Source organism: Embiotoca jacksoni, unplaced genomic scaffold (genome assembly GCF_022577435.1).
Source record: "Embiotoca jacksoni isolate LCO1_2020_lvr unplaced genomic scaffold, fEmbJac1.0.p SCAF_8, whole genome shotgun sequence".
Lineage (NCBI taxonomy): Eukaryota > Metazoa > Chordata > Actinopteri > Embiotocidae > Embiotoca > Embiotoca jacksoni.
In genome coordinates, this window is record NW_027185436.1 from 2,159,821 (window position 1) to 2,417,690 (window position 257,870).

At 42.5% G+C, this 257,870-nt stretch overlaps 7 protein-coding genes and 1 long non-coding RNA gene across 10 annotated transcripts; 4 read left to right on the forward strand and 4 right to left on the reverse strand.

The window, feature by feature from the left end:
• Positions 1-10,765: 10,765 nt before the first annotated feature.
• Positions 10,766-13,445, reverse strand: LOC138191935 (E3 ubiquitin-protein ligase TRIM39-like). The gene has a single exon (XM_069139034.1). The coding sequence runs from the start codon at positions 13,304-13,306 to the stop codon at positions 11,879-11,881; it is 1,428 nt and encodes a 475-aa protein (XP_068995135.1). The 5' UTR covers positions 13,307-13,445; the 3' UTR covers positions 10,766-11,878.
• A 2,303-nt stretch (positions 13,446-15,748) lies between these two features.
• Positions 15,749-18,455, reverse strand: LOC138191845 (retinol dehydrogenase 14-like). Its single transcript, XM_069138892.1, has 4 exons — positions 18,066-18,455; positions 17,488-17,730; positions 17,050-17,352; positions 15,749-16,255 (listed from the first exon to the last, which is right to left on the reverse strand). Exons 1-4 carry the CDS (start codon positions 18,184-18,186, stop codon positions 15,996-15,998), a joined length of 927 nt encoding a protein of 308 aa, XP_068994993.1. The 5' UTR covers positions 18,187-18,455; the 3' UTR covers positions 15,749-15,995.
• Positions 18,456-18,859: 404 nt separating this feature from the next.
• Positions 18,860-39,557, forward strand: susd2 (sushi domain containing 2). The gene is made up of 14 exons (XM_069138891.1): positions 18,860-18,929; positions 19,119-19,317; positions 20,353-20,501; positions 20,986-21,331; positions 22,090-22,291; positions 23,381-23,466; positions 23,555-23,823; positions 25,430-25,573; positions 26,162-26,314; positions 26,852-27,103; positions 28,510-28,788; positions 29,620-29,796; positions 35,575-35,671; positions 38,848-39,557. The coding sequence occupies exons 1-14, from the start codon at positions 18,860-18,862 to the stop codon at positions 38,897-38,899; spliced, it is 2,475 nt and encodes an 824-aa protein (XP_068994992.1). The 3' UTR covers positions 38,900-39,557.
• Positions 39,558-55,081: 15,524 nt separating this feature from the next.
• On the forward strand, positions 55,082-111,988 carry kremen1 (kringle containing transmembrane protein 1). Of its 2 annotated transcripts, none has more exons than XM_069178441.1 (9): positions 55,082-55,449; positions 77,507-77,669; positions 85,484-85,575; positions 102,462-102,586; positions 104,074-104,227; positions 104,866-105,198; positions 109,418-109,657; positions 110,222-110,306; positions 111,199-111,988. In XM_069178441.1, the coding sequence occupies exons 1-9, from the start codon at positions 55,371-55,373 to the stop codon at positions 111,356-111,358; spliced, it is 1,431 nt and encodes a 476-aa protein (XP_069034542.1). In that variant the 5' UTR covers positions 55,082-55,370; the 3' UTR covers positions 111,359-111,988. The 2 variants fall into 2 exon arrangements, with proteins under 2 accessions (XP_069034542.1, XP_069034544.1); XM_069178443.1 differs by having other exon boundaries at positions 109,418-109,615.
• A 6,246-nt stretch (positions 111,989-118,234) lies between these two features.
• Positions 118,235-127,076, forward strand: coq5 (coenzyme Q5, methyltransferase). Its single transcript, XM_069178444.1, has 7 exons — positions 118,235-118,445; positions 119,610-119,759; positions 119,868-120,092; positions 122,105-122,211; positions 123,438-123,526; positions 124,748-124,859; positions 125,223-127,076. The coding sequence occupies exons 1-7, from the start codon at positions 118,244-118,246 to the stop codon at positions 125,322-125,324; spliced, it is 987 nt and encodes a 328-aa protein (XP_069034545.1). The 5' UTR covers positions 118,235-118,243; the 3' UTR covers positions 125,325-127,076.
• On the reverse strand, positions 125,765-194,608 carry znrf3 (zinc and ring finger 3). 2 transcript variants are annotated; one of them, XM_069178439.1, is made up of 9 exons: positions 194,555-194,608; positions 193,747-193,991; positions 157,981-158,103; positions 137,011-137,085; positions 134,016-134,147; positions 132,783-132,893; positions 131,199-131,366; positions 129,566-129,668; positions 125,765-129,407 (listed from the first exon to the last, which is right to left on the reverse strand). In XM_069178439.1, exons 2-9 carry the CDS (start codon positions 193,975-193,977, stop codon positions 127,663-127,665), a joined length of 2,688 nt encoding a protein of 895 aa, XP_069034540.1. In that variant the 5' UTR covers positions 193,978-193,991; positions 194,555-194,608; the 3' UTR covers positions 125,765-127,662. The 2 variants fall into 2 exon arrangements, with proteins under 2 accessions (XP_069034540.1, XP_069034541.1); XM_069178440.1 differs by lacking the exon at positions 194,555-194,608 and having other exon boundaries at positions 132,783-132,890; positions 193,747-194,144.
• Positions 194,609-199,538: 4,930 nt separating this feature from the next.
• Positions 199,539-205,448, reverse strand: LOC138215719 (uncharacterized). The gene is made up of 5 exons (XR_011179759.1): positions 205,320-205,448; positions 205,117-205,234; positions 204,592-204,718; positions 203,913-203,977; positions 199,539-199,660 (listed from the first exon to the last, which is right to left on the reverse strand). It is a non-coding gene; the product is annotated as an uncharacterized lncRNA (long non-coding RNA).
• Positions 205,449-216,783: 11,335 nt separating this feature from the next.
• Positions 216,784-219,612, forward strand: xbp1 (X-box binding protein 1). Its single transcript, XM_069138627.1, is given in 6 exon segments — positions 216,784-217,149; positions 217,599-217,695; positions 218,027-218,143; positions 218,245-218,301; positions 218,304-218,411; positions 218,532-219,612. Coding segments are annotated over 6 exon segments (1,191 nt in total). The 5' UTR covers positions 216,784-216,913; the 3' UTR covers positions 219,108-219,612.
• The last annotated feature ends 38,258 nt before the right edge of the window (positions 219,613-257,870 follow it).

Here is a 257,870-nt window from a genome sequence, read left to right on the forward strand (position 1 = left end):
CATCACCGCCAAGAAATGTTCTTTAAGTCTTTGTGTCTCTGTTTCATTATTTGTTCATGAAATGCAGGAAGTGTTCAGGCTGCAGTGAAAATGATCTGTTTAATAAATCTGTTCAGAGACATTCATCCATTGAAACATTTAAATCCTCCTGACTGAATCTTTTGTGTTTGTTTGGTTTTAATATAATTCTTGACGGTAAGAGACAGTCGTTCAGGTTGGAGGACTTGTTGAATGGTAATGTAGAAACTATGTTGTTTACTAGTGAGTCAAACATTGTTGATTATATGTTACAAGGCAGCAAGTATTTTAATGTGAAGCAACAACTAATGTGATTCAACACAACGAACAGAGATTCAAAATAAACAGTAAATGATTTCATGTGATTGAAATCAAAGATTTACTGGAGATTTTACAGATTTAAAAACATGTTCAGATGTTTGAGTCATTAGTCATCACGTGACATCTGTCAAAAACAAATCGTAAAAAAATACATTTTCCAGATGACATGATGATTTGAAGATTATAAAGTTGAACAAAAATGAAACCCAAGAATGAAGAAAACTACAGAACCTGCTACACAACAACTTCATCAGATGTGACTGACTTTATTCTCTATGAAGTCCTACTAACATGTTGAATAAATAGAAAAGACTGATCCAGCTTCACATCTCTGTTTTCTCACATCCTTTATTTAACAATTAATCCTGAATACAGTTGGATTTGAAAGATTCCTTCAGAAAGAGGAGAAAATCTACCATGAACACTAAATACATCCAGATCACAGGATCACATTTAAAGTTGATGTTCAGGATGAAAACCTGTTCAGGATAAGAAAGGCTGCTGGACATCGGCCCCTTGAACAAAGTCCACTTCCTGGAGGCGGCGCTTAATGATCCTCATCCATGGAGAACATGCAGGAGCTCTCCAGGCTGCACAGAGACCAGGATCCTCTGGACCGAGTCCAGTCCTGATCCGGTTTGTTGTGAGACACTAGCTCCTCACTTAAAGACCGACTCATTAAAATATGTTCTGCTTTAAAAAACACATATCATCGAAAACCACGACAACAACGAGTTTTTCTTCAATATCAGTAAAATAAATGAGAAGAAGAGAAGAAAGAACAGAAAAGATGACAAGAATTCAACATGTATTATTTTCAGTAATCGTTTGTATGTTTTACAGCTGAGGTTTGATGATGGTGAAAAGCAGAAAGTCAGCAAAAAGGACTCATGTCAGACAGATAATATTAAAAGTAAATCATTTTTAAACAGGTTTCTGATGAAGTGTCCCATCAAGAGACATGATTAATATTCAATAAGGAAACAGTGTTGTACTTATATAAATACATATAAATACTGTAAATACTTTTATCAACCTCTGCAGTGAACATTAATATTAAAAAGGTCAGAAAGTGGAAATAAAATATTCAGTGTTGAAATAACCAGCCTGAACAGATCTCTGTCTCCATCTTGTGGTGATCACAGGAATTAAAATCCCTCCATTCAATCACATCCTGAGTGTAAACTGTACAGTCAGTGGAGTTGAAGACATTCTGCAGATGGAAGAATTATGTCCCTATAAAATGGATCAAGTTGGAAACAAAATGAATTTAACACGGAAATAGTTTTTCTTTGTTGTCTTCTTTTGCCGTTTCCACACATTTCTTAAGATTTCTCACTTACATTACTGACCTTGTTCTGTATAAACTATAAAATATCACATAATTCAGCAGCGCTGTAAGAAGACCAAGTCTAAACTAAATTATTGTAAAACACATGTTTGAAAAGAATAAAGTTCAAAGATCCAAAACTGCTCTTCCTCTGTATATCTGATTTTGTAGATAGTACTGAGTGAGGTCGTAGGTCACAAGATAAAGGTACAGAGATGTTGTAACTGAGACTATTCTATTCTAGTCTATTCAGGCTCTTTAGTTTATCCAGTCTATTCACTAGTCTATTCAGACTCTTTAGTTTATCTAGTCTATTCACTAGTCTATTCAGACTCTTTAGTTTATCTAGTCTATTCAGACTCTTTAGTTTATCTAGTCTATTCAGACTCTTTAGTTTACCTAATCTATTCAGATTCTTTAGTTTATCTAGTCTATTCAGGCTCTTTAGTTTATCCAGTCTATTCAGACTCTTTAGTTTACCTAGTCTATTCAGACTCTTTAGTTTATCTAGTCTATTCAGACTCTTTAGTTTACCGAGTCTATTCAGACTCTTTAGTTTATCTAGTCTATTCAGGCTCTTTAGTTTATCCAGTCTATTCAGACTCTTTAGTTTATCTAGTCTATTCACTAGTCTATTTAGACTCTTTAGTTTATCTAGTCTATTCAGGCTCTTTAGTTTATCTAGTCTATTCACTAGTCTATTCAGACTCTTTAGTTTATCTAGTCTATTCAGACTCTTTAGTTTACCTAGTCTATTCAGACTCTTTAGTTTATCTAGTCTATTCAGGCTCTTTAGTTTATCCAGTCTATTCAGACTCTTTAGTTTACCTAGTCTATTCAGGCTCTTTAGTTTATCCAGTCTATTCACTAGTCTATTCAGATTCTTTAGTTTATCTAGTCTATTCAGGCTCTTTAGTTTATCCAGTCTATTCAGACTCTTTAGTTTACCTAGTCTATTCAGACTCTTTAGTTTATCTAGTCTATTCAGACTCTTTAGTTTATCTAGTCTATTCAGACTCTTTAGTTTACCGAGTCTATTCAGACTCTTTAGTTTATCTAGTCTATTCAGGCTCTTTAGTTTATCCAGTCTATTCAGACTCTTTAGTTTATCTAGTCTATTCACTAGTCTATTTAGACTCTTTAGTTTATCTAGTCTATTCAGGCTCTTTAGTTTATCTAGTCTATTCACTAGTCTATTCAGACTCTTTAGTTTATCTAGTCTATTCAGACTCTTTAGTTTACCTAGTCTATTCAGACTCTTTAGTTTATCTAGTCTATTCAGGCTCTTTAGTTTATCCAGTCTATTCAGACTCTTTAGTTTACCTAGTCTATTCAGACTCTTTAGTTTATCTAGTCTATTCAGACTCTTTAGTTTATCTAGTCTACTCAGACTCTTTAGTTTATCTAGTCTATTCAGACTCTTTAGTTTACCTAGTCTATTCAGACTCTTTTTATTTTATCTAGTCTATTCAGGCTCTTTAGTTTATCCAGTCTATTCAGACTTTTTAGTTTATCTAGTCTATTCAGACTCTTTAGTTTATCTAGTCTACTCAGACTCTTTAGTTTACCTAGTCTATTCGGACTCTTTAGTTTATCTAGTCTATTCAGGCTCTTTAGTTTATCCAGTCTATTCAGACTCTTTAGTTTATCTAGTCTATTCACGAGTCTATTCAGACTCTTTAGTTTATCTAGTCTATTCAGACTCTTTAGTTTACCTAGTCTATTCAGACTCTTTAGTTTACCTAGTCGATTCAGACTCTTTAGTTTATCTAGTCTATTCAGGCTCTTTAGTTTATCCAGTCTATTCAGACTCTTTAGTTTACCTAGTCTACTCAGACTCTTTAGTTTATCTAGTCTATTCAGACTATTTAGTTTACCTAGTCTATTCAGACTCTTTAGTTTATCTAGTCTACTCAGACTCTTTAGTTTATCTAGTCTATTCAGACTCTTTAGTTTATCTAGTCTATTCAGACTCTTTAGTTTATCTAGTCTACTCAGACTTTTTAGTTTATCTAGTCTATTCAGGCTCTTTAGTTTATCCAGTCTATTCAGACTCTTTAGTTTATCTAGTCTATTCACTAGTCTATTTAGACTCTTTAGTTTATCTAGTCTATTCAGGCTCTTTAGTTTATCTAGTCTATTCACTAGTCTATTCAGACTCTTTAGTTTATCTAGTCTATTCAGACTCTTTAGTTTACCTAGTCTATTCAGACTCTTTAGTTTATCTAGTCTATTCAGGCTCTTTAGTTTATCCAGTCTATTCAGACTCTTTAGTTTACCTAGTCTATTCAGACTCTTTAGTTTATCTAGTCTATTCAGACTCTTTAGTTTATCTAGTCTACTCAGACTCTTTAGTTTATCTAGTCTATTCAGACTCTTTAGTTTACCTAGTCTATTCAGACTCTTTTTATTTTATCTAGTCTATTCAGGCTCTTTAGTTTATCCAGTCTATTCAGACTTTTTAGTTTATCTAGTCTATTCAGACTCTTTAGTTTATCTAGTCTACTCAGACTCTTTAGTTTACCTAGTCTATTCGGACTCTTTAGTTTATCTAGTCTATTCAGGCTCTTTAGTTTATCCAGTCTATTCAGACTCTTTAGTTTATCTAGTCTATTCACGAGTCTATTCAGACTCTTTAGTTTATCTAGTCTATTCAGACTCTTTAGTTTACCTAGTCTATTCAGACTCTTTAGTTTACCTAGTCGATTCAGACTCTTTAGTTTATCTAGTCTATTCAGGCTCTTTAGTTTATCCAGTCTATTCAGACTCTTTAGTTTACCTAGTCTACTCAGACTCTTTAGTTTATCTAGTCTATTCAGACTATTTAGTTTACCTAGTCTATTCAGACTCTTTAGTTTATCTAGTCTACTCAGACTCTTTAGTTTATCTAGTCTATTCAGACTCTTTAGTTTATCTAGTCTACTCAGACTCTTTAGTTTATCTAGTCTATTCAGGCTCTTTAGTAGGTCCCTGACCTGACTCTTTAGTACAAAAAAAAGAAAATGTCTTACCCAGGTGTCCGATGTTTGATGGTGAATCAGCCTTGTTCTAGGATTCCGTCACCCTTCCTCTCTCCAGTTAGTCCTCGTCTCACCAATGTCCAAACTGTTTCGATAAAGAAACAGGGCGGAGGTCTTTCCTCAGGAGTCCCAGACTCCACCGTGTGCGGTTTCAGGCTGTGTCCGGAGGGAGGAGGAGATGTTGGGATCCGGCTCGAAGGACCAAATATGTTGGAAAAATTACTCAGAGGCTGGATTCAAAATCAAACACATCGGACATTTATTCTTACTAGAAGGAACAAATACATGTACACTCAAAGAAGGATGTCCAGCATTGATCAACTTTAGCTTTTATACAGTCTGACTAACAGTTGACAATCATCCTTCTGTATATCTGATTTTGTAGATAGTACTGAGTGAGGTCGTAGGTCACAAGATAAAGGTACAGAGACGTTGTAACTGAGACTATAGAACCATGTTGTGCAAAAGATAGACCAATATTTGACAAGTATGATGAGTTCATTATTTTTCCATCAGTTTCCAAATGTTTTTTGATGGGTGACAGGTGTGAACCAGCTACTACGGAGCCATGCTGTTTTCATTTTACACGGCATCACACCCTTTTGGGGGGGTTGTACTTGCCTTATATACAGTACAGTAATCCTGGAAGTAGACATAGCTGTAATTGTTATCATTTATTCAAAAAATTAGATTTATTTTTGAATCTTCATTAATATTTTTATGTTCAGGACATTCTTGTCATAAAAACATACGTTTCTGCTACTTTTGCTGCCACGTTTTTCACTTTGTGTATAACTGCACTACAGTATGTGGGTTAAAGGAGCCGCTGGACATTTTTGAAATACACTAATTTGCTTTGTAGCTTAGAGTTACATGAAGATTATTACGACTCTCATACGTTTGAAGCTGTGGCCAGGAAACTGTTCACCTATCTATGATACTATTGTGAGTCGAGCTCGGCATCAAAGACAAAAAGGAGGAAACTGCTAGTCGTCCAAATCCACCTACCTGCAGCTCTACAGCTCACTAATTAACCAGTAAGATCTCTTTGGCTTATCTCTGTAAACATAATCAGCTGCTGGCAGTAGCTTCAAATGGATTGTGCAGAATTTAACATTTGGCAACAAAGCAAATCAGCTTTTTGATTTGGCTAACATTATTGAACTGCTCTTTGACCTCGGGCAGCTTGGTGTAAGTCACACTTTCATTTGTTGTATTTGTTGTTTTTTTCCTTCTCAGGGTTGAATGCTGTCGTTTTGTCTGTCAAGAGAGTCTCTCTGAGGAGGCAGAGGAAGAGGAGGAAGGGAAGAAAGAACACATCCAGTGTCGGTTTAGGAGCCGGGGCTCCTCGCCCTCCAACAACAAACCTTTCCTCACTGGACGCCCGGTCTCAACCCCCAGCATGCATCTCTTCTTTTACTACTCCTGCCCCCTGTCTGTCACTTACCCAATAACCCCTTCTGACAACCATCCAATGACAGCCACTCAACATCCATCAGCTTGACAACCTTAATCCCCCCCTCCTTCCCCACAGCTTCCTGTTCTTCCCTCCACCACACTGGCTGTTTGATGGGGGTGGGAGTGTGTGCAGCACTGGGTGTGGTTCCTTCTTCCTGTGGTCTCTTCCTCATCACCACAGTTTTTGTGACACCAACCCTCTTGTCCTCCTGTGAATCCACACTCGTGTGACATAAACACTGCACTGGAAATACAGTATGTAAAGTTTGAAGTAAAATCTATTAATATCATTACTATATTATTATTATTATGATTATTACACATTTGCAATTGTATATGTAATTTGTATAATTCAGAATTCTTGATGCCAGTGGTTTCTGGAGTTGAAGGAAATCTTTTTTTGGCTTTGTTTTTTCTCTATCTTTTTAAGGAAGCATGTTTTTCCCCCAATATTAACAGTGGCTGTTTTTTATTGTGGCTATTAAGTGGAAAATTATATTGGCAGTTTTTGTAATTTGCTTCTTGTACGTTCGCTATAATACTGCGCCCAAAATCATAGTTGACATGTTTCTGTTTGTTTGTTTTGGTCTTTTCTTTTTTTCCCGTTTGTTGTTGTTTTTCTTGCCTTTTTTTGGAGGGGGTGTGTCTGAGGTGTCATATGTGAATCAGACCGTGAGTCCTTATGCGTGTGTGTAAGTGTGGTTATTTAAGCCAGACACATAGCTAGTCCAGTCATAATAACTCGGTACATTAAGCAGTTGTTTGTCCCTTGTTGCCGTGTGAACGGCAGGTGGGAGGATGAGTTCAAACTCAGTGTCTTCCTGCATCAAAGCAAAACAAGCAGCAGGCCATGACGTGACTGTTCCATCATGATAGAGCTGGGATGGTGTGTAATGTCCTGTACGCTGGTGCTCTGACTGCTGAGCTGTAAAACAGGAAGTACATTGATATTTTCTACTGGCAACAATATTCCCAAATAATGGGTTTCTCATTGTAACGGAAACGATAAGTTAACTAATGCTGGGCTGATGAACTGACTTTCTTTTTTTTTTGCAAGAAATGTCAGGACACAACCTCTTCTCTAATGATGACTAAATAACTCGGTGTGTTATAAAGAAGTGTTTGCACGTGCCGTGTTGAAAACCTCTGTTGATGTCACAGCATCTGTCAGAGACACCAACAACGATGCTGTCAAAGGAACCATTTCATCTCTATTTGAATATTTTGCGTTGGGTGAAGCACAGTCGTGCTCACTGGTAGAAACACAGAAACACACTCAAATAAGAGTTGTCTAACACACAGCACAACAGAAGAAGATATCAGTCTGACCTCCGAGGTCGTAGCATCACTTCTCTTAAATGAGGCAGATTTTTGGCCAAAGAAACCCCAACAGGGCACAAACAGTTGGAAAGCTTGTTTTGCTTCACAATAAATCTGATGTGAGGAAAAAAAACTATTCAGCTGATCATGAATTTAAAAAAGTTGTGACATTTTCTTTTCCACGACAGACAAATTCAACATTTCCCAAATGTATTTGTTGTAACGGTGATTCCTAAAACAGTAGAAATAACTCAAGTCTCTGTATATTAACATACCAACTTGTGTCATCATGAGAACCTTTTTTATATATAATGAAAGACTTGGTATGCGTCATAATGAGTGACACGTGCCAAACATGAGCATAACTTCAAAGGATCTTCCTTTCTAGTTTGGTTTCAGTGGCGGTGACACGCTGCTAATTAAACCTCACTGTCCTCTGCCTTCTTCAATCTCAGTGAGCATCAGTTCAGCCTCGGCCGCACCGGGAGCTTGTTTTATTATCCCGACTAGTGGTGCGCTGTTTGTTGCTACTGGTGTTGCTCGGCGGCAGCAGCTGAATACCCGCTTTTCTAAAAAGTGGAGATATTTTTACATCGCTAAAATCTCCTTGCTGTCTGGAACACAACAGCAGGGCCGTTTTCTTTTCTTTCTTTTTTTCCCAATCAAAATGTCCAAAGGAGTCAGTGCTGTGGAGAAAGGATCCCGGTGGATGTGTGACCTTCTTCACTTCCAAAGCCAGAGAGCACAACGCTGGTGCTGCTGCTGCTTTCTCTATATTGAAGCACATGCACACATACAGCGCACACTCGGGCCATATCAGTAATGAAGAGGGAGGGATTTGTTGTGATGGTGTGTTGTTTCAGGGCAGTCTTTTCATCTTTGTAATATGTGTGTGTGTGTGTGTGTGTGTGTGTGTGTGTGTGTGTGTGTGTGTGTGTGTGTGTGTACATCCTCCGTAGCTTTCAGTGTGTCTTCTTTACAAGCCTGGCATGAAATGTGTGTGTTGTGTGAGAGATGAAGGAGAAGGCGTTATTTCGGAGGACGTATCAGTCCCCTGTCTTCGGCCCAGGACTTTGTTTTTCCTGATGATTTCATGTTTTTTCATGTGTCGTGTTTTTCATGTGTTTTGCTCTGTATTATTCTCTTTGAGTTGCGTTACAGTAAAGTGTTATCAGACATGAAGTGCTTGTGCCAGGAGTAGCAGGAGTGACCGGATGAACTCTTGCAGCATTGAAAACTGGTTTTGTCGGGGTTTGACTCCGTTGTACTTTGCTCGTCCACCATTGGCTGCCTTCACATTTGTCTCGCCCCCATTGGTCAGACCAAAATATTAAGAGACCGGGCAGTCGGTTTGGTGAACAGTCCTCAGGTTTCTATTTATTTTGAATATTTATTTATTTATTTTAGTGGATATTTTTTATTGTGCTTTTCTTTTCTTTTTTGTTTTCCCAATGTTACAACTCGTGCACTTGTGCAAGTCCTGTCTGTAGTTGTTCAAAGGGACAATGCTCCATGTAAAACATGACTGTTTTTAAAGGATAGTTCACCCAATTTGCATTTTGCATGTGTTTTTCCGTAACGACCAACATAGTGTGAATTGTTTTCTTCAGTTTGATGCTGTCTTTGACACAGTTTAATTGTGTCCTTTTTTTCTTCCCTGAGGTCATTACCATTTTTAAGTGGGACATCTTGTACCTTTTATATAATACAGGATTGTATTTTGTGTGGACTATCCCTCCAAAACCTTCAGCGCCCTTTTTAGGCTGGTGAAGATTTTGTTGAAGGAAGGTTTTTTTTCAAGGTGAACCATTGAGACATTGTTTTGTACTCGTGTCTCATACAGTAATGATGTTCATGTCAAGTTCAAACTGTTTTAAGGTGAAAAGGTCAAAGGTTTCCTGAAGGCGTTCATGCCTGATTGTGCTAACCAAACATGACCCCAATGCTCCCGCCAACAAAAGAAGAAATAGCTGCATGTACAGTACAAAGGTTTGTTCTTCTGTTCTTCTTAGTGTGTTTTTAGCCTTGAAAATCTGTATGATAAGATTCACATATTTAAAATGAGGGAGTTCACAGTATTACACAACTGCAACTAACTAGCAGCATTTTCTTCACATAACATTAAACAGGACACTTGTTTTTTGGTGTTTTCCTTTTTATTTGGCTTCTCATTTTCTACTGAATGCTGGTATACTCCACCTTTCTCTATTTTCTCAGCTTTTTAGGTGCATATAACTATTTTTGTGTCGACAAGATATAATGAAGAGGATTATAATGAAAAGGATTATTATATGACTGACTGTGGCACTGAGGATGACCATGAGGAAGTTGACAGTGATGATGATGATGATGATTTTGCATGCTTTTTTTATGGGGCTCTGTGTTGTCAGTGCAGAATAGCTGCCTTTTGTACACAGCTGAGAGAATATGAGGAGCACTCGTTGACCATCAGCACCAAGAGTGACGGCTGCTCCACTGAGCCTGCATGTCACTTTGAGGAACAGCACTGGAGTCCAACAGGCTGATTAGAGGCAGTTCAGAGAGTGAATGATCTCCAGCAGGGGGCGCTGTCACACAAAGTAAAACACAGATGGACGGCAGACTGATGCTTCTCATGGAGCTGCACAATAAGTTGACTTTAGTGTCGGATCAAACAGACGATCCAGTCAGAGACAACAGCAGTTTATCACTGTAGAACAAGAACCAGCTTCCAGTCACATTATTGATCAGGGCGGCACAATTATCACTAAAATGGCACCAATGTGTCTGATAAATCATGACTGGAGGATTTATAGAAGCTGAAATCATGAATGAAAGTAAACAACTGTGCAGCCCTACATATAAACTACTTGATCTGTCCTCCTCTCATCTCTTGAGGTCAGTGAGAGCTCTGCTGCCTTCCTGTCAGCTGTTTAGTCAGATGAAGCGTCACTGAGATCAACTGGAGCCGCTGTGTTCACTCTGAACTTCTGCCATCTTCTTTCTCCAGTGACTGAGTTGCACTGACAACACTGAGTTGGCTTCTCTTCGTAGGGTGTCTCTCCCTCTTTTCCCCTCCCTCTGTCTCCAACCTTATTCAATCATTTCTCTGCAGTTGTCTCTTTCTGTCACTTTGGGTTTCGTCTGTATAATAATACGAGTCCTCTAGTTCTCTGATTCTTGGGATTATTGCTCTCTTCTCTTACATGCTACACGTGTTTCTCTAACTTCAAGACAATGTGTTAAGGTGTTATCAATAAAATGACAGTTTCAATAGAAACTTCAAGGTCTCTGTGTTTAAAGATGTAAAACTGCAGCGTGGTTTTGATCTTTTTTATTGACAGAAATAAACCAGAACATAGATGAACTCACATTTCTGACAGTTTGATCATATTTACTCATCAGGTAAAGAACTGAAGTTCTGAATGCAGCTTCAAGGAAATCCACAGTTAACAAGAGGAAATCCTGAATGTGATGATGTTTCACATCTGACATATGAAGTGAAAGTTTCCATAAACACACCAGAACAAACAGCAGCTGAATGTTCAGGAACTATGAAATAAAGTATTCACTGCAGCCACTAAAATACACTCAATACAAAGACTGAAGGAAAAGTTCATCATTCATCAAGAACATTTGCTCCAATGTGAACCTTCGCTTTCTTTATCTGACATGTTTATTATTTTATGGTCATTTATGGACTAAAATGATCAACAGGTTTATTAGAAATAGTCTTTAGTTGCAGCTTTAATCAAAACAATCTGCAGTTTTCTTATAAATTCTCAGGTTGTTCTGAAGCTTGAACAGGAATATAATTTGTGTTGAACATTATCAAACAGTTTCCACAAACTTTTCAAACAGTCCAAGAAACAAACATAAAGAAGGAGATTTAGTTTGTCTGAATAAAAATGAATGAATGTATAAAATATATCAGACAGTCAACAGTAATCTGCACTGATGCACATTTTAAACACATAACAGGTGAGTTATTACATGAACGTCCACTGTTTGGTCCGTTCTGCACATTAAACATGAGCTTTTATTAAAACAAGTAAAGTAATGAACTGATTTATTCTAATTTGGAAAAAATAAAGGATCAAAAGTAAATGTTAAATGTCAAAAACAAAACCAGGTAAGATGAAACTTTTCTGTGCTCATATTGTTTAACATTAAAACCTGGTTAGAAACCATTTTGTTCAAACTTGATCTTCATTCTTGGAGAATTAAAGAACCACATTTATGTTTTAACATCTTATTCAGTGATATTTCATGTTTTGTAGAACATAAAACAACAAAGGAATGTAATTAAAGTCATATTTCTTCTTTAACAAGGATTTCTACATTTTCTCACGTAAAAAAGAACAAACTAGAAAAGTTTAAGATTCAAAGATAACTTCCCCCCAAACAAATCATCACCACACAAACAACTAAATCACTTCCCTGAATCACTCTGACAGACTTTGATATCAGAAGTTTTGGCATCACCAGCTTTTCCAATATAGAATAATGGGAAGAGTTTCCCAGTGAAAGTGTCTCTGTAAGTGTAGATGTGAGTCATGTCTTCAGGGTTGTAGAAGGACACCTCCCCCATGTCATAGTCCAGCTGGACTCTGAACCTCTGGAGACTCTTCTTCACTCTGACAGTCTCACCAACACCATCAGTGTATTCTCCACTGCGATGCACTAAACACCAGACTCCATATTCTGGTGAAGGAGTTATTTCTCCCTTCCTGTCAACTGACTCTTTAACTAACCCTATAACCCAGTCAGGATGGTCTCCCACCTCCACCTCCCAGCTGTGTTTCCCTGAGCTGAAACCCTCAGAGCCCAGAACAATGGCATAATAAGTGTTTCTCTCTGGATTGTCAGGAAGCTGCTGGTTTGTGTCTCCATGTCTCACACTGGTCAGATCATCAGACAGATGGAGCCATTGGTTTGCAGTGTTTGGGTCCAGAATGACAGGACTGAAGTGGACCTTCTCCTTCATCTTCTCCCAGACTCTGAAGGACAGGTTGCCCAGGTGTTTGGCCACATCTATCAGCGCTCCTGAGACCAGCTGTGGATCTGACAGTGAGCTCTGGGCTCTGGCTCTGGTCTGAGTGGCTTTATAACTGCTGAGGAACGGCACGTTGTGTTTCTGCAGGTCTTCTTCAACAGCACAGATACTGTCTGACAGAGAGGAGATCTGCTCCTGAATCCTCTTCATCTCTCTGCTGATAGTCTTCCCCTTCTGCTCCTCTTCCTCCCTCAGAGCTGCCAGTCTGGACTCCTCTTCCTCTTTCAGGAACTGGTGGATCTTGTTGAACTCTGCTCTGATCTGCCTCTCTGTGGACAACAGCTGCTTCTTGGAGTGTTCACTCATTTCATTGTATGTTTCCTCCACTTGTTTGTATTTGTCCTTCTTGTCCTGCAGAGACTTTAAGTCAGATTTCAGCTGCTCCTTCAGATCACTGACTGCTTGTTCTACAGGAACCACTTTGTGAGTCTGATGGAGAGAAAACTCACAGACAGGACACACAGCTCTCTGCTCGTCCTCACAGAACCAAGAAGGGACTTCTGGATGTTTATCACACAGCACCTCCTCCTTCTCTTTCTCCTTTTCTTTTACCATCTCAGGTGAACTGGTCCTCTGTCTCTCAGCAAAGGAGTCAGCCAGTTCCTTCAGTGATAAATTCACTCCAGGATCGTTTGAAGATGTTCTTTTACAAATTGGACAGTTTTTGTTTCCAGCTTGTTCCCAGAATTTCTTTAGGCAGCTTGAACAGAAGTTGTGGCTGCAGCTCAGAGACACAGGATCTCTGAAAGTCTCTGAACACACATGGCAGCTCAGGAAACTTTCTAAAAGAGCTCTCTCAGCCATTTCTTCTGATTTATTTATTTAAGATGTATTTTAATTCCAACACTCACCAAAATACAGTCCCTTTGATTTATGATCCACCTTATTCGTGTTCTTCGGTACCGACTCCAGTTTTTAATGTAACACCGTCACTGATCGACAAAGTGAATCTTTCAGTTTCATTTCTTCGTGTTACGGGAGGAGCTGATTAGAATTAAACTGACATTTCACTGTGTCTCCACTAGATGATGCTGTTTCTGTGTTACACTTGTTAAAGAAATACTCCACCATAAACTTCATGGAGTTTTTCCTTCCCCTCCCAACATCAGTTTCAAGAGGGCTCCCACACTACGGGACACTTTCTTCTTTTTTGCCCTTTTTATTTCAACACCTTGTGTTGACTGTTTGAACAATAATCCACATTCGCAACAGTGTTTTTAGCAGTTGGTCAGATAAACAAACATTTATGACATATTTAGTGAAGACTTTGAAGGAATTTGTCCAATAAAACTGATCCTATAAGAACAAAACGTTGCAGCCACGACAGACAACAATACTTCAGATATCGATGTTTCTGCCGATAAGGTGCACATTTTTAAATGTGGATGTGTCACACATGTTAAACCTGACAGCTCAGAAGATTTATACATTCACTGCAGTTTCAAGGTGGACGCCAAAGATTAGTGTCACTAATTCAGTATCTGAAGGTGAAATGTCTTCACAACCTCCTCTTCTGTTCCTCAGTTGTGGCAATGCTTTCACTGAGGAGGACGAACATGAGGTAACGTTGACCTTTGACCACTGCAATGTAATCAGTTCATCTTCTCATCCAAGTAAATATTTGTGCCAAATCTGAAGAAGTTCCCTCAAAGTGTTAATGGAGTTCAAAATAATGGGACAGACGTGAGGTCAGAGTGACGTTCACCTTTGATGTTTGAACAACAAAATATTCTCTTGTTGTTCATCAGTTGAAGTCATCGTTTGTGCAAAAAGTGAAGAACTTCCCTCAATGTGTTCCTGAAATATCACATTTACAAGAATTAGAAGATGTGAGATTACAGTTTCTTTGACATTTGACCCCCAAACTCGAATCACTTTATCTTTGAGTCCAAGTGAACATGTGCCAATTTGGAAGAAATTCCCTGAAAGTACTCCTGAGATAACATGTTCGTAAGCATGAACAGAACTGAGGTCAGAGTGACCTTGACCTTTCACCTCTGACCACTTACTATATTACACAAAGGCAACTAACTAGCAGCATTTTCTTTGCATGACATTAAACAGGACACTTGTTATTTATGTTTTCCTTTTTATTTGGCTTCTCATCTTCTACTGAATGCTGGTATACTCCACCTTTCTCTATTTTCTCAGCTTTTTAACTGCATATAACTATTGTTGTCTCCAGATTATATAATGAAGAGGATTATAATGAGAAGGATTATTATATGACTGACTGTGGCAGTGAGGATGACCATGAGGAAGTCGATGATGATGATAATGATGATGATGATGATTTTGCATGTTTTTCTATGGGGCTGTATGTTGTGACGGCTGCTCCACTGAGCCTGCATGTCACTTTGAGGAACAGCACTGGAGTCCAACAGGCTGATTAGAGGCAGTTCAGAGAGTGAATGATCTCCAGCAGGGGGCGCTGTCACACAAAGTAAAACACAGATGGACGGCAGACTGATGCTTCTAATGGAGCTGCACAATAAGTTGACTTTAGTGTCGGATCAAACAGACGATCCAGTCAGAGACAACAGCAGTTTATCACTGTAGAACAAGAACCAGCTTCCAGTCACATTATTGATCAGGGCGGAACAATTATCACTAAAATGGCACCAATGTGTCTGATAAATCATGACTGGAGGATTTATAGAAGCTGAAATCACGAATGAAAGTAAAGAACTGTGCAGCCCTACATATAAACTACTTGATCTGTCCTCCTCTTTTTGTTTCCAGCTTGTTCCCAGAATTTCTTTAGGCAGCTTGAACAGAAGTTGTGGCTGCAGCTCAGAGACACAGGATCTCTGAAAGTCTCTGAACACACATGGCAGCTCAGGAAACTTTCAACCAGAGATTTTCTCCGCCATTTCCTGTGATATTTTAATTATCTTTTGCCGGTAAGACTCACTAAATACCTGTTGCTTAAGAATCCAGATTTTATTCCGTCAAAGTTTGTTTTTTAGTTTAAGATCCTCGGTCCTGTGATGGCGTATCGGCGCCGTCCAGCGTTGTAAAGAATACATGTTCATTTTCACTTTTATTTGAAGTGGAGAAGCCAGTTGGCATTTAATTGTTCTACCAGCAGAGGGTACAATTTGACTAATTAACCATTTTAAACAACATAAATTTTGTCTCGTGAGGCTGAAATCACCATGTCAGTGTACTTTGTGTTATACAACCCTGAGTTTTGATTAAATTACATTATATTTACCCTGTAAAGCAAAAACAAAAAGAAACACCCACAATAAAATACGTTTTTATTCATCGTTGAAAAATGATAATACACAAGTTGTGTTGATGAAAAAGCGTTTTCTGTTAAATACACAAGTTACAATATATTTAAATCTGCATTTTACACATCAAAAATGTTCAAGAATGACACAATATCACAAAAATAAACATAAATATATATACATTAAAAGATCGGGTGTGGAGGAGAGGGTTGTAAATGACCAGAAACAAGAACCGTTTTTCTGGGCTTCCACCGTTAAGCCAGTTTCACGAGTCTCTCACTGGCCTCCCACAGTTTCTTTGCCACACCAGCGTCTCTTGCAAACGGACGCAGCGTGGCAGATCGGCAGTCGACGAAGTAACCGCCGCTGTGTTTGGCAGCTTCATCCGACACGGCGCAGTAGACGACAGACTGAGCTCCAATCTCACACGGCACGAAAAACATCCACATGATCACCTGCACCAGCATCCGGAACAGGACCGAGTAGTGGCACGTCCAACCGCTTTGGACAAAACCTGGAGGAACACATGAAGCAGAGACACCAGACTGTCAAAATACATGTACTGTATGCTAGTGGTGATTCAAATCTCTGATATAAATATGGTTCATTTTATGTTGTTGTGTTATTTACTGTATTTTAAGACATTCAGCTGACTAGTTCAGTGAAATAAAAAGCCAGTAAATCCAATATTACAATATTATAACAGATTGGTTTCATGTATTTCATTGTATCTGTTGTTATATAGCCCAACCCTAATATTTGTTATTAGAAATAAAAGTAAACTTTATTGATACAGCTGTTAAAAAACTTCTTTTGAAACAAGAAGCAGGGCTGCTCACGGTTTTTTATCATCAATTATTTTCTGATTATTTTCTTCATACTTGAAAATGATAAATTATAGTTTACCAAACAGAAAGGTTTAATCTTTGAATGTCTTGCTTTGCTTGACCAGAAGCCCGAGACCCAAAATATTATATTTACAATAATATAAAACAGAGAAAAGCAGCAAATCTTCACACCGGAGAAGCTGGAACAGGAAAGTGACCCAAACTAAACTAATTATATCAGAGTCTAACAACAAAGTCATGTAACAATCATCTGAGAATGTAGCATCACCTTTTGTGACAGTAAATGCATTTTTTTATATTTGGACATCAACATTGCAATTCAATGTGAAAATTGAAATAAATCTAGTTCAATAAACACAAACACACACACACATACACTCATGTTATCATGAATTGCCCTTCAATAATATGGTATCTCAACTTAAGTTTTCACATTCATGTGGGAAACAGCAGCTTTTACCAGGGTGCACAGCATAAGAGGTCACTCCTTTCCCTTCGGTGATGCGGGCCAGTTCCTGACTGAAGTAGATGTTGGCCAGCTTGCTGCGGCAGTAGGTGAAGAAAGGCAGCAGGTTGTAGTTGAGGTCCTGGAAGTCCAGTTTCTGGTATTTGTAGCTGGAGCACGTGAGGGTCACCACCCGGCTGGGGGCGCATTCCCTCAGGCGAGGCAGGAGCAGATTGGTTAGAAGGAAGTGACCCAGGTGGTTGACGCCAAAACACATGCTGAAGCCGTCGTCCGTCCAGTCCAGGACGCCGGGCATGCCTGAGGCAGGACAGACGGAAAGAAAGATGGAAAAAGAGTCCAAACATATCTTCTGTGAAGTGTCAGCTGATTAGAAGAAACTAAGTTCCTCGTCTGCATCGAGAGACCTACTGTAAATGTGTTTGACACCCTCACCTGCATTATTGATCAGGACGTCAAGCCTCTTCTCTATCTGGAGGAAGTTCTTGGAGAATTCCCTCACGGAGCGCAGGTTGGCCAGATCCAGCACCATGTGGGCGACGTTAAGACTGTGACTCTTGAACTTGATCTCCCTCACAGCCTTCTCAGCCTTGTCCAGGTCTCTGCAAGCGATGATGACACGGGCGCCTCTCATTGCCAAGGCAACAGCTGTCTCCTTGCCGATGCCAGAATTCCCACCTGGTAAAAAAAAACAGTAGACAATAATAGTAGACGAGTGCATTTAATGCTTATGTAAGTCTCATGACTTAAGAAGGACCGAAATATTACTGTTTGAAATCAGCAGTCATGGATTTTCCACATGATGCTATTCATGAAATAATGCGGGTTTGATTTGATGTTTTTTGTCACATTATGTGTCATTTGCTGTAGATTTTGATGCCCTTTGCTCAAAACAAATCCCCCTTGTGGGCAAGAAAGGTTTCATTCATTCAGCATGTTAAATCTGACTGAATCCAAACTGGTGTGTAAAGTCCACCACGATGATAACGGGGGACTGAGTCGTGCGTGTTTACCTGTAATAACAACAGTTTTGCCATCCAGCCTTCTCAGCTCGGTGAAATACCTCCTCTTTTTCATCCATTTCAAAATGAAAAAGAAACCTAAGGATGCAATAATCGTGTAGAGAAAATACATTTCCCTCCCAAACGGATATCTTTAATGTCAGCAGCTGCTTGTGCTGCTGGCTACGCTAGCTCGTTAGCTTGCCACTAGATGACTAAGAAAAGCGTCATGTTGTTCCTTTATATTCCTCCTGGTTGTTGTCGGAGGAAACGTGGCGGAGCAGAGACGACGCAACACGAGTTAGACACAACCGAGGACGGTTATCAGGCAGATATATTAAGTTGATAAGACCATCCCGACCAATTCATTTCGACTCGTGCAGCAGGGAGATGGGAAGTCGAGTGATGTGCTCATGCGCCAAGTGCTCAGATACCGCTGAAGTCTCGCGAGAGGAGAATTATTTCTACCGAATTAAAACCGGAAACCGGAAAATAAGATAAGGTCATATAAATTGAAAATTAAATTTGAGATGTGACATTTCCACTGTTGCCTATAATATATGTTATTCGTTGGTGCAGCAGAAGGAAAAAGAAGAAGAAGAAGAAGAAGAAAAAAAAAACTAACTTAAAAAAAAAACTTCTTTTTTTCTTCTTGTGTTTGCTATTTTCAATGACCTTTGTTACGCTTCACAACTCTTGAGACAAGGACGGTGCTACACACACACACACACACACACACACACACACGCACGCACGCACGCACACACACGTGTTAAGTCAGTGTCACATTGTTCCGTGAGATAAACATGAGAGGAAATTTGTGCGAGCGCATTTTTCTTGGTGTAATTCTTCTTATTTTCTCATGTAAATCAGCTGGTAAGTTACTTCCAAAATATTCTGTAGACTGAATATAACATTGTTTAATAACTGGATGCGTCAAAGAAAATAATGCAGTGCGGCAAGTTGCAACATTTGCGCAATTCTTCAAAACTGTTTTACTTGATTACTAAATTTCACAGCAGTAGGTGTTATTTTTTTTTTAATTCTGTTATTGTTCTTTGCTAGGTCAGACATGCAGGGGAAAGTGTGGAGATGTGTTGGAGGAATGCTCCTGCCGTGCAACCTGCATGTCTTTGCTGAACTGTTGTGCAGACTACAACCAGTCCTGTTTCCAGGTGTCACCTCACTCCAGCTCCATGATGGGTGGGAGAGCTCTCAGGATCCTCAGTTTGGTCCTTCCAGCTGGTGGGCGCCTTCGCTGCAGGTTTGTGTCTCGAAACACGCAGTATGACCTTTGGATCCACACATCAAGGATCTATTTCCACTACATGTCCACAATGTGTAAAATACACACCCCGCCGCTCCGCTGGACAATTCAATATAATTCAGTGTGATCTCGTTCAACACGAGCTCATGATGGTTAGTTCTTCGTCAGAGAGGTGGTGATTTAGTGATACTGAGGTTGCAATTTAATGGTACGGTCCAGTTCAACACCACGACAAACTACAACCTCTGTAATAAACACCATTAATGCCTCACTGAACTTTATTATTTTTAAACAGGTCGAACCCGAGCAGTTGTTTTGGATTGCATTGGATTTTAAAAGTGTACCTAACAAAGCGGCCACTGAGTGGATACTATAAATGTGCTGTTTTTGTCACAACAAGGGACAATAGTTTGCTGTAGATTTTTGTGTGTGTTGTGTTACATGCACAATGATGAAATGTTGATGACTGATATTTGTAGTTAAATTCTAATAATGTTAATTATTATTAATAAGAAATAGTAAACCTCCTAAAAATCACACACAAAGTCCTAAATCCAAAATCATGCAAAAAGCAAATAGGATTCTGCTAACTTGGGACAATAACTTAACTCTATTAAGCACAAAATGTTTGAGGGGAATCTTTCATATTAATAAACTTGTACAACATAATGAGTAAGTATGCTGCTCTTGACAGCAGCAGGACATAATAATTTTATTAGATTTCAAATATATAAAAACATACTGCCTGCCTGTATAAAGAAATTACATATTACATTCTCCAATATTGCAGTATCAATATCCTTTCAATATAACTAATAGTTAAACCTTAAATTCACTGACTATGAACTCACATTTGAATGATTGACTCCCGTGTGCAGCTGCTTACGTCAGCCTGTGACAGTGTACTTGTTGCGTGGAAGCTTTTAAAATAGCTTTTCTACTGATGATAAGAGTCTACAGAAGAGAAACGCTATTACAGTAAGAACAAAGCTTCCGAACAATGAAATAAATTCACATCTGTGTCCGTTTCAGGTTCAAAGGTGAGATTGCAGGAGAGGGGTTTGTTGATGTTGACGGCCATGCGTACTGTATCTCTCCTCTGTTGTATGAGACGGGTTGGATACCGTTCGACGTCTCCACGGATGGAATTCATTTTGACAGCTCTGGAGAGTACTTGTCAGGTGAGTTGCTGAAATGTTAAGATGAGGTTTTTCACACCTCGGGAATTTGTCAGTAGCTGAACCTGTCATCTGATTAGTTTGATTTACAAACCGTTAAAAATTGCACCGATTGAGGATTCGAGGTCGGAAGTTATTTTAACCTTTTGTGAATACCGTGTTTCAGTTCCTTCTTTAAGGCTGGTATTTTTTAACAAGAACTCCAATCTCACGATGAAATCACTGTCAAAAGATTAAATAAAAATGGCACATTTAGCACTTATTAGGTCATTAATACTGCCAACATACAGTAAATAACAAAATACTGTATTTCTATTGAAGGGGCATGTTGGCGCAGTCGCCTGTCTGGTGCTGTTATTTCCTCTCGTCTCATCTTTTGGTTGCACATACTGACATATTTTTTTTTTACTTTGGATCAACAAAATTCCACTATGCCTAATATTTAACTGTGTGTCACCTTAACAGTTGTTGTCCCTCTCTGTGTTAGTCCATCCCAGTAAAGCGGACCCTGCTTTTGAAGTCACCCTGGTGAATGCGACGCACTGGCAGCACTACGGCACAGCGAACATGGCAGGACAGCTTGAGATGACGTGGAACAGATCCTTGGTCGGAGCAGAGAAGGTGAACGTCGAGCTGTGGGGTTACAGAGAGGTCAACAGGAGGACAAACGCAGCGTCCTCGTTGCGGGCCGAGCTGAGCTATCTGTACTCGCTCGGCAGGAAGCTGCCCAACACCGGCGCGTTCAGCTTCATCCCTGAGCCCAAAGAGGACTGCTCTGACTGGGAGTTGGGGAACATCCGCATCACTGCTAGTCCTAAACCAGATGGAGCAAGGTATCCGATAGCAAACATTAAGTATCTCAATATATCTGAACATTATTTCTGCCCATGTTTGGCTGATCGTGGTAAAACTGCAGATTCAGCGTAATGCTGCCGACTTTGTAAAATTGTTGAAATAAAGATAAAAACAATTACAGATAGAGAATTTACAAAGACTTTTAAAGCATATTTAGTCAATTTTTTTAATTTTTTTTTTTTTTTATCAGATATAAGAAAGTAAGTATTTGTTCATGTGATCTATTAGGCCCTTAAATTGGTCTGACTTTAAAACCACAAACCCTGCTGTGTGGAGGGGATAACCCACAGAAAAGTAATTTGATTATCATTGGCTCTATATAGAGTGTGAGTGTCACATTGATTCCAGAGTTCAGTATTGGCAGTATTGGTCAGACCACAGGCAGCTGCAGCCATTCATCGACTAAATGATTAGATTACCAAACGTTTGCTGGTTCCAGCTTCAGAGATGTGAGGATCTGCTGCTTCTCTCTCTTTTACATGTGTGCAAAGTGAATAGTTTTGACTCAGTTGGACAAAATCAATTATGTCAAGATGCTTTTTCTGTTTGGGAAGTTGTAATGGGCCTTTTTGTTTTGCTATTTTCTTGAATTTTCTAAACTAAATGATTAATGATTTATTAAAAAAAAAAGAAAGTAAAATAATTGTTAGTTTGAGCCACAGTTTAAACTTTATTTTTAGGTTTATAAATAACAAAGAGCAAATTCAAATTACAAGTGGTTATTGTTTACACACAGGGATGTACGAGGACTCTGGAGTGGAGGTCATGTCTTAGCATGGCACCTCGAGCAGGCTTTCAGAGACAACTCTTCAGCCTGGGCGAGGGACAAGTGTCTTCAGTGGGACGTCCTGGAGAAGAAGCTGCCGTACTTCCTGGATGAACTCATAGACTGTCCGTGCACTTTGGCTCAGGCCCGAGCAGATACAGGCAGGTTTCATGTGAGTCCACCCTGCACAATTAATCCCGTAATATTACGTCATTTATATTTGAGGTTTTAATATTATTAGTTTCTCAGTCAAGGTAGTTATAATAGTGACAGTAATAACACTATCTGCATTACAATGAATTTAGTGAATACGTAATGATAGCCAAATGTGCTTTCCCCAGATAACTTACAAGCAAAGCAAGACAAAGAAAAGAGTAATTTTAACAGATTTACTGCCTTTTGTTCACTCATCCAAAGTAGAACACTGTCTCACAAGAAACTGGTTCATGTGTACATGTTTAAAGTTGGATTTCATCTGCCAGTTTAAGCTTGTTGAGGCTCATTAATAACAATGTATTTAAGAAACTTCATTAATGTTCTGATGACTGTAGAAAAAGATCTGGGTGGGTGACTCAGCAAAATCAAAGTCCTTTGGTGATCAATTATATGAGGCCTTTGGGAGAGAAAATAAATAAAGGTAATATAAAGACAGTCAAATGGGATACATGCTTTGTTTCTTGACTCTTTATTCTTGACTAAATTTCAATGAGACCCTGAATGGTTTGACAAACATTTAGTTGGTTGCTATCTGCAACAGCCTGGTCAGCCGAGACCAGATTCACACAAACCAAAGGGGGCAAAGAGTGTGTTCATGTGGAACAATTTAGAAGCTTCAAAACACACAGAGCTTAGTTTGCAGGTTACAGATTAGGACTAAACAAATATATTAATTCAAATACAACTTTTAAAAAAGCCACGTTGCGCACAGTACGCATAAAGGAAGCCAAAGTTTCACAGTCATGTCACGGGGAATGTGTTTGTCGTCGCTGCATTTACAGATTTTAGAAAAGCGTCTGTCCTGCAGTGTTCAGTTCGGAAAACTTGAGCCAACGTGTTGGACACGGTACGAGGGACAAAAATGCTCTGTGGTTCCACAAAAAGTGGGACATTCACCTTATCTACAACCTCATCGCTACGCACTGGTCCTTTAAATCGCTGAGCGTGATCCGTGTTAAGGGCGGCTTCCTTGTTTGAGTTTTTAGTCAAGAGGATTGAGACTGTTCAACATGTATTCATTTTTTTCTTCATTTTGTTTTTTCAGATTGATTACAGTTGTGACTTTGAGAGGGGCCGTGTGTGCTCTTATCACCCAGGTAGTGTCCACTGCATCAGAGGAATTCAGGCCAGGTACGAGTAACAAGAGGACATTTTTGTTTTGACAATAAAAATACACATTTATTTTCTTTTTAATGTGATTTTCTTCTTTTATCTGCAGCCCTACTCATGGATCAGGGCAGCAGTGCTGCTATGACAGCGCAGGCACTCTGCTGCTAACGGGAGACTCAGTTGGATGCAGCACCCCAGAGAGGGCTCACTATTGGGGCTCGCCTCCATACGGGGAGCCCCTACGGGTGCCCTGGTATTCCCACTGGCTTTATGATGTCACCAGTTTCTACTACTGCTGCCTGTGGTCTGACCACTGCCATATCTACAACGACCGTCGACCTTCAAGCGGATGTCGCAACTACCAGCCGCCAAGATCAGGTGAGACCAAGTCAAATCGAGCTTTTTACAGACCGCATTCAACATTCAGCATAAAAATCACAATATCAGTCACAGTGACAATCGTGTCCTCATTCAAATCTGATATCAGAAATCTGCTTCATTAGTTGCTTCCGCTACCTTGAGCTTTGCTGTTCGATTATTATGAGCCTAGTCAGCATTAATGTCTGAAAATGAAATAATTGGAGAGATACCTGTCTGTATGAAAGATTTAAAGAAACTAGTCCAGTGACCGTTGAAAATAGCTTGTTTGTCACTACGGTTGCTGGCTTGTGTTATTATCTCTGCTGCTTTCTTAAGAACAGCTTGCTGCGTGCTAGGTGAATACACGCTTCACTACGTCACCAGACATTGATGTAATTTGATCCTTTAATAGAGGAGATGGAGAGGCATCACCTGTGATGTAACTCAGGCCTGTGCACTTTTAGCCAGCAACAATGCCAGCATTAGCTACTTAACAACAGGTCATGTAAGTTAAATGTCATTTCACCGAGAAAATATTGTTTTATATTTAAAATATCCAGTGGAGGAACTTAACAAAGTACATTTACTTATGTACATGGTTCTCACAGACAGCAATGATATAAATATTTGATGATCTTATGTGGTATTGTTGTAGATTAAATTACCCAAGCATGCATTTATTCAAATTAGCACAACCTTGAACATTTACATCTGTAAAATGCAACACACTCTACATACATGGTCGTTTTTTTTCATTTGGCTGATGTGAATTAGAAAGTGAAACACTTGGGCGTGTTTTAATAGCAGGACAAATCCAGTTTCTTGAGAAGAGCTCACTCTGTGGTCCCGGTAAGGTAGGCGGAGTCTCTGTCAAACCTTCAACTCATCAAAGCGGGCTGCCAGGTTTTGCTTTTTTTTAATTAATATCGAACGTGTTCAAAATCGCAAAAAAGGCCCAACCTTGGGTCGCCAGCAACACACCTACCGCGTTTCAAGTTGGTGGGACGAACGGTCGTGGAGATATGCCAAGGAGATTTCTGAAAGAGAAATATATAGTATGTATTTTGTGAATATATATATATATATATATATAAACTACTAAAATAGAACTAAAAATGCACTAAACATGTTTGATACGTTCACAAAATATATATATATAGATAATGATGCACGGCATTATGATTTTGGACAACATTAGTACATCAGGTATTTTATTTTATTCACATCAAACATCCCCATTTATTGGTGAACACAAAGTTTTGGTAAAACTGAGGCTGGAGAAGGAGCCTCGCAAACTGCAAGAAATAAAACGCCAGAGTGTTAATCTGTATCTGACTGCCTACGTGTTCCTCAACACACACAATGTCTTCAAATGGACTTCAGGGCAGCAGGTAAAACCAGATTAGTTACAGGAGAAGTAAATAAATTACAGACAGTAGCTGAGAGTTAAGATGTAGGAATATATTAAATCTCATAATAAACTACCTGCTCGCCAGAGACTGTGAAACAACATTAAGCTGCATACTGATATTATAAAAAAAAGTCTTTAGATGAGTGAGACGTCAGAAATAAATATGTTTGTTCCCAAATGTGTATCAGAGCTTTGTTTGTCGGTGCCTCACAGGTGTTGTTCTCGGGGATCCGCATTTCATAACGTTTGACGGCCTCAGATACACTTTCAATGGCAAAGGAGAGTATTACCTTGTGTCTTCGCCAGACAGAGAGCTGAGTGTTCAGGCCAGAACAGAACAGCTGAAACTTAAGAACGGTGAGTCTGTATGTCCTCTTTCATCCCCATCGTGCTTTTTCCCAAAGCTTTGTTTGGATGAAACCTGTTGCAGGACTTCTCCAGAGACCTTTTTTATCTTTCCGTTTCTATTTTGTATTTTTGTCACATTATTGATTATCTTCCTCTTGAGTCTGCTCACACGTATCAACTTTATTTCTTGCTGAATTTTGTCTTCTTTGGCCTGCACTCTTCAGACGCGTTCAAGACCGTGTCTTACTTTTCACACACTTCTGAGAGCAAGTGATGTCAAGTTTTTGTGTGTGTGTGTGAAACACGTTGGTGCGGTGTAATGACGTCTGTTTCCATAATCCCCTTTTGGTTTTTGCTCAGTGTCTCCCGGGGTCAGAGGCGGGGATAAAGAGCAGATGCTAGCGGCATTGGTTAGAATTTCCACCAAGTGATTACACAACAGCCGTGGGCTAAGTGACTGTAGATGGCCAGATGTCATTAATATTCCCCTCATTAGATCAGTGAGGCCAAACATCTGGATCATTTAAAATTGCACTGGCTTTGTGGTGATAAAACCATTGTTGATTTCACAATTTAACAGTGTGTAATTACAAAAAGGTACCTTGGCCAAAGCCACACGGCTGTCATCAGTGGCTATGAAGGAAAAGGCCTCTGATGTCATCGAGGTGCGTCTAGCAGAGGCCCAACTTCAGGTGCTGAGGAACCAAAAGATCCTGCCTTTCATTGAACAAAGATGGATGGACCTACATGGTGAGATGCTTTCGACACTCCTGACTCCACTTGGCATCTTTGAACTTTGATGGCAGCAGGCGAAGACTGTTTGGAAACTGTAAATATCTTCAGGATCATCAAATTATGTAATCGGAAATCTGTGAAATACAACCGTGTTAGCCTCAATTAAGTTTTGGGGGATTGTTGCACTGTGGAAAAGTGCCAATTGGAAAGAAAATCTTTGAGCAGTAAACTCATGGATCATTTGTGAATCTCGATATGGTGGTTTTCAGCCACCACATCTTGTGCTTAGATTTCTCCTCAGTGACTTTAAAAATACTTTAATTTGAATCCTTTTGGCTGCAAAGCTACGGGTCAGGTATTAATTATGTTCATAAAATGGGACTACCTCTATATCACCATGTAAGTCCTGCTGAGTGCAGCCTTAACTTCTCTTGTCATCTATAGAAGTATTGTGAGGTTTTGACTTGAATGTATTTCATTTGTCTGGTTTGTAAAGTTTTTACATCTTTAATAAAATGAAACATTGAAACAAAATCCCTCTTTTTCTTGCAGGAGTGTTTGTGTTCACCTCCGGTCCTCACAATGTGACGGTAATCTTTTCCTCTGGCGTTGGTGTGGAGGTTCGTATGCATGAAGAAACCATGGCAGTGACTGTCCTGCTTCCAGCAGAGTTTTCCAACCACACCCAAGGTCTGCTCGGCCTGATGAACTCTGACCCCTCGCATGACCTGATGACTCGGCATGGAGAGGTCATCTCCTCAGCTGACGCCACGCTGGAGGAAATCTTTACCTTTGGAGCCGGCTGTGAGTGTGAAAGACTGTTAGACGTGTGTTTGTGAAACAACAATCAGATTGAACATTGCTGAAACAAGCAGTTCTCACTCTAAAGCAGCATATACATTGAACTTAATATGAATTATGCTTATTTAATGAAATCATCTTTTTGAGGAAAACTCTATTGTATGTTTAAAAGACAAGAGCTGGTTAGGGCTTGTATGATTTGCTCCTAATCACCTGTCATTGTGCTGTTATAAATGATTTCCATATTTGGCTACAACAATGACAAAATGTCCCTCAGAGTGCACATTAAGAAACGACGCACGTGTTTAGCGTCAGCTCATCTTTAACAGATTATAAAGCCATATCAGGAACTGTGACCATACAGTGCCTGTTCAACACAGTTGGGGTCTGACCACATACATACATGATGGTAATGTTTCAGTTACAGCACATTTCCTCCAAACCTGGCATAACTGTCTTTTCATGCACTTTTGACTGAAAGCATGTGTTCAGTATAACTGCAACAAACAGTCAAAGTAAGCTCAGAGGAACTCATTTATATACAGTATTAGTGTTGGTAGGGAGACATTTTTCAATGCAAGTCAAAAGAAAACCATCATGTAGTGGAGGTCCTGCATGGATCTCTTGGAGTTTTGTTCATCCAGCAACAGCCTCATAACCACAGGAAACAGCTTCAAATGGTGCCAACGCTCATATGACAGAAAAACGGATTTATATTGAAATACAATACTTTATTATTCAAAAATATAATTTTGTGAGTAAAATGGGGATTCTGCATCAGGTTGGTTGACATTTAACAGCAAATCACACAAAATCACAATCTGGCAGTTAAGCAAGCAAATAAACAAAATAACAACAAAAAACTCTGCAGTGGCTCGGCAGCCATGAATCCTAAAAAATAAATCTTAGTTAACAGCAGGTAATTACTCACAAAAGAAACAAATTAATAGAAGAAAATATATTCAAAACCCGCCAGTTACACAGCAGATCTCTGGTCAGATTCAAACCAACTGTCCCTCTGCAATCATGTTTAAGACGCTTTATACATACATACATAGAGCATGCAACAGGTGTGCAGCATACATATGTGTGTGTGTGTGTGTGTGTGTGTGTGTGTGTGTGTGTGTAGTGGGCTCCTTACTCTGTTCTTTTTAACTCCACGTTTCCTATTCTTATACAGTACAGCTACAAACGTTGTGCTTACACTGTATTTGGCAGAACTTTGAGCGACGTATGTGTCGGTAATGTAAAAACTAATGCAGTTGTTGATGCTCTGTCATGAGGTCATCGTGTCATGACTTCTACTACTGACATTCATTTGTGTTGTTTTGAGATTCGAAACTAGTGTTTCTAACCTACCATCCAAAATGATGTCCATTTGTTCTGTGTGTGTTTATTTTTATCCACAGGGAACATTTCAAAGGAGTCCTCCCTTTTCACATACGACTCAAAGTACCTTTTGGATACATACTATTTCCCACCGAGCCACGACCCTGCTTTTGTTCCTGCCTTTTCTCTACCTGAGAGACCTGATGACCGTTTATTAGCAGACATATTGACGCTGTGCTTTGGAGAAGGAGCGCAGTTCTGTAAATACGATACCCTGACCACTCGGAGCCTTGCAGCAGGAAACGCCACACTGAGGGCCTTCCAAAGCCATCAGGCCCTAACGGAGGCCCTGGAGCCAGGTACAACAACAAACAAGAGTCCTCTCCAACTATTCATCTGCTCTCTTTTCTAATCATCAGCTCCTGCTGACATAGTGACACAGTGTTTATGTCTTTTTCGTTAATTTGCAAAAGCATAATTTGTGTGCATGTTTTGTCTTTGAATAAATAATGGAATACCTGAAAGTTTAACATTCAACACCAGTAAGAGTGTGTGTGGTTAGAAATGATCATACACCACAGTCTCATAGTGCACAAAACAAAAGTAATGCTGTTCCAAATGGCACACTTGTTTTCTAACACTCACTATTTTAGGTGCATCAGTGTGTTCACACTGTCAAGTACAGAAACATGCAGAGTACCAGGATGATGCACTCAAAACAGTCCAACAAAGACAGTAGAGGAAGGGGCGGGGCCACTGACGTAAAGAATGGTCAAATTTAGATGTCTGAGGAAGCTGCAGCTGTTCCTGAACTCAGCACAAAAGTGATTCTTTTTCACTGCCGGTGCTGGACAGAAGAATCAGTGTGTTAAAGAGAGGGAACGAAAGCGCGTTCATTTTTGGTTAAATAATTAAAGCTGCATATATGTTGGCAAGTGACGTGTTTACGGCAGTGTGCGATTTAAAACAACACCACCCTGTCAAAATTCCTGCACGACACAAACAAGAGTCCTCACATGTAAGAGCACTACTGGTTAGTGTATGAAGGGAAGTATGTCATTTATAACACAGAATCAGAAGCATTAGTTTTTTCTCCATGTTCTTACACCTGCTTATCTTTCAGAAACATTTGATTGTCACTAGTTAACAAAAAGCAGTGGTCTTAATATGTACGTGTTGTTGTCCCTTAGTGGTGTCTTGTGGCTGGCTTCCCACACCCAAGAATGGGAAGAAGAATGGGACACATTACCTGGAGGGAAACACTCTGAGCTTCAGCTGCAATGAAGGCTACAGACTGTACGGTTCAACAGAGCGCACCTGTGTGGATGATGGGACCTGGACAGGAGAGCAGCCCTACTGTGTTACAGGTTGGTTGTCAAGTGAAACCCAACACATAGCTGTCTGTGTTGAGAAAATGAACTCAACTGTAATGTGTGTGAGGAGAGCACCAATGTTGTGACATCCTCCATAACCTATAAACACAATTCTGTCTTATAGAAGATTGTATAGAACTCTTAAAACTCTTCTTTGTGGTACATTCACTGATCCGTTTACATCAGACGTTTGAGAGACAACATTGCAGTCATGAGCAATGATTTCAGAAATCAAACCCAGAGGACAAACAAGTTTGTTGCACGCACGGATGTAGTTAAAAGGATCATGTGAATTTGATCAAATTTATATGTCTTTAAACACGGAGACATTTCAAAACAGTCTCCTCCGGCGACGCAAATACCAAATGTCAATAAAACATTTGCAAAAAAAGAATTCTCTTTTCCTGGATTACGTATCTTAACGGCTTTGTACCGCTCTGGAAGTTGAGCCTTGTAGTGTACTGATCCAAAAGAAACAGTGGCTGCATGGAGGGTAGGAAGTCAAACTAAAATGCAACATGCCTCATTATATACTGTCACTGCCATAAGTTTAGTAGAGTTTAGACTGAGGTAAAAATGCAAAAAACATTTGTCATAATTTTGACAAAAGCTGTTGTCTGTTTTTTCATGCAAATTTTTAGTAGTATTGATAATACTTGGGAAAGAGTTTGTCATGATGACTTAGAAAAGTACTTTTTAAACTAACTTATCACTAGTAAACCCATCACATGTTTTATATTCAGTATATCTTCCACATGAGACGGACTTTGTGAATCCGTCTCTTCTCATGAAGTCTTTCTGAAAGCAAAGATTAAATAGACTCTTCTCTCGGCCGCTCATGCAAACCATCAGCAACAAAGCTATAAACTTCTGAACCTGGATTGTCTTGGCTTTTTGTTTGGGAATGAGAACCACCTGGATCCCACTAATGGCTTCATTCATCACCCCAACCATGAACTCAATGAGTGCAGTTGTAGTTATGAGCTGTTGCCATCAGGTGGCAGTATTTCCCACTGAATTCCTAGTGTTTCGTGTGGCGGAGCAGGTTAATGCCACCTTTTGTCCCACTGTTTAGTGTGAAGTATTCACAACAAAATTAATCGTTCATATTCCAGTGACAGTAAGACTGGATGAAATTAGTGGCATATCTCATTTTTCATTGATGTTAAGGCTTCTCTTCACTGATGCATCAGCTTCAGTGAAGTGAGGAGGTAGAGAAACAAAGCCACTTGACTTGCGATCCACCTCTACCTTCAACCCTTCATGGCTTCCCTCCAGTTCTCCATCCTCTCCTTGTAAGAGCTGTAAACAGAGACTTCCTCTCGATAGTGATCGGAGATGAATGGACTTCATGGATCAGATTTGGAGGCCCGTGTAAACTGCTGGGTCACAGCTGGAAATAATTGACACTAACTTATTCATTATGCAAACATATTAGTTTTATAACTCGGTTATCCAGTGCAGAAGAGTTCAGACATGTTTGTCATTCAGCCAGGTGAGGTTTTTGTTACTTTTTTCCTTCATTGATGATTTCGTCCTTCTCACAGTGATCTGATTTCTGGCTGTCTTAATAGGGTTGAAGCCGACCTGTCAATATAGTATGTACAACAACATACTGTCACACACTACTTAAATATAAAGCCATACCCACAGGGACTTGTCAGACTGAATGTTTAGAAAGTATCCATCTTAATAAGTGTTAAAATGATCGACTAAATATAGCACCACTGACATGCGTGTAGAGATAAAAACTAAATCAATTTTATATAATATTATGGCTGATTGAGATAGTGGTGAAGTTTGATTGGTTTACCCAAAACGGCCACAGTCAGGTGATTAGAAGAAGCAGGGAGAATGAAGTGAGGAAGAACCGAACATAAAGACGGTCTTCCTGATTGAACGTGTGCTTTTAGGTCCATTTGTGTATACACACACACAGACACACACAGACACACACACACACACACACACACAGACACACACAGACACACACACACACACACACACACACACACACACACACACACAGAACCAGGGCCCTTTTTAGCTACAGTATGTGACAATGATTACACTTGCTCTCACACTCTCATTACACAAATCAGAGATAACAACTGTCAACATGACCTGAGGTGCACAATGGCAGGTGTTGCATGAGCTGTTACCTCTGCCAGTCCAACGTGACCTCCAGCCAAGTAAACAATACTAAATACACCCCTGAAATGCCCTGATGGATCCCCCCCTCCCACACACACACACACACACACACACACACACACACACATACAGTATACACACACACACACACACACACACACACACATGCCCGCCCCCGCCTTCCCCTTATATAAATCACTGCAGCATGATGTGTTGGCTGAACAGCCACAGAATGGGAGTCATGGTTAAGATGCCGAACAACAAATGACACCACATCCAGTCTGACTTCTTCTTTGAGTCACATTTTAATGAGGCGCTGTTTAAACGGCGCCTGTCAGCCGTAGGAACAGGAAGTCGCCTCCATTGAAAATGGATCCCCTGTATGAATTTGCCCCATCCTGCAACACCTGTTTAAGGGACATGCTGCACTTGTTTGTGTGCTTTTCAATCATTGTGGACTTTAAATAGCAGTAGTGGTGCAGTGTATTGTGATGATCATTGTCAATTTGGTCCTCTGAAGAGACTAGAGTGTTTGGGGAGGGGGAGTTAAGGTAGAAAAATCCTTGGAGTGTTTTTGATCTAAGCGCCCACTGGGTCACAGGAGATGCAGAAGATCATAAAGATTTCTTCTTTAGCTGTGCCTTTCCACGGTCTTCTGAAGAAAAAAAAGATCCTTGGTCGAGTATCAGATGCATACAAATAACAGGTCCACTCCACCTTAATGGCTTCATAATATGAACAGAGCTGCTTGCGTAGAGGAGAAGAAAGTGATTAAAGGAAAGGTGACAGCTGCCAGAAAGGGATAGAGTGTTTTTTACGGGGAGAAGTGACGTGTGTTGCAAGACAAAGCCTCACTCAATTTTCTGCCTGTGGATCTGTCCTCAGATTCCCCTGAGGTAGAGCAGCTGAGCACCGAGAGAGACACAAGTTTCTGGCAAATGCAGTTTATGTAGAAGAAGGAGGTTTGAAATGCCAACAGCTTGAGACCTAAAGATCAATCCTGTTGCTCACTCTTCAGTGTTTTGTCTGCGGCCTTTTCTATCAGTGAACATACAGGAAGTTTCTGCCTAAGAAGGTCTTCTTATCAGGCTTCCTCACACGGTCCCTATATTTTGTTATTCTTTCTTTTATTTTGAATTGCATTTTCAGTCAGTTTGTGCTCATGCGCAGATCACTGACGTATCTGTTGAGGGCTGTTTCTTCTCTGTGGTGAGGTGTAAATCTGAATGAGAGGGCTGTTTCTCATCACATGTGCAGCCGGTCCCGACGCTTCATCTTCAGCAATCCAATCTATTGTTTTAGGTTACGACTACAAGTTTATCATGATAAAACAAGGATTTAATGAGTGAAAAATATTACTTTTAACATATTTATCTTTTCTGGTGTCGTTGAATAGAAAACAAAGGCATGAAGCAACATTCCTTTTTTTTTTACAAAAAAGGTTTTATTAGAAAGGTTTGAACAGTTCTTGAACGCTCCAGGGTCCTCTTGACGAACCTGCGTTCATTCGGCCTCTTCTGGTTCAGCCGTCACCTCCTGCTGCCCATTTGTGATTCTTTTCACCTCCTCGCCATAATTACAAGTGAAGTCCATTTTCATTTGTATCTTTAAGCTGTATCTCTGAGTATATCTGTTAAAAAAAAAAAATGCTACTTGAAGGTGTGCAACTTCTGAAACGTCTCTAATGGTCTCTGGACAGGTGACCATTATTAAAGCCATTTCCAACATTCTGGGTTAATTTCAGGAAACAGCACCGTTAAAACCAATGAGGATAGACAGTGGCTATAAATCATCTTGATGTCTTGCAGCTCATTTCTCTATGATATGCAGTGGTAAATTGAAGCAATTATCAGAGAGTATGTGGGAACAGCTTGTGAATGTTAAAAACTACTTAACCCTGAAGCACAGGAGACAAAATAGGAGTGTTAATAAAATGGATAAATGGTTGATGCAGTCATATTTTTCTGGTCTGAGTGGTTTTAAAAGCACAAATGCAAATTTGACCAAACCTGTAGGAAACCTTGAAGGTTATCATGTTTTGTGTATGAAAAAAAGACGAAATATAAGTTCATTGATGTTGAAACATCAAGTTATTATAGCGTGTCAGTGAAAGGGTACTCATCTAACTGTTGTGAGGGTATGAAAGAACAAACATGCTGGAAAGCACTAACACACAGCACTGATGTCTGACATTACATATGCAAAGCACCCGAATTGAATAGACTCGCCTCAAGATGGATGGAGCTGGAAAATTAAATGGAGTTGATGTAGGTGTGCTATAAAACAAATATAAACAGACACATGCCCCACAGTCACAGACCACCAAAAAGGTTAGCTGTTGGCATACCGCTGCTGCTGTGTAGACTTTACATTCTTGATCTCCTTCAAGAGAATAGACTGAGGCACAATGCGCATGCAGTGACTGAAGTTGTGTTTTAATTGGCGACTACCAGGCTTTGTTGTGTTTATGCAACAGGGTGCTTCTCAAGTTTATATGTGGAACATTTGATGACTGAAGGTTGACACATGTTTCCAGTTCCAAGAATACTTGCAGCCATCACATTAAGTGAGACAGCTACACACATCCGATGACAACAGCTCTGAACAGAGACATCCACTGTTACCACGGAGATAAAGATCAACAGAATTATTTTAAGATGATAACAGCTCTGTCAAATAAAAAAAACAAAAACCCTTTATGTTAAGAAACGCTTCAAGTGATAAGAGTGTAGCTCGGGGATGTTTCGGTGTAGTAAACAGATTTTTCATTTGCATTTTCTTTGGGAGATAAACACTGGAAAATGTATTTTAACCAGACTGAACAATGATGAACTTAGAAATTTTGAATTTTCAGAGTTTTAATTGGTAACATATTTTCATTTATTTACAGGTACAGATTACACAGATTGGTGATATTCACTACCATCTTCAAATGAATAGAAAACACCTTCTTTTTTTTTGTTTGCTTCAACCCGTTCAGTCGAACACCATGATGTCTGTCATGTGTTGATCGCTGGAAATGAAATGCTTCCAAAAAGCAGTGCCATTGCTCCCCGGAGCTCTACTATGTGATCAATGCTGGTCAGTTCAGTGGGATAATCAGAAGGAAAAAGATGCTCGTTAACACTGACTGAGTGTCAGTCATCCACATGCTTCCAGTGCAGCTCGTCACATTGATGCCGAAGGCTTCAAGCAGTTTGACACCAGTGGTTCTGCATCCAAGTCTTGGACATTTGTAGCGACATGGATTGGTTTTGGCTGGAAGTAGGGAAATTGTCTCCTCTCAGTGTGAAGTGTAAAAAACGTTGGTACTTGAGCTAACGAGCCTGCAGGCTGATTTAACGAGGACCTGCATGACTACTGGTGTTAAAGCTAACTTGTACTAAAATATAAGGTTTACCCTTCAAATAAACTGACTGATCCTGCATGTTCAACCTCAGCCGTACCCCGATTCAAGCTCGGACTGCTGCACATCCTTCCTCTTCAGTTTTCCATCACGGTGTTTCTCCTAACATCAGTGCATCCCCGGTTGCCTTTTGACTTTGCATTGATCCAGATTGTGTTCTGAAGGATCAATGGCTTATAACAGTGACTAATACTGTGATGTGATTTTCACAGACGACAACGTGGGGTTTGTTCTTGGCGCTGTTGGTTCCCTCTCAGCACTGGTCACAGCGGGAGTGATGATCAGACGACACAACAGGCAACAAGACAGGTGGGTTACACGGTTCACTTCACAGAAAAATCAATCCCTTAGTTCTCGTGCTACAAAATTCACACCTTTTGACCTTCTCCGTCTCTTTGTTCCAAAATGTAGAAAACAAGAAACATGAAATATGCAAATATGAAATTCGGCAGTTCACCAGTCATATAATTATTTTCTTTTAGCTCATGTACTGGCCTCTTTTAGTCTTTTGAGTTCCTGGTTGACTGAAAAGTGTGATGCCCAGCAAGCTGAAATATAGTTTCAGATGATAAATTATTTTTTCGTTACATGGCAAAACGGAAGGAAAAGTTACTTCACTGTCGTCAGCCTTTTACCTGCTGCTGACAAAGACCGTTGTCTTGTTTTATAAACGCATTTTTGACAGGAAATTGTTTTTCCTGTCGCAGCTTCACAATAAAAGCCTCCTCGTGTTTTACCAGCTGACCACTTTTAATTTGAAGCATCAGCAGTAACTAAATGAATTTCAAAGTGATAAAATGACATAGAGTGATTACATGTTGATGCCTTGTTCCCTGTAAAACATTCTCAGTTTAATGGAATATAAATCCTGCGCTGGAATAACTCCAGGAAAACTACTATATAGACACCATACAATAAAAAGCTTTCTTCAATGTTTGTATTAAAAAACAGGTTTAAGGTTTAATTGCATGTACATTTTATGGATTGTAACTTTAAAATAACACTGAACTCTCCGGTAGAATCAAACTAAAGACCACTGTAACCTCGTGATGTCGTCCCTCTCAGTACACTGTACCAATGAAAAGGTCTCCACAGGTCAAGGACGCTCTGAATAAAGACACAAATAATGGTTTGTTGTTGTTTGGTAGGCCTCCAGCCACTCGTATATCTTTCATTCTATCTTTGAATAGATTACATGTTTGAAATTGGAAGTACTTGTTGTCTTGCACATAGCTGGAGGTCTTCTTCCCCTCCCATCTCCTCCCAAGTCACCTTTTCGCTGTGCTCGCAGAGACTCACAAAAGCAATGAATCCCACCTGTTTATTTGATATCCAACGTGTCCCAGCCTCCTAACCATTACTCATAAATTTCCTTTCTGATGTGATCAAACGAGATAAACCCATACACCCTGTGGGGTCGTGCTCATGACTGCAGTCCAGAGAAACAAGAGGCTAATGGAAGCGCTAGCTCCTGGGCATATACAAGCAAATTAAAGGCCTGTTTTATGGCCTCATAGACTTCATTTGGGCTTTCCCCCACTATAACTCCAGCAGGGGAAGGAAAAAGATGGATATTAGGAGTCAAGAGCCACCTGCGGCTCCCAGCAGCTCTTGGATCAGGCGTCCCACGAAACTGCTGTGTTTTCAAGTTCTGAGGGAAAGGAGCGAGCACACCTGCCCTCTCTTGATCACAGGAGGCCAGGTGTAAAAAGAGGCAGAGAGTGTCAAAAGGTCTGCAGATGTGAGGGAGGTGATCTCACACTGACAACATGCTGATACACATGCGAAGGCTGGAGACCCAGAACACACACAGCCAGGACGGATCCTGCACATACAGTAGCTGAAAAATGTGTAGGGAGACTTCTTACATATTCCCTGAGCGAGTGGTCACACACACACACACACACACACACACACACACACACACACACACACACACACACACACACACACACACACACACACACACACACACACACACATGCGTACACACTCTCCCACCAGCAAGTGCGGACACATCGATTCTCCAACATCAGAGGCAGAGCAGGGTGGAAGTAGCATCGAGCAGGGGTCTTACTGTATTTCAGACGTCTGGGTTGTGTGTCTGGAGGAAACAAGCAGTGATACTACACAACAACTGTGTGCGTGTGTGTGCGACAGCTAGATAGCGGCCTGCTGTGCCTCTGTTCCATGCGTGGAAGACTTGCAGGGGTACTTTCCACATCTAGGGTTACTTTGCACGTACCAACACGTTGACTGGCAGCTCAACACAGGAGTAAGAAAGTCATTACACCATAATATGTGAGTCTGTGTGTGTGTGTGTGTGTGTGTGTGTGTGTGTGTGTGTGTGTGTGTGTGTGTGTGTGGTGTGTGTGTGTGTGTGTGTGCGTGTGTGTGTGTGCGTGTGTGCGTGTACCATCACGTCTCCTCCACTTCTTCTGTATGACAACGTCAGAAAGGTTGAGGGGGCCTTTGTCTGAACGGGGAGAAGCGTGTAAAATGAAGGTGTGAGATGGGAAACACGGTTAGAAACCGTCTCAAAACCAAACGGCAGAAAATCCCCGTAGTCAATCAAACCTGACTTAAAAACGATTGAGAATAACATATTGTTTAAGGATGAGTGCTGCTTATCAACCTCTCATTATATTACTCATTGATGGTGTTCTCGCCGTAGGATGAAATTCTACCTTTTTAACGTATTAAAGCTTAATATTTTTGAACGTTCACAAGTTATTTTTTTCTATTGTTACAATCCATGTTTGGACTCGATTAACATTATCAGAGAAACTGTGGTTTTACTATAGAAGCCTGGTACTCTTTAGGCTGATTGTGTAGTGAGAAAAGGATGGTTATTTGTAACGCTGTTAAATGGACATATGTGCTCCGGATGGGATTAAACTCACTGACATCCCACCTCCCCTCAGTGTAATGGATCTCCTGTAAATAGGGCTTAAAGGAAAGGTTCACTCTCATCTTTCCGCATGTTTCTGAAACCTGCTGTGATCCTTCTGTTCGTAATGGCTTTGAAGCGATTCCTTCCTAACGTGCCCCCCCCCATCAAATACAGGACACAATCCACTTGATCTTCACTCTACGAGAATCCCCAAAAGCCACTGATGCATTTTTAGTTCCGATACGATGTTGGGACTTTGTACAGTTTTCCCTGTTTTTATATTAGCTGTTAATAAAATTATTAATAAGAGCAATAAAACACTTGTTATTAGGAACCGAGTTGAAAATAATCCCTGCCCTGAAGGTTACCAGACATGTTTCCTGCGGTTAGTTTTGATTAAACAAGTGTTCTCTATTATTCAACTTTCATAAAGCAGCAGGAGACACAGTCTGGATGGCTTTTTCTCCCAAAATATCTTCGGAAAGAAGATGATCCAATAGCAAAAAGGGTGTTTATTCTTACTAACTTTTGAAATTTCACTTCTTAGTTTTTAAAGTTTTTTCAGTGACTCTTGTTTCGTTTGTGTTTTCAGAGAGAGAAAAGAGAAACCAGACCAGATGGGGATCCAAGAACAGACTTGCTAAACCATCAATCCTTTTGGATTATGGATCAGCTACATGGTCTGTGGCCATAAATATGTTTAGAGCTGAAAGTTTGGAAATCACATTCACTCAGTCTTCTCTTGACCTGCTGACCTTATCAGGAAAACCTCAGGCGTTATTCTTCCAGCTTGTTGTTTGGCCTCATGTTTTTCCTCTTGTTTAGTTTGGAAAACCTCCAGCTTGTGGTAAATGGCGCATGGGGTGACGAGTGAGGGCGCTGAAGTAAAGGAAAAATGCCATGATTGTTTTTGTATCCCCGTTTTGCATGACTGAATGTCCGATGTTTGCGAGAGAGAGAATTGTATAAATACTACATGGAGATATCATCATTACAATCAACACTCCCTTCTGCCGTTCACTTTAAAATGGGACCAGATGTGTTCATGTTCATGTCAAGTGTGAAGTGAACCTGATCATTCTTTTGGTTGAAAAACTCTGAACTCTTATGCAGCTGATGTTTGGGCTCGCAGCTTTCACTCAAACGAAGGGTTTTGCTGAGTGACTGAAGCAGAGAAATTCACCAATGTTACAGAGAGGTCAACTTTTTGCACTAGATTAACACCTGATTTCTGAATCCTTGCACTGTTACTTATCTGTATTTCAAGCCAGCCATTGAGTGGAAATATAAATGTTTTAAAAATCGGTGAGAAAATAAATAAATCGTATTGTGCCATGTTTATCTGGTGGTGTTTTCTGTGTGTGCACTACTGTTTGGATCTCAGAAATAAAGAATCATCTCCACTTCATCCCAGCAGACATGCATCGTCTGGCGCGTCGGCGTGCCCCATCGGTTGGACCGTCATCTCATGTTACCCCCGTAGTCTTCTCCTCTGCTTTGAACCTGACTCACTTCTCCTTTTCCAAAACAAAAACCTTCGGGGTGTGTGTGTGTGTGTGTGTGTGTGTGTGTGTGTGTGTGTGGGGGGGGGGGGGGGGGGGGGGGGTGTTTTAAAAGGAAACAGTGACAGGGTCTCGTGGGGCTGATCTCTGGGAGTGATAGCTGGGGGTCCGGCTGGGGAAGAAGAAGCAGGGCTCTTGTTGAGGACTAATTGAAATAACCTGGCTTTTCTGCTCATAGAACGCTTTGAAGTTTTTGCTGCATGTGTTTCCCAACTAGCAAGTTGTGCAACGCTGTATCTGATCTTACAGCGCCTGCAGACACTGACTGCTGCTGCTCTGTCATGTCTCAAAGATCTCTTTGTTTTTCACATAAAAACACATGAATGTTTCTTATGAACACAAATAAGTACAGGTATGATCACCTGGAAATGAAACAGGCCCTGACGCCCTCACAAAGGACAGTGAGAAGCCTCCCTGCGTGTCGACGTCTGAGGTCCTTCTGCTGTATCAGCTCAGATTTGACTTGCTTGCCGTTTAATCTTCTAACTGGGAGCAAATTTGCCTGCTTTCATGTGTCAGTCAGTACTTACAGGAGAGGCAGTAGAGCAAGCGTCTGCGTCTGTTTGCAGAGTCAGATGCTGATTAATTGCGAATGGATGAAAGTGGAGGGTTTTTCATCTCTGTGGGGGCCTGTTCTAACCCCGAATGTTTACGCTCACTTAACGTCTCAACAAGCCGGCGTAATTAGTTCAATCATATTCAAACACAAGTAAATGCTAATGTGCTCTGTGGAAGCCTGTTGCTTTCACGTGGGACTTTTCCCATTTCTCAGATCTGCTCCACATCCCTGGATCATGAAGAAAGGCTTCTGAAGTGGCTTTTGGATGAGGCTTTTGTTTTGGGTGTGCGTTTTTTGTTTCATGTCAACTCCAGCTTTGCAGGTGTGCTTTGTCCCTAACCTCTTAATACCTCATGGTTGAGCAGCGCCTTCTGATGTTAACTCCTAATTTTAAGGCGTAGGTTAAAATAAAGGTTGATTTTGGGATTAAGATGTTTGCCCAAACACAGAGTTTTGTCACTGGCAACGTGAACACTTTACATTGGAGAGAAGATTTGAGCAAAGTCAGCTAATCCTAAGGTAGATAAAAACAAAAGCATTTTTTTTTTTTGTAGTTATACTTTATTTTTAGATTCTCTTTTTACAAACAGCACAATCCTAAAACAAATACGCAAATAAAGAGTATTAATGATCTTTTAATAGAACTAGTCATGAACTCAACATAAAGTCAGAATCTGCTCCACAGACAGATGAACAAACATTAACATACAACATACAAACCGAATACACATAAATACATCCATATATATGCAAATATATAGGTAAATATGGTAGAATATGACATTTTACAGACAAAAGAAACTACCTGAGTTACACTTTTTTTCTAAAATATCCTCCGTGATTGTCTGTTGAACTAATTTATTCTTGGCTTGTCCTTTTCCAATTTCCTGCGATTTGCTTCCTCGCTGTGGTTCTCAGGATCCTAAATAAATATTCACAAGTTTAATTAACTCAGATCTTAAGCAGTGTTACCAGTCTCATCGGAGCCGTGACGGCTGAATGCAAAGCACACAGAATTCATACTGAAAGTCAATGAAGTACAAATCAGAGCTGAACCTCAGCTTCTGTACGGCCTCAGAGAAGTGAATCTTCAAACAGAAAATGGTCTCGACATCAACACTCAGTATAAGTTTATCACTCACAGACCAGCTACTATTGTTCCTTCCTCTCAGTCATCAACATCAGAGGCTGAACTTCATCCCCTGAGGCCCTGTAATCCACTCAGAGACCAGCGGCTGCTGGGACACAAGCTTAATTTTTCATCGGAGTCAGTTCTTTTTATAATGGAGCACGTCATTCTCCCAGGCCACAGAAAAGGCAGATACCTCACTTTACTACACCACAGATGAGCGTAGCAGAGCAAAACAGACCCAACATGCCCAATCCACCCTTACAGATGTTCGTCGTAGGCCATGCCCAACACAGGAAGCCATTTAAGAGCAAATCAATCAGCCGGCACTGTGGAAACTGGGGGACAAACCTCCATGGAAAGCTTGTGGAGGGGCACATTGCCAGGGGAGTGAGATGCACACAACTTGTACCAAATATAAATTCATTGCAGGCTCTTGGAAACTTGTGTTTTCATAAACACAAGAGCTGGGTGGAAGCGAGTTCCTGATTCTTAGTGATTCAAATGCAAAGCAGTGGAGTGCACGGACAAAAAGAGAAGTGAGGGGAGGAAAATAAATAGAGAATTGTTGTTGTTTACCTTTTTATGCCTTGAGGGTAAATATTTTTAAAGCTCATTCTTGTCCTGAGAATCATTTTAGTGGTGATAATCCTCAAACAACATCACTCTAATTTCGCAAATGAAAGGAACACCAACTATTTTACGCACAGATCAACTGTTCTCATGAATAAAGATGTGCGCCCTGGAACTTCTTCACGGCATGCAAAGATGAAGTTGTTCCTCGTCCTGCTTGTTGGCTTCCCTTTGAATGAGTTCAGCCCTCAGAGATACGAGCTCATCAGTCCTGTGACAACCTTGCTTTCCATATCTCTTCAGGCTGAAAGACAACCTGCAGCTTTTGTGATTTGCTTCCATCTGCTTTGATTAAAACCCATTGACAACCACGAGATCAATTGTTGCATGGTTTTCTATTTACTCAATACTGAACTGGCTAAAGCATTAAGTTTTTTAGGTTTAACATTTTTACATTTTAAAAGATAGTTACAGGTTTTACTGTAAGTACTAACAGACACGTTTCAAATACCACTGATGTTATTTTATTATTCGATTACCTCCGAACAAAGTGTAGTAAACAGAAAAATACTAAATCAAATCAATATTTGTTGTCCAACCCAGCATCTGTGAAATAGTCACGCTTTGTGTTGTCTAGGCGTGAAAGTAACACATTTTTATGAAGTGGACGAAAAGGAAACCAACTGCATGCGTTCAGCCATGGGATTCAGAGGAAAATGGAACTTTTAGCTAAACATGTGGTTGGGCTCAGGAAAAAATAAAAGCCTGGACGGGGTTAAGGAAAAGTAAAAACATGGATTGGATTAGGGAAAGAAAACATGGTTGCAGTTAGGAGAAAAAAACGGCACTTCCTCATCGTCCCGCATGGCAGTCTGTGACTAATGCCACCAAACCACCCCTTCTCGTCTTTTGTTGCCTCTGTTGTGGGGCCTTGGTCACATGATATTTACGTGCGTGTAAGTTTCACCCATTCAAAAAATGTAACTTGCGCGTAGACCACCTAAAGCGTGGCTATTTTACATTTTGTTGTGGTGGACCAGCGTGTCTATTTCACGTTTTGCAGTGAGGCTGGGTTGCAACGTGACCTCTCCCTGCCTTGCACACAGTTTTTCTGTACCATATCAACCTTCATCCATTCCATGACTGACTCCATGACGTTAAGATCGGGGGCCACACTAGCTGTGACTCCTTGTTCTTCTTGTTCCCCAAGATAGTTTCTTCTTTCTCTGGCTGGATGTTTGGGGTTGTTGTCAGCCTGCAGAATGAATGTAGCACTGATCAAACACCTAACTGATCATGTTATTTGATGGATATATATCATGTGCAGCATATATTGCAGAATTTAAATGAATTTCCTATTTTTTCTTTTCATGTATTGACACATGTCACTGGCAGACATTAAAATACCTGCGTCTGTCCAGGGGAGAAGCTTCAGTCTCTAGATATAATCTGTCAAAGTATAACTTTATCCCCATATACCTTGAGTCTCAGTATGTAAAGCTGAGTCAGTAATTCCCTGCCTCCAGATTTATGATAGCACCTGTCTGTTAGCACAGATCAAAATGTTTCAAAGTAAACTGTTCCAGCAGGCATGGGAATTCCCATCAAATCCAGCTCCAGAATCCCCCAGATCATCGAGAACTTTGTTCTTCCCATCACAGATAAAGCTCTGCAATCCTCACCAACCATTACACTTAATGATCTGCTTAACTAGCCGCGTTACGCCAAAACTAATTCCAAGAAGAAAGACAACTTCAAAAGGCGCATATTCCTCAATGCTTGATTTGTGTCCCCCCCCCCCCCTTTTTTTCTCCTTATCACGCACTGAACTTGCACGATGCACAGATAAAGAAAGAATAAAATCTCTGTTCTCTGTACATGGCCTTTTTTTTCTCAGGATTTGTTTGTGTGTGTCTCTGTGTGGGTGTGCACGTAGTCTGAAGCCCTGTGAGCAGTAGCACAGAGACACCACACACATACAGTGTACATATCTTTAAAATGAAGCCATATCGGTTAATACGAGCCCGGACTTGCTTCCCTCTCATCTTTTGCATTTACTGACATCAGTGCTTTAATCAGGAACGTTTTAATATTCAATGATTGCAGCATTATTTTTTTTTTATTATTTTTTTTTACTATTATTTATTCTGGTTCAGATAGATAGATTTCTCAGTTTATTGATTTTATATGAAATGATCAATTTACTGTTTGTTTGTGGAGATTATGTTTACTCACTTTCAAGACCTGTGCTCTTGGTTTTGTGTCTTATTAGCCCACATTCTCAGGCGCTGGAGGCAGATATTGTTTACTGTCTAGACACACTTGCTTGCGGTGTCTCTGATTGTTCCTCTCTGTTTGTGTCTGTGTAAACATTATACCTGCTTGCGAATGTGCGATTAATATCACCCGGGCGTTGAAGGTCCCGCATTTTTCTCTCTGTCACATTATGAATTATTACAGCTGTGATTCATCGTTTGTTTTCTCCTCCTCAGTGTGTCTGAACCCACAAGGTCAAAGATCTCATAAGTATTCATACCCCTGTCCTCACTCAGCTCTGCACTGATTGAGAAGACACTGCAGCCACAGTATCATCAGATTCATTTCTTGGTAATGATGTTTATATACAGGTAGAGGAGCTCCATTTTGTTTCAGTCCTGATATTCAGACTCTGATCTGCTGGAAATTGATTTTGATGCAGGAATTACTTTCACACTTTGATTGACATGTGATACTTACAACATCGCTTTACTTCGGCTGTAAATTTAAACAACTCAGTGCTCTATGTAGGTATTTCAAATGGGTTTTTTTGGTCACACAACTTTAGCTTGAAAACAGAAAACATTCATTGTAGATTGCAAAGCTACAGTAAAACAGTTACTGTTGCTTCAGTCATCTGTCAAGCTAAAATGTCAGACATTCACTGATTCCACTTTCAAAACATATTTTATATCAAGAAACTCAGCAGTTTTAACTCTAATTAAAAACTTTTTTTTTTTGTCTTTTCACAGATTAATTTAGTTAAACAAGAAAATAATAAAACACTTTTCACCCATGTATATTGTGTGACATGAATGCAATAACTTTTATTATTGCATTTACCGCATATTAAGCTTTCCAACTATACTCTATTTATTCCCTCACATCTGACTTAAAGGCCCTGAAGCTAGACACTGTTCCTGTTAAGTCACCGCAAGCTATGTGTGCAGATCTGTGTCTCTGAACACAGAAGCTTTTAACCTACATGAGTAAGTACCCCAACTTGCATTGCTTGTTAAAGTTCAATTCCTAAGTTACACATGCTTTCTTAAACAGTGTTTCAGATCCGTCCGCAATTTCTCTGTAGACTTTACCAGAGGGCGCACATCAGATTTTTTGCCAAACTATGGAGACCCTCAAATTGCTTCAGAAAGCCTACGGCTATGAAGCAATGAGCCTGAAGAGGTGTTTTGAGTGATATTCATGTTTCCAAAGGGAAGCTCGTCACTGTCCAAAACAGAAAAAAGGCGCTTCAGGTCAAGTGTTTTTCCTTTGACATTCGTGGGGTTGTGTACCGTGAATTCACGCCCAAGGGTCAGGCTGTCAACACCGAGCTCTACTGTAATGTTCTGAGGCGTATGTGGGAAAACAATCGCTGAAAACAACCTGAGCTGTAGCGCAATGGCACTTGGGTTCTCCAAAATGACAATGTGCCCGCTCACAGTGCATTGAAAACACAAGAGTTTCTCACCCACAACAGCACAATTGTCGTTCCCCACCATCCCTACGCTCTGGATTTGGCTCCCTGCTTCTTCTTTCCGTTCCCAAATAATTTGTGACAAACTGTTGTGTAATTTCTCGGCTCAAGTTTCAGTCGTGTAAAGAAATCGCTGATGCTCTCTGACCACTGCTCACCACAGCACATGTAACTCAAGTGCTGATTTTGATCAATCGATGAAACTTGTATTTGCTTTCTCGTTGGGATTCAAACAACATTTTTGATCCCATTTTGTCTGGTAAATATGTAGCTTGGCAAGGCTAGCTGCTTAGCTTTACTTTGGTCAGAGACAGAATTCAGAAGGGAAGCAAGGTGAAAACAGAAGGGTTAATATGACAATTCACCGTTTACTCTCGGCCAGACGCTCTCAAGTGTCCGAAACCTCAGGAGCCACATTTTTTAGTTAGTTATTAGGTCACGATTCAAATTATTTTTGCCACTTAAATATATTTTACAGGAAGATGGCCTCATGTACTTTTAGAAACATGAAATACATTTCAAAAAGTGCAACAAAACAGTAACTAAAGTTAATTTCACAATGAAATAGAAAAACAGATGTATCTAATCCTAACTCTGTTTACAAATGCTTGAATAAGAACTAACTACTAAGGTGACCACAGTAGTTTTGCATGAACCCTGCATCATAAAATAAAACATAAAGGTGCTTCAGCAGAAATTCCTTAAAATAGTACTCATCTGCGACCCATTCAAAATGGCCCTGTGACCACTTTTGGGTCGCAACCCACCTGTTGGGAATCCACCTTTGAGGGAATATTGGTTATTTCTTGGCCAGAAAATAATTAGTCCTCGCCAAGATGTCGTTCAGCACATAACCACAATGTAAAATGGTGAACTGATGATTTAGTTGATTTATTTTTAGGTTTTTTTTTTTTAAAACAGATGACACCGTTTTATCACCTTTAACAGAGCTGAGCTGTTATGGATGCAAACTGAAATCCTCCATCTTTATTTTCCTTCAGATACCCTTTGATTTGCAGGCAGGGATTTGTCATGCTTTCTGAACTGAGTGGGAGATTTCACAGAGGACACAGTTTTCCCTCACTAGCTTCATTTCAAAATGAGAGTGAGATTTAGTGGGAGACCTGCCAAACATCAGCACAACATGGTGTCTTAGCATCAACTGTGTCAGGGATGGCCTCGTTTATAGTTTGAACATCCGTTTGTCCCTGAATTCTGTGGCTTGAAAGTGGATTCATGGATTGTGTCAGTATTATGTGACTCTGCAGACCTGAGTTCCTGTTTCCACTTGGCCACAAAATGTTTAGCTGCTGAAATTAAGTCTGACGTCAAAACTCTCGACATCTTCTTTCTGTTGAGCTCTTGTAAACAGTGTAGCCATACCTAAGTATGCATCCTCAAAGTATGTTTCCCATCAGCAGGTTACATTATGCACATGGTGAATTGTGGTTTTATCTCCCTGAAAGGCTGAACTGCAAAAAGACACCCATCACAGGATGTTTGCGATGTTGTCGAGTCTGACGTGGGAATGAAGCGGCGCAGTGTAAAAACAAGTCTGGCCTCAATATGCCCCACAAAGCTGAACCCTCTGGAATTGTTTGTGCTGCAAAACAGCATTTGAATTGAGGTTGATTCAGTGTGGTGATCACTTTCTACATCCTTTGAAGACTCTCAGACAACTCTAAAAAGAAAACACACCACCTCTAAATGTAAAGAAAACGCTCCGGTAATTTGAATTTGGTCTGTTTCAGCCAAACAAGGTTTCTTACAATTTCCATGTAGCTGTTTAGGATTTGTATCAAGTGAAAACTATTATTGTTGTTGTCGTCGAGAGGCTCAGTTCAAGCTTTGGTACCACGACTTTGCTCTTCTGTGCTCCATATTGTTCTCTAAGTAGATACAGGGCATATTGCAGATGCTCCGCTACTATTAGCAGCTCTTCCTGTGTGTGAGTCAGATGTAGTCATTGTCAGCCCACAACAAACATCCATGTCAGGAGGATTCCGACAAACCGGTCCACGGGGGGGAACTTTATGTCGGGAATCACTGGCTTCTGGCTTCTTTTTTTTTTTGGTCTGCGATGAGTTATTGCAAAGATATATTTTACTGTAAGATAGGCTCTGCTTTTTTTTATGTACACGAGTGCTGAATAGTTAAGCTGATGTGAATATAGTGCCGTTTTATTTCAGTGCCACTGTCCCTACGTCCTCCGTGTTCACCTTGCACTGATATTCAAAATGCAAGCAGTGCCTTGTTCACGAGCCTCTGCTGAATAGTCATGTTGACTTCTCCAATTCATTCAAACTATCTTTGCATTCCACCGATGAGCCGTTTCAATGAACCTGCAGGTCGGCTTCTGACACATTGTTCTTGCCATAGTCCAGACAAATGAACCACAGCAACAGTCAGAGACAGTTAGTGACTATCTAGTGAATATAAAGGAGCATTTAATAGCTAAAGAGACATATTTCTGTTAGGAGTTGGAAAACAGCTGAATGGAGACAAGATAGTGGACTTTGATTCGTCATGTGGGCAGAAACTTCACTCCATATCAATGCTAATGTTACTTTGTTTTTGGTGGTAAATGGGCAGACATTTGCCAAGTTTTGCGAGGTGCTAAGGTGATAATATGTTTGTGTTTACAGCTCGTTCTAATACCACCAGACAACAAATATCAATGTATAAAGATTTAAATTCACAGGTGAAAAAAAAATCATATCATTAAATTGGATGAGTTTTAGCAATGGTAGGCGATGTGACACACATATTAATCCATTAATGTTTTAACATTATAGAACATTGTTTTATTGGTTTACGTACCACATATTTTTTTTACATTTGTCCATTATATTTTAATAGGTCGTATGTAATCCTGACTTATGGCTTCCTAGAGGAACACTGCATTGGGGTTTAAAGGTATTTAAAATGAAATCTTGATTAAATCACAACCAATAAATAATCTTTGTCATGTTTTTATGATAATTTCTCAGCACCACTGCTACTGTTTCCACCCTTTTTCACGTAAACTGTATTGCATCACCCAATAAATCAGTCATTTTTATGGGATTTCCTAAAAATGGAATGATTACTTATGCAGGGACCAGACTTTGGTTTACAAGGGACATGATGCTTTTGGTTTGGTTTTTGGTTTGGTTGTGAAACTTTTGAGGCCTTCAGTGTGTTTGCCCTTTGAGCTTGATGGACGAGGCGCAAGAAACATGAATGGCCAGCATTCAGTGTGGCTAAAAAGTTAGCTAAAGCTGGGCTGAGGCGCTGCCAGGCTGTTTCCTCTGGTGCTCACAGTTTTTCCTCCTCTCACCCTCTGATCAAACTCGACAAACAAACCAATGCTAACGTCCGAAGGTAAAGGAATCCCATCAACCCCTGCAGGATGTCATCTAAAAGAATCATTCTATTTTGTAATATTATTAGGTTTGTGTGTTTCTGTTTTATTGCCTTATCTGTGCTGGTATACATGGATACATACAATTTATAAAATTTTCATTTTCGTATAGTTTCTATTTGTAATAATAAGATTGTACTCACCTAGCCTGGTGTGAACATTTTCCCCTGTAAATATGGTCTGGTCATCCTCCACAGGGAATCGTCTTTCCATCATCGGCTACTAGGCGTGGCCTCAAGTTGATTTCAACCAATCAGCCTGCGCCGAAACCAGCCAACACTCTGCAACTCCCTACGGCCCGTGTCTACCGAAGCGTACAGCATATTTTTAGATTGTATTAATGAACACAAGAAGCTTAACAAGGTGCTGAACGTTTATTCTGCGCTTAACACTGATTATTCTGCGATATTTTCAGGTCAGCGGAGGTTGTAAAATAACGCTGCATGCGCTCGTCACTTTCCCCAGCCATCCAATCACAGTTAAAGAGGGGCGGGACAAGCACGGTTAACCAGCGACACTGGTCGCTGATTGGTCCGCCCTTCAGAGTGGTGGCGCAAACGCTAATATGAGCCGGGTTACCAAACTGTATTTCACAGGGAAGAAAACCAAAGCTGTGAGCGACGGTCGGCGCGGCGAGGCCAGTACTCACTGCCAAAATCCACTCACTGCCAAGAGTACGTTGACTTTGTTAGAAAGAAATCTGACAGGACAAGAAACCTGAGGGCAGACGTGTTTTTATCCTAAACCCTAAATTTAAAGAAAACAAAGCAAAACAGTAACCTCCATCAGAACTGACTGTTGTGAACATCCAGCCCAGTTTACAGACAGACTTTCTAGTTCAGCTTTTATATGACTGTATTACCTGGGTGTGTGCACTCAGGGACTATTATAGCCTTATGAGCTTACTTTCAATTGAACCACCAAAGAAGTAGTTTAGAGAATCTAGATAAACTACCTATCTGATTGTTGTACTGTTTGTGTTTCTTCCCCGTTGTTTATTATTTAATCTTTCTAACTTTTCTCAGATCTGAGCAGTTACAAAAATGCCCCAAGTTTGAATAAAGTCTCATCAATCAAATAGGATTATTCCTGATAGATATTTTATTGTGTTCCATCCACCTCTCATTCTTTCTCTGCCTCTGTGTCTGTTTTATGTTCCTTCTCCTCCTCTTTTTTTGTCTCTCTTTTAAAGAAGATAAAGCTGCATGAAGTTACAATAAACATTCCACAGGGTGTCACCCACCCGGAGCCTAATTAGAGACCCGGGAGGCTGAGCAAGATGGATGACTACTGTGTGTGTGTGTGTGTGTGTGTGTGTGTGTGTGTGTGTGTGCGTGTGCGTGTGCGTGTGTGTGTGTGTGTGTGTGTGTGTGGCGAGGCGGGGCAGGGGGGGGGCAGGTGGTGGCTGGATGTAAACGTTCGCTTTCATCTCGGCTTTGAACGCGGGGAAGCTCAGGGGCCTGTACAGGTGTGTGTGTGTGTGTGTGTGTGTGTGTGTGTGTGTGTGTGTGTGTGTGTGTGTGTGTGTGTGTGTGTGTGTGTGTGTGTGTGTAGGGGATGAGAGTTGAGACAAGATGGTGGTTGGTGGTACAGAAAGGGCCAGAGGCAGTCATTTGTCAAGGGAAGCCCACTGTAGCGGACCTTTGCTGGGGTCAGACAGTGACACTGTAATGTGTGTTGTGCTGCATATGCAACCACTAATGATGTAGATCATATAGACACTGATGTGGCCGTGTGTGTGTGTGTGTGTGTGTGTGTGTGTGTGTGTGTGTGTGTGTGTGTGTGTGTGTGTGTGTGTGTGTGTGTGTGTGTTGGCGGGTTGGGGGTGCTGGCCGGGTCGCACAGACTTCAAACAACAACCAGATGCTTTGGTTGAGTAATCGCATTGACTCACTGTGTCCCCCATAGGAGTAGACACAAGAAGTTGTGCGTCAGTGTGTGTGCCACGGTGTTTTGTTTTTAATTAATGTAATGAGTCAAGCGATGGCAGAGATTATTTTGACACTGAGGAGAATGATCCCGACAGCAAACAGTGACTCAGTATTGATGTCAAACAGGGAGACAAAATCATCATCCTTCCTCTTGTCACGTTGCTGCCAAAAACAGAAGAAAAAACAACAACTGAGAAGTCTTTTCATTGGAGGACAAGACACACTTCACTCCCCTAAATTTAGCCTGAGAAGTGTTGCGTGCACCTACTGGAACATTTTAAGGATTGGTTCAGTAAAATTAACAAAAGAGAAGTTTGCTTTCTTACTTGTAGTTTTGTTTTTTATGTACTCAAATTGTGAGATTTGAATCTTTGATATTCCTGTTGTCCTTCCAACAAAAATCCTGTTGAACATTGTAGATTTTGTTTTCCAACAGCAATTTTCTCCCAAAAAATAATCCTGCTTTTTTTTAATATAATCCACAGAGCAATAGACAGTGATCAGTTTTCACTGGAATTGCTTTATACTCAGATGGTAGAGTGAGTTGCCCAGGAGTTGAAAGTCTGGCCGTTCGATCCCCGGCTCCTCCTGTTCATGTGTGTGAATGTATGGCTGAATGGGAAACATTTGTAAAATGCTTCAAGACTGCTTAGTAATAAAGCGCTATATAAGTGCAGACCATTTACCATTTAGAAGCCATTTACAATTTACTCAAGCATGACGTCCAACAAACAAGTTAAAAACCCAAAGATACCAATGACCAAGCTTTGGATGTCCACCATCTCTGTGTGAATATGTTTGTCAAAGTAGTTTCAGATGAGTTTTAATGAACCCTGTTGACAGAGTGTGTTGAAGAACTGGAATATAATTTTTTAGTAGAAATGCTGCTTTTAACTTTTTAATTGTGATTAAATACTTACACAAATAGAATTTGATATAATGTCAGTGCCAGAGGGAAAATTGAATAATAAACTCAAAACCATCTTCATGGCACAAGATGATCAGATTTAGATTTGACTTTATTAATCTCACAGTGAGGAAAAGCAGAGTGAATGTTTTTAAAATGTGTGTTTAGCATTTTTCATAGTGAAAAGAGATTTGAGAACCTAATGTATTATATAACAGTGTTCTCTGTATGCCAATTACAAAAGCCCAGAAGGAGAAATAGTTTGGACAACAAAGGAGAGGAATGTGGCATTAAGATTCAGAGCTAGGCGCTCATGTTTACCCAAGAGAGAACACAGACATGACACTGTCTTGGCTCCTGAATTTGTGAATTCAAGGCATCTGGGCCAACTCCGAATTCAAATATGCATAACTTCCCATCGGCAGGCAGGTCAGGGATGCTGAAGTACTTTTTAATACATCTCAGTGGATTATTCCTGCTGTGACCTCCAGCCCCTATCTTGCGTAACTCAACAGGCAGGACACACTACACGGGTGAGGGGCTCCACTGTGGCCACCCATGCTCAACATCTACACACATGGTGCTGTAAGAAACTTCGGATACAGTTATCTGACATGAAGTAACACAGTCAAACGGCCTAGAAGGCAAAATGCCCAAAAAATAAAGTGTGAATTTTATTTGTGGAAGTGCCAAGTTTGATCTGGAGAGAGCAAAAAGACAGAACAGAATAACAGTAACTACAGCAGACCACAAGGAATGTGGCCAGGCAGCGTGTACAGACAAGCCCAGCGTGTGATCAGACACACACACTCACACATACACACAGAAAGAGAGAGACAAAGAAGACAAAGGAAGCCTTGCTACCAAAACTGTGCAGCATCACAGACTGATAGCAGGGGAGATGGGCGGTAATAACAAGACTCTAATTCAGGTTCATTTTCATATGGACACACAGTAGTTTTTATTCAGTCTGGCACAAAGGCCATCCATATAACATATCACTTATAATATTCACAATTTAAAGAAGCATTCAGGTCTTTTCACGTGGAACATTCAAAGTGTGACTGAAATACAGAGCTGCAAAACTTTTGTTAATTAATTAAGCAATTTTTTTTTTTTATGCAAAACTGGCCAAACTGACGAATTAAAGTTTCTTAAACTTGTACGGTTTGTAATGTTTATTTTGTTTTTTATAATAGTAAATCAAATATGTTTGGAGTTTGGACCGCTGGTCAAAAAAACAAAACATCTAAACATCAATATTGCCTCTGGAAAATAATTGTTACGTTAATTAATTCATGAAAATAATTGTTAGTTGGAGCCTTCAGAGGTGTTATCAGCCAAATGCACTTTAAGTATCTTAAGTATATATAATATCTACAAGAAAAGATCTAATCTTCAATGATTTGGATGCTATGTATCTTGAGTTGCACTGAACGTATAACTGCAACATAAAAGCATCGACTCTTGAAGGACATAGAAGAATAAAGTAGCAGAAAGGTACCATAAAAACTGTACTTAAGTACAGTAACTGAACAAATGTACTTTTCACCACCGGATAGTTAATGTCTTTAATGTCACATAGACTGAAAACTTTATATCTGCCTGTCATGCAGCCTCAGAAAAGGTCAGACATCTGAGGTACAGCAATCACAAACTGTCAGTTCGGTAGAAATGTCCTTCCCTCCAACAGTTTCAGTCTTTCAGTAACACTAGTGAAGCAGCCAGTATCTCAAGGCCATGCACTTACATTTCTCAAAAGGGCACACGTCATGCTAGATTACTTTCCCAGTGCACCCCATCTCAACCCCGTCGGTTTTGGCAAAATAAATGTTGGGCTTTTTTTTTTTTTCTTCGAGAGTGGTGAGATCATTCTGGATTGTCTATTTTTAGGTTAAGTGGCTGCTTTTGGCTTGGACACTTTTTCACGGAGCAGCTTGGTTCTTGCAGTGAAACACATGAGGGTGCTGTTTCGCACCGAAGATCCAACGACTTCTGAAGTGGCTAAAAAGGAGTGAGAGGCAAAGACACACTCAGTGCACCTGTTTCTACCCCGTGAATAGGATAGGATATTTAGTGGAGACATGCAGAGGAAATGTCATTCAATTATTTTTTTTCACTGCCTCATTATGTATTCTAAATGTGGGCTTTTCTGTACGAAGAACCATTCATGTAAACATACCACCAGTTTTAAAATGAATGCCTGAAATTCGAACATAATCTGCTCATTTGTATAAAATCAATTTCACTTATTTCTGTGGAGAAATCTGCATGACTACTGTTTGGACTGAAGCAAGAAAGAAGTCTGATTCCTTAAATGGCGTCTGAGGTTTCATTATTAGGGTAAAAAAAAAAAAAAATCCCAAATTAGGAAATCATAATGTACTTTTTGTGATCACATTTCTTTGGAACAAGAAGGAACAAAAATGTAATTTCTTTTCAAAGATATTCTTAAGTAATTTCCCCAGCCTCATCCACATCTTAATTAATCTGCATTGTAATACAAAATGGGACTATTCTTTAAATTCTGCTGTGCACGGATCATGTGCAAATCACGCACTTGTCACCTTTTCTACACTAAAGCAATGTGTTGCGTTGGTGCTCTGACTTGTGTGCAGTTTAAAAGCCTATGACCAAACCCAGCTGGAATCCTCATTAGATTTAGACATCAACTTTAAACAACAAAATTCTTACAATATGTCAGACGTGATTTAATGTGTCTGGTGCTCCAATGGCATTTTCCCAGTGAACTGTCATGCAGTATGACATCAACTCTATACCAGTAATATCACAAAAGAAAATAGTTTTGACTTCCTGGAATACTTTTCTGTTGATATTCCTCAGTGCTGTGTTCATATTAAACTTATCACCGGGTCTTAAAGGCAGGAACATGTTTTAAATCCAGTTTTTACTGTACGGACCTGCTGTCCATTGCACCTCTGAGTCCACCTTCCAAACTCCAGCACCGCCACCCTCCCTCCGTCCTCCCTCCTCCTCCTCCTCTTTTCTCTCTGCCGTTTCCCCGGCGCTGCAGGTTGAATCCATTGCCCCTATTTCCTGTCACATGGGTTGGAAATAGGATCCCTGTTTTCTACTATCTGGTATCGTCTTTGTGGTGTCAGTGTAGTAGTAGCTATAGGAGCTGCCTTGAAGTTCAGGGACTTATAACGCCAGGCCAAATCGCGACTCCTGCATAGACTCAGACACTCAAGTCCAGCAGCCAGTTTTAGTCCGCCAGCCCAGCAGCCCGCCGGTGTGCGCATCCGTCCGTCAGCCTGCACTCCACCTGAGAGCCACTTCAGACTCTTTAATCACACGATGGATTCCCGGACCGTCACATCTGCCCTTCTTTTCGCTGGGTTTATTTCTGCCGCGGCTTTCGGTCATTTCGACACCGGTAAGTCAAACTTCTCTTCTCGCCTTTTCCTCGGGGTGAATTCTGGTAAAAAAAAACAAAAACGTGTTGGAGGCAGCGTCTCCAAAGTTACTCTCTGCTCCTATAAGACTCCTATCCCGTAGAAATACTACAAAACACAATACAAAAATAAATTAAAAAAAAAAAGTAGCCCCCATGTCATAATGACATTTTCTTTTTCGGTGGCACATCGAACATGCCACGGCTCGCAGTCGCTGTAACTTCATTCATAGTTAATCGCCTCGGTCCAAATCCCACGACAGCATTGTTTCCCGAACTGCATGAGCTATTTAATGAAGAGGTTTACAGAGTGCATCCACGGCACAAGGAGGACATCGTGTTGTCCTTTCGCTTGAAGCCTGATGTGAGGGCAGTCACTGGTCTGATCAGGTGTGACTCTGTCACCTCCACACACTGCTCCGGACCGCATCCGAAGGTGTCCTACAGGTCCCGCGGTATGATCCTACCAAACGAGGGTTCATGTGAATCTGAAAATGTTTACAAATAATAAAGACTCTCTATTATGTTGTTCCCAACCAGTCAAAGCATAGTCTGTTTAATTTGTTGCAGTTTTGTGGCACAAAATATGCGCTATTTTTTTTTAAATTTCCATCACACACGCACTGCGCTGCTGGCTATTGTTGCTTTTTAATTGAACCGTTCAGACATCGGTTCCCCCCGGATTGAACTTGAAACCTTCGGCTCAGTCATCTGATATCCGTTTAATTTGCTATCAAATTCAGATTAATACGCAAAGGGGTAGGCCCGTCGTCTCTCTGCGGAACTTCAAAGTTACAGCCGGATCCCCTTTCAAAGCGCCTTCCCGGAGAATATTTTGTTTGAATGTGAATATCTAATAATGATGACCGCACAAACCAAGCTTCCCCTTGCTGTAATTTGTGCCGCGTTTCATGTCGAAGCAGCAAATCCTCGTGCTTTCCTTTTTAATTTTTTTTGTCTCTTAATTATACCCTTGGATTTCAAATTAGAGGGTCCACCATCTGGGCTAGTGCGTAAGTACTCCCATGTGTACCTATGTATTAACAAAGTATTTAAAGCAATGGTATTCCCCCTCATAACACTGGGGAGAAAAAAGGCCAAGTTTATGTTTAGTTGAAGTCAGCTGTGCCATATTCACTGTACTGTAAAACAATAATTTCATGTGTCTGCAGTTAGTCTCTTGTTGGAAAGGCAAGCAGTGACTCATGACCTCATTGCTGTAGGTTAGGTACACTTAATATATTTGGACTGTACAATTACAAGGTCGAACTCAACAGCACCCAACAGAAAAATATGCACTATAAAACACGTCTTCATTTACAGTTTCAGCTGCTATAGTTCAGAGCTCATTGTTGTTTAGTGATGTATTTTTTTTTTTTTTACAACTACAGATTATTATTGCTAAATATCTGCAGCGACGTAGCAGAACATTGGTTGTATATATTAAATGCGAGTGCATCTTCAGTGTTAAAGCTTTCTGTTTGTGTTCAACTGGACAAATCTATCCAAGCTGCTAAAGTGGAGGGAAACAGATTTGCTCTGAGTTGCTGTGAATATTGTGAGTTTGCGACATCAACATGGCTCATGTTTTACTTGCGGTCCAGCTTCTTTCTTCTGATTGAGCTATGCAGTCAGAAGAATCCAGGCAACGTGTGTGATGGTATTTAGACATGAATTGAATTCTTCAACAGAGCGTAATTTTCCTGTAACTGCTCAGACATGCAGCAGCTTTCTAATGTTCTCCAGAAAGCCAGCTGCTGTTGCTCCTGTCACAGAGCATCTCAAATCCTGATGCTCTCACTGACCGGTTAGACTGCAGCATCAAGCACAAGTGGATTCACAGCACAAGTGTTTTCCATCTCGCACTGAGGGATAATCTCACGTTCGATGTTATGCACACACACACACACGCAGAGATGTATTCACACACGCACACATGTATCGAAGGGTTTGAGATGACGTGTCGGTTGTGTTGTGGAGCAGTGAAGTACCTTTACGCAACCTTCTTCCGTAGAGCACACTTCAGTCTTCCTGTACAGGGTGTTAGTTAACACTCTTCTTCACAGTGTATATGACTTCTTCTCCACCTGAACTCCATAAAGCAGCTGCTTCTGACTCCTGCATGCGGCTGCATCTGACTGCGGCCTGCCGTTGCTCTCTTGGCAGCTGCTCGGGACCTTCACACAAATGTACACACAAGTGGAAGCAGAATCCTGTCAGGGCTGTCAAGATGAGGCGTAAATGAGTTGCTGTATAAGCCGGTAATGGTGCAGCTCATGGTGTTTGTGTGCTGAACAAGCTCAAGCTGGTTAATCAGGAGAGATTTATTTGCTCGTTGATGTTCCTGCTATTCATGACTGGTTTTACTGGTATGTCAATGATGGTCAAACAAATGTACTCCAACTGAGTTATTACATACATACATCGCATTACAGTGATGTCAAAATTAGTTGTTAATCATTTAAATATTGGAGAGAACAATGGTGCCGTGTGCATGAGCCTCATAGTGTGACGTCACATCACCTCCGATGCAGCACAACGTTAGCTTGACGCAGTCGGATTAAGACTCCTCAGTCTGTGATTTTTGCAAGCGGAGGGAGTGGAATTCAGAAAAAAACTACAAAGTCCAGCAAGCAGTCAGGAGGCAAACGACACCTGACCGTTCGGACGAACATTTCAGTGCTGAAAAGGAGTTGGAGTCGGCATTTTAGCAACAGCATGGCACCATTTATAGAAGTATATGTAAAAGTATTGTTTGATTTTGAAGCAGCAGCCTTATGTTGTTGTTGTTATCTATCATTTCTGAGGCTATTTCAATGCTAAATCATTGAATCTTATTTTATGTAAAATATCATCGGTATCTGCAGGGGGAAGTGCTACTTGAGAAATTCAGTTTGGTGCATGTAGTGTTGTGCAACCTCTGATGTAAACGATGCATCATCTCACGGAGAAGGAGGAAGCTTTTTGACGCTGGCTGGTGTTGATGTTGCAGTAAACACCTTAAAAGTCATCCTTTTAAAATTCAGTGGCAGACAGCAAAATGTTGTCCTGTTAGTACATGCAGGTACAGCATGTAATCTGCCTTCGTGGTTCCTCACTGGTTGTCGAGGAACGATCGGACGAGCAGTTCAGCATTTTTGAAATACACTTATTTGCTTTCTTGCCGGCCGTCGGATGAGAAGATTGACACCACTATCTAATGTGTCTGAAGCAACGGCTGATCAGTTAAGCTTACAAAACTAGATATAGGGGAAACAAATGAAATAAAAATCCACTTAACAGCACCTCTAAAGCTCACTATTTAACATGTTACATCTCATTTGTTTAATCTATACAAATATCAAAGTGTAAAAATGACAATTGTTCATCTAATGGGTGTTTATGTTCTGGACTGTTTTTGGCTGTGGGCTGTATTGTTGGGGCTGAAAGCCAAGAAATATTTGAGCCCAGCCGTACATTCATATTATACGATTACGTTTTTATGTATTAAACAAAGGAGATATGACATGTTCATTGGAGAGCTTTGTAGGCAGGTTTTATTGCCTGTTTCCGCCGGCTCACATCCAGACTGTGTGATCCAGTCTATGTGCTAAGCTAATCAAACAGGCTGCTGGCTGTTTCTCTGACAGAGAGCAAATAAGTCTGTTATCAAACATTTAGTGTGGGAGTGAATCTTTAAGTCTTTGTCCAGTCGTTGTAATTTTCTTTTAAAAGTCTCAATAGATTTATTTCAGCCTGTAGACGTTACTTAAATGAAAAAATCCGACTCTTTTGTTGAACTGCTCACTGCATTTATTTGCTATCTGTGATAAAGGATTTTAAAAACCTATTGCTTTGAATGTACGAACCTTTGGTGTTTTTCTACCCGGACTCTGTAGTTTCCCATCATTTTAGGTTTGACTAACTAATGGGGAAAACAATTCTTGAAAGTGTCCCCGTATTGAGCGGCGGTGCTTCAGACGACAGCTACAAAATGGGCTGCAATGAAATCATTTTTAACTGATTGCGTCCAGTTAATGTAAGTCTTCTAAATAATGTGCTTCCTTTTGGTTTTTACAGGCTCTGATTTGTGATATAATTGTCTGTCAACTTGTGTTGATGCGGCATCAGAAGACAAAGAAAGCATGGCAGGATATCAGAAAAACCAATCGCTCACTAAGCAGTGGTAATTTTAGCATGTGCAAAATATCAACTGAGTCATGCCTTTAGCTATTTAACATTACATCCACTCTGTCTGAAGCAGCTCTCTCCACTCTTCAAACAGCATTTTTCTGGAGGAAAAGGTTCTTTGGTATTAGATTTCTTTTGGTCTGCACGGTGCAGTGAACTGGAAAGAGTGTTAACATCCAATTACAGCACAACTCCCCACAACTTCAGCATCTATCCTACAAAGGTAGTCTATGAAAGCCATGTGAAAAGTTTGTTGGTATAATAAAAAAAACATGAACTATTATCATTTGTATCTTTATGACAACACTAAGCTCTGTTTGCTGTTGTCCAGCTCAACAGTCCTCCTCTCTCCAACTCTCACTCCCGTTTCCACCGTTGTCTTCCTGCAACAAGTCGCCACCTGAGATTTCAGAGACGTGTTTTGTGTTCGGGATTCTCGCCATAATGTTGTCAGACAGTAATAGTAAGTATCTGAGCCTTTCAGCGGTCAGAAGAAGCACGTTTAGTGGACATACACGGATGGCGCACTAGTGCCCTCTCTCAATCCTGGACCAATTTTAAAAACTGTTGCCCCCATTACTCATTAAGACCCCAAAAATGGGAAAATAGGGTCCAGGTTTATAATATATGGATGTTTCCCTTTAGAGGGTCACATGGAGAGTAGGTTAGCGACAATTTCATCCAACATTTCACACTCAAAAAAAGTATCTTCAACAAGTGTAATGTGAAACAAGCGGTATCACTGGACTGCATTTAGAGAAAAACAGTGTTGGTTGTTTTGAGCCGAGGCTCAGAAAGGGCAGTCGGCGGCATTTCGAAAATGTGCTATGCGCTCTCATCATGCGATCACAGAAGACAAAGCTGTTAGAAACAAGTCGCTGATGAAACAGACATCAGGTTAACATCAAGCTGTGCTCGACCAGCTGAATCTCAGACTGATTGAGGGAGGTGAGAAATGCCTTATGAATCTTCTTCTACTCCGCAGTGTTTGCCAAGTCTTAATTTAACCAGACATGTATGAAATAGCTTGTAAGGCCACATTTGCAAAGGCTGTGCGGAGATGTATTCCATCAAACTAACCTGCTGCACAACCACACATATTGAAGCTGTTCTACTTTCTTTCAACACTTGCACTTGAGGCTGTCCAGGCACCAAATACAGTGATGGGTGGATGAATGACAGCATGTGTGGCGATTTCTCTTCGTAAGCTGACTTGCATGTAAACTGCTGCATAAACTGGCAACCCCGTGTTGCATCTGGCAACGGTGGGTTCCTGCTTCGCGTCTGATCGCTGTCCAGCGGGGCACGACGCTGGCCTGGACTCTGTCAGATTCATCGCACTCGACCACAGACAGAACTGATCGGCGTGCGGTGCAGCAGGCGGAGGCGATGGTGATTTACAGCGCTGCACCGGCCCCTGAACAGGAGCTCACACAGAGGTTGGGATTGGAGCTTTTCAGTCTCGGTAACCGTTACATCCGCGTTCCCCTCGGGTTGATGTTTGATTGGTAGGAACCTATAGTCAATAGGTTGTGTTTATTTTTAGATATTGGTCTGAACATCAAGTCAGCGTGTTTCCTGTGTGTGTTGGTGTGAGTCGACTGGATGCTCACCTGTCTGTGAAAAGCAGGGGAAAAGATGTCAGGAGATTTTCAACATTTCCACAGATGCAACCCCATCATTTTCTGTGTTTTTTGTTCATGTAGTTCTGCATCTGTTCCCACCTTTGTGTTCAGGGGTGGAACTAACAGTTACTTTTAGTGTTATTAATTACTGAAAACTGTTACAGTTTATGTGTTGAGGTCCATTTATATGGTCCTCTGGAGCTTTGGAGGGTATCACATGACCAACTTTGTCAGCAGATGGAGTCTGCCCAGTGGTGAGAGCTGTATTTATTAAAATTTACATTTATTGTCTTTATGCTGGATTAAAAACAGGGTTTCCACATTGATTCTGTTGATGAATTTCATGACAAATCCATTCTTAAGTCTATACAAATTAAACAACATACCTGGCTTGAATGCGAGGAAACATCTTCAAATTAATTATTTTGTCTTAAGTTTAAAACCCAAAGACATTTGATTTAATGATATGAATCAAAGAAAGTCAGATAATTCCCATGTTTACTGAAATTTCAGCGTGTTTGAGTAAAGCACAAATGTGAGGCAGCTGTAACCATCTGGAGTCTCTATAAACTTACAGTGTTCTTGCTCAAGATTTTAAAGGGGCCATGTCAAGTGTCACCCCTCCCCCCCTCCCACCCACACACACACACACACACACACACACACACACACACACACACACACACACACACACACACGCACGCACGCACGCACGCACACAGATAACCACACACAACACACACCACTGTTCCTCAAACTCTCCCTCATGCACCCCGTCACCATATCTTCCTTGACTTAATCTTCTTTCAACTTGTAAACGCAGCTCATACGAGTCAGTTTATGATCGAAACCATCAACCTTTGTAACCCCGGAGACAGACGGATCTGTGTGTGTGTGTGTGTGTGTGTGTGTGTGTGTGTGTGTGTGTGTGTGTGTGTGTGCGCGTGTGAGAAGGAGAGATACTGTCTGCTTCAGAAAGATAATAACAGACCATCTTCAGCCGTTTGAAGAAACACAAGCTTGTGTTGGCAGAGGTGATCGCGATGGAGCGTCGGTTTGAGGAGAGACGGCGGGTTGTTAAAGACTTTAACATAAGGGCTTTCGGTATGCGGGTAAGCCCTCTGTGCTCAGTGTGGGGAGTGTCAGAGGGCATTATGGGAAGAGGGTGCACGGGGTCCGGGTCTCAGATGTGGGCGCTGCGGTCCCTCCGGCTTTTCCGGTTTAGAGATGGAGATGGAAACCTCTCCTCTCCTGGTGAGCTTCTGTGCAGCAGACGCACATTCAGACAAACCACTTGTGCAGATTGCTGCGCTGCACTGTGTGTGTGTGCGGCGCTGCACAACTACTGAGCTAACTGTGCTCATGATTAAACGATGTGTGAGAAGCAGTGGGAGTTTTAGACTTTTTCCTGACGACTTCCAGGACTTGATTTGGAGTCAGGGTTTAAGTAATTTGAAAGTGCATATAATTATTTTGGAGCTAGCATAAAAAGGAAAGCATTTATAAATAATAAAAAAAAAAACAGCCTGCACTAATCAGTAAGTGTTACATTAATTATGGATTACATAGAAGGGTTTGGATGTCGTGACATTCACAGAGAATAAGTACCCAATTTTGCAGTTTCCCTCAGTTCTGCTTCCCGGTTTAGCACCATTTAGCTCATTGTTTTTGGTTTCTATGACACTCAAACTTCTTGCTTGTATGCATTCATTGTCGCACGAGCATTATTTCAACCACAGCAGACATCTAAAGCTTTTAAAACAACTGTACTTTATCTGCCCAGCACCGAACGGCAGGGAGTTAGCGACTAGCTGGTGAACACGGTGGAGCTGAAGACAGATTCTTCCCTCGGAGGTCGATGGAGACCAACCAGAGCTCAAGGAGGAAAGATGAGACTTAACATTTACAGGGTGGCCAGAAAGAATTGCTGTTGTTGCTCTGTGTCTGTTGGATGATTTAATCTGCGGTTGTTCACCGTATTGAGGTCACATTATGTTGGCGTGTTTAGAGGTTCTTCCACTGCCCGTAGTGGTCGGAAAATGTTATTAATAGTCTTTTAGCAGTATTTTATAATTACAATTTTCTTTTTGCTTGTGCATTGATACCAAAATATGTGTGCTTGTGCTTTTTGCTCTGGCATACAGAAATACAGTACACTGTACTAAGAGACAGGTGACCAGCAAGTTTGATTATCTGTAGAGTCAGATCCACGTTTAATAGGGATTTATTTAATTAAACAAGAGGCTTGTTTAGGAATACTTTTACGCTCTATTTCCACAACTACTGTATGAAACCAAATGAAGAATGGTCTGTTGCCTGACACCATAGTGTTCACACATCCACACACTCTTTCACCACTGATTACACCGATAACCACACCTCATGTTCTTGTCAGTGTTTTGGGTTAATTTCATGCTTTTTGTAAAAATGAATTTATTAATTACTGGTCTTCAACCTGCGTCTCTCTCTCTCTGTTTCTCTCTCTTGTCATGGCGTCTGAGCCGAGTCGTGACATCGTCCATCTTGGTCCGTTTTGTGCACAAAAAAGATGTAGTTCAAAGTCACTTTTGCTACCAGTGAACTTGTCTTTTGTGCTGGCTCTTGGTTAGTGCGTTTTTGTTACGGGTCAAAGCTTGTGAATGAGCTTGTCACTGGTTTTGGGGGTTCCCCTGGGGGATTCCCCTTAGCGCTATATAACCTATATATGTATATATATATATATGTGTGTGTGTGTGTGTGTGTGTGTGTGTGTGTGTGTGTGTGTGTGTGTGTGTGTGTGTGTGTTGTCGGTGTGTGGTAAAGCTTTTGTTTGAAGAGACGAAGTGGTTTGTTTGCGCAATGAACAGTTTGAAGAGTTTTGCATGTTTTGACCACAATGTGTGGGGGTCAGTAAGTATCTGACTAATGATGAACCATCCACTTGAATATATTGACTTCAACCCTCCCATGATAGAACCATCAATGGCATTATAGTGACACAAATAACACTGAAACAACTCCATTCAAATCAAACAGTCGGTTTGGACTTCACTCCCAGCAGAGAGAACAGCAACAAGATGTGGTTTAGTTTTGTGTTATCATGCGGAACATCATCCATATTTTTAGTTCAGTAGCTGAGAACAATGCAGTGTCTTTTAAAATGTAGATTTTTTTTTCACACTTAATGTCACGGCGCAAAGTGCCTTGTGACATTTATTACCACTTTTGGCTTGAGCTTTGGCCTATATCTACATACCTCAGCATATCACTCTAAAACTATTTGGATAAAAGGGAAACTTGTTTACTTTGAGGAAAATGTTTTTTTTTTTTTTTTCTGACTTTTCACATAATGTGAGTCCCTTGTCTTTCCCTCAAGGACATGCAAAAGTGTCTCCATCAATCACAGTACAGAACAATCTACCGGGGACACGGTTGCTTTTGGTGTCTATTCTCTCATCATTTATTGGAATGATGAGTCAGCTGACAAATGGGCTAATCTCACTAAAACTTTCTTACACTTCCTCAACACTCCCTTAAATGTTGTGTAAGTTACACACAGCAGGTCCAGTCAGTCAGTCGGTCCTGGTTGTTTTGACAGTCTGTCTCCTCTTTGTGTTGCGTCCATGCATAATGAGTTGCACACCAGCCCATATGGAGCCCTCGTGAATCTTCAATGAAATGCCCCAACAGGTTAAGTTCACAACAAAACACTAACAAAACCCAACTACACACTGACCTCAACTGACACAGGGACTGTGAAGTGAAATGCATGGCGCTTTACTCACTGAGGAGGTGACTCCTACAGGTCGCTCACTTTTCTAGCACTGTTCCCTGTCACTGATGATTTCAAAGTGCACTCAGAATATGGGCACTGACAGAAAATCAATTATGGTCACAATTATTTTATCAAGCAAAATGATAAAATCATCTTTCTCCGCTGATTCATATGATTGCAACCTCAATATTCTTGCATTCAGGACCGTCAGATGGACGGAGCAAGTCATTATGACAGAACATTGTGACAGAAATTATTTAAAATCTGAAAAATAATCAACAAATTATTTCATAAATAAAATGGTAGTTGCAGCGACCTTATATCACAAAAAAGTAAACATTTTGATAAAACAGGCTCTTCCTCTGAGCATCACCAAATTTTATGGGACATTTTTATGGCGCTTTATTGAGAATATGGTAGATTAAAAATTAGTGAAAGTAACATCAGCTCGCAGTAGCTGCGTAGCAATGACTGATAAGAAAACTGAAAAACTGACATTTATTGTCTGATATGGAGGCTAGAAAGTCTGAAATGGGAAGAAAATAGAGCGGAGTATTTTCCTTTTTGCATATCCCAACACTTATTATGCTCAGCATGTCCTGACTTGTGAAGACAGGCCAACGTTTTGAAGAATTCCTTCATTTACTTGGCTAAAAGTAAGTTTGAATCTGGCTCAGAGTTGGGAACACAGGAAAAGAAAAAACCTTCTGGGTCAGAAATGTGTCAAGCTGCTGCCCATTTACTTCCTGTTGACCTCTGGGTGGTGCCCCACGAGGGTCAAGTTGTGGGCAACGCCCTGGTTCTCCCATGCCAAGGGACTGGACCGCCCATAAAACCACCAACCACCAAGACGGAGGGACAGACCTAGTTATTATAAACACAATCGTGCTTATTATTGTGCCGCTGTGATTCTCGTCCTGTCGTGTTCAAAGGCTTACATCCGTTTGATCAAAGTACCTCTCTCTGTGTTCTTCCTCGCTCTCCCCATTTCTCTTTTTAAACTTCCGCTGAGTGCAGCTCTTTTTATTTTTCTCTCACCTTGTGCAAATCACCACCTGCCGAGGGTAGTTGGTCAGGCGACCCAGCATGCAAAGCAGCCGGGCCAGTTCCAGCTGCAGGATCTGGGATGGCGATGGTGGTGTACGGGTCGCCCCCACTCGCAGGTGATGAGGCATGACAGATGCGATAGTCATGTAAAGCACAGAGTGTCCCCAAACAAAGTGCTGCAAGGTTGAGCGTGTCACTCCGGTCCCTGATCCACGGAGGCGGTCCCGGGAGACAACATGGAATTAAGCTGTCAAGCTGCTGCCGGCTGTACACAACTGTCAGGCCTGAAAGAGATAAACAATGTTTAGGTGGGAGAGAGCACTCATGTGGTCAGAAGACTGGTTTGTGAGGTTTTGTTGCTCAAAGGTCAGTCAGGGCTACTCAGTGTTTTTCTGAATGACTGTGACATTGGTTTTGGACGGAGCGCAGTCGTACCTTCACTTATTCTTTCACAACTCTCTTGGTCTCAAACTATCAAGCTTGTTCTCCACGTTTTCTTCCTTCCTCACTTGCAACCACTACACCTCTCTCGTCCCATTTTAATAGCATTATGCATGAGCCGTGTTCCCCGGCCTCCTCGTGTACCTTGACATTTGCGTACGCATGAGGAGACCCACTCCGAGTGACATTCTCTCTCAGCTTTGCTGGTGCTTCTCTGCAGCAGTCGGAGCCCATCAGCTGGAACACACTCCAGGGTAAATCAAACACTCAAGAGAACAGTAATGAAATACCATAGAGCCTTATGTTCTTCCATGAATTCTATTAACTCTCAAACAAACAATTGTTTTCATTATCAAAACTCAATTTAATTCCCAGAGAATGGGATTTTAAAGGAGGTTTTAAGGCTCCGGGGAGGAAGTGGCTGATGCACGAACACAAAACACAACTTTCTGCCTCAAAGCTGGATTCTATATAACGACGTGAGGAGAGTATTATCAGCTCTGGGTGTGCTGATAACAGGAAGGGCAGCTTTGCTATTCCCCAACAGCGGTCGTTGGCTGATGTATTGTTTCTGCCTTTCAAGGAGAACTGGGACGAGAACGATTAGACTTCGGTTTGATTTGTTTTGGTTTCCTGCCTAAAACCGTTCTGGCTTCCTGTCTCTGTATTTCTCTTTTTGAACATACTATTAATAAAGCGTCTGACATAGTGTGATTAAGCCAAATTAGCTGTTATTCTTTCTTTGATTCAAACATTTAACATGTTCCAACATCTCGCCAGTGATTGGTGGGGTGTTTTGCAAATATCTCCACAGACTTGAGTTTCAAAGCAACCATGTATTTTTGTGGTGTCACATGCGATTCGGAGTTTTGAGAAGCATAACCAAGAACATAACGGGAGGATATTGAATTGCTACTGTGTGAGACATGACCTGTCCGGCGAACTTTAGTTCTTTTTATACTGCCGTTATGGTTGGGCCGGGGCCACTGAGGTCTGCTCCACTGCGGTAGGGTAATGGTAACCACTTTAAATAAATGGAGAGTAATTTTGCTGCTGAGCCTCGGGGTCTGGTTTGTGTCCAGCTGCAGCAGTTTGTGGCCGAAGAGGCAAATTGTCGCCTTTCCTCCTTGCAGGAAACGCCCACAGACGGTACTGATTTGACAAGGCCGAGCAAGTGGACATGGCTAAGTGGACAGAGCAAACATTTGGACAAGCGAAGGGAGCAGACTTAGCTAAGTGGACAGCAAGCAAAGGAACAAAGCCAGCAGCAGACTGAGCTAAGAAGCCGTGACATGGAAATGTGTGGTGGATCGGAGAGCGCAGTCCAGAGACCGAACAACATGTTTCAGTGTGGTCGTCTCTGAAAGAATATGGAAATAAACGTCCATTAACTCGAGGAGATAGTTACCTGAGCTTAAACAGTTCATGGGCTTCACTTTACAAGTAGAGGAACATCTCAGTCAACCGTTTTCACAAGCAGCCATTGTCCCTGGAGCCGCAGAGCCGGTCGTATCCCATTGCAATGCGAGGCCCTTTGAAAGAGGCTCGAAGTCAAAAGGGATGTAACCCAAGTCGCAGAGAGGCCCCGATTTAGTTGTCTGTCCCGCATCGAAGGTGAATACGGCTCTCAGAGGTGAACACAAAACGGACCGGGTCCGCGACAGCCTACGTGGCACCAGCCGCGGCCCACGCCAACCGAGGGGTGGTCACACTCGGCCGATGCCATGAAACTGAATCTACTGGCCCTCAATAGATCCTCCGTAATGGATCCCCCCCCCCCCCCCCCCCTGTCTCAGGGAGGCCGGTGGGATGCCCCCTGTCTTTTACCAGAGCCATCTGGTTCCCAGTACTGCTGCTCTTCCCACAGCCGCACAAACCACAATGAAAAAGGATAGCTTTCACAGTCAAGATCAGGAACTGGAGACATGGCTGTTTAAAAGGGGTCTGATGTTGAACCTCTGCAGCAGCCTATTGTGCCGTTGTTATTATGTGCTTGGAAGTGCGCTCAGTTGCGGTTTATATGTCAACCTTTTGTGTTTTCATACAGTGGAAATGTGCCCTATTAGTGCCCTGACCAGGTCACTCCGGCAGGGCAATTAAAAGAGAGATTTCAACACGGTGGGAAAAAAAAAAAGCAGTGTGTCCTCAAACTGAATGGATGTGTACTTCGGTGATAGTGAACGCGGATTGTTCTGAAGCCAACAACAGGCAATAAGCAAAGCAAAGGAGATTTTCTCCACCATGTCCGTGGATATAAAGTGTAAAAAATATCCAAACAAGCCTAAGAATGCTGAAGGAACAGACAAATGCCTCCATCTGTAGTTTACAAAGATAGACAAAACAAACACGCTGGGGCCTTTTTTCTCATGTGTTTACCACTCTCTCCAAACGAGCATGCTGGAGATTCATTGGATGCAGATGGGTGCATGTTTGTGCTCCACACATGGAGTCTGTTAATCCACCACTGCAAGCAAGAAGTAAAAGTTGCCCAGACCTCAGTATTCAGTGTACATTACTGCCATGTTTATGGAAGTTGACCTCCGCTTTGAGCAAACTGCCCCGCTCCGAGTCGATCTATCTCTCTGCAGTGGCACGTTGGTCTGCTTTAGTTACATTTATCACAACACATGGCTCTAAGCCTCACTGAGACACTTGATCAACTTAAGCCCATTTCCCAGTAATCATGTTGTTCTGTTTCTGAAGGGAACAATTACCCAAAAAAGGGCCGTCGAAGCTGCCTGTATGCCGTAGGATGCCCGGGCTGACGTGATGCTGTGGTCTATTTAGAACATTTTCACACATATTGACAGATGACGGATTTTATTTTTTTTAACTTTCCTAATAATGGCAATTCGCACATGAAAACATTTGAATAAATAATCAAACATTAAGGTAATTTGTCAGCAAAAACCTCATACACTCTGAATGCAGCTTCTTCAAAGGAACGATTTTCTATATTTCTTTTTTATATCAAAACAGGACATCAGAGGACGTCACCTTAGACTTCATATTTTATATTTTATAGGCTTGAATAACTAATTACTTGAGGAATATCTTGCTGATTAATTGATAATGAAAGTAATAGTTAAGACCACAGTAAACACAAGGCATAAATACAAATAAAACTTGATCAGATATTGAATGCTAATGTGGTCGATATAACATAAATCTATGGTAAACCACATTTTATTCAGTATAGTCAGAAATCACCTGTTTAACCACTGAACTGTCAGCTGGGGCTGAAACACAGAAGAGTTTTCCCTTCTCTCTAGCTGCCACTGATATACTCATTCCCCAGATTACATTTTGGTGTCAATGTAGGACTGCTGGAAAGAGAAAGCCTCCACAGCAGGAAATAACTAATCCAAACAGAAGAACAAAATATAAAACTCTCTTCCAAGTGTGCTGTCTAAAGACAGTTGGATAGTGTTTGGAAGTTTAAAAAGACTTTCAGCAACATTGGCACCTTCAAAGGAAGAATTCAAACATGAGGGCTGTGTAGTAAACTAATAATAATACTCATATTCTCAAAACTGATCCCAAACAACGGACATCTGCAGGAGCACTTTAAATCTCCACTGCTGCTTTAGAGCGGCTGCGGCTTCCTTCACCTCGTGAGATGAGTCAGCACTGTGTTTTGATAATGATGTCTGTTCAGGACAAACTGGAAAATTAACGGAGCTTTTGATCTGGTGGAGCAGTGTCGTTTTTTTTTTTTTTGGTGGGGTGTGTGTGTGTGTGTGTGTGGGGAGGGTTTAGTCTGTTTTGTTTTGTTTTTTGCATTAGCAGGGTCGGTCCCACAGATCCCTCCCCTAAACCCGAGACCTTTATTTATCCTCGTCAAACCTCATCTGCTTTGGACCCTGTAATCACACAGAGAGTGCACAGTGTTGTGTGTGTGTGTGTGTGTGTGTGTGTGTGTGTGTGTGTGTGTGTGTGTGTGTGTGTGTGTGTGTGTGTGTGTGTGTGTTGGGGGTGGGGGGTGGGGTTCTGTAATGGTTGCACACAATCCTCGGCAACAGCACTGACAGAACTTCAGCTCCAACCAAACCACATATAATTTACATTCCTCAGATACCAGCTAACCTGAGCACAAACAGCACGATTGAAAACAGGTGTGTTTAGTGGCGACCCTTCGTGCTTCACCTTTCTTTGAGGTGCTATCTGGCTTTCATGTTACCTCGAGGTGGCTTAACTCATAAGGCAAAAGGTTGGTCGAATCTGAGGTGCATCACCATGTACGAGCGTTAATGCAGGAGCAACAGGAGACGTGGAAATCAGTAACAACCGACAGTATGCGAGAGCGGACAGAAGGCGAGTCAAAGCCGCACACAGCTTACACAGTGTTACCGCAAATTGATCGCTGCCTTTTGAGAGGCTCATCTATTGTGAGGAGGGTTATGGAATTGACAAACATGTCAAAAACATGTTAGCTCTCTCTCTCACACACACACACACACACACACACACACACACACACACACACACACACACACACACACACGTCGTCAGTGGGCGATATATCTACACTACAGTGATGAGTGGGTGAGAATGGCATCACCACAATGACACTGGCCCTACCACTGCAGGGAACAAAGGAGCCTGTGTGAATGTGTGTGTGCACGAGTGTGTGTGACCTTCCTCCCCTCCACGTCGGATCCATCTTAAAATACTGTGGCTGCTCCACTGATGAAAATTGCCCCCTTTCATTCTTACTGTAAGTGCATTATGGGAGGGGTATGGGTATGGGGGGAGGTGGGGGGAGGGGACGCTGGAATGATGTGGGTAGGAGATTTATGCATGTTTTGTTACTGCATTTGTTTATCGGGGCATCTGACAGTGCAAGTTGGCTGAGAGATCATTTTACCATCCATTAACAGACAAAACAAAGAAGAGAGCAGAGCCTGAAACTCCCCCATGCGAGGTGTACACAGCCATTAGCAACAGTGAGCCATCATGACTCGTATCACAAGCCGTAGATCTTCCATTTATCAAAGGCTGCTTGTGACGACGAACCCATATGGGGATGGCTTATTTTCTTTACAGAAGGAGACGCATTAGTAAGACATTTTTTCTCTCCCTTGAGCCCTGCATCGGTTGTTTGTTTGCTGGTGAAGGGCCCCAGCACGCAGCTGCGCCACAGAGCTCCTCTGGAATGAGATTTTGCACCTTCAGACCCAGACCCCTGGCGTTCGGGTCTGCGTTTGCTGTTAATTTTACGAGCCTGGGCTTTTGAACGGGCCTGTCTATAACATGGGGAAATGTGAAACAAACCAAGTGTTCACTTCACTGGTGCTACGTAGAAGAAGAAGAAAATTAGAGTCTGGGTTAACTATCTGCGGTGTCATAAAAACGGTCTTTGTCCCACCCTGACTCACTCTGTGTTTGCCTCTCTGTTTTCCTCTCTTCTTTCTTTTGGGCTTCATTTGGCGCCCCCCCTGCCATCCCTCTGTCTTTCACGATCCTTCCTTACAGTCCCAATGCTTTGCTCTAATTTGCAGTTTGGTTTCATTTAAGACGGATTGATCCCAGACGCCCTGATTGTGCACCTTGGAAAGCTCGAGCTGAACACTCTCAGCCCATCTCAGCTTCTGTATCTCCGCTCCGTCTCTGTACCCTCACTCATCGTCCCCACTTTCTCCCGACTTGTTTACTTTGGTGTCAGAGTTGGTTTAAAGCATGCGTTGACTATGCAGGAGATTTCTCCTTCTATTTGTTTAACCCTGTAACCCCTGTGTGGAGAGGGATGTGATTGTGTATGTGAATGATAAACTACAGGAAACAAGGACAATGTTCGAGGTGAAGAAGCTCTTGATGTTTGGAAATATGGCATTATTTGGCACACGTTGAGTATGACTCGAGGAAGGATGCCAAAGGGAGGTGATTGAATACAAAACCCCATCTACCCTCATGTCAGGTTGGCAGACGCGTCCCTGATGTCAACATTTTGCCAGCGGCTTTTTCCCCCCCGAGGGTTTCAGTCAGTCTCTGAATGTCCTTTACGTCATTGTCAGAGACTGCAGCCCATCAGTCACTCCCTGACTGTCTGCCAAGCCAAACTCAAAAATCGTCCCACCTCGTTCCATCTTTGTCCATTCGCAGAGCCAAAACTAACCTTACTCATCTGTGCTGTGTTTTTGTCAGATGCTACAAAGGTGGATGTTTTACACTGTGTATTCGTCAGTATGCATGCTGATTGATTTCTCAAAATCATTTGAGACATACTGCTTAATTTCAAAGCCAGCAAGTAACTAAAACAAAAAAAACAACAAAAAAAGGCTTTTATGCTTTCCATTTTTGCAACAAGCAACTTCAAACAGAGGGGATTTTGGCAGGGCTGTTAGCCCACCACTGGCTCCAGCAGATTAGAGTCTTTCCATTACGGAGCTAAATAATAGGGGCCGCACAAAAAGACGAGATGGGGCCATATTTTATAGGTGTTACCCAGCAACTTTGGCAGGGAGTCCTGTGGGTCTGTGGGTCTGTGGGTCTGTGGCTACTGTAGCGGTGAACTCGTGGGGTGGTGCAGCGGAGGGTTTCTGCAGGAAGAATGGTGGCGATCGAGGCTATTTTGGGACTGAATGAGTTTCTGATTACCCCACGTTACAACCGATGATAAAAGCATGAAATGAAAATGAGGACTGTAAAAAACATTGATAAGTCATTGTCAACTGATTTAACCAGTTAGAGGCTTTTGTACTCATCACTTGAGGGGCACGCATGCTTTTTTTTTCTTGCACTTTCATTGACCCTCTCGCATGCGGGTGCTTTTAAAGAACCCTCTTATTGGAGGGGAGAGATCAGAGAAGCTGGGCGGTGAGGTGTGGTCCATTAAACCCCCGCCCCCCAGCCTCTGGGAAGTTGTCATCAGCAACATCCAGGTTTGCTTAAAAAAAAAAAAAAAAAAAAAAAAAAGCCCTACAGAATATGTGCCTATCTTTGAAACCTGGATAATAAATGTGAAGCAATCTTCCTGCGATCCTCTGAAGTCTGATGTGGTTTTGATGTGGAAATGGGTGCTGTTGGGGGAAAAGAGGAACCAGACTTCTGCTCCAGCCAGCTGGGTACCCCCCAGAAAAGAACTCTGTAACCCGCTACATCTGGCCTGGTTTGGCCTGGCCCTGGCCTCTGTTCTCACTACACCGACATTAATGAGCACCACAACAGTAATGGCTACCAGTACACTGTGGGGGGACAGATTGTGTATTATTAATCAGATTTCTGTCATCTTTGTTTGCAGACTTTGGAGGACCTCTGAAACTCCATGTGCAGTATTGGCTGTGCAGCGTCCAGTCTTTGGTTTTGTTAGCGCCTGTACAAATTAGTTTTTGTGCATAGCACTGCACATGCACGCTTCTATCAATTCATTTTGTGTCACTTTATTATAGTGGAAATATTGCTTTTGCACAAAGCCTATTTTGCCATCCCCAGAGCCCAAAGCATGTAATAAAGATGGAAGGAAGCTCTTTATGTCAGCCTTCTGTGAGGAAGCAGTTGCCTGTAATTATCGCTGCTTTTCATCCCTCGTAGCAAACACAACAAATAAGTGCTCTTGTGCGACCTGGCAACGTGTTTCACAGAAACTATTTGTTTGTGAGCTTGTTTGTTTGTGTTCTAGAGATCACATGACCAAAGCCCTTATACTCTTTCGTTCTCTCTCACCCCTCTTTTCTCAGAGCATCAAGAGCATTTGAAGTTGCAATGTGGAAGTCATTAACCACAAATCCCAACAAATATAATAACAGGGCGATTAGCTCTCTCTCAGAGATCCTCTGCTCTTTTTTCTCTCTCGTTGCTGGGGTGGTGCTGTAGTCTGTGAGCGCAGGGCTTGGTCAAGGGCGAGTCCTCCTCTTCGCTTTCCCGGACTTTTTCTATTTGTAGATCTGCATGTATTTTATAGGAGCCTTTTTTTCCCCCCTCTTCTCTGTGTCTTTCATGCGGTGGTGGTTCTGTTTCCCATCACAGCCTATGATGAAACCACAAGAAAGCCCAGGCCCATGTGACGAGGGCGCAACAGTTGCTTGGTGACAGGGAGGGTGGTGGTGGTGGTGGTGGTGGTGGGGGGGGGGGGGATTAGAGGGGAGGGGGCCTGAAGTGGTGACGGTCCAATCAGTGGATGAGCTCTTCATCTGCTCCGGGACAAGGATAAAACGCTCATATCTGCACCGCTCCAGTGTAAAATTGGCCTTTTCTCTTAAGCTTGATAGATGTGTGGGCACCCACAGGACTTTTAAATGGCCCATTCATCTTTACGATGGCCTCACTTATCTCTGAGTCCTTGCAGATCTGCTACTTCCCATTCCCACCACAAGCAAATGGTGCCTTGAAACCACATGGAACACCCCCCTCCATCCCCCTAACAGTGGCAAAACGCTGCCATATTTACCATCTCGTCCTGGAAAGCTAACTTGGCCGCAGCAGGGCGGAATGATTGCCAGCGGCAACCCGTTCCAAGCGGACCATGTGCAGACAAGCCATGCTTCATCCTGAAACTCCAGAGTAAAGTTTCCTGAAGGAGGAGGAGAAGAGAGAGCAGACATTTACAAAGTCATTTGGCTCTCTCTTTTTGATATAGCGCATTGAGCAGCGCTGCACAGCCAAGTTCAGTCAGTTTAATACCTGCTCTTTTTGAGGAGGAGATATTTGAAGGACGTGAGCTCATTTGGGATGCAGTGGGTTGCCCTGTCCCTGCCTGATGTTATCCTCTTTGACTGGGGCAGTAACAGTCGTGATTGCTTTTGGGGAGCGGTGACTCATAATTGCGCTTGTGCCGCTGCCAAACTCCCCACAGCAGTGTTTCCTTGTCTTTCGTTCTGGCTGCCGGCATCCAGAAAAATGTAAATACAATAAGAATTCATCATAGGAGTCCCATCTTCCCACATGTATTACATTGTACAAAACATATCCAAATACTATCATTGTTGAACTGTACCTCGGCACCTGGCACTAGTGTTGATAAGAGAACACCCCCTGAAGTCTTCCGCAGGATAAAACGCTGCTCTCTGGTGACCACTTACATCTGCTTACAGGTGCATCTACTGAGACCTGAGGAGTGTGCATTATTTCACAAGCCTTGCCTGTCCTCTGGGTGTCAGCCCCATCATAACATGTTTCCTCCACCCCTCGTCTACGGGTGGCAAGAGCGTGACCCCTGTTGTAACACCATTAAGCTGTTTTTCTACTTTTATGGAGTCGTGCCCTGCTTCAAGCACTCTCAGGTGGATTTACGATCTGGCGTCTGATATCTTCACATGCCAAGGCTGTATTAATTTGCTAAGAGAGAAGGGAGCCGTTTGCAGACAATAGAGTGGCATCATAATTGCAGGAACCTGACACCATGCCGCTCCCTGCTGCTGTTGAACTCCTGTCAGGCAGACGATGGATGGCTGATAAGCTTGACTGAACAGCGCAGCCGAAACAACTTTAATTAAAAGCAACTTTGGCTGACACACTGAGAACAGTCGGGGCCTCTGATTTACTCCAAAATTAAGTGTTAGCAGTACTTTTGTGGTGGATGCAAGAAGCTGGAATGCGTGTTTGCGTGCAAGCTAACTGCTGTAAATATTGCACAGCGTGGTCTGAAGTATGGGAATGTAATTACTAAACTTTCAAGCGGCGTGATTCTGCATTTGTTCACATCTTCTGATAACAGAAAGAAGTTGTACTCTGGAGTTCATTGATCTCGAAAATAAGAAAACTCTTTTAGATCCATAAAACAACCTCTAAGAATCAGTTAAGAACGGACCTGGCAGCAGAGTACAGGAGTTGCATTACAAGGCTGTGAGGCTCAGGGATCCCCAAAGATCTGTTTGTCTGTTTGACTTGAAAGGGGATGATAGAAAAAACAAAAGCAGCAGAGGAGAAAAGAGCAGAAGATGGTGAGTGAGGAGAACAGATGATAAGACACACAAGAAAGGAAGTTGGGAAACCTTGGATTCAAAAGAGAATGAGCAAGAGCCTTGGAGCACAGCTGGCTCACCAAGGGGTATAATGACTGTCATATTGCAATGCATTAGCTCATACTCAGCCCAGACAGCTTGACATGATAAAAGGGGCCGGTCATTGGCTAACCGCATACATAGCAACAAGATCCCATGGAGACGAGCCAAACAAGCAAGTATTGTTTTTTTCTGTATCAGTGTAGTCGATCCATGTGCTCCTCCTTGACATTTTGAAATGCAGCTATCACTAGAAAGTTTCATTTGTTTTTTCATAATGTGTTACACCTTCACGTGTGTTGCCCTTGTGCCGTCTTATGCGTGTAATCTTTGCACACAGAGACGGTGAAAAGCCTGGTCTTATCCCCCCTGGTTACACTGAGCGGGTATCCTGCTCTGTCAGTCACGAGCACCTGCAGCATGAGTAATCATAACAGTTGCATAATAAATTAATGTTTTCCATTGTAATGCAATCAAAAGAGGAATTCAGTATTTGCTGTTAAAACTCTCTTGACAGGAGCCCCCCCGAGGCTCAGTACGTAGAGAGGTGATCCCTCCATCAGCCATTGTTTATTTGAATTCTCTCTTTCAGGACAGGAACAGTCATTGCTTTGCCTGGGGAACCCAGCTCCCTCTGTTTCTCACTCTCTCTGTGACTTGGCCATATGGTTGTTATACACTTCCTGGAAATTCAAGCCATATTTGCCTTTGCTGTGTATCTGTGGGGCTTTTTTCCCCCCTTCATGCTCATGTGTTAGCATTAATTGAAACAATACTGTCATTGATCTTGCTTTAACACTTTTGGCCAGAGCTTAAAACGTATAGTGCTACGGGCAAAGAATAAAATTCCTCCAAACTTATCGTCTATAAACATTCCTAACACATTAAAACATTTTAATAGCACAAGAGTTTTTCACAGAATCCAGATTCTCAATAAAGCAGGTCACAGATGTGGCTGAGTTTAACATGCTGGTTAAAAGCTCTCTCCAAGCTTTTGATTTTCATCTTAATAGATGTCTAATCCCATATTTTGATATATATTTATTTAATTTCTCTCTTTGCAGAGTGTTACACTGCCAACGGAGAGGACTACAGGGGCTTCCAGAACCAGACCAGCCTGCATGGTGGTAAACCTTGCCTCTTCTGGAATGAGACTTTCCAGCACCCTTACAACACCCTCAAATACCCCAACGGAGAGGGAGGACTGGGCAGCCACAACTACTGCAGGTGAGTTTATTTTTTTCATGTGGATATCCGCTCGTAGTATAACTCATGGACAGGGTTTGCGCATGAAAATGCCGATACAATGATGATATGCTTGGCTATGATCAAAGAGTTACTATGGGATTGAATATTGTAACGCAGGGTTGACCGACGGGACAAACAGATTTTCTATAGTTTAAATCAAAGGCTGGCAGACTTTTTGTGGCCACACGAAATCTCAAAAGTAAGTTTTAATATGTCATACAAATGTAAATATCATGCAAATAGTGTACCTCTAAAGAAGCACTTCCAATCTTTATGTATTCTGATCCTTGAATACAAAGTAGTACTAACCTTTCGGAGGCCTCGAGATTTTAAACTATCTCATATTTCACAATAAAGGATTACAGATTAGTGAAATGTTTTCTTCTTTAATATGTCAGTAATTATCTCAGGACCTCTCCGATTAATCTTGCGATCCCTTAAAGGAAATGTTTTGGGAAACACTCTTAATTATTGTCTTTCCATGAGTTAGCTGAGAATATTGATGAAAGCAGTTTCATGTTGTTTTGCTTAATATGAAGCCACTGCCGGAAGCTGGTTAACTGATCTTAACACAAAGACTGGAAACAGGAGGACACATGTAGCATAGCTCTATCTAAAGGTAACCCAACCCACCGACTTTCACCTCTAAAGCTTACTGATTAACAGCTTGTATTTCGTTTTTTACTTCTGTACAAAAGCCGAACCAGTAACGTGCAGGTTGGGAACCACTTTTCCAAAACCGTGTCTATTAAAACCTTTTTAGAAGATCAGTGATAATACTTTAAATGCAGCAATGAATTACTTTCAAACTTAAACTCAAACTGTGTCATGTTGCATTTGAAACATTACTGATTGTTAACGGATTGATAAAGAAAAGACCGTCAGAGTGGACCTGTTTTTTTCCCATTTTAAAGAGGCTGCAGAAGGAAAAGTTCCTTTAGATATTTTTTGCGAGCCTCCGTTATTTCACCACACATAAGCACGCTTTAGCTGTGGTTACCTGGAAGAATAACAATCCGTCCCTCTTGTTATTTGTTTTAAACTAATCTCCTATTGTGCTGAAGATCCTGCAGGTTTACCACAAAGTCGTAAGCAGCGGCTCACAGTGGCCGTCTCTTTAGCACTTATGTTGTTTTTGTTTATGATAATTGTGATTTTTGTTAATGATGTAACAAATGCTTTGAATAGCCTCTTTAAATCTTTTCTTTCTTTGAACTTTCTGGACAAAGCACCTGACTCGGTCAATAATTTAGAAGCGGGCTGCTGTCGTCTTGCGAAGGGTTCGAGCAGAGCGGACCTGCTCAGACATTTCCCTCTGAATATTTTATTGATGGTACCCGAAGAGAACGTTTAGCACTGTCATCACAAGGAGGCAAACATTCCTGCAGAGTTTGTGTAAGCAAATCTCCATCCCTCATCCTTGGAATGTGAAGGGACACGGTGGCTTTGGGTGTCTAGAAAGTCCTTTCTATTCTTCAGTCACACTCCAAGAACTGTCAGCGTTGCATGCACAACTGTCAAACTTGTGTATTTTCAGGCAGCCGCACTCTCTTCGTGAGTCAGTTCAAATTCACCGAGACGTCCAGAACAGTGGCTTGGCCCAGATCGCCAGGCCATAAGAAACAGAACACCTCCTCTCCTCATCGGCCCGAAGCCTCTGAAACATTTCTCTAAGTCATAGTTGTAAAGTCATAGCGCAGCAATGCTTTGAAGTGGCCCTGGACAGATTTGTTTTTACTCGAACTGGATGGGAATTCGGAAGATTTATGAGTAGAATACATGCAGAGGATGGAGGAAAGCTTTCCCTACACATTAGGAGTGCATTCGATTCAAAATGAACATCTTCATTGTTTGGATTTGGCTGTTTTCTTGGCCTCTGATGCAGTTAGCAGATTTTCCAACTCCCTGACAGCTCATAGCTTTGCTTCTTTCCAGACAGAGGGATTTCTGTCACTAAGGTCCAGAGCTTCAACTCGTCTCAGACTTCTTCAGTCACCCATCAGCAGCGCTTTGGGAACCAAAGTGGCCACTTCATTGTGAAAAAATGAGGGATGGAATTGTTGGCATATCTGCACAAGGTCAAGTATTTGTGCATGCGTCCACCCACATGTGTGTTGCGGTGCGCACGTGTTGCGATCATGAACACACCCAGAGAAGAGGGGTTTATCCTACTGCCTAGAAAGATGTGTAATGCTTGATTTGTTTGGTCAAAGGAAGCTGGCTCATGAGATGGATTTTTCCAGCCCTGTGGGAAACTGTCTTGGACGTTGTTGCGCAATTTGGATTGCAAATCGCCTTATTTACATGAGGTGCATCTTACAATTCAAATTGTTTCCGCTATTTCCTTAATGCCCTTTAACTGTCAAACTCTTTCTCATTTTCCTGTCCTATCTTTGTTTGTCTGTCATCGGAGGTTTAGATTTTTGTCGATGTTTCTGGCTAGAACTCCACAATAGCTGGTAATCCTTTGGACAAAAGGGGGAGGCAGCAGAATGAACACTAGAAGGAGGGGTAACAAAGCAAAGCCAGGCAATTTTGGCATGTCTGACCCTGAGGCCAATTGTGGTTTTAAGAAATGAGAGCTGAAGCCTGGGCACAGGTGGATAATATGAAGCCAGAAACCAGTACATGTCTTAACTTTAACACACGTTTCCAAGCACGTATCAGATGAAACAGAAAAGCAGAGGATTACAAACTGACTTTGTCCCATCACCACTTGTTCCTGGTTGTGATTTAGTCAAGAGGGCAGTAGAGTAGTGCTGAAGAAAGAACCCTAACAGCCCCCACATTTCATCTTTATAGCCTGCCATAAAATACCCCAGTGAAAACAGGGAGAAACTGGGCAGAGGGGAAATGTCACATTACTTCCCCGCAAAGAAAGGAGCACAAAGCCTCAGGAAAAGGACAAGAGCTCTCGTGTTTAAGCTGAGACTTAGTGAGGCTCATTTTAGCAGTGAATATCACATTACTAATCACGGTTCGACTCATTTCATATCGTAAAATAGAGGTAAATGATCTCCTCCTAAGTCTGGTATTGAGCTTGAATGTGGGTTTGCATTCATTCCACACTTTTACACTTAAACAAGACACTTTTTTTCAGTCCTTAAGTACTTCTTTGACCTTTTCTGAATACTTCATGGCATTCTTAAGAAGAACATCACACGAATCAAAGTACTGATTTATGTTTAATTTATTATTCCTTCCTATCAGCCCGTTCCTACAGGCTGATATTGGACCCCCCCCCCTCCACACACATCTCCACGTGCATTAGTATGAGGGTGTGAAGTGCATGATGGTTCAGCCGGTGGTTGAATAGCCTTCCCATCCATTTGATGGCTATTTATATGCAGGTGTGTGTGTGTACTGTAGAATTTATGAGTGCTCACGATGGCCTCTAATGCTTTTCCCTGACATAGATGAGATAATGGAAATGCCAGAGTGAATAGTGTTCCCCAAGTTGATTGTAATTGAATCTCCATGATGTCAGGTGCAAATCTGAGGTCAAGCAAACTGCAGCCAAGTTGTCCAGTGGTTGTATGACTATATATTAATTATATTAATCCCAGGGCGGTTCTTTGTTAAATTGAAGAAGTTAATAGAAGTCTTCCACAAGAGGATGTACTGTCTGATGGTAAAGCATCAGCCATCAACATTACTGTAATATCAGAATTGTAGTAGGAACAAATTTCATGCAATAAAATGTACCCCTTATCTATTTGGACCAAGCGGCAACGAACAGTGACGTCACCCGTTGGTTTGTGAACGGCCAATTTGAAGCCTCGAGTTCGGATTTCGACGAGCGCCATCTTGCTACTTCTGAGCGGTTTGGAGCCGGTAGTGACCACAGTTGGACAAACTGGGGGGGAGCGAACGGGGGATCTGACTCGATCTGATTGGAAACCCGGCGATACTACGTCCCTCCCACCGAAATCCGTAACCTGACTGCACCACAGGCCTTTCAGAAATCCTGGATATTGTAGCGAACATATACGTTAATTTTTCAAATCCCATCTAATGAGTTCATGTTTGTTTATAAGTTGTCGTGTTTTATGGATACATTTGAAATGGCTGACAGTTTTCTAAAAGTATAATCTTAAGCTTTCAGCCACCTTTAGTGGTGCTTGTCACTGTCTTTGATGGTCCATTAATGGATGGTTTTTGCCGAAATACACAAGGTTCCACCTTTGATTTTATGTACACAGATTTATAATTTGCCTTCATGTTTCTGGTCTGCAGATTACCTCATCAGGATTTTTTTTTGGACACATACCGTTGCTTTGATCATTTCCCAATGTTTTTAGCACTTTAAAATGAATTCTATTCATCTTCATCGTATTGCGGTGGAGGCAGAAATCTTAAAATTTTGAGTGCAATAAATCAACATGGCGAGGTATAACAGAGGTTGGGTGAAAAACAAATTCCTTTGTAATTCAGGTAATCGTTTTTATAAAGATGCTGGTCAAAGCACACAGTGTCACGTTTATCAGCTCCACATGACCCATGAACTTCACGGCCTTGTATTTAGCAGAAGTAGACTGTGAAAGAACAACAATAGACAGTAGACTATACATGTCAGCCCACAACCAACAAGCCCTCTTCTTCAATACATGCATTCATGCAGCACAGCAGCAGGCAGCAGTTTGCATGCTAAATCATCAAGTCAATTAAAGAGTCTTCTCTCAGGCGGTAAATTGCCAGACTCTGATCTGCTGTTGACCTCAAATCCCGATCCAGACAAGCCTTTCACCACCACTTTGCAATCAGCATTTCTCCTCTCTCCAATTCTGCAAAAGTCGAGCTTTCATCTTTTTTTTTTTAACATGTCCTCTGGTTTCACTAAACAAAAGTTTAAAGTTCTGCTAACTAAACAAAAGTCAGTCTAGCATCTCGCTTTAAGTTTATCTCATGAAAAATGGTGTTCCCTGAATTCACGCACATAGTTTGATGTGTATGATTTTTCGATTGTTATATTTAGTTTCACTGTGCCAAGAACTTTATAGATCATCTTACATTTTCCAATCAAAGTAAAGAAAATCTTTTGAACAGCAGCCAGCGAGGAACAGCTGTTTTTCTCAGTGTTTAGACATAAGCCACTCTAAATGCAGGAGTGGAGAGCCTGCAAGGCAAAATGCAATGTGGCTATAATTGGCTCTGAACCGAAGTGTGTGGCTCACTCCGAGCAAAATGAGTCAATCAGTGTAATTGTGCCAATTAAGTGTCCAAACATCTTCTGTGATCTACCCCTGGGTATAGGAGTGTTTCGACAAGATCTTCTACTCAGAGCCAAGTGGACACACACACACACACACACACACACACACACACACACACACACACACACACACACACACGGGAAGCAACTTTCATCTGAGTTACTCCATGACGTGCTGCTGGCTGGCTGCTGGGTTAAATTAATGGATTTCCATCCATCGGGGTCGGCTCTTATCTGCACTGTGGCACCTCAGCTAGTCTGAAACTGTCTGCGTTCCACCTTCTGTTTGACCTTCCCTCCCTCCTCTCACACCCACACACACACACACCTTAACACAACATGCACAGTAGCACCCCGGGGCAGGATTGATTATGTTTCTCTGTTATGTGGGCTTGCCTGTTCACTTTAGCCATGTGGATGATGTTCCCATGCTTCTGCTAAAAGGGTGTGTGCAGGTGTGTGTCTGTGAGAGAAGAATGAAAACGCTATTTGGGCACCGGAGCTTGGGAGAGAGCTCGGAGGGGAGGAGCCCACCACATCATTTACTGATCAAAGATGCTGGTGGGTCAGAAAGGGGGTGGGCGGTCTGCTGAGGATGTTTTTTAAGCGCTCATGGTTGTAAATCATGTCTGCCTCCTCAGGGGGTGATTAAGAAGGTGCAGTAAATTACAGAAGTGGCTATAGTATCTTATACGAGTTCTGGGGAGTCATATTTCAAACAAGCCTATAATGCGTTGATAGGCATGAAAGCGAGAAGAGCAGAGAGAAATGGAGAAAGGGTATATAATCCAATGTTTTGATGGTTGGGCCCAGATTTTGCTCTTTTCAGCCATTTCCACCTTCGCTTCGGGCTCAACAAACAGGTGTCTGCCTCCAATCTGGGTGGAACAACAAACAGATCTGGCCTCATGATATGGTGTCCAGATTTACTGGAAAACAAACATGGGAACATGGGAAAATTTCAGATGGAGAGTGGTTTTGATGGGAAAGAATAGAAAGCAATGGGACGAGATGAGCTTTGTCTTCACATATTCCCACTGGCAGCAAGCTGAAGGAAAGACAGTGGTAACTGTTAGCTAAATAAGTAAAAGCTTAAAGGCACTTAAACTGAAGTTCAATCCCGAAAAAAAAATCTTTAGAACGACATCTTTGTCAATACCTCATTCTGAGTTTGAAAAGAGAGGAGGAAACTCAGGATACTGTTTTTGATAGGAGAAGAAAAGAAATGGAAACGCCCTTCACAACTTTGCACACAAAAGGTGAAACAGGATAGTGCAGTCCTGCAGGGCTTTTTCAAGATGCTACAATGAGGTGTGTCAAAGGAGATGGCAATTACAGTCAGGGCAAAAAAAGAAAAGAAAACAGCGATGTCATCTTAGAAGGTTTTTATAGTCAACAAGGAGTATATGTTTACATTTCCCAGTAATACTGAAATAAAACTTAAAAGAGTTCAAGAGCTGCTTTGATTTAATTTATCGGCAATTTCGAAGTTACCATAAGGCTCGTGCTTTATAAAGTTGGATGATTACCCTGGAGATATGGAGCCTGTACAAAGCTTTTTGGTATTTCTATCTTCATTCCCACTTCTCATCGCTTTTGTCAGGGAAACTGAAAAGGAAAAGCACCGAGGGGCCCGTCAGCCTTATTATGATGGGCTAAAAGTGCCTTGATGAGGTTTAAAAGAGGCCGAAGCCTCAGACAAAAGCTCGGCCCCATCACCCGTCCCTTTTTCAGGTCTGTGTCTGGCCCAGAACAAAGAGCCTCCACCCCCGACCCCCAACTGGACCAATTGGTCTGGCCCTTGACTGACATGCATGGTCAAGCCTCCAGAGTGTGGAAGGAGAAGCTAAAGCAACAAGCACCAAGGGGGGCTACTCGGGATGATTGACACGGCTGAGATAATCTCCCTCTGAAAGACTGTCGAGGTTTCATCTCTCTTCAGAGGGGCTTTCAGTTGATGTCCTGTCTTTGTGTTACGCGTTTGGCCCTGATAGCCCATCTATCCAATACTGCTTTCATTACCACTCCAACACACCTCTAAGACTTCATTTACTTAAAGACGCAGCTGCATGAATCAACACCACGTATTTTCATAAAGATTTCCATCGACTCTAAATGTCCTTCTGACTTCATTTCGTTGAACAAACAAAAGACAAAAAAAACTGTGCACCACAGCAAACATCTGGTCGAGTAGGACAGACTTTAACCCGTGTTTAAGAACAGCTGATTTAACAAAGTTGTTCACGTTATTTACTTATATATACGTTTTTGTTTTCAAACTGCTGAATAGGCAAGGAGTGTTTTGATTGTGGCTTATGACCGCTACCTGTTAACCAGACAAACAGCACTCACCCAGATCATAGTTTAATATTTTAAAAGGGGCTGAAACTAACAACTATTCATGAGCAATTAATCTGCCTATTATTCTGCTGAATAACTGTTTTGGTGAAAAAAAAATGCATTTTTATTATGTTTAAGGTGTTAAACACCAGAAGAAATTCATTTTTACTATCATGTACGAAAAAGAAAAAAACTTCAAATCCTAACAATTTGAGAACCAGAGAATGCTTTGCGTCTGCAGGAATCCTGATGGGGACGTTCAGCCCTGGTGCTACATTGCCGATCACGAAGACGGGATCTACTGGAGATACTGTGACATCCCGACGTGCCAGAGTAAGAGACGGCCATTCCTTTATCTCTCTCTCTTTCTCTGCTCTTCCCTTCCATGCCCTCAGGGCCGTATCGTGGGCACACGGACCAGCCGTGTCCATCGCTGTGCTCATCTTCTCGTCTGCTATGAATAGCTTTTATGGACGATATGGCTTGTACACAGCTATCATCATCTAAAAAATGTCTCTAATTGCCTACCGTCACCCATCCTCCTGCCATGCCTGGGCCTGCCTTTACTTTAATACAAGCTGTCAATCACTATCTGTGTGTGTGTGTGTGCGTTTTTGTGTATGTGTTCATATGTTTCCCCCTTTGGCTTTGTAGCTTGTTTTGACATGCTTTTTGATGTGAGTGATTATCTTCATCTACCAGTTTATTTGTATGTTTTGCTCACCTATGGGTGTGAGAGTGTCCCTGTCCAGTAATTCCTGGATGAATACATGTGATGGACTGTTTACGCTGAGAGATTTAGTGCTTCTGTGCGCTCTCTTGGCACATACTGACAAAGAGCTGTCTGTCTTTAATCCCCTTACTTTCATTTACTCCACCTTTTTAATCACCTCTTTGAAAAACAGACTCGGGTGGGTGAACTTTAACTGTTTTTGATGCCAAAGAGCAAAAGTCCTACAGAGGAGGTTCAGATGTGGTGATTAACTGCAAGCATGTAAGCGTCACAAACAATGATGCTGCTATTAATTTAAGGTTATTTCAACATTTTCCATTTTAGTCTTCTGTGCATAAAAATGGCCATAAAGGTTAGGCCGGAGGTGTTATTGCATATTTTTTCTCAACTAAAAGAATTTCATAACTGGAAACAATGTCAGGCATAAATTCTGTCGAGCAGAACTGAATTATTCTGTACAACTAAAAATAAATATTTCACCAGCTTATTCAATCATGAATAACATCCCATTTTGTTACATAATTGACCTCTTATTGTGAGGTTACACAGTCCTCTTTTATTTTTTCAGAAATGTATTTTCCGTTCTATTTCTTAGTTGTTCTCTGTTTTACTTCTGTTATCGCTGCCTCTGAATAGTTGATGTGTGTGTGGAATGCAGTGGTTAGCACTATCACCAGCATCAGCGCGGAGGTTCTGGGTTGCTGCTGGCCAGTCCTGTGAGGGGTTTTCATGTTCTTTCCGTGCCTGTGTGCAAACATGCATCTTAAATTGCATGCAATTAGGACTGAGTGCGAAAAGTTGTCTGTCTCCGTGTCAGCTCCGTGATTGACCCCACCTCTCGCCCGATATCAGCTGAGAACACCTCCAGCCTTCCCACGTTCCTCAAAGAGGATGAACGGTATGGCTAATTGATGAAAAAAAAAAACTGGTGGTTAGTAGTAATCAGACAGAGAACTTAGAGATGACTTTTCATTGCAATAGGTACCAGCAGGCCTGAAGAGCCTCCCAGCCCCTCCAGCTATCCCACCATTATCCTGTCTGAGTAACATGCTTGACTAAAGCCTGCTGTTTGAAAGGCTCAGGACCCATTAGCCCATCTAATAATGCCTGTTTGCTGCATGGCCTGTGTATCTATGTTTATCCATGGTATTTTTGCGTGTTCATGTGTATAGGAGCTTGTGCGTATCCCATTAGACATTTGACTGACCTATTTCAAACAACTGTCCACTTGATTCAGTGTGTCTCGGCAGATATCCCAAACCTTTGTGGCGTGGGAGGAAAGAGAAGAGCAGCCTGCACCGTCTCTGTTCGGAGCTCCTTATCTTTGGTAAAATTGGGCCAGCTTTTGTTCCAGATGGGTTTGCCATGTGCTGCCTCAGCCTTTTTTTTGTCTGGGATCCAGCGCTGTGCAGCGTGTAACACGTCCTTGCGACATGTGGCCCCATTTTCTAACGGCTGAGAGCTGTGCCCGTATCGAATGCTGCTTTATGGATCGTTCACCCATTCTGTAGAAGTTAGATCGAGCCCTGTAAGGTAAGACAAAGAGACGAGGTTTACTGAGCCAGGCATCCAGTGTCATGAAAACACACTTGTTTAGTGGAGATAGTTTCTCCCTGCAGGGATACCAGACTGAGCTTTCAGACACGAATGCTCCGTCTCATCTGTTGTGAAACCACAAACGCCACGTGGTGCCTTCACCTTCTGGCGCTGCCTGTTCTCAATCTGCTGCATTTAAAAGTTTCGGCTGCCAATTGAGAGACTGCTGATGTTCCCTCTGTGTCAGGGTTCTCAGCCTGCGACTGTTAACAACAGCTTGAAAAACAGTGTGGCGTGCCGGAGAAAGGCCAGCAGTGGTCTTTCTTTTCATTTCGTCTGGCCTTTGTTTTTTTTCTACTTTTTCTGCTCACGTTTGACGTTGTGTGGTCGGTCGCCGCTCGCTGAGGCACCTGCCACAGCCTGCAAATGCTTATATGTCATCCAGCTGGCATCCCTGTCATCTAAGGTCATGCCACCCGAGTGAGGGTGACACACCCTGGTTGAGCACACACTGCTGGGCAGGTCACATAAGGCCAGAAACACGTCGTCTGTAATTGTGGATTACAGTGTAGGTCACTACATTTGTTGATCATAGTAATCCCTCATGGCAGCAGTTATCATGTGGTGCAATATGTTTTAACATTTTAAAAAGGCGTGCTGTCATCGTTTACTGTATAAATTTACATTTCTACAGTGAGCGATGTCCTGCAGGATTGAGGCCCTTCTCACCACTAAATGCTCAGCTAAGCACATCCTTGTCACAAGTGTCATTATTTATTCAAATCCAGCTCGTGCGGAGCGGAGCCGCGTTGTTCTGCTGAAAACATTTTCCCTTAATGTTTCTTAAAATCTCAGCTCTGTACCATTTCCCAACAGTTTACTCATGATTTGAAGTGCACTGACAGTCAAGAGTGAAACGTTACACAAGGACATTTTGAGGAATGTGGCTCATTGTGAAATTCACTGTTCCCTGACCATACCGTAGGTCAGTTCAGTGACGGTGCATTTGTAGTCAGGCTTCAGTGTGTAGGCAAGAGAAGCCTTATTGTTGTCTGACTTAGGAACGAGGCGTATTTCTAATGAGGTTTGAGGAATTTACCAGTGAGACCTGCGGCTAAACCAGCAGGCTCACCAAATACCAACGAGAACTGACAGCTAAATCCAAAGTCAGATGATCCACATGATTCATCGCAAACAATCGAGAGAAAAGCCAGTTCAAATTTGATGTGTTAATAAAGCCTTTTGTTCCCCACTGTAATGTTTCGTGATGTTCTGAAACCCTTCGTTTACGTGACGGTCGCCACCGTGATGGCTGCTCCCCCGGGGGCGTTCAATACCGCAAAGACATTCTGTTTTGGTGCGGCTCCTTTAAGCTGACATGCGTTTGCTCGACGATATGCTCTGACTGAATTTGACTGACACGGAGTGAAAGTGTCAGAGTGAAGTCCTTGAGCGTTTGCCAAGACAAAGTTGCTTTGATCTGCACATAGGGAGCACATCTCTCAACAGCATATAACCAAGAAAAACTTGTTATGCCACTGTGACTTCCTGCAGCAGAGCGCCCTGCAGCAGCTGTGAGTTTTCCCCTGTTTTGGTGCACTGTGGCTAGTTTTTTATTTTTTATTTTTTATTTTAAAGTAAATAAAAGTACAGGACTCCATTTTAATCCATCTAATCAGAATTGTTAAACTGAGGAATAATAACGGGCGATACACCCTCTTTAACACCGAAACTGCCCCGTGCTGTAACGTTTCCTTTCAGGTAATAATTTTCATGAAAGAGCGTGATACTTAACGTTTACACTCTCTTTTATTTCAGACATTGTTACCACGGCCGACAATAGCTGCTGTGTTGTGTAATGAGCCTCATTATCCGCCGGCCACCATCCCCCGCTTTGAGATATTTTGAGATATTACTTTTGTCATAGAGCTGTCAATGTGTTTGCACCTGAACATTTAGCCAGCTTAATGCATGAATAGCTTACACACGGCATGTTATACTTTTATCCATTTGAGCAATTGAGGGCATGTCTGATTAACCATGTCTGTCATCGTAGAACAATAGTCTGAAAACCAGCGGCACCACATCCATCTGGCAGGCGAAGCAGTCGCACCTTGAAGACATTAAAACAAAGTAGTTATGTGTTTGGTCGTGGGTTTTATTGCTGAACGTTGAGGAAAATATGCAGTGATGAGATATTGCCTTCATTAGGACTGATTTATGAAGGTGCTAAATGGTACTTTGAAGTTGTGGGACACCTGAATCACCTTTGACATAGTGATGGATGAATGTGATCAGGTATTTGTGTCAAGGTTGCTCTACGTGTGTCAGCGGCTTACAAAGTTTTACACAAGTCTTTTTTGAACTTACTCACCTCAGTTGCTGTAAACGTCCATCTTGTCCACGCCAAGACAAGCTGTTTAATAAAGAGAGATAAAACATACCAGATCTGAGGTTTGTAGATTAAATGGTAGCAGAAAATAATGATCTCCTTTTGTGATTGAGTGGATTCGTTTTTTATTTCTTGGGATCAGTGTCGGTTGGTCAGGGTTGATTTTAGTGATTGCTTGCGTCATGAAATTTGGCCCATTCAAGTTTCCCAGCGGGTGAATCTTAATGACTTTAGTGCACCCCTGACTGCTAGAGCATGATCAGCAGGCCATAGTTTTCACTTATTCACAGAAATATGTCTACATCTACTATAGAGATTGGTTGGCATTCATGGTTACCAGAGGATGCATTGTTATGCCTGATGCACAGAGCTATGCTAATCTTACAACAATTTTTAAAGGAAAGGTGAGCGAGTAACACTGATCCATAAGTTTCAGTTTCAGGGTCACTGTAGTCAGGTCGGGGGGGTCAAAAGATTCAATTTAGCTCTGTACAAGTGAGACTTCAGACGAAAGTAACATGGGACTCTCAACAGTTGTTGACATTTATTCTTGGGTGATAAATTAATTATCAAGAGGATTGTTGCTACATTTTCCTTCAGTTGATTTAAATGTTTCTGTTCTAATTCAAGACTGCGAGTCCAAATTGGAGCCGAACTGGTCCAAAGGAGGTCACATGAAGAAGTGAAGGTTTTACCTGACTGCCACCATCAGACTGCATCCAACCACTCAGTACACCAAATAATTAGATAATACACACAGGTGTTATTCCTAAAATTACTGTGAAAGAATGAAGCAATTTGAATCAGGCTAAGGGAAAAGTATCTTTGACGAATTCATGAGTGGCAGCAAAAGTAAATGGTTGAGTGAATGTCTGAGAAAAGAACAAGTGCGAATCAAAATAAGCAAGAGGTCGAGACAAGTCGGACATGTGGTTTGGAAACCAAGCCCAGACTGAAGCACCACAGCCCTGCCTCGTGGCTGTTGTGGCCGCCTCGACCAGAGATGGATGCTTTCAGGTTCTGTTATTGCAGCATTTATCTCACTCTCTGTCATTCTTTGGAGAGGCAGAATATTTCCCCACGGTGGTCTTGTACCAGCTTTCACCACAACCAACCCTCCCAACCAGCATACTGAGGCAGATTCAGGCGTCACTGAGTGGAGAAGGTTGTGTGTTTCTGTGAGTGTGTTTCTGTCCTTTGGACAGTGTAACATTCAGTTAGAAAGGCTTTCAGAGAGAACTTCTTTGTGGAGTGACATTTTGGTCATTCTTTATAACCAATATCTTGTTAAGTTTTTGCTTGGAGATCTCAAAGTATATTTTCACAAGAAAAAAAATGGAAATCAAAAAAGCAAAGTTATGTCATGAAAGGTTTACAACAGATAATCGAGCAAAACTAAAAAGGTGTGTTATTGAGATTTATCTCGTCACTGTCTAAGGCTTATAAATTAAAAAAAAACAAATACCTGCCACGCTTATTGTCTCCCAACCTCTTAATTATTTAAAATTATTCATATAAACACAGAAAAGTTCTTCCTTTTAAAGCAATTTTATATATTGAGTCCTCACAGTTTGAGTAGCTTTAGAGATTTAGTTCAAACCTGCACGCAACCCCATTCACCTGTTTTAAACCTGTCCTTACCTGGCAAAGTTGGTGGGGGGTCCATGAGCACACTCAATGTTATCTTCCTCTTATCTTTGACCTCTTCGTAGCTCCACCCACACGTTCCCTCAGGGGAAATACCTGCCTGCACTGCTGTGAGGAAACTCTTAAGCAGAAACCAGAGTCGAGACTCTTTTACCAAAACAAGCCAGAGGACGTCAGGTAGATCACATCTCTCAGCCGCCTCGCTCTCTCTCTCTCTCTCTCTCTCTCTCTGGCTCCTTCCCTCATTCAACATGGCCGGGGTTAAATCAGCCAGGTATTAGGGAATTAAAGGTATTGATTACGAGGGGAGCACTGTTGTGTAGAATGTTTGCAAATGAGAACAAGTAGCTGGCCATTGTTTAGTGCTCGTCTGGGAAGGAGGAGGAGAGGAGTAGCAGGTCAACCACTTTAGGGCTCAGGAATGAGGGCTCTCAGCCAAAATGTAGATCAGCATTTCTCTGCACACGTACAATAAATGTAATTTTTAATTGGATATTGTGCAGAAAGTGTGTGTGCGTTTGCCATTTTGCCTGTTTTCAGGTTAATTAGATCAAAATCCTTTAGCATAGTCGTAATTATTTGAAGTGGGAAGTCCAAATTTCCGAGTTTCCAGTCAGAAACTTCCACCTGAAGTCAGATTTTCGATTGGGAAAGCCAGAAGACCTTCGCCAACCCTGAGCATGAAATCCAGGATGCACTGCATCAACAGTGAAAGTTGTAGTAGCCTATTAGCCAAGTCAAGTCAGTTTTTTGCAGCACATTTAAATATTACAAAAGTTGACCAAAGTGCGGCACATCAGACAGAATTCAGACAATCAGATAGACTTTAAACATTTAAGCCATTAAAGACAAAATAAGTCATGGCGCTGCCATTAAGCGCCCATTTCTTCAGATATTTGGGCTTCACTTTTGGGGCTCTATCACGATGTCTATCATCTCTTTATGCAGTATTCAATTATCTAATAGACAGAATTGTCATTAATTTTATGGAGCACATTTATACTCCCCGTTTAATAAGGCCCTTGGAGAACAACAAGCCATGTGTTTAGTTTTAGGACTAATTAATCTAAGAAAATCACCAACATGTTATTTATGGTGTTCTTTACTGTCATATTGTTGAAATGAGTACTGCAGCTCCATGGGACCATTACCGGAGCTTTTAGCTGTTAGTCATGTATTACTACCTCTACTCACGATGTTTCAAAGGATGTTTGGAAAAAAGGCTTTTTTTTCTCTCTCTCCATTGTTGTGTTTCAGTGTCCTTTGCAACCGTGCATTAGCGAAGTTGTTTTATGCCAGTTGTCCCGGCTGAATGATGTAACAATGATGCACTTTTACTCTTCACTTATATACATGGAACTTGCATTTCAACTATCAAATGAAAGTTGCATGTTTGCTGGATTCATTTGGAATAAATACATAAATATCCTTGTGAAAAAGTTTTTTTCTTCTGAACATTGATCAAGACAGAATTTGGCTGTGAATTTGGTTTTTCAAACTGTTTCTATAGTGTCTTATTTGTTCCACATTTGTGCAGACTTCACCCCTTTGCCTCCAAATAACCAGGAGAGACTGCCACAAACAAGAAGTTTATCTCTTTGAAAGTGAATGATGATAAATGGAAGAGCTTATCTGACACCCGAGGTGGTCACAAAGTGCCTGCTCATCTCGTCATCTCCCAGCCGGCCTGTTATCGAGTCCTCCGAGACTCCTCGGGACACAGGCTGCTTGGTCTGTCAGGGGAGGCAGCGATGCGGCTCGGTGGCCATTTTTCATATCTTCCCTGCATTGTTCAGCCTGGACGCTGAGAAGGCACTAATTACTCATTTAAAGCTCTGGCTCTTCCTCCTTCCCTCTAATTAGATGGTTAGTCACTATCCCAGGGCTGGAGCATTGATCTCCTCCATCTCAATCTTGTTGCAACACAGCCTTGATGACACACACACACACACACACACACAGAAATGTTAAAACAGGATTAAAGAGGACATACAGACGCATTAAGCATGAGCAACATACAGTGGAGGATCCCCGTCTGCATCTCTCTCTCTCTCTGTCACACACACATGTTTTGAGCATCCGGCTAGAAAAGTCAGTCTGTTAGATACAAATACTTCTCTCATTCGGTCCAATAATAAGTTCTTTATTGTCTAACTGTAAACTGTTCCCATTTACTGGCCGGAGAATTTATGATCTTCATAAAAAACAAAACAAAGCATAAACCCAGCAGAAACACAAAATGGTCACTCCCACCTCCTTACAAACAATACTGAGTTTCCAGAAATGGTTGTCCTGGGGGGGAATTGTGGCATATTCTCTTGTGTTCTCGTGGGCTGTGGTGCAGTCGACAAGACTAATCACAGGCTTGATGAAATGCAGCAGCTGTATTTGTTTATGTATTGAGTATACTGTCCTACAAAAGGGGTAATAAATGGGGCCGAGACACAATGAAAGGGAGACGGAGCGAGGAATACAGGCAGAGAAACAGAACGGGATGGAATGGGGAAAAAAATCACATAAACACCAACTGTGATAAGTGTTGTTTCCTTGCTTTGTTGCACTTAGCAGTCCTCAGAAGGCAGTGTGTGTTTCAGGAGGCGTGTGTGTGTGTGTGTGTGTGTGTGTGTGTGTGTGTGTGTGTGTGTGTGTGTGTGTGTGTGTGTGTGTGTGTGTGTGTGTGCGTGTGCGTGTGCGTGCGTGCTTCAGATCTGAATGGTTAACCTGCTACTGTTGGATTACTGGTGGGAAAGTTTCCAAGGCGTCAACATACCTGTGTTTTAAATTACTTGCATTGAGCCTTTTTAGCACTTGAGGAATGTGCTTTTAAAATCGTGCTTCGACTTTCAACCTCACTTCTTTTCCGTCGTGTCTCTAATGTGGAAGCACTAATGAATATTTGTCTCTGGTTTTATTGTGATGGGATTTAATTGAAGCCAAGCTGCTGCTTTAATGCTCATTTGAAGGTTTTTTTTTTTTTTTTTTCCCAGTGTGTTTACTTGATAAATACTTTTTACAAGCTGTAACCAGAGATAATTCTCAGCTTTTTTTGTGTGTGTAAATGCCACTCACTTTCTTTGATATCAAAACATCATCTCTGGGATGTCAAACTTAATGTTGGAAAGCAATAACTAAAACGATCAAAGAAATGAGTGTCTCAAGGGCAGTGATTCATAAAAAGAAAAACAGTTAAATGTGTATGCATCGACACAGCTGTCAGAAGACAACGCATGCCATAATGGAGACAAATGTAAACAATGAAAGAAGAGGAAACACTGTTGCAGTCTGCACAGGGATGTGGAAAGAGAATATTTTTTTTCTGCAGTGATGCTGCTTTGAATCATCATTTGAAACATGTTGTGTATGTAGCAGGCAGATCTGTGTTAATGTGTTTATTTACAATTGATCAATTAATTATTTGATCAATAAGCTAAAACCAATGCAGTCTAAAAGTCCTGCAGATGTACAGGATGAATAGTTACCATATGGTCATTTTGGAGGCTGAAGTTTGTTGTGCTTTTGAACTGCTGCATTATACAGAGAGGTATTTCTGTTGGTTAGCATACCTTCACTGATATCAATGGAATAGACAAAATAATAGAAACACTGGTTTCATTTAAACCAGCAGCTCTTTAAGACTGTGGTATCAGTCTGCATTAGTTTGAGCAAAGTGTACTCTTCTGACCGCAGCTCAGTCCAAGGGAGTCACTTCAGACTGCATGAATGATTTGATTTGAGTCATTTTATTCAACTTTTCGTGTCGTTTATTGCCAGTTTTTCAGAGCATGAAAACTTCAGGAGGAGCCCAGGCCAAAATAACCAGCAATAAGTTGAAACCAAAACTAACAGAAAAGTTGACAATACTAATTCTCCCTATCAACACAAACACAGGAGAAAAGGAGGTTAAACGAAATGGCAGCTCTCCCCTGCAAGTGTTAAATTAAACTGTTACCTAAAGTAGATCACGCAACTGAAATGCTACAAAATCTGACACAATACCAGACAACAATAACAAGTGGAAGAAAAAAATGAAATGGAGACAGAAGAACAGCTTGTCAGTCTTGATGTCTTGGGTGGACTGATTAGCCTGAATGAGCGGCTGCAGGTCCAGAGCTCCATCAATTATGAAAACGAGGAGGGAGGGTCCAGAGCCGAGGCCTACTGAGCAACACAGCACATTACTTGAAAGAAATACATTCTCCTATGGCTGGATGTAACAAATAAAAAGTGGCGTAGATTTCACCATGACTGCATGTAATTATTCATTATAGAAACCCCATGCCATCACCCACGCAGTGAAGCCACAGGGCGATATCATTTATGATCTGTGTGGGCAGTCAGTCAGCCGCTTTAAACTGACCTTTCATATTCCCACGCCCAGGATTCTTCAGGCAAAAGCTCACAGGCCATTCACTGTTTTCCTACTGAAAGAACAAGCAACTAAATAAAACCACCTGACAGATGTCACTTCCAAAGCCCACGTAATGAATATGCGACAGGATAGAAGTAAAGCTGAACATGTTACGGAAGTTAAGATGTTTTCTTCGGTACAGTCTAACTGACTAAACTTTAGATTAAAAGTTTATGTACAGATTGGCTTATACAGCGCCTGACTCAGAAATATGGGTTTCATTTATTCAGAACAATATAAGCCATAATACCAAATGACAGTTTTTGATACCCTGTTTGAGGAAAATAAAAAGCCAAAGTCTTCAAGTGTTTAAAGTTTGAAATATCTGAGCGGGGCTTTCACATCTTTTTATTGGTCCTCTTAAAGAAAAAACACATGAGGTTCACGTGCAAAAATTCCTGGCATCTAAACATTTGGACTTTTCAGTTTGGTTCAATAGCAGATGTAAAACGTGCCTCGGATTATGGTCCGGACCGAAGGCCCAGAATTTTGTTCAGCGAAAAGAGGTGGACTCAGTCCTGATCAAACTAAACAATGGTTTGAAAACACTTTTATGATTTTTCAGACTTTCGGACCAACAAGTTTAGGCAGGCTATCGTCACCAATTAAACAAAAAGTGAAAATGAGTCATGGCAGCACGTGGGGAGAGGAGGAAGCCATTTATTTAAATGTAATTTGGTCCAAAAAAGAAATGAAAACTCAACTTGAAAAGAAACCGCTTAAAAATGCCAAAACTTTTAACAAGTGACGGCAGTAACGGTCGTGGTAGTAGTAGTACCATGATAATAATAGTAGGGTGGCAACAAAAGGAATCTGTTCAATCATTTTTCACCATTCAAACGGAACAAGCATCCACATACAAATCAATCAACGTCAAGTGTCGGGACATGCAGCCCACGTGAATGATAAGGACAGGACGATGTCATGCAAAGTTCTGCAGAGCGCTCCACAGATTTTGATGTGAAACCAAAACTGTCTGCGTCAACTGTGTACAATGCAACAAAAACCTGAACCGTGGTTCGGACATTGGTCTGCACTTCCAAGTGTGACAATGCCCTGAATTTGGCAAAATTAGGATGTTTAAAAAAAAAAAAAATCTATTTCAAGTTTTATTTCACACTCTTCTGTGTAGATTTGTTCTTCATCATCATAACTTCTCATGTAGATTATGGGATGTGAGAAAAGCTTTTCTACTAAAATTCTCCAGCGTTTCAGTGATTAAAAAGGATTTTAAAGGTTCATGTTCTCCATGTTGTCTCTTCAAGAGTAAATAAACACCCTCGGTCCTGTAACAAAGACAACAATTCTTTAACTCTCTCTCACCCTCCATTTCTCTCGTGTTTTACCCACTGGATGTCACAGAAATTTATAACTGTAATTATGTTTCCTCAACATGTTTGAACCCCCCCCCCCCCCCCCCCATCAACCTGCTTGCAAGTGCTCCCTGCCAAGTGCACTTGGCAGAGGCTGCTGCACATGTTTGATGTTGTTTGTTGAGTCCCTCTGTGTTCTTCCCTGCTCTTTGTCTCTGATGTGTTTTGGGTCGGGGTGTTGTTGTGTCTGAGGTGTCTGCTAGACAGACACCCATGAACTTTGTTGATTTGCCCACTGCCTCCTGTCTGCATTGCGCTGCGTTGCATTGTGGGAAGGCAAACTGACTGCTCTTTTTCTGTAGTTTAGCTGTCTGTCTGTTTTGGTTTTTTTTGTGAGGTTTTTTTTTTCTTCATTTTTCTTTAACTTTGTGGGAGTCCATCCTCCCGCTGAGATCTCCTGATGTTTTCAGAGGTCTGGTCTGGGCTTCCTGGAGCCTTTATGCACCTTGTGTTTCCTCCATTTCTCCCCTCTGGCTTGTTAAACTCTAAATTCCACCAGCAGCTTTGAAGTGTGTGCAGTATCTGTTTTTATTTTTCTGTATATGGAGACATTTGCACTTGTTGTGCCTGCAAAGCAGATGTTTGCAAGAGTTTTCATTAAGAACAATTCTACATTTTGTTTTGGATAGCCCTGTGCGTGCAGGAAGGTGGAGCACAAACCAGCCTCCTCCTCAGTTCCACCGGTTGTGGTGTGATACGATCCCACCACTCGCTGCTGTACAGCCGTAGCCTCGCAGCCCCTGGGACGAAAGGAGGACAAAGAACGATAAATTGACTGTAGTCTGCAATCTTCCTGTCAAAGCAAAGTGAAAAAAGAGCATTGCTTCCTTTAATCTGGCGGCTGAGCCCTGCAGTAGCATTTTCCTCTCTGCTTTTCAAAGGCTCCATTGAAGTGGTATCTGCCTGCCTTGCTCGGAGGGAGGTTGCTGGTTCCCAACCAGGTGTTTATCTCTTCTCTCTTCTTGCCTCCCCTGTTGCACACTTGACTGGGGTTAATCCAGTTTGAGCAACCCATAAAGAAACCTGCGCTGTGGGTTGAAAATACGAGGGACCTCAAACATTCTTTTTACTGTCATGTTCGTCTTTAACTTGTCATATAATTCACCTTTAATGTGCGAGTGTGCAACATGGAATAATAGTAAATAACAACAGATTAATCCACTAATAAACCTCTGGCCTGGTCGTGGCTAAAAAAAAAAGAATATTGCACACAATTTATTGCTGGTCAGCGAGAATCTGAAAACTTTGTCTCCAAGTGTTGAGTCATCTGTCAAACACTGTTCCGCACTGCAGCGATTCATGGCTGCAACCGAAAGCTCGCCGGTCATTTTACGGTCAGCAAACACCAGTGTAACAAAGGGGAGCGGCCCTCAGTCATTTCTTCCTCTTCACCCTACTTCACCTTTCTCAGTCTGTGGTGGGCATTCTTGCGGACAACAATTTGCGTGGAATCCAACACGTCACACTTTTTCCCCGAAGAGCCTTTGTGCCTCAGTCTGACAGAAAGAATCTGCAGAATCTGTCGTGCATGGAGAGAAGTGTTCGTGCCGATGAAAAAGACAACTCTGGCAACAACTGGCATCCCAGAGACAATGGACGTGTGTGGTCTTTATTAGGGTCACTTTGGTTCATGAAGGCAGTTTTCAGTGTTGCTACTCAACAGTGATATTGTAAATATTCAATCTGAGATGCATGCGAATCCATACCCCATTTTCTTTGTTGGCAGAATATCAATATATTTCAAAAGATGTTAAAATGGATCAAGAGTTTTTCTGTTTCTTACCGTCAACGACCGGCTGCCAGTTGTTCACTGGTGGAACTTGCTGTCGTCAAACAAACTCTTCCCGCGTGTCTGACAGGCAGAGCTCGGGAGCTTCTCAGTTGTAGGACAGTGTTGGAGTACAGTATCAGGGGAAGGACAGCTTCACAGTCTCTGAGCTTGTTGTCAGACTGTGGTGCATTTACAAATCCAGACAGAGTTGGTGTACAAACAGACAGGACATGCTCGTCTGTAGTATCTAACTTATGATCAAACACATGTCTGGCTCTCTTTTATCAATATGTGGAGAAACTATTTCACTGTTTTTTTGTTATATATTCGGCTATATTTAATATTTAATGTTGTTGAAATGTGCTATACAAATACATTTGCCTTGCCTTGCCTGTTTTGCATTTGGATTCATATTTGTATGCCCGAAAATAAGTCAACACAATTAACTCTCCTGTCATGTGCAGACACGAACAAATATTTTATGCTTTTATGTCTCAAATTCAAAAGAATAGTGCAATGCCGGTTCAAAGTCACCAATTTGTGGTATTGCTGTGTACAAAAGATGAAAAAGATGTATTTTTTGATGGCATTGGAGGCGCCAGCAGCTTTTTTGGAGATCCAAACTCCTTGCAAAGGTCTTTAACTACGGCTTTGGTGAATTCTGTTGTGTTGTCATTGTTTATTCTGACAGTAGAGTCAGTAATGTCCATCTCATCCTGCACCTTGTGTGACAGACGATTGATGATGTCGCTGATATCTTCTGGCATCGGGGACTTTTTGCTTTCCTGACGGGCTTTCTTAAGTATCCTATTGAGCAGAGGAGTGGTAAGGTAGTTGGAAATACTCTTAGTTGTAGTAGATGCTTCCTCTTTGCATGCACTATCTTTCACAGGAAACAGGAGTGCGTTCAAAGTACTCCTCCTGCGCCTCCATGTTGTCCTCCGTGTTTGCTGAGTGGTCCAATGGTCACTGTGGAAGCTTGTGGTCTGTAATGTCTTCACGTCACCTTTTAATATCCGCTCAGCTCCCTTGTAAACCCAATGTGGCGATGCTGAAGTAGAAGCAGGCCCCACGCAGCATCCACGGATGAAAAACAAAGAAAGCGAGTAGATTTGATCTGAGGCCAACCGGTGCTCTCGGCGGTGATCCTCTCTGAGGCCATGCCCACGTAGCTGGGGTTAACAGGTTATTGGGCTGGTGCTGCCTGGTTTGCCGTCATTTTAATCTCGCATTTAAATGACGCATTTTAATGACGCATTTTAATGAAAATGTATTGATATTGAACATGTCGCAAGTCCAAATCGCACTAAACTCATCAGTTCACAACCTCAGGGATCCACCAACACACCGGCCGAGTTTGAAGCAGATGAGGCAAACGGTCCTCAAGCTGGGCGAAGGACAAACATAGAGACTTATAGAGATTTTTGAAATTATAAATTTGAAAGGTAATTGTTTTCCTGTGCATAATTGAAATAGCAGATTTGACCTGTTCCCAGTGGTTTAAAGTTATTTTTAGTTACATGACTGCATTCGTTTTGTGTTAAAAGATGTTTTTTGGGGGAAATTTTAAACAGTTGATATAGAACAAGAATGTTTTGTCGTGTCACATGCGTTGGATTTTTGCATCCTCATTATATCGTAAAGCAGCATTGACAGCTATTTTGGACACAGTCTTTGCTCTTGTCTTCTCCGTCTTTCACTAATGAGGTCTCTTTATACACGACGGCCGGATGACACCACTTCCAATTAGACTCAAGAGCTTTTTTCATACTTGCAGTGGAAATTACTTTCAGATTTCAGCATTAACTTCTGTTTGTCAAATTCATTTCACCTCACAGCATTGGAATGAAACACGAGTAAGCCCATTTGAATTGCAATAAAAAAACAAATGAAAAATGGGATATAAACTGCTGGAGGCTTTATTGGCACTTCCTGAGCTATTACATTGAATGTAAAGGCTTTGGAGTGTTTAATCACTGTGCCAGATTTTGAAGGATTGCATAGTTTCTGATGAACACACAGTAGATTGAGAGAGACAGGCTGATTCATCTGCTTGAATGTGATCCGGAAAGGTGTCAGCCTCCATCTTCCATCTATCTGTCTGGTCAGTGATCTCTCTGTGATTGTTGGACCTGTTTGTCTCACGCTGACCAACAAACAAAGAAACAAACATTTCAATGTGGTGGTGGTGGTGGTGGTAGAGGGGGGGGGGGGGGGGGGAGTTAAGTAAAATAACTGATAACTTCCATTGTTTTATGAAAGCTTGACTGAAGTATGTAGGTACAGCCAGTCAGAACCACAAACTGTAGCTTTAATTATGATATTGATACCTACTTATGTTTAATATCCCGTTTGTGCTCTTATAGGTTAAACATTATCTTTAAAATGTTAAATGTTTCGATAAAAAAAGTTTAATGTAGTCATAAAGTGTTGGACTTGGCCTCCTTCCAGTTGTGGCCGTTTGCCAAATGCCATGTGGAAGAGTGTATTATATGATTATGATTTTGAATTTTTTTTCTTGGCACGTTAGACATCAGAAAATTAGATCTTTCACCACACACAGAAACACAAACACACACACACACACACACACACACACACACACACACACACACACACACACACACACACACACACACACACACACACACACACACACAGTCACACACACACACACACACACACACAGTCACACAAGTAGAAACTGCTATACGCCTGATCTGATGCAACTTGCTCTCATCTGACAGGGTACATTTTCCAGATTCCAGTTCTGTGTCGCTCCGACTCAAACATCCCCGTCCCCTTCACCCCTTTTTCTCTTGTCCTCGTTGCCTCTCTCCAACCCCTCCTCCTCCTCATCATCTTCTCTTTTCCTCAGAAGCCAAATAGTTGTCTCACGTCTTGGCATTTCTCACCAAAACTTTCAAACAGAGGCCTGAATACTTGTTGCGTGTGTCATGGTAGATTGTTCTCGGGTCGATGAGGTGAACTGTTAATCACAAACATGATGAAGAAACTTGCGCAGCTTAAACAAAACCATGAGACAATGAGGGTTCACAGCATGCAGCGTACGAACCAAAACATTTTAAAAGCGGAAGTTGTCCCTTGCTGAACCTGCTGGCTTTGTTTGTTTTGTTTGTTTATTTTGACCATTTGTTGTAGAGTTTGCTGGATCGATGATATAAATGTCCAAATTAAGGATGGACATGAAACTCCATCACACAAATACACTGATCTGCTGTACATGAGAAAAACCAGAAAGCATTTACACGAGATGTTCTTATGTGTTACTGACACATCTACATAATGTGTTGCATGTAGCTGATCATGTTTTTTCGCTCCTCTTGTTTCTTCTTCAGTGCCCGGGAACTTGGGCTGCTTCAAAGACAGCGGCGACCCCCCCACTCTCTCCGGCACCAGTGAGACCTCCAACAAACTGACGATCCAGAACTGTATCAGCTTCTGTAGGAAGCAGAGATACAAGGTGAGGTTTGTAATGAAATTAGACATGTATAAAATTTAAATGAAAACCTAGTACCCCAGGAGAAGCCAAGCTTTTTATTTTAAGTCGGATTAGAGCTGGCAGGTTTGGTTGGAGAAGAAGTTCCAAATATGGAAAACTCAAAGGAAAAAAACCTAGGTAATTTAAGTAGTAAATGCTTCATCTTGTTACTTCAAGTGTGAAGACTTATTGGATGACTAAACATCCATTAAATTGTCGTCCATGATAGACACGAGTCGTCCCTTGCAGTCATCAAGTTTTCATGTAAATGATCTGCATTTATGGGCAGTTTCCTGGCAGTTATCACCATAAAGCCCCCTTTATTCTGCCATCAAACTTCCTGTATGAAATCAACCAGCAGATGACAAATCATCACAATAATCAAGGCTGACAGCTGGAAATGAATGGTTATTAGCCCAGTGGGCACCACCTCTTCAATGCGTTTTGTGTCTGGCATGCCATTGTTTCAGCCACGAACAGTGCCAGGTGTTCGTTTTCTGTCTCAGCACATCCGCTTCAGCGCCGGCTGCATTAACAGACACTGACAGCCCCCCCTCCCCCCTCCCCTCCCTCTCTGAGTTGGGCAGATGTTACTGGAAACAGCATCATCTGCCTACCCTTGGACCGTCACTGTCCTCGGCGGTCGGAAGTGTGCGTCCTGTGTGACTTTCTGACAAAGAGCATGCCGGATGAGCAAGACAGCAATCCATCGCTCGTTGGCGCCGCCAAAACTATTCGTGTTTGTGTTCTCAAGCATGAACGCATCAGATAGAATAATGCAACGACGACGCTGCAGCTTGACGCGAGAGAAGAGGCTCCATGAATTCTTACTCTATGAGAAAAGACACAGAGTGGGAAGTGATGCAGTACCTTCAGTTGGCGAACTCATTTAGGGGCTTGGAAATGGAACAATGGCGTCCTTCTGGATGAAGGACAATAACTCTTTTGAGAACAAGCGGCCAGTGTTGGTGAGGTCGAGACGCGTGAAGATTTTTTGACGTTTCACATTCCTCCTCCGACACTTTCTCCTGAAAACCAGCAGCTTGGATTTGAGAGATAGAGAGGTGTTATTTCTGCGAGGTTTATTCTTAACACCCTGTGTGCAGCTGTGTGTTTGAAATGAGGCCTCTAATCAGATGAGGGGTTGTGGCTGCACAGATTCAGCTTACAGCATAAAAGAGCATTTTGGGCACTTTAGGCTGAAGTCACTTTCACGTGTTACACAATTCACGTAAAACTAGCGTGAGAAACATTTACCTTATAACATATGTAACTGGATTATTTTAAATGTATCCATAGTTGTTGTGTAATCATGTATGATTTTGACATTTTTCAGAAAATAGCGTAAATCGCTCAATGTCTCCCTCAGCGGCACCCGTGTCAAATGGATTCATAATGATTTGCATGGCCCAAAGTTTGTTTTGAATTGCTGATGCAATGATTTGCATGAATCCCCTTGTGCTCTGCAGCTTGCCGGTATGGAGTCCGGATACGCCTGTTTCTGTGGCAACGAAGGGGACCTGCGTGACCACGGCGAGTCGCCCAGCATGGAGTGTAACCACGTTTGCTTCGGGGACCACACGCAGCCCTGCGGTGGAGACGGCTGGGTCATCATCTTCGACAGTGAGCATCGACTCTTCTCTAATTCTGTGGACTTTTCACGTCTATACTGTGATTTGGTATCAATTCAAAAAACTGTTGGAGATGAAGAGAAAATAACTCTGTGGTAAACATCTTTTGTGCTGCTTGGGTCAGTGCCTACAGTTTGTATGTTTATATCTTGAATAAATATGTTAAATTCAGATTATGTCCACGAGGTTTGATGGGACCCACAGCTGTCCACACTACTGTACACTAAACTAAAAGTTGGCTTCATAGTTTATGATATTTTACGTATTAAATACATTCTCATTCTCCAGCTGAAGTTTTGAGAAAACTAGATTTTTTTTTTATCTCTGCACTAATCCAACATGTTCTTTCCTCAAATGGAGTCCTTTTACCTCAAGTATTTATTGACACTGGATGCTGATGCAATACTCCTCTTTCTTACTGTGTATGTCACAATCGTTTTGTAAATTAGCGATAATATTCACAAAGTAAAAAACTGTTTTTGATGTGGATGGGTGTTGGGGATGACACCCATTCAGTGTTTCAGATTAACACCAACACATGAAGGTGCTCACAAGACCAATTATAACCCATATCAGTGCATAGACAGGAAAATCACTGATCGTTTCCCCTCATTTTGTCTTTTCTTTTAGCTCGAGTAGGAGCCTGCGGAGGGAACTACTCCTCTCCATCGGGAGTTATCTATTCCCCCGACTTCCCCGATAAATACATGGCTGGCCGTGTGTGCTACTGGACCATCCAGGTCCCTGGATCATCCGCCATCCTTTTCAACTTCACCTTCTTTGACATCTCCGACCAGACTGACATGGTGGAGCTACTGGACGGCTACACAAACCAAGTAGTGGCCCGCTTCGACTGGCGCAGCCCACCGCGGGAGCTGGTGAACATCACAGGCGACTTCGTCATCCTCTACTTCTTCTCGGACCGCACCAACCAGGCCCAGGGGTTTGCTCTTCTTTACCAAGGTAGGATACCCTCACTTCTATCGATCTGACTTCACTACAGGACCCTCCGAACCCACCTACAGCCACATTTGCATGATGTGTGTTTGCAGGTGTGTGCTGGTTTTTGTGGCTCATTTGCTAGAGATTTGGATGGCAGCCCGGCCTTAGTAGCCTAACGCCTGTTACCACTGGTGAGGCCGTTGTCACGCCAACGGCAGGCCCTTTTCTCTTTTCATTTGCTAGTCAATGTCTCAGCCCTGGGAGACCCTGCATATTTAAATCATGTTTTGTTTTTCTAGAAACTCGCACTCTTATCAAGCTGCGGCAGGCTGCTTTGCTTTTCGAGAGCGTGTTCCTTGGCAAACAACAACTTTTTATGCCACCTACATACAAAATACTGTCATACTATGCATCGCGCCTTCTGATATTCTGATCACACTTTTTAGTGGATGTATGGCTGAGAAACTAAAGCTCACAGCAAATTATTTGATCTCAGACTAATGTGAAAAATGCATTAAGATTCATGTGGGAAGAGAAAAGGTGTCCTGTTTTCACATGATATTCTCATTAATAGTCGAAAGGCACCAAAAATGATTTAATATATTAATTTCTGGAGGAATGAGCAAAGCCCACCCTGATATAATTCACTGTAGGTGACATTCAAGCTCACAGCGCACTACAGAGAGAGAGGCTATCTTTCCCCGGTCCTCCCTCTCTCTGCCTCCATCTGTAATCCTGTGTCATTTTTCTCGCCCGGTGGCGTTACACAATATCAGAAGGTCAAAATCCTCTGACCTCCAGACTGCACGATCAATTTCTCCTGACACCGTGGATCCTTTGTTTTGTGTGCGTAAGGCATCGTGTCGCCCAGAAATGGAATCTGAGACATGATATGGGAAAAGGTCACCTCCTGAAGTAATAGGGTTTAAAAAAATAAATAAATACAGAGACTTTGGTACGGAAAAAAAGACAGAAACAGAAACTGAAAGACAACAGTTATTCTGAGTATCAACACTAAATACATTTAGTGTCTCCTTGGTTGTAGGCTGTTCAAAAGGTCGAAGCAGTAATTTCAGGATAAACGCTCTCAGATGACGGTGGCAGTGTGTTTCAGCTGTGACTGAACCCGGGGATTTTGTTTGTAAATGGGGAACATGTGGGGCAGTTCTCGCTCCGGTTGAGCAATTATGTGAAAAGGAAAACAAGTATCCCACGCTGTTTTAACTCCAACCGCCATTCATGGAAGAGTGAGACCAGCCTGGATCAAATAGTACTTGGAAGTAGTTCTGGGTGTTTAATGCAAGAACTGTTGTCAGAGCTGCTGAGGGGAGCTGAGGGAGCTCAGGGGGTGATGAAAAATAAAAATATGAATTAATACATATAAACCTGATTTTTTTTTTTTTTTTAAAGAAAATGTATATAGACAGATAAAATAGATAAAAATCAATTTTCATATATAAAACAAAGTCAAATATTGACTTGATATACCATCAACATGTTATATTCTCCAGCTAAAAAAAACAAAAACTATTAATTATTCAAATTCAATTAATTAATTAAAACTAGTAATTCAACATATTGTTCAAACTTTAGTGGATAATTCAGTGATGACCATGAAGTCACCGTCATGTATGTATTTACTTGACTTGGGGATTATTTAAAATGCATTTATTAGTCTGGTGAACAATCTGGGGTCTGAAAAGCAAACTTAGTATTTGATGATTAGTCAGAGTTTATCTGCGCTGCAAACTGTCCAAGCAGTAGAGCGTCATCTCCACCGTCCGCCATCTCTGTAAACTCACTCGCTGTCAAATACACTTTTAAAAATGTCTTGTTTTCTCTGAGATTCTCGTAGGTCGGCGCCAGTTTTGGTGCCGCTTTTAGCCTCAGGATGTTTTTTTAAATGTGGGAATTATGATCACAGATATCTTAATCATTTCTGCTACCTGCCCACAGACGAAACGGAAAGAGACAAACATCTCCACTCTTTGTGAGACCTGTTTGAGGCTAATAAGTGAAGCACAATATCTCATTTGCAGATGATTACAGTCTGAAGCTGATTGAAGGATTTGAGTTGTTGCTCTTCACCGAACGTCACTGTAAAATTAAGATGTAAGAAAAATAATGACAGGGTGAAGTGACACTCGTAAATATCAGGGAGAGACATTCCACAGTTTGTTTGTCGAGAGCGGCGTTTCAGAAGAAGGACGGGAAAATTCTTCAACGCACAAAAAAAAAATCCCATCTATGTTTAGAAGAAGTAAATGAAAGGCAGAGGAGGACTTATTTAGGATATTGCTTTCCTCCGGGAACACATAAATGAGTTTAAATGGTCCGTGTTCTCTGGCACTGTTGTTTTATGAAGCAAACTGTGCCCATCTGGTGCTGCAAGCAGGTTAAAGCAAACAGAATTTATTGCAAACACTTTGTGAATCATGTCTGTAGTGGTGAAAAAAAAAGCTCTCCGCACCACATGTTTACAGCACGCTCGAGTGTTTTTGCAAAGTCAATCTGTTTCTTAACAAATGCAGTTAGTATCAAATATTCACTCGTGCCTCTGTTGTATATACTTTCAACAACACGACGGCCATGGTGGATCCTGTTACTGCATGCCTGCCGCAACAGCCCAGTTTACACACAGGCGTAATTAAAGCAGCGTTAAATGATCTATGTCCTCAACTTGTAGAAATTACAACAACATGGCAGCACTTCTGCTCTCCGCTGTCTCACACAGAACGCTGCACTCAGCGCTCGCCTCCCTGAGAGGCAAGAGAAAAGTCATTCCGAAGAAGTCATGTGTCACATTCCACGAAACTGTGATAGTGTAGTCATTCAGGGCTGGCTGAAAGCAAGACATATATACAATATTGCTCAGAAAATGGAAACCAAGACTCAGAAATGGTTTAAGATGGTTTAACATTTTAAGATGGATCCAATAAATAAACTGAATAATAAAAATGGCGTCTACTTTCCTCTCCTTTCTTCTTTTTCTCTGCATAATGAAATGAAAATTATGTAGAGATACATAAAGACTTGCCGATGTAGCTGTGGTCGTCCCCGGCAACGGTGTTGTTTGTTTTGTTGTTGCTGACATATATTTTATTTCAGTAATGTGTTACATCACAAAGAACTCCTCAATAATAAGAGTCCACAGCAATGCCAGCAGCCCGCTTAGAAATGTGGACAAATGACGTGTTTTATATCATCCTAAAACACATTGTGTCATCAAAGTCATTAACACTTCATCCTCCCAAGTGTCTGCACCACTAACACCACAAATTGTAGTCATGATGTTTTACATAAAACTAAAAATGTGTCAGACAAAGCTAAGCAAAGCAAGTGTATTTGTATCATGTATTTCAACAGCAAAGTCATTAAAGAGGCTTCACATAAAAGGCATCAAGACAAAAAGCTAAATGAGACAAAAGGTGAAAACGCAGCGAGAGAACTAAAAATAGTAAAATAGAAAAAAATTAAACAAACAAAATACAAAGTAGTTATTTGATTAAACAAAAGGCTGCAACAAACAGAAAAGTCTTCAGCCTCGATTTAAAAGAACTGAGATTCGCAGCGGACCTGAAGCTCTCTGGGAGTTTGTTCCAGATACGTGGAACATGAAAGCTGCTTCTCCGTGTTCATTTTTGACAGGTCAGGGGAGCTCCATCATCGTCTCCTGTGAAACAACTACAAACATGTTTGTACAAACTTTCATAGCAATCAATCCAATATTGTTTAGACACTTTTCAGTCTGGATTTTAAAGCCGCTGAAACCGACTGACCGACCCACCAACAATTTCTTCTTAAACTCATGAAGATGTTTATCGACTCATTTCATTGCCTCTCTATTTAAACCTGAATTTCAGCAACAGTATTTTGTAAAGCCTTGTCACAATGTGCTTTCATTTACTTTAAAATAGACAATATGCAATTATTGCCACCCCTAAATGAAAACAAATACTATAACTACACTGTTGTAACCATGTTGTGTTTATTAATGCTAATATTTTTGGACTTGAGAAGAAAGTTTACTACCATTGAAGTTTAAATATCTGCTGGTCGCTCAAGTGTAGTACCATCATCTTTTGCTGAGCAGTTAAAAATGAGTAAAAAAAAAAAAGGTTGAAAAGTAACTTTATGGTCACTTTTTAAAATGCATTATATTCTTATTTAATGTAAAATCTCCACCTCGTAGCTCAAGTAATGACATTCAGCTGTTAACTCGTTGTTCTTGTTTCCACAGCGCTGAGGAGTGAAGACACCAGAGCGATGGAGGCTGAAGGAGATGGCGACAGTGAAAGAGACGACGTCTCCAGCACGGCGGTGCCCCAGCTGGCCGGCGGCGTCACCGAGCGATCCAACAGCACGTCTAACGGACGCTCCTCCCAGATCCTCTACGTGATCACGTCCAGCCCCGGTAAACCGGAGCACAACATGCCAGGTCAGTGGGCTGGACCCAGCGAGACCACCGGCCACGGCGCTAGTATGTTAACACCCACGATGCACTGCACCTCTCTCTTACCTCTGCAGGGCTGCTGTGGAAGTTTTTTTTTTTTTTTAGAAAGAACTCCCATTTAGCATGACCTGGTTTCTCTCAAAGTATTAAACTCATCTCGGTCTGCTGAGACTTTTCTCTGGCCCAGAATGACTTCCTCTGATCATACATGGAAGTAATGCTACGTGACGGCTGTTTTTTCCCTGTCTGTGACTCAGAAGCGAAGTTACTTTGGGTCTCCCTGCTGATCACAATCAGCCGTCCTGTCAAAGCCACGCAGGATGGACTGACGTGTTTTCTACTTCCTTTCAAATATGATTCTTACCAAAGCCCCAAATGCTTTGTATCACAGATATATATGAGGTATTTCTCAAGCAGAAGAGAACAGATGTGCGCTGATAATGTATCACCATTTCTTGACAATTTTCTGGCTGAACACTGCTAACAGGTGTGCCAGCGGTGCTCGAATGAGTCTTTGCTTGCTTAATCTCTTCAGTCTGCTGAAATCTACCGAGTTAGTGAACCTTGTGTCTTGTTGCTCCCTCTGCGCAGTGTGGACCATCTACGCACTGGCGGCTCTCCTCATACTGACTGTCATAGCCATGGTGGCGAAGCTGCTGCTGCACGTCACAGTCAAGTAAGTATGAGGCTGTTGGAGGTGTGCATGATCAGCCACGCATCCCATTTCAAAGCTTTCATCGTTAGTGTGTTAAAGATGAAAGAACAGGACGACGCTCACTCAGTTGAGGGCACTATGTGGAGAATTGTTTTTGTCAATTTTCCTAAATTTTGGGGGTTTTAGTAATAATAATAATAACATAATCCCAACAAAAAAATGTGTGCGTTCTTTGTGTTCAGCAACTGTTTCTTGTGTCATCTTTTAATACGACCAGCTAAAGACAGAATATTTAAAGAAAGGTCCCGCTCATAGCAGTGCAAAGGAATGAGGAACAGTCGACCAAATTAAGATTCAAGATATTTTCAGTCAAACAGGAGACATTTTCTTCTCTTTTCCTCATTTGAAGTAAACAGTTTTTAAAAAATAGTTATATATTTTCCCTTGTTAATCCTCCTGAACATGAATTTAATATTTAAACAAAGAAGTTTTGATTGGTCCAAAATCATGTTTTTAGTGCGAGGCAAACCATTTCCCTTGATTCTATAAATATTTCAGAACCTTTTCACCAAATGAAACATTTTCCATGATTAAGGTGAAATCCTGTAAAACAAAGTCCAATCTTTGGTAAAGTTGTCGATTTTAGAGGAATAACACCATCTGCAGTGGTGGATGAAGTGCAATAAACATCACAACTGCTACAGTATTACTGACATTAGTCTCTAATGCAACATTACACGTTTAGATGGCAATATGACACTTTTTGTAACTCATCTCCTTTGTTCCACCTGTTTCCATTCGTCTCTGTCCTCTTTCTATCTGTATCCCTCCCTCTCCTGTTCTGCTCTTTTCTCTCGACCTCCCCTCTGTCTTTACTCTCTCCTTCCCTGTCTGCCTCACTTTTCTCTCTCAGGTCCCCGAACATCCCGACAGTCAGTGGATCGGACAGCTGCAGCCAGAGCACGGCGTCCTCTGAGCCCTGGATCATCCTGTACCGGCCCTCCACCATCTCCCTCTTCAAGAAGAAGCTAAAGAACCACCACGGTGACCTCAGCCCTCTGGTGGGCAACTAGCGCTGCTGCTGCTGCTGCGCTCCACCGCAAACCAAACGCCGCCGCCACCCACAACTACTATGTACGAGGGCCGTCAAATGCCAGGCCCTCAGACAATGAAACTCTATGAGGCGCTACGCTAACAAGCCAACGACTGAGTGGCTAATGACAACTGACTGAGAGACTGCTACTAAATTGGCCTATATGGGCCGTAGTAGGCTGGGCCCTCCCATCCTGCTCAGCACCAAAGAGGAAGGAGGAGGCAGGGCTGTCAGTGACCGCAGTGTGGGAGAGGAGAGCCAAAGATTGGATGGAGGGAGATGTGCAGCTCGAACAAAGATACAAGGACGCTTTTAACATGCAGGAAGCCATTTCCATCGCCCACGGATGTCTCGACCAATCAACATACCTCCAGAAACCCCTCCAGACTGCCGGCTCACCAGTGGAAACACAATACAGCCGGGTGCAGACTGATGGCTAACTTCATTTCAGTTCAGTGGCAACAGACTCTTCATCAGTATCAAGGATCAGATGAAAAACACAGAGTCTTTGAGACACACACAACACACACACACACACACACAACACACACACACACACACACACACACACACACACACACACACACACACACACACACACACACACACACGCTGTTAACACTTAACAGCTTAACAGTTTTCTAAAACTCCTCTAACTGCCTCATGTGGAAAATGAACACTTGCAGCCAAAAGCCAGAATCCACCCATCCAAAGAGTTGTCTTTTCAATGCAAAGTGCTCATGTTTCTTTTTCATGTGTTTTTATGTGCTTTTCTGAGGAGAGGGGAAACAGGACATGGAGACGTCACACGGAAGGTAGATATCACAGCACTTTGGGGATGAATCACCCGCCGCAAAACAAAAAAGATCAGAGAGAGACAGGGAGTGCGCTCGCCCACTCGTTCACTCAGCGCTCGAGGATTTGGGTGGAGAGAAGAAGAGGTAGTCTCGTTCACTTTGTGTGTGTGTGTGTGGGGGGGGGGGGGTTGGATGGTGCAGTTTTGCACACAAACTGCCATTTAGGGAGGCTTGGGAAGATCTGAGGGCTTTTCTGCTCGGCCGTGGGTGGGAGTCTTTCCGGTTTGATGGTGTTCAAGTGCCTTCAGAATCTCCTCATCTCTCGTCTCAGATTCCTCACATCTGTTTCTTCAACACAGCGAACTGGGCTCCCTCAATAAAGTCTGCACTTCTTTAAAAATCAATACAGATATGAAGAGTTTCATTCCAAAACAGGATTTAAATGTAAAACAAAATGTCACCAGATATTGTACAATAATTGAAAGCATTCATTTTAGTGAGTAAACCCAATGGAACACCTCTTCAGACTGGATCTTTAACATTTTTGTTACAGTACATGATGGACATTAGATAATTTATTAATTCCTAATTTCCCCAAATCAACACTTGTTGGAATAGAACTCTTCATATGACAGACAAGGCTTTAAAATAATTTTTTTGTTTCTAATATTTCTGTGCTCTTGATGTGTAGTCCTGGACATTTACTGAACATATTGTTCACTTTAAATTGTCTTTTAATTGTGAGGGTGGGGGGGGGGTGAATATTGTTGTATATTATGTAATTCAGTGTGGGAATAATGATATTCATGACTGCTCTTTTATTTTGTGTCTCGGCAAAGCATTTGAGTGACCCGTCAAAGAGCTTTTTTTTTACTCATCAACTCAAAGGTTTTTTTTTATGTCTCGTCACAGACGGCAGTAAATAGTCTAAATTCTGCAAGACTCTCAAGCTGTTACTTGTCACGTCGATTTCAGGCCAAAAGGTTGAGCGCCGACAATGAACCCAGACAAAGATGCCACCAAAAGCACTTGGCGGTTCTGCCCACAAGCTGACAGCAGGTTTGCAGCAGTTTTCTGTGCATTGCTGACATTTTAACTACTTGTGAAAGGTCAAGTTCGAGTACTCTGCCATTGGGATAGTAATTAGCCTTTTCTGTTGTGGGGCTGCATGTTTCAGCAGACGGTAACCCCAAATATATTCTGTTACCGGCAGGATACATAAAGAAGGTCCAAACTTCAAGGCACTTAATTTGACTTCCGCTTAGATGAAACAGTACTTATTCACTTCTGCATTCAGTCTCAGTGAAAAGATTACTTGCAACTCAGCAACCTGAGCACTTGAAACTAAAGGTTATATTTTACGCATGATGCGGCATTGCAGTGACATTCAAGTCAAAAGATTTATGGTATTCAGTAATCAGGCAGAATTGGAGACCCATAAAACGATGAAGACCCATAGAAAGTTTGTAAAAATGTGACTCTGTGCTATGTTCTGCCTGTCTGCTCAACTGTAGCTCATGTTAATTATTGCAAGACAAGAGCACATGCCCCTGGGTCTGTGATGTTCGGAGCAGACGATGCTTAGAGAGAGGGAGAGGAGAGCGAGCGTCGATGTGGGAGCGATGGGAAATGAATGTGCATTCAAATCCAACGCAAGCTAACCAAATCTGACAGTTAAAATCTATCAAGTGCATATTTGTTTGGATAGCCTGGTGAATTATGCAAACTTCCATTTTCTGTCCCGTCCTCTAGCCAATCGGAAAATTCTGCGCTATCTTCCGAGCGGCGGAAACAGTCTTTTCCCAAACTGTAGTTGATGTGAATGTCCTGTAGTGCTCGATGACATGAAAACAACACCAGAAGCCCTGTGGGAAATGATCATGAGGGGGCCAATACTTTGTTTTCATGAAATTGTAAATAGCAAAATAGTGAAAATTTTAATTTATACCGTAAATTATTGTTATTTTGTATGTGAATGGGATATAATCTATCTTTTGTATAAGTGAAGTATCTTTGTAGTTTTATTTAATGTGTCCTGGTTGCTAAATAAACACTGTATGCATGTTTCTTAAGCCTTTGTTGTGCTTATTCTTTTGTTTTTGCTCCGTCTGCACAATAGACGTCAGTTTATTTCATCATCCAACTCAAAATTAGATAGGCGAGTTGCTGAGAAACATATGGGCCACAAATATAGGATCAAGCTAATCCCATTCTCCTCCCCTCCTTTCCATTTGAAATATTTTGTGCTTTGTGTGTAAAAATCAAATGGTGGTCTTTGCCTTAAACAGATTCGGGCTCCAGTGTTTGCATGGTGGGACATCTACACCACCGTCTCGTTTTTTCCATAAAGCTAAATACCTATCAGATATGTGAAATGACTCCCAGATTGTTTGGAGATTCTCACACACACACACACACACACACACACACACACACACACACACACACACACACACACACACAGAGAAGGAGGCTTTGGAGTGCCATGTGTAACCCATTGGCTCCCCTCCGTGATGAGGTCAAGCATGCAACCTGCACATTTCAGAGGGAACAGCAGGACTCCAGCTTTACAACTGGAACACGGTGAAAAATAAAACAAACACAGGAGGATGTGTAATAAGCTGCAGCACTTGGGATGTTTGGAAAGATGATTTCTTAATTCATGAAAGGTGTTTTTCTGTTTCTTTCATCATTGCTCGGTCTGAAACTGTTTTAGGGCTGTTTTTTGGGGGGGTTTTCTGTAAAGATTGACAGCAGTCTGTGTTTCTATTGGTTGGCCAGGCGAGTGCAACTCCATGGAGAAGCAAAGTGATCCTCTAAAATCTTACCACATGCGTCAAAACAGGCTCCTATATGGAAGTGCAATTGCTGTAACGCTACCTCACAATTTATCAACAACAGTACCTCGAAACTGTCATGGTTTCCTTAAACATGGTTGTAAGACTTCCAAAAATCAAGTTACCTGTGAACTTCCTGTAAGCCTCTGATTGAACCAAATTTTAATTTATTCACAAGCTAATAGATATTGTAATTCACCTATTGATGGTAAAAGTCCTCTGGAGGTCAGCAAAAGCTCAGCTTTAAGTTATCGAGAGAGGAAATTGCTCTGTTTTTCCAAACCATGAGACTAAAAACAGCAATCTGTAAATGATCCTCTCTCTCCCTCTACTGGCGATGTGATGTTTGATATCACTCATTTTATGCTTGCTATGGTCATAAAAAAGTCTTTATTTGCCATAAACAACCAGAAATGTCACTAAAAACGCTGAATAAATTCTCTGATTCTGAATGTTTTTCCTCTCAATAGTTATTGTAAAGTTGTAACATGAATCCTTAACGACTCAGAGCCATCTCATCCCTCCTCTGGGTCCCAAAGCCTCGGCCTGCAGACCCCCTCTGGTCAACCTTCCCATAGCCAAGGAAAAGAGACTGGAGTAAGAGGATCTCTCTGAACCCCAGTCGACCGGTAATTAAGGCAACAATGGGACAATAGAGGGCAGTGTCTGGTTACTGTATGAACGAGAAAGTGAGAAGAATGGAAGATAATAGCTGCCACTTTCTGCACTCAGGGATCTGAAGTCAGGTAGATTCGGAGAGAAGTACTGTTAGAGAGAGAGAAAAAAAAAAAGAAGGTCTCCCTGGATGGATTTGAAAGAGATCCCAGTGAAAGAGGTTTACTGGCCGTGCAGGAACTTGCCTGTCCTGATCCGCCTTAGTCTGTAATATTGTCTATGATCCTGTTGCAATTAAGGCAGCCTCATACCCTTCAGTGGTTTACAGTACATGCGTTGGCCTGTTAAATGCTTTTGATTTTCCTTCTATTGTGGCAGCTTAATGCTGCTGAAAGCTGTTTATATACACCAGATTTCACCCCAGCCTTCAGGGAAGCTGTTGAGAATTAAAAATCATAAAGAGCCATTTGGATGATGAAGTCATTAACCATGAAAAAAATTTATGAACTCAGTGATTGCAGCTCGTCTGATGTGAGGATGTGCTGCTTGTCTTTGTAAGGTGGATGGAGATCTGAGGTGGAGGGCAGCAGCAGGTGGAGCTGGATGGAGTCGGATTGTACGCGTGGCGGTTCACTTCTATTTCATATCATCATTTTGGCTTTTAAAACTCTCAGATTGACATTTTGGCCTCAGCAGTTATTTGATCAAGCAAAAAAAAAAAAAAGAAAAAAAGTTGACAAATGAATAAATAAAACTGGCTTTCAAATAAACTGAAATCTGGACACAAGTATAGTTTTGTACTGCACAGACAACACAGTCATCATTTGATATGTTTTGTCTATTAATGTTTTCAATGCAAGTAACCAGAACTCCCTGAAAGACTGCGTGAACAATGAGGACAAAAAAGGCAAATGAATTAATGACAGTTATATATATATATATATGTATATATATATCATGTCGTTATGTAGGATGATGTAATTTTCTGTACAATAACATACTGAATAATTGTGAAATGATTCAGGTTGAACTTAGAAAACAATATATGGGTGTATGACATTTTTTATATTCACTGTCAGATAAAAAGTCCTATATTTCTAATCCTTTATAATAAAGGATAATAATAATAATAATAATAATAATATAATTCTTATTGGAGTTGTGGTGCTGTAGATTTTTGGAAACATGGCAGAAAAAAAGTTCCAATGCACCATTACGTCAACTCAGCAGGGAGCCAGCCATTTTGAATTTAGTCACCATTTTTTGAAATTTATTCTGTGCACTCTTAACATGTTTGGAATTAAAAGTTATCAAAAGAATTTGTTTTCGTCGATCGGTGTGGCCAAAAAGTGACCTAGAAATAACTTTTGGGTCACTTTTTGCTAAAGTATGACTTTTTTTTTCATAATTTGGACATCTTAGAGTATGATTATTTTTTTTTTAAAGTGATGACAAAGGTGGCGCATGAACCCTAAACCTTCTTACTGAGAGGGAACAGTGCTAACCACTGCACCACCAATCTTCCCAGGAGTTGGTGTGCATTGTGACAAATCTTTAACTCACTGTAACCTATAATTCCACCGTCCATAAATATTTGGACAGTAGATATACGTGTTTCCAAGGGGGTCTGCAGTGATATTAAATATCTCCCTGTAATGTGTAGTGAATGCAAAACTTTTTTAGTTTCTCCAAACGTTTCAACTTCACTAAAAGTTGAATCACCATCAACAGGTGGAATCTGAACCATTAATAGAAACCTTGGTGAAGGAGAATCTTTTACCTGTTGAGTTCACCAGACTGTCGGTTCAGTCTCTGGAAGCTCTGAGTGAACAACGTGAAGCTCTTTCTCCTAACGCGACTCTTTCTTCAGCGCTGAAGATAGTCCAGCGGTCTACGAAGGCCGCTTCAGAGCTGGAAACGACCTGATGAGGAGGTAGGTAGTCCCCGTGGCTCACGGAGGGCGAGTCCCCCTAAGGGTAAGCACACGGTTTCGGGTTTGCTTTGTAAATGCAGTCATACTGATACCAAACCAAAGGTCAACAACAATACAAAACAAAAATCAAAATCAATAACAAAAAATAAAGGGTGTGTCTTAATACTTCTTGGATTTATGTCTGAACTACCACAAATTTTATCCCCCAAAATCCCATTAATACATTTTAAACTTTGTTTGAATACTTTGACGACGTGCTGTAGTATGATACAGTATGATACAGTATGATACAGTGGTCAGAGCAGAGTAACTGGGTTTGATCCCCACTTCACATGTCAACAGAAAAAGGTCATACTCCAAAAAGTCATCCAAAATATTCAAAAAAAAAAAAAGTCATACGAAACTTTGCATATGCGTCAGGCAGTAACTTTCATGAGTTTTTGAAGTTGTTGTTTTTTTTTCTTTCTTTTTTTTTTTTTTTTTAAAGAAGAATAAGGAATGAAATCGAGAAAAAAAAAATTAACTGCAAGGGGGAATATGCGGGGCCTCGCGTGCTGCACGTCGGAGAGAGTTTTAATTCTTATTCTTATTCTTAAGCTTATTGAGCGAAAGGCTCTGGGTATAAAATATACCGTCGCCTGTCGGTGACGACATCCTGTCGCGTAATTGTATAATCAGGCAACATGGCGGCATCCGTGAAGCTGCTGGTCCGTCGGGTGATCCGTCTGTCTCACAGGAACATCTTCGCTGCCGCCGCTGGTGTTTCAGGTCGCTCCGGTTGTTGTTGGGCACCGTCGTCCTGTCGGTGTTTCAGCGATGCAGCCGGAGACAGAAGTACACATTTCGGCTTCGAGACGGTGCCCGAGGCGGAGAAGGCGAAGAGAGGTGAGACGGACTTCATTATGAATTCGTGCTATTTAACGTCACCTGCGTCCCCGAGCATGTACACACTTAAAGTCATATGGTTTTAGAATCGTGAGGATTTACGTGACAATTCCGCATACAAAGGATCCATTAAGTGACATTCAGTAACTTGAAAAACATTCTCTGAACCTCCTTGAAGTTGATTCTTTCCGCTTTGCGATGTGTTGAAGAGGAACTTTTACCGACGTGGCTGATGTTCAGTGTACTCTAAGTGTGCCGAATTCAAAAGTGGCAGAACACACTCGAGATGAAGTTTTAAATATTACACCGACACCGTTGTTTTCATATGTAATCAAGGAGATGGAGTTTCATAGGTTGGTAACACAGAACGCGTGTGGGCGTGGTATACCGCGTGTGGGCGTGGCATTACGCGTGTGGGCGTGGCACGACGTGCTGCCTTCCCGGTCTTTTTATCCCGCTGATGCTGATGGGAATGTTTTCCGGACTATTTCTGCGGTTCTGTGTGACGGAGTATTCCTGTCCTCCGACCCGGTCTCATGATCCAGTGTCTTGTCCTGTCAAGTCGTCCCTCCCTCAGTCCGCACGTTTACGTTTAGAGGGAACACCGGAGGAGCTGCTTCACCTGCTCTCTGGTTCACCACGTCGGTGTCGGTTAATGTGTACTAACTTTGGAGCATTTTAGTATTTCCATGAACATGTCGGCACTTTTCTTTGTCAAAATACTCCGTGTCATAACTTTTGAGTATTTACACATGTCCTTTATTATTGAAAATGAAAGACATTCTTTATATACAAGTACAAGTTAAAAGCCTTTATTGTTATTGCATTGTGGAAAAAACATACAAATAAATCAGCAGCGTAGCTCCAGGTGGGAGCATAAAGTTAAAAAAAACATCAACAGATTTCTTTATACAGAAAAATAAGGATACAATAATAGAAAATAAATATGAAGTGGGAATAGTGTACATAAAATAACATTATTGCACATCAAGTTTTGAAGTGCATTACAACACTGATTTGAAATGTAAATAATATTAATTGGCATTAAGTTTAAATTTGTGTCACCTTCAATGTCGTCAGTATTTCCTGGGTGAAACTAAAACTGAGTAAACATGGAGGACACCGTGGATGGCAGACGTTCTCTCCTTCTTTTGACTTCTTCAGTGTATCAGGTGTTTGAGAACGTGGCGCAGAAGTACGACGTTATGAACGACGCCATGAGTCTGGGGGTTCACCGGCTGTGGAAGGACGCGCTGCTGCACGTCATGCACCCGCAGCCCGGCGCTCGGCTCCTGGATGTGGCGGGAGGGACAGGTACGGCAGTCCGTGCGTACGTCCGCAAAACCGGCTGAGAACTCAACAGGCGTCACTCTTCTGACTGTTTCTCTCTGGTTTCTCTGCTGCGGTCATCTTCCCCCGCAGGTGACATCGCTCTCCGTTTCCTGGAGTACGTCCGCACCCAGCAGGACCGGCAGAAGCGGCGGGCGGCGCTGTCCGGCCAGACGCCGTCGTGGCAGGACGTTTCCAACAACTACTCCACAGAGGATGAGCAGGAGTCGCGAGAATCGAGAGCCGTGGTCTGTGACATCAACAAGGAGATGCTGAAAGTGGGCAAAGAGAAGGCTGACGGCTTGGACATCCGTGCTGGTGAGCTTTTAACTTTAAAAATGCTGCAAATGTCTTCGAGCTGGACACCTGGTCCTTGTGTTTTTCTTCAACTTTTGAGGTTTCAGTCATCGTGTCTACAAGCACCCAGATCAGGTTTGTGGGATGTCCTGCTCACGTTACTGAACACGTTAAGATCGCCTCGGTAACAGGAGCCTTTATCCTCGTCTTCCGACTCATCTGGGAAACGGTGGCTCGTCCATGTGGCGTAAACACTTAACCCAGGTTTCTTATTCCTCTCTGCGGGGCGGCGAACGCCTGCAAGCCGTAGAGAAGAGACCAAAACATGTCCACAACCACACAAGTAGCCTTTCACAACGGTCTAGTTGTCCCTCAGTCAGATATATTCAGAATAATTGTGCCGTGTTTCGAGGCTGGTGGTGCAGCGGTGAGCGCTGTCGCCTCCCAGGAGGAGGTTCAGGGTTCGAACTTCGGTGGACTCTGTATGTTCCCCTTGTTGCCGGCGTGGGTTCTCTCCGGGTCCTCCGGCTTCCTCCCACCAAAGACTTGCATGTCAGGTTAATTGGTGAATTTATAAAAAAAATTGTCCTGAGGTGTGAATGATCTTTGTTTCTGTCTGTGTGTTGGCCCTATGATAGACTTGTACCCCGTCCAATAGGGATAAGCCCCACGGGACCCTGTTCAGGGTGAAGCGGGTTTAGATAAACGGTCACGAACAGTCACGCAGATTCCACACGTTGGACCGATTTTGTGAAATGAAACAACGTTTCTGTAGAAAACATTTGTTTGTATTCGTAACTCGGCAGTTTTGGGGTGTTTTTTTTGTTTTGCTCCTGTCACATTTTTACTCTCAGTGGGCTCATTTTTCACTGCACCAACATCTGCATCTCTGTGGAAACGGCACAATCATGGCAGGAAGTAGTGAGAACTCAAAATGTCTTTTGTGGAGTAAAACACAGTTGTAATGTCAAAAATTAAAAAAGGAAGAAAAATCACAAGGTGAATTTCTCTGTGGATTTTTTTTTTTTTTTTACCAAAAATTAAAAAGAAAGAAATCTATATAAACGTTTTACCAAAGTGCCGACAAGTTTTACGAATATTAGAAAAAAAATGGGGCTCCACATGTTATACATATTGAGTTATTTACATTTTTACTACAAACTTCTCCTCGGTGCTCCATTCTGCAGTTCACTAAAAAATTCACCAATTTTTTTTTTTTTTCTCTTGTGTTTCTTGAGTCATTCAAGGCTTCATAGTAGCGCAGAGGAACAAAGGTTTTTTTTTACAGAACCGAGATCATGCTAACATTATTTTTGGCAACATGAGAGATGTAATGATTTTAATCAAAAATACCAATATTTTGCTGCGAAAGAAACATTTAGTGTTTGAAACTGCCAACGCTAATTTCCATTTTTACAATTTTTGGCTTTGATGAATTGTGATATTTTTGGGCTTCGGGCTTAACTGGGTTAAATGAAGGTATGAAAACAAGTTTTGGTGTCACTGGCATATTGTCATTGATCCGAGCGACGCGGTCAGCTTGTCAGAAACACAAGCTGTTCCAACCGACACCAGCCAGCGCGGAGGAGAAACTGATGTGCACGTCAATGTGTTCAGTGTAATAAGTTCACTGAGCCCAGATGCAGCTACGCAGCTGTCACTGTGGAAAAACTGATTTCACTGAATGTCAACATCCTTGAATCATTTCGTGCATAAATATGAATGAACTCAAATGAAATTTGTGCCAAACGGTCTGGAAGAGACACACCGGTGACGACAGCACCCAAACTGGAAGCGCAGATGAAAACAACTTAATTACAAGTGTGGGGGATTTCTGTGGAGCTGAGCGTGACCTGAACAGATACACTATAATTATTGCGAGGCTATGAAACAGAAGCCATTCAACTGTCTCAAGTCTGAGAACTGGAATTACAGCTACAGGTGTCTGAAAACTTCCATCAACCCACAGCTCTCACAATTTACATGCTTCAGCCATTTTTAACTTCACCATCTGTTCATGTGTTTCTTGTCAGGTCTGTCATGGGTGGTGGGAGATGCGGAGGAGCTTCCTTTTGACGATGACCAGTTTGATATTTACACCATCGCCTTTGGCATTCGAAACGTCACTCATATAGATCAGGTAACGGCTGAACCATTACTACAGCTTTTCTCCAAAGCACAGATGATCCTATAAAGACTGTTGGTATTCCAGCTGTGACATCAGTGGACTAAAGAGCTTGTTCGTACTCGGTATAGAGATGCATCCGAGTTGACGGCTCTAAGCACGTGTGATCACTCCTGACGGTATCATGCGTCTCCACGTGCGTCTCCAGTGATCGGATCTCTTTATGAAAATGAGAACGTAAAACAAGTCAAATAAACGTGAACACTTACAGAAACAGGAGGAGAGAGAGGCGTCGAAGCAACCGGCATTAAACCAGATGAGACGTCCTGGACCGCTGTAGCCTCACTTTAATGCGCCGTCACACATATTATACATTTATGACATATTTCACATCCGTAAATGTCTGAACACTTGAGTTTGTAATTTACAACCTGAACAGTCAGGATCGACCTCATCAAGTCGGCTCAGGCTCAGATTACTTAATCATTCCAGCAGGTTTGAGAGGGTTGGGCTCTGCAATGCGGTGGTAAATGAACTGTGCGAGGGGGCGGTGGCTGTTTCACAGCTGTGGGTCTGATATGAGGCATAAATTATTAAAATAAAAATTACATTTAAGGTCAACTTAAAAAAGCATAAAGCATTATTGTCACCAGGTCAGGTTGCAGGGAAATCTCTCCTACTTCCAAGAGGTCCAGGATGTGTTTGTGTTCCCACCTGTCCACTTACAGCTGTCCAGTCCAGTTAAAGTCACGTATGAACAGGTTCTAATACAAAACTAAGGCCTTGTAAGCTTTGTAATCAAAATAATGGGATGCATCTGATTTTAAAACATCAATCATGTTTTAAAATGTTGATTACATTTTTTTTTTTTTTTTTAAGTTGTCTTTTAACACGTAGTTGTATTTCCATGTACTCGTGAGGAATCGCAGTTAAAAGTTTTTGACAAATTATTTCTCAATTTACTTTGAGCTTTAATTAACACTTATGTTCATTATTGATAACACATTTTGTTTCATGTTGCTGGTTAATTTTTACTGTATGAAAAGGTAGCTTTAATTCCCCAAAGTTCAAGATGATGTCTTCACGTTGTCCAAAATCCAAAGATAGTCAACTTGAATAACATTAAAGAGCAAAATGTTCCATCTGAAAAGCTGTAACCAACAAATGTTTAGCTTCTTTTTCTCGATGAATGACTTAAATTATTAAGTGATTGTTGTTATTGTTGTTGTTGTTGTTGTTAGGCACTGCAGGAAGCTCTGCGGGTCCTGAAGCCTGGCGGCAGATTCATGTGTTTAGAGTTCAGCAAAGTGACAAACCCTGTGTTGGCAAGGTGAGGAAAAGAAATGACTCATGATGGATGCCTTGGTGTGAATCCAGAAACACGAGCTGTTGTAGAAATGATGGAAATCCAATGAATATGTAAAAGAACATTTTGTCGTTTTTCGGTCTCTCAATAAGAGCTGTGATAATTGGTTTATGTTGCATTTCTGTGTGTTACCTAATGAAAAGCAGAATTACATTTTCTTCAAAAGAGATCTGGCAAAGTTGGGATATTTTCCATGATCCTAACAAAGTATCTGTTTTTTTGGACATCCAGACAAACGCTGCCCTCTGCTGGTTTCTCAGCATTAATGAGATGCTCGGTTAGAATCGAAACCTGCAGGTGGTTGGCTTAATTTATGAACTATTATTACACAATTATTACACAATCATCTGATTGTGATTATTGGAGCAGTCCACAATCATTCTTCAGCATCGTTTCCATTCATCTGTATAAACATGTCATTATTTTCTTGATGTCGCTCTGTGAGGTTTAAGGTTTAACTGACTCTAACTAACTAACTCTGTTCATGACGACATGTCGTTGCATCGTCTTCTTCTTCTGCTGTGATTTGATGGCACATTAGTGGCACTACAGTACATTATTTATTGTGATTACTGGGACTTATCATTACAGGTCATTTTTGGGGATATTTCAGTAATATTATTTGTATATACGAGTTGTTATTTATGTCATGCTTGCTCTCTGAAACTTTTGTTTAGAAAGCCTACCAGGCAAACAGAAATGTGATTTTATTTATAGTGTTCCAAAGTTCAATTCCCTTCTTCAGATATTATCTTAATATATGTATTATCTAAATTATAACGGGTACCATAATAGTGGCATGAAACTAACAGAAGACGAGGATTAAATCATGAATCATTTGTGTGACAATTAATCGTCCACTTAAATTTCCAGATCGTGACAGTTCACTGTAAAGCTGGAGGAGCCCGTCTTTTAGATGTGTTTTAATAAATCTACGTGTTCCTCAAAGGCTACATTTAATGGTTTTTAAAGAGCCGGTTACGAATTTCTCACTATAAAAGCAAAGGTGTGTTTCCATATGCAGTTTTAGGGTTTATTTTTCTGAGCTATCTGGTCTAAGAAAACACTGCAAACACAGACTTGGTGGAAGTCTGTAAACCGTGTTTAAATGTGGGTTGTTTGAGGTTCCAGTTCTTAAAAATCCCTTTTTGTACTTGCAACTTCTCTCCTGCTCCAACCTTTCAGGCTTTATGAAGCATACAGTTTCCAGATGATCCCGGTTTTGGGAGAAGTGATTGCTGGAGACTGGAAGTCCTATCAGTATTTGGTAGAGAGCATCCGCAAGTTCCCCGACCAGGTAAGACCCATTTCTTCTTTTCGGTCATCACTACTCTCAGTTCGGAAACGATTCACTCCAAATTTGACCTTTCCACCACGTCACCTCTGTCATTTACATTCGATGCTTTTGGTTTTCATATATTGACATGTTTTTTTTTTTTTATTGACATTTAGGATTTTTTTATTTCACGGGTATTTTATTGTTAATTTGGCTTCTGGGACGTATCTTTGTTAAGGTTGATAAATGTTGCGAATCCAAGTGCTGCAGCACTATTTGCCACTGCTTGTTACATATTCATTGGTTTTAATTATCCAGTGCGAAACACCAATGTATCTGCGCGCAGTTGTGTCACTTTGTGTCTTTTCTTTTTTTCTTCTGCAGGAGGAGTTCAAGTGCATGATTGAGGATGCCGGTTTCTACTGCGTGCAGTACTACAACCTCACTGGTGGAGTGGTGGCGCTACACTCGGGTTTCAAGCTGTGAGACGCTCTCTGAATGCCTCCTGTGAAAATCCAACAATAAAAAGACTGGCTGTGTGTGTCTGGACGCCAGACAAACAGACAGACAGACAGACGGTCGGTCCACCAAGTCCTCAGACGTTGAAGCCCTGAGCTCCTCTCTGCAGAGGCCACTGCACACTGACAGGAGGTCAAAGGTCAGTGGCCATTATTTATGGAATTACAGTATTTACTGATATTGGTACAAACGACGTGCTGCTGAAAAGTTTTTTCACTGGATCTGTGACGAAAGCTGGCGAGATGAGTCCAGTTGGTTGTGAATATTTTTTGTAACATCTGTGTTTTGCCAATAAATAACAAGAGCTACAAAAACCAATCCCTGTATCCGATTGGCTCATTCCCAGAGCTGCAGAAAAATATGTAAACACCCCAATGTAGCGTGCAAATAATGAAAAGGACACTTCCTTGAATAAAACTGTATATTTTACAGATCTTTGTACACTTTAATTACAAAACTGTATGGTACTAAAGTTTTAAAATCAGTTTTTTGGTCAGAGAAGATTTAATCGTCTTGTGTGCAATTACCATGTATATACAAAGTCTCATGTTAGTGATTTTTCTCAAAATAAAAAGCAACCAAATAACTCAAACGTTCATACACTCTGAACATAAGACATGGCTTAAAGATAAATATATTAGTAAATAAATATTCAGAGAACATATTTCCATTTATGAAATGTGTTTGCTATACAGGTACAGAAATATACACAGATCGATTTCTAGCCTTTTTTTAAACATTTGTAATGGTAATGACAGAAAATAATTATATTCTTAAAAAATTAAAAAACATTAATTTTTGTACACATTTTTATCTTCTTAAGTGCTAGAAACAATAACAAAAAAAAAAAAATTAAATAGTGACTCAAGTACCCCAAAATGTTATATTTGCAGTAGGTACATATCTCTATGCAAAAGGCAAGATTAGATTCTCACTTGATTACAGCACTGGGTTAACTTATAAATAGGGTTATTTCAGGTTTTCCTCTGTGTAGAGAATGTGTATATTTCATAGAAACAGTATAAAAAAACAGTCTGCAGGACAAACAGAAAGGCATGAATGACAAGCATTGATATCGCAAGTATGTAGTATGCACGGCACGATATGATTCAAACGGATACACTGTGGTATGTATAACTGCATCATTTAAAAAAAAAAAAAAAAAAAAAAAGTCACAGTACAATAAGGAACCCTTATGAGATACGAGTCTTTTCCAGCTACTTTCCTTTGGCCTTTTGATACATGCTGGAACCTCTATAGATATTTATTAGAGCATGCCTCACGGAGGAAATTGGGTGACAGCAAAAAAAAAAAAAAAAAAAAATACACTTTTAAGGGTTTCCAAACGGGACGTAGAGTGCTACACTCCACTTTTTGAAGAAATCTACTGACCCCCGAGACACTCACTTTGGTCCGAAGTGGGACCAAAAGCTGTGCAGTGTCTGGATATTGCTACAAATAGCTTCCCAGCGTAAGGCTCTCATGTTGCTCCGGTGCTTCTCGTACAGGTAGGCCACTACTGGACAGAAATGCAATGCATAAAACAAATTCTGTATATCGAATAGAGACCAGTGTCAGCCTTGCATTCACATTTCTATGCATTTGTTTCTGTAATATATAGCTTTTTCTCCTTCGAGAAATGTGTGGGTCACAGACACCTAGAAAGACCCATTTCCCTGCTCTTGAAAAAAGTAAAAAAAAAATTAAAAAAAATAAAAACAACAACAATCATGTCTTTCTGTTTTGGTATAGCTATGTCCGTAGAACCTATTTCAATTGGTGGTTGAAGCTTTATAGGCAGTCAGTGTTCATGTGCGCACATATACAACATGTATACATGTAGGTGTTTGTGAATTAAGAGTGTACTTTTGTAGAGAAAAAAAATCTCCGATTCCTAGAGCTTGCACAGAAGATGGAGTCTCGATTTTTGTTGATAAAATCTGAAAAAAAAAAAAAAAATCTCACAAGAAATGGGCCCGGATGACTCACCCCTAACGGCAGCAGACAGCCTTCCGATAGATGTCAGTATCAACCTAAATCTAGTTTCCGTTAACAACCTCCATCCGTGTTCGTAGTATCACTTCGTCTCCGAGTCTGGAGACGGTTGTGGCCACAGGAATGAACTCGATACATCGCATATCTAGAAATGACAGGCCATTTCAGTAGAAATCCACACAATCTAAGATGATAACATTCAGCGCTCCGAGAGCAAGGTTAGAACAAGGCAACTGAGGGTTTCAACGATTGACTGACTGACACCGTACCGCATGTTTTGACTTGAGTCCCGCTCGTTCTGGACTCGAGTTCATAGGCCCAGGCCTCCGTCGTTTGTTGAAGTACTGCTTCCCTGTGCGGTGGGGCAGGCGGAGAGCGGAGGGTGGAACAGAGCCCGGGTCTCCTCCTCCTGAGGGTATAGCTGACCTCTAAACTGTCCCGAGGTGAAGTACCTCTCCGTGGGCTCGTGTTGCTCCCCCGTCCGACACTCCGCCTCCACGGTGACGTTGACGGGTAATAAACTACTCTGGGTCTCTGCCCCTGTGCCCAATTCACAATCTGTGTCCTCAGGGATTATGGGTATTCTCTGGTTGAGTTCGCAGCAGCCCTGTCCAGAGCAGGCCTCCGAGTCTGCATACTGCACATTAACAGCGTAGTCCTCAGTGTAACGTGCTGCTGTGGCCCGGTGGACCTTCATCTCTTTGTAGAAGCAGCAGGGCAGCCCTTCATAGCTCACCTGCTCAGAGGAAGGGCACATGTGCTCAGGAGCAAAGTAGTTCTTGGAGACGGAGCTCTGAAACTCCACCCCCCTGTGACAGTGTCCCGAGGCCAGAGGCCCAGCTTGGTCCAAGTCCTGCCCTTTGCACTCCACGCTGGGAGGAAGCACCTCGAAGCAGCAGCTACAGGCCGCGGCCCCGAGCTCCCCCGACTCCTCCTGCGCCCCCTTCCCCCTGTCGGCCCCGGCGGCCTCCGAAGCCCCGGCTGAGGTAGTGCTAGTGTTGCTGTTCTCCCTGGGTTCCAGTGATGAGCGACTGCTGTAGTTGGGCTCCAAGCTGCAGTTGGAGAGGTGGTCCCCCGAGTTATATCCCGAGGCTCCAGAAGGGATCTGGAGGCAGTCATGTCCCAAGGGAGCAGAGGATGACGAGTCCTCGGCGGGAAGTGCGGTGCAGGCCGCGGCCCCTGCCTCCCCTGCAGAGCCCCGACACGGACTCTTACTCCGGTAGATGTAAGGATCGTAGTCGCTGCTCAGCGAGCTGCGGAAAGTAGAGCAGCTGCCGTACACCCCCTGGTTGCTGACCTCAGTACAGTCCAACATGGAGTCGCTGGAGGAGCAGTGGCACTGGCCGGAGCTGCTGCTGCTGCTGTCGCTACCGGGACAGTCCGCGAGGTAACCGCTGCACACTGAGCGGTGGCCATGGTAACAGCTCAGGCCAGAAGTGCTGCCGGTGTCACCGATCCTCGAAGACGAGGCGGGCGCCATGTGTACCACTGTGGGGTATAACAGTCCCTGCTGAAAGGCTCTGCTGTGGTGGCCCTTGTGGGCTCCTCCTGCTCCGCCAAGCTGCCCCGCCACAGCGGGCCCCTGGCCACCTTCAGGCTGTTGAGGGAAAGTCAACCCCTGAAAATAGTAGTGCTGGTACATGGTCTCGTACTGCGAAAAACACGCAGTTCGGGAAAAGTTGCGTCCGTGAAACTTGGGTCGCTTAAAAGCAGCGTGATGCGGCTGTGCGGGGTAGGCGGGGGGTCCGCGGTGCTCCAGTCCGCAGTGGTGGGGGTTGAGCGAGTGCTCCAGATGGAGGGTGGGGTGGTAGCTCCGCAGAAAGGCAGACGTTGACTGCGGCGGGTACAGGCCTTGAGGATCTGGGTGCTGGTCCACAGTGAGCACGGTGATGGGGTTTCCGTGGGGGTCCATGCTGGTTCTGGTTGGATAGGCGGTCACCTGGCCGGCGCGGTGCACCCTGCCGGGGTAATGGACCGGCAGCACCACCCGCTGCCTGCCGTGGACCGGGTTACCGGGGTCCATGCAAGCTGGCCCCGGATTTCCTTTCTTTTGCTCTGTAAAGATGAACGATAAAGCATTTACAATCTCACAAATAAAAAAAACCAACAGCATTTATGCATCTTTTGGGTTTTTTTGTTTTTTATGACTGAGGGGGGGAAAAAAATGCTTCTTTTACTAAAATAACTTGTATCTGAACACAGAAGCAACTCACCGATGATGTTGTGTCTACAGTGCGGACAGGTGTGGTGCTGCAGCAGCCAGGGGTCGACACATTTCTTATGAAATCTGTGAGCACAGGGGATGACCCGCAGCTCCTGCAGGGAGAACACACAATTATCATTTCCTCTGGACTTTTTCAGTTTTCATATCGTAACACCAGACACATGTCAGCGATCCTGCAGCGTTTCTGCGAAACGATTCGGTTCTTTTTCAGCACCGCCGTTAATCACGGCTGCAGAAGTGGCTGCAAGTGAAGCGGGCGATTTATTGGAACGGATCGACTTAAACGGTCATTTTGCAAGTACTGCGTGTCAAATCATGTCTTTGGTGAACTGCAGCAGGGTTTCATCTCCGTGGGTGAATTCATGTGGGGCCGACAGCGGCCGGACGTCCAGGAGGGGGCAGCAAAGCTGTACAGAGCAGTGCTGATGGTTGGGAGTCTGAACAGGTCTTTAAACTCCAGAGGAGCCAACTTCGCATGATGCCACAAACAAAACTCTTAACTCGATGCCACACCTCAGTACAAATACGACTTTGATGCTCAATGTCGCCACTTTCTGGAGCAAAACAAACAACAGACTTACACTGGAGGATTGATGTCAAAATAGGAAAACACTTTGTATTCAGATGGAGGATTGGCACGGAGGAATTTCAAGACACAAAAGCCGGAGCAGTATGAATTCTAATATTCTATTCCAGCGAGAACTCTTTCACTGCCATAAATACTTTGCTCTGTGGCTTAATATGACTCATCTTTCGGCTCTTTTCCACCACAGCTTTTGTTGCTTGGTTCACGGCTCAAAAAACGCTTTGATGCCATTCAGCCTTTTATATCGCCACTTCCTCTGTGCGATCCTGGCGCCACGCTTTGTAGTGTTTTCTTCTCCTCCTTACCGAAGAGACACATAACCACAAAAACACACACACACACTAACTATGCCCTCCGCTGCCCCCCCACCCTCCTCCTCCTCCTCCCGGGGGACTGGGGTTTGTCCCTCCAGCGTCCGCGAACGAGGATGAGCAATCCTTTTCCAGCAAATCCTCAAAGTCCAAGATTAGGAGACATATTTTGACAATGACTCCTTCAAGTATTAAATAAGTCCGCACTGGGAAAACAGGAAGCACAATCTCAACCCAGTGCACTCTGGGTGCGCTTATCTCTCCAGGTGCTCTCAAAGACTGAAGCAAACATCTGAAAGGTAGCGGAAAGAACGTCACTAAAGACGGCAGGACTGCGGTCCCCGAGCACACCAGGGGAACTTCCATTCTATTGTCCACATAAGTGCATTATGTTTCATGTCTACAGAATATGTAATGAAAAGAAAACAAACTCAGCGGCTGGATGACCACAGCAGCACGGCCAGAGCCGAGAGGTTTGGCTCCCATGTGGTTCACTTATGCACTCATGATACTCGGAGGCATTGTGGATAAAAGCGTCCATCAAATACAGACGGGCTGTGTCCAAATCTTTCAGATTTCTTTTAAATGAACGGATCAAATAATTCAGTTTACAGCCAGTTTCTGTCAGAAAGGAAGCCAAAGTTTGAGGCAATTAATGAGTCGTGAAAATGACTCGAACCCGTTACATTTAAGAGCACACAAAGTATAAAGGTGTCTTCTCTTACCTCCCCGTCGATGTACTTCTCCAGACAAATGGCGCAGTCGGAGGTGGAGCTGCTGCTCAGCGAATCAGACGCTCCGCAGCTGCTCTCGCGCTGGCCTTTTCCTTTGGCTTTGAACTTCCTCGTCTCCATCTTCTCCAGCGCCTGGATGGCCATTCTGTTCATCGAGCTCTGCGGGCGGGAGGGAGGGAGGGAGGGAGGGAGGGAGGTGGGTCAGGGATCAGAGCGAATGTCGGCGTGGTTGATTATCAACTTTTAAAAGACACGGAAGCCACAATAAGACACAGAAATGTCAAAGCGAACTGAGGACATTACATTACATTACATACTGTAATGTAATGTAAAAGGACATCATGATGATGTCTTGAGGCAAACGTCCCGAAAAGTGTCGCTACGTCACCGTTGGCAAGTGGACATGTGATCTCAGATGTTTCCCTTTGACGCTCGACATCATTTTGCGAAGCTTGACTGATGCATTAGCAGATCTCTCTGGCTCTGATTCACCAGCCTCTTTTCATCTTTTAAATTCCTTCAAGTTGCCTTAAAAATGTCACATTGAAAAATATCGAGTGGAAAGTTGACGCACACCGAACGAATTATCGGGATAAAACTTAACGACTTGTGTAAAACGGACTTTGTGATTTATTGTAGTTAAGAGCCTAAACTGCTGGTGCATCACTTGTTTACAAGACAGAGTTATTTATGTTTCTTTCTTCACATTCGGTCACGAGAACATAATTGTAGACTTTTCAAGGAAATGTGGATTCAGCAAGAGAGCAAACGAACTCCGGGATGAAAGTGATTCTCATCGCAGGCTTGACAAACATGAAACACGAGGACGTTAAAATCTGTAATTTCAGTTTGTAATTAACAAACCCTGAAGGAATCTTTCATTAAAACCAAAAGTAATGTCATGGATTTACAGTCACTGGTTGAACAATATTTACTCCCCGAGCAGAGCGTTCATTTTGGAGAAGGAAAAAGTTGTTGTACGTGACAAATGTGCCCCCGGTGTGAGCTGGGTTCTCTTAATTAACCACCAAAGGAAGTCACCGACGAGTCATCCGCTGCCGTGACACACACGCACACACACGCACACACACACACACACACACACACACACACACACACACACACACACACACACACACGCACGCACGAAGGAAAAAAACAAAACGCGCACAGCCGACACGCGTGTGCCGGCGGGATGACACCCGTCTTAACGGATGCCGCTGCAGGTTTTCTGCTCCGTCATGACATCTCCAGCAGCCAGACTCTCATCAGCATGAATTAAATGCTAATCCTGATTCATGTTCCCGACAGAAGCCTCCTCTGAGAGCTTTTTGTCAACACACAAGAGGAATCAATCAGCGGCGGAGCTACTGTCGCCCGACTCCACGCCCGCAACTCCCAGCGAAGTGGCGCTGACGGGGAAGAACAAGGCGGGCCGCCGCGTGTTCGGGAGGGTTTTTGTTTTGGGAGGCGCGCAGAAGTTTGGCCCCGTGTGACTCCAAGTGGGATCGTAAGGAAGTTTGTGTCTGCGGTCGCTGGTCCCTCTCCTCTGTGTGCGGGTGTTTACACACTAACCTGGCTTCTCCTTTGCTTCAGTTTGATCTTGATGAGCAGGATGAGGCAAACCAGCGACACCACCACGAAGAACGCCAGGAAGATGCCCATGTCGAAATATTCCGTGGGCTGCTGTGGGAAAAGGAGGGCGACAGAAACACACGTTTGTCAAATGAATTCCACGCGCGGCTCATGTTGACTGTACAGAGTTGCCTTTCAGGATATTTGATGAGAGTTTTTGATGGTTGCTCAGCGGACCGGAACGCCGTGACTGGGACTCGTTCGCTCTTCACCATGTAGGTAATGAAAATGTGACCTTCGCACACAAATCAGTGGAAGAGATCCGCGGCTGATAACTCCAGCGAGTCAATTCATTTCAGACTCATTTTCTTCTCACGGTGTCAGTATTTCACTCAGGTGAGTCTACATCTCCTCCGTACACGAGGCCTGCCTGCAGACTACAGCTGAAACAACCAATTCATTAAACAGTGAGTAGGAAATGATTACCGATGACTTGCAAGGATTTACTGTTCCTCCGTTTTACATCTTTGTACATTGAATATTTTGTGGTTTTGGACTCTTTGGTCCAACAAAACACTTCAAATACGTCTCTACTTTCCCACATTTCAGAAACTAAACACTTCTGACATTGCTACTGTAAAAGCAGGCTGCAGAATAAGAATCGGACTAACTTATGAGCGACCATTTCCAGTCGCTTTCAGCCCCAAACAACTGCTGGAAACTTCCTGAGAAAGCGCGGACCGTTTTATTCCTCGGCAGAGAAATTCTCCCATCTCAGACGGTCCTTTCTCTCGGGGCTTTCATTATGTCAAGTCCTCAGACCTCAAAGCGTGCTGGTCTCTTATCAAATATTCCAAGCAAACAAACAGCCCTTTGAATGGCTGATATTAATCTCTCGCAGTGCTGCGAAACAGTCTTCGGCCTTCGGGGCAGCGAGGAGCAGAGAAGAAAGGGAAAGGGTCACATTTCACAGCTGGAATTTTCGTTTGTCTTCACATCTAAAACTTCTCTGCCGTGTTTTTTGCTGCGCGGGCCTCACAAACATGTTCACCTCGTCCTCGTGTTCCTCACATGTGCCTTAAGATTTGTCTCGCGCACACACACGCACTCTCACACACACACACACACACACACACACACACACACACACACACACACACACACACACACACACACACACACTCACACACACCCCTACGCTGAGTGATTCGGGGTTTCGGTGTGACCTCTTACCCTCGGCGGTCTGTGTTGGATCCGAGCACGGGCCACTTTCTGCTTGTTGACAATGTTCATCAGTTTAATGGCGTCGTTGCCCTTCACGTAAACCACCGGCCGCTTCAGAGGATCCTCGGCGACCTGGTTGAGCTGGAGAGAGAGAGAGAGAGAGAAACTCATCAAACACACACGTACTAACTCTGAGCTCATTTCAACTGGATTTAGTTTTGGGCCTGAAAGCTGTCATCTTTAAATATACTGACAGTCGATGGAAAGACCATATTAAACTAAAGGCACCAGGACAAGCTTTCAAAACTCCTTTAAGGTTGTTAAGGTTCATCTGTGACATTTGTGGGTTGTTGTTTTTTTGTCTTTAAGTTTACAAATATAACATATATAGGTGATATAGTGTAGCAAAAACCACTGTGCATCTTTGATTCACAAAAAAATAAAGGTAAAAAGCCTTCATCAGGGTGTTGAACAAACAACGAACAAAGACCTGGAGCCAAAATGCATCCGTGTCAGCTGTGTAACAGAAAAGGACTCGTGCTGCTTTGGATTTTTCCTTCTTATTCAAATATAACAACAAGAAAAATCTCTTTGGTTGACCTGCTCCCAAATGACCTTTAAGCCCGATTCTATCGGCGGCTTCTTCCTGTTAAAAGGATGTTTTTCCTCCCATCTGTCGGAGGTTTTTCTCCCTCTAAGGTTGTTTTTTTTTTTTTTTCCCTCCTAGCTTACGTAGGAATGGTTGACTCGTTGGCTTCCTCTGAATAAAGATGTAAAGTTTTGCTGTAAGGACTTCACTCCGTTAAGTGCCATGATATAACCCGTGTTGTGATTTGGCGCTACATAAATAAAACTGAACCGAATTGAATTGAAGTGACACATGCAGAGTCTGACATCGTGGACGTCGCGTCATTGTGAGAGGATACAAAGTACAAAGTTTGGGAAGCGCTGCCCGGACTCATGGGAATCGTCTGAAGGTATAAACTCCTCTACTGGGAAAACCAACCTAAGGTCCCAAAGACATGGAAACTGTGGCCGCAGTTTGCCAGAGGGAGCAGGAGGAAATAGTCAATGAATATTATGTTCTGGCTTTTGAGTCAGTTGACATACTCTGTCACTCCTCCTCCTCCTCTCCCTCCTCTCCCTCCCTCTCGTCTGCTGGCTGGAATCTGTAATTTGAAAAGCCCAAGGGAAATACCGTCGCTATTTCTTCTGCTGTCGTCATGTTCACCAGTGAAATGCTGCATTCGCTGGTTTAAAGTATAGATGTCGAAACTTTTTAATGTCTGGATTGATTCCGGTGAGCTCCTCCCGCTTTGAGAAAGGACTCCGCTGTGACTCAAACTTGACAAACAATACATCAGTAAAAAAAAAGTATGTGTCACTTTTTAAAGAAACTTAATCGCAAACTTTACTTTTCACCCCCAAAAAGCTGAAGCACCACTTGGCCTCGTGTTACCGTTTAAATCTAGAGGGGGGAAAAAAAAAAAAAAAAAGGAGGTCAAGTACATTAACTTTATAAAGCTTCTCATAATTTTGGCCCCGGGACCTTAATTCTCCCTAAGCTCCTCCTCCCTGCCCCTCGGCCTTGTGGCTCCCGTCTCTGCTGATCGGGCTGCTCCGACTGGAAAAGCCTCTCGGGGGAATTTAACACAGCCGCCCAGCGCTGCCTTTCATGTGGTCTCCGCGCAATCCCTTTTATCTCTCAGCTACGAGCCTTTACGACCCAGCAGTGGAGAAGAAGAGGCGAGAAGGGAGGGGGAAAAAAAAAACACAAAAACCTGCAAGTCCAGGCCTGGCGTGGCGAGGATGAATACCACAGGAGAATTCTTGCGACAAAGGCGCTCAGGGGACCGACCAGAGTATTATACCTCTTAAAGAGCTTGAGACACGGGAGTCAGGAAGAATGCGAGTGTCTGGAGTTGTGTGACGAGAAATATACTCTCTTACTGTAAAGCCTACGCATGTGCACTCCGGAGGCAGCTCTGTGGTCTCAGGAGGTGAGGTAATGTGTGCTACCTGTGCAATTATGAGCTCAACGGAGTTTGGTCACGGTCTAGTGAAAGCTGAACCTGGATATCCACTTTCAGAGTGCAGAGTGCACTCCTCCAAACACCAGTTGGAGAGCTGAAAGGTCCACAACGGTTGAATGAGCGACGCTGATCCGCGTGCTTTTGAACAGAACTAAAGATAGAAAGATCATTGTTTGCACAAACAGCGTGCGCACACACGCACAAACACACACACACGCACGCACACTCGCATGCACACTCACACACTCACATTCACGCACGCACACTTGCATGCACACTCACACACACACTCACTCACATGCACACACACACTCACATTCACACACACACTCACGCACGCACACGCTCACTCACACACGCACATTCACGCACACACAGACTCACACACACACACACACACTCACACTCACACACACACACTCACGCACGCACACGCTCACTCACACACGCACATTCACGCACACACACACACTCACACACGCACACACTCACGCACACACACACACACACTCACGCACGCACGCACACTCACACACTCACATTCACGCACGCACACTTGCATGCACACTCACACACTCACGCACACACACACACTCACTCACATGCACACACACACTCACATTCACACACACACTCACGCACACACACGCTCACTCACACACGCACATTCACGCACACACACACGCACACACACTCACATTCACACACACACACTCACGCACACACACGCTCACTCACACACGCACATTCACACACGCACACACACACGCACACACTCACACACTCACACATGCACACTCACTCACACTCACACACACTCACACACACACACACTCACACACAGGCAGGTAGTCAGAAGGGCAGGGCGTGAACTTCATTCAGAAATGAAAAGTCTTTCAGAAAGACAGACGGAGGCCGATGGAAGCGTTTCGGCGCGGTGTTGCTGGGAGTGATTGGAGGTGTGTTCAGACCTGGTCGATGGCATCCGGGTTCTCGGATACATCAAAGATGACGGCCGTGGCTCCCCGCTGCACGGCTCTCTTCGCCTGCCGACACAGAACAAAGTCACGATTAGACATATTCAAACAGCAGCGCGAAGAAAAGAGGCGAGAAATCAACTGCACTCGTGACTTCCCAAGATAATGTGTCACATTTAACTAGAAGCCACTAGAGGGAGTTCTCTGCTTAAGTGTAACCCCGACGCACTTCATCTGAGGAGCAAAGACCTGAGAAAAATGAAAGACAAAAGCAACAGATGCAAATAGAAGAGACAGTGATGACATTTGTTGGGATGCAAATTCTATTTCTCTGAAGTCTCCATGATGTCAGTCCATGTACATTTGCACCACATTAAGTGAACAGTACGACGGAAACTAAACCGGTTTCATCCCTGTATCAAAGACTGATGCATGCAGAGCTCCATGTGATGCAACTCTGCAAGGCAGTTAGGAATGTGAATGTGAAATCTGCTGTGCATGCTTAGAAAAGTTGAATAAAGTTATCAAGGATTTCCAGCTGTTAAAAAATGTGAGCTCCTTTCATCTGAGAGCAGGGAAAGTCGTGGCACAGAGGCCTTTTGAAGAGTTCTGCTGAAGGCAAAAGATAAAGGAAATGCTTGGATCTGCAGAACCCCAAGTATCTCTTCGCAGAATCCAAATTGGCTTCCCCTCGTCCGGGAAAAAAAAAAAAAAAAATGGTTCCTTTATCTTAACTCCTGCCTTCCCCTTACAACCCGTTCTCACCCCGCTTGATTCACTGTGCCCTATTTAGACAACGTTTTGATGTCTGCACTACATGATCTAAAGGAGCGCGGCTGGGATCATATCCTGGTATTATCAAGTGCCCTTGGGCTCCTGCCAGCACTCTTCATAACTGGAGGGAAGTTGGGCGGGTGGGGGGGGGGGGCGCAAAAGATCAAAGTGACAATGTCCTGGGCCTGTGCTGCTGACCGGAGAGTGTCACCGCTCCGACAGAGAGACGGAGGAGGTGGCGAGCAGCGGAGGAGGCGCAGTTTTCACAACACATCACAGTGGAGACGCGTTAAACACATCATTCATAAGATGTTGGACCGCCGTCAGCCTCAACGACAGCTCAAATCAAATGAAAACAATCTCTCCACAATATTTAGGGCTTTTTACTTCATTTGCCGCACAAGTTAAGCAAATGTGCGAGATGATTGTCAGATGTCACGGTGTTAAGTTTTGATCTGTGACACGGGGCCGCTGCTAAAAATGATCTGAATTGTTCATTAGCTGATTATCAATCCTGACTGAGTCTTCGAAGTGGCAGAAAGATGGCGGTGAGTCCAAATCGAGGTCCTCAAGTTGACGGTTTTGAGCGAGCAACACTCAAAAATCACAAAAGCTGTTGAATTTATAATTTATCAACATTTCTATCAGTTAGTTTTCAGTCAAATGGTTCATGATTTCAGCTCGACTGTTCCTCTTTGTCAAAGTCTGTTAAGCTTGTCTTTAAAAAGATTGTTCTCATTTTCCCGCACTAATAGTTCTGCTATTCAACCTCATATCAAAGTGCTGATTTCTCCGGACGACAGTGGCATCCGATGATGTACGATCCAGTTAATTACCTTCGATTTCCTTTTCCACAGGGTGCTTTTTCATGGTCTTCCCAACTTCCTGTGTGCTTTATGAGTCTTTAGAAAGAAGTTAATGATTAAATAGTCTTTAGCTGTCCAAGAACTGGCGGGTGCAGTTAAATCGAGTGTGGATTCAGCTTCTCTGTTTCTCTTCAGTGTACATGGCGGCAAGAGAACTGGAGGCATTTGGTATTCTCGCGGATCAATAACAGAGTCAATAATGGCTCTAAATATAGAACCTATTTGATTTTGAGTACCAGCTACATGGCAGGGCAGCCGGGCTGTCCCCGACGGCAGGTGTCTTTGGTGGGACACGTTGCAGCAGGAGGAAACGGAGCTCACAAAAGGCCGTTGGAGGGTTAACGTGTGTCACGCTCTATTAATTCTACTTTGTGAAAATCAGCTTCAGGAAAATGTAAACACTTCATGACTCCGAATTTATAAGCTACGTCTCAATTAGATTCGCCCTCGGTTAATCCACAGACAAGATGTTTATGAATCTGGCTTTCATAGCTCATCAAAGACTAATTAACCCTGCAAACTGATTCGATCTATCCCAGCAGTGAATGAAAGCTTATCAAACACAGTAACATTTTAAACAGCGACGCGCTATAAATACAAGCTCCTCCAATCCCCCCACCCCCCCACCCCCACCCCCCCCTTTACATAAACTAACATCGCTCTTTTCTTTCTTTTTTCACTTTTGTACTTGGAAAGTTCAAAAGCGAGCAGAACGAAATCTCGGCTCGGCTTTTCCCTCTCACCCAGTTTTCTCTCGGCTCCACGCTGCCAGGCTCCAGCCCCCATTTAATTCAGCACAAGCCTGCTCCTTTGATGTTAGCTCTCCCAGTTAATAATTAATAGCTCTTGGTAAGACGCTTTGAGAAAAAAGAGATCTCCCTCCTGAAGAATCTCCACTCGGGCAGGCCTGCGCTGCAGTGCAGGGACTTGCCTGACGACAACAAAAATGCACCCACAGGCCAAACTGGCTGCCTTTAAAAAAAATAAAATAACCCCCCCCCCCCCCCCCCCCCACGACACATCTCCTTCCCGACCTCATGAAAACCTACGACCTGGGACACCGAAGACAGATCAACCGCTGCTAAATCATCGCTGCAAACTAAACGGCGCAGTGAGAAAACACCGTTGACTTCGCGGACCCAAGCTGCCGATCAAGTGGCCGAGCTCCTCTGTAAGGAGATACCGTGCGAGCAGTCCCAGACGGCATTCAGTCCTCTGTGGAAAACTTCTCAAAAAGACGAATAGCGCAGTAGAAACGTACGCTTTTTTTTGTTTGTTTTTTGAGTGATTGAACGGGACTTTCGAGGAGGCCTGGTCATTAAACTTGTGGAGGTGAAGTCGCCGCGAGGCGCCATTTTTTGATCTTCTTCGCGTTTAAGAACGAGATCGACACACGCACGTCATCGTTCCGGGAGTCCAGTGTTTCAAGGACAAACGCAGCAATCGGGCAGACGGTGCTGAGAAAATTCAAACGCGGTTCATATTTTAGCCATCCGAGTGCAAAGAAGCGTTAAAGCAGCAGTTTTTAATACTCATATGTACAATGCACCTGTAAATAAAAGTCCAGTATTTTACTTTTTAATGAGGTATATTTTCTTTACTTGAGTATTTACAGTTTTATACTCCTACATCAGGGAAATATTGTACTTTTTACACACCTGTGTTTTCCTGACTGGCTGTAGTTACTGGTTACTTTACTGATTGGGGAAAAGAGAAAGGACACACACATAAAGTACAACACATTGTTAACATTTCACACCAGTGATTCCCAACCACTCTGGCTTGTGACCTCTCACAAAGAGGAAGCAGTGTGTAACAATCTAATTATGTCAATTACAATATTAAAAAAAATTATAATAATAACTGTCAGCCATTTGAATACAAACTTCACTTTTTATATTTTTTTTGTACATTTTGTTGACAACACTTTACATAAATTTGATTTGAAAAAGAAGACCTTTTACTTGCAATGGAGTATTTTTTTTCCTCGTAACTGTTCTGGGTATTTCCTCACCGGTCCCTATCTTCTGTGCTTGATTACTAAACCAAGTTAAAAAAAAAAAAAAAAAAAAAAAAAAAATTGGAAAAGGAGTGAAGAAAATCCAAAAGTTTCTTTTTCAGCCATCGGAGGAAGACTTATCAATAGGCAGTTTTGTAAGATTTGAACTTTTCAAAATATTCCTTTAATTAAATCTGGTAAATGTACAAATCTTTGAGAAGAAAAAGAAAAAAAAGAAAAGAAAAGAGGAGTAAATAGGGTGGATGAAATGGAAGAAGGTGACCAATCAAGAAACGTCTCTCTTTCAAATCCTACAAAAAGTTAATATTTTCTCAGCTGAAACTTGATTTGCGGGCCCCAAACAGGAGTGCTTGATCAGCCATCCATGCTCAACAAAACCCGCTAAACTCTCAACCTGAACTGCATGCCAGGGTGTGTGTGTGTGTGTGTGTGTGTGTGTGTGTGGAGGAGAGGAGGGGTGGGGGGGGGGGGGGGGGGGGGGGTTACAGGTACTTCACAATAGTGTTGGCTAAACAAACTTCCTGCTGGCTCGGAGGCATTAGAATTAGGGTACAATCTTCCCCGAGCGAAGACAAACCGCAGCAGAAAGTAGAGAACTCCGTCTAGACACGGAGGAAAACGAAAGCTATGTTTAGCATCCCGGAGAAAGCCTGCCAGCTTGTAAGATCTGAGGGAGAGAAGTTTTCACTCGTCTGGAAAGCCTTCCTTCTCGGTGTAGCGCTCACCGCGTCATTCACGTGGACGGGGGATTCTCACATTAACACGCCCTCGCGTGATGCATGTGTTTCTGATTATGCATGTTAAAGAGAAGGAGGGTGCTCAAACACAACAACACCTGGATACACCTGCAACATCTGGCTCCATCACATCACTCCCCTCCTTCTTGTCTACTTTCTTCTCCCTCCCTCTCTCGCTCTCTCCCTCTCTCTCTCTCTCCCTCTCCCTCCCTCTCTCTCCCTCTCTCACCCTCTCTCTCTCTCTCTCTCCCTCTTTCTCCCTCCCTCTCTCTATCTCTCTCCCTCCCTCTCTCGCCCTCTCTCTCCCTCCCTCTCTCTCTCTCTCTCTCCTCCCTCCCATTCTCTCTCCCCCCCCCCCCCCCTCTCTCTCTCTCTCTCTGCACTGCTATAATTAAGGTAATTAAGTCTTCAGAAGACTCTCCACTGCTATTATGCTGTAATTTCATGTTGCCTCCTGGCTTTACGGTTTATTAAAAGATAAAGGCATACTTTTCTCCCATGGATTTTCTTATATGTGGTCACCTCCTTTTTTTTTTTTTCCTTCTCCTTCCTTCCTCACTCCCTTTCAGAGTCGGCGTGTGTGCCAAGACATTATTTACATTCAAATGTTTCAACGTGGTCATGCTTCATCTGATTGGAAGAATAAAGAAAGCAGTTCGAAGCACCTCGTTCTCATGTATTCTCTTGTATCAGGATCATTTTCATGTTCACCAAGAACATTACTCACCATGTTCCTCATCATCTACTGTTTGATGTCAACACTTCAATGACAAACTGTTTGTCTGTCATGACATGTTTTTGTGTTTACAGACACTTGACAATTGTTCTGGCTGCGTGTTATTTAATCAACAGGTTTGACACCCTCCTTGTGCGCACTGTTGTGTAATGAAGTGTTAACACTTTCCTGTTCTTACAGGCACACAACACTATTCTGACACTATTCACAAGGAGCACAATGTGAACACAAAATAGCCACATTGAGTTTAATTCTGCCAATAACTTCTTTTTATGAATCCTTCATCTGTGAGGTCGTGAAAGTTCACCTCCCGCATGACAAATTAAAAGAGGTGAAAAGTAGTAAAAACACTGTGACTGTGTTGTTTGGAGATTTCAACAAGTCATTGTTCAGCTTCTCCTTCCACCTAAGCAAACTCTTGAACTCTCTTGTCTACCTGTTTAATATTAATGCCGTTAAGCTCCCGGCTGCAGCGTTTCACAGCAGTCACAGGAGCAACCGCTTCTCCGGCTGCATTCAAAAAAAAATGTTTACGAAGCACATAAAAATCCACTTGTGTGTCACACCAGCGGGGGACAGAGGCTGCTCCCCTCTCCGTCCAACCGCCTTCCTATAAACTGACAGTTTACCCAATGTAAACACACAGGGGAAAGAATCACTTCAAGCACTCTGTGAGCTCAGCGACCGCCATTAATATCTAACGTGCAGATAAGAGCTTCGGTCAGGAAGTGAACGCTGACCTGGTTGCCGTGTGTTTCCAAGTCAGGATGATGGATCATTGGTTTTAAGACACAAAAGAGATTAGTGTCTCATCTTAAAGCTGCATTGATCAAATGATCGACACTGGGGTTCAGGAAGACATCACAACATACTGCACGACGGCGGATCAATACGTTTCCAAGCTGCTGGTTTTGCATGCCAACGGGTCGCAGCGCTGTCACCTGCACAGAGCGGGACGAAGCGACAGCCTTCCAGAGTAAGTATTCCAAGTTACGTCGCTTGATCGGCATCAGAACCGGAGGTGCACATGTTATGGTGACCTCTGGCAGCTGCGCCCACCGTGTGATATCACCATGGACTTGAGCAGAGAGCTCACATCAAATGTGGTGTAAAACTCAGGAAATCGGCAACTGTCTGTATCTGACCTTGAAATGATTCCGAAGGTCTCCGGCAACGGAGCGATGAGCCGGGGCGACATTTGAGGAACATTGAGGGGAAAAAAAATCCTAAACTATTAAGCTGTTGGATGTTTGCCTCTTTCCATTACCTAGATGCTAATTTTATTATCCATTTGCTATTTAAAAGGAACTTCCAGGGTGTTTATTGAGCTTTTCTATCACTTAGCAATAGACTACAGGAATATCAACGTTCTCGTCTGTCAATCAATAAGCGAGTCACCTTTTATAACTGTGTTTGCAACCAGTCGTGAATGGAAACGCTGGATAAAATGTGTGCCACAGGCAGAAACATTAAGCCTGCTGTGCAGTAGGAAGTGCATAAGATCTTTATGGTCTCCGTTACATGCTGCAGATAAAGCTGGTTATTAAAACCTCACTACTGAACACGGTACATTTAACACCTGCTCAGATCTGTAATCGTGTTTGTTTTCTTTGATCAGATGGCTCCTGGTTTAAATGATTTAGAATGTGGATCAGGTTCGGGTGGTGACTGCTAGCCATTAGAGAAGGTGAGGAGTTAGCGGCGTGTCCAGGATGTACTGACCTCACTATCACACAAAGACAAGGCCCGCCCCCCTCACACTGATCCTTGACCCTGCTGCTGGGCTGTACATCATGGTACATGATCAGCCAACACGTACACACACACACACACACACACACACACACACACACACACACACACACTATCTGCCCCACTGTGACGGCAGCCCTGAGGTAAAAAAAAATCAGTTCCCATGGGTCTCTTCTCTCCACTGGTTTAAATCCCCAAATGTAACACAGAGTTGTGCAACAAACAGAAAACAACAGGAAGCCCTGCAGGTTCATCCTCTTTGAATCTATTTCCTTGGGAGGGAGATGTGTTTCACCGCGGGGCCATCTCCTGGATCGGTGTGAAAAGCCTCTTTTGAGGTGGTAATGTCAGCTGTGGAGAAAAACCAGGGGCTCTCTGGGGGACAAAAATAACATATCAGAGGGAGCCGGAGGTTTTCTTCCATGATGCTTTTCACCATCATCTCAGACCGTTCTCCAAGTCAGCATCTCTTCAAAGCTAAAATTACAAAATCTTCTTCATGAGTTTCTGACAAATGTGCCTTCTTCGTTTTTCTTCCCTGATGGTTCTTTTCTTCCTCTTCCTCTTCATCTTTCTAACCAGCAAACCCTCCCTCAGTTCTGTATCTGCCTCAGCGCACAATGTGGGGTGGCCATTCACCCGCCATTGCATAACCAGAATTATACAAGTGAACTGTGCTATCAAAATGAGTGTGTGTGTGTGTGTGTGTGTGTGTGTGTGTGTGTGTGTGTGTGTGTGTGTGTGTGTGTGTGTGTGTGTGTGTGTGTGTGTGTGTGTGAGTGTGTGAGTGAGTGAGTGAGGGGGCACCTCCGAGGAGGCCTGCCAATGGAACTTGGCAAATAGCCGACCCCATTAAAGTGTCGGTCGGTGTACTGGGGAGCTCTCAGTCCTCGTCATTACACTCATACCTCTTTTCCTCTCACACACTTTTATCCACATTACTAAGTTGTTCGAAGGTAATTCTTGCAAAACAGTGACAGAACCTAAACTGCAAAGTTGTGGCACAAACAGTCTGTCAGTTATGAAGATTTGCATATAAGGCTGAGAATCAAACTTCAGGGTTTTTTTTTTGGTTTGGTCCAAAATGCGTCTTTAACAGTAAAATAAATGCCTGTTCAGCTTGACGTAGCTCCTCTTTCTTATTTTTCTTTGATTCCTGATCTATTTCCCATTTTCACAAATTTGTTTATGTTAGTTTGAAAACTCCTTCACAAGACATTAGCATGTAGGAACTTTGGCTTCTTTTCTTCAATAGTAACCACAACAAGGCACCTACACACCGAGAGAAGATACACTGGCTCTGCAATACTCCTGTGATCAAGAGCCCCTCCTCCCCCCTATAATGTCTTCATGAACACATCAAATTCAAATCAGTTTCATATCAGTAAACAGGGTTCAATCAAAAACTTCCATTTCAAAACTAAAAAAATCTCTGAAAAATAATGACATGATGAGTCTGATAAATCCATCTTTTTTTAGGTTTTGGGTGCCGGTACATTTTTCTTCATACTGTTTTTGTGTTCTCACCAATGAAGCTGACACAATATTGGAATGTGCATTGATAACAAAATGAGTTGACGTTTTTTGAAGATATAGAAAAGACATTGAACACATTCAAGTTTTGGTGTTAAAAAAATGTAAATGATAGCAACACTGTTTGCATGTTGTTTGAATGGAACCACTGAGATGTGCAGTAAAAACAATAAATAGATTTACGATTACATACAAAATGCTGTGTAGGTGCTTTATATATATTGGACTGCACGCGACTCCTAAATTATGTTTAAGGGATAGTCTAGAGGTTTCATTTGAGACCAAGTTGAAAGTTTTGGTATAGTGACAGCGTGACCCTACAGCCAACAAAGCCACTTCTCCTCAGAAATACGAGGCAGAAATCACCTACTCAGGATGATGAACACTATAAAAAAAAAAAAAAAAAACTAAATGTTTGGCAGAAAGCCTTCATCGGGGTTTTCATGAAAGAAAGTCATGAGCTATCTGAACGCTTGTCATCATGTGGCAGAGAAGAAGGATTTCTGAGGAAACACTGCGGTTTTCATAAAATAACAGACTTCCATCCAGCTCGGAGTTTAATTTGGGATTGATTTTAACCTTGCTTTCCTTTTCCAGCTCATGGATGTTGGTGGGAAAATGAAGTGGCAGATCATTTCCTTTTCTCCGGCGTGTTGTGATGATAACACGCAGGAGAAAATGATGGCTGGAGCTGACTGGAAACGAACACGGAGCATTTTATCTCTCCTTCTCCTCCTTTCTAAATATACATGTTTGTCTTGCTTGTTGCGCACCGCAGGCAGCATTTCCTGTCTCTCTCTGCGGTTTGATGTCTTGTGGCGTCAGACGCGCACACACTTCCACAAGCATGAACACAGATGCAAATGCACTGACTCAGAACGCCGCTAATCAAGAAGCCTTTGAGACGTCTCTCCTCCCGCTGCCCACTGCTCTGTCCTGCCGAGACCAAACACTGAGGCCGGAGGAATGGACAACCGCTAATTAAATTTCCTCCACTTTTCCTCTCTGTCCCTCCCATGTTGTGTTTTCTTACCGGTTTTGGTCCCCGGCTCCTTTGTGATTCACAGGAAAATAAACAAGCTTTCCGGCGAGGGACAAGAATACTACTTTTAAGTGCTTTTTCTCCACCTAGTGTCGAAACAGAAGTTGTTTTGGATGAAAAAGGCAGAAGTTCGACATGATGATGGGTCTTATGGCCTGTTTTTAATCTGAGGGAAATGTTTTAGGGTGTTAAATGCTGACATTACGAATTAGATTATCAGTAATGGTTCATTCAACTGTCAGTCAAAAAGGACTTCCTGTTTTTTTTCTGCGAATAAGAACCTTTAATCTGTTTCAAAGAAAAACTCAAGAGTTAAGAAAGACGCGGAGAATGCATGTCGGGTTTTCTGATGTAGCAGTTAGACGAAGGTAAGAGTTGTAGGAAAAAAAACATTTAAATTCTGTTATCAGACTTTTTGCTTTTCGACTCTGAGGAACACATCAAGGTGGAAGAAACTTTTCCTGGTGTTGAAAATTCTGAATTAGCATATTTTTCACACGGTGACAGCAGACGAAGACGAAGGAAGACAGTAAAGTTGGGAGCGAGTAAAGACAAGAGAAACACTTGATCTATGCTCACCTGCTGCAAGTCTCCTGGCACATTACAGACGGGTTTTATTTTATGTTTTACCTTTAAAGGATTTTAGCGTTCATGTTAACAGCCTTGCATATCAAAATAGTAGGTCAGACAAGTTTAAGTGATGAGAGAGTATTAAACATTGGCTTCTTATGAAAGTATTTGACTTCTTATTAACTTAATGCCATGAACTATTTATCTTTGAAGAACCACTGACTGTATTTAACAGCATCATTTTGGGCAGAGACATTAAACCAATGATGTTTTGAACCACTGCAGCTTTGTGATTCGGCTGTTAATTTGACCTTTAGACACTAACATCGAGACATGCGACTGGCGCATGGGCTTTTATCTCCAACAGGGCTGCGCTCATTATGTTCCTACTAAGCGGCGACCAGCAGTTACGTCACCCATTGGTTTGTGAGCAGCCGTGATGAAGCCTCAAGTTCGGATATTGGCAGTCGCCATCTTGCTAGTTCGGAGCTGTTTGGAGTCAGAAGTGAGCGTATTTGGACGAGCTGGAGATGAAAAAACCCGACATTATTTCGTCCCGTAACTTGACGGCGCCGAAGGCCTGTCAATCAAACATAGACACATCCCGGGGTTATTTTCAGATGGACCGCCAAAAAACTAATTAAGAAGGAGTGAATTTAACAAGCAAAACCAAAATGACAAAAAACAAAAAATGCACTGATTTTGCATTCTATGGAGCCGCAGAGTATTTGGAGCCAACCTCTTGTGGCTCTCGGTGGTATTGCAAATTTTCAGACCTGGATGCTACGTCCACTCTTATAAACAGTCTTTGGTTCTTACGTGGGTAAAGTCAAAGACACAAAGTTACACAACGTGTGAAGACTAAAAATAACAGCCATTAGCAGCTTGTGCTCAGTCATCAGTCTTCTTCAGCTGGAGAACAAAAACAATATCGTTCCACCTCCCGGGCTAACTACGAACCACAAGTCTCAAACATAAAGATGCACCCGTCACACAGCTGGCAAGACAGAGACCGAATCAATTCTAATTGACATGCATGTTGATGACATTACAGAGAAGTAACCCCAGAAGTTCCTTTTCTACAAACCCAAACAGCAACATCACAGTATCGGTGGTTCTGTTCACCCCCGATTCTATACTGTGAACGTGCACTGTAATCCGAAGGTAGTGATTTCAGTCGAGCTCAGGCATCTCCTACGATTTTCCTCTAATCTTCTCTGCCCTGAAGCAGCTTTAGGAGACCGAGTCTCCCTGCTTGTTGTATCTCTCTCTTGTAACACCCCATCCTGCTGCTGGAGGAGGGGTGGCGGACGAACAGCAGAGCAGCTCAGGACCGGACCCCGGCACCCCCACGCGACCCACATTTCACCTGCTTCTTTCAAGTGTACGTCTCGTCTCCCGCTGTGCTACCTGCCGAGCATTCGGCCAGCAGAGGAGGCGGACTTCAACTTTGGTCGTTTGTTTCATATCATCAGAGAAGCGTGGGAAAAGAAAGATGAATTCATGGACGGAAATCATCATTCAAATATTCCTAAATGTGTGTTCCATGATGTGCAAATGAAAAACAAGGTTTACAAATGTCTACGTCTTGTGCGTGAGTTTAGGTACTCACAAATCCACTTTCAAATCCACACAAAAACACAAAGCAATTTGAACACATAAACTATTTGACTGTTTTACAACTGTTGTATTTTTATTCATTGCTGAACAGACCGCCTGATCACGGATCACGTTGCATTTTCACGCAGAGTTTTGAGACTCTTTTCATGATCTCCTGCTCAACACAGATCCACAAACACGTGCTGCATTCAGGTGCTGATGGAAAGCTGGGACATCGCTGAATTAACACGTAATTTCAAAGTGGGAAAGACGGTGTGATCAAGAAGGAGTGATTTTGCAGCGGCTGCATTATATTTGACACGAACAGAAAGCTTGTCATCAGACAAAATGATCAGATCGATGTAGCTGAAGTTCAAAATCTGTACTGTTCATTATTAATATTCATTCAGGTTGAGATGTGTGCCTGATTAAAAATGCTTTACGTGTTGAAATTGCTCGGTATTTGTAAGTACCCAAAAGTATACACACACACATCTTATATTTCACCTTCGTGACCATTTTGAGTTTAATTTATCACCACACTGAGTGAGTCCTTAGTTTCTTTGAAAGGAGGAAGACTGACTGCCCTTTAGTGATGGCCATCACTGTCAGAGTTGAAGTGTAGACGGCGAATGTTTTCATTACACTCCTATAACATTTTTAGTCTTTCAAAGGACAGTTCAAGACGACGATCAACAAATAACACAGAGTTCCCCTTTAAGAAATCTGGAACCATGCTTCCAAAGATGAACACACAAATCTAAAGAACCACGAGATGCTTGGCAGCGCAGGAGAGGACAAGAAACATACCATATTCCATCTTTTCTAATTTCTTATTCTCATGTCTAGACTTTATTGATGAACAGGCTTTTGAAGAGAATGAATTTTGAGTCTGCAGATGGTGAACTCCTCCTGGCTGAGTCATCGGCAAACACAGCGAGCACCTTTCTCCTTTTTTGCCACGTCCCAATAAAGATAACATCAATACTGAGGTGTATTTACCAATATAACACCTTTTTATTGGCTCATCTCAGTGGGTCATCTCCGTTACGCACTTTAGTCATCACATTGGTCAACAATTACACACCTACTATCAGATCGCACCTCGAGGTAACAACGTACCGTGCTTAAGTACACTCCTGAAGTACTCGCCAACTCTGGTTAACTGCGTGCTTTCAAGAACATTGAGATCATCTGCTGCTGGTTTATTGGAGGTTCCCAGCTTTTGTCAGTTATGCTGCAAAGCAGCTTGTAGACATCAGGGAAGGAATCTCAGTAAATACTTTTAAAAGAAGCTTAAAACATGTCTCTTTACTTCAGCCTTAAACTCACTACTCCTGAAGCTCTCTGGCTTGAACTACCGTGCCTTGTAATTGCTTTATTCTATATTTGAACTCTATTCTACTTTTGTCTTGTATTATTCTTAATGCATTTTATCTGTTCTTGGGGGAAAAAAAAAATTTCCCCTCGGGGATTAATAAAGTATATACCTACCTACCTACCTACCTTCTTATGCATTTTTGTTTTTTTCTATATTTTTAAATGTTCCTTCATACCTGTTTTTATGGGAAACACTGCAGGTCATTTTCTTGCTGTAAAGCACTTTGACCTGCATTTCTTGCATGAAAGGTGCCGAACAAATAAAGTTTATTCTTATCATTATTATTATTATTATCACATATCAAAGGAAAGTATTACACAATATTCTGTCACATTTATCTGATATCCAGTCACCTTTTACAAAAAGGTTTCTCAGTCATTAAAACCAGCCAGGGCCGCCATCCAGATGTCTCATCCAAATTTTATTGTTATATTGCTCCCCATTAAACATTGGCAGGTGAATTCCCATTCTTCACCCCGTCCCTATCTACGTGTTTTTCTTCTTCCATTAACTCGCCGTCTCAGGGCTCTAATGTCGCTCCCACACACACTCCAGCGCACATCATTTCTTCTCCATCTCCTTGTGCTCGTCCCAAACTCGCCTTCCTGGCAGAGCATAAAAGAGACTTTGAACACCAAGAGCAGGATAGCGTTTTCACCCCCGCCGACCCTCCAGTCGAGGAATCATGTATAGCGGGGAGAGGCATCAGATTAGCTGTGTGAGACCGGGGGGGGGGGGGGCTTCAGTTTCCAGCCCCTGTGCCAGTCCGTGGGCCCGAGCCTCACAGACAACATGGCCCTGACATACGCAGCGAGGCACGAGGATTCTCACGCACACGAGCGCATTCCCACACAAAGCAACGGGCTTAGACGGAGATGAAGGGGGAAAAAAGACGGGGCTTTGGTTGACGCGGGTGGATGTCTGCTTCTATCTGTTCGAAGGTTTACTTTTTCCACGACTCGTCTTTTGATCCGGCGCCGCCCCTTCTTTTTGGATCGCGTTTGACAGACAGGAGAGCTTTCGCCGAGGCCGGTGTCGGACTTTCAAATACCGATTGTGATTAAGCTCAAAAATCAATGTACGGGTGGGGAAAAATAAAAAAGAAACAACTTCTCAGTGGTGCTAGATGCACGTTCTTCTCTTTCCTGTCATTTCCCTTCGTCTATTCTTCTCCCTCCTCTGTTTTCTCCCCTCGCCTTCTCTCTCTTTCCCTCCATCTCTCTCTCATCTTAAGTCCCCGGGGCTCCTTTCTTCTCTCTTTAAATAGAGGCCTGAGCTGTGAAGTCTAATAATGGTCATTTGGCCTCCCATTGAAAGCTGGGTAATTCGGCCCAGGGACGGCTCACTTTGAGCCACATGACACAAGGAGCTTCCCAGTGACCATGGTAACGAGCGCAGTGGGATCCCGGGTGCTTCCAAGTGCCGTGAAACATGGTGAAGCAGTGATTTAGGAGAGAGACTTTTCTTTGGCGGGGGGATCGAAGGAGGAAGGTGGGTGAGAGAGGGGAGTACGAGAGAGAGAGAGAGTCACAGTGGAAACCTCTGCCGACACCCCGCCAGGAAGAGCGGCCAAGATAATATCAGCAAGTTGAGGCGTACACAAACATGAAAGGAGAGCCCAAGAGGCAGGCCCCGACTGCTCCGTGCTTCACAAGCGGTTTTTTTTTTTTTTTTTTTTTCCTCCTCGCCCTGCTGCTCCTCCTCCTCCTCCTCCTCTTTTTCAGTTTCTCTTTCTATCCCTCCTCCATGCTGCGGTGTTTCAAAGTGTTTGTGCAGCGGATTTGGGGGCAGGTGGAGGGAAAGCTAAAGAGTTCGCTTGAGCGCTTTACCACGTAAGGCTGGCTAGTTACGTTTATTTGGTTCCTAGAAATAATAATATGGCAGCATACAAGTTGTGAATGGAATCGATGTTCGGTAATTGAGTGATTGCTGGGTGCGACTTCAATCTCTGGCAGAGATGAATGCCGAAAACCTTTTGGATGGCAAAAAACTCGTTTGAAATGAAAAGTCCTAAAGCTCTTGAATTTGACACAAAAAAAAAAATGACTCTGTTACAGAGAAAGAAAAATCAGATTTCAAGAAGACGAGAATTTGAGTTAAAAGTGAAGCGAACTTCAGACAAAGCAGAGAAGTTCCAAAGTCATCTTCACGCTACAGGGAGGCTGTCTCTCAGACGGTCGAGTGGGTTGAACACTAATGGGAAGGTTGGTGGTTCGATGCCCAGCTCCTCCTGATGGCAGCACGGTGATCTGTCTCATTAGTGTGTGAATGGGTGAATGGGAAAAACCATGTTAAAGCGCTTCGAGACCGAAAGGTGATAAAGCGCTACACAAGTACAGACCGTTTACCGTTTACATCTGCCTCCATTCAAACAAAAGGCAATAGACTTTCAATTTGAAACACTGAACTGAAGGGAAGTCAGCCTCTATCATTCTCAGTACAAGAACAAGGGTGAAAATTGTCTCATCAATATCCTGCATCTCAGCTCCGCAATAAAAAAAAAGACTTCTTTGAAAAACTTCGGAGCAAAAAAAAAAAAAAAAAACAAGCTTCATCTGTATCGAACAAAAGGCGCCGTTGTGAATCAATAACTCGCTTCGCTGCAATTTAACGAAACACTCTGGAGACTGCGGAGTGTTTCTTTCCTTCTTCTTCTTCACTATAAAGGTGTTTGCTGTGAAGCGAGGAAGAAAAAAAAAAAAAAAAAAAAAAAAGCAGGAGAAAGACGAGAAGGGGTGAGAAGAGAGTGATGAGAGAGACTGTGAGTCACACGAGCTGCTCTGCCAGCCGTCTGCATCTTCTTGGTGCGCGAGCCGCGTCGCATGTGCAGCGTTCCTCTCCACGAACACACCGGCTCACTGCATCAGAAGTGGTCTGGACGCAAGGCCAAACGCAGCCAGCTCAATCCAGCATCGACGCGTCTTTACAACAAGCGCTGCGGCATGACACCTTCCTGGCACTGCCGTGGCCTCGGGACGACCTCGAACACGCACCTGAGTGTGTAGGACGGCTAACCTGGCCACAGGCTCGCAGCCAGTCGCCCGCAATATCACACTCATCTGTCTGTTGCCATTTTCTTGCTTTTTTTAATGCGCGTCTCTCTCTCTCTCTCCTCTTCAGACACACACACACACACACACACACACACACACACACACACACACACACACACACCGTTCTTGTAGCCCTCATGCACTTTCTATATCCCGGTCATTCCTCTCACACACACATACTACACCCTCTCTGCAACTCGGGCCGACATGCCAGACACAGTTAGAGTCCAAAAGCCACTTAGCACTAAGACGCAGCAGCTGTTTGCTCTGGCCTGCTGTCCCACACTGCCAACTTGAAGGCCACAGTAGAAAGAGACACACTCCTCCGCCTGCTCACATTGTTCCATGGCAACTGAGGTTTCAGGATCATGTTTATGTGCGTGCATGTGTGCGTGCTTGTGAGAGTGTGTGTGTGTGTGTGTGTGTGTGTGTGTGTGTGTGTGTGTGTGTGTGTGTGTGTGTGCGTCTCAAAGACAGAGCTTCCCACACAGGATACACTTTTTATGGTTTGTGTGCCTCTGGCGCAAACTTGAAAGCAGCTAGCTTTATTTCTGGGAGGATATGTCAATAAAGTTCTTGAAACTTTTTCTCGTTGCTCCAGTTATTTTTAAGGTCTTTGTAGCAGCCGATCTCGGGCCAGTTGCGCTCCGCTGCGATGATATGTTGTCTTTGGCTGGTGCTGAAGGTGGAACTGATCATGGTTCAGAGACGAGCTGGTTAAGGGCAGCACCGGGCCACACACAACAAGCACATACCAGGGAGTTTTACATGCTCTGCCAGCCAAGAGGCTTGCTTCACACAAGCTGCAGGGCTGTGTGGGAGGATGGGGCTCTTTTTTCTGCTTTCAAAAAAGAAGTTGTACCGTGTGAGACACCGATCGCAGCCACCCACTCTCCGAAACAGACACACTGGCCTTCGTCATCTCCGCAATAAGCCGAGCCCCCTACCTCCGTCCCTTCCTTCTGTCCTCCAACTCCCACTGATCTCTCTGCCCCCCCCCCACCCCACTGCTGCTCTCCTCCGCTCTGCTCTTCCTCCCCTGGTTGCCCGGGGTTGGGGACTGATGTCATGAGAGCCCCCGGCAGGATGAAAGGAAGGGAAGCAGGCACGCTGAGGCCCCAGTGCGGCTGCCGGACTGACACGGCGGTTACTTAAAAGAAGAGATATCTCACTGGCACGGCGACAAAGACTCGAAGCAGTCTGGGCCACCGATGAAAAAGCCAGTGGCATGATTTCATGTTCCAGAGGAGCTGCCAAAACTCGCAGTGTATGTGTGTGAAGAGACAGCGAAGGGAAGAAAGGGAGGGAGGCCAATTCTGAGAAAGTCGAGCAGCGGGGAGGAAACGACAACTAAGAATATGTTATTGACTGCAATAAATAGTTCAACAGGAGAACTGATACATGTGTGCAGAGGTGTGAGCGTGATTTACAGCATTCACAAACACCTCGCACAGAGCACACACTCGATAAGCTGCAGTTAAAGAGAAGTACCTACTTGCAGCTCTGCAGTTCAGCTTTAAAAGCGAGCCAGATAAAGAACCTCTCAGATCACAGTTAGTTGGAGTGGGAACCCGTGTTGCTGTTGGTTTTCCTGCTGTTGGGGGAGGGGCCACTGCTGTGGCACACAGAGGTCAGAGGTTTAACAGTCCTGCAGCTCTCACAGGAAACAGACAGGAAGTGCAGGAAAAAACTGTGTACATATATATGACACGCCAGCACTTTAGTGAAGTTCGCACATGGACTTCAGAGGCTGGTTCGCCTGACCTCTTTTCCTCGTACTACTAATATTTTAGATGTCGGAGCATCTGGCTGCGACAATAAGAGTGTCCTGAAATCCCCGAGTCACATAGCTGAAGATCCGAGTACAAGTTAAATCACAGTAGTATCAAGCAAACTTGTTCCGAGTTAAATTTCAGCAAACCTCAAACCAAAAACACTGGAAATAAAATGAGGAAATGTTGAAACCACAGGCTAGGCACAGCATAGATTTATTATTTCCCCTACTCTGGTGGAGAGGTCATCTGTTTTCTACCTGAACTACTTCCTCAATTAAAATGTTCCTCTTAAAGCTGGCTGGGTGACCATATATGCATCAGCCTGTGAGGACTGGCCACTCTAACCACTGCAAAGCCTCTTCCTCAAACTCAGTCATGTCTAAATAGAGGAGGGAATGCCCATCGCTGCATGTTGACCAGCTCCGGAGCACAGCTGGGGGGCCTTGTGTTCCCAGACACTTTATATTTAGGCGTGCATTAGAGTAAACAGCATCTTTTCTCTTGCAGTTCGGTTTTGTGTGTTCGCTGGGATGCTGTAATTGAGTGGAATCTAAATTGACCAGACAAGACCCGACACTGTTGGTGGCAAAGTGGCAGCAAAGTGGAGTGGGCTCTCTTGGGTTCAGTCAGGGGCCAGTTGGGTAGGGCAGGAGGGGGGGGGGCGGGGGCTACCGAGCATGCGGCCAGACCAGGCGGGGCGAGTGTGTAAGAGCGAGCGTAGTATCCGGAGTGGGGCTGGGCAGAGTGAGCGGACTGGCAGGGGGTAAACACTGCACTGTCTGGGCCTGGCAGAAGCGGCAGAAGCAGCAGTGCCAACGCAAAGCACCCAGCTGTGTTCGGGCCCCGGGCGAAGGTTTGTCAAGATGCAACAATGGGCTTTCCCTGCTCTAATTATAGTCCCGGCTGAATAAACACAGAGGAAACCGAGGGGTCTGGTGGTTGGAGGGGCTGGCTGGGGGCCAACGGGTCACAGGCCGAGGTCCCTGCCATCCTCACTACGGTGTCCTTTATCAAAACACCGAACCCAGAACGTATAAAAATGGCCAGCTCATTAGCGCTCTGCTTTAACTGGGTCCGCTGAGCGGAAGCCGCAGGTCTCTCATACTCGGGGTGTCGTCCCGGCTCAGTTGGCGAAGGCACATGCCATGTATCCACAACATGCTGGACGTGAATGTGGCCCTGTCACATAGTGCATCATCCACCCTTCCCATGGTTCATGTCTCTCTTTTAGATTGCAGCAGAAAGTCGTAATCGCATATTAAAACTAAGAACCCGGTTGTCAATCAATCAAAGGCATGTGCCACAGATTCATGGACCATATTGGACTCCACTAATTCACCACTGAATTTCTATAACATGGTCAAGAGTCACAAATCAGTTTTAAAAAGACTGAACTTGAACTACAGTCTCCATGTGTGTTATGCTAGGAGCAGCTATAGTAGCCTTGAGGCTGTACATATCCTTTCATACTTACAGTCCTCAGCCTACCATTAAAAAACAGTTAAAACTAGGGATGGGGCACGAGTTTGGAATAGCTGTAATAACCGATGAGTATATGCGACTATCGCTCTTCCTTATTTCCCTTGTTGTTATTGGCGTCTGGTTGTAATGCGTTACTCCAGCAGGTGGCGGTAATGTGGCGAATATTCAATTAAAAGTTAAACAGTTCAGAGAATTTCCAATCGTAATTAGATGTACAAATATAGCTATATAAAATAGAAATCCCCATTCCTATTAAAAACCATTATCTTCCTACAGACTGAAAAAATGTCAGTCTACTGTTAACAGGGCTAAGTGGTAAACGGAGTCCACTCTGGAATTGTTGACTTGTCCTCAAACATTAATTGAAGACTATTAACTATTGAGCAAAGACACCTGTCACAACAATAGGGTTTTCATTTCAGTCGAAGAGGACTTTGAGTGCCGAACTTTACGTGAGTTTTTCAGGTTTCAATACAAGTATGCATCATCTAGGTGGCAGCAGCCATCTCAAAACAAAGTGCACCATCAGCCTGTCTGCAAGGGCTCCTTAAATTATGAATGGCTGCCATCTTTCTGTCACTGGGAATTCACAGGATAAATTAGACTACAACAAATACCCCCCCCCCCTCCTCCTCCTTAACCCCCACCCCTCCTCCAGGGAATGTTGGTACATTCCATTAAGAGGAACACTTAATTAAAGCCTGATAAAACACCACTCGGAGACTCCGGAGGGGTCGGGACTTTGGGAGGGAGGGAGGGAGGATGTGGACTGGGGGGGGGGGGCTGGTGAGAGACGAGGGAGGGATTCACTTCACCCACTTTCTAGCAGCAATGGGAAGTCAGAAACAAAATAAAATGAAATCATCCTTCCGTGAATTGTCTCTGGCCACAGAAGATCAAAGATAAATTCTGAACAGGGTTTAATTAAGTACAAAGAAAGGAATTTTCCTTTACTTCAGCTTGGCAGAGGAGACTGTCGACACACACACGCACACACCTCATATTCATGGTGCCAAATATCTCAAAACCTCAACAATAAATTAATACACCTGACAGTGTTGTTGTCTATTTTGATCTGTACCCTCAAGACAGAAATCCAATTGTCATTGTTTCAGTGTATTCATGGCCCAAGAAGTGAAAAGCGTCTGTAGATAAAATCAAAACTCTGGCTGTTCTGTGCCTTAAAAGTCAATGATTATTTTTACCCTGAATATACCAGACAACCTTCCAATATGAAATGAATAAAGCATTTTATCTAAAATAAGCATTAATACCACAAATCTATTTACACATTAAGGTCTCAAAATGACTCAACTGCAATATGTTTTAACGAGACTGAGATGATTTTATTGCATTACTCAACTCGCCTACAGTGGGGTTTTTTTGTACGCACACAGAGTGAATGCAAAGTGATAGTCTAGAGTGCAGTGCATACAGTATTTTCCACTGACCTCCTGCAGAAAGTTTAAACTGTTGCTATAGCTGCAACTATGCGTCCACTGCCGTGCTACTTTATTAGCTTTCTAAGAAGGTGTGCGTCAGTGGCGAATAAAATGACCCGTGGAGGTTAAGTGGGATTAATGCAGCTGGTGAGACACTGGCAAGACACAGAAACTTAAAAAGCATAAACCAAAAGTTCTTTACCTTTCCCAGCACAGTGAGGCAACTGGGGTCCAGCTCCGGTTGCTCGAGCTTCACCACTCCGACCCAGCCATACTCGTACAGGTCCTCTTCATCATTATTGTTACATAGTCCCAAAGGATGCATCTGCAAAGAGGATACAAAGGGATAGATAAGGATTTAACACCAGCACTTGTCATGCACTAAAAACTGGTTCTGGAACAAGATGCAAGAAAGTCTCAGATAAACGTGTCGTAAGGTCAAAAGGCCCAAATAGGGAACCAAGTTTGAGGGTTTAAGGGTTGGAGGGTTGGAGGCATGGGGGTAAACTAAGGCCCAAATCCATTTCCCATCCTGTGGCCATCCACGAGTGCCCTCTACTGGGTTGTGGCCCTTCACAGCGGAGCTAGAGCTAATTAGCTTAAAATCTTAAACTAATGAAATGGGGCACCACTTGTTGCATCAACGGTAGCCGCAATTCTCCTACGTTATTATTATAAAGTTCGTAAGTCTTCGGAATTTAATTATTCAATTTATGGAAATATACAGCATGATGACAAAATCAGAAACTCAACTATTAATGCTCACGAGCAAAACTTTATTCAATCTGTTTGAACCAGATATAACTTTATTATCCCAATGCTGCAATTTAACATTACAAAATGTATCTTATGGACCATTTTTCATGCCATGTTGCTTCAGTTTGCAAATCATTCTTCAAGGACTCCGTTTGGAGTCTGCATTTGAAAACTCTCCGTTTGAAGGGCTTGATGACCTCTAACCCTCTAACCCTCCATCCCTAAAAGAAACGGGACACCCTACCTAGTGGTCGGGAAATGGTGGGGGCCTAAAAATTTAGAACTGCACTAACTATCTTTGATACACCCCCTCCCCTTTTGAGGGAATATGGCAATTTATATTATCCATAATTAAGCATAAGAACATTATACATCTTCAAACTATTTGCAGTGTGCTTAGAAATCACGCGGGATCCAAACATACAGTAGAGCACTCGAGCTGACCTCTCAAAGAATAGCAGCAGATAAGCAAAACTGGGATTTATGTGCTTTCATGGTTCTGCTGATGCGGCAGATTTTTTTTTCCTGGATTTCTACTTAAGGAAACGTGCACTAAGTCTACTTACATTCTTTACCACCTCAAATGATTAATGTTGCTGCCATTGCTATTGTGCTTGTGCATACACACACAATGACCGGCTGCATTTTATCTTCTCTTATTAAATTGGAAAGGTGGCTGCTGATGTTTCACACCAAAGCACAGCAAACACTTGTCCATCAGACTTCCCTCAGATGTCAGCTCATTACACTTAAGGCCACTAAATCATCTCAGTTCTCTGCCAAAAAAAAAAGCTCTGCAGGAGCCAGCACCTAGACAATATCTTAAAAGGAGATTGAAGGTGAAGGAAGGCAGACATCACCAACACTGACTCACTTCCTGTGTCCCCCCAGACGCAAAGTATCACAGGAAGAAGAAATCTTTAACCCACAGTTTGACATCAAGAGCCCAGAAGCATTTCTATCAACAGTCATTGCAGACCATCATTTGAACAGAGCAATAAAAAGATAGAAACACAAACCAAAAAGAAAATGAAAAGAAAAACTGGGGGACAACTAGAGCTGTCGGCCATTCACTAAGATGAACTAACGATCTGGCCAAACAAGGTGGGATTAAAACTGTAACCAAGTGGAGTCCCCGAATCTTGGATCCGTTCCCTCCCCTGGCAACGGTGCAAAGACAAGCTCCTGTATTAGCATTAGAAGTAGGCCAAACTGACCCGCGGGCCACTTATCCTATTAACCCAATGACCACGGCACCCCAATCAGCACACACCGAGGGTCCGAGCCCTTAGGCCGCTCTGATGACCTCAGATACCCTTCTCCCATCGGTGACCCCTGACCCTTGAACCCCACTTCATCACGTTGGGAGCAGGTTAGTTGTGCAGCCGGTCAATTGAAGAGATATTCAGAAAGAGCCCCTGGTCACTTCAGTGCCACAAGGCTGAGGGGGTCAAGCCCCTGACCTGGAGGGTTTTTTTGGGGGGAGACTTAGCGAAGAGTAAAGGGGTCAAATGCAAATTCGGTGGACTTATTGAGGAGTCATAGGGAAGGAATGTGGGCAACGTGTGCCGTTCTGGAGCTCAGCGAGGTAGCATCTTTCCCTCTCTGCCTTGGGGGTGAAATCTGACGAAGAGGCACCAGTTTTTGGAGACATGAAGACAATCCTATAGCTTTAAGGCATCAAAGTAAGAATGGCATTTAAGACGAAAGACATCTATTCCACACACAGTCCGTCTTAGACTCTGAATTGCACCTTTACAGGAAAAGAAAATCCTTGAATCCTCCACATCAGGCCTCCCACACACCGACAGAAACGTGAAGGATTGGGCTCCAATGTCCAATCACAACCCTCTGAAACAAACGGAGCATCCTCGTAGCAGAGTAAAGAACACCAACGAGGAGGTCATCATCAAAGCTGCTGTGACTCCAAAGCAATTTTCACAAGTACAAATGGCTGCGTTTCAGAGGATTCACTGCTGCTTTCTCTCATGTACACACAGGTGAGCCGAGAGCTGCAGCGCTCTGCCTCGCTGTTTGCAAGATGGATATCGGCCTCAGGCTGACGCAGGCAAAAAGGCAGCGCAGGTATACATTACATACACATTTGGTATGATAATTTCAGAGCATGCTCTCCCTTCTCAGCTTGTGGAGGACGCCAAAATTGAAGGGGAGGACAAAGATAAAAGAGTTTAACCTTGTCCAGGTTCCAGTCAACCTGCGTATCCCGACCTGCTCCCCCCTCTCCCTCCCCCACCCCCCTCCAACCCACATCATCATCACAAACCGGAACATTTCTCCGTTGCTCACCGCACATCCCAGTCAACTAAGGTAACATTTTGAAATTCATGCGAGATACACTGCGAGCGTGCTGCTGGGGAGGAAGCGGAGTGAGTCGGTGTGGGAGGAGATCTGAAGAGAGTCTCCATCTAAACCAGGACCAGGAAGTGGAGCGCTGCTGGCTGTGTGATCATGACCTCTCTCTCCTGCTTGGCTAGCAGCTTGGATGGCAGTGGGGAGCCCCGCCTGCGCCCCTGGGCCCTGAACACTAGGCCATTGTGCGGGGGCTCTTGCACTCCAAATGGGACAGTGTTGTTGTTGTGGACCATGTTGTTATTTTAGAGGCTGGCCATTGCACCATTATCTCCACCACAGGGATTTTTTCTTTTTTGTCAGATGTTGACGTAGGCGTTGATGGATGTGGGGACGGGGAGCAGAAGGAAAAGGTTTGGATGAGAGATGGTGATCTAGTGAAGTGGGTCACAGCTACTGGCCGTGCACACAAAAGAGTAACAGCGCATATGCAAACGTGCCCACACACACACACACACACACACACACACACAAAATGAGACTGTTCGCTCTTGTGTTCCAACTACTAGCTTTCCCTGCTAGGCCCCAAATCACACAAGCTCAGCCCACTGGAAACACCCGCTCGCTCCACTTTGTTCCACTTCGCTCTGCTCCTTCGTACCCGAGCTTTGGGTAAAGGGCATCTGGCGCCCCCTAAGTGCCACAAGGGGGGCGGCTCTTGTTCTGCCCGGCCTGTCCTGCCCCTGGGGAAGGCAGCCTTTCACATGAATATCTCGTTACACAGGCCACACTCTCAATGAAATGCTGGCAGGGGTTTGAACTCCACCTGTCACTCAAGCTAGCCACGCCCCCTCCAGCCAATCCCACCTCCACCTGGAGGGAAAGTTCTTGTTCATTTGTGATACCATCTTCTTAATTAATCCCTTAGAATATGAAAAGTCAAACTATGGTGAAGCAGTTGCAGTGACTTTTTTTTTTGTCATTGTAATTTTTAAAAGTAAAAAAAAAAAAAAAAAAAAAAAAAAAAAAGTGCTATTGCTGAGTTTTGTACGTCAGGTTTGCATGGCAATTTATTTACATTTTTTATACATTTTCAGACCAAATGTAATCATAAAACAAGAATGAAAGTTCAAATGTAAATCTAAAGATAAAATGGTTTAATTAGATTTTAGAAAAGAAGACAAAACTTTCTGTCACTGCAAGTCCTTTATGGTGGAAGAGGTGACCTGATAACTGTTGGTAATTGGATCAAAACAGGGCCCTACTTCTAAAAAACTCCCACCATCACCGCCCGCGAACCCCCACCCCTCTCACCCCCCAGCTCTCAAAGGAAATCAAAATGCAAGTCACACCATCCAATGCCATTCTTCTCCGTCTGTCTGTGACACAATTCGCTCAGCCTTTGATCATACAACAACCACTTCTACTGCCTCCTCCGTTTCCCTCCTCCCCTCGCCACAACCCCTTTTCCTCTCTTCTTCTAAATTATTGGTGGCCCTGGTTACAGCCCCCACATTACCCCCCTCCTTCCTCCTGCACGTCCAAAACAGTCACCCTACTCTGCCCTCACCACGCTGTAGTGACCTGCCATGAAAGAGCTGCTCTGCTGTGTAGTTATGCAGGTTTTTTGGTACAAATTCTATTCTCACTTGCACGTCAGCGTGGACAGTAATGGTCGACAGAAAAAGCAACAATCGGCAAATCATTTTTTTCACTTTACTGAACTTTTTAAAAATCATCAGAATGCTTTTAAGATCTCAATAACATCTCCAAACATCAGTGTTAGTACATGACAAATCCCCAAAACACGCTTTTTTTGAGAGATAGAAATTTGTAGAGCCCGACTGGTACTGGAGTTTTGGAGCCAATGCCGATATGAGGAAGTAGAAAAATGTTGTGGATGTATCAACCGAAATGTGGTCATAAGACGTGCCAAAGATATGGAATGGAGACAACATACGTCATAGTTTAACAATAAACTGTATTATCCAAAATAAAATCACAGTGAGCCTCACTTGGAGCATAATATTATATCGAACTATAAATAGAAAAAAGAAATAGAAAAATGCATAATTATCAAGTATCTTTGTCTGAATTCTGGCACATACTTGACAACATAAATGCCGACACCAACACATCTGTGATAGGCTGATATCGGCCAGTAAAAGAGGCCGACTGATAAATCCGTCGGGCTCCTGTAATTTCAAAAAGGTGATGCTCCACTCCTGCTTTTAGCTCCACCAGTGGGGAACTTGAAGGAACACGGTGCTCATTGGGCACCAACATCTAACATTGCAGAAGAATTTGCTGAACTGCATGTTTATTTAAAGTTATACACTTGCTGAAAGTCGGTGCATCGTATGCAAAGCATTACAACAAGGCTTCAACACACCAGGAGCTCAAAACATCAAAGGCAAGTAGGTGGATTGAAGAGGAGGATGATCCCTGAGCTAAGCCCATCTATACAAGATGCAGATATAGACTTGCACTGAATGCTCTTGAGGCATTAACTGTAAAAAGTCTTATTAGAAATGTGGAACAACAATGTTTCACTTAAAGCTGTTCCAAGGCTTCTTGCAGTGGCATTTAGGTCACACTGAGGGCGAGCTTCTGTCCTAACAATCAAAGCTGCTTTGTTGTCTGAGGGCATGCCAGCTACAGACAATTTTTACGGGATCTTTGTGAAGCTGGCTGAATGATTAACCGCACAGATCTGTTGTTCTTTGGATTCTTTTATACATTTTGGAAGACGAGCTGGCACCCATTTCACATGCACACAAAATCTCCGAAAAGAAAAACCTGGGCACGACGCCAGTCCTCTCACCCACCTGCTTCCCCGGTGCTGTGCGTGTGTTTACGTATCTCTGTTTGAGCACAGGCGTGTGGAGAAGGTCCGTGTGCAGCCTGAAACACATCATGGGTGACCGAGGGGTAACTCGGTGGCATCTCTCACTGCTCGCCGTGAACTCGTTCACCCCAGCGACGGAGCATCCCGCCCACCTCCCCGAGCCTTTAATTCAGCTGACCCCTCCAACCTCCTCCGACGCCCCTCCTCATCACCACCTCCTCCAAAACCTTCCCCTCCCCAGCACTGTGCTTCAGCCTCCCCTCGCTATGAGGGGGGGGTATTGTCAACTTCCTGGAATAACACACCAGTCTTGCCAGCAGAGGTGGTGGGCGGTTGTGTTGAGGGCATATCTGATCACAGCTCACAGAGTCTCCCCCGGAGGACCTGTGGTGTCTGTCAGAGTCTCATAACACGCACAAATCTCAGAGCTGTTTTGGAAGAGAAAAAATAAATTCCAGAGTTGTCTGCAGCAGAATGGTCAGAACAGAGAAGAAGACACACAGAGAGATCCACAGTTACACAGCCTTGAGCCTCAGTACATCTGCAGACTGTCATAATGTAGCAGAGCATATATGAAAAAACGTATATATATATATACACACATATATATATATATATACACGTATATACACACATATATACGTATATACACACATATATGTATATATATATATATAATATATATATATATATATATATACATATGTATGTATGTATGTGTATATATGTCTATATATGTATGTGTGTGTGTGTGTTTGTGTATATATATACATACATACATACAAATATACGTATATATACACATACATATATAATGGGATTTGTGTCTGCTTGAATTCGCAAATAATGACTCTGTAGATAAACCATTAGTTCGATAAAGATGTCCTTTTAAGGCCTTTTAACTTGTCTGCGTGGTATTTTTTACGCAGTCAAACTCGTGGTTGAGCATTTCTACTTTGCAGTTTGCCAATATCAGTGTGAAAACCATTATGTCACAAGCCTAAGGAACCAATCCTGTCAGCTTGCAAGGTGGGACTTTATCAAGCCGCTGATGGGGAGGGTGGAAATAGAAGCTGGGACTTTTTGCATATTCATAGATCTGCACATACTGAATTAAGGCGAAGGTGTAGAGTCATGTGTGAGCCACCTAAAGTCATTAAAGACATTAAAGGGTATAATTGATGCCCAGAGAAAGACTAGAATTCAGCTGCAACGGATGATCATTTTCATCAATAATTGATTAATCAATCTGTAAAATTTTAAAACTACTAAAGTGTGCTCATTACAAATTGTCTGGTGTTGTTTTTTTTTGGAAAACAACAAGTATCTTGACAACTTTGACTTTCACCAAAACAATAAAAACACCAAACTAATGAGTCTAAATTACTGTAACAACTGCAAACCGGCACATAACATGGATGCTCAATTACGTACCATCCAGCTAACAAGAATAAAACGGCTGGCTACATCACACAAACCACCACAGCGTCAACACAGCAGCAGCCCTTCCACCAGCCTCTGTACTGCCACTTCCCTGACAGCAAACTGGTGTCGGTCATCTTCCCCCGCTGAGCCCTGCAGGGCAGATACGGGAGCCTGCTTTGACCAATTACAAACGTGCTGGTGCTTAACCCACAACACCACCAGCTCTTAGTAACATGGACACAAATGACCTCTCTGTGCCAGCAGTTCAGACCGGCAGGAAACATAATGAGGGTGAAACACACGAGGCAAAGGTGTTTGTTCTGGTGAGCAAACATGGCATCCTGATTTATATAAAAATGTGAGAAAATACTTTCACTTACACTCTCTCTCACACACACACACACACACACACACACACACACACACACACACACACACACACACACACACACACACACACGCTTCATTTTCCAACTACCAAGTCTGTCTCACCAGCTGCTGTATCCAGTCACATCCCATCTACAAATAACAGGGCTGCACACAAACTAATGATTTACAGTGATACAAATACAATACAACTGAACACACAAACTGAATGTTTGCCATCATTATATACAGCAAGCTTATAATTTGCACGACGTATGTAGAAGTCATAAGTCGAAGGCCTCCACCTCTTCTACCTTTCGTCCCTCCACATCACCTGTGTTTCACTATCACACCTTCCCCCGCTAGCCCGCAGACACACTGTCCGAAACCCTGAAGAGCTCAGACATCATGTTAGACAGAGGAAGGAAATCAAAGTCTGACTCTCGGCCTTAATCCAAAAGATGACCTGAAAAAAAAAAAAAAAAAAAAAAAAAAACTTCCATGGAAGCAGGCAAGGACAGGGAGCGTCTCTGCAGCATCATTTTAGCTCAGGCTCTGTGAGGTTAAGCTTCGTGATGTGTGTTTACAGACCTCACCGGTAGGATTTACAGCGAGGGTCCTTGGCTGCAGACAGGTTGGAGTTCCCATCAGTCTTAAAAAGGAGACACGTCTGTTTGTTTCTCAACAATTAAATCTCAGGTTTCAGGCAGAACTACTGACCTAACAATGACCCTGAACTTAAATCAAATTTGAGAATCCAATAAGTTACTTTATTAAGTAACTTAATCAATTTCTTGGAAGTGAATGTGGGACAGATCAACATTCTTACATCAGAAATGTGTCCACTCTTGGTGAACTTGCTGCGCTGCTCTCTAACTTGTCAGTTTTCTGCTATTAAAAAAATGTCAGTCCAGGTATTGAGTGGTTTGCTTTCCAACCAATAAATAATATGCCTTCAAGGCTTGTTGTGGATTCAATTCATTCACTTCATATCACAGTATGTCAGGCAGTTGCAAAACAAAACTACGTGTGTGGGAGTTTGCTTATCCTCCCTCAGAAGTTCAATGTCAGACTGCACAGGGGGAGGAAATGAGCACACGGAAGGAGCAGGAGTTTTGAATTGCAGCCTTCTATGTATAGCATGCACAAATAGACTCACAAACTTAAATGCATGCACTAACACACTACATTCACATGCAAACCATCCCCTCTCACTCTCTCAGTCACTCTTTGCCCCTCTTGGTCGCTCTCTGCCTCTCTTTCCCAGCCCTAGAAATAACTTCAAAGAGGGCTGGTAGCCTTGAGGAGAGAGGGAGCTGGATCCAGTTACAGAGGAGCAGCTGGGAGGGCCCTACAGGTGGGGCCGACACTCCTCCTCCTGTAACACTAGCACTGTAAAGGGATCCCTCTGCTTCTCTCAAATAATAAAGACTTCCTCCCTTTTGTCTTCCCCACTGGGACTAAAGGAACAATTAGCCAAGCAAGTTCTGCATCCACCTTTTATTTTGGCTGACTACAAGAGGGAGTGAAAAAAGACAAAACACTGGAGACTAAAAAAAGGGGGATTTGTCAATGTTAAAACATTAATTACATTTTTTTTTAGGCAAATTAACTTCAGTCTCTTCTGGTAAGTGAGCTGATGAAGTGCATCAAAGGAATAATAGTTTAATAATAGATTAATAATAATAATAATAATAATCAAAGACAGGAAAATAAAGCTTGAGGATCTCAGTTTTAGTCTCAACACTAAAAGGGAAACTTTTATTTTTGTCAAGGCAGGGCTGAGTATCATATCCATCTTATATCGATATAGTTGGATGTTGTAATATCATGATATGGCATAAGTTAGGATTTTTTGTGGTTTTAAAGGTTGCAATACAGCAAAGTGACACCAGCTCACGCGTCGCCGTGATACCGCATCTTCTGAACAGACCAGATTCTGTTATTTGCCACTTTGTTTTTATATCCACACTAATGATGATTCTCTATCATAATCCTGAACGTGTGAATAATTTGGAAAGGCACCAATTATCATCCCTACAGTATCATTGTAATATCGATATCAAGGTAATTGGTCAAAAATATAATATTTGACGTGGCATCCTGATTTATATAAAAATGTGAGAAAATACTTTCTCTCTCTCTCTCACTCACTCACACACACACACACACACACACACACACACACACACACACACACACACACACACACTGTGCCCCCTCCTTAACTTCCCCTGAAAATCACCTCCACACCATCTTCATGGCAACAGGCAAAGCAAACAAGTGTCATGGTTTCAGTGTGAGCAGGGGACGCTGGCGGGGGACACCTAATATCATGTAAATGTCCTGATATGTAGCACAAGGCACTGGGGTTGACAGCTTTAACACTGAGCAGGACGCCGAGCTTGTGACTCTATTAACTCTCCGCGAGTGCATCCCGAAACCGTCAATGGCCCGCGCACGCGTGTGTGTGTGTGTGTGTGTGTGTGTGTGTGTGTGTGTGTGTGTGTGTGTGTGTGTGTACGCACACTCAAAAGTCTCCTTGGTGTCACTTTCAGCTCTTCAGTCTTTAAAACCCAGAGTGACACGAACAAAGGACAGGCCGACTAAAGTTCAGGGGTCAACATTGGGCTGGATGCCACCATTTTCAGGGGAGTGGAAACAACTGCACCCGCTACATGGAAGAGATCGCAGCATCAGTGCGCAAACATAAAGTAACAACAACAAGCAAACATATTGCCGTTGTGCGGGAGAGGCTGCTGCCCTTATGAGGACGATTATGAAAGTAGGTGAACACGCGCATAAATTATATGTCAGCATCAAGGTGCCACTGTGAATTAATTAGCATGACTAACAATGTGACAAGCAGAGGGAAATGGGGCTCATTAATAAACAACTCCATACAGCACACAACTGCAGAGTAGCGAGGACACGTGTTCCTTCTCCCCAACAACTTGAAGACGTCTCCGCTTCACAGTCAAGAGGTAATTCTTTGTATTTCAAAAAAATAATAATAACAACAATATGAAGAAATTCATTGATTGTTTTTGTCTGGAAAATACTCATGACAAATTCCCAGAGGCCAAGGTGACATCTTTAAAATTCGAAAAGCCAAAAAAATCTTCACATTTGAGAAATGTAATAAAAAATAAATATATTTTTTTGCCACAAATATTTTTATATTGCCACAATAAATATATATATATTTTTGCTTGAAACAAATGATCACGTATCAAATGTGTGTCCTTTTCTGCCCGTTGACCTACTGACTGACTCATCCTTCCACAATAACCCTCCACAATATATCAAACAAACATGTTCTGCCCCTGTTCAACACCACATTCAGTGTTTGTGCAGCTAGATGAGGTCCGCTGCCAGCCCCGCCCCAAATATCAGTGGCACCCCCCCCTCCCCGCTCCAGCCCGCCCCATAAAACAAAAGTCAATGTCACTACTTAATGAGCTATGATTAATGCTGCTGCAGAATGGCTGGTGAGGCCTGAGGAGGAAGGACGGAGGCTGGAGGGTGCACATACCTGGCGCTGCTCGCCCGGCTCTGTATGTGTGCCTGTGTTGGAGGGCTAAGGGGTTGAGGTTGCTAAAAGTGGACTGAGGGGAGGATTGCAGTCATCAACACCTTGGCTCTGAGTGGTCTTTGATGTTGCGCGGCGTCTTTGATGGCCCTGGCCATGGAGGAATGCTGCTCTCCCTCCCTCCCCTCCCCAAAAAGCCCCCAGAGCTGAGGAATGCGGCGCAAACTGCTGCTGCTGCTCGGCCCGCTGGAATGGGATTAGAGCATAGGCCCGTATTGCCCTTCCTCTCCTCCACCCCCCCACTCCCCCCATCCTCCCTCCCTCCCTGCCCTCTTGAGTGGACAACATGGCATGGCGGCAACCTTGTCCAGACCATGGACTCAATATAAAAGTGGACGAAGCATCTGGGTCTAAAAAACGAGGCCGATGTGGAATCGCCTTAAACTGCAATATCAGAGTGCCACTAAAAGTTGGCTCCAAAAGCCTCCAGTGCCATAAACTCCTGTTACAAATTCTCTCAAAGAATTGGAAGTCAACACATTTTTCACAAGCTGTTTTCGGTTTTGCTGCCTTAAGTCACTCTTGGTTTTAAAAATAATCCAGTCATTAATTAGAAAACAAGCCTGAAAAAGCAGTTTTTGGGGGTGTGTCTGTCTGATTGACAGGCCTGTGGCGCAGTCAGGTTTCAGCGATCAGTGGGCGGGACTTAGTATCGTTAGTATCGGGTTTCCAATCAGATGGAGTTAACCCTCAAACCACTCTGAACTAGCAAGATGGCGCCTGCCAAAATCCGAACTCCAGGCTTCATTACGGAAGTTCACAAACCAAAGGGCGACTCACCGACGTCACCGTTGGTTGCCGCTGGGTTCGGACGCAACGTTTGGGGCGACTACTTCATTCACCGTTTTCTACGGGAACACTTCATCTGTCTAACTAACAAGCTGATGGAAAGAATTATTTTCATTATCAATTCATCTGTAAACCATTTTCTGAACAGCTGATGAACCATTTAGTCTCTGATGTCAAAAAAAGATCAAAAAGTCCACCCCAACTTCCGAAAGCCGCCAGTGATGTCTTCAAATGTCTGTGTAGTTCAACCAGCTGATCATAACGCAAAGATATTCAGTTTACCGTCACAAGTGAGAAGCTTGAACTATCCACTTTTCTGTCAATTTCAATCAATAGATGAATTTGCTGAGGATTAATTAATCAATTATTTCAGCTCTTCGGCAGTTCAGCACTTCATTTTACACGTTAGAACATGCCTTCAGCTCCGGCTTGCTGAAATCACATTATCAATAATAATATTAACATATTTGATGTTGAATGCACTAAACTAAAGTGATTCACACCAGGAAAAGGTCAACATTTACTCAGTAGCCTCAGTTTCTAAAGATGTTAAAGACTATCAGATCACATCACAATTTGAATTTGAAAGTCAGTGGATGACGATATTATAAAATAAGCCGGCTCTTTCAATTCTATTTGAGCAGTCTCCATGTGAAGTTTAACATTTCCAAAGTTGAAGCAGTGGTGGCCAGCAGAGATCGAACACGTCCAGGACGGGCCGCTGGCGCGAAGCAAAAAGCTGCACCCAAACCCCGATGCTCTGAGATAGCAGATGAAGGAAATGGAAACACTTCAGATGACCAAAGTCACTTGCCAAAAAATGCACAGCAGCCGCAGCGTTTCAAAGCGGAGCGGCGAACATGAAATCAGAGTGACTTCGCTCTCACACGGCGTGTGTGTGCGAGTGTGTGACAGTTCCAGCAGGAGATGAGAGTTGTAATCCAGCCGCTCTCAAAGGGGGGAGACAGACAGGGCTTTCTGCAAAGGTCGGGTTCATTTTGTCCTCACACACACTTAATGTAGTGAATGACCTTCCAAACGACAACTGCACAAACAAGCCGTTTTGGCCCGGCGTGCCGGTGTGTCTGTCCAGGCTCGGCCAGACGAAGCCGACCTGAACGTTGGCTCCCAGCGCGCACCGTGTTTGCTGAGGATCGTAGCCGCCCGCCAGCCAGAGCCCAGAGGAATGTGGACTGGACTTACAGTACATGCACATGTTCACGCACTTAAATGAATGTGTACACAGACGGTGGGTTTCATACAGTAACTCCCTCCCTCCTTACCTCTGCTTCCCCTGTGGCCACAGAGGTTGGGGAGGGAGAGAGGCAGCCAGCATTAGTGTTGGTTTCAGATTTCGGCCGCCTCCGACTTGTTTTCTTTAGGAAACACTTACTGGGGCTCCGACTACACCAGAGGAAGAGCTCACCTGCATCACTTCCGGGTCTGAGGGGTCGAGGTCAGGCTGCACTCGGGGGACGGAGATGAAGAGCGGGCTCACCGTTCAACCACATGTGGAATGTGTTAAGTGTCACCAGCAATTACCTCATGATTTTGTTTCAAATGTACTGACCTTTAAAGAAAACAGGGAGGAATAAGCGGTGGTGGTTTCGAGAGATTGATTTTCCTTGTGAAAACTGGCGCACATAGAATCAGCTTCTGACACTTTCCCAACTCTTTTCTTGGCTCGCTTGCCTGTTCCCCCCCCCCTACCCCTGTCTGTCTGCCTTTCTTTCTTTCTTTCGCTGGCTCTCTTATTTCTGTGAATGGCTGCATGATCACCTTTCATGACAACCTAGAGGGGAAGGGAAGCTCGATCCAGGAGCTCAAGGCCCTCTGAGTAGCTAATGATATTCCAGAGGAAATGAGAATGTGAATAAACAAAGCCGGGGCCATTTCCAGGAATAATGTGAAACATGGAATCAGAGGTGCTTAGATGGAGAGTAGGGAGTCGTCATTTGGCTTCCGACTCATATTCCTTCAGGGGAGACCTTGATGGCAAGAACAGGAGCATCGGAAGCTATTTGGATCCTCTCCAAACCACCAGTTATTTTCTTTTGTTGCAGCTCCAAGGAAAAGACCGGGTCATGCGAGTCTTTCACGCCAACACTAATCATATACCGTGTCTGCTTATATAGGCTAACAAATTGGTAAATTTCAAATAAATAGGTGAGGAAAAGTCGTATTACAAGAAAGTCAAAGTTGTATTTGAGGTCATCTGGAAAGAGTGTCATAGTTCGGAGCAACAAGTGAGCCTCCATCCCAGTAAGCATCCTGGTTACAGTTCTTCATGAACTACATTTAAGGGATCCACATCTTTTTATTTTCTCTACGTCATGTCTTCATGTTAAAAATTTAGTTTCAGTCAGTAAAATGCTATCAGATGTTTTTAGTTTTTTTAAGTCTCATAGAAACACTGGCCTTTAAAATCCAGCATCAGTCAGTCTCTATAGATATACAGCAGTTGGACACAGCAACTCTGAGGAACATATGGTTTATGGTTTAAGTCCTGTACCAAGCAAAAGGCCAAACACTCTATCCCCGCTTTGGGTTTAGACAGTTAGCTGGACCTCGATCACCTTGAAGACATCACAGGCAGTAACAACTAAACAATTCACTCGCAGACATTTTAGATAGATCAATCGATAATGGGGATCCTCCGTTGCCGCCTTTACACAGAGAAAGCAGAGAGAGAACTTTTCAGGGCTTTATATGTTGACAGCAGATCAAAAACAGGCCTGAAATAAAAGCTTTTATTCTTTCAATCACAACCTATTCTCTTCTGATGCCTCCGTTTAAAGCACCTTTTTAAAAACTCTTAACACACTGGGAGGGCATGAGGATGGACCAGCAGGCCGGTTTATCCCACCTCTGAACTTGAAAGCAGCAGTCATCTCTGCGTGTGCTTTCTGAGCCTCTCCCTGGGCTCTTTCTGACCGGTGATCAGGTTAGACAAGTCCCTCTATTCACAGCTACACAGCAATACCGATATCCCCAAAGAGACGAGGAGGAGGTGGAGAAGTAGAAGGGAGAAAAATCCCATCTGAGAGATTAACTCGCAGCACCCAACCGAGCCCGAGCCGGGTTCACTGGCTCAGTCAGTCCTATCTTACCCGCTAGTCTCTTGTTCTAAACCAAAGCATGTCTTTGATACTCGACTGGAAGGAATCTGGAGGCGTTACAGGTTTCTTTTGTGCTTCGCGCTGCACAAAGTTGGTGTGTGTGTGTGTGTGTGTGTGTGTGTGTGTGTGCCAAGGCTGGGATTTCTTTTCTTTACCCCCCCCTTCCCTCCTCCTTTCTTTTCCTCCCTCGTCCCCTCTGCCTTCATCTCCTGCTCCCCTTCCCCCATCCCAAACACCAAATCAGTGAATCATATCCATTTTCTCTCTCTCTTTTTTTTTTTTTTTTTTTTGGATACCGTCACAAAGTTTTTGTTGTCTAAAAGCTCAAACTCTTCCTTTGAAAGTTGCAGACCTGCTGTTTCTGCGGATCAAAGCGGCCATATTTGGGTGTCGACCAAAGGTGGTGACTGCTTCAGAGGAGCCTGAGGGGTGGATAAGGGGGTGGGATTTTTGGACAGAGATGGAGGGCAGAGGAGGGTGGGGGGGGGCAGTTGGGGTTGTGTGGGTGAGGTTTGACTCCCCTTGGAGATTTTCTTAAACCCATTACATCAGCTTTTTTCTGCTTCATGGGCTCCAAGACCAGAGCTTTTGTGAGGGTAGAAAATGACCTAAATTGACATTCAGAGGGGTTGTGGTTGGTTAATTGTGGCCAGGCATTTTTTGGCATAAATAAAACAAGATTCCAGAGGCTTTTTCCTCTAAGCCTTGTTATGGATTCTGCTTCTTTGTAAGCGTGGCCTCCAATAAATGTAACGTGGTCATACGCGAAACCACGTGAGCTTTCTGCAATATGCTTCAACCTTGCAGATCAAAAGGGACGGGGGCATACTGTAAAAATGATTGCGAAGAAGTGATTTAAAAGAAAAGAAAAGAAAAAAAAAAAAGCACAATATCAAAGTGAGACGTTGCTAAACACCCACACTGTGATTCAGCTTTTGTAGAAACGTCGACAGTCCACACCGACTGTGCAGCACTTGCTTTCTGTGCTTTTTGAGAGGCCAAAATATCAGAGTGCCTCCGAGCTTTGATCACTAAAAAAAAAAAGAGCCTGTCAAAGTAGTACATCCGCATGCAGTGGCTCCCTTTCAGTTAAAAGTGCATGTTTTTCCCCACAGATATGATCGCAGAGGTTGACGTTCTGAAAAAGCGGTCAACACAAGCTCTTCTCAACAAAAGGGAGAGTAGAATCAAGAGAAAAGTGTGAAATAAGAAATGATGCAGCAGTCCTGCTAAGCTCTACCCACACATTCTAATCAAAAGGCTTTCCAATGGCTGGCCTAAAAAACATAAAAGAAAAAGGAGAAATTCAAAAGAGGCCACTTGCTGGTGCCGGGCAAACTGATCAGCTGCACATAGACTGTCAAAAGCTAGTGGGAATGTCAAAAGCACCACTGATCTCTCTCTTTCTCCCCTAATGTGATCAAACAGTGGTTCGGTCCCTGGAGGAGGTCAAAGAAAGAGAGCGAGAGAAAGTGAATGGGAGCTTTGGTTCACCGTAGGAAGCCGGCCACCAGCAGCATAACCAAGCAGCGAGCACAAAACAACATGCTGTCTCTCAAGCTTCCTTTCAGTTCCACGGCGAGGGGGAAAAGAAGAAGAGAGGGAGAGGAGGAAAGAGTGGCTGGGCAAACAGTGAGGGGTAAGGGGCTCAAAGGGGCCTGGTTGCCCGGGTGAGGGGAACCCACTGCCCCAACAATGTCCACATCAACCGTCCGGCGACGGGCCAGACCCCGCAGAGGTGCGCTCCCAGTGTGCTTGGAGGTCAGTGGCATGGACAAAAGGGATTGGAAGGGCCGTACCCTGGCAGAGCAGCTGGGCTCAGGGTATCCAAGCTCAGGACTACAGAGGTGTGTGTGTGTGTGTGTGTGTGTGTGTGTGTGTGTGTGTGTGTGTGTGTGTGTGTGTGTGTGTGTGTGTGCCCCCGCACACAGGATGAAGTGTGCTTTCAAATCTTTGAACGCATCCCAAACCTCCGCTCCCTTAGTGAAGTTGCAAAATATAAGGTGCTGCTATTGTAGTGTTTTTCCCCACTCTGAAAACCCTCAAATGTCCCACAGCACAGAAACACAGGGACGCCACAGGCGGATGTTATCGGTTTTTGATTGCTACAACAAGAAAATACAGTTTGGTACGGCATGACGACTCTACCCGTGAGCCTCAGGCACTGTTGCTATGGAGAGGAAGGCAGTCACAGGCACAAATCAGAGCTGGGGCAAATTCAGAGCACCTCACCATCCATAAGTCCATGCAACCTGATTCCAACTGTTGGATGTTTTATCAGGTCCCTACAAAGCACCAGTGCACATTGAGGTTTTTTTTTTCCTTTTTAACAAAACAGTCAGATGTTTTGTAAAATGTTTTAATGATTTCCCGTCAGAGGCTTGAAAGTGCTCCAAGTCACCTTACACCACCAATGCAGACTAACTTCCTCAATCTTGGATGCTCCACATAACTCCTCCCACTTTGCAACTCCAAAGCAGGCATTTGGCTCAAATTTTTTTTTTTGGGGGGGGGGGCATTTCCGTTACCATAACGATCGGGCCACACCTCCTTCTGGCTGCTTGAAAAACAGTGAGCACACACAAACCAATACACTCAGCCCCTCACTGTCCCTCCACATACACCAATAAAAGGGGGGTGGGGCTGCAGGGTGATCGGACAAACACTGTTCTTGGACCTCTGCCGAGCGGAGCTATTGTGCAGGGGCACAGTAAAGAGACGGAGAAAAAGGTTGGGCAGGAGTGGGGGTGGGGGTGGCACTGAGGTGGCTTCAATGGCCGGCTCCATCAGTGAGTGGAGATAAAAACAAAAAAAAGCAGAAAGGTGCCAAGTTGAGTTGGTGAAAAAGGCAGTGGCAGGTGTGAGCAGGTGAGGTGGAGTAAGAAAAAAAAGGATTGTTGTGTGTTCTGGGTCTGTTTGTGTTCAGATAAGACTGACACAGTTTGGGTCCTCTTCCAAGTTGTCAACCAAGAGTCTAACCAAACATTCAGCTATTCAACAGCAAATATGTATTATATATTTAAAAACGTTAGTACCAGTCCCACTAAGTTATAGAATATCAACTAATTTATGGTTATTGTTGCTTCAAGTTAAAAGCTAAAATGATTTAATAGGGGTTCAAGTAGCTGATTGGTGACTGATTCTAGATTAGAATTGAGCAAAAGGACTTTAAATGGTCAGAACTCCTGATGAAAACTATTTTTCATGTGGATTATTATGTGGAGTCATTTTTTTCTCGTAAGACAAGCTCACGTGGAGTTTTGTAATTTGGGTGAACTCCTTTTTTCTTAAAAAAAAAAAAAAAAGAGAGAGCCTCACGCTCTTGTATGTGTGCGTCCTCTACTCGTCACCTCAGAGCCCCGTGAACCGAAGGTCTGGGTGCGGATCCGTGTCACCCGACCATCCAGTCTCAGCTCAGACACCCACCTGAGGACAGGACCTGTGGATTTCAAACATTCCTCTGCAGAGATGTGCTTTAAATTCTCCCACTTAAGTAGTTTTTGATTTCATAAGACTTAAAAAGTCAACTCACAAATGGAATTTATTAAAAATGTAAAATAACAAACCACAACCACCGGGGTGACAAATCATTTCGGACAGGGGACATGCAAGCCACCCTGTCAGTGTTACCACAACATCAGGGACACTTGCAGGCAAGAGAAACACTAAACTGGCATTGTCTCGCCGCCTCTTGCAAAGCCTGGACCTCCCCAAAAATGTATGTTTGCGCTCTGGGCAACACAACATTTCCCTTTCTGCCACAGGAGCAAAATAAACAGTCCACACGAGGGCAAGGGAAAGAGAAAAGTAAATTTTAATTGGTGCGGAAATAATTCCATTACCATATAGCTCCTTATAAAGGATGATTTGTTCTTTTGATCGGCCCCGGAGAGTGTTTATGAAGTCACTGTGGGATCAGCCCGGGCCCAGGGGCAAGGCCAGCCACTAGAATTCCTCCGAACATTTGTTTAGCAGCAGGCTGAGTGCAGAGCGGTGCACAAACGCAGTATTGTTCCTCCCGTTCTCACTGGCTGCGCTGCCAGAGGTAGGAGCCGCCGCCGCCGGGGAGAGAAGGAGAAGGAGAGTTGCGGGGTTGCGGGGTTTGGGAATAAGCAGACCCTGGGGATAACCGCCGCTTAAGAGTTAAACATCAAGCCTGCTTTACACACAAGCATTTCCTGTCAGCAGCGGGAGCGGGGCGCTTTGAAAAGGTAATGGCCAACATCTAAAGTTCAGGTCATTTCACAGTCGAGAGGTCTGTTCCATCGCTGAGTGGTCAGAGCCTTTCCCCTGCTCCTCGCCTACCTCTACACCGCTTTCTTCAGCATGTTGTGGCTCATGAATTATACAATTGAAGCCAACAAGTTCCTCCCACATCCATACATTTGTATTGGGATATTTGGAAGACGTTAATCCGCGCCCGAGTCCATGACCGCAGTGTTATAAACCCCTGGGGAGCCACGTTATTTGATTTGTTTTTTATTGGGAACAAGAAACCACTTCGCTGCTTGTGACCTCTGGGCCGTTTGGCTCCACATCTGAGAGGATTGCGGGGTTGGGGGTCCTTTTCTAAAAAAAAGTGGAAACCGTGGCAGATACTGCCTCTGGAGACAAAAAACGAGCTGTCAAATTGATGTCAAGCTACAGTAACACGGACAGGATGTCACAAAAAGAAATGTGAACTAGAGTTTTCTCTGGAAGCCGAATGAGTCTGCAGATTTGAACAAATGTATGAAGATAAATATGAGCCGTGCAACGTAGTAGAATTTACTGGACGTTTGAAAACAATTTTGAGCCATTTGCAATGCGACTGTCACTTAATTTGAGCCTCCACGTCCATGTTTATATTGAACAGTGAGGCATTGGCTGAACTAAACTGTGTCAGTTTAAAAGATAACAAAGACTGATGATCATTGGGATGAAAATATTAAAGGACAGAGGAGGACGAAGGGTCAGAGCGGGTCCGTCTGTCGCTGCTTCAGCCAAAATTTACATACGCCTTACCATGACACCTGGACGATGAATACCTAATTCTGAAGATCCAAGGATGATGAATGCTAAAAAGAGGATGAGAGGACATTCAGATAGCCTCACAAGTCTGGCCTATTTTTGCATATGAAATTCCACTGCAGCTATGGGTCAGGACCTCTGGGTCCTTAGGAAAGAATGTGTGACTTGAAATGGGAGACCAAAAGGGCTGCCTGCGTCCCCTGGCCTCCCAGCTGGGAGGAACCGCATACGGATCAAAGAGGCTCTGTGAATCTTCAAGAGGGGCGATGGGGACGGACTCGGAGGGCATGTGAAGGGTCTGGAGAGCTCACGCTCTTCATGCATTGCGCTCTTCATGCATTGCGTGTGGAAGCCCCATCTCCTCCGTGGACCGCTTACAGCCTCTCCTTGTTGTGTTAATAATTCATAAAAACATGAAAAGGCCACAGCTAGCCTCGGCCATTAGAGTCCCCGGGGCGTGCTGTGAGCATGTTAGAGTGTGAGTCACACAGTTCAGTGAGCAGTGTGTTTACCTCACGTTTGTCTTGGCCAGCTGAGCGGTGCTGTATTAGAGCAGAACGAGGAATGATGAAACCTCTTGTGACGGCCACGGCAGCTCCTTCTCTTCCGAAACACCCTCCAGTTTTTCATTAGGCGAGCATGAGGCTCTAAAGTGTCACCTGCATGCTGCGTCTCAGCTTCAAACCAAAGCTTTCTTGTCACTGTTTACTTTTCAAGATCTAAAATCTGTGCTCAATAAAAGCTTGAAAACCTGTGAAGAATATGTCCGAAAGTTGCAAAGGTAAACCCACTCATAATAAACCATCCAATGTGTGTCTGTTAAGTCACTGCAGTGAAACCTTGGTGCTTTAAACTGTTGCCTGGGATGTGCCTGGTAACATCTGTAAAAATAACAAAAGGTTCAATATATAGCTCTTGTGGAACACCAGAAAAATTGGCTAAATAATGTTGTTTTAGTACGTTTACAGCCATGTAAGGCAATTTCTTTGCAGACTGCTAAACCCTGAAGTTGTTGTTATATCAGCATTGAGCAAGATTTGCCAACCAATCACACATCTGACCCTATAACCATGTAAAAACATCCAAACACAGGTGGGACGCACAGTTGGTGCTGCGGGCTGTTGGCTCTCAGCTCAACCTGTGTGTTTAAGTCTAACATGCATGTCACAATAACAAGGGCCGGCCGTAGGCGGAGAACAGAGTGTCTTTTGTGGAGGAGAACCAGGACGACCAGCATCCCCTGTCGGGCTTCTGCCCCTATGAGAGCTGAAGTCTCCAGACCTTCGGCACCTAGTCTGCCAGCCAGCCAGGGCCCAGCCCGGAGAGGCCTGTCATCACTACCACAGAGGCCTCTATTCATCCCCGCAAAGACAAAGCCAAAAGTGTACAGCAGTCAGCCAAGGCATCCCAAGCATCCAGATATCCACCAGCGATATCATTTTAGGCTTTTGTGAGCCGGTGCTTTGGTTCACCCGACGATCTCTCGCCATCGTGCCGTCCTTCCCAACCATGTCAAGGATTTGTCTATTTTGTGGTGCAAAGACCCCACCTGCACTGTAACCACATGGACGCCCATTACTGGAATTGGCTTTTTAACAAAGTCACAAAAGCTTTCAAATTTGCTGCGCACCTGGCCACAGGTGTTGGTTTTTTAAGTGCCCTGCAGCAGGAACAGGAACCAAGAACAAATGGGGTGAAAACATGAACGGGTTTAGCATTTTTTTTTTTCTGAAATAGCTCGATTGAAGATATGCATCCATATTAGAAACCCAACAGAGTGTTTCAGAGAGGCAGCAATACCTCGTTAAATGCAGATTGAACATGGCTCACGTTGATTAGCATGCGTAGAGTTAGCCAGCACGGTGTGTGTGTGTGTGTGGGGGGGGGGGGGGGGGGGGGGGGGGGGGGGGGGAAGTAATATGGCTTCAACGTCAACAAACCCAAAAGACAGACACATTACTGCCTGATGTTTGTCAAGAAAGCGAGCACACTCTCTGCCAAGTGTCACACTAAGAGCCCACATATATCAGTGACGCCGCTCACGTTGTTCAGAAGTGACATTGCTGCCTTCCATGTCAGACCCTTTTTTCAGCCCGGCCCTCCTCTGGCCAACACCGGGGCCCCTGAACTCTTGTGGTGAAATCTCCACCTGCTGATAGTATCAACCCTCCTCCCCCCCGCACCCCGCACCCCCCACACCACCACCTCCCCTTTCCCTCGGGCATGTGTGGCGGCCACTGATAAAAGAACTGCAGATAAGAGGAAACACAAGCTGTGATGAGGAACACATTGCCAAGCAGGAGTACGGAACACAACATCAGCCCGGTGGAATGGAAAGAGAGAGAGAGGAGATAGAGGAAGAGGAGGAGGAGGAGGAGGAGGAGGAGGAGGAGAATGACAGGGAAGCAGAGGGAGAATCTGAAAATGATTAGGGGAGAACACTGGGTGGAAGAAAAAAAAATGAAAGCTGTTGTGAATCCGCAGGCTAAAAGGCGGGGAGATAAGAGGGGGCCCTGTCGTACAGAACAGAAAAAAAATAAATAGAAACGGCCAAAGAGTTAAAGGACAGTTTATTCCTGGAGGGAAATACCCTCAAACTACATTAGGGTCTATACAGTATATTTTTGAACCAAACCTGCTCCGAATGAGATTTGGGACGCTTGCGGTTTGTTGAAACAACAAACAAAATGTAGCTGCAATCAAGTTCACAGACAAGTACCTATAAATATCGAAACAAGAGAAGTAGCATAAATACATAGTAGTCCACACAAGAGTATTACTGAACAGAACAGAGCTGTTGTCTTTGGAAAGTATTTCTGCAGCAGAGTTTGAGTGAGACTGAAAAACAATTACGTTTAAAAAAAAGTTCCACTAATATTTCATGCAATAGTCAACAAACGACCAGATGACACTCGACCAATCATCTGCTGTTTCCAGTTCAGTTCGCTGGAAGAGAGAAAACAGTGAATGTAAATAAATCTGAGCTGTTGACACAGGCTGAGAGTGGCGGGGACAGGTGCCACAATGACACCAGTGATCTCCAGGGGATGTATGCATCCCATAGCGGTGTCCCCTTTCAAAAGATGGACACCGGAGGGGACAAACCAGTTGGTCCACCCCGGGGTGTGAGCGCAGCAGCGGGTCAACTCTGCCGCAGCCGGGGAAACACCCGCAGCTCAGGGCGAGACGTAGTGTGCATTGTTTGGGAATCTTTAGGCATGAAAATCATATTTCTGTCCATCCTGCAGGAATTTCCATCTCGTATTGAAAAATAAAATTCACTCCTGGTACTCTTTGGTACTATTTCTCGTCCTTCCTTGTCGTTTTAAAATGTTAAGAATCGGAAGCTTTCTGTGCTGGTGCTCACTGTTAAATCATGCAGGATACAGGCGGCCCTGCTGTGCTTCAAATCTAATCAAACATACATGCTGCAAAAGAATCTATTAGCCTGCATTTAACCAAGTACGCCCTACTTCTGGCCAGGCTGCCTCCCATTGGCTCAGAGTCAACGCAAAGTGTCCTGCTAATCCAACAGTTGTCTGGCTACGCTGAAAGTCACCTCTGAGTCCAGCTCTCGCACTCGTGTCAGGAATCCACAGGCTCTTTGCATACCGAGCGGCCGGATATCCTCTAGTTAAAGAGGGCCCTCTAAGCCAGCGGACATGTGTTGGATGACTGGGGAGGGTGACGAGGGGTAGGGTTGTTTTTTTGGGTTGGTGTCAGGGATGTACAGGCAGTGCTTAAAGGGTGACATCAGCATCACTTTGAGCTGGCACAAAACGGTGAAGTGAGCGCGGCTCCACAGAAACCGATCCATTTTCCTGCTGCCCCTCCGAGCTGCGCACTGCGCCGGCTAAAAGTGCAGTTTGCTCCTGCACCGAGCCCGCCGATCTGTGCATCTGTGAATGGCTTTTGTGTTGCTGTCGGGGCAGAACAAAGTGAGTTCAGGTTACTGCACTCCTCCCGTTATTGGCCCACATTGTCTCTAATTATTCCAGCAAACATTGACACAGCATGTGTGGTCTCACATTTATACACCCTCCCCCTTCCCCTCCCATGCTTAACAGAGTGAGAGGAGACAGAGAGAAGCAGAGCAAAAAAAAAAAAAGTGCATGAAAGAACTTATCAAAGCGAGGGAAGAAATGATGAGAAAGAAATGTACTTGCATTCACCGTTTTATGCTTCATTAAGTTACAATTAAAAGTGAAACTGCTTCGAGATTAAATGGGTTGTTGTCCTTTTTCGTCCTGTGAAGAGAACACAGTGTACACTCCCGGGTTTTCCTCACCTTTCTCCCATGTTGCTTCAACTCCTGAGAGCACACGCACCATGCCAACTCCAGCTTTTAATACATGAGCAACCAGGACCAATCAAACAGGCAAAAAAAACAAAAAAACGACAGGAGTTTTCCTGGATGCACAAACCGAAAACAGAAAACAGACCTCCTCCAAACTTTAAAGCTCAATCCCACACTCTAATTTGAATTCTGAAGCGTTCCCGTTGCCTGGGCGATTCAAACTCCTGCTTTTGCAAAACAATAATTATGTCGAATGTATGCATCAGTACCTTACCAAATCCTCTGTCCATGAGCTTAGCTCGATGCAGAAAAGCTGACCCAAATACCCAATATGTGGTTGCCAAAAGGAAATGGCTCAAATTTAGGCACAAGGATGGTCTGGTGTTAAATCAAACCATGAAAATTCAGAAATGGTTTCAACTTGAGGTATGTCGAATTATAACCAACAACGTGTTCATTTGGTAGCAGTGATATAGAAAAACCTTACTGGAGAGTGACACATGGGAAATTCACACAAAAGCCTTTCTGAGCAGATCCAATCCCGATGTTTACAGTAAGCCTTAGGAACAAACCGACTGACTCATCCGAGGCATTTTTAGTTTTTGCTGATGGATTTTGGATTCGTGCTAATGGATTACAATTTTTGTCAATTTTACACCTCTGCTCTGAGACTTGATTGCTAGGTTAACAAGTAGCATTAAGATGAGAGCAATCAGGTGTTTCTGAAGCTGTGAGCGGTAGTCTGCTGGAGTCAAACCAGCTTTTTGCAGGCACAAGAGCTCAATGTGCCCAACCGAGAGTCAAGGCTAAAGAACTGCAGGTCTAACATCACTGAAGCTTCGGTCTACGTCATGTGTGGCTTTTTCCATGAAGTCCTTTCTTCTCATGTCTGTGGATGAAGTTTGACTTTCTGCATCTGACTTTTTATCTGCTCTACCATGGTTGCTATTGCTAAATGTAAAACGGATTTATTTTCCAAGAAAGATGTTCTAGAGGTTTTAGCCTGGCTACATTAGACTATTGCTCATAGCTTTAGTTTTCTTTGCTGTGATGAAGTCTGGAAACCCTGTTCACACTAACGTTTGCACAGTCACTATGAAGGACGGACCAATCAGCGACGGGTGGGAGTGGCTAAGTATGATGAAAGTATACTTCAAGTGTTGTTTCCACCCATATGGTGGTGAATGCTGATTGGTTAAAGGCTCTAATTGAATTCAGAATTAACCCGAGGTCTATAACTACAACAACAAATAGTCATAACCATATATTCACCAAAGCACCAGGCAACACAGGTTTAGTAAATGTAAAAACTTCTCATAAACTAAATATAATTTGAGATAATTAGGCACTTGCCGATGCAGACTGCCCCTTTAAGAGAATCATTTTCACATTTTGATTGAGAAGATTTCGACTGAGGATATTGATATCACGCTCGTGTCTGTCTGCTACAGGTTGCAGCTAGTTAGCTTAACACAAAGAAATGACACACATAATCCGGCCTGCCAGCACTTCAAAAGCTCGCTAATGAACAGGTTGTACATGTTGTTTTGTTGAGCTTCACGTGAGCAAGAAAGAAAAGAAATGTATTTCCCAAAATGTCGAGACTATTCCTTTAACGGTGTTGACATCAAGAATGCATCTTATTTTTTTATCTTTTACTCCTGGAGCCATTATCTGAGAGAGAAATCATGCTTGCAACTGGATAGTGAGGCCAATGTCCAAATCTTAGAGCCACATTCCCCAAGATATGTTTACTTCGAAAATGCCTGCGGGATGCATGTCACCCTGGGGGTGACAATTTGACTTTGTCACATGCCTGTGGGATGCAGACGGAATAGCAAAGGGCTGCATTGGCCCGTCTTTTTCTGTCATTCCCATCTTCTCCCACTCCATCTCTCCTTTCTCTCAATACAGCATTCTGAGAAACTAGATTCCCTGACATGTCCAAGGACAAGTTATCATTAGTGAGCCAAGTGTTTTTGGACAAACTGCCCTGCCCGTACACTGTCAGCACAGAATAGCACCCATCCCCTTGGCCTTTTTTTAAAGGTCGCTAAAAAGGAAAAAAGTGCAGCTTTTATGGTGATACATGACAGAAAGATGAATCTGGTTAAACACCAGAGAAGGGCTGAGATTGAGAAAGTGCAATGACACAAATAATGATGTCCTCCATTTCACGACACACACACACACACACACAAATGTGATCCATCCTTCTCGTTTTCACTTATTTTAGTGATTTGTAATCTATGCTGAAAAACAACCTTGACATTTTTTTCCTGACAGCAACCTGCAAGGGCAACGAGGGGTGAACAGATGGATTGCAAGGAGAAAGAAATGGACACAGCTGGCCAGAAGTAATTGTCCTGACCTTTTCATACACACTCAGGTTCACTCTGAGCCGGAGGGGTTGGGAAGGTGGGAAAGGGCGGGGTCACGGCACTGCAAGAGAGTGGATAGGATTTGCATGACAGAAAATGTCACATCCACAAGGCAAATTGACCGCAGTCTTTGAAGATATGTAACAAATTGACCAGACATCTCTCCGATAGGTGCGCTCTTTAATCGAAGCCTACGAATCTAAAGGTTTCAGTCATTTATGAGTCACTTGTGTTCTGCGCGGCTGCACAGTGCAAACATAGGGTAAAAAAAAAGAAGATGTGCACTGAAATTAGGAAAGAATATTCTGCCTGCAACACAGCTTCCCTTCAGTGTTTTGTACTGTATCCCACAATGCTTTGCTCAATATCAGTGTCTGGGAGGTTTGGCTGGCTCCTCCTCATCAACAGCACCAAGCTCTATCGCAGTTCTCACCGAACAGCAGCACTTCAGAGGTGCAATGTACCTGTGAACTGACAGTGAAATAGAAGAACTTTTAACTCCCGGTGGAAGAGCCTGCCACATCTGTGTGGATATAATTATAAGAAACTGCTGGCTGAGATTCATCTTGCTCGTGTTTCTCTGCATTTCACTCATCGATAAATCTTTGCATCAAGTTTGTTTTGGCAGAATTTAACTGCTGAACTACTCAAAGCACATCAGGTTAGAATAAAAATCTAAACTGCAAATGAATCTGGGGGTTTCAAGCACTACTTTGTGCTCAGGGGAATTTTGTTGGCTATTTTTCAATATTTTCTCGAGTTTTAAGACTTAGAAAATTAACGGAAAGATCGAGAGAGGAGCTGAGAACAATTGATATTTGCAGCCCTTAAAGGGAAGCTTGGGTATGAATTGTGTTTTGTCTCCATCCGTTCAAGTGTAGCCAGTAACTGGATGGTCCTGTGACAGTCGTGAACGGCTACAGTAGGCGCTGGAAACAAGGAGGTCTCTTCTTTTCAAGCAGCAACAAAGGCTTTGTGCTGCAGCGCTGACTTCCGAATCCGACCCGGGGATGCAGGATGAGCTAAAGGGCCGACCTCAGCATGAACCTCAAATAAATAAAAGTGCAGCTGTTTACTGCTAATTTAACATCCGTAGGGAACATCCCATCATAAAACAAGGACAAGGAAAAGAGAACTTCAATCAGAAGCGTGTAAATAACCTTTGGCGAACTGAAGCAACAACAGTGAATTATTGTCGTGTGCTCTCAACAAGGGAGATATTCTCCTGCAGTGTGGTGCCTCTGAACTGTCATGGGAGCTGTCAATGAGTTATCAGCCTGATGATCATGGGGCATTTTGAAAGGATCTGTGGTCATGCTTGGTTTAACACGCATTACAAGGGAAGCACTGTACATCTACACACACGGTCTCGCATATATGTAAACACAAACCCTGTATAAACTTTACAAAGAGCAGAATCAACGGCGTCCCACTTGTTGTGTACTTTACAACCGCCCAGTGGATTAACCCATCTACTGAAATCAAACTAAATCTATTTCCTGTTCCAAGTCCTCTGTCAAAAAAAAGGTGCAATTCAACTTCTTTCAGCAGGATCCTAACAGTAGCAGTGTCGAGGAGGGACCTACCACCTTTACCTGCAGTGTTCTCAACTCTCTGGCTTCAACTAAGTCGTTTTCTCACCGTTCTTGTGCAAGGGAACACCTCCACCTTTATTTGTATGGGAGCAGATTTAGCTCCAAGGCCTGCAATTACATCATCTTTCAGTTTTGCAGCGCCGCATATCAGGGCCGGCATTAGTCAGAGAGGCCTTTGAAGAGTTTGGCCCAGCCCTCGCTCACTCTCGTCTTCCCTCCTCCCTCCCCCCAGCACTGCCTTTGATGTTAGCACACGGTGCTGCGCCGAGCGTCGTTGGCCTCCCCGCCTCGCCTGATCCTATCTGCTCAGGCGGCACATTCATGTGGTTTACACCCGCAGCATGACTCCCGGCAGCTATTCACCCAGCCCTGCAGGCCCCTCCCTGTTCAGGGTCCAGGAGGCTGGAGAGAGCGGCAGCATGGCCTGAGCTGGGATTGAGGGGAAGGACGGGAGGAACTGTGGAGGCTTTATCAAAGCCCTTAGCTGTACTATAGCGCTTTTATTGGCATGGTATGTCAAGGAACGTACTATATTGGCAGATAAAAAAAAAAAAAAAAAAAGTTTCACCTGAAGCTTTGGGTTTTGAGGAGCTGAATCCAAATGCACTCGCAAAGGTTTTACTCCTACAACTACAAAAAAAATAGAGCTTCAATTTATCCTTGGTTACAACTGTTCTGCATAAAATAAGTTACCCTTCAAAAATATATATTTAACTCTGCAAAGATTGTATTTTACCCAACAAGACAGAGAACAGAAAAACCCTGTGTCCCCAATACCTTCAGTAGATCCATGATACAGGGACAACTTAAAAAGAGAAGCAATTTTTCTTTTCAAAAATCTGGGGCGCATCTTTAGCAAAGGAAGAGGAGGAGGTGGGAAGATGCAGTGATATATCTTCACTGTGGAGCTGCGAGACAAAGAAAGCAGCGATAACCCAGCTCGCTCTCATCTGCCCAAGCCAGCCCAATCCATCATACCTCTGGCCTCATTGTGTTCCAGCCAGCCGGGGTCTTCTTCTTCCTTGCGGGACAACTACCTGCACACACAGAAGGAGCCTCTAGAAACTGGAAGGGCGGATGAGGAGAGAGAGGAAACCTAATGGGGTAGGAGCTTCCACCTGAAAGGGATTTGTCCCCATCTGGCACCCCTGTACACTGACCTTTGACACGGCTGTGTAGGAATCCATTAGCGTAAACAAAAGGTGGAAGAAAAAAAAAAAATGGTCGGGTTTCTGACGGAGGGGCTGTCAGGGAGAGCGCTCACAACATTAATATGAAGGCATTAGGCCGAAGGATGTGTCATGTGCACAAAAACAGTGATTGCCTCCATGAGCAATTACCAGAGAAAATGAAACTAGGCCTGAAACATTAGCATGAATCAAAATGACGAGAGGACAGGATCTTCCTACATTATGTTTTTAGACATATGAGGCTGATCATTGTGTAATGATGTACACAAAAGAGAGAACTTTGAACCCGGTGTTCTTGAACTTGGTTGAGCGGGAAAGATCTGCGGGAAAGATCTGCGATAAGACTTCTCCTTCCATGAAAACAAATGGAAGAGGATTGAGGGCCCAACAATACAAGTACACTGAGAGGAAGGACCAGTAGAGAGTACAAGTGAAATAGACTCCCGGCAAGGCTAACCTTCTAGTCTATTGGCAAAAAAAAAAAAAAAAAAAAAAAAAAAAAAAAAAAAAAAGCACAACAAAAGGGGAGGCTGGCATTGTGGCCTTCCATGGTTAGTCAGCACATTCCTGGCTGACAACAAAGCATGCCTCTGCCTGGATGAGCTACTGCTAGCATTGTCATTTCATAACCCTCGACCCCTTAGCCTTTGTTTTGTGGACCCTCTGTGTCAGTGGATAAAAATGTGGGCTGAGGGGATGGACTGGGCCTTTCAGCACCATTTCATCAAACGCAAGCAGACACACCAGGAGCTATTCAGAAAGCAGAAAAAGCCACTCTGTACTCTTCTTCATCTTTGACTTGTCACAAACGTGCTTCAAAAATAACCTGAGTGAAGACGGGCAGTGTGAAAAATCCACCTGTAGAAGTGTGACGCTGTCTTTTGATGCATTTCCAGGCACAAATCTGAGAAAAATCTCAACCTTGGGGGGGGGGGGGGGGGGGGGGGCAAACCGAATGAACACTTCCTCACAACTTGAGTGTAACGCAGAGGACAAAACACATGGCGTTCATACAAATGAGTTCAGACACATAATCAATAGCAGATCAGGATGAGAGCGACATGAGGGAACAGAGTTCCCCTGGGAGAGGCCTGGGTGCTGGAGAGAGAGCACCACGCTGACTGTTAATCTCTCTTTGAGTGGAACATCAAAGATCAGCTCAGCCATTCAACCCAGTGGAAAGTAACATAGCTACTGGGGCCACCAGTACCAACACGCACTTGTTCCAGGTGGAGCTGTGCACTGAGTGGGAATGTGAGGCTCAGAGAGGCAGACACAGGAGAAGACGGAGCAGAAGGGCCAGGGACAGGAGGGGAAACAGGGGCTATGGTTATCCAATCTAAAGAAGTTTCAACGAGTACTCAGAGAACCAGCAGGAAGTTACGTTTTAAGGTTGACATACAGCTGAGTGTGCGAGGTAAGTGCCAAAATCTAAATTGTTGGTAAACATTTGCATTTTGAGGATTTCACAGGCCTGCTGTGAGGTTGTATTAGAGCTGGTCCTACAAGGATTGCTCATTTACAAATGTTTTATCATTTCAAGTTAATTTATCAACTAAAAATGTCAAGTATTTGCTGGTTATTGCTCTTCAATGCACATGTAAATTCAATATAAAAAAAACTACTTTTTTTTTAGTTGATATTCTGCCACAAAAAGCAGTTTAAAGACACCCGATATGGGAATTTGTATATTTTGGGTCTATTGGTTTGCAAAGTAACTCAAAAATCAATCAATAGATTTCTCAGAAAGAAAATGCAACTTTGATAGAAGCAAAGTTATTTTGAAGAATGAATCGCGGGGACGTTTTATGTCCTTGTAATGAGGTCGTCACAAGAGGAATGATATGAAAGCGAGGTGAGGAACGGTGTGCAACAAGTGGTTCAGGGACATTATAATTCACAGGCCACCGAGGCACCTCAACACAACTGAGGTTTAAGAGACAATTCATCAGTTACATGCCGGTTGGTGGCCAGCATCACTTCAAGTGATTCACATGCGTAACAAATTCTGGCTGCATCAGAAAGAGCCAAGTGGAGGTGGGGGGTGAGTTTGTGTGTGGGAGGGGGGTGTGAAGCAAGAGAAAGAGAAAAACAGTTTAGTCTGTTCTATTCCAAAAAAGGGGAGAAACGCAGCCTCAAATTACTTTGGCCGGGACATGAAAGTGAAACAGGGTGGCGGTTAAGAGACGATAGCACTTAAAATACAGCTGCGACCGCCAAGCCAATAAATGGAAAAAAGTAGGGAGCAGCACTTTTAACCTTTTAAACCAGCGTTTGTGTACTGCTACTGTTGCTTTGGCGCTGGGAGTGGCCCAGTCCCTGGCACCTACCGTCTGGGACCGGCCCATTATGGCCTCTTGGGGTTTCCAGCCTGTGGTGAGAAAGCGCGCTGGATGCCTTAAACCACTAAAGCTCTCATTATAGTCTAAATGCAGCGCGACACATCTCCTGCCAGCTCCAAGGTAGGCGCTCCAGTATTTAAGCTCATCGTTGTCTTAGCTGAAAACCACCGCTTTCCCCCGCACATCCAGGCAGAAAAAAAACTGCCACTTTCAGAAGAACCGCACCGTGAAGTCTCCCAGTTACTGGCACTTCACATGCATGGAGATGAAGTTCAAAGGTGAAACGGCTGGTGGGTGTTGGGGAAACTGCAGCCTCTTCTTCCTGACGCTGGACTCGGGGGATGCTCCGTGTCCCTTCTGAGAGGAAGCAGGCGAAAGCCACATTATTCCCTCTGGTTCTGGCCGACGACACTACGAGTTCCATCTGGTCCTCCGTGTGTGCCCCTGCCACGTCCCTGCCTCAGCTCCTCACTCACATGCTGACAGCACAGGCCACAGGCCCGCTGGAAATCAGAGGCAGATGTGAACTCACGCGGTGCATCGCTGCTCATCTCGCTACAGGAAAGATGATTTGGACAATAGAGAGTGATGAGCAGCAGATGGCTTTTTCCCGTCACATCGAACCCCGTCCGAAATCAGGAGTGTTGTGTGACTTCTGTCAACGACGACACGGAGGAGGAAAACGCAGTGAGCGGCGAGGCTGTTGCTGCAATGAAATCATCAGGATATCTGGAAGAGGCATGGACTGGCTCGGTGCCGACGTAGGAGTCTGCGTTTCCACCTGGTTGGCTCCATCGAGGAGCGACTGTGCCAGCCTGGGGTTTGCTTAAAGAGCAGGACTGCTGCTGCATGTGAAGCTGCAATAGAATTATCACAACTTAAAAGCTGTGTAAAACATTCTGTAGTTCAATTTATGGTTTCTCCACTTCTTGAATTTCTCTGCTGGTTTTTCACATTACCAGGATGTTTTTATGACGGCAGTCGAATCAGGAAGTCTTTAAGCCTGCAGCATGGACAACTACCAGCTCTCTACGAGCTACTGCTGCAAATAAATACACTCCTTACACACACACACACACACACACACACACACACACACACACACACACACACACACACACACACACACACACACACACACACACACCTTGACAGAATGATTTAAGGTGACATTGATTAGTTTGCTATTACGGTGTTGAACTGTAGTAATCAGGGAACTGGCTTGGGAAGCCTGGGGTTTGGCACTGTGACCATGATCTGCGTCATCGTGCCCGTGACACCCCCTCCCCACCCCCCACCGTTTTAGAAGAGAGCAAGAAGGAAATTAACTTAATTTATTATTTTTGGCCCCAGCAGCATGTGCCACTTTTCACACTCTTCAGGCAGAGCTGAGGGGGTGTTAGCTTTAGGGAATTAGCAAAGGCCAGTTGGGAGGATATGAGCGGTGATCGTGGTCTGGTCTTTGCTCAGGAACGTTGCCAAGGAACACCCCCCCCCCCCCATGTTTCTTTTTTTTCTTCCCTGTATTTGAACCCATACCTGCTGAGGTCTGGCCATTACCACACACATATACACACACACACACACACACACACACACACACACACACACACACACACACACCGTAATGCAAACCCCTCTGGGCTCTGATCAAACAGCAGAATAGAGGACTCGGAGGCTCCATAAACCTCAGGCAGCCCAAACCAAGCTCGATTCACTCAACGCGAAGGGGCTCAAACCTTGAAAGAAAACGTAGGCGAGCGGTTGCGGAGGTCACTGCGGACAACTGAATGCACAAGAACTTAAATATTTGTCTTCAACCCAATTCCAGTGTAAAACAACACCGCAGACTTTCCACAACACGTTACTGCGATGTTATTTCACAAGTATAGAATTTACAAGTCGGGAATTCGATACCAGTTTAAAATTATACTCTTCAGGTTGTATGGTTGTCATTCATTGTCAGTGTCAACTTACATAAATCTTTGGTAGAATATATGCTGTAAGAAATTCAAGACAGTGCTGCACGCTGGACAAACTGCCCCTCATTATAGCCTGACAAAATATAAGCTGCCTCTAAGTGGTCAGAAGCTATGTTAGTAAAGAAAGCAAACCTAAATAGATGTGGTTTGCGATGTAAAGCTGAGGTCCGACATTTCTGTGCGGTTACCGAGTGGCGCCAAATGGCCTTCACCGTGTATAAACAGGGCCCATTTTTGTGCTGAGTATCACCTCCTTTGATCCCCACGTATCGTCTTGCTTTTACAAAAAAAAGAGGACGAGTCTTCATTTTTAGGCAAACAAAAGTGCACTTATAAAGGATGCTGCTGTGTACGTCGTTGCAGGGTGGCGAGGGATGAGCGAAGGGTGCAGCGAGATATGGAAATCAAGTATCAGTGCACGTTAACGCAAAGACAAATATGCAAATGAATCTCAACTGGCTGCATTGTCGCGAAGCAGAGAGGCTTACGACACAGTCGAGGTTTCTTGTGATACAGCTCATCACTACACACTTGATGCAACTTGATTAAACTCAAATGTGTACAGAAGTTAAAAACCCTTTCAACCTGCCCTCCCACTGCAGCCATGATCTCATGGAGCTCAATAGTTTCCTCACTGTGACTCCACACTTTAGCAGCTCTTCATATCACCAATGAAAACAAAGTCTGAGCCGTCATGTTAGCTGTAGCTTGGGAGGCATCGTTTATGCAGTGGCACCTTGAGAGTTGATCCGATATTTACCTTCACATCTGAAACACATCGGTCCAACTATCAATCACAAACTGCATCCACATTAACATCAATATGGGGCACTTTGGATTCAAATCCAAAGAGTGGCCACAAAAAAAACCAAAAAAAACTGCTTCACATTGGAGTGTCCTCCAATCATCCACACGGAAGCTGAACGAGCTGTGCATCCCGGCAGGACATGGTGAAGGTCAGGAAATATACAATTAAACATTACAGCTTTGGCACATGGACGCCTCACAAACAGTGGCCAAGCAGAAAGAAAGCAGGATAACAGTTCAAATAAACACTTGGCAGAGAAGAACAGCTTCAGATTTGAGTGACTTCCACTCAGCCAGAAGTTGGATGGTCGATCCAAGCATGAGCAGCTCCAGCCAAGTGCACTTGCCATGTCAGGGCCCAGCAAATAAAAGATAGAAGCTTCTTCTGGGACGACTACTTACTCGGGTTTTTAGTTTTATATTATTTCTCAAAGCCTCAAAATAGCCACAAGTAAGCCAGAACCAAAAACATGCATCTTCAAATGCGCTGCTGACGGCTACATACGAACGAGGAGCGGGACGTCGGGGGTTATTTTACATGCTGGCACGGTCAATAACAACAGATTACACCATCAAAAGCTTACTTGGCGGGTTTTAAAAGCAAGTATCAAACCGAAACAAAACACTAAAGCGGATAAACTGTCAAAACTGAGCCCAAAACAGCAAGCCCCGCAGTCGTGTTGCTGTTGCGAAATGCGTGAAACCTGCAGCTAAAAGTTGACAAACTTTTTTTTTGGAGGCGGTGGAGGATTTGAATCCTTTTAGGAAAACAGTCCCCAACGCGTGTGTTGAAGGTTGAAGGCAATTAACTGTAACGAGCGCTCGAGAGAGAGCTCCAGACATCAACAAAATAACTTGCAAGAGCATGTTTTCCCTGTGAATGAATTCCACAAGATAGGAGCCATCTTGTGACCGCATATGCTTGCGAGCTTAGTACCATCCTTACACACCGCCTGCACGCACGCACACGCACGCACACACACACACACACACACACACACACACAATACACAACTCTTGTCAACCCCCCCCCCTCCAAGCCCCTGCGGAAAAAGTTTGAAGCTGGGCAGCTTGGTAAAATTACACCCCGGGTAGCGGGAGTGTTGCTCGGGACCGTTGCTTGTCATTCCCCGGTAAGAAAAAGACACTTTACACGTACTTGAACGATCTCCCCCTCCGCGCTGATAGTGGCTCCTGCTTTGGAGAACCGTCCTTGCAAGCCAGTCGTGTAAGTAGTATAATCTCCATTGGGACTGGACTCGAACAGAACCACTTCCACAAAGGCTGTATCCTTGGCGAAAACGGGACCGAGAGAAGCGGCGACCACCAAGATCACCAGGACCACCGAGTCGGGCACACGATCCGAGCCTCTCCTTGGTAAAATCATCATCTTGCCGGCTGGATCTGCGCCGATCGGGACATAATTTCACACGGATTAATAAATCGGGTGAAGGTAATTGAAGTCAGGTCTATGCGCGCTGCGGGCTATGCGTCCAAAGAGTCCAAATTGTGCAATAAAAACTGCGCCTGGGCTGAAGCGTGTTTATTTCACCACTGCGAGCCTTGTCAATTACATTGCCTGCAAACGCTGCCTCTCTCTCTGCCTCTCTCTCTGCCTCTCTCTCTCTCTGGCTCTCTCCCTCCCTCCCTCTCTCTCCCTCTTTCTTTCTCACCCTCCTCCTCCTCCTCCTCCTCCTCTACAAAGCGGATCTCCTTTGATCTGCAAACACGTGATTTTTTTTTTTTGAGTTTTTTTTCTCTCTCTCCCAAAAGGGCTCTATCCCCACCCACCACTCTTTCTGACCCTCTCCTTTGCACTCCCCACTCTGAAGTGCCAGCACTCAGTTAAGGAGGCACCGCGGACTTCAGTGCGCACTGAGAGGAGGACGTATTGTTAGAAAAATCTTGAGGTTACGTGGTAAATTCCGAGTTAATTCAGTTACTTGAGTTGAATATAAAGTAGATACCGTGTTTTCAGCCCCGCGTTGTTCTCCCTGGCCGCCCCGTGGGGTGCTTTTTCCCGAGTTTGACACGTTTTCAGCTTTCGTACCACCTTAAAACAAACACTACCCTCTTCAGGACTCTTCATGATTTAACTGGGCTAATTTTTCAATCTCATTCAGATTTGCTTAACCTACAGGCTGCTGTGTGGTGGATGTAGGAGCAGAATCTCAGTTTGACTGACAAGTAAAGTTTTTAATTTATTTTTGCCTTTTTATTCAGACAAAGGTCAGGATTTATTTAACAAAAAGAATTTTTAAAGAATAAAACAAAATATATCAAACATACACAATCTATCTATCTATCTATCTATCTATCTATCTATCTATCTATCTATCTATCTATCTACTTCAGGTACTTTTTAGATATCACTCTAATTGAGCTGTTTTAAGGTCCTGCTCATGAATTAAAGGCAGTTTAAAGGCAGTTCATGTGCGCCAGATCTCAGATCCACTGTTGCCTTTCATCTTCAAACCGGCTGTCGTCATCAGGACAGGCCTGACAAGCTAATCATAGATCATTGCAGGCATTTTTTTTTTTTTTTTTTTTTTTTAAACCTATAGATGTTTAAATGTAGTTGGATATCATTTTTTTATCTAAAGAAAGTCAAATTAATGGCTGGATGGTGAACTTATAATAGCGAGCAACTTTTGTGATTCATCATGCATTTATTGACAAAAATCTGTTTTACTATCAGCTCTTTAAAACACGCTGGTGGTACGCTCTGTGACACGAACTGTTGCTATTATTTACTGCGTAAAAAATATTTTCAGTTAATTCTCTGTTTACAATAAAGAGCGTATTGTGAGACTTCCTGGACACTGTCTCCTGCCTGGTGCCTATTCTTTCAGTGTGTCTGAGCCTTCATTATGTGTATCTGAGAATAAACACACTATGCCCTGAAAGGACACAGCAAGAATAGATAAAACATGCATTATCTGTTCATTTCTTCAAAAGAAGAAGAAAAATAAACAGGATTTGAACCTTTGTCCAATTGAACAATCTGTGAAAGGAGCCATAGTGCCATACAAGCGATGATGAAACTGGGCATTCATTGTTTTTAAGAGGCTATTGAACAGTGCTATCTCAAAAATGTGTCTTTTCCTTCACATTAGATAACACTGGCGCATGCAACTGAGTGATTCCACTTTGAAAACCTGTGTGTGGTAGTTTCACCACACAGGCCTCTTGCAAAGAAAACTCACAAATGAAGGCTGAGCTCTGCACAGTGATTATTCTCCAAAATTTTACAAATTAAAAAAAAAAAAACACACCAGAAAACAAGGTTTCATCTTGCTGTCAGCTGTGTGGCAGTGTGATTATTAAAACCAACTGTGAGGATTTTTTTAGGTCAAGAATGCAGCCGCCTCCGAAAGAAAGCGTGATGGTCAACATGTGTTTGGACTCAAAAAAAAAAAAAAAAAAAAAAAGAGAAAGAAAGAAAAGAAAAAGAAAAATGCGGGGCTGAAAACAATTCAAAGCTGAAACTTAAGAAGTTCTTCAGCGCCCACAGCATGACAATAATTTACAGATCACATTGGACGTCACTCAGTTTTATGAATCCTGATCCACTCCACATGTCTCATAGCTGCCTTGTGACACTCTTCTGTCTCTCTCACTCTCACACACACACACACACACACACACACACACACACACACACACACACATTCATGAAACACACATTATGACTTTGGATCAGTGAATACATAACTGATGGGACTTTAAAGGCACATTGCTCACAGGCTTTATAATTAAATAAAATGATCAGCTTACTAATGGACCACAGAATGTATTGGGACAACAAAGTTAGTGATCCAATTACTCACTGAAGGACTTACAGTATTCCTATTTTATTGCAAGTCTGCCCTCTGCTGGTTGCTGCTGTTTTCAATACAAAATGATTTAATGTTGTAACTTTTCAAGGTTCCTTTTATTTACTCGAATTAAGTGTTTATTTTCCAGATCATTCCGAGAGGATTTGATTTTTGGTGGTGTCCTGGTGACGATTATAAAAGTATACCTTGGTTTTTGACTTCCTTCCTGAACGAATTCTCCGATTTTCGTTCCAGAGCAGCTGTGGATCCTCTCCTGACGCTCCGGTCTCTCCACACCAGTGTCAAAACTCAGGCCACCCTGAGGAGAATCAGCTGTCAGCTTGTTTAGGCTGAGGAAGTGAATGGCTTTGAGAGATGACGGCTGACCCAGTCCTGTGCAATAATGTGCCACCTCTTTTAACAGGCTGTTCAATTAGATATCTGTGTGTGTGTGTGTGTGTGTGTGTGTGTGTGTGTGTGTGTGTGTATTTTCCTATCTGAGCTTGAGTTGGATTCTTTGTCGTTTAAACCTAGCCAGAGCTAGTATTTTTTTTTTTTTTTAAGTATTTTGCTGACAAAATATTTTATGTCAAGACAAGGAAAGCTATTTAATAACATCATTTTTGGGCTTCTGGAAATTGTGCCAAATAAATATCTCTAATACTACAGCCAAAAGTATATTTTGAAATATTCTTAAAGTTGTAATATTCAAGATTTAAGTCCGTCTTGTAATATCAGTTTGTACATTAGGAGGCGATAGTGAGGCATCACAGCATCCTGTATGACCTCAGTTAGTCTTTAAGAGTTTCAGCATTTGTTTTAGCCTGTTCTTGCCCTGCTGTTAACTAGTAGCTGTATACTTGTTTTTGTTTTGTGTTTTTATAACAGATGGTTGTAAGGTTAGATTGTATGGACACTTTCTAAGGAGGTTAGAGAGCTACTTCTTCCTCTGGTGCTCAACTGAGGGCAGGCTGGAAGCTACAGTGACTCACTATCACCTCTTCAGGTGTAGGATTGTATTACAAAACAAGACAAGCCAAGGCTAACTCATTAAAATGCTCATTTAAGTAGACATCCGTGCAACTAAATACAAAGAAGTCTTTGCCGTGATGTCAAAACAGAGTCTTCTTCACATTATGTTGATATTTTTAGTCATTTCTCAAACGTTTTAAACTAAAAATGGTACATTCTGTGATGCACACCATCTAATTCATGATGACGGGGTTTTTCTAAGGGGAACAAAATAATATCAGTACTAATTCAAAAATAAGAAGTCATTTATTCATGTGGTAAGTTGTTTGCTAAAGTGTCAAAATGCATCCACTTTCATCCTGTTCCAGCATTCATTGTGTCATTGTGAATAAAATGTTTCCCTTAATTGATTTGCCTGGAAAAATAGATAAATAAATATGAATTGGATCACGGGTTGCTAATAATACTCAAAGAGAACATTTGAATGTGTCCTTCAGCGCAGCTCTGTGCGTATTAACCAGGCTCCAAGCCTCTGTGAATTGTCCCTTTGTTGGCATGGTGCTGACGTTATGTTTTAATGAAGAAAAGAGATGATGAGGAGGGGGAGCATTTACATTCATGGCTCCCAGAAGAGCATCACTGCAGCATATTATTACATAAAGCAATTAGGGGGCCCGAGCCCCCAGATTATGGGAGATGCTTTCCCCATGATGACACAGTATGGAGATGACTATTGACTCCGGCCGGCTCCGAATATGTTGCATGTTTGCAATGATGTCACTGCACAAACCACAGTGGGAACCTCTCATGAAATGGTCTGCAATGAATTATAAGTTGAGAGGACAGATGGGAAAAATACCAGTGCAGAGGGAGGGAGGATGGAGAGTCCTTTGATAATGATAATACAAAGGTTATTTATTTAGCCTTCCCAAACAAATGAGTTTTCATGAAGATGAGATGTTAAAGCAGCTGTAATTTATATCTACAATAACAAACGGCAGCGTGTTTTTTTTTTTGCATAAAATGCAACCTTGTCTTTGCTGCTGTAGCTTTAGTAGCTAATGTCAGCAAACCTAAGAGCTATTGTCATGTAACTTATTTCTGTCTCAGTTTGCTGTTATCTTTTCTTCTTTTTTTTCCACTTTCATCTTAGTTACACAACATATAAACACGTTTCCCTCGTTATAAACTCTTCAAGGAAGCAGACGTGAGAATGGGATGCAATGATTGTAAATGAAATGCAATGTGCCATTTTCCAATAAATATTCAGGCTAAATAGCCTTATTTAAAGCTGTTAGAGGAGAGCAGACTTAGCCTCAGAATTTGAAGGAACACAACTCAGTCTCCTAACCAGCCTTGTTGAAACGCCAGGGTTTGAGAGGGAACGCCAGGGTTTGAGAGGGAACGCCAGGGTTTGAGAGGGAACGCCAGGGTTTGAGAGGGAGACACCGACCCCAGCAGGTAGCTGTGTCCGAGGTGCATCAGGCCGAACACCCGAGGACCTCCGATGGCAGAGGATCGCATGTAAGCAGCCTCAGTCGTAACGTCTTGTTTCTACACACCGTCGGTCCTGATGTTGTTGTTTGTTAGCTGTGGATGCTATGAGTTAAAGTAAACAGGCTGTGCTACCGTGCATTTTGTTCCTTCTCAGAGCAAATTAAACACCTTGATTTCCGTCAGGCAGTGCTTGAGCAACGTTTGTCCAGCGACCCCAGCCTGACATCAAACATGACGTCATCAGCCAGCTGTTACCTGCTGCCAGCTGTTACCTGCTGCCAGATGTTACCTGCTGCCAGATGTTACCTGCTGCCAGATGTGAGCTCCACAGATCCTGATGGAGGATACAGCTGCTGTTACTTTTGCAAAGCTGTACATAAATTTCACATCGTTTTTTTTTTATATCGCTCAACATTTATATTTTCAAATATTTATGTCACTTCCATCATTTCTTCTCCAATAAAGTGTTATTTGTAAAGTGGATTCTAATTTCCAGAATGTAAAAAACAAATGTATTACTTTACCATAACATATGATCAAAATATTGTTTGGACAATTTAAAACAGTATCGAACAGTTGGATAAATTAGAATCACTGGGTAAATACCAGGCAAGCAATGTCTAAGGAAATGATCAAAGACAAGCAATGACAACACTTGGAAATATTGTCAAACTTTATTTTGCTTAAGAATAAAACAGAGTAAGTTGGTTGCAGAGGCATGATGCAACATAAACTTTGACGCTGGAAGTCAGGATTCCTCATCCTCCCTCTGTGGCGACCTCTGATCTGTGGAAAGAGCAGAAAAAAATTGGGAATGTGATCACAGTTTGATTTATGAATGATAATAATGGTTCATATTTCGGGGAATTTTTTTTTTTTTTCAGAACCCTAACCCTAACCCTAATTCAGATTAATGTCAGAATTTAGCCTTGCTTGTTTTTTTTAAAAATAAATTATTGTGCCTCTTCCAACTTTCAGTAACAATAAGGAAGGCAGTGGTGCAGCTGAGAGGTCAACCATCGCTGACCACAGTCTAAAATGTAAACTACTAACAACAGTGATCATTTTGAATCAAGTGACACAAACCATTTATTTACTACAAAAAAGGTGACGAAATCAAATGTTCCAGGACAAACGTTCATACTGTAAACAGCAGACTGCTGCAGTGACTTTCACTGGATTATTTTACATTTCACACCATGACAGTGGCCACAGCTACCAAGGCCGTGCATCACTGTTGTGTAACGACATCACTGCAGCCAACATAAAGCACCACATATATTGTTTTTCGACATGAAGAGTCTCTGACAGTATCTGTGCGGTAAAAAGACCGAGCACGCGCTCATTTCAGCGCGCAGATGTTTGAGATCAGAAACTGCGGTGATATCCGCTGAAGGAGGATTAAGACACTTCTGAGAGCATTTAGCTGACAGCACAGAAACATAAATATCAGGAGAAACTTGATATGCGTGCCTGGACGTCTCACAGAGACACCTTTCAAACTAAACGAGCTAACCAGTAGCGTGGCTATTCGCAGCGTGAGCACGAGCAATGATTGACCTTTCGTGGCTCTGGTTGGTTCTCGAGAACCAGACGCCATGATTCCAGCAGACCGCTGTAGGAGGCGCCAGAGAGGGTTGTTTTTTCACAGATCATGTCTCGTGCACTACTGTCAGTACATAGAGACAGTTTTAGCAAATATGACAAAAAGACTTTTTTTTTTTTTTTCCTACTTTGGTCAAAGTTGCCTACTACAGCTTTAAAGTGAGATGATGATGTCACTTTGGTTTTGGATCTGCCAGAGAGGGTTAGTGTTTGGAAAAGAGGAAAGGGGTTGGATTTATTAGAAAGGCAATCTGACAAAAAAAGCCATACTAAAGCAGTATTCTGTACTACTTACTGCTTCACACAGTCTTATGCGGTATGCCACTGTTACATCCATTACATTTGCAGCATGCTCGACCATGATGTCTGGTTTTACGTCGTACAGAGCTGCCATAAACAACGATACAGCTCACAGCAAAACGTCGCTTGTGTGCAGAGAATCCCTGATGTGAGGGTTTTCATGATTTTCCCCAAATCGGATCATTTCCCTGAGTGATGGGTAACACCTATCTGATGATTGGAGGGAACCAACATTTTGTCACGTTACTTCACTGCAAATGTAAAGTGTTGCTTTGGAAGTAATGTTATCCTCGATACGCTTGCTTTCATCAAACTGGGCGTCTTTCCATAAAACACACAGACTGAATGTATTTCTATTTGTGTTAATGCTCACAGACTACTTAAGAAGAAGAACAACAGCTCTACCGAAGTGAAGGCAAACATATCTTTATCGCTCTCTGTTGGTTGGTTGCAATATATCTCATAAATGCCGACGCTATCCAAAAGCTACCGGATGGGACGTGAACCAAACTAAAACGTCAACGTACACTTTAAATGAATGTTGATCAAACATGTTTCCTGTCATATTAAGTACTTCTTCTCACGTTGACGTTTGTCCAAGTGTTTATTTTCCTCCGGTCGATGGAAGTGAAAAACAACCGTGTAATCTCTGCACTTAGGCCGACATCATTTTGCAGAGCTGAAAATTCACAATGAAAATCACATTTCTGGGTGAAGTTGGACTTTAATAAGTTAATGCTAATGTCATAACCGGCTCGAGTTGATAACTAGTGAGCTGGGCAACAAGCAATTAACATGAGTCTTTCTAGTTAACAGCTGACAGCAAGTGCACAGCGAATATCCAGGACAGTCTAAAACTGCCAAGACAGCAGAGCTGCAAAAAGTTCGAGAGGTGCATGCTAACATGGGACATGTTGTGATACCGCATGTCATCCCCCAGACACTGCTGCACAGACTAGTGTATGCAGGGTTACTCCCGAGGTTCTGTATCTGAAATCACACCATATGTTTACTATACAGTGGAAGACTCTCTGCTTTTTATAAATGAGGGTTTGAGTCACAAGAGTGTATGTAGTGCCGTCAAAACGAACAAAATACAAAATAAAACACTGAATTATATCGGAGCAAAATGAAAAGTGTTCAGTGAATGAAGTGAATGAATGAGGTTGTTGATTGTTTATGATGCAAAGAATCCTTTATAAAAGCAGAACCCGGCTGTATTAAGAGTCCTGAGAAAACCACAAGATGCACGTCATCTGACCAACGTTTTGGTTATACAATTGTAATTACAGTATCAACTTTACAGTGGACAAACCCCCCCCTTCTTTTTTTTTTTTTAAAGGTGTTCTCCAATTTTCAAACAGCTCATAACTAAATGCTGCAGACTTTGAAGTCCTAACTATTCAGGGGTTGGACCCTTTCCTGGTCGGACTGCCCCATCGGATTTGGCTTGAGGGCTGAAAGTCGACTTTGAAGTGCAGACGAGACCAGGGGAAGTATTTCAATAGGCCTCTAGTTCAGCAGAGGGGTAAAGTTGCAGTGGGGGAGGGAGGGGGGGGATTTGAGAGAGGAAAAGGAGCAAGGGAGAAAAAGAAGGGGACTGCAGTCTTTTGAAATGAGGCACCTGTACATTTGAGGCTTGCAAGAACAGGTATGTTCCCAGGGGTTAGGGGCTTTGGAGAATTCAAAGTCATTTCAGTCAACTCCAACGCTCATAATCTGTCCTGAGAGGTGTGGAGGATAGGGGGGGGGATATGATGTTGATACACTCGCACAGGCGTGAACATGTTCTCAAAGGATGGATGGATGGAATCTGTACTCCCTCTCTCACACACACTAACGCTCATATACACACATAGCATCCAGATAAAAGAAAGCAGCGGGCGGTTATTTAGCTCAACACTTCTGCTCTAGTGATAGGAGGGTGAACGATGTAGAGACAATATTTCTACATCGTTTTCATTCTGAAAACAAATTGGAAACACTATATGTCAAAAAGAGAGGGAGGAGGGGTGTGTGATGTCCTCATCAGTGATCAAAGGGTGAAAGAGTAAGTGGAGCTTGCCTGGTGGCGATATGGCGGGAAAGTGGATGAGGAAACAAGATTGGAAACAGGAGATTGTGCGTGTGTGTGTGTGTGTATGTGTGTGCGTGTGTGCGTGTGTGTGTGTGTGTGTGCGTGTGTGTGCGCGTGTGTGTGTGCGTGTGTGTGTGCGTGTGTGTGTGTGTGTGTGTGTGTGTGTGTGTGTGTGTGTGTGTGTGTGTGTGTGTGTGCGCGCGTGGAGGTGCGTGTTTCTGTCTCCAGGCACAACGGTGAGTTTGTTTTCATGTTTGGTAACTTCCTCCAATTTAATACGTTTTTTTTTTTTTTTTTTTAATTTCTTAAATATATGTTGTGCTTACAACATATATTTAAGAAATTAAAAAAAAAAATTACAAGTGGCTGTTTTTATGGTCGCTGGCAGGAAATATTGATGCACCAGAAGTTTACTAACATTACTACTGGGTCATGCAAGGTTTACACTGCACTCTTGAATGAAGAAGTTGACATTTTTGGGAAAAAGAGTGAGATGAACCTATCAAATTCTCACATCTGTGCTTTAAAAAAAAAATGGTGTAAGAAGCTGTGAAGTTAGCTGAGCTTTGCAAAATCAAGTCCAGCGCAAACCCCCATTAATACCACAACTCTATGATTCTTACTCTTGGGTTTTTGAATAAACAACCATGATATAAGATCAAGCTGGTGAGCTGGTAGGAGGATTTGGTTCTCTTTAGTCAGAGCAATTTAGCTATTTTCTGTTTCTCGCTGTTTTATGCAAAAGTGAAGCTAAATGGCTCAATTTGTAAATGTATTGCTCTGTTTCTTGGCTCCACACAGCCCAACACTCACTCTCAGGAAATATAATAATTAACATAATGAGGAAAGTTTTGTGTTTTGTGTGTAGCACTGGCAGCACTTTGTTAAGATTAGGAACAATCATGCTCTATAGACAAACATTTCCATTTCCCTAAAAACCACAAAAAAAACCAACTGTTTGCTGACATACTGTATCCCCATAACAGCTTTTAAGATGATAATATGTAAAATTACTACCTCATGGTTGTATGTCTCCAGTTAAGTTACCATCCATACCTGTCCAGACCAGAGCAGACATTGAAGGAATCCTTAAAGGTGTTCACATGTTTGGCCAGTAAAGCCTGTTGAGAGTAGATGATACTTCAAAATATACCCAACAGCACAGACGATCTAAACCAAGTCAGTTTTTAGGTGGATACCCAAGATTAGTGTCACCGATTCAGAGTTGAACCAAATGTGAAATATGATCACATCTCTGCTTTGTTCCTGAAACATGGCATTGAATAATGCCCGAAAAAGTGTTACTGCAGAATATCTTAATGTCTGGGTGAAGTTGACCTTTGCCCTTTTGGATATAAAATTTGATCACTTTCCCATTTGATCCCTTTCAACATTTGTGTGACAATTTGTCACAAGTTGCATGAATTCTTGAGTTATGGCTGAAAACAGACCCTCGACCTTTGGACACGTCATCTAATCAGTTCATTTGAAGAGATATCGTGTTCACAAGAATGTGAGGGTGTGAGGTCACTGTGACCTTGACCTTTTACCTTTCACCCACAAAATCTAATCAGTTCATTCTTGGGACCAAACAAAGATTTGTTCCAAATTCAAAGAAGTTCCATCAAGGCATCTTTGAGATATCGAGATCAGGACAGATGGCTTCTCCGGCTGTGGCTATTGTTGTCATGTACATAAAAAGGATCATAGTAAAAGTAAGAATAAATGAATGCACCTTTACAGTTTGTGGACTCCTGGATGATGAGAGGTCAGGTCATAGAGGGATGTCCCAGATGGATGTGGGAAAGAGGACAGCGCTGGAAGTGGTGGAGTGGAGTGCACTGGTTTCAAAGATTGTGTTTCTGTAGTGACAAATCACAACATAAGACACCTCAGGGCGCTTAAGAAAGGAACCCAATAAAACCTCTGACAGTGGGAAGGAAGAAACTCCCTCTTAACAGGAAGAAGCGTAGAATCTTCATCGACCGGTTGGTAAGAGAGGAAATCGGAGATGACTGACGGGAACTTCGGTGGAGATTCCCAGGAAAACCAGGTGATGATGGGGATGAAGGTAGAATGACAGAAATACGGTGATATTTAAAGAACAGGGATGAGAACCTGAGAATGAATGAGTGATTTCACAGCGTGGGAAAACGGAAGTGAAGCAGACGATAGCACAGAGGTGGAATTAAACCAGGATGCGAGGTTACAGATCTTCGTTATCAAACTTAGAAGAACTTCATTCCTCTCCTCTATCTACCTCTTTTCACTCTTCTTCTTCACTAACTCCCCGTCATTCCCTCTGATGGTTTGTCACATCCCCAAACCTCCCATTCCATCGCTCCCTTGTTGCCTCAGACAGCCGGCACACATCATCACTGTGAGGAGGAAAACAATGCGTCAGAGAGCCAAATCCCAAACATCTAAATCCCCAAATGAAAAGCCGTCGTGCACATCACTCACGCTGGTCTCAGAGACGGGATCTTGCGTGAGAGGACATGCTGACACAGTCCAATACTTTGCCACATGTGCCACCCGGTGGTTAGGTGGCAGCAGAGATGTGAGGACAGCGGTCGGACTGAGGGATGACTGGAGAGCTGGTTGGGGAGAGAAATGTGGTTCACCAAGACTGAAAACAGATCATCTTCTCTCCTGGCTCTCTTTGACGTCTGAGACTTATTTTGTTTTCTGCTGATTTTGTGGTAATGGGTGCACACACACATACACACACATTCTCATAGAGTGACACACATATACACACCAGCGAGGGGTCCCATTGAAGGGGACATCAAAGGGACTTCAGTTCCAACTAGTAGCCGGTAGATACAAATTCAATTTCCCTAAAGAGTCAGATCTTTGTTGGAAGCAGTAGGCCATTTTGTTTTCATCCTACTGTGTTGAAATCATAACAGTTTAACTAGATGTTCATCTCACATGTGGGTGAAACATCTGAAGTCTCTTTTTTAGTCTTGTGTATTTTTTACCCCAATGGTGATGTTTTAAAGTTTGTTCATGACCTTGGAAACATTCGTTGACGAAATAATTGTACAGTTCCACAGTTGCTCTGGAGCTTTCAATCATCTTACATGATCTTCCTCGGCAGACAGAGTTTGCACTGATATCCTTTTGTTCAAAGCGGTGATTAAGATACTGCGTCATCACACACAACTCTGTGCTGCAGATATGTTTGTTTTAACGCCAAGAAAAAAAAACGTTTTGACGAGTACTAAAGATAATTTGAAGCCTTGAGAAACAACATGAATACAAGAATCTCCCCCAAAAGCAGATTTTGGTATCAAGACTCGTAGATTTTAGCTGGTATTGGTAAATTTTGGTCCTGTACAACCCTTGGTCAAACCTTAAAAACTAAAGGTGTCCGGGCCCTTTTCTTTTTGGGCCCCTCAGTTGTGTAAAGACGGAGGAGATCAGGGAAACTAACACATTGACTTCTTTTAAGTCCCTTTGGAAAACTCACTATTTTACCATTACATTTATTGATTTGGTTTAATGATTCGACTGTTAATTGTATTGATTTCACTATTTGGTTTAATTTCTTTTGTTGTGAGGTATTATAATTACTATTATTGCCAATTCAGAATCACTATTTAACCTACTATGCATTTTTTTTTTTTGAGTGTGGGGAAAACCGGAGCACTTGTAGAAAACCCACGTAGGTCTGTGTAGTTGACTTTGATGGGACCTACGATAGGACAGTGCTAACCACTGCCCCACCATGCTGCCCATGAAATTATGATACTACAACTACAGTGATAGAAAAAGGCGTAAAAATAGAAAAACGTTGATCATCTGGTCAACTTTCTGGTGAAGGAGTGACAGGCGTTAGTGATTCTTCTGACCATTCGCCTCCACTTGCTGTGTGTGTGCAGGTTTATATATCCTTGTGGACACACACACAAATATATATACTGTATATGTATATATATATATATATATTAACATTAACAGACAATATAAAGGGACACCTCACCTGGTTAATGGGTTCATCAATGCGAACATTGGCACTACTTTCCTCTCATTTCACAGAAATATAATTTATAGAAAATCAAATCCCCACTGACTCAAATTTGAGGTTACAGCTCCTGATGTAAGTGGATCTTCATATTTGTTAATACATGCTAGTCTCCAAACCAGAGCAGCCCAATTTAGGGGCCTGCAGGCAAAGTTTGTCCTGCACCTTCCTTGTTTTTACAGCATTTGACAAGCTCATGATTATTCTCCTTATTCTTAAGTACTGATTTTGGGCTGCCAGGCAAGATGACAGATGGAGGAAGTGGCACTCTGAACAGGGTCAAATTTTAAAAAAAATTGTCAAGATGACTGTTTTTGACAATACATTTTGCAAAATAATAACATTACTATTACACAGAATAATGAGTTCATTATCTGAACTTTTATTTCAGATTTAGAATGTTAATTTTCTGCAAAATATATCATAATTTTAATTAAAGGTAATTTGACATAACATAAAAATTCAAAACAATCCAATTTGATTTTTAGACCTTCAAAGGAAAGAATTTTGGCAACTATGCTCTAAACTCTCCGGAGCATTCTTATCTGAAATATATATTTATGTAGTGCTGAAGCTGGTAGGTCCAGCCAAAAACATGTGTTGCACCACAAGCCTCTCATTGTTTTATAAATTATGGTCTTTCCAACTCACGGTGTGTTTGAAGACAGCCTGGTCAGCTGTATCTTTACTGTCAAGCCATTAGGAGTTTACTACTTGAGATGTCCTGGATAAACAATATAAATCACTTCACCTTGCTTTTAGGAGAAAATCCTTCCCAATTAACTGCTAAAAGGAAACTTACATTAGATCATGTGTGAGATTAGTAGGTGAACATTATGTTTCTCAATAATTAAACAGGTAGATCTGGATTAGGAGCACCTTTACTTGTTGGATGCAGGGACAAAAAACAACCTTTAAAAGGGTTGTAATGTGCTGCTACACACACCAGGGGGCAGTAGGACGCATGACTTCCGCGTGGCAGACTGCAAGCAGACAGGAGCATGAGAGGAACAAGTCAGGGAAAGGTTAATATTGTGCCACTGTTGTTATGGGATGTGTGCATCACCCATGTCACAGTTTGATGCTGACTAGAGGAAGAGGAAGCGGCAGTCACGATGAAGATGCAGACTATTATAAATGAAAGATTAAGGCAGGTTGCACCATTTTTGGGGCCGGACATCCTCTTGCCTCTGGGTTGCATCAGATCAGCATTGCATCATAGTGGAGCCAATCAGATCTATAGAGACAGTACAGACTAGATCATACATGTTAGAGTTAAATGTACAGTTACAGTATAATGTATAGTAATCTATTTCATCTGGCACAGCATATTTTCTTTCTCCCTCTCTCTGCCTCTCGGTAAGACAAATGACTGAAGCTGGGATATTAAAGAGACTCATTTTGAACCCATTTATGTGTAAAATAGGCCTGTGCATCATTTCCTCTGTTTTATTAAGGGAAATTTCAAATACCCAGATGAAATAAACTGACTATAACAGCAAAACAGTTTAATTTTGTTCTTAAATATAGCTGACAGCACTGCAACAAACCACCTCAACTCAATATATTCAGACCACAGAGTCAAAGCACAGCAGCATCAACGGGTTATCATGAGGCTCCTGCACAATCTTGTCCCTCTGTATGTCTGAACATTACAGTGTTGTTGCCGGCAAATAGTGTTGTTGTTGTTCGTCTGCCAGTACAGTGAGAGTGAACGTAAATGTGGCCCATCAGACAAAAAGAGCACTATGTCAGCTCTCTGTACTAACAAAGCATGGTTTATCTGGGCGGACAAAGTGCTTGCAGAGACTCCAAGACAATTACGGAAGCGAGGGACAACAAGCGCTGTTCCACGGGTCGAATTTAGGAACATCTACAGAGGATGTATTTGGCTTGCCTGGTTTGTTTCCTGTGATGTCTGATGGCAGAAATTCCATGTTGTGCAGACATTTTGTGATGCATCAGAGACAGAGGGGATTCATTGCATTCAAAAGCAAAAAAATCTCTGGGAGATCTGAGAACTAATAGTGTCTCTCTTCCCTTCCTTTAAAAAAAAAGAAAAAAAAAAGCATATACACAAATGTATAATGCATAGTGGTGGACATCTGGACTGGCACATACGCACTCATATGCTAGCTAGTGCAGCATCATGTGTCCGTGTTATGAAGGAATGACACTGCAGCAAGTCAAGTGTGCTACTTTTTCAAACGCAGTGAGATGAAAAGGGAAACTGATAGACTAGAAGTAATAACTGGAAGTATAATGATGAGAGAAAAAAATAAGTGCATTTTGTAACATTAATGAAAATGCAGAATAAAGGACAAACAGATAGGAGGAAAGGATAGAGACAAAAAGGAGACAAGAGCAGGCGACAGAGGTGGAGGGTGTGGGAAGCCTCCAGGCCGGACAAACACCCCAGTGGATTGTGGGTAGGGAGCGAGATGTGCAGCGAGAAGGAGGTATATGCAAACACATCGGCCCACCGCCCCCTGCAGCTGGCTGTTATCCCAGGGCGTGACCCCACTTACCCCCATTGTCCAGCCCAGCTTTGCCCCATAACACCACGGTTTACACCAGTGCCCGCCCCGATGAGCACACATGGGCGTTAACTGTTTTCCCTGCATGCCATGTCTTCGCTGGAGAAACCAGGCCTTTCCTTGAAAACACACATGCACACACACAAACAAAGTTGACAGCAGCCTTTTTAAAGATAGTGTGCTAGTGTTTTTGTATTTCGTTCTTATAAATAATTGTGCTGGAGCTCATACATTTTGGAATCTAATTATATTGTTTTCAATTCGAGTTATGATTAAGATGCAGTGTAGGATATAAGTGATGTTACTGACAACAACTCCAGCTGCATTTAATGCTAATATGTACATTTCTTCAGTTTGTCTGTCTTCAAACCCAAAAGACATATTGTCAGACAATCCAAAGAAAATTGATGATGATTTTTTTTACAGATAAACTATCCATCAATTAAAACATAATAAAGTCCTTTAAGAGTAATAATTAGTTCCATGGTTTGTATGCACCTGAAGAGCTGTGGTGGCTCACGCCACTATGCTTTGTTAAATTCACCTCATTAACTCCTCGTCAAAACAACAAACTATTCTCATGAAATAACATTCAATTGTAAATTAGAAGCTGCTTTTATTCCTCTGTGAGCAAAGAAAACAAATATACACCCAAAGAAATTGGGGTGTATAATTACAATCTGCCTTTAACATACTGAGTCTAGATTTATTGTGTTCATTGTTATCATTCTGAGGTTGTTTGGACAGGAGATCATCATACTCACAAGAGGTCCATTCAGCTTTCATCAAGCTGTGCAGCTCGTCCAACTGGCCCAGACTTTCATTATTGCCTTTATTACTGGCCAGAAAGTTACACAACCAATATAAAAAAAATATCAAATAAAGATGTGTAGGTAATAACAGAAAGGGATTTTTTTTTTTGTTGCATTGATTCAATAATATTAATTCAAAACAGGCTTTCCCACTAGAGATCGCTTTTTCAAAAGAGCACAAAGAAAAAACAATAAAAGTTGCAGACAAATGACATAGCACTGTATTTACACAGAATATTAAGGATCACAGTTTGAATACCACAGGGTGTAGTTTTAATCCGCTTCTTACATCACAGTTATGTCCCCATCTGGAAGTATTAAACATGTTTTATACGCCCTGAGATGCTTTTTGATGCTTTTGGGATTCAGCCATTTTCAATTATGGTTTCGAGGATCCACCCACCCTAATCACACACTCCAACGTTGAGCTGCAGGGAGGCTCCCTACTTCTGCTCTTGTGAGTCTATCTCTGTTTGCGTTTTTGTGTTGTGTGTATTTGTTTAAGTGTTGGTTAAGCCGAGTCCAGCAGCCCAGCCAGACTATACATAGGTTTAGCTGTGCACACAGTCCCTCTCAGCGCCTCCAAGGAAGATTATCTGAATCCAGGTTGTGTAAGCAATGATTTAAGGCCGCCAATAATGTTAGTTGTCAGTTAGTCTTACGTTAACGCTTAAAATAAAATTTCTCAACACTTAAAGACAATGTTTCTTGGAAGAAAAAGAAGAAAAGGCAGGTCCGCGATATGAATATTAAGATGGAGACACAAATTAAGAAAATTCCACTTAGGTGAGATCATTTCACGTATAATTTTCATTCCCAACAAGGAGTCAATAAAATGAAAACAAACACTAAAAAGTGGAAGCTAATCTGTCCCCAAATGATAAGTTTCCAGTAGCTATTCAACAATGTGTGACTTGTCACAATAACATTCACAAAAATCAAACTGTTTTATGCTTGACAGCAGTCATTTTGGCCACAAAAATTAAAGGGATATTTGTCATTGTTGAAACATAGAACAAGTCCAGTCATAAGAACTATTTTTTCATACAGAAATATCTAAGCCATTTCAATTTTGTTGAGCTAACTTGAGCTACCACTAGCTACCCTGTCATCTGACCAAATAAAACCGCAAAACTCCTAAATAAACTGGATGAATTCCCCTTTTAATTATTTAGGAGAAAGAATGTGTTATGTTTTCATTCCACAAATGAACTCGTCTTCGACTTTTATCAGCGAGGGTTTTGTCTACCGGATGAGTCGTGCTTGAAACCTTGCGACCTTCCTGCATTTAACTCAACTAACTACAACTAGTTCAATCGATTACAAATTACAAAAGCATAAATAATTCACCATGATGTAAGAGGAAAAGCAAAGGTATTTATGGAACGATGAATGACTGTGAAAGACTGGAGCGATATATTTGTTCCAAATGAACAGAGCCAGGCGAGCTTTTCTCCTGCATTCTTTGCAGCGTGCCATTCTAGCAGGCTACTGGGAAATCACAAAGAACAAATAAAGTGATGATCATGAGTTTCTGTGTGTGTAAGATGTTTGATTTGTACGAGTTGTTTTTAATGATTAAGACGTTTCAAAAAGGTCCAGGCCTCTCTTCAGTGTAACCTCTTCACTGCATGTGAAATTCAAAATGTAGCTCAAGGATTCCTCAAGTGCACTTTACATTTTGTTGAACCAGTTAGGCAGCAAAGACCTTTTAAAGACATTTTAAGAGTGTCTTTTCTGTCCTTGTCTCGCACTGTATTCAGTGGACGCGAATTGTCTGTTCTCACATTGTGTTGTTCTGCCTGTGTAAGCAAGTCATGTATTAAGAGGATTTTCATTAAGTACTTACAGCTCTGTTCTAGGCTAAACAATGGTATGAGCTCAGTAAGGTGCTCCACTATGAAACGTTGGGAATCGCTGTGGACTGAAGACATGATTTGTATTTAAAATAAGTAGCAGAACAAGTTTCTAAATTTGACTGTTAACTGACACCTTTCACATTTCCCCAGTTTGATTGATGACATACACACTACAGCAAACCTGCAATTATTTGTTATGAAGCAGATATCTGCAATGACATTCTTCCTATCATTTCAATGCATATTCAAGATATCATTCTTCCAAGTACAAATGGTGCCATTTTTGCCATTAATTTGTATGGAGGAGTTTTTCTCATACAGACATGTAGGCAATAATTCAGTTGCAGATGCAATGCAATTTGCATTGTTGATATCTGCAATGGGATTTGTAATATCTAGAATTTAATTCTGACCTGTCTTTATTCCAGTTCAAGATATCTGTAAATCCTTTCACTTCACGGTATCTACGTGGCCTTTTTTAGATTTCTTAAATTTTGTTCTAACTTGTCAAAATGACGTCAGATATCTTAAATTTGAATACTTAAAATTATAGATATCCTAAGCTCGAATCAAGTATAGACCATACTCAGTTGTAGATATCTATTATCAAGTTATTGATATCTTAAAATGAAGTTTGATTGGAGATATTTCAAATTGGAGATATGTTTAACTTTCATTCTACCTGGTAAAAATGTAATTACAGAGATCTTCAATTACAGTTTTGACTCTGCGAAATGCCATTGCAGATATCTGATGTCGTAGCTAGTGCAGCTTGCTTTTCAAACACACTATGGCACTGGAACTGCTGTAAATTTCAACAACTACTCTCTATTGAGCAAAGTTCACCACAAATTCCTTCATGATAAACCCTTTCTATTTCAGGGTCATCACTAACTATCTTATCGACAAACAGACCCCAATGCATACTAACGGCTGTTCAAATGTTTTGCTGAGCCAATATCCAATGAGAAGTCTTGCATGAGCAACAGCACGAACAACAAGTCAGACTAGTCGTAATAATGTTTGAGATATCTACAACTGCTGGACTACTTTAAACTAAATCACAGATATCTGCAGTTGTTGTTTGGGATGTGTGACGAGTCAAGTGCCCTTTTCAGTGACATCACTGCGGAGCTGTAATTCAATTTGAACTAATCTAAAAAAACAACAACATTAAAGTGGAATTTTAATGAGTCAGAGTTTCTGACCAGTTACAATGTAATTATGATGAATAAACACAACATGATGCCATTTAGGTTATTTCCAGACAGCCAAACTTCACTGTTAAAACAGCTTGTCATACACCCATGTACGCCGGGCAATATTTAGAAAAACTGAAGTATGATACACAAGAAGGAAAATCCCATAGCAGATATTTTCTAAATTCTGTTGAGTTGTTAATTTCACCTCTAACTCAACCTGGGTTCAACATAACTTAACAGGACTATAAATATAGCAGATCACTTCACTGGTGGCAAATGTGACACTAGTCTCACCCATGATGGGACATCCCCAAATGACATTCCAAGGCAGAAATAACTACGTAACTGTGTTTCATCTCATGGCAAGAGGTCGTGAAATATTAACTATATTCACCTATTCACTTTCTTGACATAAAGAAACGTGAAAATAGGAATTTCAAAGGCACACATACTGTATTTCCCTATTTACTATGACCTATGATGTGTATTGCTTGAAATAAAGGACATCCTGTGTTTAGATCCTGTTCTGTTTCCTCAGTACTGTACCGACCATCGTAAACCCAGGCTCTCACTTTCTCACATGTTGATTTTGTAGTGCCAGTAAAGCTTGGCAAACAGGCCGGTGTTTGCTCTGCCTGCTGCAGAGGTGACAGACTGCAGGAGCAAAGGACACCAAGCTGTAAACAAAACAATAATGGTGGCCAGATACCGTAAAAATGTGAATTCCTGTTTGAGAACAAATAGGAGCTTCAGGAAGAGAGCGTACTTGTGAATTTACTTGATGTGTTTCTTGTTAAGAGCATCTGATTGAGGCCTGTTTGCACGAGGGGAGTTTCCTTCATCTGAAACGATATATGGCTGTTTGTTGACATAATGCTTAAAGCAGGCTGAGAAGTTGTACTGTAGTTGCATAAATTGCTACACACTGTCATGACATAACAAGGCCTTATTAATTTATACCTTTTATTACAGGCTCACCCTGCAATAGATGTAGTGAACTGAGCCATTCACTTTGTTCAAAAGGAAACAGTGCGGTTGCTGAGCAATTTCCTGTTGCTGTTATCACATCCAGTTGTTTTGTTGTATTGTGAAGAAATCAGCCTACTTTTGTTTTGTGTAATGAGTTACTTCTAATGAATCAAAAAAACCCTGCAATATTTCATCACACGCCTTTTAAGGCCTACTTTAAGCGAAGTTAAGTGATGTAAAAAAAAATTGAAATGAAATGTATATTACACATATGTAAATAGATAAAATCCTAATCTGTGTGTATTAAAAATGAAGCTAATTGTAATTTTGCTTTTTTAGAGCTTACTGATTTTTTTAATGATATAAAACACAAATTAATTACCACAGTTAAAAAGTCACAAAGGTTGTCGTTCTAAAAAAAAGTGATACACTGAATGACGTTGCAACATGATTCCTGTTGCATGAATTGCAAACGCAATTCATATTTTCATTCTGAAGAAATTTTGTATGTCCATAAAAAAGAATAATGGCAATCCATCAGTCCAACAGTCCTTTAACAGGAAAAAGGAAATAAATGTGTACAAGGTGTGACAATTCCCTGAAAAATGTCAATCCATCAGTCCAACAGTCCTTTAACAGGAAAAAGGAAATACGTTTTTCAGGGAAGCTCATCAGCGGTAAAACATGTTGTATTTGTTTGCTTAGATTCCTTCAAAGAAAAGAATGAGGAAATGTGCACGACAAAAGACGGTAGGCATACATACCCCAAGGAGGCCAAGGAACAGTGAGTTGAAACCATGAGGGTTAAAAAGAGCGATGATATTTCCTCTCCCAAAATACGTTGTTATTTTGTAACTGTAACTGTTACTTTCAGCTGATTTTAAATCTAAAACATTCATTCTTTACAACCAACACGATGGAGGCTACCTGCTGTCAGTCTGTACAGTAGAGAGCAGTTTTAAATACTCCACACAGGTGGAATACAAACAATGTTGGATCCAAGAAACTCCAAATCAGTGTTGAGTCTACACTCAATGAAAGTACTGCAGGTTTATGGTGTATTGAGAGGAGAGGAGAACAGAGGAGAGGAGAGGAGAGGAGAGGAGAAAAGAGGAGAGGAGAGGAGAGGAGAGGAGAGGAGAGGAGAGGAGAGGAGAGGAGAGGAGAGGAGAGGAGAAAAGAGGAGAGGATAGGAGAGGAGAGGAGAGGAGAGGAGAGGAGAAAAGAGGAGAGGAGAGGAGAGGAGAGGAGAGGAGAGGAGAGGAGAAAAGAGGAGAGGATAGGAGAGGAGTGGAGAGGAGAGGAGAGGAGAGGAGAGGAGAGGAGAGGAGAGGAGAGGAGAGGAGAGGAGAGGAGAAAAGAGGAGAGGATAGGAGAGGAGAGGAGAGGAGAGGAGAGGAGAAAAGAGGAGAGGAGAGGAGAGGAGAGGAGAGGAGAGGAGAAAAGAGGAGAGGATAGGAGAGGAGAGGAGAGGAGAGGAGAGGAGAGGAGAGGAGAGGAGAGGAGAGGAGAGGAGAGGAGAGGAGAAAAGAGGAGAGAGGAGAGGAGAGGAGAGGAGAGGAGAGGAGAGGAGAGGAGAGGAGAGGAGAGGAGAAAAGAGGAGAAGAGAAAAGAGGAGAGGAGAAGAGAAAAGAGGAGAGGAGAGGAGAGGAGAAAAGAGAGGAGAGGAGAGGAGAGGAGAGGAGAGGAGAGGAGAAAAGAGGAGAGGATAGGAGAGGAGAGGAGAGGAGAAAAGAGGAGAGGAGAGGAGAGGAGAGGAGAGGAGAGGAGAGGAGAAAAGAAAAGAGGAGAGGAGAGGAGAGGAGAAGAGAAAAGAGGAGAGGATAGGAGAGGAGAGGAGAGGAGAAAAGAGGAGAGGAGAGGAGAAAAGAGAGGAGAGGAGAGGAGAGGAGAGGAGAGGAGAGGAGAGGAGAGGAGAGGAGAGGAGAAAAGAGGAGAGGATAGGAGAGGAGAGGAGAGGAGAGGAGAAAAGAGGAGAGGAGAGGAGAGGAGAGGAGAGGAGAAAAGAGGAGAGGATAGGAGAGGAGTGGAGAGGAGAAAAGAGGAGAAGAGAAAAGAGGAGAGGAGAAGAGAGGAGAGGAGAAAAGAGGAGAGGAGAGGAGAGGAGAAAAGAGGAGAAGAGAAAAGAGGAGAGGAGAAAAGAGGAGAGGAGAGGAGAGGAGAAAAGAGGAGAAGAGAAAAGAGGAGAGGAGAAGAGAAAAGAGGAGAGGAGAGGAGAGGAGAGGAGAAAAGAGGAGAGGAGAGGAGAGGAGAGGAGAAAAGAGGAGAGGATAGGAGAGGAGAGGAGAGGAGAGGAGAGGAGAGGACGGCTAAAATGACATGTTGTTGACATTAAAAAGTCCGACTTGATGGGAAATTACACCTCCAGGGGTTTTGGGTTGATTTTACTTTGCAAACAATGTGAAACTTTAAATGCAAGATTACGTCAGAACTTCGACCAATCACAGGCCGTAAAGTGACTGCGTCAGAGCCGACGAAAGCCTATCAGGGGTCACCACGACAGTAGAAAAGATCGCAGACGCAACCCTCCTTGTGAAGTGGAGAATCGCCGAGGATCGGGTGACCAGGGGAGCCTCCAGGTTTCTGCAGTATTTATTACGGATACCCGTAAATCCTCATTTCAGACGGCGCCAACGGGATATTCCAACATGGTGGTTGTATCAGCAGGGACCGGAGGAGCCCACAAAGTGCTCCTGATATCCGGGAAGCAGACCGGCTCCTCAAGCGGCTCACAGACGGCCTTTAACCGGCCGATCTCTGTCGTTTTACCGTCAACGGCCAGCCAGGTGTCGTCGGACTCCGACTCCAACAGCAGCGCGGGACACCCGGTGCGAAAACGACAGAGGCTCACACACCTTAGCCCGGAAGAGAAAGCCCTTCGCAGGTTGGTTTCAATACAAATACAATTATATGTGAGTCTTTGTGAAGTGTGAACGCAGCCATTGTTGCTGGATTTACGACAGAGACAGACACGCCCAAAGACATCGATCCTCTTTCACATTAAATCAGAGGATACGAGTACACGTCCGGTGTTGCATCACTTCATATTTAAGTAGGTCATCTCATCTGTCTAAAATGTGCCCGTGAGGCAGTGTAATTGCTCGACCATAACCGTGTCATGCCGGTACTTTGAACCTGCTGTCCAGGGGGGGTTTGTCTGCGGCCGGACGCGCCCGGCTCCGCTGCAGGACACTGATCTCCTGGTGTGCCTGCGTGGCAGGAACATGGCCGGTGGTTGCGCAGTACAGTGAACCCAAGTCACGTCCGGGGGCTTAGTCAGCATCATGGAAATCATGTGTTATATTCCCACTTTTTTTTTTTCTTCCCCCCCAGGAAACTCAAGAACAGAGTGGCAGCTCAGACAGCCAGAGACAGGAAAAAGGCCAAAATGGGGGAGCTGGAACAACAAGTCCTTGAGTTGGAGCTGGAGGTAATCTTTTTTTTTTTTTTTTTTTTCCCATCTTGAAGCAACCTTTAACCTTAAAGAGCCTCTCCGCCCCCCCCCCCCCCCCCCCCAGTCAAACACCCTCAGCTCATTGTCAGGGCCTTTCAAAGTTGTTATCTGATGTTGTGCAACTCAAACCACTGCATTTCACACATGAATGTCTTATTGTTCCATTAAAACAGCTTTCTCTCCTCCTTTATTTGTATACTTTCATTTCCAGTTATGGTTTGTTCCAACTAGGATACTTATTGCTTCACTTCCAGATAAACAGCTGCTAGTTTCACATGCAAACATTTGTATGTTTTTCTTCCCACAGAATGAGAAACTTCACATTGAAAACCGGCTGCTTCGGGAGAAATCAAGTGGCCTTTTGACAGAAAATGAGGAACTGAGACAGAGACTTGGGTTGGACACCCTTGACTCAAAAGAGAAGGCAAGACTAATCCAGCCCACCAAGCTTCCTCTTAACGCAGCGTCACAGAGACTGGCAATCTTTTATTTACTGGTTATTTATTTATTTTTTTCCTCCCTCAGGTTCAGGCTCTGTTGTCCACTGGGAACGAAGCAGGTTTGGGGATCGGGTCTTCTGAGTCTGCAGCACTCAGGCTACGTGTGCCTCCGCAGCAGGTGCAGGCCCAGCAGTCTCTAAATCTGAGAACTTCTCAATGGATACAGATAGTTCTGACAATACAGACAATGAGGTAAGTCTCTGCCAAGATTTGTGCCTTGAGATTGAAACCATGTTCAAGGTCTGTAATAACATCAGAGTCAGGTCATGGGTTCGTAAATTCATCCCGTTTCCACCTTTCTGCCCCCTCTAGTCTGATTTGCTCCTGGGCATTCTGGACATCCTTGACCCAGAGCTGTTCCTCAGGTCATGTGAACAGGAGTGCGAGGAGCCGCAGGTGCTGCTGGTCGGAGGGGGGAACCCATTACCTGCCACCTCACCTGCACCTCTGGGGGCCTCATCAGTTAAGCTGGAGACCCTTAATGAACTGATTCACTTTGACCACATCTACACCAAGCCCGTGGAGGAGGTGAGCAGCGGGCATTGCAGCGACGTGGAGAGCGGTACAGATGAGAAGATCGACGAGGCGGCGTTTCCTGTTACCGAGGTGGTGGTCGAGGAGGAGACGGTCTGCGTCAAAGACGAACCAGAGGAGGTGGTCATCCCACCCTGCGACGGTCACAGTCAGGTGGATGACTTTCTGTCTGGAGCCTCCTCCCCTGCCCTCAGCACCCTGGATAAGGAAGCCTGCTTGGCGGACACCTACAGCGACTCCGGATATGAAGGGTCCCCCTCCCCTTTCAGCGACACGTCCTCTCCGCTTTGCACGGAGAGCTCCTGGGACGACATGTTCGCCAATGAACTTTTCCCCCAGCTTATCAGTGTCTGAATCCTCCCCCTCGACCCAATAAGTTATAATATAGATATTGTTTATACACATGCACAAGCCAATGTGTAGCTTCATTAACCACAGATGAGCACCCAAAGCTTCATAGTACTATAGTAGACCTGAAGCGGCTCATGTACAGGCTAAAGCTAAGCACATAATCTCCTTTTATTACAGCAGGTCTGTACTGCTGGCGATGCTGCATTGACTTGTGGTAGATGGAGTTAATGTCAGCTTAGTTTTAGCGTGACGTAATTATTACAGAGGATTTAAGATTGCTTGCAAATCTTTCACTTGCTGTTCAAAATGAAATGTGGGTGGAATTCAGTAGTTCTGTAAATTTTTAAGGGGAATGGGGGCCGATCATTTAAATATTACACTTTATTTATTTGTGTATTCTGCTTCAGAGTCATATGTCCGCCATGTAAAAAAAACCCGTTATCTTCTAATTTTTTTGACCGCTCTCCTTGTAGTCTAATTACTGCATTAAAAAATTTTTTGCATCGCATCTCGTCTCCTGGTTTGAATAACTGCATGGTACCTTCAGAGGGAAGAACGGAGGTCTGAAAAGATTCAGTTCTAATTTTAAGTTTAGATTCTTACTTTAAAATGTAGTTCAGATATAAGTGTCACATTAGCTCATCATTAAATATACACTTGAAAGCTGCATAATTAGGAGTAGATAATGTAGTATGGTAGCACAGTACAATCTGTTCACCTGATTGCTTTGAGTAGAAAATAACCGATCAATTCACAGTAAATTGACGATGGAAGTCACCTATTAGATACAGTTGTAAAAAAAAAAAATGTTGGCCTTTATTTTTTACCTATCTTTGGGTTTTTGACTGTTTGATATTGTAAGAGGTATTTTTCACGGTTACATTTTGTAAACCCAAATCCTGACTTAAGGCTCCTTGGATAAATCTGGGAAGGCACGAAAAGTATTTTTTAGCCAGAAGGCCATTTGCTTTGCCTCATTTCTGTTGATGGCACATTCCCTGTGGAATATGAAAGCTTTTTACCTCTTCCTGACTTATTTTTTTTCCACTAAAGAAGGAAAAATCACTTGAAGGTTGATTGGCTAACAGCTCAATACTAAGTCTGTAATGTGTGCTGAAGGGCTGCATGTTGACATTACTCAGTTTGAAGCCAAAGAAGAGTTGAAACAACAGACCTAAGGAATGATGTACACAGGTCACCGACTGATAAAAGAACAGTTGGTTGCAGCCTTGAGGTAAACATCTTCCAACCACTCGGACCACACAGAAGTTTCATTTAAACAAGAAAGAGTGCAGCTGTTCATTGACACATTTCCTCAGCATTTTCTGTCTTTTTAACCACACTATAGTTTGCATGAGGTCAACAATAATTTTTCCACCCAGTCGTGATGGAGATATCAGGAGTTTGGATTAGAAAAATTATGGTTAATTAGAAAATTGAATGCTTACTGTTCCTTTAGTTCAGTATGGGGAGGCAAAGGGTAGAGTATTTTTTCAAAAAAAGGGATATCAAACTTTTTTTCATCAGTTTGCATAACTCACGAGTCTCATGGTGAGTTTTATTTTGCAAAGATGTCTGGTTGTCCTTCCTCATTTGTAACATCCTCTTCCACATTGCGTCTATGTCCCCTATCTCTCTTGCGCAGCACAGCCTTGCTTTTCTGGGAAGGAGGCCTTATTGTATTACATAACACTTCTAATGTAACTGGGAGTTTCCTGGGAGTCTAACTTGAGCCAGTTTATGACCTTACTTCCCCACAAAAATAGGTCGGTGTAAAATATTGTTGTTGTTTTGGCCTGATGCGAAGAGAATAGGCAGAAGAAGGGGAACACGCCTCCCACTCAGGCCTTTATTCTAATCACAATGAGTTCTTGTTCTGTATGTTAGAGGAGACAGCTGCCTCTTCTTTTTTTTTAAAGTTCCTGAGGCTGTGATTGATATGACCCACCCACTGAAATAAAGCCCCTGGAGTCCCTGTGTGTGGACAAGCTGATTAGATCAGGTTTTTTTTAGACCCAACACCGATGTAACCGATCTTAACTCATCACGACCAGGCTGCCTGTCTCCATTAGCTTTAGCTCTTTTTTTTTGTTGCTGATTACAACTCACAGCAGCTACTCTAGATTAGTAATAGGTGGACACTTCAGCAAATTATCTGGAACAGTATGAAGGGAAACGTCGTGAACTCAGCTGTTTTCATTGTAATTTTACCTCCGCTATGTGTTCTTGTGGCAGGTTAAAGAAAACCGCAGCAGCCTTTGACGTAGCGAAGTGGTGAGAAATTTACCATTTCCTGTCTCGTAGGTACAAACCTCAGCAAAGACTCCATAAGCCTCCCACCTGTTGACATGAAACTGAAAAGTACCACCTCAAGCAGATCTTTTTCGATTTCAGGCTGTAGACTCGGGTTTATTTAGGGACAACGGACTCGTTTCAGTTTCTACTTACTGTATGTATGTGAAGTTACAGTTTTTGTTTGTTTTATGCATCATGCAAAGTAATTCAATTCAATTCAATTCAACATAGGGGTTATTTCATAGCACTTAACACATTAAAGTCCTTACAGCAGAACTTCAGGGAAGAACTCACTTTGAGAATATATAAGTCTCGCCGCTCTCCACCGAGGTGGTTGAATCCTACTGGGTGTAGACCTCAGGCTGATTTTGAAACTATTGAAGCAACCTTTAACCGATCGACATTGACCATCATAAGATGTACGTTGTTCGCTGGAACTCATCAAATTGTCAACAACAGAGGCCCAATCCCAGCAGAGGGTAATGCAATGTCGGTAAATAACTATTGCGGACTTTGTGAATTACATTTAAGAACACAAGGATACAAAGAGCCTCAATTCGTGCTGCGCTTCAATTCTTGGATATTTGCTGGTGTTGCTTTAACCGTTGATGTCGCTTCATCCTCCACCGCAGCCATTGTTGGAACCACGTTTTGGAACGTTTGACTTCAACGTCATCACATTTAGCCACCTCCACTGGTTGTTTATTGGTGTGTCCTTCAGAGTGGCTGAGCGTACCTTCATGTGGACAGACTTTTCACAATATAATTACTGTGATTACTGAAGTTGTGAGCAATAGGTGGGTGGAGCCAGGGTGCTTTTAACAACCACAAAATATTCCCTGTAAGCTGTTTTTAAACCCAACACCAGTTAAGACTTGATATTCAAATGCTCTACAAAAAACTAAAACAAAACATTTTGAAATTTTAACTTCCTGTTCAGCACTGTAACAAAAACAGGAAGTGTAATACACTCATTCATATTCTCAGAAAAATGACACCAAACCAAACACCAACTTCGAGACAACATCTCAGGATGTCACAATTCAAATAGTGTGATTTGCATCATGCTATTGGCAACACTTTGTTTAACAAAGAAAACTTTATAGCGTGACAACATCTAGGACATATGTAGCCTTTCAAAGATGCTACTCCTGGTGTTCAGGCACAATGGGGGAACGCTTTGATGTGGTTGTATTGTTTTGTTGCAGAGAAGCAAGTGAAAGTTTAACTCAACTTTATTGCAGCGTAATCCACTTGTCAACATATATGTGACACTGGCAATCTGCATTCTCCAGCCTACTTTACTGCAGGTGAACTCATGTCCCTCTGTTTGGAATAGCCAGTTTATCCTTTAGTATGATGTTCGATCAATAATGAAACCAAATGTAATTTCAACATTTTATAGCTTTACAATGGTTAAATGCTGCAAAACTGAAATTGAGAGCAACCAAATTAATTATTAAATCTTAACTAAGTCAATAAGATGCTACAGAAAGCTGACCTTCCATGAATGATCAAATTACATACATACATACATACCTGCTGGCATCTTGTGAAAAATCAGTAGTGGAAGAGGCAGCCAGATCCTTTACTGAATTAAAAGGATTAACACAAGGTCATGTAAAACGTAAAAGAAAGAAAGAAAGAAAGAACTAAAAACATCAACAATGACAAAACCCCCCCAAACATAGAAGTGAAAACCCTGCAAGAAAAATCCTACTGAAGTTTAGGTAAAGTTTTTAACTAAAGCAACAGGTTCAGTCCCTCTGACTGATATAATAAAATCATTCAATTATTAATACTGAACCATTAGTTTGTCAGCAGCATATTACTGTAGCTGCTGGAGGCGGAGCTAGTTTACACTATTTTATAAACATTTTTATATCCAGGTACAGGAAATAAATCTGAGGGGTCGTGAGATGATTACTGTGAGATGAAAGAAGAAAAAACGTCTGATACACAAAACCGTTTTCAGTTTTTAGACTTTTTCTCTCATCTTTCATTCTTGAAATGAAACCATGTGAAAGGTTTAGAGGGGGAAAATTCCCTATTTGGTGGGAGCTGTTAACAACTCAGACATCTGAAATGTGACCCTGACTACATGCTGCTTTTCTTTTTCAAGACATCAGAGACCAAAGCAATTGGAAACTACTGGTTTCATCTTAATCAGCAAAGATATGCGTGTCAAAAGGGGCCTGAATTTACATCTCTACACCTGTATGAAACCAGTTTGGCTATGGATGTCAAAGTTCATGCTTAAATTAGAGATAGATTTGTCATGCTAATATGACACTGTTGTCACCTATGCATGGCTTTGGATAAACCTCCCCGCAGGTCTCGGGTTACTACACTCAGCAGTGTTATAAAGGGGGTTGCTAAACCTACACTGCAGCTGCCACTTCAGTGTAAATACATGTTTACAGCTGGAACTTTGAAGCTCTATACTAAACCGTGAAAAATGTGTTCAAAGTGTACCTTTGTACTAAAAAACAACAGGGTGATTCTGCTCTGACACAATAACAGAAACCCCATTTACGTGTTGAAAAAGCCTAAACTGTCATTACTCCTAAAATCGTGAAAGATAAGCAAAAAAAATTAAAAAAGTACCAGCTGATCAAACAGAATTTAAAGACAAAGTAAGTCATGTGTAAAGCAAACAAGCGGTCAAGACAGCTAGAAGCACATAACATGGCTCATGTGACAGTTTTCTCATGTGAGTGGGAGCGGTCATGGTGTTGCTGCGTGGGGGTGAGCTGGAGTCACAGCTGCTTTAAATTCAGTCACCTCACCTGAACGAAGGATGAAAATTGCTCAAACGCCCCCTTTGTCCTTCTTCATTAAAAGGCTAATGAGTGGCTGATCACACGAGCTGGGGAGGGGAGGGGGGGTATAGCCTTGGTATTTGGGGCACTTTTGAATGATTCAGCGTAGGGGGGAAAGAGTGAGTCATCGACTCCGTAATTGCCAACAAACAACATCTGTCCATCGGTGTTCGTGGACAAGAGGGGACACAGTTCAGCAGCTTGTTTACATAAAAAAAAAAATTACAAGAGAAAAAAATTACAACAATAATATATAAAAATACAAATACTTTTCTTGAGGCCCCAAAAAAAAAAAAAAAAAAAGAAGAAACCAACAGAATATATATTACTGTATGGATTATAGTCAATGCAAGGCACCACAGGAGAAAGAGGGGACTCCATGAAAAGAGGAAGATGTCAAGAACCAAGAATAAAGGCTTGGTAATCCTGTCTTCCAGCTTCAAACAATAATTATGTCCGACTTGCTTTTCTGGATTTCAGTGGCCAAATGATTATATGACATTCAGTAAATCATTACTCAAAAGAAAAGGCCATCAATCCTCAGTCTTTCACCTGCTTTGTCCTTTGAGCTAATCTTTCCACTTGCATGCTAACATGACGAGAACAAGCCTCTTGTCTCGTCAGGATCAAGTCTCACAACTTCAATGTAAGTGCAAACGAGAGACGTATGTGATCCATGACGCACACACAGCAGCATCCACCCACGCAGGGACACACACTTCACCCGTGTGCTCAGTCAAGGTGGCCGACTCAGGCTGTGAGAGTGATCGTTCTCCTCAGTTACCACGGGCAACAACGGACGGTCAGTCCAGTGTGTTAATGCATGTCGGATCCAAGGCAGTGAGCCAAAGCCCAAGGACGGAACAGTGAGGCTACTTATGAGTCGGACGTGTTCCTGAAAGTCAAGTGTATGCAGTTCTCCAACTAATGTGTAGTGCAGCAGAGCTGGATTGAGATTAAATCTAAATTACATCTACTCCATCACTCTGATCAAATCTTTTTAACTGCTGGACGCAAGATGTCTCCTCCTTCAGAGCATGTGTCCTGGAGGCTTCATGTTTACAATCACACCGGAGTCAGTAGTATTATCGCCCATGATTAACTCGACACCACTTGAGGTTATGAGAAAACAGCCTTTTAGTGTCAACCTGCACATACATGCTTTGAAAGTCAAACATCCAACTAAAGTTTAAGAAACAGTAGAGGGGACCTAAAATATTTGTAATGCCAACATTTCTGCATGATCCAATTCTGTGTTATTTTAATGTTTACTTCGTATATAAAACTCAACTTCCAAATTCAGACTTATTTCTTTGCAAAAAGTGATGACTGCACACGGTTCTTCAAGAACAATGTATTTTTTGGAACAAAACAACGTCAGCAATGAAAAAGAAAAAAAAAATCAGATGATAACACATGACAGCATGTTAGTCGAAGCGTCCCGGTGTGATATTGAATAGACACAAGCTAATGCATGCTGCGAGAGAACTGGCGTCACACATTGCACAAGGCTTCATTGCCATGGTTTCACTTCCTGTACATGTGGCAGGTCTGCAAGAGGCAGCCTGTCGGCTGAAAGACAACATTAATCGCTCGGATTCCTCCTACGCTGCGTGTCAGATTTTCCCTTTGAAGCTCTCTTAAAGGCAGAAAACCCACGTAATAAAGATTCAGAGCCGATTAAGGGGATTTAAACTGCAAATCATGAATTATCTTTTGATATTATCTAAAGGATTTCAGCTCTCATGACCTTGAAAAATTTGCATTTTATTTGATCTGCAATCCAAATTGGAATTCTAAACTTCCCAGACATTTAACAGCTTCCAGAGTAGAACTGTAGTTTTCATTATAGGCCACAACTTTTCGATGGCCTTTCACTGCTTGCCCTTCCCTCCCTCCCACATCCCCACCCCACCCAAGGTTAAAGGCCCATCTGTCAGCCTGTTTTCACCAGAAACAGTCTACTAAAACATGATTACAGAGAACTGGCAGACAGGCATGCACACACACATATGCAAGCTAAGACCGGTAATTGCTGTTTGGAAATTTCAGCTTTCATGTGTTTTCACCAGGACCACCTGAGATAATAAACAGCCCTTCGCTGTCACAGCTTGTACCGTGTCTGTTGCAATATCAAACACTCCCACAGGGACCAGGTTTAAGAGTCACAGATAAAAAAAAAAGTTCTGCTCTCCAGTGAAACCTTTGTACTGCAATATCAGCTTTTTGGAAATGGAAAAGGGAAACAACTGGCTGTGTTATGTAATGACGAATATTTTTGAAAAAAGACTGCAGCCATGTTCGAGACACACAATGCTGCTTTGAGCTTAACGCCAACAAGCTGATATTGAGAGATGTAATGTTGAGCACGTTAATGTGCTAACATTTAACACGCAGTGGCACACACAGACTGTATATAAAAGTGGACGTTGCTTCCAGGTCTGAAAAATTATGTTGATGTGGAAGTGCTTAAGTTGCAATACCACCGAGTGCCACTAGAGGTTGGCCCCAAAAAGCCTCCAGCTCCATCAACTCCAATTCAACCTTTCTCGTAAAAATCGAAGTCAATAAATTTCGGTTTTACTAAAGTCCCTCCTTCTTAGTTTTGTGGCGATCCACCTGAAAATAATCCAGTCATTAATTAGGAAATAAGATATAATTTGATTGACAGGCCTGTTGTGCATTCAGGTTACAGCTATCGGTGGGCATGATGTGGTATGGCCAGGTTTCCAGTCAGATCGAGTCAGAAGCACCGCTCGCTCCTCCCCCAGCCCGTCCCAATATGGTCACTTCCTGCTCCAAACCACTCTGAACTAGCAAGATGGCCTCGGCAAATAACTTGAGGCTTCATAACGGCCGTTCACAAACCGATGAGTGACGTCCCTGTTGGTTGTCGCATGGTGGCAAGCCACCGTGATGTAACCCATTGGTTTGTACCGTTTTAAAGCTACAGGTTCCACGTTTTATTTGACACAATCTTGTTTTTTTGGTGCAAGAAACGACCATATTTGGTAAAGGGGAGAAGCAAGTGGTGGATCTGACTGAAAACAAAGATCCCGAGGACACTTTGCCTACCCACCTATAATAAACCAGGCACACCTCTTACTGAGGGCTATAGCCTATATCTATTCATTATGAAAGTATTTGCAGATTGACCACCTGAAAACTTATCAGAAGGAGTGAATTTAGCAAATAATGTCATAATGACTTGTAAAAAAAATGACTTTGTATCGCCAAACCCGAGTGGCCCTCGGTGGTATTGCACACTCCTGGATTGGCTTCGCTGTTCAGACTGGGAGACCATGTCCATTATCATGCAGTCTATGTTAGCACCAAAGTAAAGCTTACCTTAATGGTGATGTTATTAGTTATTTAGCTGTAGTTAAATGATGGTGCTGAACAAAAAGTTAGAGGTCACCAAATTCATTACGATTCATTGTCTGAGAACAATGAGTGTCTGAACAAAGACACATAATCTATTAGATGTAGAGATATTTTTGAGACCGAAGTGGAGGATTGACTCACCATCAGACAGACCCGGCCACAGAGCCACATGGCTCACGTGGCTTAAATCCTAACAATATATTTGTAGATTCATTTTGAGGATGTTCTCGACCCCTAAACAATCACGTAAACGATCAATACGCCATTAAAGTCACAACTTAGCAGAGATACTGTCCAGTCATGGTCAGTTGTAACGTAATATAGTAATAATGTAGCCAGAGCAGAGCAGCACACTGTCACAACTGTACCCACAACAGGTGCTATCCCTCCTTACTTTAGGCTAACACTATTACAGCTATTTTGGTCGGTGTTGACGGCAGCCTTCAGCCTTCTCTGAGTGACAGTGTGACAAGTCATTTTGAACTTTGGGAAAAATTACAATTGTCACAGTTACATAAAAGTCATTAGCTTTTGTCCTGATAAATCTCTAGAAAAAAATTTGAGTAGGAAATTTGAGTGTGTGTGTGTGTGTGTGTGTGTGTGTGTGTGTGTGTGTGTGTGTGTGTGTGTGTGTGTGTGTGTGTGTGTATGTGTGTGTGTGTGTGTGACTCTGAACAGTGTAGGTGCCTTAACTGTTTGAGCAGTGATAAGAGAGTGTGTACATGTGTAAAGAAGCAGGTGCGGAGACTTTATCAGGAGGACAAAGGGCTAACTACGGGAACATGTAGTAGTAGATACATGATGAAAGCATGTTGTGGAGCCATTACAGCTTTTACATTTAACCTTTCAAGCACTCTGCAATCACCTCACAATGAATGTAACTAAAATACAGGATTCATTTCCTAATTTCACACAACAATTAGAAAGAACATATGCTTATATGTAATTGGTTGCATCTGAAATTGCAGAAGTACCATAAGCTGTTGTATTTCACAACACCTCATGTCTCAATTTAAAGTTGATTTCACTACAACTCAGCCATTTTATGTGATCATTTTGAAATTCAGCCTTTGGGTTGCACAACTTTTCCCCACTAAGCAAACACTGCATGCAGCCAAATTCACTTTCGTAACTACATGAGCACGGAGAGGCTCGTGGAGAGTAAATATTGGATTTTCCTGTAGGCGGCTCATGTTTTGATGCAATGTGATGGAAAGAACACAATATTTTAAGATGAGGAGAGCTACATGACTTCATCCTCCTCTGATTCCTGAAGCAGACAGGTGTGTCTTCTGTCATTTTAATTATGTTCTGGTACATTTCAGAGATGATTTTGGCAGCTGTTTTTACCTCTGACTTGTATTGTTGGTAAGCAGACTTAGTTCCACTCATGACAAAAACTCTCACCACAAAGACGTAGATGTCTAAAATCCTTGTAAATGCCAATTTCTAATCTGCCATTTTGTCTTGTTCTTTTCATTGCTTCTCCTACCACATTTAAATATCACTTCCGCTTACTATTTTCTTTGCTTTGACTTCTTGAATTCATCTCTTCATTTGTAATCCAAGAACTACAGGAGCGTGACAGTTTCTCTTCGAGACTTTCTCTTCCTACTTTAAAAACAATGTGTACTTTTATGACACTAAATCCAAATACAATCACATTTTGTGAAGAGGTTTCAGTTGCTTGACTACACTGAACAGACACAGTATATCGTATATTGGGGATGGACCACACTACATAGCCACACTTTATGGTTCTACCACCACTTCGGTATTCTCCCACACAGATGACACAATGTCCTGTCCACCCAGTTTTTGCTGACGCCTTTCATTATTCACAGCTGTTTGGACCTTAATGCATCAAATCTGCATATGAGGTACCAACCAAAAAGTTCTCAGACTGTTCCTGTTGAGCACAAATGGGGCACAGCATAGTAATGGACATGGTGCAGGAGGAAGCAATAACTTTTGTGAGTAAGTATTCCAAGTTATGTTGCCTGATCAAAATCAGCACCTGATTTTTGTGACCACTGATACCTGCGTATTTGCGGTCTGATGAAGCAATGAGCTTAGAGGTATTTTAAGGAGCACTCAGAACGTGGAACAGAACAGAAGGCGTGTCAGGTCAGAAATGCAACCAGGTGAGTTTTCTTTGAAATTGTGCATTGTGAATTTGTCTCCCAGGGACAGACTGTCAACACTAAGTCCTGCTGTGATTTTTTTGAGGAAAAACAGTCAGAGCCAAACAACCTGACCTGTGGCGCGAAGACATTTGGGTGCATATTTTTCACCTGCAACAACACAGTCGTTGCTCTCCAACACCCCCACGTTTAGCTCCCTGCAACTTCTTTCTGTTCCCCAAAAATTTGACAAAATATTTGATGTGTGCTCTTTGCTTAAGTTGCAGGACCCTGATGCCGATGTTGATCAAGTGGCATAATTTGTAATATGTACCCACGAAGGTTATAGCTTCCTCCTGCTCCATGGACACATCACTGTTTTGCTCTCCATCTCCGCACAAATGGAAAAGTCTCTGAACTTTTTGATTTGATCTCATATGTTGAAGATCAAGATGCAAAAGCAGAATCTATTCTGAATATATCTTGACCTTTAGCACCTTGTATGTTTTATTCCGAAAAGCACTTGATGCTATATTTCCCAAAATGCAAATTAATAGTGTCTTTTATTGGAGCTAGCCTCCTTTCTTTATAAATGCAAAACAGACACTTTGTGTTATGAATTTGAAAGTCAACTGATGATATCATCACTATGATATCATCGGGGTTAGCTCCACAGAAGATCATGTTATTTCAGTCTGAGAGGGACTTACAATGAAAATTACTAGAATGCTTCTTTAATGTTCAACCGATCAGCTGTAGATCTCCAATTTGAGGCTAAAAACATCTCAGCTATCTGAATAGTGATATTATAAGCAATCTTACATCATAACATCTTTGTAATTCAGACACACCTCAGCTCATCTGTATGTGGAGCAGAAACTTACATCCATAATTATTTTAAATCCACTCACTTGCATCTATATTTATTAATACACTTTTTTTCCTATCCTCTTTAGTCAGTCGCCCGAGAGACATTAAGCTCTTAAACCTGAGTGAGAAGTTCAAATGAAAGAATTCTTTTCTCCTCCACCGCCCTGCTCCGTCCCATCCCCCTGTCCAGGGCTCATTGCAGGCTGCGGGGTGGGTTGAACTCAGCTCCCAGACTGTGTGGCATTCTTGAAATGTGTGCTGGCTTGCTGCTGCCCCCATTCCCAATCAAAGCCCTCCTTTTCCACGGAAAGAAAGTTTCCCCCTTCACTCTGTGCTGCTCCACCACCACCACCACCAGCAGCAGCCCATAACCACACACCCACACACACAGACTGTAGTGAATCTGCCCTCCCCCGTCTCACATGGAAAAAAAACACAGGACATCTTATCATAAATGGATTAAGAGCACAAGCGCCCTTACAATAATACATTTTTCTCTGTTTTGTTTTTCAAACAGACATACTTTTTCTCATGTAAAGAGGAATTTCAACCATCTTTAAAACTTTACAGTCACTGGTTCAGACTCTTTCGATTCCTCCAAAATGCTCACGTAGGCAATAAAAAGTGAACCAGAGTTCATTATTGTTATCTAGCAGGCAGAGAGTCCTGGGTCCAGCACTTTTATTGACAACTACATTGTAAAGGCGGATGGGGTTAAAGGTGAAGATACTTGTTTCCTTGGTTTTGTCTGCCAAACTGGGTGTCAGTGTATTGGATCATTTTTCCATTATCCCCTTGTTTATATCATCTGGCTGGCTTTTTACAGACAGGAAACACTTAGTGTGCTGGTGATTCAACCTTGCCAGTTGTGATGAACCTTTAAAGGCCATTTGTTGGTCAAAACACTGAGTAAAGTAGGTCTAAACGCATTCTTGCAAACAGGAAGGGTCGGGTTCACAATAAGTTTCACATTTGGCAACATCTGCCAAATGTTTGTTTAGAATAAATGAAAGAAGAAGTGGTTAGTTAGCATGAATAGCAATATAACGTCATCACAAGCAAGATGGGAACTGGGAAGTTTGGTCAAAAAAAAGTCACACAGCTCTAAAGAACAGAAGATTTTAGCAAATTAGAAAGTATAATTTTGTGAATTATTACTGGAGATTTACAGGAGAAGAATGCAAAGCTGGTATGCAGGTCGCTCTCCGTGACACCGGACTGTCGATTCTCTTGATGAAGGTAAGAAGTGAAAGGTGCGCGCCACTTCTTTCTGCTTTCCCTCTAATAAGTGTGTTTGAATATTTGGCTTTATCCCTATACTTTTACCATGTCCCTCTCAGCTTGGCCTTTAAACAAATAAGGGATTTTATTTAACCAATAATCACCATTATGTTGTTTGTGCACGTGTAGCTTCTGTTTCTCCTGTCGCCTTCCTTAAATGTGTTTTCCTCGTGTTGGAGGGGGTATACGGGGTACGATAGGGGAAGGTTTGATCATTGAACAAAACCAGGCATCATACTATTGCCTGGGCACCTGGAGCACATGCTTCATGGCAGTTTGACAAAAGACAAAGGGAGGGGATAGTGTAGAGCAAACAGATGCAGACAGTGAGAGATCAGAAGAGATGCATGATGATACTGTCTAAGTAAACTATTTCCAACTGAAAGGAACTGAAGTTGAATGGTGATCAGAAAACCTTTAATTTAATAGATGCTGGGCAAAATGTTTCTTCTTAATGAAACTTAAAAGAGTCTCTATGTTGGCTTTGTGGAAAAAACAAAAGATCTCCTGCCAATCGAAGCCATATTTTACTTTGGTGTCCAAAACCGTGCCAAAAAAATTCCCCAAAACACATTTCAGACATCCACACCCTCTGGTGTCGTCCTGCTGAGCCAGAAATAGAAACCAAAACAAGCCATCAGATTAGTTCGATCACTTCTGGGAGACTGATTCAGTCCTGAGCTTCACAAAGGGACACAGACTGTCCTGAGAATGAACACATTCCTCCCCACCCCCGCCCCCGGCCCTGCCCTCAGCCCCTCCAAATCAGTGGGTAATCTTTACTCTCCTCCAGTGTCATTTATCAGTTGGCTTCCTGCCATTACACCTCCAGATATCTCCACTGGAGTTTGGGAAGGATGTCTTGTCCCTCATTCCTGACCAGTAGGGGCGTGTTCAGAGGATTCAGAGTCTGTCAGTCCTGGAATGAGGCTCGCCCCTAATTGCTGGTTTGGTGGAAGTGACCAAGAGTTTATTACTGGGTTAAAGTTTTTGGGGAAGATTAGAGGAAGTCTTTTAAAAAGGGTTAGACCCTGTGAAAATACATAATGACAAGTCCTGATGAAAAATAAAGTTGTTCTTTGTGCTGTTGCAGAAATAAACATGTGCCATTATAACAGTTTCAAATCAGATCATTTGAAACTTTAACTTAAGGAAACCACAAGAGCCTATATTTTCTGGATCACTGTAGAGAATTTGAAAGAAAACTCACCACTGTGGTCAAACTAGGATTTTAACTTGCTTTTATGCATGTAACATGTTCTCTGCTCTCAAGCATGAGAACAAACTATAAAAAAAATGCTGTCAAAAAAGAACGCTATTTTTAGTCAATGTTGCTGTTGTTTCTCTACCCTAACACATAATGATGACAGCATAGTACTGCAGAGTAAATTCTCTGTGTTCATTAGTGTTAATTAATGTTTCATCCTGCAGCTGCTCAGACTGTTTTCAGACCATACATCTGATTAGTGCTGCTTTTTATATCTCAGTGTTATTATTTTTTAGATATATATACATTTTTCATTTGTCTTTCTATTTCTACTGTACCTCTTATTTGATGATCACGTTTGCTTCAATATAACTTTCCAACTTCTTTTGGCTTGATTCATTTGATCAGTGTAAGCTTCAACAAAGTCATTGTGATCCTTAGAATATGTATGCAACTTTATTTTCTTTGCAAACGAAACTTACGTGAAGCTGGATGGCTACACACAGCTCGGGCAGCTCCCACATCTCCAAACCTGTCAGGAAGAGCTGAGGTCAAACCCTGAGGGTCTGCAGCTCTGCAAAACCACTCAGCTTCTCCGCCACTGCCTGCACACCTCCTCAGGAAGCCTGATAAAGAAAACAGAACAAATACAGCAATGGGTGTCTGATCCACTGGTAGAATCATACCATAACAAATAAGAATATTTATTATGCAAATACAAATGCGTACCACATGTGCATACAAATTTTCACAGATGTGTGCCGAACACAAATCTGGCCTCAGCTTCGAGCCAATAAACTGCCTCATCCCCTCAACTCCACATTCCACACCAGATAATGTCTTCACCAGGCTGCATACCACATATTGTTGCCGCCCTTGTGTTTTTTTGCTGCTGTTTGGAGCCTCTGTCTCTCCGGGTTTACAGGTCATATGATAAGGGTGGTGGGATTCAGTCATGTGATAGAAAGCTTGATACCTCTGGAGACCATTGTTTAACTTCTGCTGGGTTGTGACAAGAAAAGCTCACATTCATTAACACTCAGCTCATGGATTATATGAGTTGGCACACTGCCTGTATTCAAGTTATATCAAACGTGCATTAAGCACACAAACTGATGAAATATAGCAACAAATAGCAGCACCAGTCGGAGGAATGTTCAGGACATTAAACCTTGGAGCCAAAGAACAACATGATAAAATACAAGATTAGGAATGCCGGGAATGTCAGCACCATAAGCTGGGATAAACATGGATGATAATGAGAGCAGGAAAATGCCTATCCTTCAAAACAAGAACAAACCCCCAAATAGAAACGTAACACTTTACTAATCGTTTTCAGCAAAAATTTTACAAGACAAAAATAATAATTTAGAATAAATTACGCTGCTTTGGGAAAGCCATCACAAAGTATTAGGACTAGATGGTTGCCAAACATTGCTTTGAGCTCCAGAGCATCCTCATAGATCTCAGGCATCTCCTCAGCTCCCTCAGAGAAGGCAGCTCTAGTGTTCATTATATGGCTGGTGGTTGACGTCGGCTTAGCAGGACAGCTGGATGTACCGGTACACAGAGACAATTAATGTTTGCTGTTGTACTCAAAGACTTGTACTGGTATACAGCAGAGTCTTGAGTTCCCATGCACACACCCAGTTACTGAGAAGTTCATTTTAAATGGGTACCAGGACAGTGCTAAGTTTTTGTTTTTGCTGTTTTAGCTCCACAAAATGTAATTTTGGAATACAACAATGACTATAAGATTTAGGTGGTGACGTCTACATTAAACTGTTCCAGTGCAGAGGGGTTATTCAGGATTTGTGACTCATGACAAAAAATATAACAATTCAATGAAGTCATCAAATTACAATTTTGGTTTCAAACCCTCTGTAAACCCTCTGCAGAGAGTAACTGCCATGTTGCATTTTTATTTTTATTTTTTTTATTTTTTTTATTAAATATTAAAAAGGGCAGAGTCTGAGAGTCAACAATTTTCAGAATAGTTGTGGGCACATTTTAAAGGCAAGAGAGAGCACTTTAACCTTATAGTTATGATTACATAGAAAAGTGTACTGTCCAAGCATTCATGTCATTAGCCCCGTAGTGAGTATCTAACTGTGCCGTCATAAATCAATTGGACCCTCAAACCCATGACACCCTTCTCCAGCCCTGACCTACTGTATAAGTCTGCTAATACCCAACAAGCAAAGAGCAGACTAAGTCGGTCTTCTATCTGCATTGTCTTTTTTTTTAAGTTAAACTGGTGTGACTGGACCCACTGGCTGGTTTGGTTTGCTCATCTCGTGATGCATAAACTGTATTTGTGGTTGCATTTTTGAATTAATTCTAATAATTCCTTTCATCATGACGTTTTGTAAACTGTACACTTTCCAACACTGATATAAAAAGAATATGCTACCGGTATAACATTTGATAAAACAAATGAGTAAACAAAAAACAGGTCACATACTGTTCAATACTTCATTAATTATGGTAATTATGTTATGCAGACACATATGAATTATGGGTGAGGTTGCAGCTTCACCATTTGCGACAATTGGAGCCGGTTTGGTGACATGTGCTCTGGAGTAAAGAATGTGCTTTGGACAATGTGAAGAAGACGACGGTTACAACTAGTAAGACCTGTTAATAGAAGAGACTGTTGAAATAGGGATAAGTCAAATGGGGTGAAAGTTTCATGCTGATTAAAACTGAGAGTGAAAACTGCAGCATGTTGGTTGACAAATTTTTCGGCTGATTCAAAAAAGCCTCTTTAGGCTAAGATAACCTTCGATCTATTGTAAGACTAAGGGGCCAAAATCATATTAACCTTCAGAGGCTTTTGTGAAACAGGACGAAGTTGTTTTTTTTATTTTTATTTTTTTTATACCTTTCCAGTGATAGTATTTGGTAAAACCATTTGTTGTTGGTTTTCTTTTTTCAAATTTTGAAATGAACAGATAAAACACTTTCAGATGAGTATAAGGATGTTTTATTTGAAATTGTGCTGTATATATCCTTTGTGGAGGAATTTTTAAAGGCGAATCATTACATTTTTTAAATATTTTTTTTAAAATAATTTATTATGTTAATGATATATGGCCATTTTTGTATTTGCTTTCGGTATTTATATTTTCTCATATGCATTTGGCTGCGCAAAGAAAACATAATGGTTTGCAGGTGTCCAACAAATATGGTCATATTTTTGTTTCAGTGTTAAATTTGAGCACATCAACTATTCAAAGTCAAATTTTAGGTCAGATATTAATGTCGGCACAAACGCATGATTCCTGGAAGAACTGCTGGCCGAGAGAAGGGCATGTAATTGTAAAGGTTGAATGGTGGTAATCATGTGATCACACCTTTCACAGCCAGACTAAATATCAGGTTGTAAAAAACACCAATCAAATGTCCATGATTACATTTTACAACGTGCCCTTTTGTCCCTTACTGACAGCACAATTCTGCTCAAGCTTTACAGCAAATTCCTGACACAGCCTCTTAGATCACTGCCTTGAAAAGTGTCAAAGGAGATGAAGGGCACTAAAAATAGAATCACAAAATGAGGGGCTGTCATCGCAGAGCGAGTGAGAGGAGTATGCTTTGAACTAGCTTTGTTTTCTCTGCTTTTCTTTCCTTTATAAAATCATTCCAGAGTCACAAGAATATTGTGACTCTGGAATGATTTTATGACACCTTGGACCTTTGTCCTCTTTACAAATGGCTACTGTTGATCAAGGAAATAAAATCTTTTGCTACTGTTACATCTATAAGTGTGAGCACAATGGGAGCCCGGCCCAGAGGATCAGCAACAGTCACGGGTAGAATTTGAGGATTTATGGCAGAACGCTAGTGTTGATAGTGGGTTGTCATTTTTATACCATGTTTATCTGCTTTTACAGTGTTGCTTCTCAGGTTCACGCTGCTGAAATAGATAGACAGATACAGACAGAAGGCTGCTAAAATGTAGCTCCGTGTTAGTTGAATTTAAATGTTAAACTGCTGGTCTTTGGGCTTTGGTTGTTTTTCTTGACTTTCTGGTGGGAATCTGACCTTATCGATTTAAAAGGAAAAAAGTTCACTATTGGTATTTTTTGTGTTCCATCCCTCATCAGTGCATGTCAATATAAAACTGTAACTCTCTTTTTTGCTTTAATTACATGTGATTAGAAGGTTTTACACAAAAAAAAAATGCAGGGTTGCTGGGGCAGGATTGATGTCAAATCTGCCTCTCTACTTATGTTGTGCACTGGCACTCAGCTCTGTTGCTCAATTACAGTTAGAGAATCTAGCATAGCACTTATAATGCTGCAACTTCCTTCACACCTCTCTGTCTCTATACACAAGTTGCTGTCTGTTTCCCTGCAACTTCATCATAAGACCTTTAGTTTACTCTTCCTCTTGCTTATTCGGGGTCATAAATATGAGTAGAAAAACAATAGTATGTACAAGAAATAAACATAGACTGGAATGTGCAAAAAGAAGACAAGACTTGCTTGGATTACTGCTCTGCATGTACATCTACAAGGTAAAATCAAGTCACATCTTATTGTCTACGAGGTGTTTTCATACATAATCTCACAGCTCCATCTGGTGTTTATGTCTGGTTACTACACCATGAAATTGACAAAAATTAATCGTAGTACGTAATCCCTCCGAAGCAGCAGCTACTCCCAGTTTATACATAGATGTGACACGCAGTGATGCCACAATAAATCTTCATGAGGCTTCCCGAGAGTATAAAGCATTCATTAAAATGTTAAATGGCAGCCTCAATGATTCAACTTCTCTATGAGCTGTGACAAAATTAATCACAGTGTGGAAAATCAGGAATATGAGGCGTTTATTAAAATGTACAGCTCGATTTCTCATGAGGAATAGCTATAAAAACCTGCAGACAAAATTGTAAAAGCTAGTAACTTCTGCAAATTGGATGGCTTCAGATTGAATAAATAGAGTTCTTATTTTAATTACCCCAAATTAATGTGGCAGATTAACTATGTGCTGCTAAAAAAAAAAAAAAAAAAACAAAAAAAAAACAACTACTGGGGGAGGCACTGAAATGCAAAGATAACCCCCGTAATTATTCAAAGTTTTACAATTCCTTTTTTCATCAAAGACTTTGAAAATCTACTTTTTCTTTTTCGTAAGTAAAGAATTCCTCTTTCAGCTTCATTTACCAGGCAAAACAATGTGGTGTGGGCAGAGCTGCACATCTCCAGTGGCCAATTTCTGGATTTGAGACATAACTCTGGGGATTAGCCGGAACAGCAGTTAATTGCTTTAAACCAATGACGCTGAATTAATCCTTTGATTTTTGGACTCCTTTTATGACTGGAGTGAAAGCACAGAGGGAAGGAGAAGAAAAAAAATGTGAGAGAGAAGAAACAGAAAGAAAACAACAACCTGACAATGAGTCAGGCAGCAATGGCTAGCTGTCAGTCTTTCATCAGGAGGTAATGATATGAAACCTGTAATCTACGGGGGAGGGTGGGGGGGTCAGGGAGACTGGTGGGGGGATCAGATGACTAATTATACTCTGCTCTGAAGCTAAGTGCACTGTGGAAGGCAGCACAGGGCAGAGAAGGACTGAGCACAAAGGCTCTGATCACCAGACTAAAGAGTATATTTCGAACAGGACCAACACTTATTTTAGCTTCCATTTCAGACTCAGCAGGTGGTGTGTGTGCGCGTGCATGTGTGTGTGTGTGTGTGTGTGCGCGTGTATGTGTGTGTGTGTGTGTGTGCGTGTGTGTATTACTTGTACACACATTTTGGTCGGTCCTCACTTTCTTACAGCCCTTCAAAAGGCTTTTTGAGGGTTAATACTTCGTTTTAGAATGAAGCTTAGAATTAGGTGAAGGTTAAGGTGAAGGTCAATGAATGTCCTGGCAAAGAGAGCTGTACAAACATGTGTGTGTGTGTGGACATGTCTTTCTACATTTATGTGGACCAAACCCGGTTCACAACCTTTGTTGTGAGGACAACTTCTGCATTATGAGGACATTCAGTCTGGACCTCACAGCCAAACATTTTTAATTTGTAAACCTGTTTCTATTAAATTGGCGTCCTTCAGTGTGGCCCGGGAGGCATCTGTGTTTACGTTGCTAAAAGAAAGGAGACACATACAGTATGTGTCCCAGAACACATCTGAATGTGGTCAAGCAGATCGGTGCGTCCTGAATGGGTCTCAGGTGTGTTCACACCAAGCGGCAACCAGCAGTGACGTCGCCCATTGGTTTGAGCGGCCTTATGAAACCTTGAGTTTTAATTTGGCCGGCGGACTTTTGCTAGTTCAGAGCGGTTTGGAGACGGTAGTAACCATATTTGGACGAGCTGGAGGGAGGGGGGGGGGGGGGGGTATCGTGTTCAGTATCGTGTTGTTTGATCATGAAAACTTTTGCTTTTCACCAATTAATGTTTAACTAAAAAAACGCTTTTTTGACAAAAACTTAAAACCAATATTGGCAACTTTCCGTCTGAGGGACGCCCCATTTTTATCCTGGAGACTCTGTGTCCTCCACCGGACCTGGTACCAGAGAGGACACACTGCTGCCCACAGAGGTGGAGGTGAGGGTCGTGTGTGACGACACACTCGTGAAGGAACATTTCAATGAAGAGTTACCTGTTCATAATATCAACCTTGAAATTATAGTCCAGTATTTACCTTGTAAAGAAAATCCTTCCATTTAATACTCTCATTATGTAATGCAATGTTATGCTGTTTTCAACATCATTCATTTATGGTGTGAAATGCATCCTCTGTGTCCCACTATACCCCAAAATCCATCCTCTTTTTACCAAAGTTTCCCGGTTGCCTTTTGAAACTCCCCATGAGAACAGTCACAAACTATTCTTTTTAAGTTTGTTTTATTTGTTGATTGTCAGCTCTTGGAATTCGTTCTGAGGGGCAGACCAAAAACTGCCATCCGGGAGGGATGGTTTAGAGCTTTCAAAAGTTCTGTTTCGCATCAGGCCTCATCTTTGCCATGCTAGAAATATCTCAGTGTGATGTCTAGCCATCTGTGCTTGGACAGTTATTCACAAGATAAAATAAGCAGACCAACAAACAACAACAAAAAAAAAGCACCCAGAAATGGTGAAATGCTTCTGTAATCTGTAATCTGTTTTTAAAAATTGATCCCTTTTCCTTGAAGGCCGAAGCTTAAATTCACCTCAGCTTCCTCACGTGTGCAGAAATACGCAGACACAAAAACACAAAGCGTCAGCACATAGGTAACCCGTCGCTCATTTGAAGGCGACATACAGTATGAGCAACAGGAGGGAGGCAGACATGTCTCCCCCTCTCTCCCCCTCCCCTCCTCTATGCCCTTCCCTCTCTCCTACCTGTCTGTCAGAGAAGACCAGGGCCTGAAGTGTGTGTGACACTCCCATCAGCCTAATTATCAGGGTGGAAGGAAGCACAACAGCTCTCCGGATGTCCTCTACTGCCACACACTGCCATCCCCTGAGGAGTGTGTGAGTGTGAGTGTGTGTGTGTGTGAGTACGTGTGAGTGTGTGTGTGTGTGTGTGTGTGTGTGTGGGGGGGGGGTGCTTTTGCCTTTCTGTATGAGTTGATTAGAGGGTGTAAGATTGAAGTTTTGACTGTAAGATTGAGACTCACATTACTGTAGTGCACTATAGTATACTGACTACCAAAACCCATCCTTTCAATTTCAGTGTGTGTGTGTGTGTGTGTGTGTGTGTGTGTGTGTGTGTGTGTGTGTGTGTGTGTGTGTGTGTGTGTGTGCGCGCGCGTGTGTGTGTGTGCGTGTCTGTGTATGTGTGTGTGTTTGTCACAGTGCAGGATTTCTCTCTTTCTGCAGAGGGTGGCAGGTAGAGGATTTTCAAAGATAAGTTCTCCGATCTCCTGCTAAGATCAGAGCTTGTCAACAACTCAGGAGACTCAGGGCAGCAGATGGAGAAAATTAGAAGCCTTCATGGCCAAAAGTATGAGAATACCTGAACATTATTCACCTGTGTGTGATTGCTGAACATCTTTAACAGCCAATAATGGAACAACGGGCATCGATATGCTGCTATAACAGTCGACACTCTTCCAGGACGGCGCTTCACCAGAAGCAGAGTCAGAAATACTTGATTAATTCACACAGGAAAATTATAATGCCACACTCACTCACGTCTGCTCCAAGATAAAAAGAACAGAAGAAATTAGGGGGGGGAAAAGGATTATACTGTATACTAAATATACAGTCAATACTGGTATATAATAAATCCAATAGTTAGAATACCAAGTTTGTGCAAAATGTGCAAATCCTTCAGACCTCTCAAAAAACTAAAACTAAAGGACCAGATTCTGGAATCCGGCTCAAAGAGATTACTGAGCTCCAATGCTGATGGGCAACAACACTTGTCTTTCCTTCCAGTTCAATTATGTGTGGGTTGGGCGTCTGAGCAGGGGGTCTGAGCAGACAATAAGGGCTTCCACACTAAACTAGAAAAACCATTGATTCGTGGTTGTGACTTTATGCTTTGAAGGCTTTGCAAACACAAAGCGTCAAACACACAAATGTTTACACAAATGTGGAGACAAGTCACAGAGTGTCACAGAGTGCTGTAGCGTGAATAATTTGATAAAGGCTGGTGATATTGTGCATTTTTGGTACTGTCAACAAAATTCCATGACAGAACTCAACAGTGAGTTTAATTCATCTCTAAATACTTTCATTTTTTAGGAAAAGAAAGGCAAGACATTTTCCTTTAACAGCAGCACTGTAGTTTTTTTTTTAATTTTTATAATCCTTTTTCAAAATGTTAGGAAATGTAAGAAAAACTTGAAAGAGAGAAAACATTTTTTTAAATTAAAAATCGAAATTGAAATTCTTCAATAAAATTAAGTAAATACATAAATTTACCTCACCCCATCCCCCAAAAATTAAAAAAAGAGTTGGTGCATAGAGGGAGACGTTGCACGAAGAGATACTGCAGTAACACAGTGTATATTCCCGTTCAAGATAGTTACAGTCCTATGTCAGTGTCCCTGTTGCACTCCAGTACTCCAGATAAGGCCGCCAAATTTTCAGAAAAGTAATATATCCTTTCTTGGGATTATATGCAATCTTTTCGCCAGGAACACAACTGTTCATTTCCACAGATCATTTGCCAATGAAGGGAGCGGATTATGACTTCCATGTCATTGCTATGCATTTCTTGGCCACACATAAACCAATTTCTGCAAGTTTAATTTGGGACTTAGTTAAAGATCTGTTGAGAATTGTAAAATTCCTGAGTAAGCATTGTTCAGGATTTAATGGAAAGGTGACTCGAAGAAAATTATAGTGAACAAGTCTGTACCGGGCATTAACCGTTACTGACAAACTGTTTTGACATTAATCTGATCTGAGTTGTTCATCAATTGTCATATTTATATTTATCTCACCCTGGATTTACGTAATCCAGGCTTTTGGCCCTCATTCAGTGATATGGAGTACATTTTAAAATTAAATCTGTATACATTTCCCTCATGAAGCAGTTTTTCCACATTTGTTCACATGTGGAGTCAGTTATTTGAACATCCGTACATAGTGCATATGTTGGGAACTATTTTTAGTTGTATTAATACACATTTGGTGCTCCAGTAAGTATTTACAGCCAGAGGATGGTCTGAGTACGACGGACTAAAAATAGTCGACAGCGTCTGTTTGTGAAGTGAAAAAAACATGTTAACCTGGGAAGCAGCATGGCAGACTGATAAATTATATCAGGTTATGGCTACACAAACAATCGTTGTTAGTTTCATGGAATTTATTGACAATAAGAAAAATATAGAATATTGATAGATAGATAGAAGTACAACAAACACTGAGAGGATACATAATGAATAAAATAAATACAGTAAATAAAAGTGGTTGATACAAACAGCCGATTCGTCGTGAATGGTTCTCTCCTTTTTCATTGTGCTTCTTGTAGTCCTGCCTCAGCCAGGGTCTCTGGAAACAGGAAATAATAGCCCCTGGTGTGATACATACATCACTCTGTTGACCTTCTGCGATTCACCACCAGTCTTAACTGGCCTTCCAGGCAGCTTGAGAGCCGCTGCGACCATTATCAAAATCATAATTCATTTTATTGTAAAAAGTGTGCAGTATCTGAGATTGATGCCTGAGATCAGAGCCGCTCGCCTGGTGGAGGGCCCAGCAGTGTCGTAACCTTGTGATAATGTTTCATTTCATCCTCTCCTTGTCTTCCTGTACAGTAATACCTCAGCTGGATCATTTGGCCCATGAAGCTTAATACTTTCTGGGAAATTGGATTTGAAGCTGAGTGAAGGCCCTCGGGGAGACGTAACATGATGATGTTTGGATTCCAAAAAAAGCCATTTGTAGCATTTTTGCTCGTCTTTCTTTCATTTTTTTCTTTTCTTTTTTTCATGTTTCTATCAATTATTCAAGACTTACAGTGGTGTGCAATAATATTCCTGTACTACTCTCTATGAGGAGCCATTGTCACCGAGCGAGGTGCAGTCGCCTTTAAACTTTATCAATTCATCTATTCTCCCAGTCCATGTCTCCTCTGACACTTGAAGAAGCTGCAGCTTTAAAACCATTAGACTACCTGTCTCTCTTATTACTATCAGAAGCAATAGAAAAAAGGAACATGATAGAATGAGTGTAGGAGAGAGATCATAAAGCTCATCGTAGATCAATATGAAGGCAAAGAAAAAATTATGAAAAGAGATATGAAGCGGTAACCTTGGAAAGAGCTGCCTTTGAGGAATTAAAGTAGAATATAGATGCAATACAACAGCTTTTCAGAAACATAAGAGTTCAAGAGCCGCACAGCTGCTGCTTCTGCACTTTCCTCACTCTCGACCACCTGTGGTGGGTCAATATGACGGGAGCTGGAACCTGAGGGGGAGGAACCAAGATGGAAGAATGAAATCTTCTCACTAAGCCTGGACCCCCTCTGGAGCTATGGACTTTATATCTCATCCAGCACTGTCAGCTGGAGCCCGCAGCTCCCGATCACCACCACCCTTCATCTACAACACAGGTGCAATGTGTCTTTCGGTGGCTCGCTCAAAAAAACAGTGTGAATTTGACAGGAGTTCCTCGTCGGTCAGCGTGCAGAGGTCAGTGCTGTAATAAGCCAGGCGCTGGCAGCTGTCACTCACAGTGCTCGGCTCCAGCCTTCGGGCTCGCGTTGGAATCACTCTTCAATAGTAAATGACACTTCATGTATTATGTATAGCACTTTTTGAGAGTATGAAGACGGTGGCTGTCATAATCCCAAAGCTCTCTGAGCTTTTGCGTCTCATTGTTCACCGTGAATGAACCATTATCCTGTCAGACTGTCTGAAATAACTGATGGGTAATTAATTAATGAACCTATAAGCTCCACAGGTCAGGAAACAACAAACACTCAAAGTATATTCCAGAAAAATATTTAGAGAAAATATTTTCAGGCTCTGCTGTTGCCTTAAGCCTCAAGAAATCCTGAAATGTTACATCACAGCTGGTGCAATAAGACCAGTCTCCACAAGTGTCTGGACAAAAAAACGTACATTTGTTTGGGGAACCAAATCAGTCCATGAGTTTTGGGGATTAGGCGGATTTTTAAATAGAAATCTTGCCTCACGCAGCTTTAAAATCCAACTTCTTGTCAATGTATTTCCTCTGACTGGTCACTGGTCAGTTGTGTGTGTGGGTGGCAGTAACGTTTGACCTTACTGCTTGAATAACTTACTTTGGGGTCTCAGCAGGCGGTGAGGGGGCCGACTCTGCCAGAGTGATGCAGAGTCAGAGCCTGCAGCAGCCGATTCAGTCTGCAGAGCTGCTGGTGGGTGACCTCCTTACAACACCACACAAACACATGAACTTCAGAATCTGTCTGGGGAATGTTTCTCCAACAGACTCCATCAACATGCTTTTATTAGCAAGATAAGTCTGACTCCATAAGATTAACCGAGCACACAAGAAAAAACTTCCCACTCCTATTTCCGTTGTAAAGTTGGCACATTTTTACCATCTCTTTTAGATCGAGGCCTCTAAAAGTCATTTAATGTATGTGTGTAATATTTTCTTTCTTTTTCTCAAAAACTAAGCATAAAGTTGAAAATACATTTATTCGGCATTTATTCAGCATTCAAGACTCGAGATAGATTATAATGCAGTCCATTATTTTACACAAGTGCCAACACCAACAACAAGAAAATCATTATCAATAATAAATTAAGAAAAGATGAAGACTTAATTTGATCTTCTTCCCTCGTTTTAAGAGAGTGGAGCACAGCCGAACCTGTTGCACTTAATCTGTAACACACCTCATTTGAGAGGCTGCAGTCTGTTTCATCTATTTGTAGTTTACAACAACCGACAATGGTGTGAAACTATATTGTTTGCCTCTCCACTTTCAGGCTGACAGAGATGGTGTACAGAGATAAAACAGCCAGGCAGATACTTCGCTTCTTTTTGCACATTTCTGCTTCTTTCTTCTGACTTGTATGCAATGCAACACATCTGTATGACTTCACACTTGGTTTTATGGGAGCCGTGCAGTGCAACAGCGACCACACAACAACACAGTGCCCTTTATTAGAACCTGTGGACTTATTATTCATGCTAGAGTTTATTTTTCTGAGTCATTTGAAAGAATCTTAAGTTTCCTGGTTAAAATAATGTTAGACTTGAATAATCTGTTTCTGTATTTGTATCAGTGCTGTTGACTCAGAACAAAGTTCCTATTAGTAAGTCTAAAGACATTGACAAAGAGGGAAGATTATATTGGCAGATCAGAATTTCATAGCCCTGTCTTATTTTTTCAAGGAGTCCATCACTGTTCGAATTAACCACAGTCTTTTTTTTGTTCCTTATTTGATGTGTGTAGATAAGATGAGATGTTTGATGTCTGATTTATATATAAAGTCTGTTTAACTTTGGTAATAATGTGTTCTATAGTGACTGAAGTCATTTGTTAAGTCTAACTGTAAACATTGTCTTTGTTCTTGGTTTCCTCTTGAAAAAAAGAGATGAAAATCCTAAATAAAACTATCTGCTAGAGAACATTTTGTGCTGCATATCTCTAAATGCTCTGCACCAATAGAGTTATTCTGTTTCATGAAATGATTCAGATTCTGGACGTTACCTCCATGACAAGGTAACTATTACTACATCCAGCAATAGTGTTGTGCCCCCTCCAGTGGCCATAAATACCTACTGCATTGCAATTGCAAGTAGCATCCTCCATTTCCAGTTAAGTCTTCCTATTGTGCGTCAAATAAATTGATGAAAACACAGATGAAAGGGGCCCAACAAGAGCTGCTGTAGTGGAAACAAATGCAAAACATGCCAACTCACTAAAAGCTTGGCCACAGTGTCCCCTGCAGTCAACCGGTGCCGTCCGTCACCCTGACATTTTTACGCTTCAAGGCTTTATGACCACATCCATTCCCATGATCTCACCTAACACATCAAACACAATATGAATTCCGCCTCCTTTTCTGCCTCGCTCCCCCCACGCGCACAAACGTCGCTGCACCCCGGTCCCTCAGAGCTCATTTCATTATCGACGAGGCCGTTTGTCTGCCAGGCGGATCGTCTGTTAGATTGGGATCCGTCAGATGTCAGCTAACAGCCTTCGAACGGGGTTGTTATTTTCCACGGGTCTCGCCAGAAAACAAGGCTGTATTCTGGCAGTAGCAATAATATAGTGTCAGAGGAAAGGCATGTTGAGTTGGAAGTGATGTATCATAAACACAGGCTGCAGAGAGTCCCTGTGGAACATAAAAATGTAAAAGACGGAGAATTCCTGTGTGTCCATAAAGATGGAAAAACAGGAAGAACAATGTTCAAGGATATAAATTATGATTAAATACTTTATGAAACACTTTAACTGGAAAGATGGGAGGTGGAAGAACAATATTTCTGATAAAGTGAATCAACTGTTTTTAAATGTACTGATTACTTTAATAAGGTCCTTACTTTTTTTTAAAAGTAGACCTGTGCACTGTCACAAACAGACATGATTATTTTCAGACTTGAATTTTGATTGAAGGCTTCAGTGTTCTTGACATTAAGTGCTTGTTGGATCATATATCGATATAAACTCTTATAATGTGCTTTTAAATATTCACAAACTCTTTGCAGAACCAGTTAACAGTGAACATCGCATGTTTCTTTCAGTGATTCAATTTGTTTACATCCATCCGTTATCTATAGTCACTTTAGCCTGTACAGGGTCAGAGGGGGACTGGAGCCTATCCCAGCTGACTTTGGGTGAAGGCGGGGTTCACACTGGACAGCTCACCAGTACATTACAGAGCCATCATAGAAACATACAACCACTCATGCTCACATTCAAAGTTTATTACACAGCATGATCCAAATTTTTTTGGTGATTTTGAGTGATGGTGATTAAGTCAAATTATTCATCCCGGTATAAATGGTAAATGATCTGTGCTTACATAGCGCTTTAACACCAGAGCACTTTATAGTTTGCCTCCCATTCACCCACTCACACACACATTCACACATCAATAGCGGTAGAGCTGGCATGCAAGGTGCTCGCCTGCCATCGGGAGCAACTTGGGGTTCGGTGTCTTTAGGGACAGTTTGGCATGTGGATCGAACCGCCATCCATGTGGATCGAACAACCATCCATGTGAATCGAACAGCCATCCATGTGGATCGAACAGCCATCCATGTGAATCGAACAGCCATCCATGTGGATCGAACAGCCATCCATGTGAATCGAACAGCCATCCACGTGGATCGAACAGCCATCCATGTGATTAGTGAGGAACCCTCTCCACCATCTCAGCCACAGAAGCGTGTAATACACCCGCCAGTCCACTGAGGATACTGTGTCAGTGTCATGTTGTGCCTCGCCTAAGCGTGAAAAGTAAGGTACGTTAGGTTTCAGAAAGCCTTTGGATTAAAATGTTTAATTTTGCATAAGTAACATTATGTATATCACAAAAGTTACTGAACGTATGATACAGAAGCTGAATATGTCACTTATATTTATATGTTACTTATAGGAAATCCACTTGGATCCACTTTTCTTGTCATGGACTTACTGATCTCCTCCCTACGCAGACTTTATCACTTTTTCTTACATTGTTACTTGACTGTACTTCTCCTTCTTTGACCCTGGACACAGATGTGTGTGCTTTTCACATTTAAGTGAGACAAAATGTGACACTGACACAGTATTCTCTTGAGAACTGAATTGTATCACACACTTTGGCGTGACACTAAGCTGAATTAATACACTTTTTGATAAATGTGTCGGTAAACTAAACGTTAAAAATGAGGGTAAGAGAAGTGTATACAAGTCTTGGCTCATTAGAAACCGACTGGTGGGACATGGAGGGTGGATTTTTCTTTGAGCAATTCCAAGGAGTATCAAGTACTGACATGTATCAGTGGCCCCCATCAGACAATAAGCCTCCACCAACATTTGGCTTTTCTGTAGCTTTCTCAAGCAGCAACCAGCAGTTACGTCACCCATTGTTTTGTGAATTTCAATTATGAAGCCTTGAGTTCGAAATTTGAACCGTCACAATCTTGGAGCGGTTGGGAGCTGGCAGTGACCATATTTGGACGAGTTGGAGGGGAGCAAGAGGTGGATCTGATTCAATCTGATTGGAAACTCAGTGATACTACATCCCAACCACCCTGCACCACAGGCTGTCAATCAAACAGATACACCCCCCCCAAAACACATAACTTTTGAAGCATATTTTCTAATTAAATATGAGATTTTCAGATGGACTGCCAGAGAACTAGTAAGAACGAGTGACTTTAGCTAGCAAAACTAAAATAACTTGTGAAAAAAAAATGTATTGACTTCGTATTTAGTGAGACTAGTTGAATGGTAGTCTCTGGAGCCGGAGGCTTTTTGGAGCCAAACATTAGCAGCACTTGGTGGTATCGCTCCCTAAGGCACTTCAGCATCGGCCTCGTTTTTCAGACCAGAAAACTACGTACACTTTTAGTCTATGAGCTCTCTACCAGACTAAACCTCAACTGTACTATGGTACTATAGTGTGCTCCATCAAATCCGTACTCTACAGATGTGGAGACCCATCGCGGCCCCAACCAACCATTCCCTTCAATGTTCACAAGTTATGTCAAAAAGCGTAATGTGTTCCTGCCTTGCCATTAAATAAATTTCAACTACATTGCATTTGTCACAACACATGGGAGATACACACTGTACCATCGGATCGTAGGCAGCACTGCCATCAAATCCTCTACAAGAGATCAAGGCAGTGCATAACACATGCAGAGTAGAGACCACTAAATGTGACTTTTGTGAGCCCATGTTCCTCTGTGTGTTTATTGTTTGCCAACACCTGAGCTTCTAACAAGGCAGATTTGTCAGTAAAAACGTATTCTTACATGTTTTTCACTAAAGGTGAGCTCCGGTTTGTGCAGCATCAAAAGAGTCTGCCGTACGAGAGAAACACAAAATGAAAGCATCCGGCATATCTGTCATTGTCAGATGTTTTGCAATAAATATTCAGCAATCTGCCTGTTTGTTGTTCTGTGTTTGAGGTTTGCTGAGGTGTAGTAACACATCTGTTTGACACAAATCGAATGAAGGAGCACTGACTGACAGAGATGGGTGGAGTAAGTGCACTGATTCCTTAAAATAAAACGCTTTGTAAACATCTGCTCTTTATTTTTACTGATACAATTATGTGGTGATTCCTTTGAAAAATACACCAAAACATATGCCTTCATTTAAAGGAGACAGCCTGCTGAAAATAACAGCAGCAAATACGATATTTACGTTCTGCCTATCTGCACCAAATGATTGACTTTAGAAAGGCTAACTGATCTTTGCTAGGGTGTTTAAATATTTTTCATGTTGTAATTGCACAAACAATGTAAGTTTTTGTGCACAAAGCTCAAAGATACAGCTGTCTACACACTACCACTGTACCTGCAAACTCCTATGGGGAAGTACAACATTATATAAGCACTATAGTGTTCAGTATATGTGAAGGATACATACTGAAAGTGAGTGTCTGAGGGGCAAAGCTGCTGCTTTCTAGCTGCTACTGTGGGCAGTGTGGGTTGGGATTTGCACGACTCCTTACGAGTCCAACATGAAAGGTCATTTAATAGAACACTTTTTTATGTGCATAAAAGAAAGGATGAAATGAATGCACTCAACTAAACTACTTCAAAACAAAAAGAAAACACTGTGGTATGTTGTGGTATATGAATGTATTATGCTATAACGAAGTGCAAGTACCTTCCAACAATTGACCTTACAGACCCATCAGAGGCCACCAATATGAAAAATGCTGAAAAGGAATAGGATATGCACTGCATTGTAACCTTATCAGTAGAGGGGAGGTCATAGTGGATAAGGGTGAAAGGTCATGCTGACTGGCTTTGTTTCCTTACTGACTTACTGCAGGTAAGACAACAAATGCCATCTTAGCACATAATATCATATCAGATGAGGGTGATGCATTTGATTCAATCAGGTGGGATTTGATGTCATTTTTTTTTAAGCTAATGTGAATACCAAAGGTTTAAATTTCAACTAAGAATAACAAATTTTGTGCTTTCTTTCATTATCTTTTCATAATTTGTAAGATCAGATTTGTTCTGTGTCTGTAAAAAATTTAGACCATCTTGTGAACTTCACATACACATGGTAAATTTTAGTCTCCTTTTAGCCTTTTTTTTGGTTTCCACTGACTCCTGAGGGAATTATCTGGCTTCACAGCTGTTAAATGCTGTGAACCAGTAAGTCAGTAACTCTGTCTGTCTGCCGTCTGATGGTGAGCAGTATCGTGTACTTTCAGGAAACAGCTGCCTGGTGACACTGGAAACAAAGAGGGAACTAAAACAGTGAAGTTGTTGCCAACTGTTGAAAAAAAAATTTCCCCTCGGGGATTAATAAAGTAAATACCTACCTACCTACCTATCAAATATGAACAATCTGCAGATTCTCTGTGCCACCTCACTAATTTACTCTCTGTTTACATTACACACAGTTATTTGTATAATTGTTGATATAAAATATGAATTAGTGCAGCTTTAAGGAGCCAAACGTTGAATGGACTAAGCCCTTTAATCTAGTCCTAGTTTTACTTTAGAGCAAACGAAGAGTGGACAGAATACTTTGTATGGCAGACACATACCGATATGATAACCCAGAGGAGACACTGCAAGAAGAAACTGAGCTGATGCGAGTTACTTCCTCTCCCTTGTGAATCGCTGTCTGAGTCAGAGGGGAAGCGGGGAGGTCGTGGCTGTGTCAGGCTGCTCTTCCCGCTCCTCTTTCACTGCCTCTCCGCCCTCCTCCTCCCTCCTCCTCCCTCCTCCGCCCTCCTCCACCCTCCTCCCGCTCCTCTTTCACTGCCTCTCCGCCCTCCTCCTCCCTCCTCCTCCCTCCTCCGCCCTCCTCCACCCTCCTCCCGCTCCTCTTTCACTGCCTCTCTGCAGGAGGGAAGATGGAGCTCAGGCCCTGTTTAATTGCTGATGCCAAACGCCTGCAAAGCAGAGACACAAGCGCATAAATACAGGGCATCACTGCCGTGCTTTGATAATGATATATGCTGACAGATATGCGGGAAAAACAAAACAAAATCAAAATGCACATAAACAATAAATGTCAAGCCTACACATTAATCTACTGTCTTTGTCAGAGACATAAAAATATCATCAAACCAATGAGTTATGGTCAGAAGTCTTATTTATGTCATTAGAATAATCCCTTACACGCACACACACACACACACACACACACACACACACACACACACACACACACACACACACACACACACACACACACACACACACACTGTAAATCATCAGAATCAGAGCGCCCCAAAGCAGCAGGCACACACAAATGACATCTAACCAGAGCATTATGGGAGAAATGTGTTACGTCTGGCCAGATTAATGACTTAATTATGGCGGTTTAGCTTCCAACCATAACCTTTCCTAAAATATTGTTTGCTTGTTTTTCTCATACTGCACGCGTAATTACCTTTGCATTAATGCCGGGGTGGAAAATTAAAAGACGCAACAATGAAGCAACTGTCGAGGTGACTTTGCCAGGAGAACAGCCGAGGTAGCAGAGCTCTGCGCTTCTTAAAATTTCACATAAGTAGCTCACCTTGTTGTGAGAAGGAGGCTGAGACAAAAAGCAGGTCAAAGTGCAGGCGGCAACAAGGCTTGTTATAGTGAGCTGGAGTGGTTCGTCAAGACGATGTGCACTACATCGGCTGCATTCTCCTTTGTTGTTGGAATCAACCGGGTTTCAAAAGCAATGTGACCATATCAATATGACTCAGATGCTGCCGAACCTCAGCAGTCAATATGAATTTCAATGTGACTGACTCTGTGATAAGCAGACATTAAATCAAAAGACAATATGCCAAGAGAAAGATACATAGGTTTGAACTATAAGTCAATAACACTGTTTATCTTAATGAAACTGTATCAAAAAGATATAAATATTGTTTTACCTTTTCCAATATTCTGCTGACTATTATTATAAAACTGACAATAGGAGCTATGCAGTTTGGTGCAGGACTGCATCAGATTGTATAGATACACCTTAAATTGGCAAGGTAGCAGCTGGTAGCAGTGATGACCCACATAGTAATGTGAAATCAAAAGCCAGGGGAAAAAAAGACAGCTAACTCACAAAACATGGATGTGAAGCAAGTGGTAACATACTCACTGGTTTGTTAACTGCTGTTTTGAAGCCTCCAGTCGGACATTTTGGCCGTCGCCATCGTGTTTTGTTGGAGCCAGAAGTGACCATATCTGGACGAGCTATGGGTGAGGGCTGGGTCTGACTGAGAGCTGGAGGGCACTACGCCCACCCACCTATTCTGTCAACCTGACTGCACCTGCCTGTCAATCAAACAAGGCACAGCCCCAAAAACACTTCACTGAGGCCTTAATATTTATAGATATCATTTAACTATGAAGTTGTTTTTGGAGGGAAACCCACTGATAAGGTGGAGTAAATTCACCAAATGACACTATAATAATATTTTTTTTTATTCCATGACAGAAGGTGACACTTTCTGAGTTAGAGCCTATTGGACCTAAAGTTTTCTGAAGCCAGCCCTCAGTGGTGTTTCAGGCCACATGATACTCCCAAAAGACTTTCACAAACTCAAATTACTTTTCATATTGTTGTGACATTTAGTCTAATAACATTTGGCTCAAAGTTTCAAAGAGCAGCACCATTAGATTATTTAATGCATAGAGGGAGCTAACAGGAAGTAAATTGACTCTGTCAGAGGAAGTCACTAATGTAAGTGTGCCTGAAAATGGCTCAGCCAGGATCGAGCTAGAGGGCTCACAATCTATGAACTTAAAAAGGCAAAATCCTGAGTAGTATGTGCCCATTGAACTACTTACTTTAGACTGAAAAGGGCAACATCTTTGTGCACAGTGTTTCTTAGTTAAACCTCAATGTCAAATTTGCAGGTTTCAACAAACTCAAAATATGAGTTTTGCAAATGTTTCGCGTTGAGGGAAATGCATTCATTAGGCTGGTTAGACTTCATTTCATTTCGCTGCCCCAGTTGACCAAAGCAACTTGCAGTGAATATTCCTGACGAGAGAAATGAAGAGAAGATGAGTGATGCTCAGGGCCACAGTGACCTCACAATATCCTCATGACCTTTCATTTCCTGGAGAATTAGATTTTTTTTTTTTGCAAAGGCGATAGCAGGCGAGGAGCGGCATAAACAGCTGCATATGTTCCAAACCTGTGCTGCTCCAGTTCTTATTTGTTATCTAGCGAGCAGCTGGCTGGTAATATTTCGCCCACAAGTGGAGCCGAGCACTTCAGCCTAGGAGGGGGGGCACCGAGCACTTGTGCTCCAGCATGCTAATTTGGCTGTGTTCACTGAGACACCAAGTAGCACACCAGTTTAGCTCGCAGGCATATCTGTTCTATTTGCATGCCACCACACCCCTGATATTACTTATTAATCCTCAGATGTGACATCGAAGTCCAAAATGCAGCAGTCTTAATTAAAGTGTGTTTCTATCAGCATTGCTAATGACGCGTAGCTTCAAAATGTGCAAAAAGTTTCTCTCTGGAACGGCTGCCGGCTGCCAAGAGTGTGGGAAGTGGCTCAGTGACCTTGCCTCAGACGTGACTAATTTCGTTAGCTCTTTGTGCTAAAGTGACTACTTCAATTTAGCCGGCTAATTTTAAATAGTTCATATCTTCAATCTGGCAGGCTAGTGGGTGTCGTTCTGCTTGGGTTTGAAGCACGGCAGGCACAAAACATTACAACAAAACTGGTTGTGCTTTAGTTTAACATGAAAGCTGAACAATATGCTGAAAGAAGAGGGGAGAGGGGGGGGGGGGGGGGGGACGGCGTCAGAATAAAGCTGCCGAGTCGATGACGGACTGCAGTATTGGGAGTGACAAGGAAATAAAAGGAGTGAGAGCAATGTATCGTCAATATGTAAACGCAAAGAAACTCGTGATTGAAAGCCGAGATGCTCTGAAGTGAAGCCCCGTTATGCCTTTTCTGATCACCAGCGTCTGTCCCAGCAGTCAATAACAAGTTATTCTTCTTTGTGTGAATGAATCATGACCACAAATCAAAAAGCTTGCTTGGGATTTCTACAGAAGATGACAATGCTTCAAAAGAGGCCGTGATAGGTAGATAAAAATTGACTACCGTGTAAAAAAATGTAGACGGTAGGATGGTGGTGGTGGTGGAGGGGGACAGTTTTTAACAGATCAGATCATGGAGGCCTTTGGGTTGCAGCTTGTTGCCAGGCAACAAAAGAGATAAGGTTGGTAGGTGAGGAATTTTTACAGCGATCAGACCAACGACTAACTAAGATGCTGTGGCTTTATTCTGAATTTATTGTGAATTTTTAATGCCCAAGTTACAATCAAAGGCATCAGCATGGTGAAATTTGCAGTGTAGGATACACAACTCATCGTAACTGCATGACATTAACCAGTTCAAACACATTTCTAGCAGAAGAATGTGACTTTGGCAGTACTATCTGTCAGCTACGTGTTGAGAAACAGGACTTCTTGTAGTGTTGACAAAACAGCGTTGGATGTTTCATGTCAACATCGCCGGAGACAAATGGCAGAGCGCGACAACACAAGCTGCTGCAGTCATAAATGACAGAGTGGCACAGGAGACGGGAAGAGCCAACACGCTCATGAGGCTTTGTAGTGACTACTGAGACAAAACAGGAAGGAATCCAAACTGGACTCTCATGAATGCACCACGGCAGATCATTTCATGAAGCATCACACTTAACCTCCATACAGAGACAGAAGTGAGTGACTGCATGTTCAATGCCCCGATGGGTCGGGCAGAGTTCATAAAATCAGGCTCAACATGCAAAAAAAAGTTAAACAAAAAATATGTTAAGTATATATTACCTAAAGAGCATCATTTTTCTTGAAAACGTCTTTAAAACAGAATAACGAGACAATTATTACAGCAGAATTTGTGCTTTTGTGTTAACCTAAATTATGAGATACATTTCTGTCCTGCTGAGGAGGCTTAGGGCTTCTCCAAATACATTATTTGATATTATGAAATATTAATATTCCATTTTTCTCACATTTATGTGCTTTTGTCTCAGAATGAAGCCAATCTTTTTTTTATTCTGTCTTTAATCAAATAACTTTAATACATTCATTATATGTGCTACTCATATTCTCAACTGATAAGATTAAGTAAAATTCTTTTCATTCATTATTTTGCTGTGTTATTACTGTGGTTTCCAAAAGTAAATAGACCTTGTGGATGCACGGTTAAACTATTGATCTTAATACTTTTGTCTGTCTGTTAAACATGGAGCTGCAGCCACTACGTGTTTAGCCTAGCTTAGCATAAATACTGGAATCAGATGAAAACAGCTAGCCTGGCTCTCCAAAAATCTAAAAACAATACACTTCCAATCAGTTGTAATCAGTTCGATTTGAAGTTTTTAATTCCTGTATTTCCTTTTGTTTGTTTAACCAATTCTTAGCTGCTTCCTGTCTTTATGCCGAGCAAGGCTAACTACCTCCAGGCTTTAGTTTCATATTAATGGGCAGAAATTATTTCCATATTGCTGAAAAACAGACAACAACATGTCGAATGTTTCCACCTTACTGGCCGAGCAGAAAAACAAACCCAGGCTGATGTAAGATGAAGAGGTTTGCTCTGGCTGGAGATGCGACGTATGAGCTTCCAATATGGGAGCCGGCAGAGAACGGGCTGCCATTTGACCTGAAAGCCATCACAGTCCCAAATCATTACGACTGTATTCACTCGCAGTGGCCACAATTCATCTGGGGGGGAGTTTCTCTTATGATAATGGCAACCTTTTCCTGTAACACCTGTATGAATAATTCAGCACTCTGGGCTCTATCAGAGGCTGTCAGAAATGTCAGCCAGCTGGAAGTACCCTTGCCTGCCCCTAGAGGATGTTGTCTCAACACCCCATGGTGGGGTTAGGGGTTTGCACACACACACACACACACACACACACACACACACACACACACACACACACACACCTGACCAAATGCCACTGCTTTTTCAGTGCCAGGACTCCACTGCCTGCAGGACACAAAAGCCCTGAAAGCTGAGCATACCTGCAGTGAGCAAACTGTTGCAGTTTTTCCTTTTCATATGAGCTATGTTATAGTTAAACAGGGCTTTTTTCTTTTTCCATAAAGGGGTGCTACTGCAGTCCCCATCTGTTCCAGGGGGAAAAGCAGCTAGACACTATAGGTTTATATCAAAAGTCTCCAGCAAAAACAAAACAGATGGGGTGGATTTTTTTTAATTTGCTAAACACCTACAGATGTAACTCTCACCTGGTGTGGCCCAGACACTTCCTCGGGGAAATGATATCTGCCAGCCTGGATATGACAAACTGAAAAAACTCTTTAAAGAAAGTACCTCAAAACAAAAGGAGAAGCAGCTATGCTTCTGTTGCATCCCCATGTGACCTCTGCAGAGGGAAATCAGGCAGCAGGCCAACAGTAAAAATTATGTCTTTAATGTGACATCGCTTATGGAAATGACAGATAATCAGGCAATTAATCTCCACATAATTAACTTCAATGAGTAAAACAAAACAAAAACTCCTCATGCGAGATAAACCAGTGTTTTCCACAGCATGAATTAGATAACAGGGTGTGAGAGGAGGATAAATGCTGGCCTAACAGTCACACCTACTTCCTCCTGTGGAATCTGGAGCGTTGATGTTAATGGACTGGTCGTCTATCTTTGGAGGGTCATCTGTAGAGTCATTATGTTGGACTACATATTCATGAAAGTGTAACTTTTTTTTTGATTTGATTTGGTTTATTTGGACCTATAAAAAGCATTAAGTCAGAGGGATAACAGATGTTAATGATAGAGCACGTTTTCCAACATAATTTTGATGCTAAAAGCTTCATAACAGAAAGCTGTAAACTAAAATTCAAATAAAAAGAACTCTGAAAGCTGAATTACAGAATTGGATGTCCTCATCAAAATGGTAAATACAACAAACCCTAAAGGCTTCCTCCAATAAGTGATCGCCCAATAGCGAAGCAAAGTAAGTCTGTCTGCATGTTGGAACACTAACTATGTTCACAGTGTTATCTGCAGTTTAAAGAGTTTGCAGGGTTGTGTGTGTTTCCAAAATCTAAAACACGAAAAGAAACAGAATACTGTGAGTTTAACAAATGCTAGAATCATTATCACGTCCAGGTCAATAGATTCCTGTCTAAAAAAGGGACTGAACATCTCTTTTAATGTAAAGACACTCATCAATAACAAACTGGGTATTTAGTTAGGAATCA

Excerpts from the sequence above, each read along its gene's own strand:
- LOC138191935 (XM_069139034.1), bottom strand. The coding sequence starts at position 13,306 with ATGGCTGAGAGAGCTCTTTTAGAAAGTTTCCTGAGCTGCCATGTGTGT.
- LOC138191845 (XM_069138892.1), bottom strand. The coding sequence starts at position 18,186 with ATGTATTTTCTCTACACGATTATTGCATCCTTAGGTTTCTTTTTCATT. Across the intron at positions 17,731-18,065 it reads CAAAACTGTTGTTATTACAG|GTGGGAATTCTGGCATCGGC; the intron begins GTAAACACGCAC and ends TTTTTTTACCAG. Across the intron at positions 17,353-17,487 it reads CGTCCTGATCAATAATGCAG|GCATGCCCGGCGTCCTGGAC; the intron begins GTGAGGGTGTCA and ends GTCCTGCCTCAG.
- susd2 (XM_069138891.1), top strand. The coding sequence starts at position 18,860 with ATGAGAGGAAATTTGTGCGAGCGCATTTTTCTTGGTGTAATTCTTCTT. Across the intron at positions 20,502-20,985 it reads CTCTGGAGAGTACTTGTCAG|TCCATCCCAGTAAAGCGGAC; the intron begins GTGAGTTGCTGA and ends TCTCTGTGTTAG. Across the intron at positions 27,104-28,509 it reads CTTTACCTTTGGAGCCGGCT|GGAACATTTCAAAGGAGTCC; the intron begins GTGAGTGTGAAA and ends TTTTATCCACAG.
- kremen1 (XM_069178441.1), top strand. The coding sequence starts at position 55,371 with ATGGATTCCCGGACCGTCACATCTGCCCTTCTTTTCGCTGGGTTTATT. Across the intron at positions 85,576-102,461 it reads TGACATCCCGACGTGCCAGA|TGCCCGGGAACTTGGGCTGC; the intron begins GTAAGAGACGGC and ends TTTCTTCTTCAG. Across the intron at positions 102,587-104,073 it reads GTAGGAAGCAGAGATACAAG|CTTGCCGGTATGGAGTCCGG; the intron begins GTGAGGTTTGTA and ends TGTGCTCTGCAG.
- coq5 (XM_069178444.1), top strand. The coding sequence starts at position 118,244 with ATGGCGGCATCCGTGAAGCTGCTGGTCCGTCGGGTGATCCGTCTGTCT. Across the intron at positions 120,093-122,104 it reads CGGCTTGGACATCCGTGCTG|GTCTGTCATGGGTGGTGGGA; the intron begins GTGAGCTTTTAA and ends GTTTCTTGTCAG. Across the intron at positions 122,212-123,437 it reads ACGTCACTCATATAGATCAG|GCACTGCAGGAAGCTCTGCG; the intron begins GTAACGGCTGAA and ends TGTTGTTGTTAG.
- znrf3 (XM_069178439.1), bottom strand. The coding sequence starts at position 193,977 with ATGATGATTTTACCAAGGAGAGGCTCGGATCGTGTGCCCGACTCGGTG. Across the intron at positions 134,148-137,010 it reads ACCCGGATGCCATCGACCAG|CTCAACCAGGTCGCCGAGGA; the intron begins GTCTGAACACAC and ends CTCTCTCTCCAG. Across the intron at positions 132,894-134,015 it reads TCCAACACAGACCGCCGAGG|CAGCCCACGGAATATTTCGA; the intron begins GTAAGAGGTCAC and ends CTTTTCCCACAG.